We start from the raw sequence: 288,358 nt of genomic DNA, 5'->3' as shown, positions 1-288,358 counted from the left end.
GTTCTGATTAGCAGAGCCTCAGTGAGACAGTTAGTCACTACACAGGTAACACATTCAGGCACACTTATGAGCACTGGGGCCCTGGGTTACCAGGGTCCCAGTGACACATACAACTAAAACAACATATATACAGTGAATAAATGGGGGTAACATGCCAGGCAAGATGGTACTTTCCTACACAACCCCCCCCCAAACGAAGGACAATAAGACTAGCCATTACCTGATGAGTCTTCATTGTCTAAGTGGAAATATCTGGAGAGTCCATCTGCATTGGAGTGGCTACTCCCAGGTCTATGTTCCACTGTATAGTCCATTCCCTGTAGGGATATGGACCACCTCAACAATTTAGGATTTTCACCTTTCATTTGTTTTAGCCAAAGTAGAGGTTTGTGGTCTGTCTGAACAATGAAGTGAGTGCCAAACAGGTATGGCCTCAACTTCTTCAGAGCCCAGACCACAGCAAAGGCCTCCCTCTCAATGGCAGACCAACGCTTTTCTCTAGGGGTCAACCTTCTACTAATAAAAGCAACAGGTTGATCCTGGCCCTCAGAATTAAGTTGTGATAGGACTGCCCCTACTCCTAATTCAGATGCATCAGTTTGGACATAGAATTTTTTAGAGTAACAAGGGCTTTTCAGGACAGGTGCAGAGCACATGGCCTGCTTCAGCTCCTCAAAAGCTTTCTGACAGTTTGCTGTCCATAATACCTTTTTAGGCATTTTCTTGGATGTGAGGTCATTAAGAGGGGCTGCAATGGAGCCATAGTTCTTAATGAACCTCCTGTAATACCCAGTGAGGCCTAGGAAGGCTCTCACCTGAGTCTGAGTGGTAGGGGGAACCCAATCAATAATAGTTTGGATTTTCCCCTGAAGTGGTGCAATCTGTTCCCCACCAACAAGGTGTCCCAGATAAACCACCTTACCCTGCCCTATCTGGCACTTTGAAGCCTTGATAGTGAGGCCTGCCTTTTGCAGGGCCTCCAAAACTTTCCATAGGTGGACCAGGTGATCATCCCAACTGGAGCTAAAGACAGCTATATCGTCCAAATATGCTGCACTGAAAGCTTCCAGCCCTTGCAGGACTGTGTTCACCAACCTCTGAAAAGTGGCAGGTGCATTTTTCAAACCAAAAGGCATTACAGTAAACTGGTAATGTCCTCCAATGGTAGAAAATGCAGTCTTAGGTTTAGCATCTTCTGACAATTTGATCTGCCAATACCCTGCAGTCAAATCAAAAGTGCTTAGATACTTGGCAGATGCCAGTGTATCTATGAGCTCATCTGCCCTGGGTATAGGGTGAGCATCAGTTTTGGTTACCAAGTTGAGACCTCTATAGTCTACACAAAACCTCATTTCCTTCTTTCCATCTTTAGAATTGGGTTTTGGTACCAGTACCACAGGAGAAGCCCATGGACTGTCAGAGTGCTCAACCACTCCTAGTTCCAACATTTTCTGAACTTCTTGTTTTATGCAGTCCCTGACATGGTCAGGCTGCCTATAGATCTTACTTTTGACAGGTAAACTGTCTCCAGTATCTATAGTGTGCTCACACCAAGAAGTGGTGCCTGGCACAGTGGAGAAGAGTTCTGAAAATTGTCCTAGGAGATTTATGCAATTGTCTTTCTGCTCAGCAGTAAGACAATCAGCCAAAACTACACCTTCCACAAGAGCATCTTGATCTGTGGAAGAGAAGAGATCAGGTAGAGGATCACTGTCTTCTTCCTGTCCCTCATCTGTTGCCATGAGCAGAGTGAGATCAGCCCTGTCATAGTAGGGTTTCAGGCGGTTGACATGGAGCACCCTAAGGGGACTCCTGGCAGTGCCTAAGTCAACCAAGTAGGTGACTTCACCCTTCTTTTCAACAATTGTGTGGGGACCACTCCATTTATCTTGGAGTGCTCTTGGGGCCACAGGCTCCAAGACCCACACTTTCTGCCCTGGTTGGTACTGAACCAAAACAGCCTTCTGATCATGCCATTGCTTCTGGAGCTCTTGGCTGGCCTGAAGGTTTTTACTGGCCTTTTTCATGTACTCAGCCATCCTTGATCTGAGGCCAAGTACATAATCCACAATATCCTGCTTAGGAGCTTTTAAAGGTTGTTCCAAACCCTCCTTTACAAGTGTGAGTGGACCCCTAACAGGGTGTCCAAAAAGAAGTTCAAAGGGGCTGAAGCCCACTCCTTTCTGGGGTACCTCCCTGTAGGCCAAAAGGAGGCATGGTAGAAGGATATCCCATCTCCTGCGGAGTTTTTCAGGGAGACCCATAATCATGCCTTTGAGAGTTTTATTAAATCTCTCCACCAGTCCATTTGTTTGTGGATGATAGGGTGTTGTGAACTTGTAAGTTACACCACACTCCTTCCACATGGCCTTTAAGTATGCAGACATGAAATTGCTTCCCCTGTCTGATACTACTTCCTTTGGGAAGCCCACCCTGGAAAATATTCCCAGGAGGGCCTTTGCCACTGCAGGTGCTGTAGTGGTCCTTAAAGGAATAGCTTCAGGATATCTTGTGGCATGGTCCACTACCACTAAGATAAACCTATTGCCTGAAGCAGTAGGAGGGTCAAGGGGGCCAACTATGTCAACCCCTACCCTTTCAAAGGGAACCCCAACCACAGGCAGTGGGATAAGGGGTGCCTTTGGAGTGCCACCTGTCTTGCCACTGGCTTGACAGGTTTCACAGGACTTACAAAATTCCTTTGTGTCCTCAGACATCCTAGGCCAATGAAACAATGGAACCAATCTGTCCCAAGTTTTCATTTGACCCAGGTGTGCAGCTAGGGGAATGTCATGTGCCAGTGTTAGGAGGAACTTTCTGTACTCCTGAGGAATCACTAATCTCCTGGCAGCTCCAGGTTTAGGATCCCTATGCTCAGTGTACAAGAGGTTGTCCTCCCAGTAAACTCCGTGAGAGTCACTGACATCCCCATTAGCCTGTTTGACAGCTTGCTGTCTGAGACCCTCTAATGTGGGACAGGTTTGCTGTGCCACACTCAGCTCCTCTCTGGCAGGCCCCCCTTCACCCAAAAGCTCAGCAGTGTCTGCTTCCAGCTCCTCTGGTGTAGGTTCTGCACAGGGAGGGAATTCTTCTTCCTCAGAAGTAGAATCCACTGTAGAGGGAGGGATAGTAGGAAGTGGTTTGCTTCTACTAGCCCTAGCTTTAGGGAGCACTTGGTCCATTGTTCCAGGATCCAAGCTTCCCTGTCCTTTTTGCTTTTTGGCCTGAGCCCTTGTCAAAGCAAAAATATGCCCTGGGATGCCCAGCATTGCTGCATGGGCCTCCAATTCCACATCTGACCAAGCTGATGTCTCCAAATCATTCCCTAATAGACAGTCTACAGGTAAATCTGAAGCTACCACAACTTTCTTTGGACCAGTTACCCCCCCCCAGTTGAGATTTACAACAGCCATGGGGTGGCTTTGTGTTATGTTGTGAGCATCGGTTACTTGGTACTGGTGTCCAAGTATGTGTTGTTCAGGGTGCACCAGTTTCTCAATCACCATTGTGACACTGGCACCTGTGTCCCTGTAGGCCTGGACCTCAACACCATTTATTAGGGTTAGTTGCTTGTACTTCTCCAAGTTATGGGGGCAAGCAACCAAAGTGGCTAAATCAATAGCCCCTTCAGAGACTAAAGTAGCCTCTGTGGTCTCCCTAATCAGACCAACCCCAACTAAATTACCAAAAGTGAGCCCAGCTACTCCCTTGGATTGGCTATTAGTAGGTTTGCTCCCACCACCACTGCTATTAGTAGGGACACTAGGTGTAGCAGTAGGGGTTGTAGTGGTAGGAGCTGTGGTGCCTTTCTTTGGACAACTGGGATCTGTTGTCCAATGGCCTTTTATTTTACATAAATAGCACCATGTTTTCTTTTCCTTGTTCTGATTAAAGGAGGATTTGGACCCACCACCCCCACCAGAGTGTTTTTGTGGGCCTGATGAAGACTCATTTTTAGATTTGTCCCCACCCTTGTCAGAAGACTTACCATCCTTCTTTTTGTTGCCATCTTTGTCACCCCCTGTATGAACTTTTCTGTTCACTCTTGTTCTGACCCATTTGTCTGCCTTCTTTCCCAATTCTTGGGGAGAGGTCAGATCAGAGTCCACCAAGTACTGGTGCAACAAATCAGACACACAATTATTAAGAATATGCTCTCTCAGGATCAAGTTATACAGGCTGTCATAATCAGTAACTTTACTGCCATGTAACCACCCCTCCAAGGCCTTCACTGCCTGGTCAATGAAATCAACCCAGTCTTGTGAAGACTCCTTTTTGGTCTCTCTGAACTTTATCCTGTACTGTTCAGTGGTTAAGCCATAACCATCCAGGAGTGCATTCTTAAGAACTTGGAAATTATTAGCATCATTTTCTTTTACAGTAAGGAGCCTATCCCTACCTTTTCCACTAAATGATAGCCATAGGATAGCAGCCCACTGCTTTTGAGGGACATCCTGTACAGCACAGGCCCTCTCAAGTGCAGCAAACCACTTGTTAATGTCATCCCCCTCCTTATAAGGGGGAACTATCTTGTGCAGATTCCTGGAATCATGCTCTTTTGCAGGATGACTATGGGGAATACTGCTGCTGCCACCATGGGTATCTAAACCCAACTTCTGTCTTTCCTTCTCTAATTCTAAAGACTGTCTATCCAAATCCAGCTGTTGCTTCTTGAGCTTCAGTCTGGTTTGTTCCACTCTCAATCTATTGAGCTCCCTTTCTAACAATCTGTCATCAGGGTGGGTGGGAGGGACATTTCTAGATACAGAGGTATGATGGGAATGAACAGAAGGAGACCTGTCCCTTACAGAGGGCACCCTAACAGCTTGGCTAACACTATAATGTGAGAGCACACCATCAGTATGGTGTGATTCAACCTCTGTACCAACTATGCTAGACTGTCTAGTAATGGGCAGACTGAGAAGTTTCTTTCCTGAATCTTTTCCTGGGGGAGTCCCTGGATCAGATTGAGAACCATTAGCTACTTTGTCACCAGATTGGGCACTTATGGCCTTATCCTGTACTCTAAGCATGTTAATTAACAGTTCTAAGGAAGGATTCTTCCCTACACTCAAACCTCTCTCTATGCAGAGACTCCTTGCTCCTTTCCAGCTAAGGTGATCATATGCAAGTTTGGACAGCTCAACATTTTGGCCTGTGCCAGACATTTTTAGAGAGAGTTAAAGTGATAGAAAAAGAGAAAAAAGTTTTCAGAACTTTTTGGAAAGACAGAAAAAAACTTTTTAAACTTTTAAGAACTTTTTGAAAGTTTAGAAGTACTTTTCAGCACTTTAGAAAAGAGTGAAAAGAGGAAATGCAAAACTTTTTGGCTATGTGTATATACACTGACCTTGTTTTGTATATTTTTCTCTTATGAAAAGTACAATGACAAGAGTGGTAAGTAGTCTCAAGCACTTATTCCACCACTGCACAACCAATGTAGGAGGCTGGACTGGCTTGTAGTGAGTACCAAGGGGTACTTGCACCTTGCACCAGGCCCACTTATCCCTTATTAGTGTATAGGGTGTCTAGCAGCTTAGGCTGATAGATAATGGTAGCTTAGCTGAGCAGCTTAGGCTGAACTAGGAGACGTGTTTTAACATTTAACATTTAACGTGTGAAGCTACTACAGTACCACTTAGTGTCATATGCACAATATCATAAGAAAACACAATACACAGTTATACTAAAAATAAAGGTACTTTATTTTTATGACAATATGCCAAAGTATCTTAGAGTGTACCCTCAGTGAGAGGATAGGAAATATACACAATATATATATACACAATAGCAAAAATATGCAGTATAGTCTTAGAAAACAGTGCAAACAATGTATAGTTACAATAGGATGCAATGGGGAAACATAGGGATAGGGGCAACACAAACCATATACTCCAAAAGTGGAATGCGAACCACGAATGGACCCCAAACCTATGTGACCTTGTAGAGGGTCGCTGGGACTATTAGAAAATAGTGAGAGTTAGAAAAATAACCCTCCCCAAGACCCTGAAAAGTGAGTGCAAAGTGCACTAAAGTTCCCCTAAGGCCAAAAGAGTCGTGTTAGAGGAATAATGCAGGAAAGACACAAACCAGCAATGCAACAACTGTGGATTTCCAATCTAGGGTACCTGTGGAACAAGGGGACCAAGTCCAAAAGTCACAAGCAAGTCGGAGATGGGCAGATGCCCAGGAAATGCCAGCTGCGGGTGCAAAGAAGCTTCGACTGGACAGAAGAAGCTGAGGTTTCTGCAGAAACGAAAAGTGCTAGAGACTTCCCCTTTGGTGGACGGATCTCTCTTGCCTTGGAGAGTCGTGCAGAAGTGTTTTCCCGCCGAAAGAACGCCAACAAGCCTTTCTACACGCAAATCGTGTGTTTGGCGTTTTTGGACGCTGCTGGGGCCCAGGAGGGACCAGGAGGTCGCAAATTGGACCTGAAGAGAGAGGAGACGTCGAGCAAGACAAAGAGCTCTCACTGAAGCAGGTAGCTTCCGGAGAAGTGCCAGAAACAGGCACTACGAGGATGCGTGAAACGGTGCTCACCGAAGTTGCACAAAGGAGTCCCACGTCGCCGGAGACTAACTTAGAAAGTCGTGCAATGCAGGTTAGAGTGCCGTGGACCCAGGCTTGGCTGTGCACAAAGGATTTCCGCCGGAAGTGCACAGGGGCCGGAGTAGCTGCAAAGTCGCGGTTCCCAGCAATGCAGCCCAGCGAGGTGAGGCAAGGACTTACCTCCACCAAACTTGGGCTAAAGAGTCACTGGACTGTGGGGGTCACTTGGACAGCGTCGCTGGATTCGAGGGACCTCGCTCGTCGTGCTGAGAGGAGACCCAAGGGACCGGTAATGCAGCTTTTTGGTGCCTGCGGTTGCAGGGGGAAGATTCCGTCGACCCACGGGAGATTTCTTCGGAGCTTCTGGTGCAGAGAGGAGGCAGACTACCCCCACAGCATGCACAAGCAGGAAAACAGTCGAGAAGGCGGCAGGATCAGCGTTACAGAGTTGCAGTAGTCGTCTTTGCTACTATGTTGCAGGTTTGCAGGCTTCCAGCGCGGTCAGCGGTCGATTCCTTATCAGAAGGTGAAGAGGGAGATGCAGAGGAACTCGGCTGAGCTCATGCATTCGTTATCTAAAGTTTCCCCAGAGACAGAGACCCTAAATAGCCAGAAAAGAGGGTTTGGCTACCTAGGAGAGAGGAAAGGCTACTAACACCTGAAGGAGCCTATCAGCAGGAGTCTCTGACGTCACCTGGTGGCACTGGCCACTCAGAGCAGTCCAGTGTGCCAGCAGCACCTCTGTTTCCAAGATGGCAGAGGTCTGGAGCACACTGGAGGAGCTCTGGACACCTCCCAGGGGAGGTGCAGGTCAGGGGAGTGGTCACTCCCCTTTCCTTTGTCCAGTTTCGCGCCAGAGCAGGGGCTAAGGGGTCCTTGAACCGGTGTAGACTGGCTTATGCAGAATTGGGCACATCTGTGCCCAACAAAGCATTTCCAGAGGCTGGGGGAGGCTACTCCTCCCCTGCCTTCACACCATTTTCCAAAGGGAGAGGGTGTCACACCCTCTCTCAGAGGAAGTTCTTTGTTCTGCCATCCTGGGCCAGGCCTGGCTGGACCCCAGGAGGGCAGCTGCCTGTCTGAGGGGTTGGCAGCAGCAGCAGCTGCAGTGAAACCCCAGGAAGGGCAGTTTGGCAGTACCAGGGTCTGTGCTACAGACCACTGGGATCATGGGATTGTGCCAACTATGCCAGGATGGTATAGAGGGGGCAATTCCATGATCATAGACATGTTACATGGCCATATTCGGAGTTACCATGGTGAAGCTACATATAGGTAGTGACCTATATGTAGTGCACGCGTGTAATGGTGTCCCCGCACTCACAAAGTTCAGGGAATTGGCTCTGAACAATGTGGGGGCACCTTGGCTAGTGCCAGGGTGCCCTCACACTAAGTAACTTTGCACCCAACCTTTACCAGGTAAAGGTTAGACATATAGGTGACTTATAAGTTACTTAAGTGCAGTGTAAAATGGCTGTGAAATAACGTGGATGTTATTTCACTCAGGCTGCAGTGGCAGGCCTGTGTAAGAATTGTCAGAGCTCCCTATGGGTGGCAAAAGAAATGCTGCAGCCCATAGGGATCTCCTGGAACCCCAATACCCTGGGTACCTCAGTACCATATACTAGGGAATTATAAGGGTGTTCCAGTAAGCCAATGTAAATTGGTAAAAATGGTCACTAGCCTGTCAGTGACAATTTGGAAAGAAATGAGAGAGCATAACCACTGAGGTTCTGATTAGCAGAGCCTCAGTGAGACAGTTAGTCACTACACAGGTAACACATTCAGGCACACTTATGAGCACTGGGGCCCTGGGTTACCAGGGTCCCAGTGACACATACAACTAAAACAACATATATACAGTGAAAAAATGGGGGTAACATGCCAGGCAAGATGGTACTTTCCTACAATTCATACCAAAATAACTGCACTGTTTTGCTCCTGTCTATATCCTCAGACGGTTCAATATTATTGTTAAAGTTCTTAAGTTCTTTTCGGACTCGCTCCACCTCTAGGATTATTTCCAGGTGTGTGTTTTCTGAGGACTTCACACTTTCACTGCACTTCTATGGTTTCCCCCTGTGTGTACGCTGATGACTTTTTAGATCTGATAACTGACAAAAGCACTTCTGACATTCATTGCAATGATATAGTTTTCATTTGTGTGTCTTCACTGATGTATCCATAGGTTTAATAACTGACATAAGCTATTCACACATTCACTTCACCTGAAAGGCTTTTCCCCAGTGTGTATCCGCTGATAAATCCTTAATGTTGACAAGTCACTAAACATATTTTCACAATCATTGCAATTGGCTAAAGCTCTTCACACATTCAGTGCACTTGAAAGTTTGTTCCCCTGTGAGTGTTCTCTTACAAGTCACTAAACCTACTTCCACATTCACTGTCCTTGTACAGGTTTTCCCCTGTGTGTGCTCACTGATGTCTTTGTATTTTTGTGAATTGACTGAAGCTCTTCACACATTCACTGTACCTGAATGGTGTTTCTCCTTTGTATTTGTTCGTTGATGATTCCTCAATTCTGAAGAATCACTAAAACTACTGCCACATTCACTACAATAGTATGGGGTTTTCCCCAGTGTGTGTGTGCTGATGTTTTTTTAGGGATGATAAGTGATGAAAGCTCCTAACACATTCACTCACTTGAATGGTTTTTCCCCTGTGTGTGTTCGTTGATGAGTCCTTAATTTTGAAGAGTCTCTAAAACCTCTTCCACATTCACTACAATGGTATGGTTTTTCCCCTGTGTGTGTTCGCTGATGTCTTTGTAGGTTTGATAATTGACTAAAGCTCTTCACACATTCACTGCACTTGAATGGTTTTCCCCCTGTGTGTGTTTGTTGATGAGTTCTTAATTTTGAAGAATCTACAAAACCTCTTCCACATTCACTGCAATGGTGTGGTTTTACACCTGTGTGTGTTTGCTGATGTCTACGAAGGTGTGATAACTGACTAAAGCACTTTACACACTCACTGCACCTAAATGGTTTTTCCCCTGTGTGTGTTCGTTGATGAGTGCGTAATGTTGATGAGTCACGAAAACCTCTTCTGCATTCACTACAATAGTAGGGTTCTTCTCCTGTGTGTGTTTGCTGATGTCTTCGTAGGTGTGATAACTGATTAAAACTCTTCACACATTCAGGGCAATTGAACTGTTTTTCTCCTGTGTGTGTTTGCTGATGATTCCTTAATGTTGAGGAGCAACTAAAACTACTTCCACATTCATTGCAAGGATATTGTTTTCCCCCATTATGTGTTTGCTGGTGTCTTTGTAAGTTTGCTAATTGACTGAAGCTCTTAACACATTCACTGCAATCAAATGGCTTTTCCCCTGTGTTTGTTCGCTGATGACTTTGTAGGTGTGATAACCAACTAAAGCATTGTGCACATTCAGTGCACTTGAATGGCTTTTCCCCTGTGTGTGTTCGCTGATGACATTGTAGGATTGATAAGCGACTAAATCTCTTCACACATTCACTGCACTTCAATGTCTTTTCTCCTGTATGTGTTAGTTGATGACATCGTAGGGTTGATAAGTGACTAAAGCTCTTCTCACATTCACTGCAACTAAATGGTTTTTTTCCTGTGTGTGTTCGCTGATGACTTTGTAGGTGTGATGAATGACTAAAGCACTTTTCACATTCAGTGCACTTGAATGGCTTTTCCCCTGTGTGTGTTCGCTGATGACATTGTAGGGTTGATAAGCGACTAAATCTCTTCACACATTCACTGCACTTTAATGTCTTTTCTCCTGTGTGTGTTCGTTGATGACAGTGTAGGGTTGATAAGTGACTAAAGCTCTTCTCACATTCACTGCACCTAAAGGGTTTTTCCCCTGTGTGTGTTTGTTGATGGTGTTTTAATAGAGCTGAGAAACTAAAGCTCTCAATAAATGAGTATGTTTTTTTTCTCTTGGTTGGTGTCTGTGGATCGGGTATATATTTGTCTACATCCCATGACTGTGTTTCCTGATGGGCCAACATGACTGATAAAGCACATGTGTTATTCTAACATGTCTGGTATGTCTGTGGTATTTTGCATGTTTAATTTCTGATTTAACAATAACATGCAATAGCCATTAACTACTTGCCCCACTCATGATATCTATAAGGATCATTGCGCCTCTAGATTGGATTATGGTTATGCATGCTTGGGGTAAAGATGCATCTCTCTTCTGGCTGGTGCAAATTGGGACAGTCTGTTGTATTGTAGATAGAAGACCTCCTCTTTTCTTTACGTTTCAGTTGTCTGGCTCCACTCTGTTGTGCTTTTCTCTGGTTGCTGTGCTTTGGCCAGAAGGGTTTACAATACACCTAGAGCACTGAATGATGGCCTATTCTCGCTTTAGAAAACAAAGCACTACTGTAACCACATCATAACGAACTCATGATCAAAGCTGGTGTTGGACACCTGTTAATACAGGAAGTGGTTTGTTATTTTTGTTGCCTTAATTTTCTGGAGTTAATTTCTTAGTCTTGTGGCATGGAGGCGCACAGCTCAGACTCTTACATCCACTTAACTGCCCTTGACTGCTTCTTCCAGGATCTATCCATTTACGTGCAGGTTCCTCTGTCCCTGCTTGCTCTGATGTTTTCCTGAATACTGGAGCGTATTTTTTCAGTTTTGTTTTTTTGCAGATTTGCAGCATTAGCTTCATTATTCATAATCATTTCATGTAATCAAGGCTTGTTATCTGTTGAAGATAAAGATATTTAGAATTACTAAATGCAAACATAGGCCCTCATTCTGACTTTGGCGGACGGCGGTCGCCGCCCGCCAAAATCTGGCCGCCGAAAGACCGCGGCAGCCATTCTGGCTTTCCTGCTTGGCTGGCGGGCGACCGCCAAAGGAGCGCCCGCCGGCCCAGCGGGAAAGGCCCTGCAACAAGGAAGCCGGCTCCGAATGGAGCCGGCGGAGTTGCAGGGGTGCGACGGGTGCAGTTGCACCCGTCGCGATTTTCACTGTCTGCAATGCAGACAGTGAAAATCTTTATGGGGCCCTGTTAGGGGGCCCCTGCACTGCCCATGCCAGTGGCATGGGCAGTGCAGGGGCCCCCAGGGGCCCCACGACACCCGTTCCCGCCATCCTGTTCCTGGCGGTAAAAAACACCAGGAACAGGATGGCGGGAAGGGGGTCGGAATCTGCATGGCGGCGCTGCCCATGCAGGGGAAATCCGGCGGGAAACGGCCGGATTCCCTTTTCTGACCGCAGCTTTACCGCCACGGTCAGAATGGGCTGGGAAGCACCGCCAGCCTGTTGGCGGTGCTTCCGTGGTCCCCGGCCCGCCAGGGTCGGAATGACCCCCATAATGTCATATGAAATCACAATGATCAACTGGGTGTAAAAGACCTCTCTTCTTTACTGCCTTTATACCTTTGCAAGGAATAGCTCACTATACACAGATATTTAACTAAAACATTATTGTGAGTTCAGGTGGGTTTCGCTATCCCCATAACATCTATATGTCTTCTTAAAACCAGTTTAGCTTACAGGGCCTGCTTCTGGTCCTGAAAGACAACTTAAAAAACAAGTCTTTACTTCTTCCTCCAGTCGAAGGAAGTTCTTCCAGGGCTTTTCTGTAAAACAGAATTTGAAGGACGCATTTTGGCTAAATGTCCAAACTTCACAATGGGCCGACGTTTCGCCCTCCTCTTTGACTGGCAGTTTTTTACAAATCAAATGCCATTATGAGCTCGAGCATTACATGGAAGTAATACTCTCTCCATTTGCACGCGCTTTGTATATTAGATTTAGAATAGGGTCTCTTCCTCTGCGTACCCTAACCTATAAATGGTCCAAAACAAATAACAGGTCCAAGTCATGTCCGATGGGCTGTGAGAATGAAGAATCTGTGATCCATGTCCTCTTCCAATGTCCTGCATATCGTAAACAGAGGGCCCTTTAGGATCATCCCCCTATGTAAACGAATGGGTTTTAGGAACTGCTTACCAGCTCTGAAAGTACTTAAGTCAGACCCATCTGTGCAAAAGGCGTGTTCTTTGGCAAAAAAGTTTGAATCTATCTGGCATTTTAGTCTTGGGATTTTAAAAAATAAAATTTTGCAATACATACTAGAAGCAGGCATAGCATATTATAGTTGTGAAATATAATGTATGGCTAGCAGTACATTTTAGTCATTATCCAGCTGATACTGCATGCCTCTTTTATATTCTTATATTTATGTAAATTTTTAGGTATTGCATCTTGCTATTTTAAATTTGTTGATTTCAGGGTACTATTTTGAATTTTAATATTTGTATTTTTAGTTATATCTTCTTGATTGTTTTGTATTGCACTTTTATGGTATATTTTTACTGAAATAAAGTGATAATGAATAATGGGTTCATTGTAATGTCCATTTTGTAAAAACAGAGTGAGGGGTTCACTGTAATATTCATCTTTTACATTATACACACAGATTAGGCAAACAAACATTGATTCATATAATTTAATATTCAAAGATATCAGTCATTTAGTCCTTGTGGAGAATCCATCACAACCAATAATTTACCTGACATTTCCCCACAACAGATGTGTGCATATTAATCACCCCCCTTTTCTACCTTTACATGGTATCTGATTTAATGTTGTCTGTGTGGGTCCCAGGATGCTACTTTGTGCGTGTACATTGTGTTCAATGCCTTTTGAGTGGTGAAAACTCTCTGTTTTATTAAGGCGTAGTATTACCTCACCACTGCTGGGATTCGCAGCCATAATGCCGTTCCCTAAGGGCAAAGCATGGACTTTCGTGATGGAAATGAACAGATTTCAGCATTTACTTTGGTATACACTGCGTGCGAATACTATAAGGGAAATACAAACTCCTGAAATAGCAGAGGCTTGATAATGGTATCACTAAAAACACTACTGGACTAATTGGAGGAGATGTACAGTGTGATGAGTCTGTACCTGACTGAAAGCCTTCTTATTCTACTAGTAATGAATGAGCCCTGATGAAGTCCCTGAGTGCGATGAAGTTCTGTGAGGAAAGTGGTTCAATATATAGTGTGGTTGTGCAACCTCACACTGTACTGAAGGCACGACTCCTTGCAAGGTCCACTCAGGTTCGTTTGTGAAACCTTAGCTCAGTCCTCGGTAGCTGTAGCTTGGAGCAGTCAGGCTTTATCAAAGGAACAAGTGTAAAGCATGAAGTTCTAAAACAGCTGAATAAGAAGAACATGCAACAGAATAAAACCCCAACACCAATTTATAAAAATCTCTCTTGAAAAGTGTAGCAAAGTAGCCTTTTTCCAGTTTGGTTAGCCCCACTTTTGGCCTGTTTGTCAGTGTGTTTTCACTGCCCCAGGTCACTTATAAGTCACTCCTAGGGCAGGCCATCCAGCCCTGAGGGCATGGTGCAAAGTACCTGTGTGTGAGAGCGCCCCAGCACTAGCAGAGGTACTCCAGGACCATTGTCCCGGACTTGTGAGTGCAGGGAAGACATTTTACATGTGTACTGGACATAGGTCACTACATATGTCCAGCTACATAATGGTAGCTCTGAACATAGGCATGTTTGATATCAAACATGTTGGAATCATACCCCAAAGCGTTTGCAAGCATTGGTTGTATGATTCCATGCACTCTGGGGGCTCCTTAGAGGACCTCCAGTTTTGCCATTTCAGCCTTCTGAAGTTTTCCAGGCAGCCCCAGCTACTGCCATCTCACAGACAAGGGTCTGCCCTCCTGTTCCTTGAAAAGCTCGAGCCCAGGAGGGCATAACAAAGGATTTCCTTTGGGAGAGGGGTGTTACACCCTCTCCCTTTGGAAATATGTTACAGGTTTGGGAGGGATAGTCTTCCAAAGCCACTGGAAATGCTTTGAAGGGCACATTTGGTGCCCTTCTTGCATAATCCAGTCTACACTGGTTCAGGGATCCCCAGTCCCTGCTCTGGGGCGAAACTGGACAAAGGAAAGGGGAGTGACCACTCCTCTGTCCATCACCACCCCAGGGGTGGTGCTCAGAGCTCCTCCAGAGGGTCCCTGGGTTTTACCATCTTGGATTCAAGGTTGGCAGGGAACTCTGGGAGCATCTGAGTGGATAGTGCCAACAGGTGACATCAGAACCCTCCCTGCTTACCTGGTTAGTTGACTAATCCCCCTTTCAGGGTTATTTAGGGTCTCTCCTTTGGGTTGTTCCTCAGATTCGGATTGCAAGACTCCAGCAGGAATCTTCTGCATCCTCCACTTCAACTTCTCACTAAAGAAACTGCATCTGGACCCTCCAGGAACTCGGAACTCGATAAGCTGCAACAAAGAAGCAAGACACCATTTGCAACATTGTATCTCCGGCTCCTGCCAGCAACTGCAACTGTTTCCTGGTCGTGCATCCTCTGAAGACAGCCTGTCTTCATCCTGCATCAGAAGAGCAAAGGAATCTCCCTTGGGGTGAAGGAGTCACTCCGCTGCTTCTGCAGGCACCAACTGCGACGACGACTGGCTGTGTGGATCCCCTCTCCTGTTGAGCTGCATGGATCCTGCATGACAGGTGGTGGACTGAAGTGGTCCTGACGGTCCTCTCTTCCAGCTGTCCCACTTTGGTGAAGGTAAGACCTTGCCGCCCCATGCAAGACAGTACCCCCGTGCACCTCGTCTTTTGCAGCTGTCAAGGTTTGTTGGCATCCTTCCTCCAAGACCTTTGTGCATCTTGTAGCTCCAGCCCCCATCACTCTATCCTGCGACGCACAGCTTCCTGAGTGGTTCTCCAGTGGCGTGGGAGCCTTTGTTCTAGTGCTGCGTGGGCCTCTTCTGCAATTTCTTGTCCACCTCCTGTGGGACTTCTGGGTGCGCTGCCTGGTTTTCTGTAGGCTCTTTAAGTTGCTGAGAGCCACCTCTGACTACCCCTCGTGGGTAAAGTCCACCTGGTCCCGGGCAGCGTCATTTTCTGCTAATAGCTTGCTTTGATTGTGCCAAGGCTTGTTGGCGGAGTCCGATGGCGCAAACCCAACTGCAACCCTCCATCCGTTGTGGGACATCACTTGTATCCTCCAGGAACCCGACTTGGTCTTCTTGGGTGCACTTCTGACTTTTCTCCTTCACCAGTCGTACGCCTTTTGCACCCTCATCTGGGTTAGCAGGGGCTCCTGCTCTTCCTGGACTCTTCTGTGCTTCCTGGACTTGATCCCCTTATTCCACAAGTATTCTTGCCCAGGAGTTCACTGTTGGTGTCTTGCAGTCTCTTCTGGGTTTTGCATAACTCTTCTTCTCATGTATGTGTGTGTTCTGGGAAAGTTACTTATTTACTCCTGCTTTCCTGGTCATTGGGGTAGGTTGTGGTACTTACCTTTGGGGTTTTCTAGTACTCCCAGCTCCCTTCTACACACTAAATTTGCCTAGGTGGGGGGCCGACTTTCGCATTCCACTGTCTTAGTATATGGTTTGTGCTCCCCCTAGGCCTGTTTCTAACTATTGTGATTTTCACTAATTGCACTGTTTTCAAACTGTTTTATGCCTATTTCTGCATACTAGTATATGTAATTTGTGTAGTACTTACCTCCTAAGGGAGTATAGCCTCTATGGTATTTCTGTCACGAAAATAAAGTACCTTTATTTTTGTAACAGTGAATATTTTCTTTCATGTGTGTGAACACTATGGGCCTGATTTTGACCCTGGCGGACGGCGGAGGCCGTCCGCCAAGGTACCGCCGCTGAATGACCGCACCGCGGTCAAAAGACCGCGGCGGCCATTTAGACATTTCCTCTGGGCCGGCGGGCGCTCTCCAAAAGAGCGCCCGCCGGCCCAGAGGAAATGCCCCTGCAACGAGGACGCCGGCTCAGAATTGAGCCGGCGTAGTTGCAGGGATGCGACGGGTGCAGTTTGCACCCGTCGCGTATTTCAGTGTCTGCTTAGCAGACACTGAAATACTTTGCGGGGCCCTCTTACGGAGGCCCCTGCCGTGCCCATGCCATTGGCATGGGCATGGCAGGGGCCCCCAGGGGCCCCGCGGCACCCCCTACCGCCATCCTGTTCCTGGCGGGCGAACCGCCAGGAACAGGATGGCGGTAGGGGGTGTCAGAATCCCCCATGGCGGCGCAGCAAGCTGCGCCGCCATGGGGGATTCTAAGGGCAGCGGTAAACCGGCGGGAGACCGCCGGTTTGCCTCTTCTGACCGCGGCTGAACCGCCGCGGTCAGAATGCCCTGCAGGGCACCGCCGGCCTGTCGGCGGTGCTCCCGCCGACCCTGGCCCCGGCGGTCTTGTACCGCCGGGGTCAGAATCACCCCCTATGTGACTACAGTGGTATTGCATAAGCTTTGCATGTCTCCTAGATAAGCCTTGGCTGATCATCCACAGCTACCTCTAGAGAGCCTGGCTTCTAGACACTGCCTACACAACACTTATAAGGGATAACTGGACCTGGTGTAAGTACCATAGGTACCCAATGCACACCAGGACAGCTCTTACAAAAAGTGGGCTATTGGCAGTCCTTATTAAGTAAATCTTATAAGAAACTGGAATTTCTGACACAAGTTTAGGAATGTCTGGCATAGGTTATGTGCATCAAGGTGTGCATCCCAGGTTTTTTATTTATGAACATGTAAGGTAAAAGGGTGTCAATTCAGACAACACTATTTTGGTTGATTGTCTGTATGTGTTCTTATTCAACTTTGACATGGGGAGGAGTACCCAGACGAACGTCAAGTGTTGTATGTATGCCATTTATCTAAGGATTTGATGCTTTCACAGTTAAAGATAAGGTGTGGCGATATCAGCATCCAAGGGCAGACTGACAATGATTCTGTATGAATCAGGAAAGAGGACTAGTTCCATGGTTTGAGAGTGAGAAGATGGCGACCTCCAATAGCCATGATGGAGTCGGGCCTACATATGCTGAAGTCTGACCTTAGGGGCTTTACGTCTCTATGCCACTACCAGCTTAGGACATGTGGGGACTAACTCACCAATGGGCTTCCACGTCTCTTCCTGCCTGATGACGCCACTTTCCAACATGGCAGAACCCTTCTTTCAGTGTGCTGAGTGCCTACGCACAGCCCAGAGGTGTGGCTACGAAAAGATACACTCCCCTTCAAAAAATGATTTGACAGTGGCTTCTCCCTCTCTGCTCAAGCTGCCAGTCTGTATGCTAAAACAACAGAACCAATGAGGCGACGCCAAGGATTTCGGATTGGTTCCAGTCAATCTGTGTGAGGTAAATGGCCCACATTTCCCTTACACGGCAGAAAGCCTGAATTCTTTATTTGTTTTCAGGTTTGCTGGCATTCATCAGAATGCGGCTTTTTAAACACAGCTCAAGAACAGACCAGAGGTAGATGTGCCGGTGACCAAGATTTTGGTCTTAGCCGTGTGATACAGGCTGTATTAGGGAGCAGGAATTACATTTCTTGTCTTCCATTGGTCCTGAAGAGGTCTTGAATTGTTAAGGCTGAAACGTGTTGACCTATTGGAGGAGGAGTTACTGTAAGATGAACGATGATGCAGATTTCATGCTGAAGGGTTTGAACCTTTTCATTGACTTCGCTATTGGTTTTGCCTTCTCTCCTTTTTTTGCTACCTCCAGGTGCTTAGGTTAGGAGAGGATAAGGCCAGATTCTGAGAAGATACAGGCTGTGGTGTCCATTGCTACTGTTCCAGCAGCAGAGGAGGGCAAAGAGGACCATGTGTTGGAGTTTGGGTCACTGACAGAGCTAGAGGGCTTGTTAGCTGTTGCAGGATATACCTGGGAGGAATTCCACCAGGATCAACCTGAGTTCCATACACTTGTGCAACTTGGAAGAAAGATGAGGAATAGGTCAGCAACTGAGGTGTCGAAAGGCATTGTACCGTCTGGGAGAATGGACTGCTTTACATTGAACCTGTGAACACTAAATCAGCAGAAAGCAAGAGGCAGTGGTGCCCATCGTGCACAGAAATGTCCTCTCGTCACTAACCTAAGAGATGCCCTTGGCAGGATGCTGGATATAGGAGAAGACCCAGTAGAGGTTGGACTCTTTGTTCTACTGGCCGGATATACACAGAAACAGAGAGCTTCTGTAGGACCTGTTCTTCTTGATAATTGGGTAGTAAGTCAGGAGGTAAGACCAAGACATTGTTGATGCCACTGACATTAGCAGGTGTAGTCTTTGAGATCTTGTGAGGTCTGACAACCTCTCAACATCAGATAAACAAGTAAATCTTGGTTTTGATGGATCTCGCCACCAGGTATCTAGAAGAGGTACCTTGGAGGAGCACAACTGTAGTAGGACACTCGAGGGTTGGATTTCTTATGACACTGATGTCCGACCAGTAAAATGATATCTCCATTTACAGAGCTGCGGGATCAAGTTGTTGTTAACTACGACTTCTCCAGGCTATACCCCTCGCAAATGAGGATGTGGAATCTTCTCCTGCTATGTCTCTTCTTTGTCTGCAGAAAGATTCCACAGAAAGAAGTAGGGTTCAGTTCCTTCAAACTTCTGTTTGGGCAGCCACTGCGAGGTCAACTTACCTTAATCAAAGAAGTGTGGGAAGGAACCTCAGAGACCTCTCAGAAGGATGCAGAGGACCAACAGTATTTAACAGTAAAAATGATCATTTCTGCTAAATGAAAGCCTAACAATAAAAACACTAAACAAGTTTAAAATACAATTTAAATGACATCACATGATTATATTCATGTAGCACAGCTAAAATGATTTTTTTAAAGTGAAGTTAGCGCCTCAACTCCCTGGTTGATAATGCAGTCATTCATCTTTTTGGTCATGACTTATCTATGTCATTGCCTTCCATGCCACCTGTATGTTGGCTGCTGTAGACAAACAAATAACTTTTAAATCTGACCAAAAACAAACTGAAGTGCCTCCCTACAATGCCTAGTTTTGTGATTTATAAACAATGGCCACCGTGAGATTGTTTCAGCTCCTCCAACGGTTCAATCACACTGGTCAGTAGCATCCGAGTCCTTATGCCAGGCTTTAGTATTGGAAAGGACAAGGAGAGTTCCTCTTCCAAATTTTAGGTACAATTACCTTTTTTCTTCCGGAATGATGCAATTGAGATATGGTTCTAAGACGATTCCACCTTTTGTTATCAAAAACTACAACAGTAATTTGCTTCTATTATTTAGATCCTTCCTCCGGTTAAAGGCCTATTACTGATTCTTGATGAGTCAGGAAGAAAAGAACAAATAATGACACACTTCACAAAACTGTATCTACACCTATCATGCTTTCATTCTATGTACCATTGTCATACTGCTGTTGTTTCAACATGGATGCTTTGCTGTCTATCACAGCAGTATCTTCATTTAAAACCTTTCTCAACAGTTTTATTTCCATCAGACCTACTTTGATATGTGCTCTTTCCAAACTTAAGACATCTCTGGTAGACATGCTGTGCTGCCTGTTGCTACATAAATAGGTAATAGATTTCTGCTGCAGCAACAGTGCCTTAAACAGTAGTGCAGTGCAGATTCTTCCTTGTGCAGTGAGATACAGTGCAGTGCACAATTTCCTTGCGGTGTAGTGTGCACAGATTCCTCACAGTGCAGTAAGATGCAGTGTAGTGTGCAGAGATGCCTCACAGTGCAGTATGATGCAATGTACATATTCCTCTGAGTGCAGTAAGATGCACTGCAGGGTGCACAGATTTCACATAGTGCAGTAAGATGCAGTGCAGTGTACACAGATTCCTCACAGTGCAGTAAGATGCACTGCAGTGTACAGAGATTTCTCACAGTGCAGTATGCTGCAATGTACATATTCCTCTGAGTGCAGTATGATGCACTGCAGGGTGCACAGATTTCATATAGCGCAGTAAGATGCAATGCAGTGTGCACAGATTCCTCACAGTGCAGTAAGATGCAGTGTACAGATTTCTCACCATGCAGTAAGATGCAGTGTAGTGTACAGCCTCCTCATAGTCCAGTAAGATGCAGTGCGGTATGTACAGATTCCTCACAGTGTAGTAAGCTTCAGTGCAGTGTGTACAGATTCATCATAGTGCAGTAAGATGCACTGCAGTGCACAGATTCCTCATAGTGCAGTAAGATGCAGTGTAGTGCACAGGTTCCTCATAGTGCAGTACGATGCTGTGCAGTGCACAGATTCCTCACAGTGCAGTAAGATGCAGTGCAGTGCACAGATTCCTCATAGTGCAGTAGGATCCAATACAGTACAGAATCCTCACAGTACAGTAAGATGTAGCACAGTGCACAGCCCCCTCAGTGTAGTAAGATGCAGTTCAGTGAGATGCAGTGTAGTGTGTACAGAATCATCACAGTGTAGTAAGATGCAGTGCACAGATTCCTCACAGTGCAGTAAGATGCAGTACAGTGCACAGATTTCTCACTTTGCAGTAAGATGCAGAGTACTGTGCACAGATTCCTCATGGTGCAGTAAAATGCAGTGCAGTGTGCACAGATTCCTCACAGTGCAGTAAGATGCAGTTCAATGTACAGATTTTTAATTGTGCAGTAGGATGCAGTGCAGTGTGCACAGATCCCTCATTGCAGTAGGATGCAGTGCAGCATGCACAGATTCCTCACAGTGCTGTAAGATGCAGTTCACAGATTCCTCACAGTGCAGCAAGACAGTGCAGTGCAGATTCTTCACAGTGCAGTAAGATGCAGTGCACAGATTCCTCACAGTGTAGTAAGATACAGTTCAGTGCACAGTTTCCTCACAGTGCACTAACATGCAATGCATAGACTCCTCATTGTGCAGTAAGATACAGTACAGTGCACAGATTCTTCACAGTGCACTACGATTCAGTGCATAGACTCCTCATAGTGCAGTAAGATACAGTACAGTGCACAGATTCTTCACAGTGCAGTAAGATGCAGTGCACAGATTCCTCACAGTGTAGTAAGATGCAGTGCAGTGCAAAGATTCCTCACAGTGCACTAAGATGCAGTGCACAGATTCCTCACAGTGCAGTAAGATGCAGTACAGTGCACAGATTTCTCACTTTGCAGTAAGATGCAGAGTACTGTGCAGAGATTCCTCACGATGCAGTAAAATGCAGTGCAGTGTGCACAGATTCCTCACAGTGCAGTAAGATGCAGTTCAATGTACAGATTTCTCATTGTGCAGTAGGATGCAGTGCAGTGTTGTAGGAGGCTGGCCTGGCTTGTAGTGGGTACCAGAGGTACTTACACCCTGTGCCAGGTCCAGTTATCCCTTATTAGTGTAGAAGAGGTGTTTCTAGCAGCTTAGGCTGATAGAAGGTAGCTATAGCAGAGCAGCTTAGGCTGAACTAGGAGACATGCAAAGCTCCTACTATACCACTGGTGTCATGTGCACAATATCATAAGAAAACACAATACACAAATATACTAAAAATAAAGGTACTTTATTTTTATGGCAATATGCCAAAAGTATCTCAGTGAGTACCCTCAGTATGAGGATGCCAAATATACACAAGATATATGTACACAATACCAAAAATATGCAGTAATAGCAAAAGGAAGTAATGCAAGCAGTGTAAAGTTACAATAGATTGCAATAGGAGCACATAGGTATAGGGGCAACACAAACCATATACTCCAAAAGTGGAATGTGAACCACGAATGGACCCCAAACCTATGTGAGCTTGTAGAGGGTTGCTGGGACTGTAAGAAAACAGTGAGGTTAGAAAAATAGCCCACCCCAAGACCCTGAAAAGTAGGTGTAAAGTGCACCTATAACCCCCAGAGAGCACAGAAGTTGTGATAGGGGGTTTCTACAAGGAAGACCAACACCAGCAAAGCAACAACAGTGGATTTCCAGACCTGAGTACCTGTGAAACAAGGGAACCAAGTCCAAGAGTCGCGATAATGTCGAGAGTGGGCAGATGCCCAGGAAATGCCAGCTGAGGGTGCAAAGAAGCTGCCACCGGATGGAAGAAGCTTTGGTTTCTGCAAGAACGAAGAGGACTAGGAACTTCCCCTTTAGAGGATGGATGTCCCACGTCGTGAAGAAGCTTGCAGAGGTGTTCCCACGCAGAAAGACAGCAAACAAGCCTTGCTAGCTGCAAGGGTTGCGGTTAGGGTTTTTGGATGCTGCTGTGGCCCAGGAGGGACCAGGATATCGCCACTTGGATGAGGAGACAGAGGGGGCGCCCAGCAAGTCAGGGAGCCCTCACAGAAGCAGGCAGCACCCGCAGAAGTACCGGTTCAGGCACTTAGAAGAGGAGTGAACCGGAGTCCACCCGAAGTCAGAAAAGGGAGTCCCACGACGCCGGAGGACAACTCAGAAGGTTGTGCACTGCAGGTTAGAGTGTCGGGGACCCAGGCTTGGCTGTGCATGAAGGAAATCCTGGAAGAGCCCACAGGAGCCGGAGCAGCTGCAAATCACGCGGTACCCAGCAATGCAGTCTAGCGTGGGGAGGCAAGAACTTATCTCCACCAAACTTGGACTGAAGAGTCACTGGACTGTGGGAGTCACTTGGACAGAGTTGCTGAGTTCCAGGGACCACGCTCGTTGTGCTGAGAGGGGACCCAGAGGACCGGTGATGCAGGCTTTTGTTGCCTGCGGTTGCAGGGGGAAGATTCCGTCGACCCACAGGCGATTTCTTCAGAGCTCCTGGTGCAAGAAGGAGGCATGCTACCCCCAGAGCATGCACCACCAGAAAACAGGCGAGAAAGCCAGCAGGATGAAGCGATACAAGGTTGCAGTAGTCGTCTTTGCTACTTTGTTCCGGTTTTGCAGGCGTCCTGAGCAGTCAGCGGTCGATCCTTTGGCAGAAGGTGAAGAGAGAAGTGCAGAGGAACTCTGGTGAGGTCTTGCATTCAGTATCTGAAGAATTCCCCAAAGCAGAGACACTAAATAGCCAGAAAAGGAGGTTTGGCTACCTAGGAAGGAGGATAGGCTAGTAAGAAAGGTAAGAGCCTATCAGAAGGAGTCTCTGACGTCACCTGATGGCACTGGCCACTCAGAGCAGTCCAGTGTGCCAGCAACACCTCTGTTTCCAAGATGGCAGAGGTCTGGGGCACACTGGAGGAGCTCTGGGCACCTCCCCTGGGAGGTGCAGGTCAGAGGAGTGGTCACTCCCTTTTCCTTTGTCCAGTTTCACGCCAGAGCAGGGCTGGGGGATCCCTGAACCAGTGTAGACTGGCTTATGCAGAGATGGGCAGCATCTGTGCCCATCAAAGCATTTCCAGAGGCTGGGGGAGGCTACTCCTCCCAAGCCTTCACACCTATTTCCAAAGGGAGAGGGTGTCACACCCTCTCTCAGAGGAAATCCTTTGTTCTGCCTTCCTGGGCCAGGGCTGTCTGGACCCCAGGGGGGGCAGAAACCTGTCTGATGGGTTGGCAGCAGCAGCAGCTGTAGTGGAGACCCCGGAAAGGCAGTTTGGCAGTACCTCGGTTTTGTGCTAGAGACCCGGGGGATCATGGAATTGTCTCCCCAATGCCAGAATGGCATTGGGGTGACAATTCCATGATCTTAGACATGTTTCATGGCCATGTTCGGAGTTACCATTGTGACGCTATACATAGCTAGTGACCTATGTATAGTGCACGCATGAAATGGTGTCCCTGCACTCACAAAGTCAGGGGAATTTGCCCTGAACAATATGGGGGCACCTTGGCTAGTGCCAGGGTGCCCACACACTAAGTAACTTTGCAACCAACCTTCACCAGGTGAAGGTTAGACATATAGGTTATTTCACTCAGGCTGCACTAGCAGGCCTGTGTAAGAATTGTCAGATCTCCCTATGGGTGGCAAAAGAAATGCTGCAGCCCATAGGGATCTCCTGGAACCCCAATACCCTGGGTACCTCAGTACCATATACTAGGGAATTATATGGGTGTACCAGTGTGCCAATGTGAATTGGTGAAATTGGTCACTAGCCTGTTAGTGATAATTTGGAAAGCAGAGAGAGCATAACCACTGAGGTTCTGGTTAGCAGAGCCTCAGTGAGACAGTTAGGCATCACACAGGGAACACATACATATAGGCCACAAACTTATGAGCACTGGGATCCTGGCTAGCAGGGTCCCAGTGACACATAACAAACATACTGAAAACATAGGGTTTTCACTATGAACACTGGGCCCTGGGTAGCAGGATCCCAGTGAGAGAATGAAAACACCCTGACATATACTCACAAACAGGCCAAAGGTGGGGGTAACAAGGCTAGAAAGAGGCTACTTTCTCACAAGTGTGCACAGATCCCTCATTGCAGCAAGAGGCACTGCAGTGCACAGATCCCTCACAGTGCAGTAGGATGCAGTGCAGCATGCACAGATTCCTCACAGAGCTGTAAGATGCAGTGCACAGATTCCTCACAGTGCAGTAAGACGCAGTGCAGATTCTTCACAGTGCAGTAAGATGCAGTGCAGTGCAAAGTTTCCTCACAGTACACTAAGCTTCAGTGCATAGACTCCTCACAGTGTAGTAAGATGCAGTGCAGTGCAAAGATTCCTCACAGTGCACTAAGATGCAGTGCATAAACTCCTCATAGTGCAGTAAGATACAGTATAGTGTACAGCTTCCTCACAGTGCAGTAAAATGCAGTGCAGTGCACAGATCCCATCTTTAACCTAAATAATGACCACAAACACCCCCAGGACTGGGAGGAAACTCCCCCAGAGGTCCCCTGATAGAAGAGCCCAGTCAGTCCGGCTCCTGGCAAAGATTCCTCACAGTGCAGTAAGATGCAGTGCAGTGTGCACAGATTCCTCACAGTGCAGTAAGATGCAATGTACAGAATCTTCACAGTGCAGTAAGATGCAGTGCACAGATTCCTCACAGTGCAGTGAGATGCAGTGCACATATCCCCTCTTAAACACAAATGATGACCACAAACACCCCCAGGGCCTGAAGAAAAGCCCCCCGGAGGTCCCCGGATGTAAGAGCCCTGCTCAGTCCGGCTCCTGGCAGAGATTTCCTCCAGGATTATTCAGTCTATTTCTACAAACACAGCAATAGGTGCTGACAATCTCCTACCTGAGCAGAAACCTGTGCAGACATTTCCAGGCTCTCTCTTCCTCCTGGGGCTGGGGGGGAGGCAGGTGCAGATTTGGGGTCTGAGGGGGGTCTGTGAGGGTCTGAAGATGAAGAGAACTGCACAGACAGACAGGGGGTCCTTCCTCCTCTGCAGCAGGCTGGACAGAGAGGGAGAGGCAGGCACCAAAGAACTGCATTACCGGTACTCTGGGTCTCCTCTCAGCACGACAAGCGAGTTCCCTTGATTCCAGCAACTCTGTCCACGTGACTCCCACAGTCCAGTGACTCTTCAGTCCAAGTTTGGTGGAGGTAAGTCCTTGCCTCCCCACGCCAGACTGCATTGCTGGGAACCGTGTCTTTTGCAGCTACTCCGGCCTCTGTGCACTTCCGGCGGAAATCCTTTGTGCACAGCCAAGCTTGGGTCCACGGCACTCTAACCTGCATTGCACGACTTTCTAAGTTGTCCTCCGGCGGCGTGGGACTCCTTTGTGCAACTTCGGGTGAGCACCGTTTTACTCTTCTTCGAAGTGCCTGTTCCGGCACTTCTGCATGTGCTGCCTGCTTCTGAGAGGGCTCCTTGTCTTGCTCGACGCCCCCTCTGTCCCCAAACGCAATTGGCGACATCCTGGTCCCTCCTGGGCCACAGCAGCACACAAAAACCCTTACCGCACGATTTGCAGCTAGCAACGCTTGTTGGCTGTATTTCCACAGGAAAATACTTCTGCACGACTCTCCACGGCGTGAGGGATCCATCCTCCAAAGGGGACGTTTCTAGTCCTTGTCGTTCCTGCAGAATCCTAAGCTTCTACTGTCCAGTAGCAGCTTCTTTGCATCCACCGTTGGCATTTCTTGGGCATCTGCCCATCTCCGACTTGCTTGTGACTTTTGGACTTGGTCCCCTTGTTCCACAGGTACCCTCATTTGGAAATCCATCGTTATTGCATTGCTGGTTTGTGTCTTTCCTGCAGAATTCCCCTATCACGACTTCTTTGTCCTTTGGGGAACTTTAATGCACTTTGCACTCACTTTTCAGGGTCTTGGGGTGGGCTATTTTTCTAACCCTTACTATTTTCTAATAGTCCCAGTGACCCTCTACAAGGTCACATAGGTTTGGGGTCCATTCGTGGTTCGCATTCCACTTTTGGAGTATATGGTTTGTGTTGCCCCTATCCCTATGTGTCCCCATTGCATCCTATTGTAATTATACATTGTTTGCACTGTTTTCTAAGACTATACTGCATATTTTTGGTATTGTGTACATATATCTTGTGTATATTTGCTATCCTCATACTGAGGGTACTCACTGAGATACTTTGGCATATTGTCATAAAAATAAAGTACCTTTATTTTTAGTATATCTGTGTATTGTGTTTTCTTATGATACTGTGCAAGTGACACTAGTGGTACTGTAGGAGCTTCACTCGTCTCCTAGTTCAGCCTAAGCTGCTCTGCTAAGCTACCATTATCTATCAGCCTAAGCTGCTAGACACCCTATACACTAATAAGGGATACCTGGGCCTGGTGCAAGGTGTAAGTACCCCTTGGTACTCACTACAAGCCAGTCCAGCCTCCTACATTGGTTGTGCAGCGGTGGGATAAGTACTTTGCAACTACTTACCACTTTTGTCACTGTACTTTTCATAAGAGAAAAATATACAAAACAAGTTCAGTGTATGTACACCTAACCAAAAAGTTTTGCATTTCCTCTTTTCACTTCTTTTCTAAAGTGCTGAAAAGTACCTCTAAACTTTCTAAAAGTTCTTAAAAAGCTTTAAAAGTTTTTTTCTGTCTTTCAAAAAGTTCTGAAAACTTTTTTCTCACTTTTTCTGTCACTTAAACACTTTCTAAAATGTCTGGCACAGGCCAAACTGTTGATTTGTCCAAACTTGCTTATGATCACCTTAGCTGGAAAGGAGCAAGGAGTCTCTGCATAGAAAGAGGTTTGAGTGTAGGTAAGAATCCCCCCAGAGAACTGTTGGTTAACATGCTTATAGAACAGGATAAGGCAAAAGGTGCCCCTTCTGTTGAAAAAGTAGCTAATGGTTCACAATCTGATCCAGGGACTCCCCTAGAAAAAGATTCAGGAAAGAAACTTCCTAGCCTACCCCTTATCAGACAGCCTAGCATAGCTGGTACAGATGTTGAGTCACATCATACTGATAGTGTGGTCTCACATCATAGCAAGAGTGTTTCTTCTCACCACAGCTGAAGTGATGTTTCTGTTAACCAAGCTGTTAGGATGCCTTCTGTTAGGAACAGGTCTCCTTCTGTCCATCCTCACCATACTTCTGTGTCTAGGAATGTCCCTCCCACGCACCCTGATGACAGAATGTTAGAAAGGGAGCTCAATAGATTGAGAGTGGAGCAATCCAGACTGGAGCTTAAACAGCAACAGCTGGATTTAGATAGACAATCCTTAGAAGTAGAGAAGGAAAGACAGAAATTGGGTTTAGAAACCCATGGTGGCAGCAGCAGTATTCCCCATAGTCATCCTGCAAGAGAGCATGATTCAAGGAATCTGCATAAGATAGTTCCCCCTTATAAGGAGGGGGATGACATTAACAAGTGGTTTGCTGCACTTGAGAGGGCCTGTGTTGTACAGGATGTCCCTCAAAGGCAGTGGGCTGCTATCCTATGGCTATCATTTAGTGGAAAAGGTAGGGATAGGCTCCTTACTGTGAAAGAAAGTGATGCCAATAATTTTACAGTTATTAAGAATGCACTCCTGGATGGTTATGGCTTAACCACTGAACAGTACAGGATGAAGTTCAGAGAGACCAAAAAGGAGTCTTCACAAGACTGGGTTGATTTTGTTGACCATTCAGTGAAGGCCTTGGAGGGGTGGTTACATGGCAGTAAAGTTACTGATTATGACAGCCTGTATAACTTGATCCTGAGAGAGCATATTCTTAATAATTGTGTGTCTGATTTGTTGCACCTGTACTTGGTGGACTCTGATCTGACCTCTCCCCAAGAATTGGGAAAGAAGGCAGACAAATGGGTCAGAACAAGGGTGAACAGAAAAGTTCATACAGGGGGTGACAAAGATGGCAATAAGAAGAAGGATGGTAAGTCTTCTGACAAGGGTGGGGACAAATCTAAAAATGAGTCTTCATCAGGCCCACAAAAACACTCTGGTGGGGGTGGTGGGCCCAAATCCTCTTCCAATCAAAACAAAGAAAAGAAACCATGGTGCTATTTATGTAAAATAAAAGGCCATTGGACAACAGATCCCAGTTGTCCAAAGAAAAGCACCAAGCCTCCTACCACTACAACTCCTACTGCTACACCTAGTGTCCCTACTAATAGCAGTGGTGGTGGGAGCAAACCTACTAATAGCCAATCCAAGGGAGTAGCTGGGCTCACTATTGGTAACTTAGTTGGGGTTGGTCTGATTAGGGAGACCACAGAGGCTGTGTTAGTCTCTGAGGGGGCTATTGATTTAGCCACCTTGGTTGCTTGTCCCCTTAACATGGATAAGTACAAGCAACTACCCCTAATAAATGGTGTTGAGGTTCAGGCCTACAGGGACACTGGTGCCAGTGTTACTATGGTAATTGAGAAACTGGTCCACCCTGAACAACACCTACTTGGTCACCAGTACCAAGTAACCGATGCTCACAACAACACACTTTGCCACCCCATGGCTGTTGTAAATCTCAACTAGGGGGAAATCTCAACTAGGGGGGGGGTTACTGGTCCAAAGAAGGTTGTGGTAGCCTCAGATGTACCTGTAGACTGTCTACTAGGAAATGATTTGGAGACATCAGCTTGGTCAGATGTGGAGTTGGAGGCCCATGCAGCAATGCTAGGCATTCTAGGGCATATTTTTGCTTTAACCAGGGCTCAGGCCAAAAAGCAACAAGGACAGGGTGACTTGGATCCTGGAACAATGGACCAAGTGCTCCCTAAAGCTAGGGCTAGTAGAAGTAAAGCACTACCTACTATCCCTCCCTCTACAGTGGATTCTACTTCTGAGGAAGAAGAATTCCCTCCCTGTGCAGAACCTACACAAGAGGAGCTGGAAGCAGACACTGCTGAGCTTTTGGGTGAAGGGGGGCCTGCCAGGGAGGAGCTGAATGTGGCACAGCAGACCTGTCCCACATTAGAGGGTCTAAGACAGCAAGCTGTCAAACAGGCTAATGGGGGTGTCAGTGACTCTCACAGATTTTACTGGGAGGACAACCTCTTGTACACTGAGGCAAGGGATCCTAAACCTGGAGCTGCCAGGAGATTAGTGATTCCTCAGGAGTACAGAATGTTCCTCCTAACTCTTGCTCACGATATTCCCCTAGCTGGACATTTGGGGCAAATGATAACTTGGGACAGGCTTGTTCCCTTGTTTCATTGGCCTAGAATGTCTGAGGACACAAAATAGTTTTGTTAAGTCCTGTGAAACCTGTCAAGCCAGTGGCAAGACAGGTGGCACTCCAAAGGCACCCCTTATTCCACTGCCTGTGGTTGGGGTTCCCTTTCAAATGGTAGGGGTTGACATAGTTGCCCCCCTTGACCCTCCTACTGCTTCAGACAATAGGTTTATCTTGGTGGTAGTGGACCATGCCACCAGATATCCTGAAGCAATTCCTCTTAGGACCACTACAGCTCCTGCAGTGGCAAAGGCCCTCCTTGGAATCTTTTCCAGAGTGGGCTTTCCAAAAGAGGTGGTATCAGACAGAGGAAGCAATTTCATGTCTGCTTACTTAAAGGCCATGTGGAAGGAGTGTGGTGTAACGTACAAGTTCACTACACCCTATCATCCACAAACAAATGGACTGGTGGAGAGATTTAATAAAACTCTCAAAGGTATGATTATGGGTCTCCCTGAAAAACTCCTCAGGAGATGGGATATCCTGTTACCATGCCTCCTTTTTGCCTACAGGGAGGTACCCCAGAAAGGAGTGGGCTTCAGCCCCTTTGAACTCCTCTTTGGACACCCTGTTAGGGGTCCACTAACACTTGTCAAGGAGGGTTGGGAACAACCTTTAAAAGCTCCAAAGCAAGATATTGTGGATTATGTACTTGGCCTCAGATCAAGGATGTCTGAGTACATGAAAAAGGCCAGTAAAAACCTTCAGACCAGCCAAGAGCTCCAGAAGCAATGGCATGGCCAGAAGGCTGTTTTGGTTCAGTACCAACCAGGGCAGAAAGTGTGGATCTTGGAGCCTGTGGCCCCAAGAGCACTCCAAGATAAATGGAGTGGACCCCACACAATTGTTGAGAAAAAGGGTGAAGTCACCTACTTATTTGACTTAGGCACTGCCAGGAGTCCCCTTAGGGTGCTCCATGTCAATCGCCTGAAACCCTATTATGACAGGGCTGATCTCACCCTGCTCATGGCAACTGATGAGGGACAGGAAGAAGACAGTGATCCTCTACCTGATCTCTTCTCTTCCACAGAACAAGATGCTCTAGTGGAAGGTGTTGTACTGGCAGATTGTCTTACTGCTGAGCAGAAAGACCACTGCATAAATCTCCTGGGTCAGTTTTCTGAACTCTTCTCTACTGTGCCAGGTACCATTTCTTGGTGTGAGCACACTATAGATACTGGAGACAGCTTGCCTGTCAAAAGTAAGATCTATAGGCAGCCTGACCATGTCAGAGACTGCATAAAGCAAGAGGTGCAGAAAATGTTAGAACTGGGAGTGGTTGAGCACTCTGAAAGTCCATGGGCCTCTCCTGTGGTACTTGTACCAAAACCTCATTCCAAAGATGGAAAGAAGGAAATGCGGTTTTGTGTAGACTACAGAGGTCTCAACCAGGTAACCAAAACTGACGCTCACCCTATACCCAGGGCAGATGAGCTCATAGATACACTGGCATCTGCCAAGTATCTAAGCACTTTTGATTTGACTGCAGGGTATTGGCAGATCAAATTATCAGAAGATGCTAAAGCTAAAACTGCATTTTCAACCATTGGAGGACATTACCAATTTACAGTAATGCCTTTTGGATTGAAAAATGCACCTGCCACTTTTCAGACGGTTGGTGAACACAGTCCTGCAAGGGCTGGAAGCTTTTAGTGCAGCATATTTGGACGATATAGCTGTCTTTAGCTCCAGTTGGGATGATCACCTGGTCCACCTATGGAGAGTTTTAGAGGCCCTGCAAAAGGCAGGCCTCACTATCAAGGCTTCAAAGTGCCAGATAGGGCAGGGGAAGGTGGTTTATCTGGGACACCTGGTTGGTGGAGAACAGATTGCACCACTTCAGGGGAAAATCCAGACTATTATAGATTGGGTTCCCCCTACTACTCAGACTTAGGTGAGAGCCTTTTTAGGCCTCACTAGGTATTATAGGAGGTTCATTAAGAACTATGGCTCCATTGCAGCCCTTCTTAATGACCTCACTTCAAAGAAAATGCCTAAAAAGGTATTATGGACAGCAAACTGTCAGAAAGCTTTTGAGGAGCTGAAGCAGGCCATGTGCTCTGCACCTGTCCTGAAAAGCCCTTGTTACTCTAAACAATTCTATGTCCAGACTGATGCATCTGAAGTAGGAGTAGGGGCAGTCCTATCACAACTTAATTCTGAGGGCCAGGATCAACCTGTTGCTTTTATTAGTAGGAGGTTGACCCCTAGAGAAAAGCGTTGGTCTGCCATTGAGAGGGAGGCCTTTGCTGTGGTCTGGGCACTGAAGAAGTTGAGGCCATACCTGTTTGCAACTCACTTCATTGTTCAGACAGACCACAAACCTCTACTTTGGCTAAAACAAATGAAAGGTGAAAATCCTAAATTGTTGAGGTGGTCAATATCCCTACAGGGAATGGACTATAGAGTGGACTTAGACCTGGGAGTAGCCACTCCAATGCAGATGGACTCTCCAGATATTTCCATTTAGACAATGAAGACCCATCTGGTAATGATTAGTCTTAATGTCCTTCGTTTGGGGGCGGGGGGGGGTGTAGGAAAGTACCATCTTGCCTGGCATGTTACCCCCATTTTTCACTGTATATATGTTGTTTTAGTTGTATGTGTCACTGGGACCCTGCCAGCCAGGGCCCCAGTGCTCATAAGTGTGCCTGACTGTGTTACCTGTGTATATGACTAACTGTCTCACTGAGGCTCTGCTATCCAGAACCTCAGTGGTTATGCTCTCTCATTTCTTTCCAAATTGTCACTAACAGGCTAGTGACGAATTTTACCAATTCACATTGGCATACTGGAACACCCTTATAATTCCCTGGTATATGGTACTGAGGTACCCAGGGTATTGGGGTTCCAGGAGATCCCTATGGGCTGCAGCATTTCTTTTGCCACCCATAGGGAGCTCTGACAATTCTTACACAGGCCTGCCACTGCAGCCTGAGTGAAATAATGCACACATTATTTCACAGCCATTTTCACTGCACTTAAGTAACTTATAAGTCACCTATATGTCTAACCTTTACTTAGTAAAGGTTGGGTGCTAAGTTACTTAGTGTGTGGGCACCCTGGCACTAGCCAGAGTGCTCCCACATCGTTCAGGGCAAATTCCCCGGACTTTGTGAGTGCGGGGACACCATTACACACGTGCACTACACATAGGTCACTACCTATGTGTAGCTTCACAATGGTAACTCCGAATATGGCCATGTAACATGTCTAAGATCATGGAATTGCCCCCTCTATGCCATCCTGGCATTGTTGGTACAATCCCATGATCACACGGGTCTGTAGCTCAGACCCGGGTACTGCCAAAGTGCCTTTTCAGGGGTTTCACTGCAGCTGCTGCCAACCCCTCAGACATGTTTCTGCCCTCCTGGGGTCCAGCCAGGCTTGGCCCAGGAAGGCAGAACAAAGGACTTCTTCAGAGAGAGGGTGTTACACCCTCTCCCTTTGGAAAAAGGTGTGAAGGCAGGGGAGGAGTAGCCTCCCCCAGCCTCTGGAAATGCTTTCATGGGCACAGATGGTGCCCATTTCTGCATAAGCCAGTCTACACCGGTTCAGGGACCCCTTAGCCCTGCTCCAGCGCGAAACTGGACAAAGGAAAGGGGAGTGACCACTCCCCTGACCTGCACCTCCCCTGGGAGGTGTCCAGAGCTCCTCCAGTGTGCTCCAGACCTCTGCCATCTTGGAAACAGAGGTGCTGCTGGCACACTGGGCTGCTCTGAGTGGCCAGTGCCACCAGGTGACGTCAGAGACTCCTTGTGATAGGCTCCTTCAGGTGTTAGTAGCCTATCCTCTCTCCTAGGTAGCCAAACCCTCTTTTCTGGCTATTTAGGGTCTCTGTCTCTGGGGAAACTTCAGATAACGAATGCATGAGCTCAGCCGAGTTCCTCTGCATCTCCCTCTTCACCTTCTGATAAGGAATCGACTGCTGACCGCACTGGAAGCCTGCAAACCTGCAACATAGTAGCAAAGACGACTACTGCAACTCTGTAACGCTGATCCTGCCACCTTCTCGACTGTTTTCCTGCTTGTGCATGCTGTGGGGGTAGCCTGCCTCCTCTCTGCACCAGAAGCTCCGAAGAAATCTCCTGTGGGTCGACGGAATCTTCCCCCTGCAACCGCAGGCACCAAAAAGCTGCATTACCGGTCCCTTGGGTCTCCTCTCAGCACGACGAGCGAGGTCCCTCGAATCCAGCGACTCTGTCCAAGTGACCCCCACAGTCCAGTGACTCTTCAGCCCAAGTTTGGTGGAGGTAAGTCCTTGCCTCACCTCGCTGGGCTGCATTGCTGGGAACCGCGACTTTGCAGCTACTCCGGCCCCTGTGCACTTCCGGCGGAAATCCTTTGTGCACAGCCAAGCCTTGGTCCACGGCACTCTAACCTGCATTGCACGACTTTCTAAGTTGGTCTCCGGCGACGTGGGACTCCTTTGTGCAACTTCGGCGAGCACTGTTTCACGCATCCTTGTAGTGCCTGTTTCTGGCACTTCTCCGGGTGCTACCTGCTTCAGTGAGGGCTCTTTGTCTTGCTCGACGTCCCCTCTCTCTTCAGGTCCAATTTGCGACCTCCTGGTCCCTCCTGGGCCCCAGCAGCGTCCAAAAACGCTAACCGTACGATTTGCAGCTAGCAAGGCTTGTTAGCGTCCTTTCGGCGGGAAAACACTTCTGCACGACTCTCCACGGCGAGAGGGATCCGTCCACCAAAGGGGAAGTCTCTAGCCCTTGTTCCTGCAGAAACCTCAGCTTCTTCTGTCCAGTGTCCTGGAACCCCAATACCCTGGGTACCTCAGTACCATGTACTAGGGAATTATAAGGGTGTTCCAGTAAGCCAATGTAAATTGGTAAAAATGGTCACTAGCCTGTTAGTGACAATTTGGAAAGAAATGAGAGAGCATAACCACTGAGGTTCTGATTAGCAGAGCCTCAGTGAGACAGTTAGTCACTACACAGGTAACACATTCAGGCACACTTATGAGCACTGGGGCCCTGGGTTACCAGGGTCCCAGTGACACATACAACTAAAACAACATATATACAGTGAAAAATGGGGGTAACATGCCAGGCAAGATGGTACTTTCCTACACCTTTTCCCTAAGAAGTGTATTACTTACAAAGGATGGAGGCCGTTCATCATCAGCTGGGATAATGTCCTAGGCATCAGATAAACAAGACCTGAAAACATTTTTATAGAACATAATATAGCCCCCTCTATCCATTTGTGGGGAGGGGCAGTGCAGGAACAGCAGACAAGCAATGGCCACCACCCCCTGGTTGTTACTAAGGTGTATTGACCAGACATTATCACAATTTCCAATTAATTCATGACCAAATCAACTGCCTAAGTGGCTCCCTGTTTTTCTTATATTTATACCTTCCATAATAGAGTTAAGGAAGGTGTGCCATGCTTAGTAGTTTATACAATAGCCAATAGTGTGCCCCACCTACGGTCTTCTACAGTCAGTATAATACAAGAGGAACACAGATACAGGGCTATTCACTAAGGTAATTTACACTTTTGACTAAGTTATACCTGTAACGTTACTCATACACCTTTGAGTAACATTACAACTTTGGGCTACTCACACAATCAGATTGCAAAGTTACTCAAAACTGTAGACTAAGATACTTTCACCCATTGTAACAAGCAGTGTAGCTGAATTTACAAGTGCAAGTTACTACTGCTAAAAAACAGACAGTATTAAGTCCTGTCCAGTACATGGCCCAAGCACTAGTAGTTCAACGTTCTCCCGTACAATAAAGGTAAACTTAAAGTAAGGCCCCATAGGATATAAGGATAAATTAAAATAAAGTATTTAATTATAAAATATTGTATCAACATTTTTGCATTTATAAATGAAAGTAACATTAATTTTTATTAATGTATGATTGAAATACTTTTCATTCATTCTATACATAACTTAAAAAAATTAAAGCATACTAAAAATGTGTAATTGTTTTACTTTAGGGTGGAAATGTATTTTGTAATTTAACCTTCAGAAAAATATTTTGTATTTAAGTTAGATTAAATTAATTAACAATTTAATTCAAAGTTGAGTTAAGTGTTGTAGCATTTTTTGCTTTAGATTTAAAATAAATATATAAAATGAATTTACCATAGTATTCAATCTTAACATATTTTTACTAATTTATTATACACTTTATCAAACTTTTAAAATTTTCTTTGTATTTCCCGATAGGGGAATCTCTACCCTGACTGTGCAGCCTACCTATGGTAATGTATAGGGAACATGTAAAACCTTTATTTAATAAAAAAAAAACACAGTGACAGTATTTGTATGTTACACATGTTTTAGGTTCAGTAGTTCAAAGGGGAATGCTATGTGTGCTATACTACCAGATATATTGTGCCACCAGCCTCAGGGCAGCCACGTCTTGTGATCTACCGTGTCAGCAGATCCCTAAAACGTACCCTTTATTCGTACATCCATTTCAGTACAGATTCAGGATGTGTTTCCAACTGATAATATTAAAATGGGGAAATCTTTTATTGATTACGCAATTAATAAATCCTACAGCTTATAGGGAGGTCCTAAACTGAAAAGGATGTAATAAGTACTACAAGGTCCATCTCCTTGTTTGTCGTTGTTGTTATTATCTTCACGGTTGTCATCATCATCATACAATTATCTTAATAGAAGTCATCAAAGCAAAAAACAAACAGAACAAATGCACATTTCATAATCTTAAAACAGTAAACAAGATCAAACGTGCTAGTGCATTCACCTCTGAGAACAAAACATTGCTGTAGCCTTACAAGTGGAGTATATATCTCTGAGAAAGGCTATAATCTGTGGGTTCACCCATAACTCTAATAAAATTGTTCACCCATAACTCTAATAAAATTGGCTATAATGTACTATGGGGAACGCAATCAAATGCGCTTGATAGATCGATGAAGGCTAAGAACAAATGGCCCTTCTTCATAAAGGTATGTTTACCAAAAAGTAGATTACGTTTTAATCCCTGCTCAGAGGCCCCAGGCCTTTTTGGAAAATATACTGTAGGTTGGATAGAATATTGTTAGTTTCAGCATACTCTTTCTAGTGATGCAACACAATTCTCACTGTCGCGTTTTACTAGGGAATCAAGGAGCGAAATAGGGCAGTATCGGCACGATCACCTTTCTTGAAGATTTGTACGAATATAGCCTCCGATCAAGTTTTAAGGATGCCAGAGCGGCAGCAAGCCCATAATACATTAGATTGGGACCCACTGGGGACATTGGCCTTGTATGGATCACTGGTAATACCATCTGGGCCAGGGGCTTTACCACTCATACTTCCTGCTATTGTTATATAGATTTCACCTCAAGAAAAACTAAGTTACTAAAATCAAAAGCTTCAATATAAGAAGGGTGAAACCCCTTGAGCGACTGGCTAGTGTTAAAATACATCTTGGGAAAATGGGTGATCCCCTGGGTGTCATTAATTTCAGCCTCCTAACTTGGAAATGCAATCATCCCTTTAAAAAAGCTGCCATTGATGACTATCCCAAAAAAGCTGAGGTATCTTTAGATGCACTGGTGTCAATCAGGGATTCCCAGCAAGATTTTTTAATTCCTTCTTCCTTTTTTTTCAATGCTACATAGTAATCTGGTTTGCACCTTCTCACCTCCAGGGGACAACGAGGTAACCTATAAATGGGCTATCTTGAGGTGTTTATGGGCTTTGAAACAATTACCTTCGAATCACCGAGGCCTATCAGTGTTCATCTGGGGCTGTGTTCTGGTTAAAGCGGCTTTGATACCACCAGAAATCGATAGAAATGCAGCCTCAGTGTCAGTGTCACTAGAAGAAATACCCAAGAATGTATCATAGGCATCCCTATTGGTAATAACCATATTATCAAGAAAATTGACCAAGTTTGCAAAGACCAACTCCATTACAAATGCTACTGGAAGAGTGATGGGTCAGGAGAGAGGGCCCAATTCGGCCTCACCCGGCTGCAGACGGGCACAGGTGAACCCGCTCATGGCCTGGTCTTTGCCTGGGCATGCTTCCGGGTGTTCCCTGCAGCCCGCGAGTGCTCAGCGCACAGAAGAGTGCTTTGCCAAACGTTGGAGCCCTCCTCCTGGTTTTGAAAAGGTAGTTTGGGGCTCTAGTCCCTATGTGGTCCTGGTGCTTGAAAAGGCTTCAAAGCCCACACCCACGTTATTTCAGAACACTCAAAAAGCACTTCTCCAAATGTTGGAGCCCTCCTCCTGGGCTCGTAAAGGTAGCTGGGGGCTGTGGTCGCTGCTGTGGCCTTGGTGGCTGAAAAGACATCCTCCTTGTAAGACATAATGGGTAGGGTCTTGTGTGCATTGTGAGAAGGTAGCCTCTTTCTAGCCTTGTTACCCCCACTTTTGGCCTGTTTGTGAGTGTATGTCAGGGTGTTTGTCACTGTTTTCACTGTCTCACTGGGATCCTGATAGCCAGGCCTCAGTGCTCATAGTGAAAACACTATGTTTTCAGTATGTTTGTTATGTGTCACTGGGATCCTGCTGGTCAGGACCCCAGTGCTCATAGGTTTGTGGCCTATAGGTATGTGTCACTGGGACCCTGTCACACAGGGCCCCAGTGCTCATAGGTGTGCATGTATATGTTCCCTGTGTGGTGCCTAACTGTCTCACTGAGGCTCTGCTAACCAGAACCTCAGTGGTTATGCTCTCTCATTACTTTTAAATTGTCACTAACAGGCTAGTGACCATTTTTACCAATTTACATTGGCTTACTGGAACACCCTTATAATTCCCTAGTATATGGTACTGAGGTACCCAGGGTATTGGGGTTCCAGGAGATCCCTATGGGCTGCAGCATTTCTTTTGCCACCCATAGGGAACTCTGACAAATCTTACACAGGCCTGCCACTGCAGCCTGAGTGAAATAACGTCCACGTTATTTCACAGCCATTTTACACTGCACTTAAGTAACTTATAAGTCACCTATATGTCTAACCTTTACCTGGTAAAGGTTAGGTGCAAAGTTACTTAGTGTGAGGGCACCCTGGCACTAGCCAAGGTGCCCCCACATTGTTCAGAGCCAATTCACTGAACTTTGTGAGTGCGGGGACACCATTACACGCGTGCACTACATAGAGGTCACTACCTATATGTAGCTTCACCATGGTAACTCCGAATATGGCCATGTAACATGTCTATGATCATGGAATTGCCCCCTCTATGCCATCCTGGCATTGTTGGTACAATTCCATGATCCCAGTGGTCTGTAGCACAGACCCTGGTACTGCCAGACTGCCCTTCCTGGGGTTTCACTGCTGCTGCTGCCAACCCCTCAGACAGGCAGCTGCCCTCCTGGGGTCCAGCCAGGCCTGGCCCAGGATGGCAGAACAAAGAACTTCCTCTGAGAGAGGGTGTGACACCCTCTCCCTTTGGAAAATGGTGTGAAGGCAGGGGAGGAGTAGCCTCCCCCAGCCTCTGGAAATGCTTTGTTGGGCACAGATGTGCCCAATTCTGCATAAGCCAGTCTACACCGGTTCAGGGACCCCTTAGCCCCTGCTCTGGCGCGAAACTGGACAAAGGAAAGGGGAGTGACCACTCCCCTGACCTGCACCTCCCCTGGGAGGTGTCCAGAGCTCCTCCAGTGTGCTCCAGACCTCTGCCATCTTGGAAACAGAGGTGCTGCTGGCACACTGGACTGCTCTGAGTGGCCAGTGCCACCAGGTGACGTCAGAGACTCCTGCTGATAGGCTCCTTCAGGTGTTAGTAGCCTTTCCTCTCTCCTAGGTAGCCAAACCCTCTTTTCTGGCTATTTAGGGTCTCTGTCTCTGGGGAAACTTTAGATAACGAATGCATGAGCTCAGCCGAGTTCCTCTGCATCTCCCTCTTCACCTTCTGATAAGGAATCGACCGCTGACCGCGCTGGAAGCCTGCAAACCTGCAACATAGTAGCAAAGACGACTACTGCAACTCTGTAACGCTGATCCTGCCGCCTTCTCGACTGTTTTCCTGCTTGTGCATGCTGTGGGGGTAGCCTGCCTCCTCTCTGCACCAGAAGCTCCGAAGAAATCTCCCGTGGGTCGACGGAATCTTCCCCCTGCAACCGCAGGCACCAAAAAGCTGCATTACCGGTCCCTTGGTCTCCTCTCAGCACGACGAGCGAGGTCCCTCGAATCCAGCGACGCTGTCCAAGTGACCCCCACAGTCCAGTGACTCTTCAGCCCAAGTTTGGTGGAGGTAAGTCCTTGCCTCACCTCGCTGGGCTGCATTGCTGGGAACCGCGACTTTGCAGCTACTCCGGCCCCTGTGCACTTCCGGCGGAAATCCTTTGTGCACAGCCAAGCCTGGGTCCACGGCACTCTAACCTGCATTGCACGACTTTCTAAGTTGGTCTCCGGCGACGTGGGGCTCCTTTGTGCAACTTCGGCGAGCACTGTTTCACGCATCCTCGTAGTGCCTGTTTCTGGCAATTCTCCGGGTGCTACCTGCTTCAGTGAGGGCTCTTTGTCTTGCTCGACGTCCCCTCTCTCTTCAGGTCTAATTTGCGACCTCCTGGTCCTTCCTGGGCCCCAGCAGCATCCAAAAACGCCAAACGCATGATTTGCGTGTAGCAAGGCTTGTTGGCGTCCTTCCGGCGGGAAAACACTTCTGCACAACTCTCCAAGGCAAGAGGGATCCGTCCACCAAAGGGGAAGTCTCTAGCCCTTTTCGTTTCTGCAGAAACCTCAGCTTCTTCTGTCCAGTCGAAGCTTCTTTGCACCCGCAGCTGGCATTTCCTGGGCATCTGCCCATCTCCGACTTGCTTGTGACTTTTGGACTTGGTCCCCTTGTTCCACAGGTACCCTAGATTGGAAATCCACAGTTGTTGCATTGCTGGTTTGTGTCTTTCCTGCATTATTCCTCTAACACGACTATTTTGTCCTTAGGGGAACTTTAGTGCACTTTGCACTCACTTTTCAGGGTCTTGGGGAGGGTTATTTTTCTAACTCTCACTATTTTCTAATAGTCCCAGCGACCCTCTACAAGGTCACATAGGTTTGGGGTCCATTCGTGGTTCGCATTCCACTTTTGGAGTATATGGTTTGTGTTGCCCCTATCCCTATGTTTCCCCATTGCATCCTATTGTAACTATACATTGTTTGCACTGTTTTCTAAGACTATACTGCATATTTTTGCTATTGTGTATATATATCTTGTGTATATTTCCTATCCTCTCACTGAGGGTACACTCTAAGATACTTTGGCATATTGTCATAAAAATAAAGTACCTTTATTTTTAGTATAACTGTGTATTGTGTTTTCTTATGACATTGTGCATATGACACTAAGTGGTACTGTAGTAGCTTCACACGTCTCCTAGTTCAGCCTAAGCTGCTCTGCTAAGCTACCATTATCTATCAGCCTAAGCTGCTAGACACCCTATACACTAATAAGGGATAACTGGGCCTGGTGCAAGGTGCAAGTACCCCTTGGTACTCACTACAAGCCAGTCCAGCCTCCTACATTGGTTGTGCAGCGGTGGGATAAGTGCTTTGAGACTGCTTACCACTCTTGTCATTGTACTTTTCATAAGAGAAAAATATACAAAACAAGGTCAGTGTATATACACATAGCCAAAAAGTTTTGCATTTCCTCTTTTCACTCTTTTCTAAGTGCTGAAAAGTACTTCTAAACTTTCAAAAAGTTCTTAAAAGTTTAAAAAGTTTTTTCTGTCTTTCCAAAAAAGTTCTGAAAACTTTTTTCTCTTTTTCTATCACTTTAACTCTCTCTAAAAAAATGTCTGGCACAGGAAAAAATGTTGAACTGTCCAAACTTGCATATGATCACCTTAGCTGGAAAGGAGCAAGGAGTCTCTGCATAGAGAGAGGTTTGAGTGTAGGGAAGAATCCTTCCTTAGAACTGTTAATTAATATGCTTAGAGTACAGGATAAGGCCATAAGTGCCCAATCTGTAGAAAAAGTAGCTAATGGTTCTCAATCTGATCCAGGGACTCCCCCAGGAAAAGATTCAAGAAAGAAACTTCTCTGCCTGCCCATTACTAGACAGTCTAGCATAGTTGGTACAGAGGTTGAATCACACCATACTGATGGTGTGCTCTCACATTATACTGGTAGCCAAGCTGTTAGGGTGCCCTCTGTAAGGGACAGGTCTCCTTCTGTTCATTCCCATCATACCTCTGTATCTAGAAATGTCCCTCCCACCCACCCTGATGACAGATTGTTAGAAAGGGAGCTCAATAGATTGAGAGTGGAACAAACCAGACTGAAGCTCAAGAAGCAACAGCTGGATTTGGATAGACAGTCTTTAGAATTAGAGAAGGAAAGACAGAAGTTGGGTTTAGATAGCCATGGTGGCAGCAGCAGTATTCCCCATAGTCATCCTGCAAAAGAGCATGATTCCAGGAATCTGCACAAGATAGTTCCCCCTTATAAGGAGGGGGATGACATTAACAAGTGGTTTGCTGCACTTGAGAGGGCCTGTGTTGTACAGGATGTCCCTCAAAGGCAGTGGGCTGCTATCCTATGGCTATCATTTAGTGGAAAAGGTAGGGATAGGCTCCTTACTGTGAAAGAAAATGATGCCAATAATTTTACAGTTCTTAAGAATGCACTCCTGGATGGTTATGACTTAACCACTGAACAGTACAGGATAAAGTTCAGAGAGACCAAAAAGGAGTCTTCACAAGACTGGGTTGATTTCATTGACCATTCAGTGAAGGCCTTGGAGGGGTGGTTACATGGCAGTAAAGTTACTGGTTATGAAAGCCTGTATAACACAATCCTGAGAGAGCATATACTTAATAATTGTGTGTCTGATTTGTTGCACCAGTACCTGGTAGACTCTGATCTGACCTCTCCCCAAGAATTGGGAAAGAAGGCAGACAAATGGGTCAGAACAAGGGTGAACAGAAAAGTTCATACAGGGGGTGACAAAGATGGCAATAAGAAGAAAGATGGTGAAAAATCTCAAGATAAGCATGGGGATAAGGGTAAAACCAAAGATCCCACTTCAAATCTTAAACAGTCTTCAGAGGGTGGGGATAAAACAAATTCTTCCTCTTCTTCCCAACCTGCACACATTAAAAAGCCTTGGTGCTTTGTGTGTAAAAATAGAGGCCATAGGCCAGGGGATAAGTCCTGTCCAGGTAAACCCCCTGAGCCTACCACCACTAATACATCAAGCTCTAGTGCCCCTAGCAGTAGTGGTACTAGTGGTGGGACTGCTGGCAACAGTCAAGCAAAGGGTGTAGTTGGGTTCACTTATGGGTCCATAGTGGAAACTGATGTAATCAGTCCCAAGACAGTTTCTGTCACACCTAGTGGCATTGGCCTTGCCACACTGGCTGCTTGTCCACTTACAATGGGTAAGTACAGGCAGACAGTTTCAATAAATGGTGTTGAGGCCTTGGCCTACAGGGACACAGGTGCCAGTTTCACTTTGGTGACTGAAAACCTAGTGCACCCTGATCAACACATCATTGGACAACAGTATGAGATTATTGATGTCCATAACTCCACTAAGTTTCTTCCCTTAGCTATAATTCAGTTTAGTTGGGGTGGAGTTACTGGCCCTAAGCAGGTGGTGGTATCACCTAGCTTACCTGTAGACTGTCTCTTAGGTAATGACCTAGAGGCCTCAGGTTGGGCTGATGTAGAGTTTTATGCCCATGCAGCCATGCTGGGCATCCCTGAGGAATTGTTCCCTCTCATTTCTACTGAAATGAAAAAGCAAAGGAGAGAAGGCCTGAAAACTCAGGATCCCTCTCCATCAACAGGTAAAAAGGGTATCACAGTATCCCCTAACCACCCTACCATTCAGGATACCATTCCTGTGGTGGGAGAAACCTCTCCTGGGGTGGCACCTGTTCCAAGGGAATTATCAGTTGGCAAAACTGTACTCCCTGAGGTGGAAGTACCTCTCTGTGGGATAACTAACATCGGTGAGAAACAGAGCACCATTTTAGTTAACATGGAGCATCCCTCCAACCCTCCCAGAGAAACTTTAGTGCAGAAACTCTGCACTGCCTCACAACACTTAGGACAGCATCCCTGCCCTAGTGTGGAGCTGATAGGACAGCATCCCTGCCCTGCTCCAACCCAAGAGAAACAGCATCCCTGTTCTCTCTTCCAGCCATATGGACAAAGTTTTTGCCCTGCTATGGCTTTTCTGAGACAGCATCCCTGTCTGGCATTTCCATCACTACAAATAGGTTCAGTGGACAATTCCCACTGCTCTAAACTAAAACTTACTGATAGAAACTCTGAAAATACATCTTCGCATTGTTGCTTAGCTAAAAAACTTCAAACAGGGTGGTTTACATCCCCACAGGGAAGTAACCATATAGTGGATGATAAAGGGAGTAACCAGTCTATTGCAGAGCTACTCTCTACTTATCACCACTTAGACAATAAAGTCTCAACTGGCCAAGGTTAGCCTTATTGTCCTTCGTTTGGGGGGGGGGTTGTGTGAGAAGGTAGCCTCTTTCTAGCCTTGTTACCCCCACTTTTGGCCTATTTGTGAGTGTATGTCAGGGTGTTTGTCACTGTTTTCACTGTCTCACTGGGATCCTGATAGCCAGGCCTCAGTGCTCATAGTGAAAACACTATGTTTTCAGTATGTTTGTTATGTGTCACTGGGATCCTGCTGGTCAGGACCCCAGTGCTCATAGGTTTGTGGCCTATAGGTATGTGTCACTGGGACCCTGTCACACAGGGCCCCAGTGCTCATAGGTGTGCATGTATATGTTCCCTGTGTGATGCCTAACTGTCTCACTGAGGCTCTGCTAACCAGAACCTCAGTGGTTATGCTCTCTCATTACTTTTAAATTGTCACTAACAGGCTAGTGACCATTTTTACCAATTTACATTGGCTTACTGGAACACCCTTATAATTCCCTAGTATATGGTACTGAGGTACCCAGGGTATTGGGGTTCCAGGAGATCCCTATGGGCTGCAGCATTTCTTTTGCCACCCATAGGGAACTCTGACAAATCTTACACAGGCCTGCCACTGCAGCCTGAGTGAAATAACGTCCACGTTATTTCACAGCCATTTTACACTGCACTTAAGTAACTTATAAGTCACCTATATGTCTAACCTTTACCTGGTAAAGGTTAGGTGCAAAGTTACTTAGTGTGAGGGCACCCTGGCACTAGCCAAGGTGCCCCCACATTGTTCAGAGCCAATTCACTGAACTTTGTGAGTGCGGGGACACCATTACACGCGTGCACTACATAGAGGTCACTACCTATATGTAGCTTCACCATGGTAACTCCGAATATGGCCATGTAACATGTCTATGATCATGGAATTGCCCCCTCTATGCCATCCTGGCATTGTTGGTACAATTCCATGATCCCAGTGGTCTGTAGCACAGACCCTGGTACTGCCAGACTGCCCTTCCTGGGGTTTCACTGCTGCTGCTGCCAACCCCTCAGACAGGCAGCTGCCCTCCTGGGGTCCAGCCAGGCCTGGCCCAGGATGGCAGAACAAAGAACTTCCTCTGAGAGAGGGTGTGACACCCTCTCCCTTTGGAAAATGGTGTGAAGGCAGGGGAGGAGTAGCCTCCCCCAGCCTCTGGAAATGCTTTCTTGGGCACAGATGTGCCCAATTCTGCATAAGCCAGTCTACACCGGTTCAGGGACCCCTTAGCCCCTGCTCTGGCGCGAAACTGGACAAAGGAAAGGGGAGTGACCACTCCCCTGACCTGCACCTCCCCTGGGAGGTGTCCAGAGCTCCTCCAGTGTGCTCCAGACCTCTGCCATCTTGGAAACAGAGGTGCTGCTGGCACACTGGACTGCTCTGAGTGGCCAGTGCCACCAGGTGACGTCAGAGACTCCTGCTGATAGGCTCCTTCAGGTGTTAGTAGCCTTTCCTCTCTCCTAGGTAGCCAAACCCTCTTTTCTGGCTATTTAGGGTCTCTGTCTCTGGGGAAACTTTAGATAACGAATGCATGAGCTCAGCCGAGTTCCTCTGCATCTCCCTCTTCACCTTCTGATAAGGAATCGACCGCTGACCGCGCTGGAAGCCTGCAAACCTGCAACATAGTAGCAAAGACGACTACTGCAACTCTGTAACGCTGATCCTGCCGCCTTCTCGACTGTTTTCCTGCTTGTGCATGCTGTGGGGGTAGCCTGCCTCCTCTCTGCACCAGAAGCTCCGAAGAAATCTCCCGTGGGTCGACGGAATCTTCCCCCTGCAACCGCAGGCACCAAAAAGCTGCATTACCGGTCCCTTGGTCTCCTCTCAGCACGACGAGCGAGGTCCCTCGAATCCAGCGACGCTGTCCAAGTGACCCCCACAGTCCAGTGACTCTTCAGCCCAAGTTTGGTGGAGGTAAGTCCTTGCCTCACCTCGCTGGGCTGCATTGCTGGGAACCGCGACTTTGCAGCTACTCCGGCCCCTGTGCACTTCCGGCAGAAATCCTTTGTGCACAGCCAAGCCTGGGTCCACGGCACTCTAACCTGCATTGCACGACTTTCTAAGTTGGTCTCCGGCGACGTGGGGCTCCTTTGTGCAACTTCGGCGAGCACCGTTTCACGCATCCTCGTAGTGCCTGTTTCTGGCAATTCTCCGGGTGCTACCTGCTTCAGTGAGGGCTCTTTGTCTTGCTCGACGTCCCCTCTCTCTTCAGGTCCAATTTGCGACCTCCTGGTCCCTCCTGAGCCCCAGCAGCATCCAAAAACGTCAAACGCACGATTTGCGTGTAGCAAGGCTTGTTGGCGTCCTTCCGGCGGGAAAACACTTCTGCACAACTCTCCAAGGCAAGAGGGATCCGTCCACCAAAGGGGAAGTCTCTAGCCCTTTTCGTTCCTGCAGAAACCTCAGCTTCTTCTGTCCAGTCGAAGCTTCTTTGCACCCGCAGCTGGCATTTCCTGGGCATCTGCCCATCTCCGACTTGCTTGTGACTTTTGGACTTGGTCCCCTTGTTCCACAGGTACCCTAGATTGGAAATCCACAGTTGTTGCATTGCTGGTTTGTGTCTTTCCTGCATTATTCCTCTAACACGACTATTTTGTCCTTAGGGGAACTTTAGTGCACTTTGCACTCACTTTTCAGGGTCTTGGGGAGGGTTATTTTTCTAACTCTCACTATTTTCTAATAGTCCCAGCGACCCTCTACAAGGTCACATAGGTTTGGGGTCCATTCGTGGTTCGCATTCCACTTTTGGAGTATATGGTTTGTGTTGCCCCTATCCCTATGTTTCCCCATTGCATCCTATTGTAACTATACATTGTTTGCACTGTTTTCTAAGACTATACTGCATATTTTTGCTATTGTGTATATATATCTTGTGTATATTTCCTATCCTCTCACTGAGGGTACACTCTAAGATACTTTGGCATATTGTCATAAAAATAAAGTACCTTTATTTTTAGTATAACTGTGTATTGTGTTTTCTTATGACATTGTGCATATGACACTAAGTGGTACTGTAGTAGCTTCACACGTCTCCTAGTTCAGCCTAAGCTGCTCTGCTAAGCTACCATTATCTATCAGCCTAAGCTGCTAGACACCCTATACACTAATAAGGGATAACTGGGCCTGGTGCAAGGTGCAAGTACCCCTTGGTACTCACTACAAGCCAGTCCAGCCTCCTACATTGGTTGTGCAGTGGTGGGATAAGTGCTTGAGACTACTTACCACTCTTGTCATTGTACTTTTCATAAGAGAAAAATATACAAAACAAGGTCAGTGTATATACACATAGCCAAAAAGTTTTGCATTTCCTCTTTTCACTCTTTTCTAAGTGCTGAAAAGTACTTCTAAACTTTCAAAAAGTTCTTAAAAGTTTAAAAAGTTTTTTCTGTCTTTCCAAAAAAGTTCTGAAAACTTTTTTCTCTTTTTCTATCACTTTAACTCTCTCTAAAAAAATGTCTGGCACAGGAAAAAATGTTGAACTGTCCAAACTTGCATATGATCACCTTAGCTGGAAAGGAGCAAGGAGTCTCTGCATAGAGAGAGGTTTGAGTGTAGGGAAGAATCCTTCCTTAGAACTGTTAATTAATATGCTTAGAGTACAGGATAAGGCCATAAGTGCCCAATCTGTAGAAAAAGTAGCTAATGGTTCTCAATCTGATCCAGGGACTCCCCCAGGAAAAGATTCAAGAAAGAAACTTCTCTGCCTGCCCATTACTAGACAGTCTAGCATAGTTGGTACAGAGGTTGAATCACACCATACTGATGGTGTGCTCTCACATTATACTGGTAGCCAAGCTGTTAGGGTGCCCTCTGTAAGGGACAGGTCTCCTTCTGTTCATTCCCATCATACCTCTGTATCTAGAAATGTCCCTCCCACCCACCCTGATGACAGATTGTTAGAAAGGGAGCTCAATAGATTGAGAGTGGAACAAACCAGACTGAAGCTCAAGAAGCAACAGCTGGATTTGGATAGACAGTCTTTAGAATTAGAGAAGGAAAGACAGAAGTTGGGTTTAGATAGCCATGGTGGCAGCAGCAGTATTCCCCATAGTCATCCTGCAAAAGAGCATGATTCCAGGAATCTGCACAAGATAGTTCCCCCTTATAAGGAGGGGGATGACATTAACAAGTGGTTTGCTGCACTTGAGAGGGCCTGTGTTGTACAGGATGTCCCTCAAAGGCAGTGGGCTGCTATCCTATGGCTATCATTTAGTGGAAAAGGTAGGGATAGGCTCCTTACTGTGAAAGAAAATGATGCCAATAATTTTACAGTTCTTAAGAATGCACTCCTGGATGGTTATGGCTTAACCACTGAACAGTACAGGATAAAGTTCAGAGAGACCAAAAAGGAGTCTTCACAAGACTGGGTTGATTTCATTGACCATTCAGTGAAGGCCTTGGAGGGGTGGTTACATGGCAGTAAAGTTACTGATTATGAAAGCCTGTATAACACAATCCTGAGAGAGCATATACTTAATAATTGTGTGTCTGATTTGTTGCACCAGTACCTGGTAGACTCTGATCTGACCTCTCCCCAAGAATTGGGAAAGAAGGCAGACAAATGGGTCAGAACAAGGGTGAACAGAAAAGTTCATACAGGGGGTGACAAAGATGGCAATAAGAAGAAAGATGGTGAAAAATCTCAAGATAAGCATGGGGATAAGGGTAAAACCAAAGATCCCACTTCAAATCTTAAACAGTCTTCAGAGGGTGGGGATAAAACAAATTGTTCCTCTTCTTCCCAACCTGCACACATTAAAAAGCCTTGGTGCTTTGTGTGTAAAAATAGAGGCCATAGGCCAGGGGATAAGTCCTGTCCAGGTAAACCCCCTGAGCCTACCACCACTAATACATCAAGCTCTAGTGCCCCTAGCAGTAGTGGTACTAGTGGTGGGACTGCTGGCAACAGTCAAGCAAAGGGTGTAGTTGGGTTCACTTATGGGTCCATAGTGGAAACTGATGTAATCAGTCCCAAGACAGTTTCTGTCACACCTAGTGGCATTGGCCTTGCCACACTGGCTGCTTGTCCCCTTACAATGGGTAAGTACAGGCAGACAGTTTCAATAAATGGTGTTGAGGCCTTGGCCTACAGGGACACAGGTGCCAGTTTCACTTTGGTGACTGAAAACCTAGTGCACCCTGATCAACACATCATTGGACAACAGTATAAGATTATTGATGTCCATAACTCCACTAAGTTTCTTCCCTTAGCTATAATTCAGTTTAGTTGGGGTGGAGTTACTGGCCCTAAGCAGGTGGTGGTATCACCTAGCTTACCTGTAGACTGTCTCTTAGGTAATGACCTAGAGGCCTCAGGTTGGGCTGATGTAGAGTTTTATGCCCATGCAGCCATGCTGGGCATCCCTGAGGAATTGTTCCCTCTCATTTCTACTGAAATGAAAAAGCAAAGGAGAGAAGGCCTGAAAACTCAGGATCCCTCTCCATCAACAGGTAAAAAGGGTATCACAGTATCCCCTAACCACCCTACCATTCAGGATACCATTCCTGTGGTGGGAGAAACCTCTCCTGGGGTGGCACCTGTTCCAAGGGAATTATCAGTTGGCAAAACTGTACTCCCTGAGGTGGAAGTACCTCTCTGTGGGATAACTAACATCGGTGAGAAAAAGAGCACCATTTTAGTTAACATGGAGCATCCCTCCAACCCTCCCAGAGAAACTTTAGTGCAGAAACTCTGCACTGCCTCACAACACTTAGGACAGCATCCCTGCCCTAGTGTGGAGCTGATAGGACAGCATCCCTGCCCTGCTCCAACCCAAGAGAAACAGCATCCCTGTTCTCTCTTCCAGCCATATGGACAAAGTTTTTGCCCTGCTATGGCTTTTCTGAGACAGCATCCCTGTCTGGCATTTCCATCACTACAAATAGGTTCAGTGGACAATTCCCACTGCTCTAAACTAAAACTTACTGATAGAAACTCTGAAAATACATCTTCGCATTGTTGCTTAGCTAAAAAACTTCAAACAGGGTGGTTTACATCCCCACAGGGAAGTAACCATATAGTGGATGATAAAGGGAGTAACCAGTCTATTGCAGAGCTACTCTCTACTTATCACCACTTAGACAATAAAGTCTCAACTGGCCAAGGTTAGCCTTATTGTCCTTCGTTTGGGGGGGGGTTGTGTGAGAAGGTAGCCTCTTTCTAGCCTTGTTACCCCCACTTTTGGCCTATTTGTGAGTGTATGTCAGGGTGTTTGTCACTGTTTTCACTGTCTCACTGGGATCCTGATAGCCAGGCCTCAGTGCTCATAGTGAAAACACTATGTTTTCAGTATGTTTGTTATGTGTCACTGGGATCCTGCTGGTCAGGACCCCAGTGCTCATAGGTTTGTGGCCTATAGGTATGTGTCACTGGGACCCTGTCACACAGGGCCCCAGTGCTCATAGGTGTGCATTTATATGTTCCCTGTGTGGTGCCTAACTGTCTCACTGAGGCTCTGCTAACCAGAACCTCAGTGGTTATGCTCTCTCATTACTTTTAAATTGTCACTAACAGGCTAGTGACCATTTTTACCAATTTACATTGGCTTACTGGAACACCCTTATAATTCCCTAGTATATGGTACTGAGGTACCCAGGGTATTGGGGTTCCAGGAGATCCCTATGGGCTGCAGCATTTCTTTTGCCACCCATAGGGAACTCTGACAAATCTTACACAGGCCTGCCACTGCAGCCTGAGTGAAATAACGTCCACGTTATTTCACAGCCATTTTACACTGCACTTAAGTAACTTATAAGTCACCTATATGTCTAACCTTTACCTGGTAAAGGTTAGGTGCAAAGTTACTTAGTGTGAGGGCACCCTGGCACTAGCCAAGGTGCCCCCACATTGTTCAGAGCCAATTCACTGAACTTTGTGAGTGCGGGGACACCATTACACGCGTGCACTACATAGAGGTCACTACCTATATGTAGCTTCACCATGGTAACTCCGAATATGGCCATGTAACATGTCTATGATCATGGAATTGCCCCCTCTATGCCATCCTGGCATTGTTGGTACAATTCCATGATCCCAGTGGTCTGTAGCACAGACCCTGGTACTGCCAGACTGCCCTTCCTGGGGTTTCACTGCTGCTGCTGCCAACCCCTCAGACAGGCAGCTGCCCTCCTGGGGTCCAGCCAGGCCTGGCCCAGGATGGCAGAACAAAGAACTTCCTCTGAGAGAGGGTGTGACACCCTCTCCCTTTGGAAAATGGTGTGAAGGCAGGGGAGGAGTAGCCTCCCCCAGCCTCTGGAAATGCTTTGTTGGGCACAGATGTGCCCAATTCTGCATAAGCCAGTCTACACCGGTTCAGGGACCCCTTAGCCCCTGCTCTGGCGTGAAACTGGACAAAGGAAAGGGGAGTGACCACTCCCCTGACCTGCACCTCCCCTGGGAGGTGTCCAGAGCTCCTCCAGTGTGCTCCAGACCTCTGCCATCTTGGAAACAGAGGTGCTGCTGGCACACTGGACTGCTCTGAGTGGCCAGTGCCACCAGGTAACGTCAGAGACTCCTGCTGATAGGCTCCTTCAGGTGTTAGTAGCCTTTCCTCTCTCTTTTCTGGCTATTTAGGGTCTCTGTCTCTGGGGAAACTTTAGATAACGAATGCATGAGCTCAGCCGAGTTCCTCTGCATCTCCCTCTTCACCTTCTGATAAGGAATCGACCGCTGACCGCGCTGGAAGCCTGCAAACCTGCAACATAGTAGCAAAGACGACTACTGCAACTCTGTAACGCTGATCCTGCCGCCTTCTCAACTGTTTTCCTGCTTGTGCATGCTGTGGGGGTAGCCTGCCTCCTCTCTGCACCAGAAGCTCCGAAGAAATCTCCCGTGGGTCGACGGAATCTTCCCCCTGCAACCGCAGGCACCAAAAAGCTGCATTACCGGTCCCTTGGGTCTCCTCTCAGCACAAAGAGCGAGGTCCCTCGAATCCAGCGACGCTGTCCAAGTGACCCCCACAGTCCAGTGACTCTTCAGCCCAAGTTTGGTGGAGGTAAGTCCTTGCCTCACCTCGCTGGGCTGCATTGCTGGGAACCGCGACTTTGCAGCTACTCCGACCCCTGTGCACTTCCGGCGGAATACCTTTGTGCACAGCCAAGCCTGGGTCCACGGCACTCTAACCTGCATTGCACGACTTTCTAAGTTGGTCTCCGGCGACGTGGGGCTCCTTTGTGCAACTTCGGCGAGCACCGTTTCACGCATCCTCGTAGTGCCTGTTTCTGGCAATTCTCCGGGTGCTATCTGCTTCAGTGAGGGCTCTTTGTCTTGCTCGACGTCCCCTCTCTCTTCAGGTCCAATTTGCGACCTCCTGGTCCCTCCTGGGCCCCAGCAGCATCCAAAAACGCCAAACGCACGATTTGCGTGTAGCAAGGCTTGTTGGCGTCCTTCCGGCGGGAAAAGACTTCTGCACAACTCTCCAAGGCAAGAGGGATCCGTCCACCAAAGGGGAAGTCTCTAGCCCTTTTCGTTCCTGCAGAAACCTCAGCTTCTTCTGTCCAGTCGAAGCTTCTTTGCACCCGCAGCTGGCATTTCCTGGGCATCTGCCCATCTCCGACTTGCTTGTGACTTTTGGACTTGGTCCCCTTGTTCCACAGGTACCCTAGATTGGAAATCCACAGTTGTTGCATTGCTGGTTTGTGTCTTTCCTGCATTATTCCTCTAACACGACTATTTTGTCCTTAGGGGAACTTTAGTGCACTTTGCACTCACTTTTCAGGGTCTTGGGGAGGGTTATTTTTCTAACTCTCACTATTTCCTAATAGTCCCAGCGACCCTCTACAAGGTCACATAGGTTTGGGGTCCATTCGTGGTTCGCATTCCACTTTTGGAGTATATGGTTTGTGTTGCCCCTATCCCTATGTTTCCCCATTGCATCCTATGGTAACTATACATTGTTTGCACTGTTTTCTAAGACTATACTGCATATTTTTGCTATTGTGTATATATATCTTGTGTATATTTCCTATCCTCTCACTGAGGGTACACTCTGAGATACTTTGGCATATTGTCATAAAAATAAAGTACCTTTATTTTTAGTATAACTGTGTATTGTGTTTTCTTATGATATTGTGCATATGACACTAGGTGGTACTGTAGTAGCTTCACACGTCTCCTAGTTCAGCCTAAGCTGCTCTGCTAAGCTACCATTATCTATCAGCCTAAGCTGCTAGACACCCTATACACTAATAAGGGATAACTGGGCCTGGTGCAAGGTGCAAGTACCCCTTGGTACTCACTACAAGCCAGTCCAGCCTCCTACAATCATCAACTCAGAAGAAACTGCTGCCACCATGACATTCATCTTCTCAGGGGTCCCATCGGACCTCTACCCACAACATGCCTACTTCAGAGCACTGTAACCCATTTTGAATGCTTCCATCTCTTCCGCAACCTTTCCAGCTGCTTGGAAACTGTCAGAATCCCAGTGGTGTGCGTTCTAGGGCCCGCACCTGGGGGAATACCCACCTTCCTCAGGGCAACGGCAACTACCCTGTGGAAAAGCCCACTGGTTTGCAGAGACCACAAAATGTTGTAAATTCCACTGTCAGCTAACACCTTGAGTCCTGCCTGACATGAGGTCTACATGTTCTGCAGTAGGCTATCAATAGTGCCTCCTATAATTCAATGTGAGAAGAAACATTGCCTGTTATTACCGCCTTGAAACCCTGCCTGTACTGGGGTTTGCATTTACTACAAAAGGTGAATATATTGCCCGCTGTGATTCAAAGCAAGAACTAGTATTGCCTGTGGTTGCCACCTTGGATCACTAAGAAGTCTAATTTAGTTTCTATAATAGTTTTCACATCATTGATGGCCTGTAAAGACAAGGTAAAGACAGGAGTTGGCACCTGAGCTGATCCAATGTGAACAGGAAAGTATTGAAGTATGTGAATGCAGTTACCTTTGTTATATACTTCCAGAGGAGTTAACTTTGTTATATACACTTCCCGAAACTAAAGAAACAGCAGTACATCCGGAGCCTTCTTTTTCCACCGTCTGTTTTTGTTAAAATGAAATCTTGTCCATGTGCATCTACCTAAAGCTTCACCTGTAGCATGGTGGTTCTCCATGTTTGCAGTTTCTTTATTAAGTAATTATGTGAACACGGTAAATCACCTCCTTTTAAGAAGAAAATGGGACGTGATGTGTTCAACCGAACATTTAGCTAAATATCTGTGTATGGTGACTTTACCCTCGCTACGTTTCAATCATGGTAAAGAAGAGATGGTGTTTATATCCAGTTAAACATTGTGTATCCCATTCTCTTATATTTACATTTTGTAATTTCAAATCTCTTTGCATCCAACAGGACACTTCCCTTGAATGCATCAATTGCTTAGGGAGACCAACAATGGTTCAGCAAATCAACAACAAATCGTCACAAATAATCAACTCCAGTATTCAGGAAAAGATCAGTGCAGTCAAAGACTGAGGACCCTGAACATAGACAGATAGATGCTGGAAGAAGCTCTGAAGGACAATTCAGTAAACGCCGGAGTCTGAGCTGTGCAACTTCACACCACAAGACTAAGAAAAGACCTCTAGAAAATTAAGGCAACAACACTGACAAACCACCTCCTGAATAAACAGGCAACCAACATCAGCTTTGAATATGGGATCTGTATGATGTGACTACCACAGTGCTCCGATTCCTAAAATGATAACAGGCCATAATTCAGTGCTCCAGGTGTATTGTAAACTCTTCCTCCCTACACCACAGCAACCAAAGAAAAGCACAAAGGAGTGAAGAAAACAACTGAAGGGTAAAGGAGAGAGGACTTCTGCTGTCTTCAATACAACAGACTCTCCCAATGTGCACCAACCGAAATGAGGTTAATCCTTACCCACAAGCATTGAAAACTGTTATCCAATCTAATCTCTTGTAAGGAAGCCTTGCTCATATTATGAGTGTGGCAAGTATTTAGTGACCATTGTATTTTACTTTTAAATTGGAAATCAAATGCCCTTAATACAAACAAATACAGGGAAGTGAGAATAACACAAGTGCTTTATCAACCATGTTGACCCATCAGGAAACACAGTCATGGGATGTAGAAAAATATAGACCCAACCCAGAGGCACTACCCAATAGAGAAGAATCATACACAGGCAGTGAGAGCGTTAGTTTGTCATCACGATTAAAGCACCATCAGCAAACGCACACAGGAGAAAAGCCTTTTAGATGCAGTGAATGTGCGAAATGTTTTAGTCAGTTATCATACCTGCAAAGACATCGGCGAACACACACAGGGGAGAAACCATACCATTGCAATGAATGTGTGAAGAGCTTCAGTCATTTATCAGATCTCCAAAAACATCACCGAACACACACAGGGGAGAAACCATACCATTGCAGTGAATGTGTGAAGAGCTTTAGCCACTTATCAACCTTACAACAACATCAGCGATTACACACTGGGGAAAAACCGTATCATTGCAGTGAGTGTAGAAAGAGCTTTAGTCTATTATCATACCTCCAAAGACATCAGCGAACACACAATGGGGAGAAACCATACCATTACAAAGAATGTGTGAAGAACTTTAGCCATTTATCAGACCTTCAAAAACAACAGCAATATCACACTGGTGAAAAACCATACCATTGCAATGAATGTGTGAAGAGTTTCAGTCTTTTATCAGATCTCCAAAAAGGTTCTTTTTCAAGAAGAGCATTTATATTAGTAGCAAATTTTGCTTCACGACATGCCAAAGGGATTGACGTTCCCGATAGCCAAGTAATAATGGCTTGCTTACAAGTGCGTATATTCATCTCCTTGAAAATTGTTTTTAAAAATTGCTTCCTGTAAGTAGTGACTCTTGGACATGTGCACATTTAATGACAATGTGACTCTAATTTATAACCTCATAAGCAACAATTTGTTTCTGTCTTTTCACCCTTCCGCGCTGGGGTGAGATCTTTGGACTTAAATATGCCAAATCGAAAAAACATGACACGCTGTTTAGAGACATGATGGAAGTGCATGGCGATGTGTGCTTGAGGCTGTCATTTTGCAATGATTTTTATTTTATCTAAAATGAATTACTTGTTTTTTGAAGAAAGATTACTGCACCTAGCAAATGCCGTACACCCTATCTTACTTGCCCAAGCCTCCTGTATTCCTTGCTCTGTCATAGCTTCCTCAAGATAGGCAACTCACGAGTTGGCTTGCCTTCCCTCCATCTGGGCCTTTATCTTCAACCAGCATAGACTAGTCAAAGCTCCGACATGGAGATGCCAACATAATTAAAGAAGGCATGTAGTCGTTCGAATTTTTGATGTTGAAGTCAGAATTCCAGACAAACCTGTGCTGGAGATGTTTCTTTTGGGAGGCAAAAGACTGCCTTGTAGGCCTTTGTTTGAAGCTGATTTAACGTAGCAGTTTTGTGCCAGAGTTCAGCACCATATGTCAGAGAGGGTAAATCAATAGTAAACAAACAACAAATTGCGTCCCACAGACACTCCCGGGTATTTATATGAATAAACAGATTCAACCTGCTGGCCTTTTATAAACAACTGTGTGCTTTATATTTGAAGTCCACCAGCCACAAAAAAATTGTTTTCCGTAAGTTCAGCTCTAACACTGGCTTCTCAAAATAACTTGCCAGAGCATTGATCGATCTTTGAAGGCCGATGGGAGTTTGAATTAGTATTATTATGTCATCTGCATATTGCAGGAACACTATCTTCTCCTTCGCTAATACTGGAGGGTGGCTATCTTCAGTTGACAAATATTTATACAAATATGCTAGGTATAAATTAAAACGGCACAGGGCCAAAACACATCCTTGTTTTAAGCCATTCCTTTTACAAAATGTTGAAGTGAGCCTACTGCCATGCCCTAATTTCACCTGGCCCCAGGTATCACTAAATAGGCCTATTATTGCAGTTAGCATTTTCTCTGGCATGCCCCAATGCTCCAATTTCCTCCACAGACGGTTTTGCAGCACTCAATTAAAAGCTGACTTAAGATCAATAAAACAGGGAAACAACCTACATAGAATCAGTGTATGATAGCAACATTATTGCTAGGAGAAAAAGACATTGAAAAGTTTAGTTCCTAACAGGTTTCTGAAGGCTTGACGGTTAAGTAAAGACTGAATCTTGAGTAGTAAAGAATTCCAGCTCTTAGAAGCTGGAATCCAGAACTATCCACTTCCTGCTATACATCTCTGGAGCCTTGACACTGGAAAACAAATCTGGATTCAGAAGAAAAGCGACACAAATGATAGTCAGGTCTGTGTCTGTAAACAAAAAGGAACGCTTGTTTTATAAATTCTGCTGGTAAATGCAAGGACTCAAAAAGTATGTGCTGCCTTTTGAGCAAAGAGAGAACATTTGTGACGTTGTTGAGCCTTTCTCAAGCCACAAATAGGATAGACAGCAGCTTTCTGAATCCTCTTAAATGTGCTTTTGTGTTGCTGGAGCCGCCAAACGCGCAGTCTTCTCCTAGTCCAGCCTTTTGTAAACAAAGGAGTCTCCAATAAAATGTTCATGGGAATGCATTCCACTAAATTAATAGTAACAAAGCGCCGAGTCCCTGCTGCTGACCACCATCAGCACATCCTAGCAGTGGTAGTTTGGGATGGGGTCGCTTTTAGAACCTGGAAATGAAACTGTTACTTGCTGTTAAATACCAGAATTAGCACAGCACATCTGTGCCGCCAGAGCTCTGTACATCCGGGCATGTTTCGTATCGAAGGTTTTGTGAACCAGTGAGTCAAGAGTATCAGCACCTGTGACTAAAGAGATACCACTTCTGATGGATACTTCTACCTGCTGATTCCTCACCTATAGCATGAACCCCAGGTACCAGTCTGGATTAAGAACCTTCAAGGCTATCACATTGCCGGTAGAGAGCCTGGCATTGCATCATTGCCAAAACGGCATTCAATCGCGTCACCAAAGCCATATGGCGTTCACTCTGGCACAAGGACACAGTTCTGTTTTTCTACTCAGTGCAGATCTGCAGCTCGCTTTCTCAAAGAGTCTTGACTTTTCTCTTTGCTTGGGGGTATTGCAATGTGAAGAGCATGCACGTAGAGGAAGATTGTTTTGTAGACACCTTTGGGGTTTCCTCTGCGCAGCCGAAGCCACTCTGTACACAAGGACTTAAGGATAGGTTACATAGAGGATGTATAAAGCCACGTCCGCTGCTGCGGAGTTTCAAATGGTCAAATGATTGTGCGTCCTTTAATCTGATTGTAATCTAAGAGTGTCCTTCCCGTGACTTTGGTTACAAAGTACTCTGGCTTCATTATACTAGGACCACCCTAGCTAGACTAGGGAGACCTGCCTTATGTATTTCAACTGCGTTAAAAGCTGCTGGTGAAAAGCAGCGGTTGAAGTTGCCCTTTATGAATGTAAGGGCGGCAGTCAGAGAATCCGTGGAACATCAAAAACCGTTTATCAGGGCTTATGGGGTGGTCCATACCACACTGGGGCTTGAACCCTATCTCATCACAATACATACTTGGGAACGAGCACTTATACACAATTTAGTTTGGGCATTGTTTGTTGCTATTTATCCTTTTCCATTAGGATAATATGAAAGTCTCAGTCTGTATTTGTCACTGCAATAAATTATCACCACAAACGCATTTGACTTTTTTGTGCAAATAATATAATCCTTTTATCAGTTGCTACTCAACACGCCTTCAGAAAATATTTGGTTTCGACAGACCAGCCTTATGTTATTTACAAATGTTTTCCACACCTGAGGTTTGCTTGAAAGTGGAGCTTTTTTCAAAATCAGCTGTTCGGCACTGCAACTCTTTGTTGTTCTAATAGTATTCATTTTATGTGCTGCAGGTTTGTTTTTAAATGTAAACCTAAAAATACTGTATTGGTTATTCAATGTGCTGGGCTTTCTACGTATGTTTTAATCTTGGCTTATTTATTGTTTTTATGTGTTTTGTTTCCTATTTTTATCTGCTATTATGATTATTCACTAATATTTGAATATTGATTGATTGATAATGAGAGGTTGTGGATTAGCCGTTATTTTTAAGGAAAACTGGAGCAACAAAACTCTACAGCTTGATGCCCCTCACATTACTGAATTATCCAACTTAGTGCTAAAACGCTCTCCCTCGGTCTCCCTGGTTGTGGTTATATCTTACCGCCCCCTGGACCTGCTACTAACTTTGTTCATTCCTTGACCAAACTGACTTCACCGGCACTATCTTACCCTCATTTTTTTATCTTGAGGGGTTTTAATATTGGGGTAGTAGATGATGTCTCCGATGCAATTTCTAGAGACCTTATGGGCTCCATGGAGGCAGTTTGTCTCACGCAGCCGATCACTGGACCTACTCGCAAGGATGGTCAAAGTATTGACCTAATCCTTGCCGTGGATAATTTGAAACAACCGACAAAACATTTACTCATTTGATAACACAAAACCATCGATAACATTTGGACTGGTCATTTTCTTATTCTTTTTCTTCATCAGGCTTCTGATTCCTCACACTCCATCTGCTCTTTGACTAGAATCATCATTAAGGACTGGCCAAGAGTGAAACAGGCGCCTGAAGCTTTGTCGAGTGCGCTTTTTACCACTGTATTCTGGTCGGCCAAAGCTGAGGCCGACAATAATAGTTCAGCCCCTGCTATGGACACAGAAGTGCCTGAATCATTCGCCTTTTTGCCACCTGAATTTCCAGTGGAGGAAGCTGCCGTTTTATATCAGAAATGGAATAAGCAGACCTTGCACCTGTCTCCCAGTTAAGACAATTCGTCCCTGCAAACGGCCCTCCGCACCAGGTTAAAATGACGAGCTAGGACTAGTTATACTTGAGTGTAAAACTAGTGAAAAGCATTGGCAAGTAAATTAAGGGCCTGATTTAGAGTTTGGCGGACGGGTTACTCCGACATAAACTTGATGGATCTCCTGTCCGCGATATTATAATTTCCATAGGAAATAATGGGATAATAATGCGGCTAACAGGATATCCGTCACGTTTGTGATGAAATGACCCAATCCGACAAACTCTAAATCAGACCCTAAGTGTGAATTAATAAGAGCACAACAAAGAAACTATTCACTCATTTCTGCTGCTAAAGCAGAGCCCTATACTAGAGCATCACTCAATGCGTCTACCACCTCTGCATTAATAACAGCACAAACAGGAAACTATTCACTCATAGAGCACTATACTAGAGCATCACTCAATGCGTCTACCACCTCTGAATTAACAAAAGCACAAACAAGAAACTATTCACTCATAGAGCACTATACTAGAGCATCACTCAATGCGTCTACCACCTCTGAACTAATAAGAGAACAAACAAGAAACTATTCACTCATAGAGCACTATACCAGAGCATCACTCAATGCGTCTACCACCTCTGAATTAATAAGAGCACAAACAAGAACTATTCACTCGTAGAGCACTATACTAGAGCATTACTCAATGCGTCTACCACCTCTGCATTAATAAGAGCACAAACAAGAAACTATTCACTCATAGAGCACTATACTAGAGCATCACTCAATGCGTCTACCACCTCTGAATTAATAAGAGCACACACTAGAAAGTATTCACTCGTAGAGCACTATACTAGAGCATCACTCAATGCGTCTACCACCTCTGAATTATTAAAAGCACAAACAAGAAACTATTCACTCATAGAGCACTATACTAGAGCATCACTCAATGCGTCAATGTAGGAAAGTACCATCTTGCCTGGCATGTTACCCCCATATTTCACTGTATATATGTTGTTTTAGTTGTAGGTGTCACTGGGACCCTGCCAGCCAGGGCCCCAGTGCTCATACGTGTGCCCTGTATGTGTTCCCTGTGTGATGACTAACTGTCTCACTGAGGCTCTGCTAATCAGAACCTCAGTGGTTATGCTCTCTCTTTGCTTTCCAAATTGTCACTAACAGGCTAGTGACCAATTTCACCAATTCACATTGGCATACTGGAACACCCTTATATTTCCCTAGTATATGGTACTGAGGTACCCAGGGTATTGGTGTTCCAGGAGATCCCTATGGGCTGCAGCATTTCTTTTGCCACCCATAGGGAGCTCTGACAATTCTTACACAGGCCTGCCACTGCAGCCTGAGTGAAATAATGCACACGTTATTTCACAGCCATTTACCACTGCACTTAAGTAACTTATAAGTCACCTATATGTCTAACCTTTACCTAGTAAAGGTTGGGTGCTAAGTTACTTAGTGTGTGGGCACCCTGGCACTAGCCAAGGTGCCCCCACATCGTTCAGGGGAAATTCCCTGGACTTTGTGAGTGCGGGAACACCATTATACGCGTGCACTATACATAGGTCACTACCTATGTATAGCGTCACAATGGTAACTCCGAACATGGCCATGTAACATGTCTAAGATCATGGAATTGTCACCCCAATGCCATTCTGGCATTGGGGAGAAAATTCCATGATCCCCCGAGTCTCTAGCACAGACCCGGGTACTGCCAAACTGCCTTTCCCTGGGTTTCACTGCTGCTGTTGCCAACCCCTCAGACAGGTTTCTGCCCTCCTGGGGTCCAGTCAGGCTTGGCCCAGGAAGGCAGAACAAATGACTTCCTCAGAGAGAGGGTGTTACTCCCTCTCCCTTTGGAAAAAGGTGTCAGGGGTGGGGAGGAGTAGCCTCCCCCAGCCTCTGGAAATGCTTTGATGGGCACAGATGGTGCCCATCTCTGCATAAGCCAGTCTACACCGGTTCAGGGATCCCCCAGCCCTGCTCTGGTGCGAAACTGGACAAAGGAAAGGAGAGTGACCACTCCCCTGACCTGCACCTCCCACGGGAGGTGTCCAGAGCTCCTTCAGTGTGCTCCAGACCTCTGCCATCTTGGAAACAGAGGTGCTGCTGGCACACTGGACTGCTCTGAGTGGCCAGTGCCAGCACGTGACGTCAGAGACTCCTTCTGATAGGCTCTTACCTGTGTTGCTAGCCTATCTTCCTTCCTAGGTAGCCAAACCTCCTTTTCTGGCTATTTAGGGTCTCTGCTTTGGGGAATTCTTTAGATAACGAATGCAAGAGCTCATCAGAGTTCCTCTGCATCTCTCTCTTCACCTTCTGCCAAGGAATCGACCGCTGACTGCTCAGGATGCCTGCAAAACCGCAACAAAGTAGCAAAGATGACTACTGCAACCTTGTATCGGTGGTCCTGCCGCCTTCTCAACTGTTTTCCTGGTGGTGCATGCTGTGGGGGTAGTCTGCCTCCTCTCTGCACTAGAAGCTCCGAAGAAATCTCCTGTGGGACGACGGAATCCTCCCCCTGCAACCGCAGGCACCAAAAGAACTGCATCACCGGTCCTCTGGGTCCCCTCTCAGCACGACAAGCGTGGTCCCTGGAACTCAGCAACTCTGTCCAAGTGACTCCCACAGTCCAGTGACTCTTCAGTCCAAGTTTGGTGGAGGTAAGTCCTTGCCTCCCCACGCTAGACTGCATTGCTGGGTACCACGTGGTTTGCAGCTGCTCCGGCTCCTGTGAACTCTTCCAGGATTTCCTTTGTGCACAGCCAAGCCTGGGTCCCGACACTTTAACCTGCAGTGCACAACCTCCTGAGTTGTCCTCCGGCGTCGTGGGATCTCCTTTTGTGACTTCGGGTGAGCTCCGGTTCACTCTTCTTCGTAGTGCCTGTTTCGGCACTTCTGCGGGTGCTGCCTGCTTCTGTGAGGGCTCCCTATCTTGCTGGGTGCCCCCTCTGTCTCCTCACGCAATTGGCGACATCCTGGTCCCTCCTGGGCCACAGCAGCATCCAAAAACCCTAACCGTGACCCTTGCAGCTAGCAAGGCTTGTTTGCGGTCTTTCTGCGTGGGAACACCTCTGCAAGCTTCTTCACGACGTGGGACATCCATCCTCCAAAGGGGAAGTTCCTAGTCCTCTTCGTTATTGCAGAATCCACAGCTTCTACCATCCGGTGGCAGTTTCTTTGCACCCTCAGCTGGCATTTCCTGGGCATCTGCCCAATCTCGACTTTGTCGCAACTCTTGGACTTGATCCCCTTGTTCCACAGGTACTCTAGTCCGGAAATCCACCTTTGTTGCATTGCTGGTGTTGGTCTTCCTTGCAGAATTCCCCTATCACGACTTCTGTGCTCTCTGGGGAATATAGGTGCACTTTACACCTAATTTTCAGGGTCTTGGGGTGGGCTATTTTTCTAACCCTCACTGTTTTCTTACAGTCCCAGCGACCCTCTACAAGCTTACATAGGTTTGGGGTCCATTCGTGATTCGCATTCCACTTTTGGAGTATATAGTTTGTGTTGCCCCTATACCTATGTGCTCCTATTGCAATCTATTGTGACTGGACATTGCTTGCATTACTTCCTTTTGCTATTACTGCATATTTTTGGTATTGTGTACATATATCTTGTATATATTTGCTATCCTCATACTGAGGGTACTCACTGAGATACTTTTGGCATATTGTCATAAAAATAAAGTACCTTTATTTTGAGTATATCTGTGTATTGTGTTTTCTTATGATATTGTGCAAATGACACCAGTGGTATAGTAGGAGCTTTGCATGTCTCCTAGTTCAGCCTAAGCTGCTCTGCTATAGCTACCTTCTACCAGCCTAAGCTGCTAGAAACACCTCTTCTACACTAATAAGGGATAACTGGTCCTGGTACAGAGTGTAAGTACCCCTTGGTACCCACTACAAGCCAGGCCAGCCTCCTACATTGGTTGTGCAGCGGTGGGATAAGTACTTGTAACTACTTACCACTTTGTCATTTTGTACTTTTCATAAGAGAATAATATACAAAACAAGTTCAGTGTATATACACCTAACCAAAAAGTTTTGCTTTTCTTCTCTTACTCTATTTGCTAAGTGTTGAAAAGTACCTCTAAACTTTCAAAAAGTTTCTAAAAAGTTGAAAATGTTTTTGTTTTCTGTTTCCTTAAAAAGTTCTGAAACTTTTTCTTTCTGTTTCTGTCCCTTAAACCTTTTTTTCTATCATGTCTGGTACAGGTCCTACTCTTGATCTGGCCAGCACTGCTTATGACAACCTTAGCTGGAAAGGGGCAAGGAGTCTCTGCATTGATAGAGGTTTAGGGGTAGGGAAGCATCCCTCTAGAGAATTGTTGATTAACATGCTCATTGAAAATGATAAGGCCTTAGCTGGCACATCTGTTGAGAAGTTAGGAGATAGTTCACACTCTGATTCTGGGGCAGCCCCAGCAAGAATGTTAGATGGTATTCTTTCCAACTTGCCCCTTAGCAGACCACCTAGCATAACTGGTACTAATGTGAGTTCCCATCACAGTAGGGATGTCATTCCTGCAGGTCAGGTTGTTAGAGTGCCAACTGTTAGGGACATTTCTCCCTCTGTTCATTCACACCATTCTTCTGTGTCAAAGCATGACCAACCCACCCACCCTGATGACAGCATGTTAGAAAGGGAGCTCAATAGATTGAGAGTGGAAGAGTCCAGGCTGAAGCTTAAACAGCAACAGCTGGCCCTAGACAGGGAATCTTTAGACTTAGAAAAAGAAAGACAGAGGTTGGGGTTGGGACCCCATGGTGGCAGCAGCAGTATTACAGATAGTAATCCTGTAAAAGAGCATGATTCTAGGAATCTGCATAAGATAGTTCCCCCTTACAAGGAGGGGGATGACATTAACAAGTGGTTTGCTGCACTTGAGAGGGCCTGTGTTGTACAGGGGGTCCCTCAAAGGCAGTGGGCTGCTATCCTATGGCTATCTTTCAGTGGAAAGGGTAGGGATAGGCTCCTTACTGTGAGGGAAAGTGATGCCAATAATTTTACAGTTTTAAAGAATGCACTCTTTGATGGTTATGACTTAACCACTGAACAGTACAGGATTAAGTTCAGAGAAACCAAAAAAGACTCTTCACAAGACTGGGTAGACTTTGTTGACCATTCAGTGAAGGTCTTAGAGGGGTGGTTACATGGCAGTAAAGTTTCTGACTATGCAAGCCTGTATAATCTGATCCTGAGAGAGCATATTCTGAATAACTGTGTGTCTGATTTGTTACACCAATATCTAGTGCACTCAGATCTGACCTCTCCCCAAGAATTGGGAAAGAAGGCAGACAAATGGGTCAGAACAAGAGTGAACAGAAAAGTTCATACAGGGGGTGACAAGGATGGCAAGAAGAAGGATGGTAAGTCTTCATACAAGGGTGGGGACAAATCTAAAAATGATTCTTCATCAGGCCCACAAAAACACTCTGGTGGGGTGTTGGTGGGTCCAAATCCTCATCTAATCAAGTAAAGAAACCATGGTGCTATTTATGTAAAGCAAAAGGCCATTGGACAACTGATGCCAGTTGTCCAAAGAAAATTACCAAGCCTCCCACTACCACAACCCCCTACTGCCACACCTAGTGCCCCTAGTAATAGCAGTGGTGGTGGGAGCAAACCTACTAATAGCCAATCCAAGGGAGTAGCTGGGCTCACTTTTGGTAATTTAGTTGGGGTTGGTCTTGTTAGGGAGACCACAGAGACTGTGTTAGTCTCTGAAGGTGCCATTGATTTGTCCACCTTGGTTGCTGGTCCTCTTAATATGGATAAGTACAAGCAACTTCCCCTAATAAATGGTGTTAAGGTTCAGGCCTACAGGGACACAGGTGCCAGTGTTACCATGGTAATAGAGAAACTGGTCCACCCTGAACAACACCTACTTGGTCACCAGTACCAAGTGACTGATGCTCATAACAACACTCTTAGCCACCCCATGGCGGTTGTGAATCTCAACTGGGGGGGGGGGGGTTACTGGTCCAAAGAAAGTTGTGGTTGCCTCAGATTTACCTGTAGACTGTCTACTAGTGAACAATTTAGAGACATCATCTTGGGCAGAAGTGGATTTGGAGGCTCATTCAGCAATGCTGGGCATTCCTGGGCATATTTTTGCTTTGACCAGGGCTCAGGCCAAAAAGCAAAAAGGACAGGGTGACTTGGATCCTGGAACAATGGACCAAGTGCTCCCTAAAGCTAGGGTTAGTAAAGGTAAATCCCTACCTACTATCCCTCCCTCTACAGGTGATTCTACTTCTGAGGAAGAAGAATTTCCCCCCTGTGCAGAACCTTCACCAGAGGAGCTGGAAGCAGACACTGCTGAGCTTTTGGGTGGAGGGGGGCCTGCCAGGGAGGAGCTGAGTGTGGCACAGCAGACCTGTCCCACACTAGAGGGTCTAAGACCGCAAGTTGTCAAACAGCAAAATGGGGATGTCAGTGACTCACACAGAGTTTACTGGGAGGACAACCTCTTGTATACAGAGGCAAGGGACCCAAAACCTGGAGCTGCCAGGAGATTGGTTATACCCCTGCAATACAGAGAGTTCCTCCTAACTCTAGCCCACGACATTCCCTTGGCTGGACATTTGGGGCAGATGAAAACTTGGGACAGGCTTGTCCCCCTGTTTCATTGGCCTAGAATGTCAGAGGACACAAAAGAATTGTGTAAGTCCTGTGTCACCTGTCAAGCCAGTGGCAAAACAGGTGGCACCCCAAAGGCTCCCCTTTTTCCACTACCTGTGGTTGGGGTTCCCTTTGAAAGGGTAGAGGTTGACATAGTTGGCCCCCTTGACCCGCCTACTGCTTCAGGCAATAGGTTTATCTTGGTGGTAGTGGACCATGCCACAAGATATCCTGAAGCAATTCCTCTAAGGACCACTACAGCTCCTGCATTGGCAAAAGCCCTCCTGGGAATCTTTTCCAGGGTGGGTTTCCCAAAAGAGGTGGTATCAGACAGGGGTAGCAACTTTATGTCTGCATACTTGAAGGCCATGTGGAAGGAATGTGGTGTAACATACAAATTCACCACACCTTGTCATCCACAAACAAATGGACTGGTTGAGAGGTTTAATAAAACTCTCAAAGGAATGATAATGGGACTCCCTGAAAAACTCAGGAGGAGATGGGATGTCCTGTTACCTTGCCTCCTTTTTGCTTACAGGGAGGTACCCCAGAAAGGAGTGGGCTTCAGCCCCTTTGAACTCCTATTTGGACACCCTGTAAGAGGTCCTCTAACACTTGTAAAGGAGGGTTGGGAACAACCTTTAAAAGCTCCTAAGCAAGACATAGTGGACTATGTACTTGGCCTGAGATCCAGAATGGCTGAGTATATGAAAAAGGCCAGCAAAAACCTTCAGGCCATCCAAGAGCTCCAAAAGCAATGGCATGACCAGAAGGCTGTTCTGATTCAGTACCAACCAGGGCAGAAAGTGTGGGTCTTGGAACCTGTGGCCCCAAGAGCACTCCAAGACAAATGGAGTGGCCCCCACATTATTGTTGAAAAGAAGGGAGAAGTTACCTACTTGGTTGACTTGGGCACTGCCAGGAGTCCCATTAGGGTGCTCCATGTCAATCGCCTAAAACCCTACTATGACAGGGCTGATCTCACCCTGCTCATGGCAACAGATGTGGGGCAGGAAGAAGAGAGTGACCCTCTCCCTGATCTCTTCTCTTCCACAGAACAAGATGCTCTAGTGGAAGGTGTAGTTCTGGCAGATTGTCTTACTGCTGAGCAGAAAGACCACTGCATAAATCTCCTGGCTCAGTTATCTGAACTCTTTTCTACTGTGCCAGTCACCACTTCTTGGTGAGAGCACACTATAGATACTGGAGACAGCATGCCTGTCAAAAGTAAGATCTATAGGCAGCCTGACCATGTCAGGGACTGCATAAAACAAGAGGTTCAGAAAATGCTTGAACTGGGAGTGGTTGAGCACTCTGAAAGTCCATGGGCCTCTCCTGTGGTACTTGTACCAAAGCCTCATTCCAAAGATGGGAAAAGGGAAATGAGATTTTGTGTAGACTACAGAGGTCTCAACCAGGTAACTAAAACTGATGCTCACCCTATACCCGGGGCAGATGAGCTAATAGATACACTGGCATCTGCCAAGTATCTAAGCACCTTTTGATTTGACTGCAGGGTATTGGCAGATCTAGTTATCAGAGGATGCTAAAGCAAAAACTGCATTTTCGAATATTGGAGGGCACTACCAATTCACAGTAATGCCCTTTGGTTTGAAAAATGCAACTGCCACTTTTCAGAGGTTGGTGAATACAGTCCTACAAGGGTTGGAGGCTTTTAGTGCAGCATATCTAGATGATATAGCTGTCTTTAGCTCCACCTGGGATGATCACCTGGTCCACCTGTGGAAAGTTTTGGGGGCCCTGCAAAAGGCAGGCCTCACTATCAAGGCTTCAAAGTTCCATATAGGGCAGGGGAAAGTGGTTTATCTGGGACACCTTGTAGGTGGAGAACAGATTGCACCACTTCAGTGGAAAATCCAAACTATTATAGATTGGGTTCCCCCTACAACTCAGACTCAGGTGAGAGCCTTTTTAGGCCTCACTGGATATTACAGGAGGTTCATAAAGAACTATGGCTCCATTGCAGCCCCTCTTGATGACCTCACTTCAAAGAAAAGGCCTAAAAAGGTATTGTGGACAGCTAACTGTCAGAAAGCTTTTGAGGAGCTGAAACAGGCCATGTGCTCTGCACCTGTCGTAAAAAGCCCATGTTACTCCAAGAAATTAATTGTTCAAACTGATGCATCTGAATTAGGGGTAGGGGCAGTCTTATCACAACTCAATTCTGAGGGCTAGGATCAACCTGTTGCTTTTATCAGCAGGAGGTTGACCCCTAGAGAAAAGCGTTGGTCTCCCATAGAGAGGGAGGCCTTTGCTGTGGTCTTGACACTGAAGAAGTTAAGGCCATACCTGTTTGGCACTCACTTCATTGTTCAGACAGACCACAAACCTCTACTTTGGCTAAAACAAATGAAAGGTGAAAACCCTAAATTGTTGAGGTGGTCCATATCTCTACAGGGAATGGACTATACCGTGGAACATAGACCTGGGAGTACCCACTCCAATGCAGATGGACTCTCCAGATATTTCCACTTAGACAATGAAGACTCATCAGGTCATGGCTAGTCTTATTGTCTTTCGTTTGGGGGGAGGGTTGTGTAGGAAAGTACCATCTTGCCTGACATGTTACCCCCATATTTCACTGTATATATGTTGTTTTAGTTGTATGTGTCATTGGGACCCTGCCAGCCAGGGCCCCAGTGCTCATAAGTATGCCCTGTATGTGTTCCCTGTGTGATGACTAACTGTCTCACTGAGGCTCTGCTAAGCAGAACCTCAGTGGTTATGCTCTCTTTTTGCTTTCAAAATTGTCACTAACAGGCTAGTGACCAATTTCACCAATTCACATTGGCATACTGGAACACCCTTATATTTCCCTAGTATATGGTACTGAGGTACCCAGGGTATTTGGTTCCAGGAGATCCGTATGGGCTGCAGCATTTCTTTTGCCACCCATAGGGAGCTCTGACAATTCTTACACAGGCCTGCCACTGCAGCCTGAGTGAAATAACGTCCACGTTATTTCACAGCCATTTACCACTGCACTTAAGTAACTTATAAGTCACCTATATGTCTAACCTTTACCTGGTAAAGGTTGGGTGCTAAGTTACTTAGTGTGTGGGCACCCTGGCACTAGCCAAGGTGCCCCTACATCGTTCAGGGCAAATTCCCCAGACTTTGTGAGTGCGGGGACACCATTACACGCGTGCACTGGACATAGGTCACTACCTATGTATAGCATCACAATGGTAACTCCGAACATGGCCATGTAACATGTCTAAGATCATGGAATTGTCACCCCAATGCCATTCTGGCATTGGGGAGACAATTCCAAGATCCCCTGAGTCTCTAGCACAGACCCAGGGACTGCCAAACTGCCTTTCCCTGGGTTTCACTGCAGCTGCTGCTGTTGCCAACCCCTCAGACAGGTTTCTGCCCTCCTGGGGTCCAGCCAGGCTTGGCCCAGGAAGGCAGAACAAATGACTACCTCAGAGAGAGGGTGTTACACCCTCTCCCTTTGGAAAAAGGTGTCAGGGCTGGGGAGGAGTAGCCTCCCCCAGCCTCTGGAAATGCTTTGATGGGCACAGATGGTGCCCATCTCTGCATAAGCCAGTCTACACCGGTTCAGGGATCCCCCAGCCCTGCTCTGGCGTGAAACTGGACAAAGGAAAGGGGAGTGACCACTCCCCTGACCTGCACCTCCCAGTGGAGGTGCCCAGAGCTCCTTCAGTGTGCTTCAGACCTCTGCCATCTTGGAAACAGAGGTGCTGCTGGCACACTGGACTGCTCGGAGTGTGCAGTGCCAGCACGTGATGTCAGAGACTCCTTCTGATAGGCTCTTACCTGTGTTGCTAGCCTATCTTCCTTCCTAGGTAGCCAAACCTCCTTTTCTGGCTATTTAGGGTCTCTGCTTTGGGGAATTCTTTAGATAACGAATGCAAGAGCTCATCAGAGTTCCTCTGCATCTCTCTCTTCACCTTCTGCCAAGGAATCGACCGCTGACTGCTCAGGACGCCTGCAAAACCGCAACAAAGTAGCAAAGACGACTACTGCAACCTTGTATCGCTGGTCCTGCCGCCTTCTCGACTGTTTTCCTGGTGGTGCATGCTGTGGGGGTAGTCTGCCTCCTCTCTGCACTAGAAGCTCCGAAGAAATCTCCTGTGGGACGACGGAATCCTCCCCCTGCAACCGCAGGCACCAAAAGAACTGCATCACCGGTCCTCTGGGTCCCCTCTCAGCACGACAAGCGTGGTCCCTGGAACTCAGCAACTCTGTCCAAGTGACTCCCACAGTCCAGTGACTCTTCAGTCCAAGTTTGGTGGAGGTAAGTCCTTGCCTCCCCACGCTAGACTGCATTGCTGGGTACCGCGTGATTTGCAGCTGCTCCGGCTCCTGTGCACTCTTCCAGGATTTCCTTTGTGCACAGCCAAGCCTGGGTCCCGACACTTTAACCTGCAGTGCACAACCTCCTGAGTTGTCCTCCGGCGTCGTGGGATCTCCTTTTGTGACTTCGGGTGAGCTCCGGTTCACTCTTCTTCGTAGTGCCTGTTTCGGCACTTCTGCGGGTGCTGCCTGCTTCTGTGAGGGCTCCCTATCTTGCTGGGCGCCCCCTTCGTCTCCTCACGCAATTAGCGTCATCCTGGTCCCTCCTGGGCCACAGCAGCATCCAAAAACCCTAACCGCGACCCTTACAGCTAGCAAGGCTTGTTTGCGGTCTTTCTGTTTAGGAACACCTCTGCGAGCTTCTTCACGACGTGGGACATCCATCCTCCAAAGGGGAAGTTCCTAGTCCTCTTCGTTATTGCAGAATCCACAGCTTCTACCATCCGGTGGCAGTTTCTTTGCACCCTCAGCTGGCATTTCCTGGGCATCTGCCCAATCTCGACTTTGTCGCGACTCTTGGACTTGGTCCCCTTGTTCCACAGGTACTCTCGTCCGGAAATCCACCTTTGTTGCATTGCTGGTGTTGGTCTTCCTTGCAGAATTCCCCTATCACGACTTCTGTGCTCTCTGGGGAATATAGGTGCACTTTACACCTACTTTTCAGGGTCTTGGGGTGGGCTATTTTTCTAACCCTCACTGTTTTCTTACAGTCCCAGCGACCCTCTACAAGCTCACATATGTTTGGGGTCCATTCGTGATTCGCATTCCACTTTTGGAGTATATAGTTTGTGTTGCCCCTATACCTATGTGCTCCTATTGCAATCTATTGTGACTGGACATTGCTTGCATTACTTCCTTTTGCTATTACTGCATATTTTTGGTATTGTGTACATATATCTTGTGTATATTTGCTATCCTCATACTGAGGGTACTCACTGAGATACTTTTGGCATATTGTCATAAAAATAAAGGCCCATATTTATACTTTTTGACGCTAAACTGCGCTAACGCAGTTTAGCGTCAAAAAATTTTGCGCCGTCTAACGCCATTCTGAAGCGCCATGCGGGCGCCGTATTTATGGAATGGCGTTAGACGGTGCAATCAGACCGGCGCTGCCTGGTGTGCGTGGAAAAAAACCACGTAGACCAGGCAGCGCCGGCGTTGGGAAAAAATGACGTTATGGCGTCTTAAAATGGCGCAAGTCAGGTTGACGCTAAAAAATCGTCTTAACCCGATTTGCGCCATTTTTTCGACGCCCAGACGCCATTTCATGACTCCTGTCTTAGTAAAGACAGGAGTCATGCCCCCTTGCCCAATGGCCATGCCCAGGGGACTTGTGTCCCCTGGGCATGGTCATTGGGCATAGTGGCATGTAGGGGGGCACAAATAAGGCCCCCCTATGCCACAAAAAAAATAAAAATATAAAAAAAATTATACTTACCTGAACTTACCTGTACTTCACTGGGATGGGTCCCTCCATCCTTGGGTGTCCTCCTGGGGTGGGCAGGGGTGGCAGGGGGGGTCCCTGGGGGCAGGGGAGGGCACCTGTGGGCTCATTCTGAGCCCACAGGTCCCTTAACGCCTACCCTGACCCAGGCGTTAAATTCAGGCGCAAATGCGGGTTTTTTTGACCCGCCACCTCCCGGGCGTGATTTTTGCCCGGGAGTATAAATACGACGCATTTGCATCGCCGTAATTTTTTTAGACGGGAACGCCTTCCTTGCATCTCATTAACGCAAGGAAGGCGTTCACGCTAAAAAATGACGCTCTTTCTTCATACTTTGGCGCTAGACGCGTCTAACGCCAAAGTATAAATATGGCGTTAGTTTTGCGCCGAATTTGCGTCGAAAAAAACGACGCTAATTCGGCGCAAACGGAGTATAAATACGGGCCAAAGTACCTTTATTTTTAGTATATCTGTGTATTGTGTTTTCTTATGATATTGTGAATATGACACCAGTGGTATAGTAGGAGCTTTACACGCCTCCTAGTTCAGCCTAAGCTGCTCTGCTATAGCTACCTTTTCTATCAGCCTAAGCTGCTAGAAACACCTCTGAATTAACAAGAGCACAAACAAGAAACTATTCACTCATAGAGCACTATACTAGAGCATTACTCAATGCGTCAACCACCTTCAAACAACTTTTCTCTGTAGTCCAGTCTCCAGCAAAACCATCTTCACCTCGAATACAGTTAAACACTCTCAACAGTTGTGTGACTGTCTCTCACTTTGGTTTGAGGTAAAAGTTGTAAATAGTGTGAGTAGTACCATCTGGCTGGGAAAAGGTGGTGGCAATTTCACTCAAAAAATGCGAACAGACCCCTCGGTCTCTAGTAATTGTAGACGTATTTCTGTGCTCCATTTTGTGGAAAAATATGTCAACAAGCTTCTTTCCTATTTTCTCGAAGATCTTAATTTACTTGATCGAGCGCAGTCTGGCTTTCGCCTGGTTTATGGCACGGAATCTGCCTAGGTTCCTGTGTTAGATGCTCTTAGATGGGCAGCAGAGAAAGGTCATTTTTTAGCCTTGATGCTAGCAGATCTGTCTGCTGCTGTTGATACAGTAAATCATACCATCTTGATTTCTAGGTTGAGGGAAGTTGGTGTTTGAAGTGTGGCCTCGATTGGTTTTCATACTATTTAGATGGCAGAACACAAGCTATACATCTCCCTCCTTTTTTACCCAAGTTTAGATGAAGTTTCCAAGTTTAGGGCAGTAGAGCAGGGAGTTCCTTGGGGCTCTTCCTTTTATCTTTACTCTGTTTACCACCTATCTGAAACCCTTGGCAAAACTCCTTTGTAGTCGTGGAATTAATTTCAAGGTATATACCAAAGGCATGCCCATTATTTTGTTAGTCGATTCATCTAGCCCTTTGTCCATTGACTCCTTTCACATTGTTTAAAGTATACCTACTGCTGGCTTGGAAGGAATTCACTTAAATTAAATTAGTTAAAAACTGAAAGTCTTCACTGCTCCATTGGCAATCTTCCCCTCTCTTTACTGGCTAGCTTTTGGGCTCAACCAACAGTTTCTACACCTGGTGCATCCCTAGTGGTTCATAACCTGGGGGTTTACATGGATGCCGACCTGTCCATTTCTATTCAAGTGAACAAACTTTCATCCATGTGCTTTTTCCTGTTAAGGACACTATGCAAATCCTTTATTTTTCTTCCCTCCTCCCCAAGTGATCCAGCCACTCATTCTGACCCGTCTGGATTATTGTAATGCCCTGATGTTAGGTGCCCCTGACTATCTCATAAAACAGATGTGTTGGATTTAGACTGCTGCTGCCAAGCTTGCTCAGTACCGCCTCAGTACTTCTTGTGTAGTGCTGGATAAATTGCATTGGCTCTCTGCTCTTAAAAGGATCCAGGTGCAAGGTACTGGGTGTAGTACACAGAGGTTTACACCAGACTGGTCCCTGTTTTCTACAAACAAGATTCTGTTGTTACAGACCTTCCCATCTGTGTTGCTCGACTAATGCCAGACTACTTATTGTGCCCCAAGTGAAGAGGTGCTGACTCGGTGGTCGCTCTTTCTCTATGCAGGCTGCTCCACTGTGGAATTTCTTGCCTGTTCAATGATACCAAATCAACGATCTGCTGATGAATAGGAGATTACTGAAAACCTAGCTTTGCATGCAATAACAAATTCTGTTCACCCTATGGGGTCCTTCCCACTAAGATAATCCTATGGTTTGTAAGGTCATTGGAACCCAGAACTGTACAGCCGATTACCCCGAAGCCCCATCACAATTGAAATATTCAAGCCCTGCTCAGTGCTTGCAGATCTGTGTGGCTGGAACATCGGAGTGGGGATACGGTTGGAGGGACAGCCTTACGAGACAGAGCATGCCACACATTGAGGTGGATTGGTGAGCGGGGTGAAAGTGACCCTGTTGGATGTACGACTGTGGTTTCCCTGCCTGGGGTTTCCTACTTGTGCCACGACCGCCTGGGGCCCAGGGGCTGCGACTGCTGGCCGCCAATAAATGGTGGCACCCAATACCACCAATCACAACATAGTTGCACACCGCGTAGAAACTGATTGTGGATATATATGACCTGAAGCAGCGCCTACTGGCGCTGGACGTTGGATCATTACTGCCCTGGCAGGAAGCTAAGCAGAGCGAAGAACTGCCGCAGTCAGCAGTGCCACGGAACGGAATGAAGCAGGAAATGCACCGCATTATATAGGAACTCCTCATTCACAGTAAGCTGTGGTACTGCGAGGGGGGCTGCTGGGCCCTGGGTAGGACATCAGCAACTGGGGGAGTGCCCCATGTACGGCTGAGGGGCTGAAGTGATCACTGTACCACGAAAACCAGGTCAAAGGCTACTGGGCCTCACATATGCTGCTGTACTACTACTTACCGGGATGGGCGAAGAGCCTACAGGAGGGGGTCGGGGACAAACTCAATGAGGATGTGCTATGGTAGAGTGGCTTTGAGCCTATGCTGGCCCATGAGAAGAGCGGAGGTGTGAGGCCTTAGGTGAGGTGACACAACTGAGTTGTGTGCTGATCATTAAGTGCAAGGAGACGAGGGATGCCAAAAGAGAAACTGAGCTTGTCTGCAATTTGTCTAGTTTCTGCACAGCAAATACTGTCCCATTGATTCTATCTCATAGACTCACACTGACAAGCCTACCATGGTGAGAGACAAAGGGTCGAAGATGGTACAGTCTATTACAATAGTGCAATACACAGTCCCCCAGGAAAAGGTGTCACAGGTAGATATGGTGCAGGAGGCTGCGACCATCCACAGGGCACCCCTGAAATACTAGCAGCAGTCCAGGGCTCCAGGCAGGTGCTGGAAACCAAAATGGACACATTGTCCATGGACATTAATAATCTTCACCTGGACCTGCGCAAGGTGGCTGGAAGGGTGACCACTACTGAAGAGGACGTAGAGGCTCTTAAGATGGAAATCAGGGACCTCAAAGCCATGGTGGCCGGGCTCCAAGTGTAATGTGACACAAGTAGAAGAGCTTGTGGAAGATGCTGAGGGGCACTGTGTTTTCTCAGATAGTGTGGAAGGCCCCTCTGCAGAACTTTTTCTTGAAGATTGGATAACTAACACACTCAAACCTAAGTGCCTTTCAAAATTATTTTCCATAGAAAGGGCCAACAGAGCACTGATGGCGACACTGCACCTAGGGGCACGCCTAGAGTGCTGATAGCCAGCATGTTTAACTACAGAGATCACTACATATTCCTACAACATATGCGTATCGCCTGTTGTCGATGTACAATGAGGCACTGGAGAGGTGGTGCTCCCAGATTCCATGACAGAGGAACTCATTGTCCTAATACCAAGGCAGGAGAACAGTCCTCTAGAGGCAGGTTCCTATCAGACTCTTTCCATGCTAAATGTGGTCCTGAAAATCTTTAGTCACGCCCTGGCAGCTAGGTTACTTCGACATCTCCCCCAGTTGGTCCACATGGACCGATCAGGCTTTGTACCACCCCCTACTACGCTGTGAAGCCTTCGCCGCGCCGCATGACTCATGTCATGCATGCCCCATTATTAGCAGAGGACCAGTACGCTCCGACCTTTTTGAACATACAGCAAGCTTTTGACTTTGTGAGATGGGAATATGTCTGTCATTATGATTAAATTGGCCCTGATGGGGAACATTTCTCTCATTAAAATGGTGATACTACCCCGTTGTTTGTATGTACTACAGGGCGCTACGTACAAAATACAGAGAGCTGTGTTCTGGGAGCTTGACCACTTGTTGGTGGAGCTCCTGTGGGCTGGTCCCATATCTGGAACTTTATTACTTAGCAGCACATCTGCAGCATGCTATCTATTGCCTGGATGGGGAACATAATTGGGAAAGGGCCTTATTGGAATACACTCTTGAAGGCACCAACTGGGGGTGTCCTTGGTGCATGGAGGAGTTATGCCTGATGTATTCCTGCATGAGCAAGTTGTGGGAGAGAGTGGTGCAGTGGGTAATAGGTAGAGTGTCATATGCCCCAGAACTAGACATATGGTTACTGTGCCATTTTGTACAAATATCCAGAGCAATGGCAAATGAACGATGGCAGGAGGGAGGTTGCATTATGTTGTCAGATTTATATCTGGCTGGGCGATTTGTGACCCTGAGTGATGCAATGGAGACATTTGATCTAGGGAGGAGACAATTCCTCCAGTGTGGCAAAATAGCAACCACGGCTCGGCAGTTGTGGCTGCCATTCCCCGAGGCCCCTGAGCCTACCCAAACTTTGGTGACAATCCTTTCTATGGCGGGAGGTCATACATTATTTACACATATTTACTGAATGCTCTGCACTGGTAGGCGCTTAGCTCCACTCCATGTGGAGGAAATTTGACAGTGCTAAAGACTTGTATAAGATACATGCTTCAGTATGCAGGGTCTCTGTTAGCGCACAATTTAAACTGATTCAATTTAATATAGTGCACATGACATTTCTCTCTACTACAAGGCTACTCACAATCTACCCCTCCAGACCACCGGATTGTCCTAGATGGGGACCTAACTTAGCTGATTTTCTGCACATGGTGTGGCGGTACCCGGTTATCAAGCTATACTGGACCACGGTATTACGCCACCTTTGAGGGGTGATGGGATGGGAAGTGTCATATGATTAAACAGTGGGTGCTGGGCCTCCTCCCTGATAACCCAAAGAATAAATTGAGCCGCAGCTTTACAATGTTGGGGTTAATAGTGGCTGAAAGGCGCATCGCGATCAGCTCAATCAGCTCTAGACCTCCCATGCAAGAGGACTGGTGCAAGGATTTACTTTGGGCTCAATTCATTCACCTATACTGACGCCCACCCCATCCTCAGAGCTGATGCTCTCATTGATCGGTTGAAAGTTCCTCAGCACGTTTGATTTAATGTCTGGGTACTGGCAGATTGTCTTAATTGATGGGGCCAAGGAGAGGTCAGCGTTTTCAACGCCAGAGGGGCACTTCCAGTTCCGGGTCATGCCCTTTGGGTTGAAGAAAACCTCAGCCACCTTCCAGAGGCTGATAAATCAGATCCTGGCTGGGCTTGAGAACTTCAGTGCGGCCTACCTTGAAGACATCGCTGTTTTCAGCTCCAGTTGGGAGGACCCCTTGTACCACCTGTGGTAAGTGTTGAAGGTGCTGCAAGCTTCAGGCCTTACTATCAAGGCCAGGAAGTGGCAGATAGTGTAGGGGTCTGTGGTGTACTTGGGTCACCAGGTAGGAAGCTGCCGGGTGGTGCCCTTGCAACCCAAGATTGATGCCATTCGAGCTTGGGTACGCCCTAAGACCCAGACAGAGGTGAGAGCCTTCTTATGCCTCACCAGATACTACAGGCGATTCGTCAAGGGTTATGGCATCATTGTTGCTCCCCTGACAGACCTCACTTCTAAGCAGCAGCCTAGACAGTTGATCTGGACTGAGACATGCCAAACTGTGTTTGACACTCTGAAGGAGGCCATGTGCATGGCACCCTCCCCGCTGGCCCCTGACTTCTCCAAGGAGTTTGTGGTACAGGCAGATGCTTCAGTGCATGGTGTTGGAGCGGTGCTCTCACAGCTGATCGAAGAGGGCTTAGGCCAACCTGGCAACTCCCAAGGGAATAGAGGTGGAGTCCAATTGAAAGGCAAGCTTTTGTTGTGGTCTGGGCACTGAAGAAGCTATGACCCTACTTGTTTGGGTCTCAGCAACCACAGGCCCCTCAGATGGTTTATGCATATGAGGGGTGAGAAGTCAAAACTGTTGAGGTGGTCAGTTTCCCTACAGGGGATGGACTTTACGGTGGAGCACTGTCCTGGCACAGAACACACCAACGCTGATGGTCTGTCCAGGTTTTTCCACCTTAGTGAGGAGAACTCCCAAGGGGTTGGGTAATTCTCCCTACTCTCAGCTAGAGGGGACATGTTTACACCTGGCATCTTTTGGTGTGGTTCTCCTGTCTTTTTGCCCTCTGACCTCCTGTTTTTATGGTATGCTGGACTCTGTTTTTGCTGGTTTATTGCTCTGCGCACTTTACCACTGCTGATCAGTGCTAAAGTGCAAGTGCTCCCTATGTTAATTGTATTGGCGATTGATTTATCCATGATTGGCATATTTGATTTAATAGTAAGTCCCTAGTAAAGTGCACTATGTGTGCCCAGGGCCTGTAGATCAAATGCCACCCACATGAGTAGCCCTGCAAATATATCTCAGACCTGCCACTGCAGTGTCTTTGCTTGAAGTCTTGCACTGCTAATTGGACCTGGCAAGTATACCGATTTTCCAGGCTCAAACCTTCCCTTTTACTACATGGAAGTCACCCCTAAAGTAGGCCCTAGGTAGCCTCATGGGCAGGGTGTAGTGTATTTAAAAGGTAGGACACATACTGATGTGTTTTACATGTGCAATGCTACAGTTGTACGACTGCCTTGGGCCTACCGACAACAGCACTTCAGCAACGCAGCCTCCACCGTGACCTGGAGACACAGCACGTCGCACCGCCCCACTTCACACCGCAGCCCCGGTCACACTGATGCCGCAGGATGCCATCACCGAGATGCTGCCTACACGTGGCCTGTGGGCACCACATGTCAAATCGTCCCGAACCGCAGCCCCGACATCATCAACGCCAGCACTCCTGACTTTGTCCTCAGCCTGGAGTTCAAGATTGTGTAAGAGCTCTGATAATAGCCTCTCTGATTATGCCACTACTATAGTAGGGCTTGAATACTTGCAATTTCAATCCCTACTATAGCAATTTCCTTAATTTGCCACTTTTCCGCAGATCTATGTACTGGTTCTGGAGGAAGCAGTAAGCAATAGTTCTAGGGCTGGAATGCCTTTGAGTCTGCAAACCTGCTAACTTGCATATTTAAAGGATTTTCACCAGCTCTTCTATAATCGTTTCCCATAATGAAAAAGGTTGGAAATTTACTCATGACAATGGCAGAAGTAGAAGTTCTTCTAGGGTTGGGAAAAAAGTGGTTGGAGGGAAAGTGAACTTGTAAACGCTCAATAGATTTTCACATGAGCACATCTACACATGCATATTTGCTCATGCTAAAATACAGTTCACAAATATTTTCTAGGCATACAGGGGCATATTTATACTCCGTTTGCGCCGGAATTGCGTCGTTTTTTTTTACGCAATTTCGACGCAAATCTAACTCCATATTTATACTTTGGCGTTAGACGTGTCTAGCGCCAAAGTCCATGGAGTTTGCGTCATTTTTTAGCGTGGGCACCTACTTTGCGTTAATGAGATGCAAGGTAGGCGTTCACGTCTAAAAAAACGACTCCGAGGCATGTGCGTCGGATTTATACTCCCGGGCAAAATTCACGCCCAGGAGTGGGCGGGTCAAAAAAAATGACGTAAGGCCGCTTTTGCACCGTTTTTTAGTGCCTGCAAAAGGCAGGCGTTAAGGGACCTGTGGGCTCTGAAGGAGCCCTTAGGTGCCCTCCCATGCCCCCAGGGATCCCCCCTGTCACCCTTGCCCACCCCAGGAGGACACCCAAGGCTGGAGGGACCCATCCCAGGGACATTAAGGTAAGTTCAGGTAAGTGGTTTTTTTTGGGGTTTTTTTGTGGCATAGGGGGGCCTGATTTGTGCCCCCCTATATGCCACTATGCCCCATGACCATGCCCAGGGGACAGAAGTCCCCTGGGCATGGCCATTGGGCAAGGGGGCATGACTCCTGTCTTTGCTAAGACAGGAGTCATTTCTATGGGGGTTGGGAGTGAAAAAAAATGGCGCAAATCGAGTTGAGGCGAAAAAATTGCCTCAACCTGACTTGCCCCATTTCTTGACGCCCAAGCCCCATATCCCCCTACGCCGGCGCTGCCTGGTGTATGTCGTTTTTTTCCACGCACACCAGGCAGCGGCGGCGGCTAATGCCGGCTAACATCATTGATTAAATACGGCGCCCGCATGGCGCTTCAGAATGGCGTTAGCCGGCGCAAATGTTTTTGACGCAAAACTGCGTTAGCGCAGTTTTGCGTCAAAAAGTATAAATTTGGCCCACAATTTCCTGGGCTACTTCTGTAAGTTCTTGTGAATTCATGAAAGCCACTAATTCAAAGACATATACCATGGGCGCGCTTTTGTGAATTCTTTAAGAATTGGGCCCCTAATTAGGTCTGGCGTTAACAAAGACATTTTGTTTTGATAAAACTTCTATTTCTCTCTCTATCGGCTGGCTTTGCAGTTAGTGATCGCATTCTGCTCTTCCACAAGGAGTATATTGGCACACAAAGTAGTTTTGTTCAGTGCAGGGACTATTGTGGCAATCAGTGACGTAATGAAACTGGAGGGGCCTCCCTGCAAAGAATACAGAGATCCTCCCCCTAGACTCATTCAGGGCTGGTGCTGTGCTGAGGGGGCCCCCTATAGGAGGCTGAGTGGCCTTTGTTACGCCACTGGTGGCAATGTGTGCTGTTTGGGACCAAAAACGTTTTTTTCTTTTTACCAGTGTTAGTTACAATGGTGAGGGCCTGGCAGCTCCCACAACAATAAAGTGTTGAAAAATGGATGAAAACTGATGTCCTTGTGCGCTATATGGCTTTGGTGACATCATCAGGCACCACTTCTGGGCCCGATGTGAACCAATGCCCACTACCGGCGATGTGAGAGCTTTGAGGTTTCGGGATCCAGACTGACGTCTGGGATTATTCTACAGGTGATAAATCTGCAGGCAGATAAGAGTATCCACCAGAAAGGTCTTTACCACAGGTAAGTACCTTCCTTGCCTCGCGCGTGACACAGTGGGAGTTCACTGAGAATTGTCTTCTCCGCCTAGGCTGAGGCCACTGGGAATGTTTGATTAATTTAAATGGTTTGTTGATTGATAAGGAATCTGTCCCTAACTTTCAGTGTGGATGGGCAGAGATGAGGAGCTGCAGGTAGTTGCTCAGACACCCATTTGTGTGACTTTAAGGCAACAGATATCAGGGAAACAGAATTGCATTTTGCAAGCTGCTTTTGTCAATGTATACTCAAAATGAAAATAAAAAATCTTTAAAAAAAATAAAAAAAGCAAATGTGAGAAGCTTTAAATATCTAATCATTTTCCTCCTAATACCACATGACCCAAGTGTCCTGTAAAAATTGTCCAAAAGTATGAAACATACTGAAGCTGGAGAGGAATGATCTCAGTATGTGAGTTTTAGGCCATAAATCAACATCTTTAGCCTTAAAATTCATGTCATTCCATAGGTTGGAGGAAGCTGCTGGTACATGTTTCTGCAGGTTTCATTCAGCCATTGGTGTTTTAAACTATGGATTCCTTTAAGTTAATCTGTGCATCTTTGAATATTTCATCAAACGTATAATCATTTATTGACATTAGATGTGCATTATAGTTTTGGTGCAGCAGTTCCTTGTTTCCCTACTACTGTTTATGAATCGATTAGCTGATGTTAATATGCATTTTTATCATTGATGTACAGGGAGTGCAGAATTATTAGGCAAGTTGTATTTTTGAGGATTAATTTTATTATTGAACAACAACCATGTTCTCAATGAACCCAAAAAACTCATTAATATCAAAGCTGAATATTTTTGGAAGTAGTTTTTAGTTTGTTTTTAGTTTTAGCTATGTTAGGGGGATATCTGTGTGTGCAGGTGACTATTACTGTGCATAATTATTAGGCAACTTAACAAAAAAAAAATATATACCCATTTCAATTATTTATTATTACCAGTGAAACCAATATAACATCTCAACATTCACAAATATACATTTCTGACATTCAAAAACAAAACAAAAACAAATCAGTGACCAATATAGCCACCTTTCTTTGCAAGGACACTCAAAAGCCTGCCATCCATGGATTCTGTCAGTGTTTTGATCTGTTCACCATCAACATTGCGTGCAGCAGCAACCACAGCCTCCCAGACACTGTTCAGAGAGGTGTACTGTTTTCCCTCCTTGTAAATCTCACATTTGATGATGGACCACAGGTTCTCAATGGGGTTCAGATCAGGTGAACAAGGAGGCCATGTCATTAGATTTCCTTCTTTTATACCCTTTCTTGCCAGCCACGCTGTGGAGTACTTGGACACGTGTGATGGAGCATTGTCCTGCATGAAAATCATGTTTTTCTTGAAGGATGCAGACTTCTTCCTGTACCACTGCTTGAAGAAGGTGTCTTCCAGGAACTGGCAGTAGGACTGGGAGTTGAGCTTGACTCCATCCTCAACCCGAAAAGGCCCCACAAGCTCATCTTTGATGATACCAGCCCAAACCAGTACTCCACCTCCACCTTGCTGGCGTCTGAGTCAGACTGGAGCTCTCTGCCCTTTACCAATCCAGCCACGGGCCCATCCATCTGGCCCATCAAGACTCACTCTCATTTCATCAGTCCATAAAACCTTCGAAAAATCAGTCTTGAGATATTTATTGGCCCAGTCTTGACGTTTCAGCTTGTGTGTCTTGTTCAGTGGTGGTCGTCTTTCAGCCTTTCTTACCTTGGCCATGTCTCTGAATATTGCACACCTTGTGCTTTTGGGCACTCCAGTGATGTTGCAGCTATGAAATATGGCCAAACTGGTGGCAAGTGGCATTGTGGCAGCTGCACGCTTGACTTTTCTCAGTTCATGGGCAGTTATTTTGCGCCTTGGTTTTTCCACACGCTTCTTGCGACCCTGTTGACTATTTTGAATGAAACGCTTGATTGTTCGATGATCACACTTCAGAAGCTTTGCAATTTTAAGAGTGCTGCATCCCTCTGCAAGATATCTCACTATTTTTGACTTTTCTGAGCCTGTCAAGTCCTTCTTTTGACCCATTTTGCCAAAGGAAAGGAAGTTGCCTAATAATTATGCACACCTGATATAGGGTGTTGATGTCATTAGACCACACCCCATCTCATTACAGAGATGCACATCACCTAATATGCTTAATTGGTAGTAGGCTTTCGAGCCTATACAGCTTGGAGTAAGACAACATGCATAAAGAGGATGATGTGGTCAAAATACTCATTTGCCTAATAATTCTGCACTCCCTGTATTCTGTACTATCGATGTAATGATTTCATGGAATATACATTAATTGTAAAAAACAACTTGATTGATCCATTCACTCAAATTCTGTCAACTCTTCAGTGATTTCCTTATTGATGAAGACAATACTGAAATGTGGGGTCCGTTGGTGTCCGTGAAGCCTACTCAGGGGATCTGTAACTGCTTAGAAAATCATATTAACAGATTAATAAAGTGAATGTAAGAAGAGACACCCAAAGTACAACTGAAATGTTTTTGAACATTCTGTAAATGTGAAGGACTTTGAAACTGGAGGATGAAAATTAAGTTGCTATCCTCAGATTGATTTCTGGGTGATTTCGTCATTTGTTTTGCTTGTTTGTTTGTTTTTGTGTACTGTTTTGTGATTCAACTCATCAAAAATGGTTTGGCTGGGGTCCCCGGCTTCCACTAATGACTCAGTGTGTGTCCCCAAATTCCAATAATGACTTGGGTGTCCATAAAAGTCAGAAGGTTAAGAACCACTGGTATAGGGTCTTCCTGAGCACTTGTAGACGGCTGGTACGTGAACATCAGACTCTATCTCACAAACCCATCCTACTCTACACCTTCTCCAGCAGCACCTATAGGAAACTGGCAGTTAACACCAGACACTCTCTCACAACGCAGCATACTCTACACCTTCTCCAGAAGCACCTATAGGAGACTGGCAGTGAACACCAGACACTCTCACAACCCAGCCTACTCTACACCTTCTCCAGAACCACATACAGGAGACTGGCAGTGAACACCAGACTCTCTCACAACCCAGCCTACTGTACACCTTCTCCGCCATCACCTATAGGGGACTGGGGGGTGAGCACCAGACATCCTCTATGCCAAACCCAAGCTATTCTATACTGCCTCCTGCAGCACCTGTAGAAGACTTGTGGGTGAACACTTCAGGCCAACACAACAAAACTAGGCCTGCTGATCGACCCGGTCCTAGAGAACGACCAGGGCTTTTTTGGTCTGACGTGTGATTGGAAAGTTCACCAGTGACTGTCTTTAGTGGTGAGACTCCAGCTCTGGCGTTGTCCGGCAACTCAGCATGCCAGAACAGTAATGGTACCACGGGGGAACTGTAGAGGGCCAGTGCACCAGAAACGAGTACTGCTTCAGGGGTCGGGCGACCCAGAAAAAAAGCCAGCAGCGAAAGAGAAGAGAGACAACGGGCAAAGAGAGAAGAGAGAAGAGGCGGGACCCGAGGCAGGAGTACTGGGAACAAGCAACAGGGAAGATGTGAGAACCGAGAAGGTGGAAGAAGAGGTATCCAAGGAAGCCGACCACAAGGAAGAAGACAGGATGACGTCTGAGGTGGACTGGAAAGCTGACGAAGGAGGAGTTCGGACCCTACAGCCACGCCACGCTCCTGGAGGAGCATGGATAGACAAGGTACGGTCTCTTTGGAATAGAGACATAGGAGTAAAAAGGGAGGGGAAAGCAGGTGAAGGGGGCAGGTAGGAGACCCGCTTATAAGGAGGCAATTCCGAGTTTTTGGAGAAGAGCACCCTTTGAAGTCACTCGGGCACGGCAGAACTACACAAGGGTATTTTGTTTTCATACAGATAAAGTGGTGAGGACCCCTGTCCCTCACAAGCACTCCCCTGTTTCCCTACCCATAACCCCAGGTCTTGTAGTACTTACCTGATCCTGGTTCTTTTGTTTTCTCTCAGTCTTCCTTGGAGGTGACTGCTGAAAGTCAAGAAGGGGATCCTGGTTGCACCCTGCAGCCCAGTAAACGAGACGAGAATAAAGAGAAAAAAATCCAGTTCAGTAATTCCAAAGAGGACGTTGATGAGGAGAAACAAGGACAGTTTTGGGATACTCTGAGAGCATATAAAGAAATAAAAACAACCACTGTTAACTCTCAGCCGGCTGGTGACCCTTTATTCAGGCTAAAATCCGCCACACTGTCCAAAAAGTCAGAGTGTTCACAGAGACAGGCAGATCTTGTTCTGGAAGGGCATGGCTGCTGACTGCGTATGACCGGGAGTGACCCGGTAAATTATTGATAGTCTAGAGATCACTAGAGCTCCGGTTGTTTCCAGACTTCAAGGTGGAAATTGGCACCTTCTTTAGGCAGCTGCAGGTAGATCTGACCCTGGAGAACCACCCAAACTTCAAGCAACTTGGTTTCCATTGGTTCTTCTGGTAGATCATTAGAAGATCCTCCATTATGTGAATCTATTCTCATACCCCAGTATGGAAGAGATCTTGCAAAAATATCTGGTTCTGTTATCGGAGTAGTCAAGACTTTTTTCAGGAGGTAATAGGTATGGAGCTCAACATAAGTTATGACAAAGGTAACTAGATGACTCCATGTCACTGGGAGAGAACTTGTCTAGTTCTGAGTTTTGGGTTAACCTGTCAGGGCATTCTGGGAGTTTTATTTTTGGTTACTTTTAATTCAGCTAATTGGACTAACGCACCTGATAATGTTCTGTAAAAGTGAAGTGAAAGCATGAAAAGTGCTGTCCTCGTCACGTGAAACCAGACGCAATGTTCATTTGATAACCTGCTCTTCATTTTAGCATACTAGCAGACATAGAATGCTTTCCTATGCAGGAGGCCCATCTACAGAGTCTCCTGATAAGTGCTGTGAGTGACTGTAGTAAGTTGCTGCTAAAGCAGTGTTCAATGCTGGGATCCACCACTGTGGTTCTTCTTTAGACATGGGTGAATTCTGCCCCAGAGACTAGGGGCCTGGTTTCGAGTTTTGAGGATGGGTTACTCTGTCTAACATGACGGGATGTCCCGCCCGCCGTATTACAATTCACATTGCATTACGATTCCCATAGGCTATAATGGGATCATATTACAGCAGATGGGATATCTGTCACGTTTGAGACAGATTAACCCCATCCGCCAAACTCTAAATCAGAACCTAGGTCTTGGCAGCACCCGTGGTTGGTGGCAGCCGATTATACAACTCTGTGATAAGCTTTTATACCGGACCCCCCTAGCGGAGACTGGCTGCTGGCTCTACCTGTGCAGTGTTTCATGACTGGCATTTGGGTTCCTCTGTGTGTAAATAACCCTACATTTGTATGGTGCTTCATAGGGTTAGCAATAGGGTTGGGATGTGAATGTCCCATGCATGTTGTCTGTTAGAAATGGGGTTTCTGGCTGGCTAGAGCATGCACCTCAGCCAAGCAGGACCTACCACTCTACTCAAAGCGAGTAAGTTACACACTAAAGGTAACCTGTGCTCACCCTGTGGTAGCATGGCACAGAGCAGTCAGGCTTATCCTCAGAGGTCATGTGTAAAGCGTGTGTGCATCACACTCCCCCCAGCAGCACAATAAATACACCACAAAAGAGACTTCACACAGGTTATAAACAGTAAGTTTCTTGTACTGTAAGTGTAGCTCAACAACCAACAACACCATAGCTCATAAGTATTGTGCATAGGATCCTAATCGTGTACATGTACCATAGCTCAAGACATCAGACAAGAGAACATTACAGCCCATACTGTGCAGCTCCTGAAAGAGTATTTGTTATTCTGTCAGTATAAGGCATGAAACCAACATATATCTCTTCACAGCATGTAATGCATGCGTATTGTGCATGAGGTATCAGTCCTGTGACAACACCAATCCTCCTGCCAGGGCAGGGTACAAATGACATGTATTATAACATAAAGTGATGCAATGCAGCAGTACAGCGTATGAGTGGTGAGTCTTGTGCCTCATAATCAAGTCTGACAATCGTACTTGTTATCCTAGGTGAAAACAAGATTAAAAATGGCGATAATACCCTGGGTCATGAGGTATCAACATCCAATGTATAGTCACCAAGTGGTGCATTTCAGGCTAGGTACATTGCACATGCTAAGGTTATGGTGTTAGAAATGCAGCCAGCACTTTTCAAAATAAACTGGCAGACGTTCCCTGACCCTTGGGCCACTGGGGACTTCCACCGAGGTTCTACCCCGCAAAACCAGAGCCCAAGCTCACTAGCACAGAGGCACCCACTAAGCTGGAGTTGGCCCGCAGTGCATCTCCTCTGGTGCCATGCTGGCCATCCCCGAAGTGGCCAGGTTACCCAGGAGAATGGAAGAGCGCTTCTCAAGGTCCTCTGCTCCTGGTGGGTCAGGTCCTCTTCACAGGCGCGTATGTGCCTAGAGCAGTCCAGGGGCGGAGACAATCAGCAAATTGGAGGTATCTTCTGAATTCTATGGATCCTTCGTGGTGGGGGGACCCCATGGGGGAGATTCTAGACAGTCGGTGTGGGCACCCTCTAGGGGAGGCGGGCAAGCGTGTACATCTCACCGGCACTGTTCCCTGTCAGGTGGTTTGTCACGGTCCCCCTTCGGTTGGGGGAAATGTTTGGAGAACACAGGCGCAGCTGTGCAGGCTCTTTCAGGCCATTGGGAGTGAGGCACTCCACACGTCCTCACTTCACTAGGGAGAAGGCCACCAACCTCCACTTTTCTATGAGCCTGGGTGCGCACTGCCAATGCGCTAGCTTGGTTATGGCAGGGGAGAAGCATTGCTCACCAGGCGAGATAGGCCAAGCCAGGGGCACTGCACGGTGCCCTCAATGTGTTGGGCCCCCTGGGAGAACCCTTGTAGATGGGCACAAACTGGGCAGAATTGGTGAAGTAGAGCAGCACAGTAAGCCAGCTGCTCCAATGGCGATCGTTCCTTCAGTCCCACAGTTCCTTGGCAGTCTGGAATCAGCGAGTAGGCTGGCAGCAGGACAACACTCAGAAAAGCAATCCAGGGAGTCCTTAATGCCACCCAGCAGCAGCAGGTAGCAGAGCAACCACAGAAGGACTGTCCAGATGAGTTATTTGTGCAGTCCTTCTGACAGAGGTTCCGTCCCAGTTCCAAAAGTGCCCTTAAAATCAGGGGGCGAGAGGCTATTCAGGTGTGAACGCCCTCTGCCTCTCCTAGCCCAGGAAGAACATAACTATGGGGGTGATTCTGACCGCGGCGGACGGCGGTCGCCGCCCGCCAATCGGTTCCCGCCGAAAGACCGCTCCGCGGTCAAAAGACCGCAGCGGTCATTCTGGCTTTCCCACTGGGCCGGCGGGCGACCGCCGAAAGTCCGCCCGCCAGCCCAGCGGGAAACACCCTTCCCACGAGGACGCCGGCTCAGAATGGAGCCGGCGGAGTGGGAAGGTGCGACGGGTGCAGTTGCACCCGTCGCGAATTTCAGTGTCTGCAAACCAGACACTGAAATTCTCCGTGGGGCCCTCTTACGGGGGCCCCTGCAGTTCCCATGCCATTGGCATGGGCACTGCAGGGGCCCCCAGGGGCCCCGCGGCACCCCCTACCGCCATCCTGTTCCTGGCGGGAGAACCGCCAGGAACCAGATGGCGGTAGGGGGTGTCAGAATCCCCATGGCGGCGGAGCGCGCTCCGCCGCCATGGAGGATTCTCAAGGGCAGCGGGAAGTCGGCGGTACACCGCCGACTTTCCGTTTCTGGCCGCGGCTGAACCGCCGCGGTCAGAATGCCCAGCGGTGCACCGCCAGCCTGTTGGCGGTGCTACCGCCGACCTCCGCCATGGCGGTAATTACCCCCAGGGTCAGAATGACCCCCTATATGTGAATGTAGATGGAACCCTGTCACACCTAGCCCTCACTGATAGATGGCTGTCTGGAGAGTATACACAAAGTGGAGCTCTCACTCTGCTACATATATGGATTGGAGTCAGGCGGCAAAGCACTAGAATTATGAGCACAGAGAAATGCCCACTTTCTAAAAGTGCCATTTCTGCGATAACAATGTAAAATCCACCTACACCAGTAAACAGGATTTCTCACTACCATTCAAAAAATGACAAACATGCCCACTCTACTCCTTACAGATCAGAAATGACCACTTAGACATATATAAGGGAATTCCCAATGCAAACGTATGAGAGGAGCAGCACTTGCAGCAGTGAAAACCGAAATAGGCTGTTTGTCACTACCAGGACATGTAACACATAAAAATAAATGCCCTACCTTTTTCATACAGAGCACCCTGCCCATAGGGCTATTTAGGACGTACCTTAGGGGTGTCTTAGGTGTAGTAAAAAGGGAGTTCAGACGTTAGCAAGTAGTTTGACTTCTCAAGTCAGTGTAGCAGTAAACTGTGCATGCAGGCCCTACAGGGGCAGACCTGAGGCAGCTTTGGAAGGCTATTTCTGTGGGTGGCACAGTCAGTGCTGCAGGCCCATTAGTAGCATTTCATTTACAGGCCCTGGGTATACGGTATACCACTTTACAAGGGACTTGCAGGTAAATTATATAAGCCAAACAGGTGTAAGCCAATTGTACCAAGTCTCCGAGGACAGTGCAAATGCATTTTAGCACTGATTAGCAGTGGGAAAGTGCCCAGAGTCCAACAAAAAGAGGGTCAGAGAAATAGTAGGAGAAAGTAAAAAAGGCTGGAGATAACCCTGCAGCAAAGACCATTTCCAACAGTGTCCATTTTTGTCCCACTGCCCTGAGTGCCTTACACCCGACCATCTGGTGTCCTGGTTTTTTACTTTTTCCTTTGCCACTGTGTGTGTGTGTGTGTGTGAGAGAGAGAAAGAGAGAGAGAGAGAGAGAAAGATTAGGCTTGACCTTTGGTCTGAAGGGTCAACCAAAGTATGCCCTAATTTGTTGGACAGTGGACTAAAATCCTGGTCATGGTTTTATCATGTTGAGCAAAGGTGGCTCAGAGTTTTGTGAATCAGTAGTTGTGAACAGACCTTTTTATCTGTGTCACATGAATGGAGGCCTACCGGCCCACTCATCTAAAGTTTTGCTTCTGTGTACTAACCCAGGTCCCAGTGATAACATCCCATGCATGTTATGGGTGTGCATTTGTGTGTTAACTGTATGGGACATTCATTGTGTGTACGAGTTAACCAGAGAATTGGAGACGTGGGTTTGGAAGAGCCGATCTGGCCAAGTGTGTAAGACGGGGTTGAGTTTTTTTCCCAGAATGTGGGAGTGTATTAATGACTTTCCTGAAGCTGGAGGGGGGAGGCCTAGGCAATGAAGTGGGGAAAAAGGACACAGGGTTCCCTTTAGACATTGGATTAGCTCCTTACGCTGTGAGCGTAGATAATTTGTCTTTGTGAGCACTGCCTCTGTTGATCAGAATATGAAGGATACTTTAGCTGAGGCCAGCCGTTTGTGTGTTTCATGATCACTGTTGTGTGTGGTATTGAGAGCCAGGTGAAGAAAGCTCACTGCTCTTTGTTCCTCTGTTATGGGTGGTCAAAACTGGAACCAACCAGCTGTGAAGTGCATCACTCCACACAAATGCTGTGTGTGGAAGGCAGCCTAGAGAGCACACATCACAGAAGAATAAACTCAATCTGGTTCTGAGAGTGAAGACAGAGGGCCTGATTTACATGTTGGCAGTAACAGTCCCGCCATCAACTTTTCAACTGGAAACCCTCCTGCTGTTGCAAAGGTCTGATCACCATGTTTAGATGTTGGTGGTCCCATAGATGAAAGACTGCATTTGAACCACTGTCTCCGCAAAGAAACACCACCTGCGCGCACATTGCCAGGGGACCTGTACCTGTCATGTCGTGCTGCGAGTGTGTTTGAGTCATTACATGTATGTGTGTATGCAATATGATTGGCTGGTTGAGGAGGGGGAGCAGGTGTGTTTGTGTAGTTGAGTGTGTAGTTGTGGTTGTGTTGTGCGTGGGTGCAGAGTCAATGGTGTGTGTATGTTGTGTCATGGATGTAGGTCAATGTGTGTTTTTGGCATGTATCGGTTGTGTTGAGTCAGAATGGCAATGGGTAATTGGGTGCATGTGTTGTGTAGTGCGGGGGTACACCTGTGGCAAAGGGAAAGTGTGTGTGTCACTTACCTCTCTTCCATAACCCCTGCCATTGTACGAAGCCCATAGAGTCCTGCCGCTGTCTCCCACTGTCAACGTACCGCTGCTATTCAGACTGCCAGCAGACCTGTAACATCTAAATACAGCTGGTGGAAGTCCGTTACTGTGACGGTATTTTCTGGTCCACGCCCAACATGGCTTGGCTTTGCAACACACAGCCTTGTCTCCTTTGACTGTATAAATGTGGAAGCTTCTGACCCACTTGCTGTTCCAGTTCCATGTTCTCTTTGACCGAGTAAGGGAGTGATCCGTGGAGTACTTAGGGGACTACTGTGCAGCCAGAGCTGGTGTCTGCATGACAGTCAGCTTCCTAGGGGTTAAGGGGATGTCACCTGGAGTCTGCCCTGAAAGGAAGAGCTGTCTTGCTGTCGTGAAGCTGCTGAGATAGGGAAAGCATGCAAAAACATGCAGGATGTGTGACTGTCCAGAGTGAGCAGAAGCAGCTGACCCCAGAGGTCAGGGTCCATCCACCTTGAGAGCTAATTCCACAGTCTGAGGACCAGAGCACAGGCTCTCCTGCTCGAGCTGCCTGTATTGTGGCATTGTCCTGAAGCTGTGCCTGGGCAGATTGTACTGCTGCAACCCTGAAGTTGTGCCTGAGTGCACAATGCCACTGTGAACCTAAGATTGTGCCAAGAACACTGCTACTTGGCAAACTCTGGAAGTTGTGCAAGTGCTGATTGCTCTGCAGTGACAAATGACTGAACTTAAACAAACTGCACCACTATCCAGTCATTTTTCTAAATAATTTTTATTAACCTTTTGTAGTCCTGGCAAAATACCAATGTCCAATGAGGCATCAGTCTGCACAGTAACACATTTGCAGGCTGGTGTAAGTGTGACTATCACTGTGTGGTGCAGGCTGAATCCACAGACACCCAAGTGGTGTAGGTGTGTTAGTCATTGTGTGGTTCAGATGGAATCCACGTCAACCCAAGTGGAGCAGGTGTGCCAGTCACCATGTCGTGCAGGCTGAATCCACATCCACCCATGTGGAGCAGGTGTGCCGGTATCCATGTGGTTCAGACTGCATCCTCAGACACACAAGTGTCACTGTGTGGATCTGGCAGAATCCACAGGCACCCAAGTGCTGCATGTATGCCAGTCACCATCAAGCTGAATCCACAGAGACCCAGGTGGTGCATATGTCATAAATACATCTCAAGCAAGCATTGCACTACTTTGTAAATATGGCTCTGCATTTTTGGCCTTCCCACGGCACATTAGCGTCAAGAAAATGACACTAATATGTTATTGGAATGGCGCTAGGCCCTCTTAAGTCAGGGCCTAGGGTTTTTTGATTCAGCTCTGCATGTTCCTGAAAGCTGGAAAATGGTACAGAAAACCATTCATGGATGCCATTTTCATTAAAAAAAACAGACACTTCTACCTGGAGCACTTTTTCCCTATATTTTATTTTTTTTAACTCAAAATGTTGCTATATTTTGCCTATCTTCTCGGTCCCCTCCAGAGGAATCCACAAACCATGGATATCTTTAGAATCCCCAGGATGTTGGAAAACAAGGACGTAAATTTGGCGTGGATAGCTTATGTAGAAAAAAGTTATGGAGGCCTAAGTGTGACCTAGCCCAAACAGCCAAAATATTCCTCAGCACTGAGGGTGGGGAGGAAAGGCCTAGCAGCGAGGGGGTTCAGAGAGGGAGACTCTCTTGGCTATGCATAAAACCAGTGAACCTGGAGGGTGTGGTGGGCAGGGCTGACATGGTTATGTTTTTCCTTGTTTTGCAAGAATGGCTTTATTGTACAGATATAATCAATAAAATGTGTTATAAAACGTTTTCTGTGAAATGGTTGGAGCACACCTCTGACCCTCACACATAACTCCTAAAGGTTTCCTAAATAGGTGCCCGGGTGTTTTGTTTTTGGGAACACTGGACCTGGGGACCTGGCTAGCAGGGACCCAGAGCACTTCAGTCAAAGTTGCATCTAAAAACCAGGTAATGTAAAGGGGTGCTGCAACCAGAACCCAGCTCCCTATAAAAGCAGGCAGAGTAGTTTGAGTAGGATGTGCATCCCATGCACAGGGATCCTTAGAGGCAATCAGTCCACAGACTAAAAGCGGTGTTATGGGCAAAGTGCCCATAAAAGGAAACATACTGCATTCTGGATTGCTCGCAAGACCCACCAGACAGGCAGTATTTTCACTCTGTGAAGTTCCCTTTGGAATGGTGCCACCTTCAGAGGAGTTCAACACCTGGGAAGTATCTACACGACTACGCATTGCAGACCCTCATTGGCAGTACTACCTGATGTACCAAGGCAAGAAGAGATGAGTGCAAAGCTGCACCTAGATCTAGGATTGAAATGAATGGGAAATCTTGAAACAGTTTCCTCAATCACTCTAAGCAGAGAAGCAGAGGCTTTGGACATTTGCCAGAGACCCTCAGCGGTCCCTGTTCAAGAACATGAACAGGAGTTGCCTAAAATAAATTTGGGTACATATACATCTGAGGGCTGTGATACCTGGGGATCACAAGCTGCCAAAACCACATCTCAAAACAAAAAATGAGACTGAGGGTTCTGGTAAGGGAAACACAACACCAGAGACTAGAAAGAGAGTAAAAAGACTAAAAAGACAGTAAATCAAAAAGAAAAGGACTGGATTTCCATCCACTCAGGAGTCAAGCCAAGGTGGCTACAATTTGAGGGACCGTGACAAATTAAAAAAGCCATATTGGCATCTATACGCTGATAGCCTTTCTTCCCATTCGTTTTTGGGCAGAGAGGACTGGACAAAATGAACACCGCAGACAAACCGAGTATACTAAGCAGAAAGGCAAATCAGGACATGAAGCTGAGGTTAGTGTAAAGAAGGAAGAGAATAGCTGGAACTCCATTACTCTAAAGAGAAAATCACTTGATTAACTAAAAAATGCCCTGTAAGCTACGGATACTTCTGGGAAACATGATTTGGGCGACAGCGCTAGTGGCCAGACCACTGAAGTGAAAATAGTGCATCAGACTCTTTGAGAACTTCTGTTGGTGAATCAGACTAAAGACTCTATACAGGTTGAAACTCCAGATAGGCATGTGAATCCTCCAGACAATACTGATTGAGGGGGATATACCACACAAATGTGAAGCAATATTCTGGCCGCATTTATCAGCTGCCTACATCATTCTTGCAGAGGATCATTATCCTGCATCCTTCCTAAGAGAAGCGCCTTCAGGAGAGGAGGTACAACTACTAGCATTTTCTTCCTACAAACCTGAGGACCTCAGGGAAAAGTATGCACATGGGTGAGCTTTAAAGCAAGATCCAGCGCTGTATAGAAAACAAGTAAGGTGGGATAAAGAATCTATTCTGCATGTCATTACTGAGCCTCAAATACAGGCTCAATATCCTCTGAAGCCAGAAGCAAAGCACAACATAATAGCTATCTGGGATCAGCTGAATATCACAGCATTATAGTGCCTTGCAGCTGTCCAGTGAATACACCTCTTTTTCCAGTTTTAAAATCTGATCAAACATACAGAACAATTCTAGATTAACGCCACACCCACCCACATAAGCTGTACAAAAGGCTCATAGCAAAGAACTCATGATGGACACAGTGCAGAAAAATATGAATTCTCGACTTCTCCAATGGGTTTTTCAGACAAAGTACTGTGCCTGAAATGGACTATCTAACATCTTTCTGAATTCTGTTTTAAATTATTGCCAGCAGCCATAAGGTCTTGGCCTTCGTCGTGGAGGGTCACGTAGGTATTGAACAAAGTGGGACAGAGGGATGATCCTGCATATGATGTTCTTGGGAGTGAAGGTGAAGGCAGGCAGCCGGACGTAGTGGGTACATCCTGTCACGAAGGAGGTGACCCATCTGAGAGCGTCTTCCTGTTGCTGATGCTGAGGATTCTGTTGATGAGGGTGTGGCGGGAGAAAGTGTCCAATGCAGCTGATAGACTGAGAAGGATCAGGGCACTTGTTTCCCAGTGATCAAGGAGTTTTCTGAATTTATCCATGCCAGCCATGAGTATGGTCTCGGTGCTGTGGTTAGTGCGGAATCCTGACTGGATAATGGTGAGCAGGTTGTTTTCTTCCAGGTAGCTGGTGAGCTGTGGACTGAAGCCCTTATTTAGTACTCTGGCAGGGTAGGGAAGCAGAGAGATGGGTTGGTAATTTTAGAGTTCTCCGGGGTTGGCGGAGGGTTTCTTTAGGAGGGGTCTAATTTCCAAGTGTTTCCATTTTTCTGTAAAAACGGCTGAGGTGATGGAGGTGTTGAGGATGATAGGACGTTCCATGCTGATATGGTTGGTTCTGAGTTTAAACAGGTGGTGGGGGCATTGGTCGGCGGGTTCTCTGGAGTGGATGACATGATGGCTGCGGTGGAGTGTGTGGTTAGCAGTGTCCATGTGGTGATTAGTCTGTTGGTGTGCCCTAGGGGGTCGAGAGATGGAGGCCCGATAGATTGTGGGATGGGGGTTGTTGTAGATGGTGACAATCGTGCTGTGAAAGTAGTCTGAGAGAGTGTTGTAGAGTTCTTGGGAAGGGTGGACAAAGTTATCTGTGGCTGGATAGAGTACTGTTTGACTATTCTGAATAGTTCTTTCATAAGGTTGACAGCAAGGGAAATGCGGCCATGATGGGTGCTTTCTTGGCTTCCTTGATTTGCCGGTGGTATCAGCTGAGGGCGGCTTTGTAGGAGGCTCTGTCGGAGGGTTTCCTGGTGAGGAAATTGCCCTGAACTATGTGGGGGCACCTTGGCTAGTGCCAGGGTGCCCTCACACTTAGTAACTTTGCACCTAACCTTCACCAAGTGAGGGTTAGACATATAGGTGACTTATAAGTTACTTAAGTGCAGTGTGAAATGGCTGTGAAATAACATTGACATTATTTCACTCAGGCTGCAGTGGCAGTTCTGTGTAAGATTTGTCTGAGGTCCTTATGGGTGAAATGCTGCAGCCCATAGGGATCTCCTGGAACCCCAATACCCTGGGTACCTAGGCACCATATACTAGGGAATTATAAGGATGTTCCAGTGTGCCAATTAGAATTGGTGAAAATGGTCACTAGCCTATAGTGACAATTTTAAATGCAGAGAAAGCATAATCACTGAGGTTCTGGTTAGCAGAGCCTCAGTGACACAGTTAGGCACTACACAGGGATACTCATACAGGCCACAAACTATGAGCACTGGGGTCCTGGCTAGCAGGATCCCAGTGAGACAGCAAAAACACCCTGACATATACTCACAAACAGGCCAAATGTGGGGGTAACAATGCTAGGAAGAGGCGACCTTCCTACAACATGTGACTGTGTCCAGCGTTCTACTGTGTGCAGATTAGCACCTTACACCTAAAGAGGGAGCAACAATCCTCTTCAGAGTATAGTAACTATTCAGCAGACCCGATGTCCTACACTTTGATAATAATACTTGGCCATATTTCACCTTGACTTCTGTACTTATTATCAGACCTGACAACTAAACCAAAAATCACAGCGTGTGAGACGAGGACGGGATTTTAGGGTGGGGGTCTCATGCTAAGAAGCACCGGAAGAGGCACTTGTGTCCCCACCCCACCCCCAAACCCTCTCCTCAAAAGAAAAACATAAGCTTGCTGAGGCTGTTGCTGATGACCAGGGGTGTTTACACACCCATTAATGGATGTCAGCAGTTCAAAGCCTCTGAAATCGAGCTGACAATCCTCTGGTTACAGTTGTTTTCAGTTCGTTTTCCCTGCCATCATGTGATATTGGCTCCTCACCAGATGACTGTGTGATGGGAATTGATATTATGTGTCATTGTGTGAGTTGGCAGGTCTGTATTACTTTTGGTGTAATGTTAATTTGTTTGTTTCAGTTACTTAGAATATCATTTTACATGTGTATTCATAATTTCTACAACTTCACTTATGTTTCTTTCTCTGACGGTATCAAAGTCTAATGTTATGTGACATCACTTCCTGTGTGGTCATTGGTATATTCATAAGTTTTGGCTTCTAAGAACAACTTGAGTGCTCTGGAGCACTGAACAGGGTTCACATCAGAGGCAAGGGGACGGCCCTAGAGGTCAGAGGCAAGGGGACAGCCCTAGAGGTCAGAGGCAAGGGGACGGCCCTAGAGGGAAGAGGCAAGGGGACGGCCCTAGAGGTCAGAGGCAAGGGGACGGCCCTAGAGGGAAGAGGCAAGGGGGCGGCCCTAGAGGTCAGAGGTAAGGGGACGGCCCTAGAGGTCAGAGGCAAGGGGACGGCCCTGGAGGTCAGAGGCAAGGGGACGGCCCTAGAGGTCAGAGGCAAGGGGACGGCCCTGGAGGTCAGAGGCAAGGGGACGGCCCTAGAGGTCAGAGGCAAGGGGACGGCCCTGGAGGTCAGAGGCAAGGGGACGGCCCTAGAGGTCAGAGGCAAGGGGACGGAGCAAGGTCTTCGCTCAGAGTTGAAAATGTGAGGAATCAGTGCAGACGCTACTCTGTCTCCGCTGTCAGCGTTCAGACCAGAAGAGTGCTGATCTCTGTAAAAAAAAATGTATAAGAAATGTTTGTTTTTGTTTAACTGCGCTTCATGTCAATGTTGTTCAGCTTTCTAATGGTCACGAAGCGTTCCTCACAGGTGTTCCTACGAATACTAATGAGTACTGTGTTGATTCTCTCTCTGCAAAGTTTTCCATCCAGAGGAGCCGCAGATGAGTTTTGACGTACTTAGGTCTTCTCGGTGAGGGATCGCTTGAGTCCTGTGGAATAGTGAGCATGGGACCCACATCTGGGCACACCAGTCACACTTGAGAGTCTTCAGCCATATACAAGGGGTGGAAGAAATGCTTGAAAAAATGTCACCGCTGCCGAGATGGGACTGCACCAGCTGCACCGTCAACAAGTTGTAAATAGGTTGAAAGTACTCGGGTTGCTAGTGCTCAGGTTCAGAGGGGATCGGGCCTGGCAGTTCAGGCGTCACTGTCTTTTTTTGAGAAGGTCTGATTTGCTGGTTCCTGTCTGAGGTGGGAGGGTGGGGAAGAAGCAATGGAATGGACTGGGATGCGTGCCCGAGTAATTACCAGGGCAGATAATTTAAACATTCCACTTATCACTTTTTTGTTTTCCTTGGTGTAGTCCCACCATACGGATGTTTATTGCAGAAAAGTATCTGGGTCCTGCGTTCCAGTCAGCATGCCCAGGAGCACAGGATGAGAAGGGTATACTCTTTGCCATCGCTGTAGACCCAACGCTACCTGCTGTTGTTGAACTTATTGATTTATAACAGAGAAGGGACCTTGAAAGAGTAAAAAAGACGAACAGGCGCTGCGACCTTCACAAACTGAAATCATTTTGCATCGTCCATAGCCAGCTTGCCTAACTTCAGTCCACACTCTTACTGAGAGGATCCTACCTAATAACTCTGCAATCACTGAGGAAATAAGAAATCAAAAGAGGGTCACAGACAGACTGTGGAAACTAAGGGGCATCTTTAAGAGCCCCTAGCGCCATTCTAACGCCACATTGTGCCACTTTGTAACCCTTTGCGCTACATTATGCCTGTGCCAAGCACAATGTATTCAAAGGGGGCACTCCCCGTTAGGGGGTGCGAAAAAATGGTGTCACTTTTTTCGGCACTTTTAATGCCTGCTCAGAGCAGCAATTAAAAGGAGGCATGCCACTGATTACATTGGGCCACTATTTTGTGACTATTCCTGCAAAGTACATCAATAGTGTAAAAAGAAAAATTACGCTATTGCCCCTTACCCTGCACCATAGTGCACCGTATTTTAAATACGGCGCACACATGGTGGCGGTACGGGGGAGCTAATGGGTGCAAGAAAAGTGGTGCAGCACTGTGTAACGTAATTAAAAGGGCAAATCACTGGTATTTGGGCGTCTCCGTGTGTGGCATATCACTCTGTCTGAGTGTGTTATATTGTCTTTAAAACACCTGGTAATAAAGCATATCACTGCACTGCATTAATTTTTCCTACTCTCAAGGCCTGGTCACAACCCTCTTAACACCAGTCTCTGAACAGCTCCTCTGGTGCAACCCCCTGCCTCCCAGGTGTTGTGAGGTGCCACCTACGCTCACAGCAAAAGGAGCTACTCGAATTTCAAAAGGGAGCACTGTTTCCTTTTTCCCTACTTCAGTGTCTAGGCCTCCTCCCTCCAGCTTCAGGAATGTCATGAAAACACTCCCACTTTCTGTGAAAAAACTCAACCCGTCTTGTACACTTGACCAGGTCTGGGACTTCCAAAATGAAACCCATAGGTTTTCAATTCTCTGGTTCACTGGTACACACAACAAATGTCTCATACAGGTAACACATGAACGTGCACACATAACATGCACAGGATGTTAGCACTAGGAACTGGGTTAGTGCATAGAAGCAGAACTTTATAAGGGTGGGCAGTAGGCCTCCATTCATGTGACACAGATTAAAAGGTCGGTTCACAACTACTGATTCACAAAACTTGGAGCCACCACCGCTCTACATGATAAAACCATGGCAGGGATTCTAGGCCACTGTCCAACAAATGAGGGCATGCTTTGGTTGCCCCTCCAGGTCCAGGTCAAGGACAAGCCTAAGCCTTTACACACATACATCAGATCAGTCTGACACTGGGGAAAAAAGAAAAACCATGATGCCAGATGGTCACAGTTACGCACCAAGGGCAGGGGAACACAAATGGACACCATGCACCGGACATTCCAACCCGAACACAAATGCTAATCCTATGAAGAACCCTACAAATTTAGGGTTACTTACACACATAGGAACCCAAATCCCAGTCATGGAATACTGCACAGATTTACAAGGAAGATCCAGCAGCCAGTCTCCCCACAGGGGGTCAGGTATAAAGACTTATAACACACTACTACAATCGGTTATCACCAACCACTGGTAGTGTCAAGACCTAGGCCCATAATTATACTCGGTTTGCGTGGAATTAGCATCATTCTTTTATGCTAATTCAGTGCAAACCTAACTCCATATTTATACTTTGGGGCTAGACACATCTAGCGCCAAACTTATGGAGTTAATGTGGTTTTCTGGGGGGGAAAAACCTACCTTGCGTCAATGAGATGCAATGTAGGTGTTCCCATCCAGAAAATGGCCTTTGCACCATATTTATCCCACTGTGCTAAAATCCAGCACAGGGGATGGGGGCCTTAAATAATGGCGCTAAGCTTAGCGCCATTATTTAACGCCTGGGTATGGGCAGGCATAAGGGGACCTGTAGGCATATTTCCACAGTCAGAGACCATGGAAATTGCCCACAGGTGCCCTTCGCTGGCCCCAGGGACACTCCCACCCACACCAGGAGGACACCTAAGGATGGGGGACCCATCCCAGGTAAGTCCTGGTAAGTATATATTTTTTTTTCCTCCAACACCGCTTGGGGGCCCTGACTTGGGGCCCCCTGCACGGCGCTGGCCCCAATGGCCTTGCCCAGGGGACATTTGTCCCCAGGGCATGGCCATTGGGGTGGTGGGCATTGCTCCTGTCTTTACTAAGACAGGAGCCGTGTCCATGGGGGTTGTATGCCAGAAAATGAAGCTACACTGCTTAGAGCCATTTTTTCTGCTGCTGAACAGTTTAGTGCCATAATTCGGCGCACAAGCCCTGGTTTCCCCTACACCTCCCCAGCCCTGTTAACGTCCTTCCCAAGAACGCTGACAGGGCATTAGCGCCGGCTAGCGCTATTCTATCAATATGGCACCTGCCTGGCGTCTTGGAATGGTGCTAGCCGTCACTATACTAAAAAGTATAAATCTGCCCCCCAGTCTTTGGGGCAGTAGTCACCAATGTCTAAAGGAGTACTACTGTGTGACCAAACAAGCCCTGGTCGATCTCTAGGCCCAGTCACTGAGGGCCAGTGATCGGGTCGGTCAGCCGTCCTAGTTTTGTTGTATTTGCATGAAGTGTTCACCTCTGAGTCTTCTACAGGTGCTGCAGGAGGGAGTGAAGAATAGGTTGGGTCTGACATAGACAGGGTTTGTTGTTCACCCACCAGTCTCCTACAGGTGCTGCAGGAGGTAGCATGCAATGGGTTGGGTTTCACATAGAGAGCGTTTGGTGTTAAACCACCAGTCTCCTACAGGTGCTGCAGGAGGTAGCATGCAATAGGTTGGGTTTCACATGGAGAGCGTTTGGTGTTCACCCACCTGTCTTCTACAGGTGCTGCAGGAGGTAGCATGCAATAGGTTGGGTTTCACATAGAGAGCATTTGGGGGCATATTTATACTCCGTTTGCGCCGAATTTGCGTCGTTTTTTTCGACGCAAATTCGACGCAAAACTAACTCCATATTTATACTTTGGCGTTAGACGCATCTAGCGCCAAAGTTCATTAGCGTTAGAGTTAGCGTCATTTTTTTGCGTGAACACCTTCCTTGCGTTAATGATATGCAAGGTAGGCGTTCCCGTCTAAAAAAATGACTCCCAGGCATGTGCGTGGTATTTATACTCCCAGGCAAAAATGACGCCCGGGAGTGCGCGAGTCTAAAAACCCCGCATTTGCGCCTGAATTTAACGCCTGGGTCAGGGCAGGCGTTAAGGGACCTGTGGGCTCAGAATGAGCCCAGAGGTGCCCTCCCCTGCCCCCAGGGACACCCCCTGCCACCCTTGCCCACCCCAGGAGGACACCCAAGGATGGAGGGACCCACCCCAGGGACATTAAGGTAAGTTCCGGTAAGTATTTTTTTTATTTTTTTTGTGGCATAGGGGGGCCTGATTTGTGCCCCCCTACATGCCACTATGCCCAATGACCATGCCCAGGGGACATAAGTCCCCTGGGCATGGCCATTGGGCAAGGGGGCATGACTCCTGTCTTTGCTAAGACAGGAGTCATGTTAATGGGGGATGGGCGTCGTAAAAAAATGGTGCAAATCGGGTTGAGGCGATTTTTTTGACTCAACCTGACTTGCCCCATTTTGAGACGCCCATACGCCATTTTCCCCTACGCCGGCGCTGCCTGGTGTACGTGGTTTTTTTTCACGCACACCAGGCAGCGCCAGTCGGCTAACGCCGGCTAACGCTATTCTATAAATACGGCGCCCGCATGGCGCTTCAGAATGGCGTTAGACGGCGCTAGTTTTTTTGACGCTAAACTGCGTTAGCGCAGTTTAGCGTCAAAAAGTATAAATACGGGCCAAGGTGTTCACCTACAAGTCTTCTACAGGTGCTGCAGTAGGGAGTGAAGAATAGGTTGGGTCTGACATAGACAGGGTTTGGTGTTCACCCACCAGTCTTCTACAGGTGCTGCAGGAGGTAGCATGCCATAGGTTGGGTTTGACATAGAGAGTGTCTGGTGTTCACCCACCAGTCTCCTATAGGTGCTGCCAGAGAGGGTGTAAAATAGTTTTGGTGTGACAGACAGCGTCTGGTGTTCACACACCAGCCATGCACAGGTGCTGCTGGACAGAGTAAAGAATAGGTTGGGTTTGGCAGAAAGAGATACTTATAAAGAACGCTCTTAACATAGAAACAATCGCACTCCTGTTTGCAGTACTTAAGTAGGGGGTGTCACACATCATGAAACATCTTTACATCATGAAATCTTTACTTTGAAATGCATGATGAATTCACCCAGCTGGTGGTCCATCTGAACAAGGGAGGAGGGGACCTGATCCTGTAACTTCTGCAATCAATGAGAATGAGGAAGAGGCAACCAACAGGTTTGAGGCTTATGAGTCTGTGCCCTCAACTTTAAGCTGTAACTGAATGTCAAATCAGGCTTTTGACACCTCCTTCATGAGGAGGACCCTAGACTAGTGGTTCTCAACCTTTTGACTTCAGTGGACCCCTGCGTCATTACTGCCATCTGGGGACCCACACTGAGTCACTAGTGGAAGCCGGGGACCTCGGACTAAGCATTTTTGATTTTTTGAACCACAAAACTATGGACAAAAAAAACACAAAAACAAGCATTTTCAAACAAATACACAAACGAAGAAATATTTTATTTAATGTGCAAAAAATTAGAAATCAACATATAAATTTTAATAGGACGTTTGTAGCTTTTCTAATCCATCTGAGGCCACTCATCGTCCACACTATATTCTGTTTGATGCACTTGCACTGTTCCCACAAATCAATCTGAGGATAGCAACTTAATTTTCAGCCTCAAATTTCGAATTCCTTAACATTTACAGAAAGTTTTAAAAAGTTTCAGTTGTACCTTGCTAGCTGCAAGGGTCGCGGTTAGGGTTTTTGGATGCTGCTGTGGCCCAGGAGGGACCAGGATGTCGTCACTTGGATGAGGCGACAGAGGGGGCGCCCAGCAAGTCAGGGAGCCCTCACAGAGCAGGCAGCACCCGCAGAAGTACTGGAACAGGCACTTGGAAGAGGAGTGAACCAGAGTCCACCCGAAGTCAGAAAAGGGAGTCCCACAACGCCGGAGGACAACTCAGAAGGTTGTGCACTACAGGTTAGAGTGTCGGGGACCCAGGCTTGGCTGTGCACGAAGGAAATCCTGTAAGAGTGCACAGGAGCGGGAGCAGCTGCAAATCACGTGGTACCCAGCAATGCAGTCTAGCGTGGGGAGGCAAGGACTTACCTCCACCAAACTTGGACTGAAGAGTCACTGGACTGTGGGAGTCACTTGGACAGAGTTGCTGAGTTCCAGGGACCACGCTTGTCGTGCTGAGAGGGGACCCAGAGGACCGGTGATGCAGTCTTTTGTTGCCTGCGGTTGCAGGGGGAAGATTCCGTCGACCCACGGGAGATTTCTTCAGAGCTCCTGGTGCAGAAAGGAGGCAGGCTACCCCCAGAGCATGCACCACCAGGAAACAGACGAGAAAGCCGGCATGATGAAGCGATACAAGGTTGCAGTAGTCGTCTTTGCTACTTTGTTGCGGTTTTGCAGGCGTCCTGAGCAGTCAGCGGTCGATCCTTTGGTGAAGAGGGAGATGCAGAGGAACTCGGGTGAGCTCTTGCATTCGGTATCTGAAGAATTCCCCAAAGCAGAGACCCTAAATAGCCAGAAAAGGAGGTTTGGCTACCTAGGAAGGAGGATTGGCTACTAAGAGAGGTAAGAGCCTATCAGAAGGAGTCTCTGACGTCACCTGCTGGCACTGGCCACTCAGAGCAGTCCAGTGTGCCAGCAACACCTCTGTTTCCAAGATGGCAGAGGTCTGGAGCACACTGGAGGAGCTCTGGGCACCTCCCAGGGGAGGTGCAGGTCAGGGGAGTGGTCACTCCCCTTTCCTTTGTCCAGTTTCGTGCAAGAGCAGGGCTGGGGGATCCCTGAACCGGTGTAGACTGGCTTATGCAGAGATGGGCACCATCTGTGCCCATGAAAGCATTTCCAGAGGCTGGGGGAGGCTACTCCTCCCCAGCCCTGACACCTATTTCCAAAGGGAGAGGGTGTAACACCCTCTCTCAGAGGAAGCCCTTTGTTCTCCCTTCCTGGGCTGCCTGGACCCCAGGAGGGCAGAAACCTGTCTGAGGGGTTGGCAGCAGCTGCAGTGCAACCCTGAAAAGGCAGTTTGGCAGTACCCGGGTTCTGTGCTAGAGACCCGGGGGATCATGGAATTGTCTCCCCAATGCCAGAATGGCAATGGGGTGACAATTCCATGATCTTAGACATGTTACATGGCCATATTCGGAGTTACCATTGTGAAGCTACACATAGGTAGTGACCTATGTGTAGTGCACGCGTGTAATGGTGTCCCCGCACTCACAAAGTCTGGGGAATTTGCCCTGAACGATGTGGGGGCACCTTGGCTAGTGCCAGGGTGCCCACACACTAAGTAACTTTGCACCTAACCTTTACCAGGTGAAGGTTAGACATATAGGTGACTTATAAGTTACTTAAGTGCAGTGTAAAATGGCTGTGAAATAACGTGGACGTTATTTCACTCAGGCTGCAGTGGCAGGCCTGTGTAAGAATTGTCAGAGCTCCCTATGGGTGGCAAAAGAAATGCTGCAGCCCATAGGGATCTCCTGGAACCCTAATACCCTGGGTACCTCAGTACCATATACTAGGGAATTATAAGGGTGTTCCAGTAAGCCAATGTAAATTGGTGAAATTGGTCACTAGCCTGTTAGTGACAATTTGGAAAGCAGAGAGAGCATAACCACTGAGGTTCTGGATAGCAGCGCCTCAGTGAGACAGTTAGGCATCACACAGGGAACACATACAGGGCACACTTATGAGCACTGGGGTCCTGGCTAGCAGGGTCCCAGTGACACATAACAAACATACTGACAACATAGGTTTTTCACTATGAGCACTGGGCCCTGGCTAGCAGGATCCCAGTGAGACAGTGAAAACACCCTGACATACACTCACAAACAGGCCAAAAGTGGGGGTAACAAGGCTAGAAAGAGGCTACTTTCTCACACTGTCCTAGACATACATTGCAGTATTCTCACTGAATGAGTGAATTAATCAATCAATTTTTATTTTAGAATCAATGTTCATTAGTGTATATTGCATGAAAGCGTTACTTCAATAATACAGAAGAATACATTAATGACAAAAATGCATTCGATTCATAAACAGTAGCAGAAAAACAAGGAACTGCTGCACCAAAAGTATAACTTGCATCTAATGTCTAAAAACTAACTTAAAGGAATCCATAGTTTAAAACACCAATGGCTAAATAACACTTGCAAAAATATCTTCCAGTAGCTTCCTCCAACATATGGATGACATGAATTGTTAGGCTACTGATGTCAATTTATGACATAAAACTAACATACTTAGACAGTTCCTCTCTAGTTTCAGTACGTTTCATACTTTTGGCCAATTATTACCAAACACTTGGGTCATGTGATATTAGGTGGAAAGGTATTACATATTTACAGTTTCTCACATTAGCTTTTTTTAAATAGCGTTATTTCCTTTTAAGGGCAACAATACATTGACAAAAGCAGCTTGCAAAATGCAATTCTGTTTTCTTATTATCTGTCTGCTTGGATCACACAACTGGCTGTGTGAGCGACTGTGTGCAGCTCCTTATTCTGCACATCTGCACTGAAAGCTAGAGACAGATTTCTTATCAATCAACAAACCATTTAAATTATTCAAGCATCCTCACTGCCCTCTGCCCAGATGCAGAAGGCAATTCTGTGAACCACTGCCATGCCACGAAGACAGGTAGGCATGAGGCTAGGAATGAAAAAGTGATTTACTTGTGGTAATGATCCAAATCCCTAGGAGGTGTCCCCAAGACCAGTCTCAATGTTTGCAGGCAAATGAGATGAGATTCTAGCTTATTGACATAGCACATCACTGCAGAGATGTCTGCCAGGATCTGGACAGACCGACCGTGGATGGAGAAGAAAGCCTTGAGTGCCCTCCACATTGCCTGCAGTTGTAACAGAACCTGTTCTCCCAGAGTCCAAAGGCCTCTGATCACCAGATCCTGTAGACGAGCTGCCCACCCTGAAGTGGAAACATCCATTGCTACCATAGCCATGGCTGAAGGGGGAGCAAATGTCATCTTGCCACTCAGGTTCACCTCATTCCCCCACTAAACCACTTCTGCTGCAGCACTGGGGGAGATTATGATGGAGTCCAACAGATCTCCCCTGTATTGTAGCCACTGCTCGCAGAGGCATCACTGTAGGGCCCACATGTGCCAAAATTCATATAAGACTAGGAGAATGCAGGAACCCATCAGATCTAGGAGTCAGAGGACCTACAATACTGGGACTTTCACACTGTGTTGGAAAGAGGGAACCATTTGCCCTGAATGTCTGTAATCCTCTGAGGTGGAGAAGAGTTGTGTCCAGTACTGACCTTATAAAGTTGAGTCGCTGGACAGGAGTTGGGTGGGATTTCGCCTCATTTGTTGAGAAATTCAGGTCGAACAGTAGGGCTACTCGACTGCAGATTGGGAGATACCACCTTTGTCGATCCAAGTCTGATTAGCAAGTCATCCAGTTACGGCGAGAAAATAGGTGTGCCCAACCTTCGGAAATGCATTGTAACTACTGCGATCACCTTTGTGACAACTTGAGGTGCCGATGTTAACTCAAATGGTAGCACTGCAAACTAGGAGTGCATAGAACCCACTACAAAACAAGATACCTCTGATGCAAATGCAGTATTGGGATGTGGAAGTATGCATCCTGCAGGTCGAGTGACATCATACAGGGCCAGATGTACAAAACGTTTTGCGACTCGCAAACGGCAAAATTTGCTGTTTGCGAGTCGCAAAACGCGTATCCCAATGCAGAAATGCATTTTGCGAGTCGTTACCGACTCGCAAAATGCATTTCAGACTCGCAAATAGGAAGGGGTGTTCCCTTTCTATTTGCGAGTCGCATTGGGATGCAATACCATTTGCGAGCGCATATGCGGTCGCAAATGGCATCGCAGTTACCATCCACTTCAAGTGAATGGTAACCCAATCGCAAATTGGAAGGGGTCCCCATGGGACCCCTTCCAGTTTGTGATTGCACCCAAAAATAGTTTTTCAGGGCAGGGAGTGGTCCAAGGGACCACTCCCTGCCCTGAAAAATCCGAAACTAAAGGTTTCGGTTTTTTTTGTAGTGCAGCTCGTTTTCCCTTAGGGAAAACGGGCTACACTTAAAAAAAAAAAAACCTGCTTTATTGACAAGCAGGTCGCTAACATGGAGGCCTGCTGACGTCAGCAGGCCTCCGTGTTAGCGAGTGCCCATACTCGCAATGGGGCCGCAATTTGCGACCCACCTCATGAATATTCATGAGGTGGGTCATTGCGACCCCATTGCGAGTTGCAGTCGGTGTCTAAGACACCGTAATGCATAGCAATTTGCGACTTGCAAATTGCAAGTCGCAGGGACTCGCAATTTGCAAGTCGCAAATTGCATTTTTCGTACATCTGGCCCACAGTCTCTAGCTTCCAAAGCCATAAACACTTGAGCTAGGGCCTGCCTCTTGAACTTTTTCTTTTGGAGCTGTAGTGTGGTCGGAAGAAGTGTCATCTGCGCTTCTCATCCCTCACCTGGGCATGAAGAGCCTCGTCTCATGGTCCTTGATGACCTTTGGGTGCTTGCTCTGGCAGTAGTTATAGGACCGGGAGCCGTGGTCTGAACTGAGGCACTAGTGGCAGATGAAGTGGGGATCTGTTATGGCCATCTGTCACTCCCAATACCATCAGGGCCTGAACCCCGATCTCTTGGGAGAGGACAAGGTACTGCACTTGTTGGAAACATTTCTGTGAGAAAACTCAAGACTCTTTGAGAAAGCGAGCTCCAGACCTGCACCAAGAGAAGAAAAAAGGTAACTGACATTCTTGTGCCAGGGTGAACGCTATATGGCTTCGGTAACAACACTGAATGCCACCTTTGGCACCAATGCAATGCCAGGCCCCCCACTGGCAATGTGATAGCCTTGAAGATTCCAGATCCAGACTGGCATCTGCGGATTATGCTATAGGTGAGGAATTGTCAGGTAGAAATATCCATCAGAAGTGATCTCTCTTCATTGAGAGGTGCAGAGACACTTGACTCTCATTGGTTCACAAAATCTTCAATGTGAAACAAGCCAGGATGTACAGAACTCTGGCGGCATAGAGGTGCTGTGCTCATTCTGGTATTTAACAGCAAGGAACAGTTTCATTTTCAAGTTCTGAAAGGGACCTCGTCCCAAACTACCACTACCAGGTGCTGGTGATCGGCAAGAGGGACTCTGCACTTTGCTACTATTAATTCAGAGGAGTGCATTTGTTTTTAAACTGCTTTGGCTACTGAAGATGTTTCCTTTTCTTTCTTCTCACATGAATATTTTATCGGAGAACTCCTTCATCTACGCGAGTCTGGGTTATGAGTATTTGGTGGTTCCAGCAACACAAAAGCAAATTTCAGATGATTCAGAAAGCTGCCGCCTATCTTATTTGTGGTCATTCTTTACTCACGAGGCAGCACCTACTTTTAAAGTCCTTTCATTCACCAGCAGAGTTTATAAAATGAGGGCTCGTTTTTGCTTATAAACATAAATCTGAATATCATTTGCGTTTCTTTTCTTCTCAATCCAGGTTTCATTTCTAGTGGCAAGGTTTCAGAAATGTATAGCACGGAGTCAATAGTTCTGGATTCTAGCTTCTAAGAGCTGGAATTCTTTACTTCTGAAGATTCCATTTTTACTAAACCGTCAAACTTTCAGAAGCCTATTAGGAACTAAACTTTTCAACATCTTTTCCTCCTATCAATAACTTTGCCAATTATGCATTCTATCCTTGCACGAATCAGAATATGGTTGAATGATTCTCTGCAAATAAGAAACGCATAAAATATATTGAGCCCTCCAATCACCCAAGGATGCAGCTGTTGAACCCCACTGGGGAAGTACCACTATGTTGGGTGCATTTACGAATGCATGTGATGATGGAAAGAGCATCCCTTCTCCAGCATTAGGTCTTGGGAGGTAAATGCCGACTACTGCAAACATTAACCCAGATAGTTACAGCTCACATCTCTTACTTTCACTTCTCGTGCTTTTGGGCACTGTTGTCTTGCTGCTGTCACTGAACCATCAATGTTGCATAAAGCGCCCAAACACCACAATCATCTATGAATATTCTCGTGTGTGCTTGTTGAATCGGTTTGAGTGTGTTGGGTTTATATGTTTTAGCACTAATACCAGAAGTTAGCTGAAATACACGTGTTAGTCCAAGCATTGGTCATAGTGTTGCTTTTACAGGCAGCATGAGCAGGCATGCTTGGATGTTTTTCTCTATACCTCTACTTCATCGAAGAAAAAAACACTTTTCCTTTTAGACCACACTCTGCTGATGTCTTAATGTGTTGCTTGCAACTTCTTTTCTTTTTGTTAAATGTCAAGACATGGAATAATCAATCACTGAGAACAGACACTTTAATAATTCTACAACTATCTGTGTGTTTTTATTTACTTACTAGCCGGGGCTTCTATCATCTACTTATCATCAATTGGCATTAGAATGTCCCACATATTTGTAATGTTATTATCTTCTGAAATTCATCGAATAAAGCTCTTCTGTTATTCACTGCACTTCAATAGTTTTTAATCTTTGTGTGTTCGCTGATGTATTCGTAGGTGTGATAATTGACTGAAGCTCTTCACACATTCACTGCAATGGTATGGTTTTTCCCCTGTGTGTGTTCGCTGATGTTGTTGTAGCGTTGATAACTGACTAAAACGTTTCGCACATTCACTGCATCTGAATGGCTTTTCCCCTGTGTGTACTCGCTGATGTTTCCTTAATGTTGAAGATGCACTAAAACTACTTCCACACTCACTGCATTGGTATGTTTTTTTGCCTGTGTGTGTTCGCTGATGTTTTTGGAGATCTGATAATTGACTGAATCTCTTCACACATTCACTGCAGTTGTATGGTTTCTCCTGTGTGTGTGTTTGCTGATGCTGTTTTAGGTTTGATAAAACACTGAAGCTCTTTTCACATTCACTGCACTTGAATGGCTTTTCTCCTGTATGTATTCGCTGATGATTCCTTAATGTCGAAAAGTCACTAAAGCTACTTCCACAGTCACTGCAGTGGTACGGTTTTTCCCCAGTGTGTGTTCGCTGATGGCTTAGGAGGTGTGATAAAGAACTAAAGCTCTTTCCACACTCACTGCAATGGTACATCTTTTCCCCGGTGTGTGTTCGCTGATGTTGTTGTAGGGTTGATAACTGACTAAAGCTCTTTACACATTCAGTGCACTTGAATGGCTTTTCCCCTGTGTGTTTTCGCTGATGTTTCCTTAATGTTGAAGATTCACTAAAACTACATCCACATTCCTTGCAATGGTATGGTTTTTCCCCTGTGTGTGTACGCTGATGGCTTATGAGAGCTGATAATCGGCTAAAGCACTTCACTTCGCTGATGTATTCGTAGGTGTGATAACTGGCTGAAGGTCTTCACACATTCACTGCAATGGTATAGTTTTTCCCCAGTGTGTGTTCGCTGATGTCTTTGCAGGTTTGATAATCGACTAAAACCTTTCACACATTCACTGCATCTGAATGGCTTTTCTCCTGTGTGTGTTGGCTGATGGTGCTGTAACGAGAAACTGTATGTATATGATTCTTCTTTCTTGGTTAGTGTCTCTGGGTCGGGTCTATATTTGTCTAGAGCCCATGACTGTGTTTTCTGATGTGCCAACATGGTTATAAAGCAGTTGTATTATTCTCACGTTTCCTATATTTCAACGCTTGTGGGTAAAGATTAATCCTCCTCCTTTTGTTCGGTGCACACTGGGACCGTCCGTTGTACTGAAGACAGCAAAACTCGTCTTTCCTTTACCCTTCCTTTGTTTTATCCACTCCGTTGTGCTTTACTCTGGTTCCTGTGGTGCAGCCATGAAGCGTTTTACGATACACCTAGCGCACTGAATTAAGGCCTGTTATCATTTTATAATCAGAGCACTGTGGTTGTCACATCATACAGATCCCGTGATCAAAGCTGGTGTTGGTCACCAGTTTATTCAGGAGGTGGTTTGTCAGTGTGTTTCCTTAATTTTGTAGAGGTCTTTTCTTAGTCTTGTGGTGTGAAGTTGCACAGCTCAGACTCTTATGTTTACTGAATCGTCCTTCAGAGCTTCTTCTTATCTGTCTATGTTCAGGGTCCTCAGTCTCTGACTGCACTGATGTTTTCCTGAATCCTGGAGTTGATTATTTCTGACCATTTTTGTAGATTTACAGAACCTCTGTTGTTATTCATAAGCATTTCATGCATTCAAGGCTTGTTTCCTGTTGGATGCAAAGAGATTTACAATTATGAAATGCAAAAGTAACAGAAATTGAATACACAATATTTAACTGACATAAACATCATCTCTCCTTTACCATCTTTGAAACTTAGCAAGGGTTATTTCACTATACACAGATATTTAACTAAATGTTCTATTGATCATGTCACATCTATTTTTGTCTGAAAAGGAGGTGATTTACCAGTGTTCGCATAGTAACTTAGTAAAGAAAGGGTGAGGGGTGATGTAATGTTTTGAGTAGTGACCACTGATGTCATGACACACTGCTTTGCACCTGGTTTAGCTGCCTATTGGCTTTAACGTGGCATTGGACATGACATTTTGTATTCAATTTAGCTGCCTATTGGCTTTATCGTGGCGTTAGACATTGCAGTTGAGGCATTGCAGATGAGCTGTGTTTTACCACATGGTAAACTAAGCTTGTGTTTTTCTCCCACCGAACACTATCATGATAAAGAAGCGCATATTTAGTGTTTTTCTCTAGTGCAGCCTTGGGAAAAGCAAGCCTCGAGGTCTTGGCCAACCTTTGACACTTGTTTTTTTTCCAACTCTGACCTACAGTAGCTGGCATTTTTTTTTTTTATAATTCCCCTCTAAGAGGGAGGGCTTTCTAGAAAGTTCCCTCATAATTATTCAAAGATATAAAAAGATGACTCTGTTCAGTAGCGATGAATTCCGAGACTTGAGTCAGGAGCGGGCGTCAGCTGCCCGACCTGTCCTGTGGGGGTGGAAAATCTCTTTCTCGCAGTTGAACAGGAGTCATTCTTCTTGCTGGCATGAGAAAGATGAAGCATTTGGTGGGCCCTACTACGGTGATGAATTTTTATAAATTATTTGCTTTGCATTGCATATGAATATATATCTATATATCAATATATAATGGTTTGTATCCTTGCATGTATATATTTGCTGTGTATAGATTGGAGACTTTTTATACATAGTCTCACGTTGTGGTTGCACATTTTGGAGGTACACTTTTTACTAATCAAACCTTCCTTCACGAACCTTGCAAAAAGCTATAATAAATGTCTTCTTCAGATTAAGAAGTGCATTCCAGAGAATCTTTTTGACTCCTTTCAGTGTGCATATCTTGGCTCAGTCGAAAGTAAAGCAAAACAGGTGACTTGTCTCGAACTACTGAGACCACAACCACATACTGCAAGTTGCCAGGTTCAAGGATCCCTGGTGTATCTCCAAGGCCTCAATTAACATGTATTCAGACTACACTACAGAAGTACAGAGTCTCAGAGGTTCATTCTTGCTGGTCACAGGGAAGCTCCAGCAACTCAGCCTGAAATATTCTCTTACGTATGTGGCCAAATTGCCTATGGTGGACTCTGAATGCACCCTATGTTTCACAACACCTGCAGATGCCTGCGGCTGGCTGTATCTCCTCAAAACCGACTGCAGTCTTTTAGGGAAAGGTTATAGCTAACAGATTTATACCACTGCCTCCCCGTTGGCACACCCTGATTGAAACGCCTTCACACCAAATAGGAATACTTTCTTAAACCTACAGCATCTCTTCTGAGTCATGGAAGAATGTGAGTGCACAGACCTGTTCCCTACAGCCCCATCTCTGGATATAGAGAAGGCTTTTGACACCTTAGTGTGGCCCTACCAGACTGCTGTGCTAGAGAAAATTGACTTTGCCCCAGAAATACTACATAGGATAGGTATAGTACATACCAACCCAGTGGTTCGGGTGCGCACATGCTGTGAGATTTCTACTGTGGTCAGTATACATCGGGGCACCAGGCAAGGCTTTCTATTATCAAGGATCATATTTGCCCTAGCGATAAAACCATTCACAAACCTGGTGTGTATACAGAGGCCACAGTGGGGGTCACCAATCGGTGGCTATTTTGCTGGATGTGGGTTATGCGCTGGTGTACCTCCACGAATCCCACGGAACCCTCCCACAGGTGATGGAAAGGTTTGAAGATTCTTGAAGCATGTCAAGCTTAAAACTGAATTGGTCTAAGTCCTGCTTGTTCTGCTTGTGTAGTGTCACACAACAAGAGTGGAGGGCTGCCTCTCCTGGCTCTGGGATGGTAGTACGACATAGTCAGATATTTGTGGATAAATATATACCATTCTGAGACAGATTTGGTACAAAGGAGCCTGGTGAAGGTCCTGGCTGGCATGCGCAACTCCTTGATATTCTGGGGATCACTGCCCCTCTCTCCCATGGGCCGAATGACGATAGCCAAACTGCTAGTATTTCCCAGGTTATTGTACCATTTTTCAGCACTGCCTGTCCAGTTGTCAACATGCTTCTATCAAGACCTTAATTCTACCCTCATCCACCTGATTTAGGGTTCGGTTCAGAAGAAAGCAGCAATGCACAAACTATATGCTCCATTTGAACAAGGGCTGGGTGCCCCCAACTTCAAACTCTACCAACTGTGGTGGGCGACACAGTGCCTAGCCGGACACACCCTTACCGGTCAGTTGTTCTCTTTAACTTGATGGCTGCCATAGTGTCATGTAACAGGGACTAAGGCGTCTCCCTTCCTTACAGCCCAGAACGCAGCTCTTGGACGTCCACACACTGCACTACGCATTCTACTGCTCTCAGGGGATTACTTGAAGGATGCACTGTGATTCTTATGCGTTACAACGCTGTTGTACCATGAGTGTTCTATATTCCTATAAAGAACTACTAGAAAAAAAAATTAGACACTTTATGGTTGATTTGAGCACTTCCAGAGAGAGAGTCGATCTGATATGAACTGGCAGAAGGTCCCAAAGTGTCCAGGCTTTGGCAGAGATGGACTTTTCGAGTGTGGACATCTTTGTTATATGAGGAGACTTGAGAATTTTGTTCTTGCATTGATAGCTCGAGCCTTCTTGACGAGATGGCCGTGAGTTTAATTAGAGAGTCAGTGTGGGAGGCAATATGCTGATCACACACACTGAACAAGGCTTCCATGAACTGTGTGAGGACCTCAGTTGGAGGAGGTTACTCATAGGATTCCAGTCAAAAGCAAGCCCATCTGCACCTGATCATGCCTGGACGATGCCCAGCACCAGGAACCCTGGTCCTCCCCAATCCCACCACTACCTCACTGAGACCCTGTATGCCCTCAGCCTCAGCCGCCTTCCACATGCTGGTGCCTTACCGCACCACACAACATCAAGGAAGTGTTCTCCTGCACTTCCTGCAAGTTTTATGCACTTACCACACCCATCACACACCGCGTCTACACCGACAGCACCCAACAATCCACTCTCTCACACTCACACATTCCTGCAAATAGTCACACAATGCTCCGAACTCACATGCATGCTCCTCAACATCCGCTTACTCACCAACCAGGCCACAGACATCCTGGACTAAATGCCCCATGCCCTGACCTACATTTCTCACAGAAACCTGGCTGAACCCCTGCATCAGCACCCAACATCACCACAGCCATCCCCCCAAGGTACAAGATGACCAGGCAAGACAGACTTCATAGGCTTGGAGGCGGAATTGCATTTGGCCACAAGAAAACCATCAGTGGGCACCACCCCTAGAGAAACGTCATACTCCATAATGAAACACCTGTTATTCAGAGCGCGACGTCTCAGCCAACTTCACCCTAAGCAGCATTCTCGTCTGCAGACCACCAAGACCACACAGCAACTTCACTGACTCCATCACGAACACCGTCACAGCACTTGCCATGGACACTAGAAATTACATCCTGCTTGGAGACATGAAGTTCCATCTGGCAGGCCATTCCAACTCCAACCCAAAAGCACTCATCGAAGACCTTGGAAACATGAGTCTAGGCCAAACAGTAAAGAGACCTACCCAAATTGTAGGAAACCTCCTGAACTCTATTTTAACCACCTTTGACAACATCAGAATAAGGGAGCCCACAGTTTCCTGGACAGACTAAGCCCTCATTAAGTTCAGCATGCCAGTCCAAAACACACACATCACTGCCAGACCCGCATGCAAAAACAGGAACAGCATCACTGTCAAGGACTGGAACACAGCGCTCAACGCCCACTGACCTAAACACAGCAACAGCTTCCCCAAAGCCATCATGAATTTCAACTATTCGATCACTTCCTGCACTGACTCCCTCGCTCCCTCCAAAACAGTAATACAAGATCTCGACTTCAAGCCAGTTGGTACACTGAGGAAATGTCACTGCAGACAACTAGAATGCAAATGCAGAATGTTCAAATCTACCCTGAGATGCTGCTACTGAATGATCCAGACCACGAAACATGGCATTATAGCAGACCACATTGAGGACAGCACCAGCAGAAGCAAAGAAATCTTTGCCACTGTGAAGGATTTCACCTTATCAGCTGCCACCTCTAACTCGATCACCCCCTTGCATGACCCCTCTCAATTCTTCAGCAACAAAACCAGTACCATTTACAGCAACTTCAACCTGCTACCGGACCCGACAGACCTAGTCAAATGTCTCCTGATCTTATCCAAAGAAACAATGCTAACCAAATGATCTGTCATCACTCCAGAAGAAACCGCCGCCTCCATGAAGTCCATCCTCTCAGAGGCCCCAATGGACCCCTCCCCTCAACACGCCTACTCCAGAGGACATCAACCCATAAGTGCCATGCTCACACCAATGCTGAATGTTATTGTCTCTTCAGCAACCTTCTCAGATGCTCAGAAACTGTCAGAGTCTTGGCGGTACATGCTCTAGGGTTTGTGGAGATCCCTTGCCTACCTCAGGGCTACTCAAGCAATGAGCAATTACTTTGTGGAAAAGCCCACTGGTTGCCGAGACCACCAAATGGTGGTCCTGTTGTGAGTTTGTCAGCTAACGCCTTGACCTCTGCCTGAAATGGGGTCTACAAGTGCTGCAATATGCGATCAATAGTGCCTGCTGTAATTCAATATGGGAATAAATATTGCCAGTTATTGCTGCCTTGAAACCCTGCCTGTGTTAGAGTTTACATTTACAACAATATAAAAATAATATTGGCTGCAGTGATTCAAGGCGATATCTAATGTTGCCTGTGGTTGCCGCCTTGGACCACTGCCTGTACTGGGGTTGCATGCAATGCAATATGCAATAAATACTCCACACTGTGATTCTGTGATTAAATGTGGGAACTAATCTTGACCATCATTTAGTTCCAGAGAAGGAATGTGTCAGCACTATAAATCCCAGAAGCAGGGAGCGGTGGCCATCGTTGATGGGGCTAGTCTTTTAACCGCACGCTCACTATTCCAGGAACTCATCAGAGAATCAGCTTCTTTCCTCGATTCCAGCGCTAAACTGGGTCTCTCAGTTTTGTTGACATAGTTCAATGGACAACGTTTCTTCAACTGAGCGCTACCTAATAGCAAGTTTGCTCATGCTGCAAGTGATCCGGCATTCACTTGGGACAGAGTAGATGACCCTTGGTAGGGGTTGAGTCGGCGGAATTCCTTAGCGTTTCAAGCCTTGGCATAGTTCTGGTTTCTAAATCAGAAGTAGAGATTAAGGCCCGTATTTATACTTTTTTTGCGCCGCATTTGCGTCGTTTTTTGACGCAAAAACGGCGCAAACTTGCAAAATGCCATAGTATTTTGTAGGTTTGCGCCGTTTTGCGTCAAAAAGCGGCGCAAATGCGGCGCTAAAAAAAGTATAAATACGGGCCTAAATGTGAGCTAATTTCTTGTGCTACCAGTAAAGAACATTATTGATAGAAACTATTCCAAGAAAGGCAGTTCCATAGAGACAGATTAGTTTGACTAAAGAGTAAAGAACCTGACTCATGAATGTTAGTTTATCTAACTGTCTCTCTCAGTCAGGTGACTTAACCTGGGGCATTGAACAATTGAAGAAGAGAGAGAAATGTTTAATGGAACTCTTATTGGTATGTATACCTGTAACAGTGTCTAGAATGGAGTGTAGCTAAGGTATTAAAAGGTATGCGTTGAACAAGTGACTTCATCTGATCCCCCCTATCTTACAATCTATTATTAAAAGATCCTGTATAGAGACTGAAACCTTCAAAACAGCGGGAAATAGATAGAGTGGGTAAAAACTCACTCCTTCTAAAGTGCGGGAGATTTTACAGGAAACTCAAAAGGCAGGTTCCATCTGAATATTATGTGTGCTCTTTTTTTTCATATCTCCCTCCTGGCTGTTCCTATCCTCTAAACCCCTTTCTCTCGCCTGGCCACTTAAATTCTCTGCGCTAATACAGCATTCAGAGTTGGTGGTGCATATCGATCTTCGTTCAGACACTGAGGAAGGACCGGCCTGACGGAAACACACAATTGTTCCCCCACAGCTGAAGAAACACTCCGCAGACCCTTCAATGCTCACCAACTACAGGCCGGTCTCCTTGCTACCATTCCATGCCAAGGTCTTAGAGAAAATGATCAACAGTTACCTCATTGAATACCTCAATGAACACCAGCTCCTCAACACCACTCTACAGCATGGAAACAGCCCACATCTCTGCCATGAATGATATACGCATGACTGGACAGAAGAGACAAGGTGTCCTCATCCTCCTGGTACTCTCTGCAGAGTGAGGCAGTCTCTCACCCCATCCTCATCCAATGTGTACACAATATCAGAATCCAAGGAGATGCACTCCGATGGATCTGCTCTGCCCATGATCTCATCTGCGGAATTCCACAAGGATCTTCCCTAAGCCTGAACCTCTTCAATGCATACATGATCCCTCTTGCCAGAATTAATCGCTCTCACAACATCAACGTCCTCTCCTACACTGACGACACACAACTGTTTCTGTCTCTCATGGTCAAGACACCCAGTACCTTTGGGAAAGGTGTCACTGGAAAGTAGATAATCTCCCCTTTCTGAAGATATCTCTGCCCAGTGGATCCTTCCTTGGGAATTGCCACTTGGGAGCGATACCTAAGCGGCCCCTTGGGAACAGGCTTGTATTCCCCCACCACCTCCAAATATCTTGGTCTTTCTGTGCCCTGGGGAGAGGAGGAGGTGATTGCCCCTGATATGCCACGGGGATGGGCAGAATGAGCACTAGACAGCAGGGAAAAAAAATATATATATAGGGGTGGGCGCTGCCTGCCCCAAGCATGGCCATGCCCTCACCCCAAAAACGACAGCATGAGTCTTTCTGCCCCACCTGGAGCGGGGTGCGATGAGCGTGTTTACCCTCAACTGCCTGGGAGGGCTTGAGGGGATGCAGAACACTCCCTAGACACCAGGGAAAATTTTGAGAAAATCTGGTGTGGGTGAAGTCCCCCACGGGCTTGGCCAAAAAGTGTGTCAGCTTACAACACCTGCCCCACTTTCTTATGCCCTAATGTCAGGTGGACTTTCTGACATATTTGGGGGAACCTCCCCAATTGGTACAAGCCTCTCTCCTGCCCCCATTAGGGTAGAAAAACACTATGCATTTTCAGATTCGCACCGACCCAAGGACCACCCTCAGAGGATGCCTCGTCTACCGTCCTCCCGGACCTCGCGCCTCTTTCAGCGACGCCATCGCCGACTTCATCTCCCCGCACGCCCTCGCCTCACCGGACTACATCCTCCTAGGCGACCTCAACTTCCATCTGGAACAAAACAACGACCCCAACACCACCACCCTGCTCGACAACCTCGCCAACCTCGGCCTCAAACAACTGGTGAACACCGCCACCCACATCGCCGGACACACGCTCGACCCTATCTTCTCCGCCAGCAAACACGTCTTCTTCAGCCACACCTCTGCCCTACACTGGACCGACCACAGCTGCGTCCACTTCACATTCCGACGCGAGACCTCCCACCTCCGCACTCAACCCATCCCTCATCGACAGTGGAACAAGATCCCTGAAGAGCAACTCTTCTCCGCTCTCGCCGCCAACCAACCCACCCTCACCACCGACCCCAACGACGCAGCTCTCAACCTCACAAACTGGATCTCCAACTGCGCTGACAACCTTGCTCCCCTCAAACGCACGCATCGACAGACCAACACCAAAAAACCTCTCTGGTTCTCTGACACCCTCAAAGAATCAAAGAAAACTTGTCGTGCCCTTGAGAAGGCCTGGCGCAAGGACCACACCGCTGACAACATGACCGCCCTCAAGAACGCTACACGCGAACACCACCACCTGATCCGCACTGCCAAAAGGAACTTTTTCACCGACAGACTAGACAAAAACAGCCACAACAGCAGAGAACTCTTCAGCATCGTCAAAGAGTTCTCCAACCCCAGCGCCAGCGCCAACGCCGTCACGCCCTCACAGGATTTGTGCGAATCCCTCGCCACTTTCTTCCATCGCAAGATCAGCGACCTCCACGACAGCTTCGGACACCAGACCCAACCATACACCACTGAACCCGCTTCCCCGGACATCACCCTCAACAACTGGACCCACATCAACACGGAAGAAACCAAATCCATCATGAACTCTATCCACTCCGGCGCCCCTTCGGACCCCTGCCCGCACTTCATCTTTAACAAAGCCGACGACATCATCGCCCCGCACCTCCAGACCGTCATCAACTCTTCTTTTTCTTCTGCTACCTTCCCCGAATGCTGGAAGCACGCTGAAGTCAACGCCCTACTAAAGAAACCTACGGCTGACCCAAGCGACCTGAAAAACTTCCGCCCCATCTCTCTTCTACCTTTCCCAGCCAAGGTAATAGAAAAGACCGTCAACAAACAGCTGACCACCTTCCTGGAAGACAACAACCTGCTCGACCCTTCACAAACCGGATTCCGAACCAACCACAGCACGGAAACCGCCCTCATCTCAGTCACAGACGACATCAGAACCCTGATGGACAACGGTGAAACAGTCGCCCTCATTCTCCTCGACCTCTCGGCTGCCTTTGACACCGTCTGTCACCGCACCCTAATCACCCGCCTACGCTCCACCGGGATCCAAGGCCAGGCCCTGGACTGGATCGCCTCCTTCCTCGCTAACCGCTCCCAAAGAGTTTACCTCCCTCCGTTTCGCTCAGAACCCACCAAGATCATCTGCGGCGTACCTCAAGGCTCATCGCTCAGCCCGACACTCTTCAATGTCTACATGAGCCCCCTCGCCGACATCGTACGCAAGCACGACATCATCATCACCTCCTACGCCGACGACACCCAACTTGTACTCTCCCTCACCAAGGACCCCGCCAGCGCCAAGACCAACCTACAAGAGGGTATGAAGGACGTCGCAGATTGGATGAGGCTCAGCCGCCTAAAGCTGAACTCTGAAAAAACGGAAGTCCTCATCCTCGGCAACACCCCGTCCGCCTGGGACGACTCCTGGTGGCCCACGGCCCTCGGCACCGCACCGACCCCCGCAGACCACGCCCGCAACCTCGGCTTCATCTTGGACCCTCTTCTCACCATGACCAAGCAAGTCAACGCCGTGTCCTCCGCCTGCTTCCTCACTCTCCGCATGCTCCGCAAGATCTTCCGCTGGATCCCCGCCGACACCAGAAAAACCGTGACCCACGCCCTTGTCACGAGTCGCCTGGACTACGGCAACACCCTCTACGCCGGGACCACCGCCAAACTCCAAAACCGCCTGCAACGCATCCAAAACGCCTCGGCCCGCCTCATCCTCGACGTACCCCGCAACAGCCACATCTCCGCACACCTGAGACACCTGCATTGGCTCCCAGTCAGCAAAAGGATCACCTTCCGTCTTCTCACCCACGCACACAAAGCCCTCCACAACAAGGGACCGGAATACCTCAACAGACGCCTCAGCTTCTACGTCCCCACCCGCCCCCTCCGCTCCGCTGGCCTCGCACTTGCTGCCGTCCCTCGCACCCGCCGCTCCACGGCGGGTGGGAGATCTTTCTCCTTCCTGGCGGCCAAGACCTGGAACTCCCTCCCCACCAGCCTCAGGACCACCCAGGACCACTCCGCTTTCCGGAGACTCCTAAAGACTTGGCTGTTCGAGCAGCGATAACCCCCCCTTTCCCCCCTAGCGCCTTGAGACCCGCACGGGTGAGTAGCGCGCTTTATAAATGTTAATGATTTGATTTGATTTGATTTGATTTGATATTAACCCTTTGTGGACGGGATATGGCTCCATGCCACTGTAGCCTCCCCTTCCTTTTGTTTGTTTTGGCTCAGTTTTGAAATTGCTGGTGTTTAATGGGCTTTCTGCCCCGAGGGAGAGCAGACTGTTGATGAATACTCCTATCCACCCAGCCTGGTAGGGCAGAAAGTCAATAAGGTTGTAGGATGGTGCAGAGCTCAGACTCATTCCCAAGGGAGCACCCCCCCACACACACAAAAAACACTGCATAAATGCAGTCCCTGGTGTCTAGTGGGCTTCCTGCCCCTCCCCCAAATGTTATATTGGGGGTAAATACCCCCATCTTCCTCCAGGGGGACAAAAAGACTGCCTGTGGCATTTAGGGTGGGAGCATTGTCATGCCCATGGTGGACAGCCCCCACGCCTGTATTTATTTTGTTTTGCAAATGTTCACTGGTTCCTAGTGGTCTTTCTGCCCCACCCCCAGGAGGGCAGATCGGGGGTGATTGCCCTTATCAGCTTCCCAGGTGGGGCAGAAAGACTTACTGCTTTTCTGGGGTGGGACATAGCCATGCCCATGGTGGGTAGCCCTCACCCGTGTAAAAAAATAAAAATATATATATATATATATATTCCCTGGTATCTAGTTGACTTTTTGTCCTTCCAGGTGGTGAGATTGGGGGTAATCATCCCATCAGCTCCCTAGAAGGCAGAGAGACTGATGACACACTTTTTCCCAAGTGGACCATAAGGGGAACTTTTGAGGGCAAAACTACTAATCGAAATAAATATGTAGTTTCTGCATTTTGGATCCCAAATTAGTTGAAATGGTTCATTAAACATGGGAGCTCCTGTTGTGATAAGACTCAATTACAGGGCAGCAGTTACACAACATTTTGAAGACAGAGGTGTCCATGATAACAGGGGAGCAATAACATTTGTTGTATATCCTGCATATGCCTTTGAAATGTTTTCCTCAGGGGTGGACTTTGATCCTGTACAGCACCAAGCATATCCTGATCTGGAGGTACCACTGCTCGATCAAGATCACTAAGATTGGTTTGTTGGTCACATACCGCACACACCTCAGAATGTCGGACTGGGTTCCCTAAAGTGGGGGCCTCCTGGACCCATACTGGCTGGATACACACAGTATCCTAGATAGGTGAGTCAGACAGTGTGTACTGCAGAACAAATCAGGCACAGCAGTTTGAGTACAACCTGCACCACAGACACCGGGTTCGATACAGAGAATCACTCCATGGACCATAAACGTTATTACAGGAAAAGTGCCCCTTATAAGCAACAAAACTGCCTTCTGGATTGCTTGCAACATCAAACAGACAAGCAGCATGTTGACTATGTGATGTCCGTAGGAATGGTGCCACCTTCAGAGGAGTTTAACACCTGGTGAAGCATCTACACAGCTACACACTGCAGACCCTCACTGGCGGTACCACCTGATGTACTAAGGTGAGTGCAAAGCTGCACTAGCTCTAGATCTAGGATTGAAATGAATGGAAAATCTTAATACAGTTTCCTCAATCACTCTGAGCAAAGAAGCAGCGGCTTTGGGAATTTGCCAGAGACTCTCAGCAGTCCCTGTTCACGAGCAGGAACAGGAGTTACCTAAAATAATTTTGGGTACATATACATCTGAGGGCCGTGATACCTGGGGGTCACAAACTGTCAAAACCACATCTCAAAACAAAAAATGAGACTGAGGCTTCTGGTAAGGAAAACACCACACCAGAGACTAGAAAGAGAGTAAAAAGACTAAAAAGACAGTAAAACAAAAAGATTGGGACTGGATTTCCATCCACTCAGGAGTCAAGCCAAGGTGGCTACAATTTGAGGGACTGTGACAAAATAGAAAGCCATATTGGCATCTATACGCTGATAGTCTTTCTTCCGATTCTTCTCGGGCCGAGAGGACTGGACGGATAGAATACCAAAGAAAAAGCGAGTATACTAAGCAGAAAGGCGAATCAGGACATGAAGCTGAGGTTAGTGTAAAGAAAGAAGAGAACAGCTGGAACTCCATTACTCACTTTAAAAAGAAAGACACTTGATTAGGTAAAAAATGTCCTGCAAACTACTTATACTTTTGCGAAACATGACTTGGGTGACAGCGCTAGTGGACAGCTGAGAGAAAATAGTGCGCCAGACTCTTTGAGAACTTTTGTTGGTATATCAGACTGAAGAATATGCACAGGTTCAAACTCCAGATGGACATATACATTCACCAGACAGGGTTTAGATTATAGAAATATTAATTGAAGGGGATATGCCACAGAAAATTAAAGCCATATTCCTGCTGCATTTATCAGAAAGCCGACAATACCATTCTTGCAGAGGATCATTGTCCTCCATCCTTTCTACGGGATGCACACTCAGGAGAGGAGGTAAAATCATCATTTCCCTCATACATGCCTGAGGACCTCAGGGAATGTATACACATGAGTGAGCTATAAAGCAAGCTCCAGCGCTGTACAGAAACCAAGTTGTCTAAAAAAGCAGGCAACAATGGTAAAAGGTAATGCACATCCCATTCGTCTTGAAATTTGTTTTCTATTCTCACATTCAATTGCTAGGTGCTTCTATGTTACAAAACATCTGTTGCCCTGATGTGTAGCGTCTAACCAGAATAACTGTTTAGATTATTAATACCAACAAAACATAATGGAGCACTCCAAAAGAATTGTCAAATAATTTAGAACCGTATTATTTTGCAATACATTTATTAATATATGGTTATGGTATCAACACAACGCAGTATAGTGGACTGTGAGTAAAGCGTCATATCACATGCAATCCGATTGTACATTACTATAGTTCATGATTGTAAATAAAACATCATATTACATGAAAAATGATTGTACATTAATATGGTTCATAAAGTAAGACAAAAAAATGTGATCTGAATTTACATAAAGATTGTAATGTCGATCAAGAGATGTTGCTGGGTAGATTGAAGTATCAGCCGACACGTGTTTCATCTCAGAATTGAGACTTCTTCAGGGCAAAAGCCTAAACACAATATGTCTAAAGCAATAGATGATAATTGCATCCTGATAATCTTTCACAAAAAAAACCCAAGAAAAATGTACGTCGCAAGTGCTTCTGTGAAGAAACATTGTAAGAGGCTTCCTATTGTGGACCCGAATGGTCCGTTTTATTCCATTTATTTCGTAACTATACGATAAAACAGTCAAGAAAACTCCAGTTGTGTGTATTGGGTAGATGAGGTAAATGCGATTCCAGGAAGTGTAGGAAAGTACCATCTTGCCTGGCATGTTACCCCCATTTTTCACTGTATATATGTTGTTTTAGTTGTATGTGTCACTGGGACCCTTGTATCCCAGGGCCCCAGTGCTCATAAGTGTGCCTGAATGTGTTACCTGTGTAGTGACTAACTGTCTCACTGAGGCTCTGCTAATCAGAACCTCAGTGGTTATGCTCTCTCATTTCTTTCCAAATTGTCACTAACAGGCTAGTGACCATTTTTACCAATTTACATTGGCTTACTGGAACACCCTTATAATTCCCTAGTATATGGTACTGGGGTACCCAGGGTATTGGGGTTCCAGGAGATCCCTATGGGCTGCAGCATTTCTTTTGCCACCCATAGGGAGCTCTGACAATCCTTACACAGGCCTGCCACTGCAGCCTGAGTGAAATAACGTCCACGTTATTTCACAGCCATTTTTACACTGCACTTAAGTAACTTATAAGTCACCTATATGTCTAACCTTTACCTGGTAAAGGTTAGGTGCAAAGTTACTTAGTGTGAGGGCACCCTGGCACTAGCCAAGGTGCCCCCACATTGTTCAGAGCCAATTCCCTGAACTTTGTGAGTGCGGGGACACCATTACACGCGTGCACTACATATAGGTCACTACCTATATGTAGCTTCACAATGGTAACTCCGAATATGGCCATGTAACATGTCTATGATCATGGAATTGCCCCCTCTATGCCATCCTGGCATAGTTGGCACAATCCCATGATCCCAGTGGTCTGTAGCACAGACCCTGGTACTGCCAAACTGCCCTTCCTGGGGTTTCACTGCAGCTGCTGCTGCTGCCAACCCCTCAGACAGGCATCTGCCCTCCTGGGGTCCAGCCAGGCCTGGCCCAGGATGGCAGAACAAAGAACTTCCTCTGAGAGAGGGTGTGACACCCTCTCCCTTTGGAAAATGGTGTGAAGGCAGGGGAGGAGTAGCCTCCCCCAGCCTCTGGAAATGCTTTCTTGGGCACAGATGTGCCCAATTCTGCATAAGCCAGTCTACACCGGTTCAGGGACCCCTTAGCCCCTGCTCTGGCGCGAAACTGGACAAAGAAAAGAGGAGTGACCACTACCCTGACCTGCACCTCCCCTGGGAGGTGTCCAGAGCTCCTCCAGTGTGCTCCAGACCTCTGCCATCTTGGAAACAGAGGTGCTGCTGGCACACTGGACTGCTCTGAGTGGCCAGTGCCACCAGGTGACGTCAGAGACTCCTGCTGATAGGCTCCTTCAGGTGTTAGTAGCCTATCCTCTCTCCTAGGTAGCCAAACCCTCTTTTCTGGCTATTTAGGGTCTCTGTCTCTGGGGAAAGAGCCCATCCGAGTTCCTCTGCATCTCCCTCTTCACCTTCTGATAAGGAATCGACTGCTGACCGCGCTGGAAGCCTGCAAACCTGCAACATAGTAGCAAAGACGACTACTGCAACTCTGTAACGCTGATCCTGCCGCCTTCTCGACTGTTTTCCTGCTTGTGCATGCTGTGGGGGTAGCCTGCCTCCTCTCTGCACCAGAAGCTCCGAAGAAATCTCCCGTGGGTCGACGGAATCTTCCCCCTGCAACCGCAGGCACCAAAAAGCTGCATTACCGGTCCCTTGGGTCTCCTCTCAGCACGACGAGCGAGGTCCCTCGAATCCAGCGACTCTGTCCAAGTGACCCCCACAGTCCAGTGACTCTTCAGTCCAAGTTTGGTGGAGGTAAGTCCTTGCCTCACCTCGCTGGGCTGCATTGCTGGGAACCTCGACTTTGCAGCTACTCCGGCCCCTGTGCACTTCCGGCGGAAATCCTTTGTGCACAGCCAAGCCTGGGTCCACGGCACTCTAACCTGCATTGCACGACTTTCTAAGTTGGTCTCCGGCGACGTGGGACTCCTTTGTGCAACTTCGGCGAGCACCGTTTCACGCATCTTCGTAGTGCCTGTTTCTGGCACTTCTCCGGGTGCTACCTGCTTCAGTGAGGGCTCTTTGTCTTGCACGACGTCCCTTCTCTCTTCAGGTTCAATTTGCGACCTCCTGGTCCCTCCTGGGCCCCAGCAGCGTCCAAAAACGCCAAACGCACGATTTGCAGCTTACAAGGCTTGTTGGCGCTCTTTCGGCGGGAAAACACTTCTGCACGACTCTTCACGGCGAGAGGGATCCGTCCACCAAAGAGAAAGTCTCTAGCCCTTTTCGTTCCTGCAGAAACCTCAGCTTCTTCTGTCCAGTAGAAGCTTCTTTGCACCCGCAGCTGGCATTTCCTGGGCATCTGCCCATCTCCGACTTGCTTGTGACTTTTGGACTTGGTCCCCTTGTTCCACAGGTACCCTAGATTGGAAATCCACAGTTGTTGCATTGCTGGTTTGTGTCTTTCCTGCATTATTCCTCTAACACGACTACTTTGTCCTTAGGGGAACTTTAGTGCACTTTGCACTCACTTTTCAGGGTCTTGGGGAGGGTTATTTTTCTAACTCTCACTATTTTCTAATAGTCCCAGCGACCCTCTACAAGGTCACATAGGTTTGGGGTCCATTCGTGGTTCGCATTCCACTTTTGGAGTATATGGTTTGTGTTGCCCCTATCCCTATGTTTCCCCATTGCATCCTATTGTAACTATACATTGTTTGCACTGTTTTCTAAGACTATACTGCATATTTTTGCTATTGTGTATATATATCTTGTGTATATTTCCTATCCTCTCACTGAGGGTACACTCTAAGATACTTTGGCATATTGTCATAAAAATAAAGTACCTTTATTTTTAGTATAACTGTGTATTGTGTTTTCTTATGATATTGTGCATATGACACTAGGTGGTACTGTAGTAGCTTCACACGTCTCCTAGTTCAGCCTAAGCTGCTCTGCTAAGCTACCATTATCTATCAGCCTAAGCTGCTAGACACCCTATACACTAATAAGGGATAACTGGGCCTGGTGCAAGGTGCAAGTACCCCTTGGTACTCACTACAAGCCAGTCCAGCCTCCTACATTGGTTGTGCAGTGGTGGGATAAGTGCTTGAGACTACTTACCACTCTTGTCATTGTACTTTTCATAAGAGAAAAATATACAAAACAAGGTCAGTGTATATACACATAGCCAAAAAGTTTTGCATTTCCTCTTTTCACTCTTTTCTAAGTGCTGAAAAGTACTTCTAACTTTCTAAAAAGTTCTTAAAAGTTTTTAAAGTTTTTTTTCTGTCTTTCCAAAAAGTTCTGAAAACTTTTTTCTCTTTTTCTATCACTTTAACTCTCTCTAAAAAATGTCTGGCACAGGCCAAAATGTTGATCTGTCCAAACTTGCATATGACAACCTTAGCTGGAAAAGAGCAAGGAGTCTCTGTATAGAGAGAGGTTTGAGTGTAGGGAAGAATCCTTCCTTAGAACTGTTACTTAACATGCTTAGAGCACAGGATAAGGCCATAGGTGCCTCATCAGTTGAAAAAGTACCTAATAGTTCTCAATCTGATTCAGGGACTCCCCCAGGAAAAGATTCAGGAAAGAAACTTCCTAGCCTGCCCATTACTAGACAATCTAGCATAGATGGTAATGATGATGAGCCACACCATATAAATAGTGTTGTCTCACATCATAGCAAAAGCATTTATTCTCACCATACTGGTAGTAATGTTTCTGTAAACCAAGCTGTTAGGGTGGCTTCTGTAAGGGACAGGTCTCCTTCTGTTCATTCCCATCATAGCTCTGTTTCTAGAAATGTCCCTCCCACCAACCCTGATGACAGAATGTTAGAGAGGGAACTCAATAAATTGAGGGTGGGACAAACCAGACTGAAGCTTAAAAAGCAACAGCTGGATTTGGATAGACAGTCTTTTGAATTAGAGAAGGAAAGACAGAAGTTGGGTTTAGATACCCATGGTGGCAGCAGCAGTATTCCCCATAGTCATCCTGCAAAAGAGCATGATTCCAGGAATCTGCACAAGATAGTTCCCCCTTATAAGGAGGGGGATGACATTAACAAGTGGTTTGCTGCACTTGAGAGTGCCTGTGTTGTACAGGATGTCCCTCAAAGGCAGTGGGCTGCTATCCTATGGCTATCATTTAGTGGAAAAGGTAGGGATAGGCTCCTTACTGTGAAAGAAAATGATGCTAATAATTTCCAAGTTCTTAAGAATGCACTCCTGGATGGTTATGGCTTAACCACTGAACAGTACAGGATAAAGTTCAGAGAGACCAAAAAGGAGTCTTCACAAGAATGGGTTGATTTCATTGACCAGGCAGTGAAGGCCTTGGAGGGGTGGTTACATGGCAGTAAAGTTACTGATTATGACAGCCTGTATAACTTGATCCTGAGAGAGCATATTCTTAATAATTGTGTGTCTGATTTGTTGCACCAGTACTTGGTGGACTCTGATCTGACCTCTCCCCAAGAATTGGGAAAGAAGGCAGACAAATGGGTCAGAACAAGAGTGAACAGAAAAGTTCATACAGGGGGTGACAAAGATGGCAACAAAAAGAAGGATGGTAAGTCTTCTGACAAGGGTGGGGACAAATCTAAAAATGAGTCTTCATCAGGCCCACAAAAACACTCTGGTGGGGGTGGTGGGCCCAAATCCTCTTTTAATCAGAACAAGGAAAATAAACCATGGTGCTATTTATGTAAAATAAAAGGCCATTGGACAACAGATCCCAGTTGTCCAAAGAAAGGCACCACTGCTCCTACCACTACAACCCCTACTGCTACACCTAGTGTCCCTACTAATAGCAGTGGTGGTGGGAGCAAACTTACTAATAGCCAATCCAAGGGAGTAGCTGGGCTCACTTTTGGTAACTTAGTTGGGGTTGGTCTGATTAGGGAGACCACAGAGGCTACTTTAGTCTCTGAAGGGGCTATTGATTTAGCCACTTTGGTTGCTTGCCCCCATAACTTGGAGAAGTACAAGCAACTAACCCTAATAAATGGTGTTGAGGTCCAGGCCTACAGGGACACAGGTGCCAGTGTCACAATGGTGATTGAGAAACTGGTGCACCCTGAACAACACATACTTGGACACCAGTACCAAGTAACCGATGCTCACAACATAACACAAAGCCACCCCATGGCTGTTGTAAATCTCAACTGGGGGGGGGTAACTGGTCCAAAGAAAGTTGTGGTAGCTTCAGATTTACCTGTAGACTGTCTATTAGGGAATGATTTGGAGACATCAGCTTGGTCAGATGTGGAGTTGGAGGCCCATGCAGCAATGCTGGGCATCCCAGGGCATATTTTTGCTTTGACAAGGGCTCAGGCCAAAAAGCAAAAAGGACAGGGAAGCTTGGATCCTGGAACAATGGACCAAGTGCTCCCTAAAGCTAGGGCTAGTAGAAGCAAACCACTTCCTACTATCCCTCCCTCTACAGTGGATTCAACTTCTGAGGAAGAAGAATTCCCTCCCTGTGCAGAACCTACACCAGAGGAGCTGGAAGCAGACACTGCTGAGCTTTTGGGTGAAGGGGGGCCTGCCAGAGAGGAGCTGAGTGTGGCACAGCAAACCTGTCCCACATTAGAGGGTCTCAGACAGCAAGCTGTCAAACAGGCTAATGGGGATGTCAGTGACTCTCACAGAGTTTACTGGGAGGACAACCTCTTGTACACTGAGCATAGGGATCCTAAACCTGGAGCTGCCAGGAGATTAGTGATTCCTCAGGAGTACAGAAAGTTCCTCCTAACACTGGCACATGACATTCCCTTAGCTGGGCACCTAGGACAAATGAAAACTTGGGACAGGCTTGTTCCCCTGTTTCATTGGCCTAGGATGTCTGAGGACACAAAGGAATTTTGTAAGTCCTGTGAAACCTGTCAAGCCAGTGGCAAGACAGGTGGCACCCCAAAGGCACCCCTTATTCCACTGCCTGTGGTTGGGGTTCCCTTTGAAAGGGTAGGGGTTGACATAGTTGGCCCCCTTGACCCTCCTACTGCTTCAGGCAATAGGTTTATCTTGGTGGTAGTGGACCATGCCACAAGATATCCTGAAGCAATTCCTTTAAGGACCACTACAGCTCCTGCAGTGGCAAAGGCCCTCCTGGGAATATTTTCCAGGGTGGGCTTCCCAAAGGAAGTAGTATCAGACAGAGGAAGCAATTTCATGTCTGCATACTTAAAGGCCATGTGGAAGGAGTGTGGTGTAACGTACAAGTTCACAACACCCTATCATCCACAAACAAATGGACTGGTAGAGAGATTTAATAAAACTCTCAAAGGCATGATTATGGGTCTCCCTGAAAAACTCCGCAGGAGATGGGATATCCTTCTACCATGCCTCCTTTTTGCCTACAGGGAGGTACCCCAGAAAGGAGTGGGCTTCAGCCCCTTTGAACTTCTTTTTGGACACCCTGTTAGGGGTCCACTCACACTTGTAAAGGAGGGTTGGGAACAACCTTTAAAAGCTCCTAAGCAGGATATTGTGGATTATGTACTTGGCCTCAGATCAAGGATGGCTGAGTACATGAAAAAGGCCAGTAAAAACCTTCAGGCCAGCCAAGAGCTCCAGAAGCAATGGCATGATCAGAAGGCTGTTTTGGTTCAGTACCAACCAGGGCAGAAAGTGTGGGTCTTGGAGCCTGTGGCCCCAAGAGCACTCCAAGATAAATGGAGTGGACCCCACACAATTGTTGAAAAGAAGGGTGAAGTCACCTACTTGGTTGACTTAGGCACTGCCAGGAGTCCCCTTAGGGTGCTCCATGTCAACCGCCTGAAACCCTACTATGACAGGGCTGATCTCACCCTGCTCATGGCAACTGATGAGGGACAGGAAGAAGACAGTGATCCTCTACCTGATCTCTTCTCTTCCACAGAACAAGATGCTCTTGTGGAAGGTGTAGTTTTGGCTGATTGTCTTACTGTTGAGCAGAAAGATAATTGCATAAATCTCCTAGATCAATTCTCTGAACTCTTCTCTACTGTGCCAGGTACCACTTCTTGGTGTGAGCACACTATAGATACTGGAGACAGTTTACCTGTCAAAAGTAAGATCTATAGGCAGCCTGACCATGTCAGGGACTGCATAAAGCAAGAAGTTCAGAAAATGTTGGAACTAGGAGTGGTTGAGCACTCTGACAGTCCATGGGCTTCTCCTGTGGTACTGGTACCAAAACCCAATTCTAAAGATGGAAAGAAGGAAATGCGGTTTTGTGTAGACTATAGAGGTCTCAACTTGGTAACCAAAACTGATGCTCACCCTATACCCAGGGAAGATGAGCTTATAGATACACTGGCATCTGCCAAGTATCTAAGCACTTTTGATTTGACTGCAGGGTATTGGCAGATCAAATTATCAGAAGATGCTAAACCTAAGACTGCATTTTCTACCATTGGAGGACATTACCAGTTTACTGTAATGCCTTTTGGTTTGAAAAATGCACCTGCCACTTTTCAAAGGTTGGTGAACACAGTCCTGCAAGGGCTGGAAGCTTTCAGTGCAGCATATTTGGATGATATAGCTGTCTTTAGCTCCAGCTGGGATGATCACCTGGTCCACCTATGGAAAGTTTTGGAGGCCCTGCAAAAGGCAGGCCTCACTATCAAGGCTTCAAAGTGCCAGATAGGGCAGGGTAAGGTGGTTTATCTGGGACACCTTGTTGGTGGGGAACAGATTGCACCACTTCAGGGGAAAATCCAAACAATTATTGATTGGGTTCCCCCTACCACTCAGACTCAGGTGAGAGCCTTCCTAGGCCTCACTGGGTATTACAGGAGGTTCATTAAGAACTATGGCTCCATTGCAGCCCCTCTTAATGACCTCACATCCAAGAAAATGCCTAAAAAGGTATTATGGACAGCAAACTGTCAGAAAGCTTTTGAGGAGCTGAAGCAGGCCATGTGCTCTGCACCTGTCCTGAAAAGCCCTTGTTACTCTAAAAAATTCTATGTCCAAACTGATGCATCTGAATTAGGAGTAGGGGCAGTCCTATCACAACTTAATTCTGAGGGCCAGGATCAACCTGTTGCTTTTATTAGTAGAAGGTTGACCCCTAGAGAAAAGCGTTGGTCTGCCATTGAGAGGGAGGCCTTTGCTGTGGTCTGGGCTCTGAAGAAGTTGAGGCCATACCTCTTTGGCACTCACTTCATTGTTCAGACAGACCACAAACCTCTACTTTGGCTAAAACAAATGAAAGGTGAAAATCCTAAATTGTTGAGGTGGTCCATATCCCTACAGGGAATGGACTATACAGTGGAACATAGACCTGGGAGTAGCCACTCCAATGCAGATGGACTCTCCAGATATTTCCACTTAGACAATGAAGACTCATCAGGTCATGGCTAGTCTTATTGTCCTTCGTTTGGGGGGGGAGTTGTGTAGGAAAGTACCATCTTGCCTGGCATGTTACCCCCATTTTTCACTGTATATATGTTGTTTTAGTTGTATGTGTCACTGGGACCCTGGTAACCCAGGGCCCCAGTGCTCATAAGTGTGCCTGAATGTGTTACCTGTGTAGTGACTAACTGTCTCACTGAGGCTCTGCTAATCAGAACCTCAGTGGTTATGCTCTCTCATTTCTTTCCAAATTGTCACTAACAGGCTAGTGACCATTTTTACCAATTTACATTGGCTTACTGGAACACCCTTATAATTCCCTAGTATATGGTACTGAGGTACCCAGGGTATTGGGGTTCCAGGAGATCCCTATGGGCTGCAGCATTTCTTTTGCCACCCATAGGGAGCTCTGACAATCCTTACACAGGCCTGCCACTGCAGCCTGAGTGAAATAACGTCCACGTTATTTCACAGCCATTTTTACACTGCACTTAAGTAACTTATAAGTCACCTATATGTCTAACCTTTACCTGGTAAAGGTTAGGTGCAAAGTTACTTAGTGTGAGGGCACCCTGGCACTAGCCAAGGTGCCCCCACATTGTTCAGAGCCAATTCCCTGAACTTTGTGAGTGCGGGGACACCATTACACGCGTGCACTACATATAGGTCACTACCTATATGTAGCTTCACAATGGTAACTCCGAATATGGCCATGTAACATGTCTATGATCATGGAATTGCCCCCTCTATGCCATCCTGGCATAGTTGGCACAATCCCATGATCCCAGTGGTCTGTAGCACAGACCCTGGTACTGCCAAACTGCCCTTCCTGGGGTCTCACTGCAGCTGCTGCTGCTGCCAACCCCTCAGACAGGCATCTGCCCTCCTGGGGTCCAGCCAGGCCTGGCCCAGGATGGCAGAACAAAGAACTTCCTCTGAGAGAGGGTGTGACACCCTCTCCCTTTGGAAAATGGTGTGAAGGCAGGGGAGGAGTAGCCTCCCCCAGCCTCTGGAAATGCTTTCTTGGGCACAGATGTGCCCAATTCTGCATAAGCCAGTCTACACCGGTTCAGGGACCCCTTAGCCCCTGCTCTGGCGCGAATCTGGACAAAGGAAAGGGGAGTGACCACTACCCTGACCTGCACCTCCCCTGGGAGGTGTCCAGAGCTCCTCCAGTGTGCTCCAGACCTCTGCCATCTTGGAAACAGAGGTGCTGCTGGCACACTGGACTGCTCTGAGTGGCCAGTGCCACCAGGTGACGTCAGAGACTCCTGCTGATAGGCTCCTTCAGGTGTTAGTAGCCTATCCTCTCTCCTAGGTAGCCAAACCCTCTTTTCTGGCTATTTAGGGTCTCTGTCTCTGGGGAAACTTTAGATAACGAATGCAAGAGCTCATCCGAGTTCCTCTGCATCTCCCTCTTCACCTTCTGATAAGGAATCGACTGCTGACCGCGCTGGAAGCCTGCAAACCTGCAACATAGTAGCAAAGACGACTACTGCAACTCTGTAACGCTGATCCTGCCGCCTTCTCGACTGTTTTCCTGCTTGTGCACGCTGTGGGGGTAGCCTGCCTCCTCTCTGCACCAGAAGCTCCGAAGAAATCTCCCGTGGGTCGACGCAATCTTCCCCCTGCAACCGCAGGCACCAAAAAGCTGCATTACCGGTCCCTTGGGTCTCCTCTCAGCACGACGAGCGAGGTCCCTCGAATCCAGCGACTCTGTCCAAGTGACCCCCACAGTCCAGTGACTCTTCAGTCCAAGTTTGGTGAAGGTAAGTCCTTGCCTCACCTCGCTGGGCTGCATTGCTGGGAACCGCGACTTTGCAGCTACTCTGGCCCCTGTGCACTTCCGGCGGAAATCCTTTGTGCACAGCCAAGCCTGGGTCCACGGCACTCTAACCTGCATTGCACGACTTTCTAAGTTGGTCTCCGGCGACGTGGGACTCCTTTGTGCAACTTTGGCGAGCACCGTTTCACGCATCCTTGTAGTGCCTGTTTCTGGCCCTTCTCCGGGTGGTACCTGCTTCAGTGAGGGCTCTTTGTCTTGCTCGACGTCCTCTCTCTCTTCAGGTCCAATTTGCGACCTCCTGGTCCCTCCTGGGCCCCAGCAGCGTCCAAAAACGCCAAACGCACGATTTGCAGCTAGCAAGGCTTGTTGGCGTTCTTTCGGCGGGAAAACACTTCTGCACGACTCTCCTCGGCGAGTGGGATCCGTCCACCAAAGGGGAAGTCTCTAGCCCTTTTCGTTCCTGCAGAAACCTCAGTTTCTTCTGTCCAGTAGAAGCTTCTTTGCACCCGCAGCTGGCATTTCCTGGGCATCTGCCCATCTCCGACTTGCTTGTGACTTTTGGACTTGGTCCCCTTGTTCCACAGGTACCCTAGATTGGAAATCCACAGTTGTTGCATTGCTGGTTTGTGTCTTTCCTGCATTATTCCTCTAACACGACTACTTTGTCCTTAGGGGAACTTTAGTGCACTTTGCACTCACTTTTCAGGGTCTTGGGGAGGGTTATTTTTCTAACTCTCACTATTTTCTAATAGTCCCAGCGACCCTCTACAAGGTCACATAGGTTTGGGGTCCATTCGTGGTTCGCATTCCACTTTTGGAGTATATGGTTTGTGTTGCCCCTATCCCTATGTTTCCCCATTGCATCCTATTGTAACTATACATTGTTTGCACTGTTTTCTAAGACTATACTGCATATTTTTGCTATTGTGTATATATATCTTGTGTATATTTCCTATCCTCTCACTGAGGGTACACTCTAAGATACTTTGGCATATTGTCATAAAAATAAAGTACCTTTATTTTTAGTATAACTGTGTATTGTGTTTTCTTATGATATTGTGCATATGACACTAGGTGGTAGTGTAGTAGCTTCACACGTCTCCTAGTTCAGCCTAAGCTGCTCTGCTAAGCTACCATTATCTATCAGCCTAAGCTGCTAGACACCCTATACACTAATAAGGGATAACTGGGCCTGGTGCAAGGTGCAACTACCCCTTGGTACTCACTACAAGCCAGTCCAGCCTCCTACAGGAAGGTATTAAAGTTTTGCCGGCATGTCCCTCGGCCAGTGAAAAGTGTCCGAATGAGGCATGAAAATAACGTAATTTGTACGGCTGTAGCATAGGTAATCATATGCATGTGAAAAATTGACAATTGATTGATCATTCAGATTTCAATGAGTGTTGTGTGAGATCTTGAATTACGGAAAGTGGTACAATTCACTATCTTGATTGATACCTAGATCCAGAGCCCGTAATTTTATAATCCAACTTCTTTGATGGGACTTGACGTGATTTATTCACAAAAATGTGATGTTCGGCAGCTCAGATCTTATATGTTTTTCATTCATGTGTCTAACCAGGGGAGAGGTCAAGTCATTATTTCGTGGTGATCTCATATGTTCTTGAATGCGTTCTTTGAGTGCCCTAGTGGTGCTGCCAACATAAATTATTCCACATCCACATAGGAGAACCTACATATCACAAATTGTGTTACAATTTATAAATGAATTGATCAAGTAGGATTTGCTTTGGTTGAACTTAAGTCTTATGCATTGCTAAATTACACATATTGCACTTTCCACATTTAAAAAATCCATTGGGTAGAGCTGGTAACCATGTGTTTGTAGTGCTTTCATGTCGAGGAGGCAAAAAGCTGTTACACACCCAATCTCTAATGGTTCGGCCCCTCTTATGTATCATTTTGGGTTTGTTCGGAATGATCTGTGCCAATGTGGTATCAGAGTTAAGTATGTGCCAATGTTTAGATAGTATTTTATAGATGGTGTTACTATCCCTACTAAAAGGTGTGCAGAAAAGAATATTACTTTTCCCTCTTAGTTGTTTTTTTCCTGCGTTTCACCAAAAGAGATGAGTGTGTCACCTTGTCTGTCCTGGTCCTGGCTTGGTTGATAGTTTCATTTGAATAACCTCTTTGCCTGAATCTTTGCGAAAGGCAGTCTAACTCTTGTTCACAACCTTGTGGATCACTACAATTTCTTGTTTTCCTTATCATTTCCCCAAAGGGTATTGAGGATATTTGACATGCCGGGTGAACACTGTTAGCCATTAGTAAGGAATTGCATGCTGTGGGCTTGCGATATAATCTGGTATGTACTCTATTATTATGGCTAGAAATTTAAATATACAGAAAATGGATAGACTTTGTATCAAATTCAATTGTCATGTTAATATTAAAATCACTGTTATTCAAATATTCATGAAAATCTAACAACTGTGATTGGGTTCCTGTCCGTATAAGTAGAATATCATCAGTATATCTGCCCCAAAAGTATATGTGTTCCGTCAAAAATGGGGGCCTTTGGACCAAAGATGTATCAGTTCAAAATAGCCCATATACAAATTAGCATATGAAGGAGAAAAATGCGAGCCCATGACTACTCCCTGGGCCTGTCTGTACCACTGTAGTTCGTGGATAAAAACATTGTGATCCAGAATAAAATTGATCATATCAATGAGCATATCTATGTGTTCCATGTAGGAGCCTGATCTTTTGGATAAAAAGTGTCTAACAGCTTCTATGCCCTGTTTTTTTGGGATGTAACTATAAGGAGATGCAACATCCAAAGTAACCCACAGCATGTCAGATGACCACTGCAGATCTTCCAATTTATTCAGAATGTCTTTGGTATCTTCAATGAAGGAAGGGAGATTTTGGACAAAAGGTTTAAGAAAGATATCTACATATTCAGATAGTCTTTCTGTAGAGGAGTTTATGCCTGATTTGATTGGACGACCCAGTGGTTTGGCTCTATCTTTGTGTATCTTTGGTAAAGTGTAGATACATGGAATTCTTGGATAGGGCTTCCAAATGTATTTATGTTCTAAATCAGTGATCAAGCACGAGTCCAGCCATCCATTTAATAATATGTTGAGTTGTCTGGTGATATTGGTCATGGGGGTCTCCTTTAATTTGATATACGCTATTGTATCAGATATCAATTTCAGCGACAGAAAGTTGTCTATCTAGTAGGACAATATTACCACCCTTGTCTGCTTCTTTAATAACAAGTGATTTATTATCACAGAGTTGTTTTAATGCTGGGTGTTCCTGATAAGTTAAATTGTGTCAATGTTGTGTCTAGTTTAAACGTAAGTTGCTTTCCAGTTTTTAAAAATTCCTTGTTACCAATTTGCCGAATACACCAATGACATTATCTGATGCGTTGTTGTCTAGGAGGTCTTTGAAGGAGGACCTCTTGGTGGTCCTGATGAGGTGGTGGTGTCGGCGGGTTGCGTCTTTGAGGACTGCGTGGTTGTCCGGTGTGCGTTCTTGGAGCCATTTCTTTTCCAGTTTCCTGCAGGCGCGTTTGGAGGCCAGGAGTTCGTCAGTGAACCAGGAGGCTTTCTTGCTGGTGGGGTTGCTGGGGGGTTTCTTCAGTGGGGCTAGGATGTTGGCGCAGTTGTTGATCCATTGTCTGAAGTTACAGGCCACGGTGTCTGGGTCGGTGGGCTCGTTTGGTGGGTTCTGGGAGAGGGTGCTGAGAAGTTGTTCTTTGGTGACTTTGCCCCAGTTGCGGCGGGGGAGTTGGCGGCTGTAGCGGTGTGCAGTGTTTTTGTTGTAGGTGAAGTGGACGCAGTGGTGGTCGGTCCAGTAGGGTTCGGTGGTGTCGTTGAAGGTAACGTGGTTGCTGGTGGAGAAGATCGCGTCCAGTGTGTGTCCGGCGGTGTGAGTTGGTGACGTGACGAGTTGTCTGAGGCCGAGGTTCGTGAGGTAGCTGATCAGCATGGTGGAGTTGTGGTCGTTGTTGTTCTCGAGGTGAAAATTGAGGTCCCCGAGGAGGATGTAGTCCGTGGAGGCGAGTGCGTGGGTGCTTGCGAGGTCAGCGATGGCGGCGCAGAACTGGGCTCGTGGTCTGGGGGGTCTGTAGACGAGCGTTCCTCTGAGGGTGGTGTTGGGGTCGGTGTTGATCCGGAAGTGTAGAAGATCTGCGGTGTTGAAGTGGTCGTCGGTGTGGGTGGTGATCTTGAGGGAGGATTTGTGGACGATGGCGAGTCCTCCTCCGTGGCCGTTGATGCGGTCCCTGCGGGAGATCTTATATCCGTCTGGGATGGCGATGGCAATGTCTGGCGCGGATGATTTGTTCCACCATGTCTCGGTCAGGAAGGCTACGTCCGGGGCGGTGCTGTCGAGCAGGTCCCAGAGTTCTACGGCGTGTTTGCGTGCGGAGCGGGTGTTGAGGAGTATGCAGCGGATGTGGTTCGGACTGGTGGTCGTTGGCTTGGGGGTTCGGTCGCATGAGAAGTGGCAGTTGCGGCAGGCGAAAGGTCCGTGGGTGTGCTTCGGGGCGGCTTGGTAGCAGCGTTGGTTTCGGTCTTGGTCGTAGTTGAGTGCGTGGAGGCAGGCGGCGTCGTAACTGAGCCTGGGCGGTGCGAGGTCCAGGGGTCCTGGCGCTGGGCTCGGGCCAGGCGCGGACGGGCTTGCCTCTGGCGCGCCCGCTGCGCTGTCGTGCAGCGACCTGCATTAAGAGGGGGTGGAGGGAGGGAGGAGGAGCTGGGGGCGGGAGGGGGGCGGGGCCAAAGCGGCGGCAAACGGGCGAGGAAGCGGCGAGTATGGGGGGGGGAAATAACGCTAGATAGCTAGAGGGGCGGGGAGGTGGGAGGGCAGGGGGTGTAGGCTGGGAGAAAAGAGTCAGGGAAGCGGGCGGATGGCGCTGGATTGAGGGCAGGGGGCCAGAGGAGGAGGGAGACGCGCAAGGGGAGAGAGCGAAAGCGGCACAATACACAGGACAACGAGACCACTAGGGAACAGGTACAGACACTAGAACACAGGGCACAGATGGAACAACAGTGAACAACAGTGACAACGTGACCACAACACAATACAGCACAGAGAATACACAACAGGTAGAGATGGCGAGGAAACAGAGACAGAAACAGACACGACAGAGCAAACCTTACTGCCCACCACTGGGCCACCAGGGATGAGGCGCAGGCGGGGGCCTGCGGGTGGAGGAGGGCCTCGAACTCCGGCAGCAGCGGCAGTCAGGGACAGGGCACCTGCAGGGTGCGCTGCGCGGCGGGGGGAGCGTCCTGTCCTGACAACAAGGTCAGAGAGCGCACCCTCTGAGCGCAGCGACCTGCATTAAGAGGGGGTGGAGGGAGGGAGGAGGAGCTGGGGGTGGGCCGAAGCGGCGGCAAACGGGCGAGGAAGCGGCGAGTAGGGAGGGGGGGAGAAAAAATAACGCTAGATACCTAGAGGGGCGGGGGAGGTGGGAGGGCAGGGGGTGTAGGCTGGGAGAAAAGAGTCAGGGAAGCGGGCGGATGGCGCTGGATTGAGGGCGGGGGGGGGGGCCAGAGGAGGAGGGAGACGCGCAAGGGGAGAGAGCGAAAGCAGGTACAATACACAGGACAACGAGACCACTAGGCAACAGGTACAGACACTAGAACACAGGGCACAGATGGAACAACAGTGACAACGTGACCACAACACAATACAGCACAGAGAATACACAACAGGGAGAGACGGCGAGGAAACAGAGACAGAGACAGAAACAGACACGACAGAGCAAACCTTACTGCCCACCACTGGGCCACCAGGGATGAGGCGCAGGCGGGGGCCTGCGGGTGGATGAGGGCCTCGAACTCAGGCAGCAGCGGCAGTCAGGGACAGGGCACCTGCAGGGTGTGCTGCGCGGCGGGGGGAGCGTCCTGTCCTGACAACAAGGTCAGAGAACGCACCCTCGGAGCGCAGCGACCTGCATTAAGAGGGGGTGGAGGGAGGGAGGAGGAGCCGGGGGCGGGAGGGGGGCGGGGCCGAAGCGGCGGCAAACGGGCGAGGAAGCGGCGAGTGGGGGGGGGAAATAACGCTAGATAGCTAGAGGGGCGGGGGAGGTGGGAGGGCAGGGGGTGTAGGCTGGGAGAAAAGAGTCAGGGAAGCGGGCGGATGGCGCTGGATTGAGGGCGGGGGGGGGCCAGAGGAGGAGGGAGACGCGCAAGGGGCGAGAGCGAAAGCGGCACAATACACAGGACAACGAGACCACTAGGCAAAAGGTACAGACACTGGAACACAGGGCACAGATGTAACAACAGTGAACAACAGTGACAACGTGACCACAACACAATACAGCACAATACAGCACAGAGAATACACAACAGGGAGAGACGGCGAGGAAACAGAGACAGAAACAGACACGACAGAGCGAACCTTACTGCCCACCACTGGGCCACCAGGGATGAGGCGCAGGCGGGGGCCTGCGGGTGGAGGAGGGCCTCGAACTCAGGCAGCTGCGGCAGTCAGGGACAGGGCACCTGCAGGGTGCGCTGCGCGGCGGGGGGAGCGTCCTGTCCTGACAACAAGGTAACACGTAACACGTAAGGTAACACGTAACAAAAAAAACCTCAAGGCCCCTCCAATCAGCCCAAGTGGGCCAAATCGATTGAGTTGGGTGTTTGGTTCCAGAGAGCTACCTTCTCCATCCAAGGAAGTCAAAATATTTATCTCAGATGCCCACAGAGTCTTGGACATCGTCACGTGGAGCCCCCACACTCTTTGTAAACGTATGTAAGTAGTGAAAGGAGGGCATGTCACATCACATTTGGCCACATGATCACAAACAATTGCTGTTAGTTTTTCCATGGCATATACAGACCAGGTCCTGCCCCACCACATGTTCAGGGAGGGGAAGTTCAGCTGTTTCCACAATTAGACCACGATCAACCGCGCTGTTAATAACAGGTGGGAAAACAAACGCCCCTGTGGAGTTGTCGTGGGGAAGAGTCTGTCTGCCCCGGGTCCCCTAGTGGGAGGATCATGTGGTAACTAGACATTTGTAATGGCGCGTATTGTGCAGAGAACTTCAACTCAGAAAGTTTTGAATACCAAACAGGACTACCAAGTGTGTAGGAATGTGCCACACTTCTCACACTCCTTCCAACATAAATCTGAACTCCCAAACATCTTTATCAACAAAACTGGTGTGCGGTACCAACACCTTATTTTTTATAGGCATTCCCTTTATAGCAAAGACAAATTGAAGATTTGACAGCTCTCTGTCATATGGCACCCCATTTCTCATCGGAGATCTTGGTGTCCAACTCCCTCTCCAATTGCCGCACATAGGCATGTTTTTTGGTGGGCGCAATGTTGGTAATATGTTGGTAAAACCATGATATGCCTCTGCAGTGGGTTTTATTAAGGGATTGGATTTCTATGGGAGTTGTGTCCTGTTGTATAGCTAAGTGTACCAGGGGTCCACCCGCCCAATGCAGTGCCTGACTTAACCTGTAGGTGTCCTGTAGGGTCAGTGCAAATTTAGCAGTCAGGTCCTCTGTGACCACACATCCTCACAATCGTAGAATTCTTGTGAGGCTGATGAGCGCCCTGAGTCCAACTAAACCTAGGGGAAATTCTGGGTTATGCATCAAGGGGTAAGCAGAAAGGGATACGTTGGAAATGCCAGTCTTTGCTGCACCTCTCTCCAGTGTGCCAATAGTGTAGATATCAGTGGCAGGGGCTGGGGGTTCCCTTCCAGGCCTACAAAGGAAGCCACAGAAACCCATACAGAGGAATCAGGGAGACAGCTTGCTCTGTCTGAACACGCGGTTTGCCATTGGGGTCGTAGTTCCAAGCACAGAGAGGGGCGGAGTTGTGCTGGGAGGATATATGTGAGGACAAGTTGAAAACCCAAGCCACCCTCCGCTACAGGTTTAAACAGTGATGCCCTTGCTACTTATGGGGACTTGCCTCCCCACACAATGTCATGCATTTTGGTGAAAATTTGTATACAAGTTGCTTTGGGGATTGCTAGTGGGAGGTTTTGGGACCATACCACAGACAAGGCATGAAGTTTATTTTCAGGCTATTACGCCTTCCTAGCCAGGTGATCTTCAGCTTACCCCACAGACAGAGGTCCTTGAAAAGGGAAGTAAGAAAAGGAGGGATATTGCAATTATATTTATCACTTGTGTGTTGTGGAAGTCAGATTCACAAGTGAGTAATCACTGATGTCTCCCACTGCAACCTGCCTCTCTATATGGGGTCCCTGAGGCTATTCAGGGGGTCTGCTACTCCCATGCCCCATGATTTTGAGAAACTGATTTTAAAACTCGAAGCTTGAGAGGAGGCTAACTCCCTCATCAGGGCAGGGATGGTGGTGTCTGGGTCAGTAATAAGGTAGAGGATAACATCGGCGAAGAGAGACAACTTATGTTTTCTGCTGCCTATCATCATGCCATGAGTTGCAGGGTTGGAGTGGATCCTGGCCACCAAAGGTTCCATCATGAAGGCGAGACTGGGGGATTAAGGACATCATTGCCATGCACCGCTGTTGAGCATTATCAGAGGGGAGAAGGAGGAATTGATTGTAAGTTTGGCAGAGTGTCTACAAAAGTTGCCATCAGTAAAAGGTTTTATCTTGGGCCATAAGTGGATCTTATGTAGAATCTAGGATAAGTATATCCAGTCAACCCTGTCAAACGCCTTCTCTGCATTGAGGGAGAGGAGAGACATTGGTTGCTTCTGCTGGTCAGCCACTTCCATGAGTGCAACCATTACGTGTGTGTTGTCGTTTGCCTGTAGATTACAAAAGAAGCCACACTGAGGTGGAGCTATAAGAGAAAGCTAGATGTGATGACTACGGATCATAAGGATTGAAGCAAACAATTTCACGCTGCAATTTAATAGCTCTATGGGCCTGTAAAAGGGGCAGCATGTAACAGGCTTACCCAGTTTTAGAAGTAGGATAATATGAGATTCCAACATGGTATCAGTAACCACTCCGGAAACCAGAAAAGAATTGAACACCTTCACCAAGGGTTCTATCAGGAGGAAGGCGTAGGTTTTAGGGCATGTGGTCAGGTACCCATCAGGGTGTGGAGCTTTCTACGAGAGGAAATTACTAATCGCTGAACAGACCTCGTCCAGTGTAATGTCTTCTTCTAGGAAGTAAAACACCTCCGCCCTATCAGGGGGGGTGCTAATGAGAATGTGATCATCTTGTGTTGAGCCTGGTAAAAAGTGGAATACTAGTGATGAAACACTTTAAGTATATCCTCCATCTCCTGTTGAAGGTGGCCCTCATCATTCTCAATCTCCCTGATATGATTGTGTCTGAAGCAGATGTGTGACTTATGAGCCAAGCGACCTATCCGCCTTATCCCCCTGTTCGACTTTATTCAAAGCCTGGTCGAGTTCGCCTCTGAGTTGTTGAATCCCATAGTGTCCTGTGAAAGCCTCCTTCTCTGTGGCTCATCTTTGCTTGCCGGATCTGTGTTTATAATTACTGCTTCCAGAGTTTAGTGGTTGCTTGTTCAAATATTGCCATGTGGGAAATAAGCTCCCCACGGAAGACTGCTTTTGTGGCGTCCCATAGGGTCACAAGGCACACTTCGCCAGTGTTTTCGGTAAGGTAATGTTTGATGACATCGTTAATGCAGTCACGAAAGGCTGGGTCTCAAAGTGCAAATTTATTGATGACCCATGACCTTGGAATTGTGAGCTGTGACACCTAATGTCAACCACACCAGGATGTGGTCGGATAGGACTTTAACATCGATTTTAGTGTCTACAAGCCTGGGAAGTAGGCTTAGGCCCTCATTACGAGTTTGGAGGGCAGTGGAGACAGCCTGCCAAAATCATACCACCATCAGGCTGCTTAACACCGCTGGGCCTATTCACCGCAGGGCCGGCGGGCGGAAACAGTGTTTCCGCTTGCCGGCCCTGCGGTGAACAGGGCCTTAACATTTACGTCGGCTCGTAATCGAGCCGGCGACAATGTGACGGTGTGGAGGGTGCACCAGCCCCTGCTGCGCTTTCCACTGCCTGTAATTGGAGCAGTGGAAAGCGCAAAGGGGCTTTACATAGGGGTCCCTGCACTGCCCATGACAAATGCATGGGCCTTGCAGGGCCCCCCCCCCCTTCCGCCAGCCTTTGCATGGCGAGGCTACCACCATGCAAATGCTGATGGAAAGGGGACTCGTAATCCCCAGGGTAAGCAGCGCTGCCCTGGTGGATTGAGACCACCGAGACTTGGCGGCAACCTGACGGCAACCTGGTTGTGCCGGCGGTCTGACTGTGGCGATTTCGCCACAGTCGGACCACCACTTTGGCGGCAGTCAAACTGCGACCGTCACCCAGGCTGTCTGGTGACCGTCAGGGTCATAATGAGGCCCTAAGTGCAGTACAAATGGCCAGTCTGAAAGAGAGCCCTTATGTTGCAAGTGAAACTAATAATTATAGTTTCTCCTATTTCAACACTGGGATTGGTGACAAAGTCAAGCATTTGAGTATTAGAAATAATCAAACCATGAGTATGTCTTGTGGACATAAGAAAAGAATGTGTAGTCACGCTCCTGAGGGTGGTGATTCCACCAGGGATCTATGAAGGCCTGGCCTAGGATGCCCTGAGTTAAAGCTGGAGGTGTGCAAGGTTCATTCTGTCGGGGACAAGAGCGGCTAAGTCAGGAGTCCAGTGAGATATTAAAGTCCCTCTAATAATTATGTTCCCCTTCTAAAGTGAGAGAGCCTCAGAAAAAGGTTAGAGTAGAACTCCTCACTATTCTCCTTAAGGCCATATATAGCAGCAATGGTCATCTAGGTAGAGCCAAACATGACATATAGAATCAGCTGTGGTCCCTCCCAATCCCTGTAAGTACTGTCCATCTCAAAGGAGAGATCTCGTCGAAGAATAGCCACCCACCACCAGGATTTATGAGTATAAGATGAGTGAAAATGCATAGGGTCCAACAGGAGTAGAGACTTTTGCAGGAGTTCTTGAGGCGTGGACAATTCATCAACATTCTGTGTTTGATCGGGGTATTGAAGCCTTGGACAGTGAGGAAAATGATCTGCAGTCATGGAGATGTATGTAAGTGATTCCTACTCATGTAGAAAGTGTAGTGTTCAGAGGGTGGCCCCTCTTTGTCAATCCGGATCATGGTGCACATGTGTGTCAATAAAAACAAACAAAAACTAAATAACAGAAACAACACCAACATAGTTGCATAGCCGAGCACCAGGTGGCCAACCCGGCAACCTGCTATCTATAAGGTCTATAGTACCTCACACAAGAAATAGTTGAAATAAAGAGTCTTGGAGAAGAACAGTACAGTTCAACAAGGTAGGGGCAGGTTCCTGAAAAAACCCATGTGGATCCCCTATCCCCATTAATACTCACAGTTAGAATCAATGTTCAGCAGGAGGTAGAAAACATGCTAACTGATCGCCAATAAAGCAGGATGTCTGTGGACACGCTTTCTCTAGGAAGGAGGTCAAGGCGGAGTGCCCTCTTCCGAGGAAGGTCTGCAACAGTCCCTACCCACCTGCCACTAAGAACTTCAACAGTAACTGCCCCCCAGTCCATTAAAGATGAGTGGTTCCTTCAGGCGATATGGCGCTGCAGAGCTGCTGGTTGGGGTAGCAAAGAAGTAAGGCAAATGCAGCTCAAAGCTATATATATGGCCCGTGAGCCTGGCACACATTCATTTTACAACAGTGCCACTAAGATTTGCATCAGGTGGGTGGGACTGCTGGGCTTTTAAGGGGGCTTGTCTACTATGCTTTCACCCCCGCGTTGCCACCTTGCCTGTGATGCCTGCACGGGGTCCAGTGTCTATCAAACAAGGTGGGGTCCCACCCAAAAAGACCATCACCCAGGTGCTTGCCGTGTGTCGAGCAGGCCCACTTTTCCCTGATGTTAGAGCTCCAGCAGTGGGATCCTCAACAGGAGGGCATGCAGAACTTATTGCAGTACCGCAAACAGTGCGGTGGCTCACCTATGTAGGATGCCTGCTATGACCCTCCACACTTCTGAGCTGGCTCCCGTAACAGAGCACAGTCCGGGTTGAGTTATCCCTACAATGCAGCCTCAAGATGCCACTGTGCCTCCTCCAGTCATCAGGAGCAGGCAGATTCTACCAACAAATAGTTATGGTGGAGCTCTTGTGGGCCCACAGCTTGCCCCATCACTGCCATGGTTGGGTTGACTAAGGGTGAGTGCCACTCCTGCAAAGATTTGCCATTTACTGGGTGGATTTGGGGCCTGACATGAGGAGCTCAGGGGAGACGTGTCTCGGCTACGATCCCCCTTAATTCAGTTTTAAATGATGGCCAGTGAGCGATAAGAATAGTCCTGGTATATTTTCAGCACCCATCATTGCGATTTTACAGGAAGATCCAGAGGCATAATCTTATATTGACAACATTTACATAACCGATGATGACGTAGAACAACTGGGGCTTGAATGAGATTTTCCTCAGATATGAATTGTCCAGCAAGGGTAAGGGTTGGCACCGGACTTACTACTGACATGTGCCAACCTATTGCCTACAAATATGTTAAGAAATTATAACTTCAGAAAGACTTATTTGCCACCTATACTGAGCTTTTTTTCATGGTAACACATACATAGCTTACAATGAAGGGCAGTTCCTACTGCTTACAAATCACATCTATTGACAAAATTATTAGTGTGTTACAAATGGCCAGTTTGAAAGTGAGCCCTTTGTTGCAAGTGAAACTAATAATTATAGCTTGTTCTATTCTGACACTAGAATTGGTGACAAAAGCAAGCATTTCTAATGCTTGCTCTCTACACCTGCGCTAGGTGCAGTAGGCTCCATCTTTAAGTGCAGCTGACATAAAATTTGAAGATGATCTGATTCTTCGCATTCAAGCATTTCTCCACTAGACACCCAATATATACCACAAACGCCTAATATCCTACAAACTAGTGACCATAAGAGACTCTTCTATACAGATGGCTCAGCACAGCCTTTGGTTGTTTCAATATAGAAATACTCTGTGACTTGTGCTGCAGTACAGGGAAAATTTGCAAACGCCAAATTTGATTAATTATATATTCACATTAAAACCTTTGGTGATTGTGCTGCACAGTTCGCAGAAATTCATGCCTTGTTGCTTGCACAACAGAAGGCCGATCCATCAATTCTCACACTAATAGTGTCAGCTTCATCCTTCCAAAAAAACAATGTAACTTTAGCACAATGGCATTTGAAAGGATTCAGAGATTCAAAAGTGAAAACAATTGAAAATAAATATGTTTAAGGAAAGGTAGTTGTCTTAAAGACAAAAGACCACTTGTGTCAAGCTTTTTTCTGTTTTCAAAAGGGCCAATCTGCAGTATCGGCCAGTTTGCAACCACAAAAAAGCACTTTGGTAAGTATCAAATCCAAACTACGACTTGGTCACATGTTACCGAATCGCAACTTTGGTTTGCGACCAAATACCGATTTGCTATTAGGAAGGGGTGGCTGTTGGAAATGGGGTCTTTGGTTGGCAGTCAGGTTACCCCCTGTCCAAGCAAGGACCCTCTTCCTAGTCAGATAAATCACACACAATCCAAATTATCCCGTGCTCACCCTCTGGTAGCTTGGCACTGAGCAGTCAGACTTAACTTAGAAGGCAATGTGTAAAGAATCTGAGCAATAAGTCATGCAATAACACAGTATAACACCACACAGTGTTTAAAGAAATATAGAATATTTATCTGGTTAAATGCAGGTCAAAACAATCAAGATTTGATAAGTACACGTTGAGATATCACTTTAGAAAATTATAAAAAAAGAGTCTTTAGTTCTTAAAAAGCAAGAAGTGTCTCTTGCAAGCACAAAGTCCCTGGTTTGCGTTAAAAATCTCCGCAAGGGACCGCAGAGGAGAAGATGTGTGGAAAACCGGGAGGTGTGCGTCGGTTTCTCCAGGCGCACATAGACGAAGCATCGATAAGTTTCCACGCAGGGAAGGCTTTGCATTGATTTCCGGTGCGCTGACTTGGATCTTCTTCGGGTTGCGGGGTATTCGGATCCCCCGGGGACGCTGCAGTGAAACCCCTGGCGTGCAGGACAAAGTCTCTGGCACTGCGTTGATCCGGTGGGCGATGCAGGGAAATTTCTGTTGCACAGCAGGTGCTGCGTCAATTCTTCTCGCAGGAAGTCAGGCTGCGTTGTTCTGTCTCGGCTATCTGTTGATACAGTGGGCCGTGCGTCGAAGTTCCAGTCGCAACGCTGGTGCTGCGTCGATCTCCTCTCGGGGAGCCGGGCTGCGTCGTTCAGGTACGGCGTGCAGTGATTTTTCACCGCAATAGAGGCTGTGCATCGTTTCTTGCCGCCTGTGCATCAAACTTTCGCCGCACAAGGAGTTCTTTGTAGGATGAAGTCTTTTTGGTCCTGAGACTTCAAGGAACTGGAGGCAAGCCTTGGAGAGGACTTCTTCAGCAGAACCAGAGAACAGCAAGGCAGCAGGGCAACAGCAAGGCAGCAGTCCTTTTCAGCAAAGCAGTCAGGTGAGTCCTTTGGGCAGCCAGTCAGCTTCTCTTGGCAGGTTGCAGGTTCTGGTGCCGAGTTTCTTTCCCAGGAAGTGTTTGCCGTGGTAGGGTCAGAGGTCCTATTTAAATACCCAAACGTCCCTTTGAAGTGGGGAAGACTTCAAAGAGTGGCTTAGAAGTGCACAAGGCCCCCTTTCAGTTCCATCCTGTCTGCCAGGGTCCCAGTATGGGGTGTGGCAGTCCATTGTGTGAGGGCAGGCCACTGTGCTTTGACATGTAAGTATCAGGCCCTCCACCCTCCCAGCCCAGGAAGACCCACTCAGTATGCAGATGTGTGCAGGTGTGACTGAGCATCCTGTGTTTGGGGTTGTCTGAGTGAAATGCACAAGGGTGCTGTCAACAAAACCCAGCCAGACGTGGATTGTAAGGCACAGAAGGATTTTAAGTGCAAAGAAACGTTCACTTTCTAAAAGTGGCATTTCTTAAACAATTATATTAAATCCAACTTCACCAGTCAGCAGGATTTTGTATTACCATTCTGGCCATACTAAATTTGACCTTGTTACTCCTTTGAGATCAGACACTCAAACAGTATATGAGGGCAGCCCTAATGTTAGCCTATGAAAGGAGCAGGACTCACAGTAGTGGAAAACGGATGCCCCACTTTCTAAAGGTGGCATTTCTGAAATAGCAATATAAAATCCAACCTCACAAATAAGCAGGATTTTGTATTACCATTCCAGCCATACTAAGGGGGTCATTCTGACCCTGGCGGTAATTACCGCCATGGCGGAGGTCGGCGGTAGCACCGCCAACAGGCTGGCGGTGCACCGCTGGGCATTCTGACCGCGGCGGTTCAGCCGCGGCCAGAAACGGAAAGTCGGCGGTGTCCCGCCGACTTTCCGCTGCCCTTGAGAATCCTCCATGGCGGCGGAGCGCGCTCCGCCGCCATGGGGATTCTGACACCCCCTACCGCCATCCAGTTCCTGGCGGTTCTCCCGCCGGGAACAGGATGGCGGTAGGGGGTGCCGCGGGGCCCCTGGGGGCCCCTGCAGTGCCCATGCCAATGGCATGGGCACTGCAGGGGCCCCCGTAAGAGGGCCCCAAAAAGAATTTCAGTGTCTGCCTAGCAGACACTGAAATTCGCGACGGGTGCAACTGCACCCGTCCCACCTTCCCACACCGCCGGCTCAATTCTGAGCCGGCGTCCTCGTGGGAAGGGTGGTTCCCGCTGGGCTGGCGGGCGGACTTTCGGCGGTCGCCCGCCAGCCCAGTGGGAAAGCCAGAATGACCGCCGCGGTCTTTCGGCGGGAACCGCGTGGCGGGCGGCGACCGCCGTCCGCCGCGGTCAGAATGACCCCCTAAATTTGACCTTGTTACTCCTTTGAGATCAGACTCTACCACTCAAACAGTATATGAGGTTAGCCCTAATGCTAGTCTATGAAATGAGAAGGTCTCAGAGTAGTGGAAAACAAATATAGGAGTATTTCACTACCAGGACATTTAAAACACATATGTACCTGTACTACATTTTCCCTACATAGCACCGTGCCCTATGGGTTACCTAGGGCCTACCTTAGGGGTGACGTATATGTGGAAAAGGGGAGTTTAAGGCATGGCAAGTACTTTTAAATGCCAACTCGAAGTGGCAGTGAAACTGCACACACAAACCTTGCAATGTCAGGCCTGAGACATGGTTAAGGGGCTACTTATGTGGGTGGCACAATCAGTTGCTGCAGACCCACTAGTGGCATTTAATTTACAGGCCCTGGACACATGTAATGCACTTCACCAGAGACTTATAAGTAAATCAAATATGCCAATTGGGCATGAACCAATGTTAGCATGTTTAAGGGAGAGAGCATGTGCACTTTAGCACTGGTTAGCAGTGGTAAAGTGCACAAAGTCCTAAAACCAGCAAAAACAGTATCAGAAAAGTTGGGGATGACCACACTAAGGCTAGCAGGTCTAACAGCTGCGTATTCTTAACCAAACAAAATCAAAAAAAGAAACGTTTCTTTTTAAACGCATCCAAAAACAAGCAATTGCAATGCAATAGGTCTCGCATTTGCTCGAGATAGAGCTATTGGCATTGTAAATTCATAACTTGACTTTTCTTGCCACATAAATTGGTCAACACTGCTACATAATTTCGTCTTTTTCATGCCATATAATTCCAGTTGCCCTGCGTATAACTAAAGCACTTCCATTTACCTTCTTCCTCTAACTGCAGCAAAAAATGAAGAGAATTAGCCAGACAGAAGATTACAGTCCATAGCATCTGTGCACACAACATGCACAGAGGGAAGTAACAGTTAGCTGCTAGAGTGAGAATATGGACTGGAATGCACTTTAGAAATGATATGTAGTTTCATGCCCTGATGGGGCGGTGAAGCCCTTTGATAAGATTTGTGGGAGCCCTTTTCAGAGTGTAATTTGGATACAAGAAGTATTTACCAGGCTTACCTCTCCTAAACGGGTGCCACCAGAATTAGTGTCATAGGAGACAGCCTCACCTCCCAGACTACACCCAGGATAAGTGGGAGAGGAGGAAAGACACATCTATTGGAGCTGTTCCCTCACCTCGGAAAGTGTCTTTGTAATTAACCTTGGCTGTCTCAACTCAAGAAGAGCAGGAAGAAGAAGAGGAAGAAAAGGCAGAGGAGGAGAGAAAGAAAAGGAAGAGGAGACGAGAAGAGGAGACGAGAAGAAGAGAAGACAAGAAGCGAAGAGAAGACGAGAAAATGAGAAGAGAAAGAAAGAGGAAGAGGAGAAGAGAAAGAAGAAAAGACGCTGAAGAGGAGAAAAAGAAGAGAAGAGGAGAAGAAGATGAAGAGAAGAGGGAGAGGAGAAGAAGACGAAGAGAAAGAAGAGGGAGAAGAGAAGAAGACGAAGAGAAAGAAGAGGGTGAGGAGAAGAAGATGAAGAGAAGAGGGAGAGGAGAAGACGACGAAGAGAAGAGGGAGAGGAGAAGAAGACGAAGAGAAGAGAAGAGAGAGAGGAGAAGAAGACCAAGAGAAGAGGGAGAGGAGAAGAAGACGACGAGAAGAGAGAGAGGAGAAGAAGACAAAGAGAAGAGGGAGATGAGAAGACGCAGAGAAGAGGGAGAGGAGATGGGAATCCGACAACAGTGCCCAGTTTAGTGAATGGTCTGCATGCAAGTTTATCTGACATGTTTGCCCATTCCAGAATCTGTTCGGCTAGTTTGGACAGCTGTATGGCGTGTGCCCTACTCCTTCCCTACTTACACTACAGTTATGTTGTCTGAATCATCACTACCTTCCCTTCAAACTTCTTCTGAAAGGATCTGAAGACTAGGAATATTGTTACCAAAAAAGGCATCTAGGCGAAGTTTTCACTCAAATACCAATTTCCCTAAACTCCCAGGATCAGTGTGTGGCCCAAACTGTGACCCCATTGCCTTTTGTTTCATTCCACTTTCCAGTGTTCACATGACAAGAAAATACTTTCATTCATATTCAAGTACTGAAAAGATTGCAACTCGACCTGAACATGAGGGTGTGAAACTTAGTCACAATATTCACCAAAATGGCCAAATGTAATCTTCAATTAATTACACGCACTTATACAGGCGAGGGAATTTTAAGTTCATCGATATCTATGCAAACACTTGAATTTACTTCATGCAGTCGGTCCTATTAATGACCACATTACATCGCCAACTGTACATCAGGAATAAAAAGATGCAAGTTCATGAAAGAGTGGTACCTTGGTTTTCACTGTATAAACGGATACTGAATTATGTGTTTAGCCCTGCCTCCTCTGCACAAACAGTCCCTCATGGCACTTACGAGTTTTGCACTACTAGTAACCCTGTGAAATATACACACACCCGACTTTAGGGGTTGTTTCTTGCACTCATTGCCTTACAGTATGGGAAGCATGGGCCAGGCACCGGATCGAGGTTGCTGGAGCTACTCATATGGCCAGGGCAGCCGCACTAGTAATTTTGTAAACACGGCTCCTGTGGGTGGTTGCAGAGCGCTGCGGGACTCCGAGCGGGAGAGAGCCTGCGACCGGACCGGATGGAGGACTGAACAAATGTCCAGAGGTAAGAATATGAGGCGGACGTGACGAGGGTCAAGCCCGGGTGGTGCAGCAGAAGATCTAGCGCAGTTGAGTTCAGTCAAGCCAAAGATCGCTCACAAACAAGTTAAAGGCAACGAGTGCAGAGCCCAAAAAAAAAAAGTAATTTAAACCGTCGCTAAACATACTGATTGCTACAGTGCGACTACAAATAATAACAAAAAAAAAAGTTCCAGAAACATTTAAAAAGGAAACCTGTTAAGAAGATTGTATTTGGTCGCTGCGCTTTGGGAGGATTAAACACGAAAGGAGACATGACAAATGCATGCCAGAAACCAATAGCAAACAAAGAGTACAATTATAACAAGCACACAGCTAATAAGAAGCCAGTAGGTGGGCATAGAGCCCACAGAGCAATTACAACAGTCCGAGAGACAGCATGTGCGCTGCCTAGGCTCGACCTAAAAAAGGAGAATCGTCCCTAGAACTGTATTGCTGAATGCTGTTTTTAGAAACAGATGAGACACGACCGGGTGCCAGCAGAACAGCGGACTTCGCCTCTTTGGTGGGTGGACTCAGCTTAGATACTGATGCCCATAACAAACCGAACTAACACCTGAGTTGCATAACCTGAAACATGGTTTTAGTGGGGGGCAGACCCTCTGATATAGAGCATCTACATAGTTTAGCATGAGGAACATAATATATTGTAAGAAAAGCAGGACCCCTTAGAGAAGAGGTCCTGAATAAAAACCAGGATTCAGAAGTCCATCTGGGAGAGGAAGAAGGCCTGCACATGTATGTGAGACTGTTGTTCCACACGGTCCCGGAACAGACAGAAAAGGGCTCCTTTAGGTAGATGAACGTCCTGGTGTTGGCCAAGCTATAACATTAATAACAGTAAGTGACAGTGGATTACAATAGTGGGGTAATATGCTCTTTTAACTGAGCTTTACTGGGTTGAGCTGTCTATGACTCCCTGGTAATGTCAGTGTGATAACTAGGCACCCACATTCACTGTGTACGTGTAGCATGGATGAGAATGCTTATGAAAATGTATGGTGGGGTACAAACATTGGGTTCCCGCCATCTCATCTACAGCTATAAGTTGATCCTTGCAGCATATCAGGTGTCTCCTTTTAACATCAACATGCTTTGGACACCACTGCAGAGAAATGCATGCACCTCTCCTCAAGAATCCCTCCATTAGCCCCAGCATACTCCAGAACTACCGTCCTGGGGAAGGCCATGAACCAGAAGCACACCGAATACCTGGAGAGAAACAACCTGCTTGACACCTCTCAATCCGGTTTCTCTGCCAACCACAGCACGAGTCTGCCCAAATCGCCACAATTGATGACATCCGCCCCCTCCGCGGCGGAGGCGAATCAGCAGCCCTGATCATGCTCGACCTCTCTGCAGCATTCATCACTGTATTCAACCACATACTCATCAAGAGACTGCACCACATCCGGGTCCAGAAAGATACCCTCAGACGGATTGCATCGTTCCTCACATGAAAATAATCCACCTACCTTTCTTCCCCTCAGAACCTAACAGCAACATCTGCGGCATCCCTCAAGGCTCGTCCCATTGCCCCACCTTCTTCAAAGCCTGTAGGAGGCTGGCCTGGTTTGTAGTGGGTACCTAAGGTACTTACACCTTATACCAGGTCCAGTTATCCCATATTAGTGAAATGTAGGCAGTGTTCTAGCAGCTTAGGCTGTCTAGAGGTAGCTGTATCAGAGCATCTTAGGCTGAACTAGGAGACATGCAAAGTTCCTGCAGTACCACTATAGTTACACAGTACCTATATACAATAAAAGACAATACTCACTGTTACCAAAAATAAAGGTACTTTATTTTAGTAATACAAGGCCAAAAATATCTTAGAGACAATTCTCCTTCTGGAGATAAGTATTATACACAATATACACACCAGTAACCAAAATCAGGTAAGTACAGTCATAAAATAGTGCAAACAGTAGAAAATACATTAGATTGCAATAGGCCTAGGGGCAACACAAACCATATACTAAAATAGTGAAATGCGAATGTTGAATTCCCCCCCTAGGCAAGTGTAGTGTGTAGAGGGGCGCTGGGAGTGTAGGAAAACATCAAAGGTAAGTAAAATACCCCACCCCAGAGCCCAGCAAAGCAGGAGTAAAGTACAGCAAGTTTCCTCAGGACATACTACAATTCGTGATAAGAGATTTTGCAAGAACCAGGCAAGACTGTAAGCAACAAACAATGGATTCCTGGACATGAAGACCTGTGGAGAGAGGAGACCAAGTCCAGAAATCGAAGAAGAGTCCAGGAAGGACAGGAGCCCCTGCCAACCTAGAAGATGGTGCAAAAGTGGATTATCCGGTAAGAAGAAAAGTACAGAAGAGCACCAAAGAAGATGGCTGCGGGTTCCTGCTTGGTGCAGGTGATGTCCAACATCAAGTTGCTGGATGCAGGCTGTTTGCGTCACTGGATTCCGCCAACAAGCCTTGGTTCAAGCAAGTATGCAGTTTGCATCAAAAAGGAGCTGTCTGGACCCAGGAGGGACCTCGGGGTCTCAACTCTGACTGAGGAGACAGAGGGGAGCCCTCAGCACTTCAGAGACATGGGTCCCGTGCTTCACGGGCACAAAGAAGATGCAAAGTGCGCTCGTCGCAGCACTACACAGGAAGGTCCCACACCACCGGAGAACAACTCAGGGAGCTGTGCGTCGCAGGATGGAGTGCTGGGGACCTGGGCGACACTGTGCACGAAGAATTCTAGGAAGAGGTGTACAAAAGCCTAAGGAGCTGGAGAAGACGCGGTGCACAGGGGTACTGTCGCAACACGGGGAGGCAAGCTCTTACCTCCACCAAATTTGGACAGCTGGACCTTTGGACAGTCTGGGTCACTTCGGTCCACCACCTGTGTTGCAGGGAACACGCTCGACGCAGGAGAGGAGTCCCAGAGTACCGGTCATCATCGCAGAAGGGTGCCTGCAGAAGCTGGAGATTCCTTCAGTTCTTCTGGTGCAGGGTGAAGACAGGCAGTCCTCAGAGCATGCACACCTTGGAAACTGTTGCAAATGCTGGCTGGATCTGAAGTTGCAGGCCAAAGGAGTTGTCCTGGATACGTTGTTGTAGTTACAGCGGTTCCTGGAGCAGTATGCAGTTGATCCGATGGTCAGAAGCTGAAGCAGAGGATGCAGAGGATTCCTGGAGGTGTCTTGCAAGCTGAATCTGAGGAAACACCCAGAGGAGAGACCCTAAATAGCCCTGGGAGGGTGATTGGCTACATACCCAGGTATGCACCTATCCGGAGGGGTCTCTGACATCACCTGCTGGTACAGGCCACTCAGAGGTCTCCAGAGGGTCCCCACACCTTGGAATCCAAGATGGCCAACGCCAGGGACACTCTGGAGGAGCTCTGGGCACCACCCCTGGGGTGGTGATGGACAGGGGAGTGGTCACTCCCCTTTCCTTTGTCCAGTTTTGTGCCAGAGCAGGGACTGGGGGTCCCTGAACCAGTGTAGACTGGTGTATGCAAGGAGGGCACCATCTGTACCCTTCAAAGCATTTCCAGAGGATCCAGGAGGCTACCCCTCCCAAGCCTGCAACACCTATTTCCAAAGGGAGATGGTGTACCACCCTGCTCCCAAAGGAAATGCATTGAGCTGCTCAGTCCCCAGGAGGGTATAAACCTGTCTATGAGGTGGCAGCAGCTGGGGCTGCAGTGGAATCCTCAGAGAGCTGGTTTGGCAGTACTCTGGGGTCCATGGTAGAGCTCAAAGGCTGCATGGGATTGGCCTCCAAATACTAGATTTGGAATGGGGGGGACAATTCCATGATCTTAGACACCTCACATGGCCATATTCGGAGTTACCATTGTGAAGCTACATATATGTATTGCCATATATGTAGTGCCCATGTGCAATGGTATCCCCGCACTCACGTAGTCCAGGGAATTGGCCCTGGACAACGTGGGGGAACCTTTGATAATGCAAAGGGTGCCCTCACACACAGTAACTTTGCACCTAGCCTTCAGTAAGTGATGGTTAGACATATAGGTGACTTATAAGTTACTTAAGTGCAGTGGTAAATGGCTGTGAAATAACGTGGACGTTATTTCACTCAGGCTGCAGTGGCAGGCCTGTGTACGAATTGTCAGAGCTCCCTATGGGTGGCAAAAGAAATGCTGCAGCCCATAAGGATCTCCTGGAACCCCAATGCCCTGGGTACCCAGGTACTGTATACTAGGGACTTATAAGGGGGTCCATTGTGCCAATCAGAATTTGAATATGGGGTCACTAAAGTGTAGTGACAAATTTGGTAAGTAGAGATCATAAGCACTGGGGTTCTGGTTAGCAGAACTTCAGTGACACAGTCAAGCATACTGACAACACACACAGGCCACAAACTGTGAGCACTGGGTCCTGGCTAGCAGGATCCCAGGGACACAGTAAAAACACACTGAAAAACTTTCACAAACAGGCCAAAAATGGGGGTAACCATGCTAGAAAGAGGCTACTTTCTCACAGTAACACGGGGACGAGAGGCCTTTTATTGTCCCCTTCCCCGGTGGGTGTAAAACTGAACCACAGCTCACTGAGGCAGAGTAAAGAGTCACATTCCACAACAAGAAAACGTGGATATTATTATATTTAAAATATATATCTAAAAGGGAAGCTCTCGACACTAAGACTTGACTTAAAGCCCACCGGGCCCCCCTCCTCCAGCTGCCCCCCCAAGACTCACCTCCTTTGTTAACTCGAAGCTCCCACTTCGCCCTCTGTAAAGAGCTGTTTCACTTCCGGGTGACCGGTGCCAGGGACAGCACAGGCAGCAGAACCTCGTACACCCCCTCCCAGGCCTGTGAGTAGAATAACGTCTGGGTCAGCAGTGGTAGAGACAGAACAAGCAGCAGCAACCTATAATAAGGAATATTAGTACAATGCAGGGACCCTCCTCATACTAGTGGATGGGCCGCATCAGGTAAAGCACCAAGTAACGGAGGTCCTACTGAGTTGGGACCTGTCCGAAGTTTGCGGCATCACCTGCCCCGTCTCGGTGTTCCAGGAACAGGTTATATTTACACATAGGATTAGGTAGTTTAGGTCCTGAAGAATCGCGTTAGATCCATAGGACATCAATAGTGAGAAACATGTTGACCTTCTGGTGAATCGTACAGGGGATCCTGTGCGTACAATTCCTAACCTCAAATTGAGTGAGGAAGTGAATAATATTTTGGGGAGCATAGACCTTGTTCTTTTCTCTCCCCGCTCTTTGGTTTTAATCATGACAGTGGTTGGATTATTTAATAAAATTTGCCTAACCTCTAGTTATTTTTAAATAGAATTTTTCCAATCCTATACCCTATTCTTTCTAAACCGGGCATATATCTCAAAAGATCTCCGGCAAAGAGCCCCCCTTGAGGGGCCCGTCAGGCATTGCAGCGCCGGCCTGACGTGGAGCAAAGCCCGAGGATGAAGCATGTCACCTTTGGTGAGTGAGGGCTCTTGTTCCAAAATAATTAATTTTCCAGGGACCTGGCTTTCTTTCTTCTTTCTTCTCTCTTTTTTACGATCTTTTCCTTAGATCAGGACCCAATGTGGTTTTCCTGATTATACTTACGTTGTGGAACTGTGTATACCTTGTTTTTGTACATGTACCTCATTCCCACCTACCTCTGCACCTCCTCTATTCCTCCTAGGCACCTGCCTGTACGCCTCTTCTGTTTGTACGTCATAAACACCACCTCTGCACCTCCTCTGTTTCTACCTCATACGCACCTACCTGTGCACCTCCTCTGTACCTCATAGACACCTACCTATGCTCCTCCTCTGTTTGTACCTCCCAGGCGAGCTTCTGAAATGAAGCTTGTAATCCCGGTGCTGACAACTGTGGCCTCTTGTGTATCAGGCCATTATCTGACTTCTGCTGAACCCCGCAGACTGAGTGCGCAAACAGAGGGGAGTAGGGGAGCTGACGGACAGGAAAGGAGGTACATTTGAATACATGAAATATGGAAAGATACAAATGCTGCATCACCTGTGGATATCTGACACCTCCTCCCACTCTGCCAGATGCCCATCCAGTCACAAAGTAGCATCCTAGGTCCCAAACATACAACATTAAGTCAGACACCACGTGAAGGCAGAAAAAGAGGAAAAAGGTTAAATGCACACATCCGTTGCGGGGATATATCCAGTGAATTATTAGTTGTGATGGATTCTCTTAATGACTGATATTGTTGAATAATAAATTATATGAATGAATGTTTGTTTGCCTTATCTGTGCGTATAATGTAAAGGTCGGGCGTTACAATCAACCACTCATTCCGTTTTACAAAAAGGCCCTGGAAGGAGCTGCATCTTAGAGACTTTCGCCTACTTTAGAAAGAACTAAAGACTTGCTTTTAAAGTTGTCTCTCAGGGACAGAATCAGGCACTATAAGCTCTGCTAGTTTTAGGGAGATGGGCAGATGTTATGGCAATAGGAAGCCCACCTCAACTCGCAATAATGCTCCAATCTTTCAGGTTAGAAAAAAACAGTAATGCTTGAACCAGGGGAGCTGTTGAGTCAAGGGTGACTTAATGAACAGCGAGGTGAAGACAGGAGTTGGCATTTCAGCTGATCCAATCTGAACGGTGAAGGATTGATTTGAAGTGTGTGAATTGATTAATTTTTGTTATGTACTTCCTGAAGAGTTAACTTTGTTATATATGTCCAGAAGAGTTATTAAATAACAGCAGCCTAGCCTGATCCCTCTGTTTTTCCACAATCAGTTTTTCTCTAAATGAAATCTTGTCCATGTGCGTCTACCTAAAGCTGCACCAGTAGCACATAGGTGCTCCGTGAGCGTCCTTCCTTTACTAAGTTACTCTGGGAACACTGGCAAATCACCTCCTTTTCAGAGGTTAATACCATGTGACATGTAGCACATGGGCGCTCCGTGAGCGTCCCTCCTTTACTAATTTACTTTGTGAACGCTGGTAAATCACCTCCTTTTTAGAGGTTAATACGATGTGACATGTAGCACATGGGTGCTCCGTGAGCGTCCCTCCTTCACTAAGTTACTCTGTGAACGCTGGTAAATCGCCTCCTTTTTAGAGGTTAATACGATGTGACATGTTGCACATGGGCGCTCCGTGAGCGTCCTTCCTCTACTAAGTTACTCTGTGAACGCTGGTAAATCACCTCCTTTTCAGAAGTTAATACGATGTGACATGTGGTACATGAGTGCTCTGTGAGCTTCCTTCCTTTACTAAGTTACTCTGTAAACGCTGGTAAATCACCTCCTTTTCAGAAGTTAATACGATGTGACATGTTCAACAAAATTTTTAGTTAAATATCCGTGTACGGTAAAGTATTCCTTGCTAAGTTTCAAAGACGGTAAAGTAGAGATGTAATTTACAACCAGTTCAATATTGTGTATTCACATTTCCATTTAGTAATTTTTAATATCTTCACATCCAACAGAAAACAAGCCTTGAATGCATGACATTATTATGAATAAAGAAGATAAAACTGCAAATCTGCAAAGAACAGTCACCAACAATGAGCTCCGGTAGTCAGGAAAACATCAATACAGACAGCAACTGAGAAACCTGCACATAAACTGATCCTGGAAGAAGCATTTAAGGGCAATTCAGTGGATGTAAGAGTCTGAGCTGTGCACCTCAACACCACAAGATGAAGAAATGACTGCTTGAAAATGAAGGCAGCAACGACAACAACAAACTACCTCTTGTATAAACATGTGTCCAACACCAGCTTTGGTCATGGGGTCAGTATGATGTTACAGCAGTGCTTTGTTTTCTAAAGTGATAACAGACCATCATTCAATGCTCTGCGTGTATTGTAAACTCTTCCTGGCCAAATCACAGCAACCAGAGAAAAGCACAACAGAGTAGAGCCAAACAACTGAGGGGTAAAGGAAAGAGGAGTTCTGTTGTCTACAATACAATAGACTGTTCCAATTTGCACCAGCCAGAAGGGAGATGAATCTTTACCTGCAAGCGTGCATAGCCATAATCCAAGTCACACCCACCTACAACATATTTTATATATATTATGAGTGTGACACGTATTTAATGGCTATTGCACGTTATTGTTAATTCAGAAACCAAACGTGCAAGTGCTTTATCAGCAATATGGCTCATCAGGAAGCACAGACTTGGGCTGTAGACAAATATATACCCGACCCTCAGACACTAACCAAGAAAAACATATCATACTCATTTAATGAGAGCTTTAGTTTCTCACCTCAATTAAAGCACCATCAGCAAACTCACACAGGAAAAAAAACATTAAAGTGCAGTGAATGTGTGAAGAGCATCAGTCAATTACCAGGCTTACAGAGCCATCAGCAAACACACACAGGGGAAAACCCATACAAGTGCAGTGAATGCGTGAAGAGCTTTAGTCAATCATCACACCTCCAAAGACATCATCAAACTCACACAGGGGAAAATCCATACCATTGCACTGAATGTGGAAGTAGTTTTAGTGATTGTTCACAACTCAGGATTCATCAGCGAACACACACAGGGGAAAAACCATTCAAGTGTAGTGAATGTGCAAAGTGCTTTAGTATGTCATCACACCTACGAAGACACCAGCGGGCACACACAGGGGAAAAACCATTCAAGTGCAGTGAATGTGCAAAGTGCTTTAGTATGTCATCACACCTACGAAGACACCAGCAAGCACACACAGGGGAAAACCATTCAAGTGCAGTGAATGTGCAAAGTGCTTTAGTATGTCATCACAATTACAAAGACATCAGCGAACACACACGGGGGAAAATCCTTAACATTGCAGTGAATGTGGCAGTAGTTTTAGTGACTCTTCAGCATTAAGGAATCTTCAGCGAATGCACACAGGAGAAAAAACATTGAAGTGCAGTGAATTGTATGAACAGTGCTGGCGGTATCCGTGGCACCCTATTTTGACATTTCCGCTGGGCCAGCGGACAAGTCACATCAACATTGAAGCCGGCTCATAATAGAGCCGGTGGCAATGTTGATGTGCAGCGGGTGCAGCAGCACCTGTCGCGCATGCGCGATGGGGCTGTGCCTGGGGGGCCCTGCACTGCCCATGCCAAGTGCATGGGCCCCCAGGGGCACCCCGAGTCCCCCTTACTGCCAGCCTTTCCATGGCGGTGTTTACTGCCATGGACAGGCTGGCGGTTGGGGATTCATAATCCCCAGGGCAGAGCTGCTTGTAGCGCTGCCCTGGGGATTATGACCGCCCGGTTGAAGCCTAGCGGTATAGTGGAAGGACTGGCGTTATGGCCGTGGCTAATGCACCACGGTCATAATACACTGGCGGAACAACGCCAGCCTGTTTGGTATTACCGCCAGTGTTCCACCGGCCGCCAGGGTCATAATGACCCCCTTAGTCACTTATCAGGCCTACAAAAGCATCAACGAATACAAACCAGGGAAAAACATAAAGGTGCAGTAAATGTGTGAATAGGATCAGTTGATTATCAAAACTACGAAGACATCAGCAAACACACGGGGGAAAAACAATACTATTCCGGTCAATGTGGAAGTAGGTTTAGGAACGTGCCAACATTAAGGATTCATCAGCGAACATTCACAGGGGAACAGCCTTTCAATTGCCCCGAATGTGTGAAGAGCTTTAGTTTACCAGGCCTACAAATATATCAAGGAACACACACAGCGGAAAAGCCATTCAAGTGCAGTGAATGTATGAAGAGCATTAGTCAAATGCAATGAATGTGAAAATAGTTTTAGTGACTTTTCAACATTAAGGATTCATCAGTGGACACACACTGGGGAAAAGCTTTTTGGGTGCAGTGAATGTGTGGATAGCTTTTGTCAGTTATTAAACCTATTGGTACATCAGCAAATACACACAGAAGAAAAACAAAAACATTGCAATGAATGTCAGAACTGCTTTTGTCAATTAGCAGCTCTCTGAAGTCATGAGCAAACACACAGTGGGAAGACCTAGAAGTGCACTGAAAGTGTGAAGAGCTTTTGTCAATTTTCGATTCTACACAGTCCTCAGCGAACACACACTTTCATTTCACTCACATGGAAAAAATCCTAGAGGTGCAGCGAGTCTGGAAAGAACTTAAGAAGATTAACAATGATAGTGAACCATCTGAGGACATAGACAGGAGCAAAAAAGTGCAGTTATTTTAACATGAAGGAACTATCGAGAAAGATAAAATGTCAATGGTGTGGGACATTCAAATACCAGATCATAGAAGACCCGTCTAGTCAGAGAAGAAAAAACACAAATCTCGATACCTGTAGAATTATATAACGTGTCTATTCTCAGTGATTGTTCACTTTTGTACACATAACAAAACAACATGACATACCAGGAAGCACATTGGGAGACTAGCACATTGTTGACTAAAATTAAAGAAACATTGTTGGTTTTTATTCAGTTGCAAAGAAAAACATCCAAGTACACCTGTTCCTGCTACCTGTAAAGGCAGCACTCTGAACAATACTGGGACTAACAAGGGTACTTTCAGCTAACTTGAGGGGTTAGTGATAAAACCCATAAACCTAACACACCTCGACTGAGTCCCTGCAAGAAGAACTAGTTTAACAAGCACATGCTGGTGAATGTTCACAGCTGATCGTGGTGTTTGGTCATTTTCATACAACATTGATGATTCACTGGCAGTAGCCGGAGAACAGTGTCCAAAAGCACAAGACGTAAAAGCAGCAGAATGTGAGCTGTAACTCTCAGGGTTAATGCTTGCAGTGCACGATATTTACCACCCTATCCCTGACACGGAAGAAGCAATGCTACTGTCCATCCTCACATGCACCTGTCAATGCACCCATCATAATGGCACTTCCCAGAGATATTTAACATTGAGCTGGATCTTGGCTGACTGCTCACTACGTAAATGATTCACTGTTAGATTAATTGTATATAAATGTGTTTTATGACTTTCTTATTTACAAAGAATTATTCAACCAAATCCTAATTGGGTAAAGGACAGAATCGGGGCATGATAGTACAATTCTTGAGAGGAATTATTGTGAAATGAAGGAACCCACTATAAAGAATTTCTCATAAAACTATAAGCACCATGAACGGGTGAAGAGTAAGCAAGGGGAAAAAGTTATGGTTGTCTGAGGGTGGAAACGCACCTCCAAAGATCACATCTAGAACGTTGTTCTTCCTATGTCTCGAACAAACTCTGCTTTATGTGCTTTTTTTTCTTAAAATGGGAGGCTGTGCCTCAGAGCCCTGTGAAAACATGCAGTGCTAAAATTCTAGCAAGTGAAAACTATGTAGCTTTTCCACAGCCATATAAAGTCCCTATAACCTTTGTTTTTTCAGTCAGTTCCTAAGATTATTTTTAAATTCTATTTGCTAAGTATAACGTCCTTGTAACCTTTGTTTTTTTCAGTGAAGAAAGTATTGTATCCTGACTTATCTCATGTTTAGCCTTGTTCAAAAAAGACATTTTAACATTTTACACATAGTGGGGTCACTTTCATGTAGTTTAACACGCTATAAGACTGTCTCACATACAGAAATATTGGCAGTATAATTGCAGTGCAGATGACAAATTGTCACCTATTGTTTCACTCATGGACGTGTTGTCAGGGCTCTGGAGATGGGAACCTCCATTGGTAAAATGTATATATTACTATTAACAAATGTCGCTGCAGTTTATGTATTGAACTAAAGTGAAGCACAGGTGTTCAGGAAACAGCCTATTTTTAATCCAAAAGAGTATACCCTGCTCTTCCATAATGTTTGCTGCATCATTTGCGCATTGAATCAGTTGATGCATCTGTTCGTTCTTTGGACCTTAAAACTAAGTGTGACTCTTAGCTCTGCTCCGGCCTGACTCCCCCATGAACTTTGTGATTTGCCGAGCTCTTATTTTTACCAGAATGAAGCCATTGAACTAGCAGATTCTGTTTGAAGAATGTGGTGAAATAGTTTAATCCCACATCAAAAACATGTCATTGCTAGGACGATCAATTGCTCACCCAGCAACTCCTCTTTCACACCGGTTGTCCCTTACTCTCAAATGTTCAGAAGGATTTGTCTTATGAATGTCAGAAGTGACAGAGACATTCATGAAGCTAAAGCAAGAAGGAGTGTGTGGCAGATAAAGAAGGCAAAAGAGAGATAAAGGGAGTGAGAGAAAGAAGGAGGGAGAAAAAAGAAAGAAAGTGAGAAATAGGAGGGGGAACGGCAAGTGAAAATAGGCTGAAGAAACAGCCAAATACTTGAGGTGTGTGACACTACTAGAGGAACGGATTGAATACCTGTGAATTTATATATTTATTTTCAATACCCTTAGACTAACATCATGCCAATAAACAGGGCACAAGTTGTGAGGAAGAAAGGGAGGGGGACACTTCTCATATACAAATCACAATGATGTCACATGTAGTGATGTCACAAAAAGTGATGTCAGGCCCTTATAATAATCCTCATGTAAAAGGTTGATGGCCTATTTTAAAAACAAGAAACATAAAATAATGTTAAAAGAATATTTTGGCTTAACTTTTTTTGTTTTTCCCACTATCTGTAACTAAACTCGGAAATGGCTGAAAGTGTAAATATTTTTAAACAGAGATGTGGAACTTGGAAATTATATTTTTAAATAACTTTCAGCAAATAAATAAAATGTGCTGGTAATTTGTGTTTCCTGATGGTGTTCTTTACCCAGCTCCAAATCACAAAGGTGTTTCACATTTACAGTGTGTCAAGCAATAGAAGGGTTAATTTTGTCATGTTCTCTGTTCCTCTCTTGTGCCATTCACACAATTAAAAGGGGTGGTGCTGGTGGGACGGTTAGTTACAAACACTCTGATGCCAGTATTTGCAGATGCAAGAACCTGCAGAGCCATCCAGCAGGTAACACCTCTCAGCCGCAGGCTGGGGCGGAGGTGGAACTGAGTCCCTTTTCTACAAAATAGTGGAGGGCCTCCATTAAACTGCATCCTCCCCCGATGTGTGCTCTGCTGATAAAGCAATAGTGAATGTGAGTAATAAACGATGAATTGAATTGACAGAAAGAAATGAGAGAAAGAGAACAAGAGAGCGAGATGCAGGAAATATGGTGGAAGAGAAAACGAAAAAAGAGACATGAGACAAGGAGGAAGTACAAACGATTCACCTTTGGTAGATCATGCCCTTCTGTACATAGGACCCTTTTCCTGTTATTTATATATGAAATAAATAAAAAAAGGTGCCAGTATCCAGCCTTGTCTAACACCACGATTCAAGGCCAATCTGGACGTACACTCCCCAGCGTGCCCATAATGGACAGTAGCTGTAAGGTCCAAATGCAAGTCTCTAAGAAAAGTAACCAGCGTTTTATCAAAATCCACACCCATAAATATGTTTCAGAGCTTAGTCCTGTGAACCTTGCCAAAGCTGAGCTGAAGTCCATGAACCCCAAATGAAGGGAGCCCGCCTTTGCCCTGGTGTACTTGGCTAAAAGTAGGTAGAGATTAAGACCATGGCACACCTTGTCCTTGCCAGGCTAGAAGACGTATCATACATCGGATAAAGGCTCATGTTCACTGGCCCACACAGTTAACCTACTCAACATAACTCTCCCAGTTACTCTCACTGTTGATTCTATCAATGAAATAAGCCGATAACAGCAGGGGTCATCCATGTTGCCCTTTTTACGTTTCACCTAGGCAGCGCATGCGCTGTCTCTTCGAGACATGTTATCTACTTTGTGGAGTAAGTGCACACCCATTGATGCCCGTTGCTTTTAATCTCATAAATGTGTGTTTTTACTGGTCACTTAGTTGTATTAATCCCTCCTTTCGTTGCTTGGTTTCCTCGCATGGAGACCACCCCTGTTACATGTATACTTACTCTTTTCTTAATGTATATGTTTGTCGGCGCACTACTTTTTTTGTCAACTTTAGCTCATTTTAAGTTTCAGAATGGCAACGGAGATGCTTCTGACAAAATGGAATGCAAGTTCGTAATCCAGCCGCTACCGCACTCCCTCACTCGAGATTTGTTGTATTTTCATGAGCACTTCCCACAAGTGTGCGGTTTCCTTTCCCTTGCTCGAGGCAGCGCCTGCTTCACAGCACCCACGCTTCCTCTCTCCGGCTTCCCTGCAGCTGCCTCCTCCTACCTCCTGCTTGATGGGCTTGTTCCTCCGCTGCAGCCCATGCACGTCTTCCGATCTCCTTCATTTATGCTTTTAGCTCCTGCAATGATTTGCAACCATGGATACTATGACCAAAATTTTAGAAGGGCGTAGCGCCACCTAGAGCCACATTAGCATCATTATGTTTATGCTAATGTGGCGTTAGGTTGGCAAAAACGCTGCGCCAAATTTACAAAGTGACACAATGCACGCATTGCTCCACTTTGTAAATCCTTATGCCACATTATGCCTGAGCCAGGCATAATGTATGCAAGGAGGGTGTTCTTCCGTTAAGAGGCCCAGAAAAATGGCATAGTGGAATCTATGAAATTCCACTGCGCCATTTTTCTCGTAATTTTTAATGCCTGCTCAGTGCAGGTGTTAAATTGAGGCTCCCATTGTTTATAATGGGCCTTTATGTAATTTTGATGATTAGCACACAGCTGGTGGCATTAGGGGGAACAATGAGGCATAATAAAAGTGGCGCTTCATGTATTGAAGTGCAACTTTTCCTAAATCTGGGCCTATATTTTTACTTTCTCCAAACCCACCCAAATCCTGTTTCTTCTCTCCTCGTGTCTGTTTCTCCCCCTCCCACTTGCACTGGTCTCTATTTATTTTATTTATTTATCAACAACAAACATTTGCAAAGCCAATAGGTCTACAGTGGCAGCCAAAAAGTGAGACCTATTGGCTTTTCCAGTGCTTGGTGGAGACTGGAATGATAACATAATTTTACCACGACGGAGGAATATCTCTCTGAATAGCTTTGTTGACATAAAGGGTTAGGAGGGATGCCCATAAGTCAATGTTAGATTTAAAAACATTGAGTAATACAGCATCAGGACCTGGGGCTTTATTCTTTGGAAGGTCGACTATAGCATCCGTAACCTCTTCCCTACTAAATGTCAAAGGAGGGCCTGTGGTAGGGAGTGGGGGCATATTCCGATGCGCATCCATGGTACCATTAAGGGAGGGAGCATCCTAGATGAATATGTAGAACAAGGATTCTGGGTTAATAAGCTGGGAATTAGTGCTCCTTGATGATAGTGCTAAAAAGGGGCAATTGATAGCAGCCCAAACTTTAGAGCAGTCTTTAGGCTTGCAAGAGACTACCAGGTCTTCCCAGTCTTCTTGTCTTAAGACGAGTTTCCTTCTCTTGATGACAAGGTCATAATCCTGATGATACATTTTGACTTTGAGTTTGTCTCTTGGCTTCTCCTTCAGAGCCTCCAAAAGCTTTTTACGGGTAAAAGTGCAAGTAAGATCAAACCATCTAGTGGAAGTGGGAGTTCACTGGAGGAGAGGGCCAAACTTACTTTGGTGCAAATAGTACAACAGGAAGTTAAAATATCCTCGTCCAGAGCACCTTCATTCAGACAAGTGAAAAACTCGTCCGAGCACTCCCTAAACAGCTTACAATAAAGCTGGCTGAGGTGACCTTGTCCTAACTAATTCTGCAGCCTTGATCTTTAGTAGAAACCCACCCACACAAAGCATGATTAAAGGATACAGAATTAATTTCCTAGTAAAAACTGGCACAAAGAGGATTATGGTTGCGTTTGGAAACCTCGAACACCACAAAGTTCAGAAATAAGGTTGGAAGACTAGAGGAGACAACAATCAAATAAATAAAAGCGTGGCAGCCCCTCCCGGAACAGGTAGGCATGCTAGGAGTGGGATGGTTACTTGCTTTCGTAGCCTGTACCAAAGCCAGGTTAAAGTTGTTTGAAATAGCGTTTAAGGGCTCACCCTGAGAGGAATGTCTAAAGCGTTGAGTGGCTAGCGGTAAAGAGGACCAAGTACATACATCAAGCTTATGGCAGGAATCACACAAGTGAGTGCTAAAATCACAGAACAAAGATATTTATCCAGAAACTCTCTCAAATGCAAGAAACTGGCATTTTGAGAAAGGTTTGGATTGTCATTCCAAATGTTAACACGTAAAATATTACCAGGATTCTGAAAGGAAAGACAGACAGCGCGTTAATTTGAAGAACCAGCAACTACTTGGTGGCACAACATTTCAGGCTCAGAAAGATGGAAACTGTGAGACCCCCTTTAGCTCTGTCTGAGCTGGAGCCTGCTGCTGGAAGAAAATATCCCTTTTAGCCCTCCCATAGAAAGTTGTTAGATGTCTTCAAAGTTTCTTTCTGGTATATAATGTTATGTTTTCTCAACAGGGAGAACCACCCAACATCATCGGTAGTTTTGGACAATGCTGCCACATTCCTGCTTAAAATAACAAAATCCACCGTAATTGTTGGATTCTGACAATCCTGACGTCAGCATTACTATCAATATAGGCAGTAGTTGGAGGCAGTCAGTTGTTGTCGTTGAGCAAGCTCAAAGGATCAAACCTATTAAAGGTAGGGACACTTTGGGATAAATTACTATTAACAGCACCCCCTTGAACAGTGGAAGGAAGTTGATGGGACATAGAAAGGATAGGTTGATTAGTCATAGACTAATAGCACAAAGGCAGGGATCAGCCACTAGCACAAGGTGTCAGAAAGGTCCAACAGTAGGCGGCCAGTAACATAAAGATTGTTGAAATTCATGATAATACCGTCCCCAACCATGGTCTTGGTTTGCTTGCCTAGCCAATTGACTCTATGTGCCATAATGATGAAATTAGTTCTAGTGTTCTTAAACACCCTTCTAACCAATAAACTATTTTGTTTCTCAGTTGCGGAATATATTCACTTGTGCCTGAAAAAGACGGCCTCCTCACAGGTACTGCTCTTTTAGGGAAACCCTGACCAAAGATATGCAAGTCATCCCCTCCTGTGGGGCCAGACACAGCTGTGCTGTTAATCGTACCCTTAGGAGCAGAGTCTATGTGTCATGAAGCAGCTGACCTGGCAACCGAACACCCACGGTTATTGGCTCAGAATCCTTCAGTGATGATGGCGGGTTAAGTACTAGTCAGCATGCCCCTCATAGTGGCTGGCTGAATGGGGTGTAGTACGTTTGCCTGCTTAGATAGCGCAGCCTCCAGCTTGGCCAACCTGTCATGGCACACCGCAAATAATATTATTATCGGGTTCTCCAGTTTGCTAAATTAACTTGGAAACAAATCGCCCACAATCTCAAAAGGCAATGCAGACTTTTTTGGTGCCCAACACTGGCAGCTCTCTTCTATTTCCTTGTAAACTGGGAGGCTGGAAATGAGACAGAACCCGCAGCTGAGGGTTGGTAGATTTGGCTTTAACTGTGTGTGAAATGCCCTTTGGAAGCAACCTGATGACCACATTTGACTTGGGAACATTCCCCACGGGCACAGGCCTAACACTGGGGAATTTGAGGATTGAATGCCAATGGATGCACCCAGATCCAGCTCCTCTTCAACAGAGATTATTTTGTTGGTTACTGCCCCAACCGCACATTTTGAGTAAAAGAGTATGTTGGATAATTGCACTAGCGATCGTGACACAAGGCACAGGGGCCATTTTTTGTTTCCCCATGATGCTAGCAATACAAAGAACTTAAAGTTGAAAGCTCAAACATATAATGTCAGCAAAAAGTAATAAGTAAGCATGTATAGTCACCGAAGGCCGGGGGGGGGGGCAAGAAGATAGGGCGGGGCAGGCCCACCCTTGGTGCAGCAGGGGTCAGGGTGTGCTTTTGAAGCACTGCTGGTTTTCTCCTGTCCCTCCTTCTAGGCACACAGGTTCCTGGTGTAGGAGGCTGGCCTGGTTTGTGGTGGGTACCAGAGGTACTTACACCTTATACCAGGTCCAGTTATCCCTTATTAGCGTATGTAGTCAGTGTCTAGAAGCCAGGGCTCTCTAGTGGTAGAGTCGATGAGCAGCCAAGGCCTAGGAGACATGCAAATCTCATGCAATATCACTATAGTCACACAGTACTTACACACACGAAAGGAAATACTCACTGGAATAAAAATAAAGGTACTTTATTTTGGTTACACACTTGCCAAATATACCTTAGAGACTATACTCCCTTAGGGCGTAAGTAATATACACAATATATAAACTAGTATCCAAACACATGTAAGTACACAGTTAGAAATCAATGCAAATAGAGAAAATCACAATAGTTAGAAATAGACGTAGGGGTAACACAAACCATATACTAGGAAAGCGGAATGCGAAAGTCGGTTTCCCACCTAGGCTAGTGTAGTGTGTAGAGGGGCACTGGGAGTATCAGAAAACACCAAAGGTAAGTACTAGAACCCACCCCAGAGCACAGCAAAACAGGAGTAAATCACAGTACGTTTCCTGAAACACACAAGTTGTGATATAAGATTATGCAAGAACCAGAAGAGACTGCAAGACACCAACAGTGGAATCCTGGACCTGAAGACCTGTGGAAGAAGGGGACCAAGTCCAAGAAGCACTGAAGACTCCAAGGAGAACAGGAGCCCCTGCTAACCTGGATGAAGGTGCAAAAGAAGAACCACCGGAGAAAAGACAAAGGGGGTGATTCTAACCCTGGCTGGTGATTCTAACCCTGGTCGGTGATAAAGCGGCGGCCAACCCGCCAACAGGCTGGCGGTCCAAAAAATGGAATTCTGACCCTGGCGGGAACCGCCAACACAGCCCGCCACTTTAACACTCCGACCGCCACGGCGGGACAAACAAACAGCGCGGCGGTCACCGCCAACAGGCAGGCGGCAGACAATGTACCGCCCACACTATCACGACTCACCAATCCGACACCTTTTCCGGGGCGGGAGCACCGCCGATAAAAACACGGCGGAAACAGACTACGAACGGGAAAACGCTCACCTCTACACACTCAACGAGGACGGAGGACAGCATGGAACCCGAATTGAACATCCTACCTGCTCTCGTCTACCTGCTCATCTACCACGAGTACGAACTCCGGCGCAGACGACAACGGTGAGTACTGCACCTACGACACACGGGAGGGGGGAGGACGAAAGGTTACAGGCACACACATATGCGACCCCCACCCCCCCCCAATATGTACACACCAATGCAGAGCAACAAGTCACAGTGACACCACCCAAACCCCCGTAAAAAATGCAATGACATAATCAAATTGTGAATAAAAATTTATGTACAAAATAGCCTCTGATAAGTATTGGTCAACTATCAAAAATATGTATATCTCAAAAAGTCTATATACACAGCAGTGGATAACCGAAGCAATTAGTCCTGCACATCTTACGAATTTCGAATTGTCCGTGGGCCAAAGTGTAGCAACACAAGGGCAAAGCCCACACAGGAGACCTGAGTCCTTTGGAGAGAACACTGCAGGGGCATCTGGTGACAAAACTACAGGCACCTCAGGGGGAAGGGAAGGGGGGGGGCACCACAGCCACATGAGTCCACGACGCCAGATCCACGAAGGGGCCACCATGCCCACTGTACCATCCTGGGGAGTGCAAAGCCACAGTCTCTCAATGTCTCTACAGTGGGTGGCTTGCCCACTGTACCATGCTGGGGAGTGCAAAGCCACAGTCTCTCAATGTCTCTACAGTGGGTGGCTTGCCCACTGTACCATCCTGGGGAGTGCAAAGTCACAGTCCAGCAGGTTGAAAAAATTCTCCACTGGTCAAGGAGGATGCATGGTGGGCACAGTGAACCGTGAACAGTGCCTGAGATGAAGGGCCCAGCGGAGCGGTGCTTGAGACGGCCGGGCCCAGCGGAGCGGTGCTTGAGACGGCGGGGCCCAGCGGAGCGGTGCTTGACAGGAAGGGCCCAGCGGAGCGGTGCTTGACAGGAATGGCCCAACGGAGCGGTGCTTGAGACGGCGGGGCCCAGCGGAGCGGTGCTTGACAGGAAGGGCCCAGCGGAGCGGTGCTTGAGACGGCGGGGCCCAGCGGAGCGGTGCTTGACAGGAAGGGCCCAGCGGAGCGGTGCTTGAGACGGCGGGGCCCAGGAGAACGGTGCTTGAGATGGCGGGGCCCAGCGGAGCGGTGCTTGACAGGAAGGGCCCAGCGAAGCGGTGCTTGAGATGAAGGGCCCAGCGGAGCGGTGCTTGAGATGAAGGGCCCAGCGGAGCGGTGCTTGAGACGGCGGGGCCCAGCGGAGCGGTGCTTGACAGGAAGGGCTCAGCGGAGCGGTGCTTGACAGGAATGGCCCAGCGGAGCGGTGCTTGAGACGGCGGGGCCCAGCGGAGCGGTGCTTGACAGGAATGGCCCAGCGGAGCGGTGCTTGAGACGGCGGGGCCCAGCGGAGCGGTGCTTGACAGGAAGGGCCCAGCGGAGCGGTGCTTGAGACGGCGGGGCCCAGCGGAGCGGTGCTTGAGACGGCGGGGCCCAGCGGAGCAGTGCCTGTCTTCACGGCGGGGCCCTGTTCAGCGGTGCCTGTCTTCACGGCGGGGCCCTGTTCAGCGGTGCCTGTCTTCACGGCGGGGCCCTGTTCAGCGGTGCCTGTCTTCACGTCGGGCCCTGTTCAGCGGTGCCTGTCTTCACGTCGGGGCCCTGTTCAGCGGTGCTCTTCTGCACGGCGGCACCCTGTTCAGCGGTGCTCTTCTCCACGGCGGGGCCCTGTTCAGCGGTGCCTGTCTTCACGGCGGGGCCCTGTTCAGCGGTGCTCTTCTGCACGGCGGCGCCCTGTTCAGCGGTGCCTGTCTTCACGGCGGGGCCCTGTTCAGCGGTGCTCTTCTGCACGGCGGGGCCCTGTTCAGCGGTGCTCTTCTGCATGGTGGGGCCCTGTTCAGCGGTGCTCTTCCAGTAAGTCTAGGGAGCCAGACCTGGCCTGGACTCCTTGCTCACTCGCCCTCCGACCGTGCAGTGGCAGGCCCCTTCGAGGACGGAGTCCTGGGCCCTTTGGTGTCGTCCCTTGCAGCCGGGATGGGGCTTGTGGGGCCCTCCTGCTCCGCGCTCCTGCTGGCTGACGTCTCCGCCCTGCTGCCCTTTCGCTCCTTAGATGGGGCTCTCGGGCCCTTGCCTCCCCTGGCTGTTGTGGCAGGTGAAGTGGCCGAAGTTAGCTCCTTGGGGGCAGCCGTGTCAGTCCTCTCACGGCGGCCCTTTAGTTTCCGGGTCCTCTTGCCTGGGGGGGGGCTGGCTGTCCCCTTGCTGCTGAGTGAAGTGTCACTGCCGCCAAAGGGTGGACTCCATAACCCATGCACCACAGTGACACTCGAAGCTGGGCTGGTGGTGGCTGAGGTGCTCTTGGGACTCTTTGCAGATGGAGGGGGTGGGTCAGGGGAGGGAAAGAGGTTAAGATTAGAGAGGTAATATTTCTTAGGACCAAGGTAAAGGGTAGGAGTAGTGGTGATGGAAGTGGAGGAAGAGGATGTGGTTGTAGGAGAGTCAGGTTTGCTGTCTTTGGGTGCAGGTGATTGAGACGTAGGCTGTCGTGAGGTGGATGGCTGTTGGGTGGGTGGCTGCCTGCGTTTATGTATCTTGGAAGAGGGGGTGACAGACACAGTGGGAGAGGACACAGGGGACGTGTAAATGGCAGTGGGGGTGGTGACTGCACGTGTGCGGACTGTACTGGAGGGTGTGCTGGTGATGGAAGCACTGGCTGATGGTGGTGTGCATGCAGGTGTGAGTGTAGACGTCACAGGGAGGGAGGAGGGAGACGAGGAGGAGGGGGACACAGAGGAGGTAGTGACTGTTGGAATGTCTGCATCTGGGTGTTGCTTGGGTGAGTGTTTGTGGGGTCTGTGGTGCTTGTGTCTGGATGAGCTGCTCTTGGGTGTTGAGGTGTGTGCAGGCTGGTCTGATAGTGTGGATGGGATAGGCTGAGGAACAGGAGACAGAGAAAGGGTGGAGGCAGTTAGAAGAGGGAGGCTGGAAACAGGGATAATGGCTGCCGTCAGTGCTGAGGCCAGAGCATTGAATGATCGTTGATGGGCAGCCTGACCCGAATGAATGCCCTCCAGGTAGGCATTGCTCCGATGCACCTCCCTTTCGACCCCCTGGATGGCATTCAAAAGGGTAGTCTGCCCAACAATGATGGTCTGAAGGAGGTCAATGACCTCCTCACTGAGGGCAGCAGGGGTGACAGGGGCAGGGGCTGAGGTGCCTGGGGCGAAGGAGACGCCCGCCTTCCTGGGCGAGCGGGCACGGAGCGAAGGCTGAGGGGCTGCTGGGAGGGCGGTGCTGGTGCGCTAGGGAGCTCCCAACCGAGGACGTGTCCGTGTCGCTGGTGTCTTCACCGGTCCCCGTTGTGGTGCTCCCCTCGCCCTCTGGATCACTGGTGCCCTCGGTGTCTGTTCCAGTGCCCACCGGGGCCTTGTGACTTGCAGCTCCCTCGTGCTCCGATGCCAAATCTCCTTCGCCTGATGATGCTAATGCACACATGTACAAGATTTTGAAGAAAAAGGGTGGGGGGAGAAATAAAAAGAGGTTGAGTGCATGCCTTGTCAACACCGTTGGCGGAGAGGACAGACACAGGAGCCACATGCACTAAGCCGCGCAATCGGGGTACACAACTCAGTACTTCTGACTAGGCCAACGGGTCTAGGGACAACAAACGCGCACATGTGTGATGCAGGACCATGGATAGCTGTACTTGGCACCCTACAGAGGTGGGGGGCGGGGGCACAGGGCCATGTCTAAGGGAGGGGACTACACTACAGAAAGCGCCCTGGCCTAATGTCACCCACAGCCCTCCTCCCCCACCCAGACGCCTCAACTGCGCGTAAAGATAGCAGAATGTGCAGATACTCCCCCCCTTGTGTCTGCTGTGATGTCCTCAAGCGCCCATCCAAATCAAGGTAGGCCACCGCCAGGATCCGGGACATCAGGGGGGTCAGGGTACGACTGGCACCCCTCCTAGGTCGGGAGGCCATCCCCAGCAGTGACTCGGCGGTCTTCCTGGTTCCGCGGCGGATGTCCTCCCACCTCTTGCGGCAGTGGGTGCCCCGTCTGGTGTAGACCCCAAGGGCCCGGACTTCCTTGGCGATGGCACGCCAAATGTCGATTTTCTGATGGGCGCTGACCTGTTTGACATGTACATGGTGGGAAAGAAAAAACGTCATGTTTCTGCATGTTAGATGTGAATGCCCCCCCCTCCCCAACCTTGCCATGTGGCACATTCTCTCATCTGTCGTGCGTTGCACTCCTCATTTGCTCCCCACCCCACCAACTTACATCCACCCCATTCCACACAGGCATAACCCATTCAATGTGCACTCAGTATAATTACCTGTTGGTCTGGAGGACCGTAGAGTAGCGCATACTGGGTGAGGACCCCATCAACAAGTTTCTCCATCTCTTCAGACGTGAAGGCAGGGGCCCTTTCCCCAGTCGCAGCAGCCATTGTCACTTCCAGACCGAGTTCACAGCAGCACTTGCAGTATAGGTCCTCTCCTGTGGATGATCAGGTCTCGAGTGATTAATCAGATAGAAAATGGCGGTCACGCCCGCAGCGGTGCGTACCGCGGCGGTGCGCACCGCGACCGCCGGCGCACATCGTCATTGGCTCCTGATACCCATAGGGTTCTATGTTAACCAATGCGCCCTCGTACAGCGGTGTTCGACCGCCTACCGCCACGGTGTGCCACGCCAGCGCATTGACCTCACATCCCATTGTCCCACTTCACAGGTCAGGCAGCCGCCATTTCAAGGGCCCACATGGCTTAATATCAACTGCGTCACACAGGCCTAGGCCTTGCATTGCCACACATACACGCCTTTAAATGCATTGCGATTATTTTACTGTGCAAGCTGTGTGAACGTACCTGTGGATTTCTTCACTCTGTACTCCATGTTGTCCTTCCTAGGCACCGTCCGCTGGGACATGTGAGGAGAAGGATGAATCCTCGCGTGTACCGACCGCTGGTGGACCTGTCGACAATGGAAGAACGCCATATTATACTACGTTACCGACTTGACAGAGCCACTATCCATGAACTGTGTGCCCAGCTGGAGCCAGCCCTGATGTCCCCCATCCACCAACCCACAGGAATTCCCCCTCTAGTGCAGGTTCTGTCAGTCCTCCATTTTTTGGCAAGTGGCTCATTCCAGACAACAGTGGCCATGTCATCTGGAATGTCTCAGCCTATGTTTTCCAAGATTTTGTCCAGAGTGTTGTCAGCCCTGATGAAACACATGCGGAGCTACATTGTTTTCCCTGAGGAGGCTGATTTGGCCACAGTGAAGGGTGATTTCTATGCCCTTGGACATATCCCCAACATCATTGGTGCCATTGATGGGACCCATGTGGCTTTAGTACCCCCAAAAGACGATGAGCAGGTGTACAGAAACAGAAAAAATTACCATTCTATGAATGTGCAGGTGGTCTGTTTGGCTGACCAGTACATCTCCCATGTAAATGCCAAGTTCCCAGGGTAAGTGCATGACGCGTACGTGATGCGAAATAGCAGCATCCCTTATGTGATGGAACAGCTACAGAGACAACGTGTGTGGCTATTAGGTGACTCTGGTTACCCCAACCTGCCTTGGCTATTGACCCCAGTGAGGAATCCCAGGACCAGGGCTGAGGAACGGTACAATGAGGCCCATGGGCGAACTAGGAGGGTCATAGAAAGAACCTTTGGGCTCCTGAAGGCCAGGTTTAGGTGCCTGCATATGACAGGTGGATCCCTGATGTACTCACCAAAGAAGGTGTGCCAGATCATCGTGGCCTGCTGTATGCTTCACAATCTTGCATTGCGACGCCAGGTGCCTTTCCTGCAGGAGGATGGTCCAGATGGTGGTGTTGTAGCAGCTGTGGAGCCTGTGGAGAGTGAAGAGGAGGAAGACGACGGGGACGACACAGACAACAGGGACACAGTCATCCAACAGTATTTTCAGTAGCACATAGGTAAGATTCACCAACGCCATTTAACATTTACTTAAAGGCTCCTGCATCTCTACTTTGTGTATTTCCCCCCATTTCTTTTTTAATTAATTTTGCTTTTCCCTTCCCTTTTCAGTGCTGTATGACCCACTGCGTGACTCCTGCTTGGTTAGCCCATGGACTAATGGTTATTGACATCGGTATGTTGTCTTCATAAATTGACTGACCAATTATTGAACATTAATGTGTAATACATTTGTAAATAATACAGCCTGACTCCTGAATGATTTCAGTGCAATGAGTGTTTTATTTTTAGTGATAGATATTGGTACATGATATTAAAAAGGAGATGGGAGGGGGTGGAGTAATGTCCATGGCAGAGTCCAATTCTCAGTTACACAGGTGCATTGTCCATATGCCTGTGGAAGGATGGTGCAGGGGCAGTACAAGGTTGGACAGGGTGACAATGTGGGACAGTGGGATGACATCAGGGGGTATCTGATGCTGGCGGGGGTCTTGGCATCCTACTCTGTCTTCCTGTGAGATCTCAGGTTCCGCTTGCGGGGTGGTTGTTCTTCAGCAGAAGGTGGGGTTCTGGTGGCCTGTCGTTGTGGTGGGGCCTCCTGTCCACTAGCGCCGGCGGAGGTGGTAGGCTGTTCCTGGTCGTGGCTAGTGACAGGGGCCCTTTGTGGTGCCACATGGTCCCGCAATGTGGTTTCTATCCGGTTGAGGGCCTGGACTATGTTCCCCATGGCGGTACCGATGTCCCTGAGTTCATGGCTGAACCCCATGTAGCGTTCCTCCTGCTGTGCCTGGATCTCGGTGAACCTGGCCGGTACCGTCGCCATCGTCTCCTGGGAGTGGTGGTATGCTCCCATGATGGTGGTGAGGGCCTCTTGGAGAGTGGGTTCCCTGGGCCTGTCCTCCCCCCCTGTCGCACAGCAGCCCTCCCAGTTGCCCTGTTTCCCCGGGCCTCTGTCCCCTGGACGGTGTGCCCACTACCACTGCCCCCAGGTCCCTGTTGTTGTTGGGGTGTTGGGTCAGCCTGGGTGCCCTGTAGTGGCGGACACACCGCTGATTGACGCGTCCTGGAGAGGGAGGCATGGGCCCGCTGGGTGGGAGCTATGCTGGTGTTCCCAGAGGTGGTTGGGTCTGCTGTGGCCTGTGTCTGTGTGTGGGGAACCGACTGTCCAGAGGTCCCCGATGGTCCGGGCTGGTCATCAGGTTCTAGGTCGACAGAGCTGCTGTCCTCACTGGGGGGCTGTTCTGGGGGTGGGATGGACATATCTGGACCCTCCGTGGCGGTGTGTTGGCGTTCGGGCCCTGCAGGGGTAAAATAGTGTGGTTAGTGTTTTTGTGTGTGCCATGGCGTGCATTTTGTGAGTGCCCTTGTCCCCCAGTGCTGGCATTCCCTTGTGGGAGGTGTTGTGAGGGTGGTTGGGGGGGGGGTGTATGGGTATGTGCAATGGTCATGCATTGGTGATGGCTGTCTATGGTTTGTGTTGGCATTCAGGGGTTGGTGTTGTTTAGGGTGGGTTGTGCTGGTGAGACATTGGCAGGGAGGATGTGTGCTGGGGGCTTTGAGATTGTGGGTGAGGGTGGGGTTGTGGGTTGGCATGCTGGTGATTGGGGGGGGTGAAGTATTTGAGATTCGACTTACCAGAGTCCATTCCTCCGGGTACTCCAGCGAGGCCATCAGGATGCAGGATGTTTACTACCTCTTGCTCCCATTCTGTAAATTGGGGTGGAATGGGTGGGGGTCCTCCGCCAGTCTTCTGCACAGCGATGTTGTGACGCGACACCATCGAGCGCACCTTCCCCCGTAGGTCGTTCCATCGTTTGCGGATGTCTTCCCGATTTCTGGGATGCTGTCCCACAGCGTTGACCCTGTCTACGATCCTTTGCCATAGCTCAGCCTTCCTTGCTATAGTGGTGTGCTGCACCTGTGTGCCGAAGAGCTGGGGCTCTACCCTGATTATTTCCTCCACCATGACCCTGAGTTCTTGGTCCGAGAACCTGGGGTGTCTTTGGGGTGCCATAGGGTGGTGTGGATGAGGTGTGGGGTGGTGTTTGTGGTGATGTGTGTTGATGTGTGCGTAGATGTGGTGTGGGTGATGATGCTGTGTTCCTGTGTGTGTTGTGCTTTGCGTTCCCTGTGCTCTCTCTCAGTGTATTGCGCCTTCTCTCCGATTTTTTTGGTTGTAGGGGTTTGTGGGTGATGTGGGTGTGTGTTTTATATTGTGTTGGGTTTGTGGGAGTGGTGTGTGTATGTGTATCAGGTGTGTGTATTTTAAATTGTCCAATGTGGCTGTGTTTTGTATGTGTGTGTGTATTTTGAGCGGGGCGGTGTGTACCGCCAATGGAATACCGCGGTTGAAAGACCGCCGCGTAGATTCGTGGGTCAGAATGGCATGGGCGTGTTTGTGTTGGCGTGGCGGTGGAGGTTTGGTTATCTCCAGGTTATCGCTGCCCGCTGAGGTGCGGCCTTCCGTGGATGTCGGATTTTTGGCGATTTGACAGTTTATGGTCAGAATGACCGTGGCGGATTACCGCGGCCGCGGCGGTAGAATGGCGGTCTTCTGACCGGCGGTAAGGGCATTTTACCGCCGAGGTCAGAATGACCCCCAAAGTCAGTTATGCACCCAAGAAGACAGATACGGGTTCCTGGTTGGTGCAGAAGATGTCCCACACTGGATGGATGATTGCAGTCTGGTTTGCGTTGCTGGATTCCGCCAACAAGCCTCTGCAAATGCAAAGCTCACGGTTCGAGGGAAATGGCACTGCCCGGGACCAGGAAGGACCAGGAGGGGGAATCAGAGGGGGCCTCAGCAGTCCAGAGAGCCCTCAGAAGACCAGGCAGCATGACTAGGAGTCCCAAATGGAGACCCACGCAGCACACTAACAAAGGGTCCCACGCCTCCGGAGAATGGCGCAGGAAGCTGTGCATCCCAGGACGGAGTGCTGGGGGCCAGACCTGTGATGTGCAAGACGAACTTTGTGTAAGTATATACACAAGCCTTAGTAAACGCAACATACGCGGTGCACGGGGTACTGTCTTACATGGGGAGGCAAGCCCTTACCTCCACCAAAGGTGGACAAGCTGGACGTCTGGACTATCGGGACCACTTAAGTCCACCACCCGTGTCGCTGGATCCACGCACTTTGCTAGAAGAGGGGACCCAAGCCACTGGTCGTTGCTGCAGAGGGTACCTGCTGGAGCAGGGAAGTGATACCTTCACTTCTAGGAGATTCCTACGCTGTTCTGGTGCTGGCTGAAGACTGGAAAGCCCTCTGAAGATGCACGAATGGGAAACAGTTGCTGGCAGGAGCTGAAGTTACAATGTTGCAGAAGTCGTCCTGGCTTCTTTGTTGCAGTTTGATAGAGTTCCTGGAAGTCCAGATGCAGTATCTTCAGTGAGAAGGTGAAGTAAAGGATGCAGAAGTTTCCTGCTGGAGTCTTGCAATCTGAATTTGAAGAACCACCCAGAGGAGAGACCCTAAATAGCCCTGAAAGGGGGATTGGTCACCTAACCAGGTAAGCACCTATCAGGGGAGGACTCTGACTTCACCTGCTGGCACTGGCAACTCAGATTCTGCCACAGTTCCCTGACCATCCTGAAAACAAGATGACAGAACCCAGGGACCCTCTGGAGGAGCTCTGAGCACCACCCCTGGGGTGGTGATGGACAGGGGAGTGGTGGTCACTCCCCTTTCCTTTGTCCAGGTTTGTGCCAGAGCAGGGACTGGGGTTCCCTGAACCGGTGTAGATTGGATTATGCAAGGAGGGCACCAAAAATGCCCTTCAAAGCATTTCCAGAGGCTCTGGGAGGTTACCCCTCCCATGCATGTAAGACCTATTTCCAAAGGGAGAAGCTGGAACACGTACCTCTCCCAAAGGAAATCCTTTGTTTCTGCCTTGCTGAGCTCGAGCTGTACAAGCAGCAGGAGGGCAGAAACCTGTCTGCTGGAAAACCTCAGAAGGCTGGTTTGACAATACTGGGGGTCCACTGTGGAGCCCCTAGAGTGCATGGAATTATACAACAAATTCTGGATTCAGTACTGGGGTACTGTTCCGGGATATAAGACACCTCAAATGGCCATATTCAGAGTTACCATTATGTAGCTAGACATAGGTAGTGACCTATGTCTAGTACACATATAAAACGGTGTCCCCGCACTCATGAAGTCCAGGAAACTGGTCCTGGACGACATGGGGGCACGTCTGCTAGTGCAGGGGTGCCCTCATACATAGGTACTCTGCACCCAGCCTTTAGGGCAGGAAGGCAAAACATATAGGTGACTTATGAGTGACCTAGTGTAGTGTAAATGGCAGTGACAGGGCGCATGCACCATTTCACACAGGCTGCAGTGGCGGTCCTGTAGAAGTCTTTGCCTGGGTTCTCTATGGGTGGCAAAAGAAATTCTGCAGCCCTTAGGGATCCCCTGGAGCCCCAATGCCCGGGGTGACTACTTTCTCACACCTGGGACTTGGAGTTCCCTGGTGCAAAGAGCGTTTTCAGCTTCTTCCTGGAAAGTTTCAGGGGCATCTATCAAGGAGGGCTCCAAAGAGCAAACCCAGTGCATTTTGAATAGACTTCTTTAAGACGGGCTACAGCAAAAACTACTGAATGAAATTACACCACATTCTGGCTGGAAGCTGGATCTTGGTCCGCAGATTGCGCTTTTTGTGATTTTGTGTAAATCCATTAAATAGTTTTTGACAAACTTAGGGTAAAAAATAATTGTATATTTTGTTGGGTCAGCGAGAGTCCCGTGAGACTCTTGTGGGAGCGCCAATTTGAGAACAGAGCATCCTGATTGGCCCAGGGAGCTTTTTTCCCTTGGGTTATCTTGTTCCTGCGGTGTCAGTCAAAAAAAAAATATATATATATTGAGGTTGGGCTCCATTCATTGGTTTATGCTCCGGGGAGCCCACTGAGGGCAGAAATTTCAGAAAATGTGAAAGGGGCCCACAGCCCCCCTTCCTATGTCCCTGGCACACACCGCCCTCTGCCACCTTCCATGGTACACTCTTCTCCCCCCCCTGCCACACACCACCCTCTGCCCAGGGCCCTCCCCTGGCACATACTGCCCTCTGCCCGGTCCCCTCCCCTGGCATACACTGCCCTCTCTCCAGTCCCCTGGCACATACTGAACTCTGCCCCCTTGCTTGCAAAAACTGCCCTCTGCACAGGCCCTTCCCCTGTCACAGACTGCCCTCTGCTCCCTCCTCTGGCACACACTGCCCTCTGCCCGTTCCCCCCGGCACACACCACCCTCTGCCCGGTTCCCTCCCCTGGCATACATCGCCCTCTGCTCCCTCCCTGGCACACAGCACCCTCTGCCTCCTCTCTTGGCACTCACACTGCCCTCTGGCCGGTCCCCTCTCCTGGCACACACTGCCCTCTGCTACGTTCTCTCAGACACACCACCCTTTGCCTGAGCCCCTCCACTGGCACACAGCACCCTCTGGCCAGTCCCCTCCCCTGGCACACACTGCCCTTCCCCATGCACACACCACCCTCTGGCTGGTCCCCTCCCCTGGCACACACAACCCTCTGCCCAGTCCCCTCCCCTGGCACACACCACCCTCTGCCCAGTCCCCTCATCTGGCACACACTACCCTCTGCTCCCCCGTCTGGGACACAGTATCCTCTGCCGAGGCCCCTCCCCTGGCATATACTGCCCACTGCTCCCTACCCTGGCACACACTGCCCTCTGACAGACACCTCCCCTGGTACATTCTGCCCTCTACTCGGGCCCCTCCCTTGGCACACACTGGCCTTGCCCCCTCTGTCACATACTGCCCTCTGTCCCCTCCCCTGGCACACAATGCCTCCACTCTGGTCCCCTCCCCTGTCACACATTGCCCTCTTCCCCCTCCCCTGGCACACACCACCTTCTGCCCCGTCCTCTCCCCTGGTACGCACCGCCCTCTGCCTCCCCCTCTGCCCCCTCCCCTGCCGCACACCTGCGTCTGCTCCCTCCCCTGGCACATCGTCCTCTGCTTCTCCCCTCCCCTAGCGTAGACCACCCTCTCCCCCCTCCCCTGGCACACACCATCCACTGCCCCCTCTACTGGCACACACAGCTGATTGTCCCCTACCCTTGTAAACACCACGCACTGCCCCCTCCCAGGCACACACCACCCTCTGCCCCCTCCCCTGACACCCACCACCATCTGGCCGGTCTTCTCCCCTGGCACACACCACCCTCTGCCCTCCTCCCCTGGCAAACAGTGCCCTCTGCTCCCTTCTCCCATAGTAAACAACATCCTCTGCCCCCTCCCATGGCACACACTGCCCTCTGCCCCCTTCCCTGGCACACAGTGTCCTCTGCACCCCCCTCTCCTGACACACACCGCCCACTGCCAACTCACCTGGCTCACACCACCCTCTGCTCCCTCCTCCCCGGCACACACCACCCTCTGACCGGTCCCCTCTCCTGGCACACACCACCCTCGACCTGATCCTCTCTCCTGGGACACACGGCCCTCTGCCAGGACCCATCTCCTGACAAACACCGTCCTCTGCCCGGGCCCTCCCCTGGAACACGCTGCCCTCTGCCCGGTCATATCCCCTGGTATACACCTCCCTCTGCCCTGTACCCTCCCCTGGCCCACCTCGCCCTCTCTCCCTGACTGTCCCCTAGTACACAGTGCCCTCTGCCCCCTCCCCTGGACACCCACTGGCACATACCACCCTCTGCCCCCATCCCTGGTACACTCTGCTCCCTCCCCTGGCACACACCCCTCTCTGCCCGGTCCCCTCCCCTGGCACACACCACCCTCTGCCTCCTTCTCTAGCACACACTGCTCCTTCCCTGGCACACACCACCCTTGACCTGGTCCTCTTTCCTGGGACACACAGCCCTCTGTCCTGTCTCATCTCCTGGCAAACACCACCCTCTGCCCGGGGCCCTCCCCTGGCACACACTGCCCTCTGCCTGGTCCCCTCCCCTGGTATACACTTCCCTCTGCCCCGTACTCTCCCCTGGCCCACACCGCTCTCTCTCTGGTTGTCCCCTAGCACACAGTGCCCTCTGCCCCCTCCCCTGGCACATACCACCCTCTGCCCCCTTCCCTGGTACACTCTGTTCCCTCCCCTGGCACACACCGCCCTCTGCTTCCACTCCCCTGACACACACCTCCCACTGCCCCCTCCCCTGGCACACACCGCCTTCTGCTCCCCCGTCCCCTGGCACACACGGCCCTCTGCCCCCTCCCCTGGCACACACCACCCTCTGCCTCCTTCCTTGGCAAACACCACCCTCTGCCCCCTCTGTGGTGTGTTTTGGGGGAGAGGGCAGAGAGTGGTAATTGTCAGGGGAGCTGACCGAGAGCAGTGTATGCAAAGGGAGGAGCCTGGCATACACCACCCTCTGCCTGGTCCCTTCCCTGGCACACACTGCCCTCTGCCCCGTCCCCTGGCACACACCACCCTCTGCCCGGTCCACTCCTCTGGCACTCACTGCCCTCTACCCAGGCCCCTCCCCTGGCACACACTGCCTTCTGCTCAGTCCCCTCCACTGGAAACCACAGCCCTCTGCCTTGTCCCACTCTCCTGGCACACACCGCCCTCTGCTCGGTCCACTGGCCCACACCCTCCTCTGCCCAGTTCCTTCCCCTGGCATACACTATCCTCTGCCCAGGCTCTTTCCCTGGCACACATCATCCTCTGCCCGGGCTTACCCTCTGGCACATCTCGCCCTCTGCCCCTGCAACTGGCACACACCACCCTCTGCCTAGGCCCCTCCCTCGGCCCCTTCCGCCCCTGAAACGCACAGCCCTCTGCCTGGACCCCCCTCCCTTGGCATACACCACACTCTGCCTTGATCAACCCGGCACACACCACCCTCTGTCCGGTCCCCTCCCCTGGCACACATCGCCCTCTGGTGGACACTTCCCCTGGCACCACACCGCCCTCTGCTCCCTCCCTTGGCGCACACCGCCTTCTAACCCCTCCCCAGTACACACTGCCTTCTGCTCCCTCCCCGAAACACACTGCCCTCTGCCCAGGCACTTCCCCTTGCACATACCGCCCTCTGCCCCCTCAACTGGCACACTCCACCCTCTGCTCAGGCCCCTCCCCTGGCATACACCTGCCTCTGCCTGGTCCCCTCCCCTGGCAAATACCACCCTGTGGCCCCTCCCCTAAAACACACAGCACTCTGCCCCGTCCCCTCCCCGGCTCCCACCATCCTCTGCCTGGTTCCCCTCTCCCCCGGCACACACCACCCTCTCCATTGTCCCCTTCCCTGGCATACACCACCCTCTGCCTAGACCCTTCCCCTGACACACACTGTCCTCTGCTCCCTCCCTTGACACACACTGCCCTCTACCCTCTTCCCTGACACACACCGCCCTCTGGCTGGTCCTCTCCCCTGGCACACACTGCCCTCTGTCCGGTCTCCTGACACACACTCCCCTCTGCCCCCTCCCCTGGCACACACCTCCTTCTGCCCATCTCCGGTACACACCACCCTCTGCTCCATCCCCTGCTGCACCACCCACTCACTGCTCCTCTCCCAGTGCTTAATTTGGGCTTGTTGTTTCCAGTGCTGAGCACCGGCACTTATTTTTGAGGGCCGGCGCTTAGTCTTCTGCCTCAAGCATTTGCTGCGAGCAAAAGACACATATGGGAAAGACGGAGGAAGACAAAAACAAAAAAGCGTCACAATGGGAGAATGTAGAAAGCTGCAGAGAAAGCTGAAGGAGCAGGGAGTGGCTTTAAATGGATTGAAGAGGCTCGAGATGGCTTCAGGATTACGCTGCTTCAGTATTCCATACTCGCACACTTAAATGCAGCAGCTGTGTTTTTATGAGGAGGGCTTTGGGCACCGGCACGTTTTTATTTACAAATTAAGCACCGCCCTCTCCCCTGGCACACACCACCCTCTGCCCCCTCCCTGGCATACTGCCCTCTGCTCGGACCCCTCCCCTGGCACACAGCCCTCTTCCTGGTCTCCTGGCTCACACTGCCCCCTGTCCCCTTCCCTGGCACACACCGCCCTCTATCCCCTCCCCTGTTACACACCACCCTCTGCATCCTCCCCTGGCACACACCACCTTCTGCTCCTTCCCCTCCTGCACCACCCACTGCCCCTCTCCCCTGGCACACACCACCCTCTGCCCCTCCCCTGGCACACTGCCCTCTGTTCAGGCCCCTCCTTTGGCACATTGCCCTCTTCCTGGTCTCCTGACACACACTGCAAACTGACTGGCCCCCTACCTTGTCACACACCACCCTCTGCTGCCTCTCCTGACACACACTATCCTCTGCCCAGGGCCATTCCCTGGCACACACTGCCCTCTGTCCCCTCCCGAGGCACACACTGCCCTCTGCCGGGGCCCATCCCCTGGCACACACCACCCTCTGTCCCCTTCCCTGGCACACTCTGCCCCCTCCCCTGGCACACACCACCCTCTAACCAGTCCACTCCCCTGACACACACTGCCCTCTGCCCGGACCCCTCCCCTGGCACACACCGCCTCTACCTGGTCCCCTCCAGTGGAGACACTCGGCCCTCTGCCCTGTCCCCTCTACTGGCACACACGCCCTCTGCCCGGTGCACTGGCACACAGTGCCCTCTGCCCGGTGCACTGGCACACAGTGCCCCCTGCCCGGGCCCCTCCCCTGTCATACACCACCCTCTGGCCAGGCATCTTCCCTTGCTCACACTGCCCTCTGCCCCTCAACTGGCACACTCCAGCTTCTACCTTGGCCCCACCCCTGACATACACCTGCCTCTGCCCGGTATCCTCCCCTGGCAAATACCGCTCTCTGCCCCTCCCCTGAAACACACAGCCCTCTGCTCGGTCCCCTCCCCGGCATACACCATCATCTGCCTGGACCCCCTCCCTCTTGGCACACACCACCTTCTGCCCAGACCCTTCCCCTGGCACACACTGTCCTCTGCTCCCTCCCTTGGCACATACTGCCTTCTACCCCCTTCCCTGGCACACACTGCCCTGTGGCCGGTTCTCTCCCTGGCACACGCAACTCTGCCCGATCCCCTCCCTTGGCACACACCACCCTCTGCCCGGTCCCCTGGCACACACTGCACTCTGCCCCCTCCCCTGGCACACCTCTCTGCCCAGTCCCCTGGAACACACCGCCCTCTGCCCAGTCCCCTGGCACACACTGCCCTTTGCCCCCTCCCCAGCACATACTGTCCTCTGCCTGGTTCCCTCCCCTGGCACACACCACCCTCTGCCTGGACCCTTCCCCTGGCACACACTGCACTCTGCCCCCTCCCCTGGCGCACACACAGCCTATTACCCCCTTCCCTGGCACACACCGCACTCTGGCTGGTCCTCTCCCCTGGCACACACCACTGTCTGCCCAGCCCCCTCCCTTGGCACATACCACCCTCTGCCCGGTCCCCTGGCACACACTGCCTTCTGCCCCCTCCCCTGGCACACACCGCCCTCTGCCTGGTCCTCTGGCACACAAAGCCCTCGGCCCCCCTCCCCAGCACACACCACCCTCAGCTCCCTCCTCCCCTTGCACACACCACATTCTGTCTCCTCCCCTGGCACACAGAGCCCTCTGCTTCCCCTGGTACACACTGCCCCGTGCCTCCTGACACACACTGCCCTTTGCCCCCTCCCCAGCACATACTGTCCTCGGCCTGGTCCCCTCCCCTGGCACACACCACCCTCTGCCTGGACCCTTCCCCTGGCACACACTGCACTCTGCCCCCTCCCCTGGCGCACAAACAGCCTATTACCCCCTTCCCTGGCACACACCGCACTCTGGCTGGTCCTCTCCCCTGGCACACACCACTGTCTGCCCAGCCCCCTCCCTTGGCACATACCACCCTCTGCCCGGTCCCCTGGCACACACTGCCTTCTGCCCCCTCCCCTGGCACACACCGCCCTCTGCCTGGTCCTCTGGCACACAAAGCCCCGGCCCCCCTCCCCAGCACACACCACCCTCAGCTCCCTCCTCCCCTTGCACACACCACGTTCTGTCTCCTCCCCTGGCACACAGAGCCCTCTGCTTCCCCTGGTACACACTGCCCTGTGCCTCCTGGCACACACTGCCCTCTGCTCCCTCCCCTGGGGCACACCACTCTCTACTCCCGCTTCTTGCAAAGTACTATATCACTGGTAAGCTGCTAGGAGAAAGAGTAAACAATGTGACTAGATGTCAGCAAAAAAATAAATATGAGGACAGAGGTCGCACCTCGGATAGACTCAAACTTACACACACTGAGTTGAGAGGGGAGTGCCCTAGACATTAGGCCACTGAGGATATTCTGCAAGACTGAGTTTCAAAATTATCTTTTCTGCAGTCATCCGTTTCACTTTTCTGCCTTTAACTAAACTGCCCATTTTAAACCTCCGCCACACACCACTTCAATGTTACTGTTTTTATCTTATAATAGAGCCTTAAAACCTTTGGAAAGTGGACAGAAGCAGTCAGAGAACCACATCACAATACATACTCCTTTCCCTGATACTTTTCACAGCAAACTGTTCTTGGAAAAAGGCATTAACCGGTCATTGCCCTCAGGCAGACACAGAAAGCCTATCATCACCTCTCCAAACATATTTCGACCAAACCAATATATATCATTCAAACAATTACGGCTCCGTCTCAATATAACTGGAACTCGAGAAAGAAAGGAATTTAAAAAACAATCTGCACATTTGACTAGCATGGTTTTAAGGACGTACAAATTGGAAGTGACAATTTCTGAGTTCCTCATTCATAATAAGTCTGTGAGATTGTATCTCAAAAAGATCTCACGTTTTCAGCAAAAATGGTTGTAAGAGTGTTTTGTTACACCACAATTGCAACTAGGTGCCTCAAGCTGCAAGAGACCAGTGCTTGACAGATTACACAACTGGGGCAACAGCAAAGGCAGCAATTGTGTCAATCCTTTATGATTCTTCTCTAGTACTACACTTTCTCTGAGGCAAAATTTGCATTTTTCCTGCAGAAAATCATACAGCTTCTGTAGTGAATCTAGTTTGTTTTAATGGGATAACAGGAGTTAGCTTAGCCTTTGGCTTGCAGACTCGTGCCCCTGTCACCTAGTGACTTTTAACCTATTTAGCTCGCTCTGTCCTAGCCCTCTTATTTAATTAATTCTTCTAAGATGGCTGCCCTGTTTATAGTTAGGCCTTTTGTTTAGCTCCATGTTATCAGTGCCACCGCGCTGGGGCGTCAACTCATACGACAAAGACAAACAAACAGTAGGTGTTCACATTAGCTACTTTCCCTCTACACGCTTATTAATTACCGTCCCAAGCATGCTGTGTTATCTATTGTTTGGGTACAACCTACGTCAGGGGTCCAAGTAGATCTGTATAAATACATCGCACTTTCGACAGATAATCAGAGGGATTCCGACCAGATACCATCGCTGCTATCGATGCTGCACGTCGCCTTGACGCTGACCTGGACTTCGTGTTCCTCCGGAGTCTGAGCTCGAGACCTCATTCCAAGGTAACAAGGGTTGGGGGCTCCTTCCAGGGACATGGCATTAACATACCGAGCTCTCCTCTAGGTGGAAGGTTAGGCCTATTATGATAGGGTACTAGGTCATATTATACACTTTTATCGCAAGATGGTGGGGGGCTTCATAATCATGACTCTTGTCTTTACAATTTTATCTCTTGCACTGTTCATTATCCTAATCATTGCAGCCCATGTGATTTACCATAGATTGCAGATTGTATTAAAAAAAAAACTATTGAAACCTTACTGCATCTTCATTATTGCCTGTGTTTGGTTGAGACATGATTTATCTGTGAGAAAGGGGTAATCTCTGATTAACCACGACACTCCCTGAGATGTCATACTTCTGAGTCCATGCGTGAAGGCTGCCATAAATCACCTTTAACTGTTTAGGTTTTGGTGAGGTACTGCTAGTGAGCTGAAGGGTTGGGACTACAGTTGCATCTTGTTGTAGGATAGGCATAGTCACCTACAAGCATAAGTACTGTCATCCTTAAACCAGCAGTCTTGCCTAGAGAAAGATTCCAAACTACGACATGGCGCCACCAACGATGGTGTTTAGGCAATAATTTACGGGTACCCCGACTATCACTGTCTCACAGACAACAGGTACCCTAAGTACCATTATACGGAGACGTCCGTGGTCTTTGGGAAAATCCTCGTCAGCTGAACAGGGAACACCTAATTAGGTATAAGGTTGTTCAAGCTCGAACTCTTAAAAAGGACTTTACTCCCCACTTGGTGTTCTATCTCTTCACCCATTTTACAAATATGGCTAACGCCATAGACATTCCTGAAAATGCTAGACAAGCATTAATATTACACCTAGTAGCGCATGGGTTTACAGAAGAGGGCGGGGATGTCACTTTCATAGTAGAGGCTAATGAAGCTTACCAAACAGAAACAGTTTACTCTTGGGTCACATTTCCGGAAGAAGACCGCAGAACAGTTACATTTCACACATATACAACTGCTAATGTACCACAGCGGTACCAAGCATACCACTATCATGAAATACCGCTCACTTATCAGGAGTATCAGAATTGGATTGAAGGTGCCCTACCACACGTAATACAACATGTGAGATTAGGTCACTTGAGTAATGACAGACCTACGTGGCCTATGTTTGCCACATACACACCTCACCCGAGTATACAAAATTTGCAAGCAGCAGATCTGCAAACTTACATAATGAAATAGTAACATTATATAGACAGCTTGTTCAGTTCGTAATGCGGACTTTGAACACAACACCAGTGGGTCCAGCACCACCAGCACCTGCTGGATATCAATTGGCTACTGGGATTAATCCACAAACAGGGCATACTATTATGGGTAAAGTACCCACAGAGCGGGAGAAAATACCTTACTGGATAGCCCAGAAAACAAATCAGCTGGAAGCTGTGTTTCCCCATACGGGACCACAGGAGAAAAATATATTTCTCACAATGTGCTTGCCCTTTGGGATGGTTCCCTCGGTGGATGACTGTGCCACATGGGGTATAGGCTTCGCTGCAATATATACTACCACACATGATAACCTGACACTTGCCAATTTACCTGAAGTGCTAAAACAAATACAGAATGAGCATGGGGCAGCACCTGCCCTAGATTTGTGGATGAAATTAATGCGTAATTTTGACGCAGTATCCTCGATAATAATCAGCAACATTAAAGGGGAAGCAGTAGCACTGGCTATACACCAGCTTCTCAGAGAAACTCCACATTTGGATCAAGTGAGACAGCTACCAAAAATTATTTTCGATACCTATACTAGTATAGGATGGGATAGTCTGGGAGCCAAGCCAAAGAAATTGGAAGTACAGAGTACCCTCCCTAAGAAAGGTATGAAACAGACACAAGAGGGTTAGAAAAAGCGCTGGGAGAAGCCAAGACAATTTAAAGACAGACAGAAACAGAGAGCAGACTCTCTGCATCCGGAGAACTCTGAAAGGAGAAATACTCTCAGAAATAGGAAGAATATTAGAACTCCTGATAGATATACTGATTCAAGTCCCCATCGTTCCTTTCAGGATGCTCCGGATAGGCTTAGCAAGAGAGGGGGCCGTCCTGACCGACATCCTGAATACTTGAAACAAAAGAAAGACTCCATACAGTCTACAGTCAAAAAAGAAGAGAAGACTTTGCAACAAAAGCCACAGTTTAAAAAGAAAAAGGTGGCAGCAATATCAGTCAAAAATGCCAATACACTTGAGAACGTTGCTGAAGAACAAGACGTGCGCAGTGACACTGCTCGACAGCGCAGCAGAGGTCCTGATATGTCGCCAGAGTCTGAAAGATCATCTGGATGCGACAGCAACTAGCAATTTTATTGCAGATGAAATGGCCGACAGGTGCGTACTCCCACCTGATAGACTTTATGATCTGAAGATCCAAATTGAGGGAGACATAGAACGCTCCATCGGTGTGATCTTTTGGGACAAACTTAATTGTGACATCCTATTGGCCAAAAGAGATTGGCCGCCCGAACACGTCTGTAAGCTCCCACAATCTTGTTCCGGAGGCGGAAAAGGAAGCCTACGCTGTCAGATAGGCTCTAGCGCAGGCACCTGCATTATACCGGAACCATGTAGGTTGGGACAGGGATTCTCTGTGTCATGTAATACCTATCAGGTCTACACCCCAGCCTCAGACACAATATCCAGTTAAACATGAGGCTAAAGCTACGGTGAGGGAGATCCTCACTAAGCTAGAATATCAGGGGGTAGTTGAGCCCTGCGCCTCTGCAATGAATAACCTATTATTCCCGGTTGTGAAGCCAGACCACTCCTATTGAATAGTCTTAGATTACAGACATTTAAACAGCCATACAGGTACATATGCTATACAAAATTCACATAGCACGGCACTAATAAACAATATAGTGCGCAAAAAAAAAAAAAACAACGTTGGATATTTCCAACGGGTCCTTCTACCCAAATTTAGCGGAAGAAAGTTGGGACCGGAGTGCATTCTCGTTTGGCTCCCAAAAACGCTGTTGCCGTTTACCTCAGGGCTATAAGAAAAGTCCAGGGCTATTCTCAGCCCGAGTAACATCAACATTAGATGATATTGATCCTGAGGCGTTATCCTATGTGCACGACATTTATCTCACAGACGTCAACCTGAACATTCATCTTGTAAGGGTCGATTGAATAATTTTGGGGTTTGCAGAAGTTGGTTAAAAAATCAACTTTAAGAAAAGTAGCATTGCATTTCTCAGTGTGTTATTCCTGGGATACAAGCTATTAAACAAAGGAAAGAGCCTGGCCCCGCACTTCCTAGTGAAGTGTGCACAATTGCAGCCACCTAATACTCTAAAGAAACTACAGTCTTTACTTGGTTTCTTCAAATTTGGCAGAACGTACTTTCCTGACTATGTACAACATATCAAGCCACTATACGACTTAATACGTCCAGATTTTTCTAGCAGACACTGGACAGTCAAACACACGCATCCTTAGGGAGTTACAATAGTACATGCTGGAAGCTAAACACTTGCACACACGTGACAATAAAACAAATTTGGTCATCAGAATAATTGCCAGTGCCATTGGGTTTACTTATGTCACCTTGAATGAGAATGACACAGTGCCCATAACATATAAATCACATTTATACTCAAATGCAGAGCAACGCTTTGCACCCACAGAAAAAAACTGCAGTTCAGTTGGCTGTCATAAGAGAGGTCACTTGCCCAAGGGAAACGCATCATTGTCGTTACCCCGGTGCAAGCCTTAGAGGCTGTCACCAAAGCGAGTGTTCCTAACGCTAAAGCATTACATCCTCGCTGGATTCAGTGGGCGACTTCTCTGACAGCTACTGATGTTGATTACATTTTTGATCCGAAACTCCAGACACAAGAATTTCTCCAATACGAACAGGAGTGCCCTACGCCTCTACATCGTTTGCCTTTAGACAACTACCATACTGTCATTTATAGTGATGGTTCAGCTCAATCAGCTGTAGGTACCAAACATCAATACTCAGCCGCTTGCGCAGCAGTGAGTGGAGTAATGAAGGATGGAGTCTTCCACCCTCATAATACCTACACTCAGACCCCAGGGGACTGCACAGCTCAGTTAGCCGAACTCGAAGCCCTTATTTTAGCGCTAGAAAAAACAGAGACAGGAAGACTGACGTTGATAGTCTGTGATTCATTTTACTGTGTTCAGTCTTACTATGATTATCTTAATCATTGGAAGCTGAACGGGTTTAGAGATTCTAAAGGGAATACCATAAAACACAAGACATTGTGGGGGAGAGTGGCTGATCTGAAGGATAAGCTACAGTGCGTGCATGTAGTATATACATTGGGCCACCAACGTGTAGGAGTACACGTTATCGGCAATACTTTGGCTGATGAAGCAGCCAAATCTGCAGTAGCTACGGCATCTGTGGCTGCAGCGACTCGTTCCCATACGAGATTGGATAATGACATAGTGACTCCCATGAAAGCTTCGGCTGAAGGCAAGTCTCTCCTGAAAGGGTACCCTACAAAATATTCTTACCACATCAGTGCACTGAATGTTGCTTATGCAACGCTTCCTGGGGTTGGAGATCGAGCAATCCCCAACCAAGACCATAGATTAGATCTAATAAAAGCAGTGCGGGTGTCGCTTCTGCTCATGCTGGTATTTCGGCCACAGTAACACTCTTCCAGAAAATATTCTGATGGCCAGGTCTATACAAACAGACAAAGCAATACGTCCTTTGTTGTGACATTTGCCAGCAAATAAAGGGCTCCAATATAACGCCCACCACAGACATCCCTCATAGTGTCCAGCAGGCCATTACAATGTGTGTACCTGGACCACTGCGGTCCACTCCAACCTGATGGTGCATACAAATACATCTTAGTCGTTGTCGATTCTTGATCTAGATTCCTGTGGGTATGGCCACAGCAGTCGGCTGCCGCTTGAACTGTTAAAAAAGATTTGCTGATCTTTATCGGTACATATGCGGTTGCAGCATTCACTCGGATTAGGACCCTGCATTTGCCTCTAGGGCATTCAGGGACACCAAGGGGACGATGGGTGTTGAACTCCATTACTCCTCACCATACCACCCCAAAGGAAATTCGGTTGTAGAGAGGAAGAACTGTGATCTACAGCAGTCCTTAACAGCTAGAGTATTAGGTTCTGGCCGCAGCGGGCTTTATCACCTATATGGGGTCTAGAGAGCACTGAATAATCTGCCAAGACGGTCCTTGGGGGGACGAACTCCCTATAAGGTTCTCTTTGGGATATCTGTGTATGTCCCAGATCTTGATGGTTCTGGTATGGTGGCAGCACAAAACACCTTTTGACATAAATGAATATCTCACTCTCTAACAGAAGCTTCAGCAATTTCAAGATGATAAATTATCCACAAGTGCTGCAACTTTAGGAATAAGGGATAAAACAAAAAACATCCACTGGCTGGATTCCTAAAGTTGGGGATCTGGTTCGTGAAAAGATTGCTGTGAAGAAGGAATTCGGTCCATCCTACAGAGCACTGGTCTCAGTCCCTGGAATACAAGGTACCAGAACTGTTATCTTGCCACCATTGCCTGGTTCCCGAGGAAACAGATTTGTTGCGATTGACAACGTCAAACTACACCATGTGGCCGATCCTGCACAGTAGACCCCTTGGGCAGTTCCCGATCCCCTCTCACTACCCAACAGATCATACCTCTTCAGAATAGAGTGACCAACACTACTGTGGACTATGTAACAATGTGCAAAAATGCTATAAATTCCTCCTCGACCATGGGGAGGGCGGAAAATGAGCTTTTGCTGGTTCCAGTTACCACTTCAACAACAACACCTGTTCAAGAGTTAGCGTTCTTATACACCAATACAACACAGACTGATGGCACTATCTATTATGAGCCTCCATGTGAAGTGGATCTATCTACAAGTACTGCAATTGCTCCTGTCTTTGCAAAGACTGGCTCTGGTTACTTTATCAATATTGATGACTCTTCTTCAGACTCATCCACTCCAGTGATTGAAAATGTGTCACAGACACGCAAGCTATATCTATGGCTCAAACGAATTACTTAATATACACCTGGAACTATTTTTGGTTCTGTCTGACATTTTCTACCTTATTTCCATGGATTGGTTTTGTGACTGTTTTTTTCTTGCTTATTAATGGTCATTACATTCTTGAATGCGCCCCTGTCGCACCAGTGGATGAAGTCTTAACTCTATATCACTCCTCACACAAGGTCCGCAGAGACTTGTCCTCGGTGAACATTTCAGCTGTACCCATTACTGATGGGATTGTGTGGGACAAAGTTCCATTTGAAATATATGGGCCCACTGAGATTAGCCAAATATCATATGTATTTAAAATATCTATGACAGATGTTATTACACCCAGTGTTGTATCTGATGATTGGGATGTCCAGACAGTTGATTCTATGTTAACTGAAATGAAAGACTATTCAGTATTTGAAAGTCATGATGTATATGTAAATACAATGAATAATGGGGAAATGTTCTGCTACAATAATTGGGGACATTACTACCTGCATCTTGCTACTAGACATAGACCATTACTTAATTACACACAGTGAGAACATTGTTCGACACCACCAGTGGGAAAAGTTATTTAGAGAAATTCACTTATTTTACTGGGCATGACACACGAAATTCCGAGTCATATTTTTTTAAATTACCACCATCAAAAATTAGGAAAATTTTGCTAACAGAAACAAAACTGATATATTCAGGTTCCTTTGTTTCCCGTCTTGCCATTGAAGTTTACGATCGCTGGAAGAACAATATTGATTTAAAGAGTGTATGGGGAACACACATTGGCAAATACAGGGTAGGGGAAGCCCTGTTCAGAGCATGCCTGATTCCTGTACAATTTTTTTTTTTTAAATGACACTGTTCAACAGACGTCCTGCCTAGGGTTAGCAAAGATAAAATAAATGAACACGCCCAGTATCCCCACACGGCTACGTTTAATGATTGGCAATTCTTTCTGAATAACACCGAAGAAGAGCTAGATGCAAAGATTCATTCATGCTGGTACCTATAATTCTTCACTTTACAGTCCTGGCGGGTGGTTAGTTTGGCCAATACCAATGGATGTCAGGCGCGTTTTTTAAATTCCTCAGGGGGTTTAAAGATTAGCTGGCCAGATCCTCGCTTTATCTCAGGTCAACACACGGGGATAGTTACTACATACAGTGTGGATAAACTGTGTCAACAATGGGTACAGTCTAACACGTTAGCCGCAGCTAAAGAACACCTTAACACACTTTCTGAAGATATAGACTTGCAGGACTTCTTGTTAGGTCCTAGGAAACAGCGCTCTAAAAGATATATCTATGCAATGTATAATGGGATATGGAAACTTTCTCAGATAGAAGCTGCTGCACGTATAAGGCAGATAGATTAGGAAAACTTAGAAAGGGCTTTGGCGGTTGTCGATAACAGCATGAACACCCTGTCCAACAGAATTTATTCACTAACAAACATTTTGTCGTCTACGATAGATATCATTCAGACAGACATGTCCCGTTTATATCATGGCCAAAGTCAGCTGCGTTCTATTATGCAGCTTGGTTGGACGTTACAAACATTAAAAAATGGCCGTATTCTATGGAGGTACGTTAACGGTAGTGAATTATTCACTGCTTTTAATTTATCTAGGAAACAACAGACAATGGCGAGTTTCACCATGCTTCATATGGAGAGATTAGAAAAGTTGCCTTTTACGATTGAAGAGAGTCCTTCGACTGTCTGGCTCCTACATGGCATCATGAATCTGCCCATAACCACCTTTCGTTTTTCGAGATGCCTGAAACATCTTGCCATAGGCAGGTATGAGCGTCTGGGGGATAGCTATATAAAGGAAGAGTGGGAGTTGAACTTTGATTATAAATGTCTGAACGGCGAAACATAGATCTTTCTTAGCGGAAGCAAATTTGAGATTACTGTTAGTCATTCAATGATCTGCAAGCAGGTGTCCCTTCACAGCCATTGCAATGCGGGGGTCGTGAACTTGGCCTGTTTCCTGAAGGGTACTCCCGTCTCTTTGATTTGACCAGCATTTCGTGTACTTTCCAATGGCAGTTATGTGGTGCTGAGCGATCAAAGCTGTTGCGGTATGCGACCGGGAATTGCCTACCCAATTTTGGTCTCTAAGGTCGTTACGTGTTGTGTACATGTTTTATTCCCCCCCACATGAGAGATAAAGGTATCAGAAATGTGGCCTCACATTGATACTATTAATGTAAATTATGACAAGCTGAGCAGGCTAAAGGTGCTACTGTTTCAGAAGCAGGTCGTTTTGACATCTGCTAGAGAGACGTATGTTCTCCAGATTGCGAGATCATCAGCCGAGATACAATCCAATCAATCAATCAATTTATAAAGCGCACTACATACCCGTGAGGGTTTCAAGGCATTGGGGGAAATGGGGGGGGGGAGGGAGTGCTGCTACTGATCGAAGAGCCAAGACTTGAGGAGTCTTCTGAAGGCGAGTAGGTCTTGGGTCTGGCGTAGGTTGGTCAGGAGGGAGTTCCAGGTCTTGGCGGCAAGGTAGGTGAAGGATCTGCCTCAGGAGGTCTTTCGCTGGATGCGGGGGGGGACGGCGAGGGCGAGGATCGAGGAGCGGAGCTGGCGGGTGGGGGTGTAGAACCTGAGTCTGTTGTTCAGGTAGGCAGATCCGGTGTTGTGGAGGGCCTTGTGTGTGTGGGCGAGTAGCTTGAATGTGATCCTCTTGTCTACGGGGAGCCAGTGAAGGTCTCTCAGGTGGTGGGAAATGTGGTTGCGGCGAGGTACGTTGAGGATCAGTCGGACTGAGGCATTTTGGATGCGCTGGAGACGTTGCAGGTGTTTGGCCGGGATGCCTGTGTAGAGTGCGTTGCCGTAGTCTAGCCTGCTGCTGACGAGGGCCTGTGTCACGGTTCTTCTTGTTTCAGTCGGGAGTAGATCCTTCGGAGCTTGCAGAGGGTATTGTAGCAGGAGGAGGAGACTGCGTTGACCTGTTTGGACATGGAGAGGGAGGAGTCGAGTGTGAGAAAGTGCCTCTTTCTAGCCTTGTTACCCCCACTTTTGGCCTGTTTGTGAGTGTATGTCAGGGTGTTTTCACTGTCTCACTGGGATCCTGCTAGCCAGGGCCCAGTGCTCATAGTGAAAACCCTATGTTTTCAGTATGTTTGTTATGTGTCACTGGGACCCTGCTAGTCAGGACCCAAGTGCTCATAAGGTTGTGACCTATATGTATGTGTTCCCTGTGTGATGCCTAACTGTCTCACTGAGGCTCTGCTAACCAGAACCTCAGTGGTTATGCTCTCTAATTTCCTTCCAAATTGTCACTAACAGGCTAGTGACCAGTTTCACCAATTTACATTGGCATACTGGAACACCCTTATAATTCCCTAGTATATGGTACTGAGGTACCCAGGGTATTGGGGTTCCAGGAGATCCCTATGGGCTGCAGCATTTCTTGTGCCACCCATAGGGAGATCTGACAATTCTTACACAGGCCTGCCAGTGCAGCCTGAGTGAAATAACGTCCACGTTATTTCACAGCCATTTACCACTGCACTTAAGTAACTTATAAGTCACCTATATGTCTAACCTTTACCTGGTAAAGGTTGGGTGCTAAGTTACTTAGTGTGTGGGCACCCTGGCACTAGCCAAGGTGCTCCCACATTGTTCAGGGCAAATTCCCCGGACTTTGTGAGTGCGGGGACGACATTACACGCGTGCACTATACATATGTCACAACATATGTATAGCGTCACAATGGTAACTCCGAACATGGCCATGTAACATGTCTAGGATCATGGAATTGTCATCCCAATGCCATTCTGGCATTGGGGAGACAATTCCATGATCCCCCAAGTCTCTAGCTCAGAACCGGGTACTGCCAAACAACCTTTCCCGGGGTCTCACTGCAGCTGCTGCTGCTGCCAACCCCTCAGACAGGTTTCTGCCCTCCTGGGGTCCAGCCAGGCTTGGCCCAGGAAGGCAGAACAAAGGACTTCCTCAGAGAGAGGGTGTTACACCCTCTCCCTTTGGAAAAAGGTGTTAGGGCTTGGGAGGAGTAGCCTCCCCCATCCTCTGGAAATGCTTTCATGGGCACAGATGGTGCCCATTTCTGCATAACCCAGTTTACACCGGTTCAGGGATCCCCCAGCCCTGCTCTGGCGCGAAACTGGACAAAGGAAAGGGGAGTGACCACTCCCCTGACCTGCACCTCCCCTGGGAGGTGCCCAGAGCTCCTCCAGTGTGCTCCAGACCTCTGCCATCTTGGAAACAGAGGTGCTGCGGCACACTGGACTGCTCTGAGTGGCCAGTGCCAGCAGGTGACGTCAGAGACTCCTTCTGATAGGCTCCTCCAGGTGTTGCTAGCCCATCCTCTCTCCTAAGTAGCCAAACCTCCTTTTCTGGCTATTTAGGGTCTCTGATTTGGGGAATTCCTTAGATAACGAATGCAAGAGCTCATCAGAGTTCCTCTGCATCTCTCTCTTCACCTTCTGCCAAGGAATCGACTGCTGACCGCGCTGGAAGCCTGCAAAACTGCAACAAAGTAGCAAAGACGACTACTGCGACCTTGTAACGCTGATCCTAACGCCTTCTCGACTGTTTTCCTGGTGGTGCATGCTGTGGGGGTAGTCTGCCTCCTCTCTGCACAAGAAGCTCCGAAGAAATCTCCCGTGGGTCGACGGAATCTTCCCCCTGCAACCGCAGGCACCAAAGAACTGCATCACCGGTCCTCTGGGTCTCCTCTCAGCACGACGAGCGAGGTCCCTTGAACTCAGCAACTCTGTCCAAGTGACTCCCACAGTCCAGTGACTCTTCAGTCCAAGTTTGGTGGAGGTAAGTCCTTGTCTCCCCACGCTAGACTGCATTGCTGGGAACCGCGTGTTTTGCAGCTACTCCGGCTCCTGTGCACTCTTCCAGGATTTCCTTTGTGCACAGCCAAACCTGGGTCCCCGGCACTCTAACCTGCATTGCACAACCTCCTGGGTTGTCCTCCGACTTCGTGGGACCCTCTTGTGCAACTTCGGGTGAGCTCCGGTTCACTTCACTTCGTAGTGCCTGTTCCAGCACGTCTCCGGGTGCTGCTTGCTTCTGAGTGGGCTCTTTGTCTTGCTGGACGCCCCCTCTGTCTCCTCACGCAATTGGCGACATCCTGGTCCCTCCTGGGCCACAGCAGCATCCAAAAACCCTAACCGCGACCCTTGCAGCTAGCAAGGCTTGTTTGCGGTCTTTCTGCATGGAAACACCCCTGCACGACTCTTCACAACGTGGGACATCCATCCTCCAAAGGGGAAGTTTCTAGCCCTTGTTTTTCTTGCAGAATCCACAGCTTCTACCATCCGGTGGCAGCTTCTTTGCACCCACAGCTGGCATTTCCTGGGCATCTGCCCACTCCCGACTTGATCGTGACTCTTGGACTTGGTCCCCTTGTTCCACAGGTACTCTCGTCAGGAAATCCATTGTTGTTGCATTGCTGGTGTTGGTCTTCCTTGCAGAATTCCCCTATCACGACTTCTGTGCTCTTTGGGGAACTTAGGTGCACTTTGCACCCACTTTTCAGGGTCTTGGGGTGGGCTATTTTTCTAACCCTCACTGTTTTCTTACAGTCCCAGCGACCCTCTACAAGGTCACATATGTTTGGGGTCCATTCGTGGTTGGCATTCCACTTCTAGAGTATATGGTTTGTGTTGCCCCTATCCCTATGTGCCCCCAATGCATTCTATTGTGACTATACATTGTTTGCACTGTTTTCTATTGCTATTACTGCATATTTTGGTATTGTGTACATATATCTTGTGTATATTTGCTATCTTCATACTGAGGGTACTCACTGAGATACTTTGGCATATTGTCATAAAAATAAAGTACCTTTATTTTTAGTATATCTGTGAATTGTGTTTTCTTATGATATTGTGCAAGTGACACTAGTGGTACTGTAGGAGCTTCACTCGTCTCCTAGTTCAGCCTAAGCTGCTCTGCTAAGCTACCTTTTCTATCAGCCTAAGCTGCTAGACACCCCTCTACACTAATAAGGGATACCTAGGCCTGGTGCAAGGTGTAAGTACCTCTTGGTACCCACTACAAGTCAGTCCAGCCTCCTACATTGGTTGTGCAGCGGTGGGATACGTACTTTGCAACTACTTACCACTTTGTCATATTGTACTTTTCATAAGAGAAAAATATACAAAACAAGTTCAGTGTATGTACACCTAACCAAAAAGTTTTGCTTTTCTCCTCTCACTTCTTTGCTAAGTACTGAAAAGTACCTCTAAAACTTTCAAACAGTTCTTAAAAAGTTTTATACGTTTTTTTCTGTCCTTTAAAAAGTTCTGAAAACTTTTTCTGTCCCTTAAACCTTTTTCTATTATGTCTGGTACAGGTCAAACTCTGGATCTGTCCAAGACTGCATATGACCACCTTAGCTGGAAGGCAGCAAGGAGTCTCTGTGTTGATAGAGGTTTAGGGGTAGGGAAGAATCCCTCTAGAGAACTGTTGGATAATATGCTCATTGAACAAGATAAGACCTTAGTTGGCACTTCTGTTGAGAGATTAGCTGATGGTTCCCAATCTGATCCTGGGGCACCCCTAGCAAAGGATTTAGAAGGAAACCTTCCCAACCTGCCCATTAGCAGGCCACCTAGCATAGCTGGTACTAATGTGACTTCACATCACAGTAAGAGTGTTACTTCTCATCACAGTAGGAGTGTTACTTCTGTAGGCCAGAATGTTAGAGTGCCATCTGTTAGGGACAGGTCTCACTCTGTTCATTCACACCATTATTCTGTGTCAAGGCATGCCCAACCCACCCTCCCTGAAGACAGAATGTTAGAAAGGGAACTCAATAGATTGAGAGTGGAAGAGTCCAGGCTGAAGCTTAAAAAGCAACAGCTGGAAATAAACAGGGAAGCATTTGACTTAGAAAAAGAAAGACAGAGGTTGGGGTTTGGACCCCATGGTGGCAGCAGCAGTATTCCAAATAGTCATCCTGCAAAAGAGCATGATTCTAGGAATCTGCACAAGATAGTTCCCCCTTACAAGGAGGAGAATGACATTAACAAGTGGTCTGCTGCACTTGAGAGGGCCTGTGTTGTACAGGAGGTCCCTCAAAGGCAGTGGGCTGCTATCCTATGGCTATCTTTCAGTGGAAATGGTAGGGATAGGCTCCTTACTGAGAAGGAAAGTGATGCCAATAATTTTACAGTTCTTAAGAATGCACTCCTTGATGGTTATGGCTTAACCACTGAACAGTACAGGATCAAGTTCAGAGAAACTAAAAAGGAGTCTTCACAAGACTGGGTAGACTTTGTTGACCATTCAGTGAAGGCCTTGGAGGGGTGGTTATATGGCAGTAAAGTTTCTGACTATGAAATCCTGTATAACTTAATCCTGAGAGAGCATATTCTTAATAATTGTGTGTCTGATTTGTTACACCCGTACCTGGTAGACTCTGATCTGATCTCTCCGCAAGAATTTGGAAAGAAGGCAGACAAATGGGTCAGAACAAGAGTGAACAGAAAAGTTCATACAGGTGGTGACAAGGATGGCAAGAAGAAAGATGGTGAGAAATCTCAGGTTAAGCATGGGGATAAGGGTAAAACCAAAGATCCTTCTTCAAATCCTAAACACTCTTCAGGGGGTGGGGATAAAACAAATTCTTCCTCTTCTTCTCAACCCACACACATTAAAAAGCCTTGGTGCTTTGTGTGTAAAAACAGAGGCCATAGGCCTGGGGATAAGTCCTGTCCAGGTAAACCCCCTGAGCCTACCACCACTAATACATCAAGCTCTAGTGCCCCTAGCAGTAGTGGTACTAGTGGTGGGACTGCTGGCAACAGTCAAGCAAAGGGTGTAGTTGGGTTCACTTATGGGTCCATCATAGAAACTGGGGTAGTCAGTCCCAAGACAGTTTCTGTCACACCTAGTGGCATTGGCCTTGCCACACTGGCTGCTTGTCCCCTTACAATGGATAAGTATAGGCAGACAGTTTCAATAATTTGTGTTGAGGCCTTGGCCTACAGGGACACAGGTGCCAGTATCACTTTGGTGACTGAAAACCTAGTGCATCCTGAACAACACATCATTGGACAACAGTATAAGATTATTGATGTCCATAACTCCACTAAGTTTCAACCCTTAGCTATAATTCAGTTTAGTTGGGGTGGAGTTATTGGCCCTAAGCAGGTGGTGGTGTCACCTGGCTTACCTGTAGACTGTCTCTTAGGTAATGACCTAGAGGCCTCAGGTTGGGCTGATGTAGAGTTTCATACCCATGCAGCCATGCTGGGTATCCCTGAGGAATTGTTCCCCCTCATTTCTACTGAAATGAAAAAGCAAAGGAGAGAAGGCCTGAAAACACAGGATCCCTCTCCAACAACAGGTAAAAAGGGTATCACTGTATCCCCTAACCACCCTGCCATTCAGGATACCATTCCTGTGGTGGGAGAAACCTATCCTGGGGTGGCACTTGTTCCAAGGGAATCATCAGCTGGCATAGCTGTACTCCCTGAGGTGGAAGTACCTCTCTGTGGGATAACGAACATTGGTGAGAAAAAGAGCACCATTTTAGTTAACATGGAGCATCCCTCCAACCCTCCCAGAGAAACTTTAGTGCAGAAACCTTGCACTGCCTCACAACACTTAGGACAGCATCCCTGCCCTAGTATGGAGCTCATAGGACAGCATCCCTACCCTGCTCCAACTCAAGAGAAACAGCATCCCTGTTCTCTCTTCCAGCCATATGGACAAAGTTTTTGCCCAGCTATGGCTTTTCTGAGACAGCATCCCTGTCTGGCATTCTCATCACTAGAAATAGGTTCAGTGGACAAATCCCACTGCTCTAAACTAAAACTTACTGATAGAAACTCTGAAAATACATCTTCACATTGTTGCTTAGCTAAAAAACTTCAAACAGGGTGGTTTACATCCCCACAGGGAAGTAACCGTATAGTGGATGATAAAGGGAGTAACCAGTCTATTGCAGAGCTAGTCTCTACTTATCACCACTTAGACAATAAAGTCTCAACTGGCCAAGGTTAGCCTTATTGTCCTTCGTTTGGGGGGGGGGGGGCGGGTTGTGTGAGAAAGTGCCTCTTTCTAGCCTTGTTACCCCCACTTTTGGCCTGTTTGTGAGTGTATGTCAGGGTGTTTTCACTGTCTCACTGGGATCCTGCTAGCCAGGGCCCAGTGCTCATAGTGAAAACCCTATGTTTTCAGTATGTTTGTTATGTGTCACTGGGACCCTGCTAGTCAGGACCCCAGTGCTCATAAGGTTGTGACCTATATGCATGTGTTCCCTGTGTGATGCCTAACTGTCTCACTGAGGCTCTGCTAACCATAACCTCAGTGGTTATGCTCTCTCATTTCCTTCCAAATTGTCACTAACAGGCTAGTGACCAATTTCACCAATTTACATTGGCATACTGGAACACCCTTATAATTCCCTAGTATATGGTACTGAGGTACCCAGGGTATTGGGGTTCCAGGAGATCCCTATGGGCTGCAGCATTTCTTGTGCCACCCATAGAGGGATCTGACAATTCTTACACAGGCCTGCCAGTGCAGCCTGAGTGAAATAACGTCCAAGTTATTTCACAGCCATTTACCACTGCACTTAAGTAACTTATAAGTCACCTATATGTCTAACCTTTACCTGGTAAAGGTTGGGTGTTAACTTACTTAGTGTGTGGGCACCCTGGCACTAGCCAAGGTGCTCCCACATTGTTCAGGGCAAATTCCCCGGACTTTGTGAGTGCGGGGACACCATTACACGCGTGCACTATACATATGTCACGACATATGTATAGCGTCACAATGGTAACTCTGAACATGGCCATGTAACATGTCTAGGATCATGGAATTGTCACCCCAATGCACAGATGGTGCCCATTTCTGCATAAGCCAGTCTACACCGGTTCAGGGATCCCCCAGCCCTGCTCTGGCGTGAAACTGGACAAAGGAAAGGGGATTGACCACTCCCCTGACCTGCACCTCCCCTGGGAGGTGCCCAGAGCTCCTCCAGTGTGCTCCAGACCTCTGCCATCTTGAAAACAGAGGTGCTGCTGGCACACTGGACTGCTCTGAGTGCCAAGTGCCAGCAGGTGACGTCAGAGACTCCTTCTGATAGGCTCCTCCAGGTGTTGCTAGCCCATCCTCTCTCCTAAGTAGCCAAACCTCCTTTTCTGGCTATTTAGGGTCTCTGCTTTGGGGAATTCCTTAGATAACGAATGCAAGAGCTCATCAGAGTTCCTCTGCATCTCTCTCTTCACCTTCTGCCAAGGAATCGACTGCTGACCGTGCTGGAAGCCTGCAAAACTGCAACAAAGTAGCAAAGACCACTACTGTGACCTTGTAACGCTGATCCTGCCGCCTTCTCGACTGTTTTCCTGGTGGTGCATGCTGTGGGGGTAGTCTGCCTCCTCTCTGCACTAGAAGCTCCGAAGAAATCTCCCGTGGGTCGACGGAATCTTCCCCCTGCAACCGCAGGCACCAAAGAACAGCATCACCGGTCCTCTGGGTCTCCTCTCAGCACGACGAGCGAGGTCCCTTGAACTCAGCAACTCTGTCCAAGCGACTCCCACAGTCCAGTGATTTTTCAGTACACGTTTGGTGGAGGTAAGTCCTTGCCTCCCCACGCTAGACTGCATTGCTGGGAACCGCGTGTTTTGCAGCTACTCCAGCTCCTGTGCACTCTTCCAGGATTTCCTTTGTGCACAGCCAAGCCTGGGTCCCCGGCACTCTAACCTGCATTGCACGACCTCCTGGGTTGTCCTCCGACTTCGTGGGACCCTCTTGTGCAACTTCGGGTGAGCTCCGGTTCACTTCACTTCGTAGTGGCTGTTCCAGCACTTCTCCGGGTGCTGCTTGCTTCTGAGTGGGCTCTTTGTCTTGCTGGACGCCCCTTCTGTCTCCTCACGCAATTGGCGACATCCTGGTCCCTCCTGGGCCACAGCAGCATCCAAAAACCCTAACTGCGACCCTTGCAGCTAGCAAGGCTTGTTTGCGGTCTTTCTGCATGGAAACACCCCTGCACGACTCTTCACAACGTGGGACATCCATCCTCCAAAGGGGAAGTTTCTAGCGCTTGTCTTTCTTGCAGAATCCACAGCTTCTACCATCCGGTGGCAGCTTCTTTGCACCCACAGCTGGCATTTCCTGGGCATCTGCCCACTCCTGACTTGATCGTGACTCTTGGACTTGGTCCCCTTGTTCCACAGGTACTCTCGTCAGGAAATCCATAGTTGTTGCATTGCTGGTGTTGGTCTTCCTTGCAGAATTCCCCTATCACGACTTCTGTGCTCTTTGGGGAACTTAGGTGCACTTTGCACCCACTTTTCAGGGTCTTGGGGTGGGCTATTTTTCTAACCCTCACTGTTTTCTTACAGTCCCAGCGACCCTCTACAAGGTCACATAGGTTTGGGGTCCATTCGTGGTTCGCATTCCACTTCTAGAGTCTATGGTTTGTGTTGCCCCTATCCCTATGTGCGCCATTGCATTCTATTGTGACTATACATTGTTTGCACTGATTTCTATTGCTATTACTGCATATTTTGGTATTGTGTACATATATCTTGTGTATATTTGCTATCTTCAAAAACAGCCACAACAGCAGAGAACTTTTCATCATCGTCAAGGAGTTCTCCAACCCCAACGCCAACGCCGTCACGCCCTCACAGGATTTGTGCGAATCCCTCGCCACCTTCTTCCATCGCAAGATCAGCGACCTCCATGACAGCTTCGGACAGCAGACCCAACCAAACATCACCGAACCCGCACCCCCGGCCATCACCCTCAACAACTGGACCCACATCAACACTGAAGAAACCAAATCCACCATGAACTCGATCCACTCCGGCGCCCCTTCGGACCCCTGCCCTCACTTCATCTTTAATAAAGCCGACGACATCATCGTCCCGCACCTCCAGGCCGTCATCAACTCTTCTTTTTCTTCTGCTACCTTCCCCGAATGCTGGAAACACGCCGAAGTCAACGCCCTACTAAAGAAACCTACGGCTGACCCGAGCGACCTGAAAAACTTCCGCCCCATCTCTCTCCTGCCTTTCCCAGCCAAGGTAATAGAAAAGACCGTCAACAAACAGCTGACCACCTTCCTGGAAAACAACAACCTGCTCGACCCTTCACAAACCGGATTCCGAACCAACCACAGCACGGAAACCGCCCTCATCTCAGTCATAGACGACATCAGAACCCTGATGGACAACAGTGAAACAGTCGCCCTCATCCTCCTCGACCTCTCGGCTGCCTTCGACACCGTCTGTCACCGCACCCTAATCACCCGCCTCCGCTTCACCGGGATCCAAGGCCAGGCCCTGGACTGGATCGCCTCCTTCCTCTCAAACCGCTCCCAAAGAGTTTACCTCCCTCCGTTTCGCTCAGACCCCACCGAGATCATCTGCGGCGTACCTCAAGGCTCATCGCTCAGCCCGACACTCTTCAATGTCTACATGAGCCCCTCGCCAACATCGTACGCAAGCACAACATCATCATCACCTCCTACGCCGACGACACCCAACTTATACTCTCCCTCACCAAGGACCCCGCCAGCGCCAAGACCAACCTACAAGAAGGTATGAAGGACGTCACAGATTGGATGAGGCTCAGCCGCCTAAAGCTGAACTCTGACAAAACGGAAGTCCTCATCCTCGGCAACACCCCATCCGCCTGGGACGACTCCTGGTGGCCCACGGCCCTCGGCACCGCACTGACCCCCACAGACCACGCCCGCAACCTTGGCTTCATCTTGGACCCTCTTCTCACCATGACCAAGCAATCAACGCCGTGTCCTCCGCTTGCTTCCTCACCCTCCGCATGCTCCACAAGATCTTCCGCTGGATCCCCGCCGACACTAGAAAAACAGTGACCCACGCCCTCGTCACAAGCCGCCTGGACTACGGCAACACCCTCTACGCTGGGACCACCGCCAAAATCGCCTGCAACGCATTCAAAACGCCTCGGCCCGCCTCATCCTCGACGTACCCCGCAACAGCCACATCTCCGCACACCTGAGACACCTGCATTGGCTCCCAGTCAGCAAAAGGATCACCTTTCGACTTCTCACCCACGCACACAAAGCCCTCCACAACAAGGGACCGGAATACCTCAACCGACGCCTCAGCTTCTATGTCCCCACCCGCCTCCTCCGTTCCTCTGGTCTCGCGCTCGCTGCCGTCCCTCGCATCCGCCGCTCCACGGCGGGTGGGAGGTCTTTCTCCTTCCTGGCAGCCAAGACCTGGAACTCCCTCCCCACCAGCCTCAGGACCACTCCGCATTCCTGAGACTCCTAAAAACCTGGCTTTTCGAGCAGCAGTAACCCCCCCTTTCCCCTAGCGCCTTGAGACCCGCACGGGTGAGTAGTGCGCTTTATAAATGTTAATGATTTGATTTGATTTGATCATACTGAGGGTACTCACTGAGATACTTTGGCATATTGTCATAAAAATAAAGTACCTTTATTTTTAGTATATCTGTGTATTGTGTTTTCTTATGATATTGTGCAAGTGACACTAGTGGTACTGTAGGAGCTTCACTCGTCTCCTAGTTCAGCCTAAGCTGCTCTGCTAAGCTACCTTTTCTATCAGCCTAAGCTGCTAGACACCCCTCTACACTAATAAGGGATACCTGGGCCTGGTGCAAGGTGTAAGTACCTCTTGGTACCCACTACAAGCCAGTCCAGCCTCCTACATCGAGGATGAATCCTAGATTGCGTGCATGGTTGGTCGGAGTTGGTGGGGTTCCCAGTGTGGTTGGCCACTGCGAGTTGTCCTAGGCTGAGGGGGTGGGTCCGAGGATGAGGACCTCCGTCTTGTCAGATTGCAGCTTCAGACGGCTGTTTCTCATCCATTCGGCGATGGCCTTCATACCCTCGTGGAGGTTGCTTTTGGCGGTGTGCGGGTCTTTGGTGAGGGAGAGGATGAGCTGGGTGTCATCTGCGTAGGAGGTGATGCTGAGGTCGAATTGGCGGGCCACTTGTGCGAGGGGGGGCCATGTAGATATGGAACAGTGTTGGGCTGAAGGAAGAGCCCTGGGGTACGCCGCAGATGATGTCGGTAGCTTTGGACCGGAAGGGAGGGAAGCGTACTCTTTGGGTTCAGCCGTAGAGTAAGGAAGTGATCCAGTCTAGGGCTTTGTCTTGTATTCCGGCTTCGAGGAGGTGAGCTATTAGGGTGCGGTGGCAGACTGTGTCGAAGGCGGCAGATAGGTCCAGGAGGATGAGGGCTGATGTTTCGCCGTTGTCCAGTTGGCATCTGATGTCGTCTGTGGCAGCTAGAAGGGTGGTCGCGGTGCTGTGGTTCCGTCTGAACACGGACTGGGAAGGGTCCAGGATGTTGTTGTCTTCGAGGTGGCGGGTCAGTTGCATGTTGGTGATTTTTTCCATGACCTTCTCCGGGAACAGGAGCAGGGAGATGGGATGGAAGTTCTTTGAATCTTTAGTGTCAGCTTTTAGCTTCTTGAGGAGGGCGTGGATTTTGGCGTGCTTCCCACTTTCCCGGAATGTTGCTGTTTCGAAGGAGATATTGATGACCTTCCGTAGTTGGGGGGAGATGATTGCGTCGGCTTTGTTGAACACGTGGTGTGGGCATGGGTCAGACGGTGATCCTGAGTGGATGGAGTTCATGATCTTGAGTGTCTGTGTCTTTGGCGTTGGTCGAGGAAGTCAGGTGGTTGGTGCGGTGGTGTTTGTGGGGAAGGGGTCTGGTGTGGTTGTGGTGAAGAAGCTGTTGTGGATGTCTGTGATTTTCTGGAGGAAGAAGGTGGACAGAGAGTCGCAGAGTTCTTGAGATGGTGGGATGTCGTTGACGTTGGTGCTGGGATTGGAGAGTTCTTTCATGATGTTGAAGAGCTCTTTGCTGTCGTGTGCGTTGTTATCCAGGCGGTCTTTGAAGGAGGATCTCTTGGTTATTCTGATGAGTTGGTGGTACCTGCGGGAGGCGTCTTTGAGGGCTGTGTGGTTGTCGGGGGTGCGTTTGTGGAGCCATTTCTTTTTTAGTTTCTGGCAGTCGCGTTTAGAGGCTTGGAGCTCGTCGGTGAACCAGGCGGCTTATTTGCAGGTTTGGTTGTTTGGGGGGTTCTTGAGTGGTGCTAGGGAGTTGGCACAGTTGGTGATCCATTGTCTGAGGTTGAGAGCGGCGGTGTCTGGGTTGGTGGGGTCGGTAGGTGGCTTCTGGGCAAGGGTGCTGGTTAGTAGATCTCCAGCAGCGGCGAGGTGGTTGTTGGGTGCGGCGGTGCTTGGTTTGTTTCTTGAAGGTGAAGTGGATGCAGTGGTGGTCGGTCCAGTAGAGTTCGGTGGTGTGGTCGAAGGTGACGTGGGCGCTTGTGGTGAAGATGGGATCAAGCGTGTGGCCGGCGATGTGGGTGGGCGTGGTGACAAGTTGTCGTAGTCCGAGGTTGGCGATCAGCGTGGTGGAGTTGGGGTCATTGTTATTCTCTAGGGGGAAATTGAGGTCTCCGAGGAGGACATAGTCCGTGGAGGGGAGTGCGTGGGTGCTGCTGAGTTTGGTGATGGAAGGGAGGAGGGAGGGAGGAGCAGCTGGGAGACGGGAGGGAGAGGCGAATGGGGGCGCGAGGGGGGCGGGCCGCAGGGACGCAGCAGTAGGGGAACAGTGAGCAGCTCAGAGAGAGCCAGAGCGGGGGAGCGCACTAGGGGCAAAAACAGGCACAAAAGCCAGAAAAGGCACAAAAGAGGAACAAAACAGATGGAAAACGGCACAATAAAAACAAGGCAATGAAACAAAGCACAAAAAACAAAAGGTACAAAAGCAGAAGTCTAGCGACGCTTACCAGAAGCCCACTAGACACCAGGGATGAGGCGCAGGCGGGTGCCTGCGGGTGGAGGAGGGCCTCGAACACGCGAACACCAGCGTGGGCGGGGGTCAGGGACATGGATACAGCTAGGTGGTGCTGCGATCGTGGGGGAGCGAGCTCCAGACCAAAGGTAGGTCAGAGGTTGCTCACCCTCGACGCGCAGCGACCGCCATTAAGAAGGGAGGAGGAGCCGCTGGGAGGCGGGAGGGAGAGACATGATATATCTGTGAGAAAGGGGTAATCTCCGTTTAATCACGACATTCCCTGAGATGTCATACTTCTGAGTCCATGCGTAAAGGCTGCCACAAATCACCTTTAACTGTTTGGGTTTTTGGTGAGGTACTGCTAGTGAGATGAAGGGTTGGGACTACAGTTGCCACTTGTTGAAGGATAGGCATAGTCATCTACAAACATAAGTATTGTCACCCTCGAACCAGCAGTCTTGCCCAGAGCAAGAGTCCAAACTACGACAGGACCAGAATACCTCAACAGGCAGCTCTCCTTCTACAGCCCGACCCGACATCTCTGCTCCACCGACCTCGCCCTCAAAGACGTCCCACGTGTCCGCAGAACTACAACCGGCGGTAGATCATTCTCGCACCTCGCCGCCAAAATGTGGAACACTCTTCCCACCCACCTGTGCCAGACCAAAGACCTCCTTACCTTCAGGAAACTTCTCAAGACCTGGCTGTTCCAGCTGTAGCAGCACCTCTCCCCCTCTCCTCAGCGCCAGGACACCCTCGTGGGTGAGTAGTGCGCTTTACAAATTCCTGATTGATTGAAGAGCATGAGTGACACCTCTGCTCTGCCCACGAAACGCAGTAGTGGCAGTTACCTTCCATACCCAGTTCTTTTTAAGGCTAAATGTAAAGTAGAGATACTTATGTACATATGTATATAGAGGCGCACCCACACCCCTCCTTTAGAATAGCAGTCGCTGAGAAGGGCAGGTCATTTATTGATTCATGAAACATTCCCATGACACTGAACCAGGCCTACAGCTGCGTAGCTTTTCTTCCTCATTGTAGGAGCTTTATTGGCAGTCATAAATTCTAGAATAGAAAAGGAAGCTAACTCACCAACGAAGCGCTTGGTAAATTATAGTCCAGCAGAAACAACAGTAACGATCCTTATTTGATAAGGTTTTGAAGAGTTGCCTGACCTACTCTAGCTTCTGCTGAGAGTATCAGACTCTAAGCAATAGTGTTTGGCAAATGTGTTAATAGATTTCCATGCTGCAGCTCTACAGATTTCTGCAGTAGAAACATTTCTGAAGTGTTACCTGCTTTTTCTCTTCTATGAGCTCTGGGTTTGCCTGGCAATAGTTGGTTTGTTGGAACAGCAGTACCATAATGACATGCATGCCACTGGATGTAGATTGTTTAGAAGTAGCCAATCCTTGTCTTATATGGCCACAGTTTATAAAGAGTTGATTTGTATTTCTGATGTCCTTGGTTTTATCTAACAAAAAAACAAGATCCCTTCTGATATATAACTAATGAAAAGCCCTCTCTGCTGGTGTAGAGGATTGGGAAAAAATATAATGGTCTGACTGATGTAAAAATCTGAGACAACTTTAGTCAGGAATGAAGGATGTGTTCTTAAACCCACCCTACTTGAATGACAAACAGTGAGATTTCTATTGACAATAAAGCATGGAACTCACTGCCTCGTCTAGCTGAAGTGAATGCATATTCAGAAGACATTTTCCATGAATGAACGATCCTGCAAAGTAGCCCTATGTTCAAAAGTAGAAGCCGTTCATTCTGCCAGTACCAGATTTACCTCCAAAGTTGGAGATGCATTTCTAACAGGAGGGAATACTTTTTAAGCCACTCTTGACAATGTTTTATGACAGGTAATTTAAAGAATGACATTTGTTGTGGTGATTTTCTGTATGCAGTTATAGGAGCAGGATATGTACGAGTTATACAGTAAAGGACTGTCACTTTCTTTGAGTATTACTACCTCTTCCTTCTACCATTCCTCCCTGATCCGAACCCTTGTTCCTCCACAGAGTGTGACTACAAGGGGCAACTCCCTCCCCTTGTTCACAGACCTGAGGCAATTTGCCTTTACACCATAGGGTTAGAGACCCTGCACTGTGTGTGTATTACTTAGGGCTTTACCACAAGCCGAGTACTGTTTTTCAGATAGCTTTGCATGGTTGTTTGTGTGACCCACAGCATGGTTTTTACACACTAGTGTGCAGTGATTTGTAGTGAGTTCTCACATACACTGTGTTCACGTTTTGGTATTTTAATTCACTTTTTTCTCCTTATTAGGCCTTCCTCAGATACCTTGAACAGGTAGACCCTGTGTGCATTTCAATGCATGTGCTCACGTTTTAGCTGAGCCAGCTACCCCCATCTACAGGAGGGATCCTAGGCCCTGACGAATGCCCCTGACCATTTCGGCTATATGAGAGGGCAGAAACATGTTGGCCATATAATTTTGGATGACACCGTGAACCACTATGTTAAAAAGTGTCTCAATTTGTTTTTAATCTTACCATCAAACACCGTCATTAAAATATTAAACTATAAGGGTGATTTGTGAGGTAATTTTAGCATTCCCCTTCAACTGGATCCCCGCTTTATCCAGAAAGATACAATTTCAGCACTCCCTCAGAGTTATTTTAACAACGAGGCTGAGTCTGCCCTGGTGGTATCATCTTACCTGGTTGGGGGTAGATGGTCAAATGATGAAGCATGACACTATACCGAGTGTGGGACCACCTAGTCTGTAAACAGAACTCCCCCACCCATCTCTGAACACTCGAACGTCACTACCACTTTCCATGCCTACAATTTGATCACCAAATCGGTGACCTACTTACCTGTGAAACGGGCCAGAGGGGCCCGCTCCAAGAGTTCCCCAAACACGTTGTGTTATAGTTGTGCGTATGTGTGTGTGTGTGTCACTCTCCTTTTCCTCCCTCCCTCCCTTGTGTGCTAGGCAGCTGTATTCACCATCGTCGTCTTCGTTGGTGTTCCAGGTGGGGTGCATGGCGTAGAAGAGCATCGGGAAGACTAGAAGTTCCGGTTCCATGGCACCGTTGATCTTCTCTGTATCTCTGTTGGTGAGTCTTTGGTCTTCTATGTTCTGGTTCCGCCAGGCTTTTGATGGAAATCGTGGAGGTTTGCTGTGTCATGATATAGTGGGCGGTATCTTGTCTTCCGCCTACCTGTTGATGCCTACCGCCGTGGTGAGTGGTGTTAACGCCCTGGCGGATGGTTTGGTATATTGGCTGTCTATGGGAGTTATCACCGCCATGATCTTAATTTGGCGGTAATTACCGCCAGCCTGTTGGCGGTATTACCGCCACTTTAACAGTCACCGCCAATGTCCAAATGATCTCCTATGTGCCTAGCTCCTGGAAAGTGCCTCTGGTACAAGAGTGTAACTCCTGGGAAAGCATCTTTGCGTGCATATACACTAATACGCATGGTACGCTTTCACTGGCAGTTCTCCCTGATGTACTTCGACAAGCAAAACTGGATGTACAATAGTGTCAATGACACTGTCTGCGATTCGCAATGGGGTCGCAAATGACCTACCTCATGAATATTCATGAGGTAGGTCGCAATTTGCGACCCTATTGGTAATGGCGGCACTCACAGGGATGCTGGTGTCAGCAGACCACCATGTCAGTGACTGCTTTTAAAATAAAGCAGTATTTTTCTTTTTGAAATGCATCCCGTTTTCCTTTATGAAAGGTTTTCTTTTCATTTTTTCAGAGCAGGCAGTGGTCCGTGGGTCCACTGCCTGCTCTGAAAAAATGTTTTCGCATGCATTCACTAAGGGGAAGGGGTCCCATGGGGACCCCTTACCTTTTGTGAATGGGTTAGCACCAGTTTGAAATTGGTGCTAACTGCAATTGTTTTGCGACCGCATTCGCAGTCACAAAACAATCATACATACCATGTAGATTCGGTATTAGGAAGGGACGCCCTTGACACGCCCCTTCCTAATACTGAATCGCAAAACCCAAACTGCGATTCGGTAACAAGCAACCGAATCAAATCGCAGTTTGGGCTTTGTACATCCCAAAAAGCATTTTTCTAGTTGCAAAGGTGCCGATTCTGCGAATCGGCCACTTTGCGACTAGAAAAATGCTTCGTACATCTGGCCCCTCTTTTCTTGAGTAACACAGAATTACTAAATTCCTCCAATTCTGCCCACCCCTACTGCTTACTGTAATCAACCTGCCTTGCTTTTTCACAGCCTTCTGTCAGCAAAGGTAAATGTGTCTTTCGCTAAAGTGTCCTTAGCTCACCTTTGGTAACGTGGCTTCAGCAGTAAGGCCTAGGGCACACTCGAAGGTAAAGAAAAACAAAATGGAAGTCAGAAATTTCAATACAGTGTAGAAAGAAGAGACAAAGAACTTCAAGATTCAAACCAAGTTTAGATAAACAAGACTATTTAATAATTACTCAGAAGCAAAATCTAAAGGAGGTCTGTTTTAAGGAGTATTAATTAGCAAAAGAGCTGTCCTAAAGGACATAAAGGATACTGCTAGTCATGAACGTAAAACCAAAAGAAAAAGGTAAATACATTTTTAAAAAGCCAAACCACTGTGTTGAAGCCGTGTACAAAACAGTAGCTGGCCTTGCTAGCCAGGCTCAGTGGGGCACTGGTAAGTCTAGTCTCCAATGATAATTAACACTGGAATTTGATTCAAGGTTTTGGGCAGAATAAGTCTCAGAAGGTGATGAGCTGGACAGAGGTGGCTTTGAAGTGCAAAACCCCCACAAAATTGAGTTGGGTCATTAAGTCGAACCTGAAAGTATGGCCATCAAAATGCATCAAACTTCAGGCAGTTGCAACAGGTGCAAAGTCCTGGGAGCTTCAAAGTTATGGAGATGGTTCAAGGATGATGATCAGAACCAAAGCACAGAATGTGGTGTGAGAACAAGCATCATACCGGAGCTCACGCTGGCAGTTTGAGCATGAAACTTGTAACTGTTAAGATGTAACACAGCAGGTTCAGAGGTCGATCAGAGATTCAAAAACAAATCTCAGTTATCCAAGTGGAAAGGTAGAAAACCAATAAAGGCAGATCAAGGTGCTGAAGTGTCAGGGTTTGGGCTCTCGGTGCTTACATTTTAGCCGTACAGCGAGGTTAAGAACTGTTCATCCAATAACAATGCACATGAAGAATAAGAAAACCTCAGAACCAGTTAACAGCAAATTACATTTCAGCACCAATGTCGTGCTAAACACAGCAAAATTAGGTAAAGGAGATGGGAAAATATAAAAGCAAACCATGAAAATATAAAAGCATTGGGGCAACCCTCACTTGTTAATAACATGGAGAAATTACCTGATCCTACTACTGCAATATCAGATCGCTGTTACGAGATGCTCTCAGGAGGCCCAGTGATGTAGCAAGTCCAGGAAAATTACTGCAATATCAGATCGCTGCTACAAGAGGCTCTCAGGGGGCCCAGTGATGTAGCAAGTCCAGGAAAATTACTGCAATATCAGATCGCTGCTACAAGAGGCTCTCAGGAGGCCCAGTGATGTAGCAAGTCCAGGAAAATTACTTCAAGATATTTGGTGTCAAACTAACACATCGGACAAGTGCTCTGGTGTTCTCGCAGGATTGTCCCATTTGATCTAACAGCCAAGTACCCACGTCCACTTTAGCTTAAGCACAAGAATGTAAAACTCAGGTTGAGTTGGAGACCTTGAGGACTATTCACAAATGTCTTACACCTGTGAGTGATCTTTACAAGCAAAGATGCTCTTGGAGTAACATTTATACGTTTAGCTATTCACCACTACAAATGTAAAGTTATTCAAAAGTATAGACGTCACCCCCTGAACCAGAGGTGGAACATCATTTGCAAACTTAACTTATTGCAGCCAAAATGGAGCAGTAGAAAGTGCAGTATCACACATCGCCACCCACTGACAATGCAAAACCCTCCCTTAGAAAATAATGGAGGCAGAGACTTAAAAATAGAACCCCACAGGAAATAAAGATAAATTCAAATAATTTATTTTGCATTTTAAATGTACATATAAATTCAAAAGAATTTTACAAAATTACATGTATTTAGAAAATAATTATTTCATGATACAATATGTTGATCATGTGATTAAAATAAATTCAATGAATTCTATACACAACTTTTTGTAAGGGTGTGTCCCCTCTCAACAGAGGTGTGTAAGGTAATTTAGTAGCTCTGAGTACATAATTAGAAAATACCATGATTATAATTTCAGTGAGTATTTTAAACAAATCTTAAAAAATGTTTTATTCAAGTCAAGTCAAATTTTATATATTCGATTTAGCATAGTAATTCATAAAAGCACATAAAATAAACAATTCATTAAGGAGATCTAAAAACAATGCAGCAAATTTATTTGGAAATAATGGAACATCTGTGCGCAGAACCAAAATACATAAAGGCAAAGAGTATGATTATCTAAAACTTGAAGGTGCAGTAAAGCATGCCTCACTTGATTAAACTTCAGTGGCAACAAGAGAGGACGTATGTACTTGTAACGCAAATTTGCAAATTTAGGGCAGATAAGGACAATATGTAAAGTGTCTAATGCAACAGCCATTTCACATGTGCAAATTGTTGGTTGCGATGGATTGTGCCAACCAAATTTAAGCTGAGGGAGTAGGTTTAAATGAAAATAAGTTAAAAGTTGCCTGTGCAAAACATGCCCAGTGCCAAATACAGTTCTGTTTCACTTATGGTTCTAATCCTTGCATAATGCCTGCATGAGCTTTTACACAAAGAACAATCCACCCTTTTCTTATGTGCAGAAGCCCAAAATGCATCCTTAGCCCACAAGGCATCAGCTTTAGGAATTAATTCTGGGCTCAGAAACAGATCAGATCTGCCAGGATCTCCTAAAAGCCCTTTAATATATTGCATCAAAGTATACAAAGGCAACAGTCAAGCCTTAGACAGTCTTTCAGAATCTCTCTATTGAAATCCAAGTCATTTTTTAGCCAGAGAACCACAATAACACAAGGCACATTTGAATATAATCGGAAATACATCCTGCACCCAGCACTTCATGCATGATCTCTGCAGGAACAGAGGGGTAGCCTCAAGACTCTCCTGAAAAATGTATTTTTGGCTACTTGGATGGGGTGGCATTACTTATAGTCCCAAATCTCACAGCCAAATGACACCATGGGTACGCTTTTGGTGTTGTAAAGGTCCACTATAGATATAACATGGGGCCTGCCAAGCCGTCTTGAGAAGGTGTCAATGTTATGGGCTACCCTACTAAAGGATTGCAAGTGAGCACTCAACAGAGGTTCCCAATTAATTTTGCGATCTAACCAAATGCGTAAGTAGCAGAACTTAGCAGTGTCACTGGTAGGCTGCCCTTTAACTAAATGGGTTTTGGTTTTCACATTTTTCGGCCCACGTTCCATTGTATATGTCTTTGTCAAATTTGTTGTCTGGCCCAATTTGTCCATAAAAATCAATAAAAACAATCTATCAAAAGCTGGAAACCATTGGCTGTATGCGCTATGAGAACTGCCGTCTGTGTACAGTAAGGTATGGACCTGCCATTTCCCGACCCTTGAAACATCCTTGCAATGGGTTATTAAAAACTACTCTAACTGATGAGTGTATACAATAAAAAGTAAAGGGGCTAAAATACAGCCCTGGTGGACACCTCTCCCCAAAGAAAAGTGCATGGTGCATTCCCCACTGGGGACAAACCTCACTGAGGCTTCCAGCCAGACATGCAAATCAAACAGAAAAATTACAAGGGTGCTAACTACCCCATCTCCCAAACACAGCCCATAACTATCTACTGTGTCAAAGACTGTGCCGAGGTCCATGAAGGGCAGGCGAATTAACTCTTTCCTCACTAGTGTGTATTTGTTAATCAAAAGGTAAAGGTTAAGGGCCTGATTATGAGTCTGGCAGTCATTAGACCGCCAGACTCGCAGTGGCAGTCAGGACCGCTGCTGCTGTGGAGGTCAGACCGCCACATTATGACCCTGACGGTCAGACCTCCAGGGTAATGCCGGGATCGATGATCCCGATGGGTTGACACCGGGTGCAGGTCGCTATCAGCCAGGGTCGCGATGCATGCAGTGCTGCCTTGCTGATTACGACCTGGTTCTCTCCCAGCTTTTTCATGGCAGTGAATTTTCATGATGGTTTCACCGCCATGAAAAGGCTGGCAGAGACCAGGTGCAGGGGGCCACAGGGGGACCCCTGCTCTGTCCATTCACTTCGCATGGGCAGTGCCCTGCCCAGCACCCTTGCAATGCTCACTGTATGTGCAGCAGACTGAACATTGCGAGGGTGCCCCCTGTGGGTGGCAGCACTGCCGCTGGCTCGATTATGTGCAGACTGGGCATTGCGAGGGTGCTGGTGCCCCCTGTGGGCGGCAGCTGAGCATTGCAAAGGTGCTGGTGCCACCTGTGGGCGGCAGCACTGCTGCCGGCTCGGTTATGAGCAGACAGTGAGCATTGCAAGGTTGCTGGTGCCCCCTGTGGGCGGCAGCACTGCAGACGGCTCGATTATGAGGCGGCGACAATGCTGCCACCACTTTCCCGTTGGGCAGAAACCTAAGTTTCCTACCTAAAGGAACCTTTCTATTATGTATTAATAATTATTACATGTGATGTAAGAATGAATTATAACACATTTAATTATACTTTACTAAAAATGAATGTTATATAACTGTTTAAATTAAAACATGTTATTAAAACATTTAAAAATAATAAAATATTTTATTTTTAGGTAATTTTTTGGCATTAAATTTCACTGTTTAGCTTTTTAACTAGTTTAAAATATGTAATTTAACATTATTTCCTATGGGGGGTTTATTTTACGTCCCTGCTACCATTATTTATGAGACAGTGTCGCAGTTCCAGTGAATGGCCATGCGTGATGTTGGATTTACTCCATTTCTGAGCTGGAGTACGTTTGCAAGTGTTTTAGGTACATTATAGCTGTAGTACCTTTAGAAGTGTAGCTTGTAAATAGAAATGGGCTTACTCTTTTGTGGGTGAGTGTTTGTCTTTTCGAAATTCCTCCCTAAACGCCTCCTTACTCTTTCCTTAGCCCCTCCCCTTTTCATACGTATTTCCCATAACTTCATACAGCAAAAAGATGGCAGAAGAAGAACGTCCGCACGCAGGTTTGTGAGTAGCATTTAGAGTACTTTAGTAGTTCTACAAATGTACAGCACAGATTATCTGTGAGACTCTCTTGGATGTATCTGGTGTGATTCTAAAGCTTGTGAAACTTTCTCATTAGATGGGAAGCAGGTTCCATTTGTAGCAATAAGGAAATGGAGAGAGGCCACTAAGGTGGATCTTTACAATACTTGCTTGTGTCCCCTTGGTGCAGAAGTCATTAGAAGTATCTACGGTGCGGCCAAGAATGGTTTACATATGGTTGGCCTTATCTTTAGTGGCACAAAGACTAGAGAATGATGTGGTGAGTTGTTGCTGAAATTAACTATTAGTCCTGCCATCACCGTTAGTTTTTCTCAATGATCAGCTCAAAGTGACACAGGCACGAATAGATGTTGGTCCCGTAGAGACCTACGACAAAGGGACTCTGGCTGCAGCTCCCTGGTGCGGCTAATTAAGGCTGGAAACAATTTGAGGTTACTTGCCTTCCAATCATAGGGGCGCGGCCTCACAGTTAAGGATCGACTGGACTTTGTGGGTCAGAGCCCTGGCAAAACGCACTGAATTGAATGAGGCCACAAATAGTTACTAACGAATGAGATTAATTCAAGCATTTCAATGGATTGATGTCTTTGCATCTGGTTCATGTGAAGATTTTCGATGTTGAAACCTCCTCCCGAGGGTTGACAGCAAGCACCTTTTATTCTCCCACATGGTTTCTCTCTTATAGCGAGGTTACACTTACAACTGAAATGTATGTCAATTTGAAAACGCTGATTATTTCTGGTTGAGGGTTCTCTCGTGTTAAAACAAATTGATTCTGTGACTGAAGTTTTCTAGCCCTTTAGAACTACTATCGGGTTTTTACCTAATGTGAATTCTCTTGTGTCGAATGAGACTGGCTCTCAGACTGAAGCTTTTTTGGCATTCGGTGCACTGGTACGGTTTTAGTCCAGTGTGAGTTCTCTCATGTTGAGAGAGGCCAGATTTCCAACTGAAGCTTTTCTGACATTCGGTGCACTGATAAGGTTTTTGTCCAGTGTGAGTTCTCTCATGGTGAGTGAGATAGATTTTGCGACTGAAGCTTTTACAGCATTCAGAGCACTGATACGGTTTTTGCCCAGTGTGGGTTCTCTCATGTTCAATAAAACTAGATCTGAGACTGATTTTTTTCTGGCATTTATTGCACTGATAAGGTTTTTGCCCAGTGTGAGTTCTCTCATGATGAGTAAGAGTTTTTTTCTCACTGAAGCTTTTCTGGCATTCAGAGCACTGATGGGGTTTGAGCCCTGTATGGATTTTTTCATGTCGAGTTAAACTGGATTTGCGACAGAAGCGTTTTTGGCATTCAGAACACTGATGCGGCTTATGCCCAGTGTGGGTTCTTTCATGAAGAGTAAGGTCGTAATTCTGACTGAAGCTTTTCCAGCATTCAGAGCACTGATAAGGTTTTAGTCCAGTGTGAGTTCTCTCATGACAAATGAGACTAGCTTTCTGACTGAAGCTTTTCCAGCATTCAGAGCAGTGATAAGGTTTTAGCCCAGTGTGAGTTCGCTCGTGTTGAGTCAGATTGTCTTTCTGTTAGAAGCTTTTCCAGCATTCAGAGCACCGATAAAGTTTTTGCTCAGTGTGAGTTCTCTCGTCTTTACTGAGACGGGATTGGCAACTATAGTTGTTCTCACATTCATTGCTCTTATGCAAGATGTATGTATCTCCATTTTCGGTATGTTCCTGGACACATGCCATGTTAAGACTGAATTTAATGCAAGAGTCTGTACTTGTTTATGTTACACTCAGTGTTAGCTTCTAAAATACAGTGCAAATACTCTGCCAAACATTTGTATTTAATGAATAATAGCTTGTATCTGGAGATGTTTTTCCTATATTTAAAGGCAGCCTATCTAATTTGTCCGATATATTTTCACAGAGGAGCCCTCCGTTTTCATTAAGATGACCCTCATGGAATCATTTTCTCCAAGTTATGTCCGGGTGAATTCTCTCAAGTAGAATTAGACTCATTTTGTGACTTCAGTTTATCACATCTGATATATGAGTTTTAATAGTACTTATAAGGACTTTGGGGTTAACTGCTTATGTGTTAGACATTTGTGCATAAAAGTAATAATTGGGGATTAGGGCATGCCACGTTGATCTTGTGAATTATCAAGAGCATAACACTGGGACCTTTTAACCTTCCTATCCCTGCTTCTTTCACTCTGTGGCTAAAGCCACAGCAGGCACATGATCGACTTTGACAGCCCAGGACACTTTAAAACAACTTTAATCAACACAAGAGACAGATTGGTGGAGAAAATCTTTCTATATTGAAAATGATAATCCAGTGATTTTGCTGTAGTGACAAAAGGCAAAGAGTTTTCACAGTTAATGTCTTTTAAACAATGTCTTCTCTCCTCTTGAATCAAAGGAGGTGTAGACAAAAGATTGTTCATTTAAATTGAGGTGGCTGGTTGTCCTGACAACTTTATCATATCATGTGTACGGACACTGTTTTATTCAGGAAGTGTCTGATTCTCCAAGACATTCTTCACATACCATCAGAGTGACTTTACAACACTGATTAGTTTGCTCTCAAGTGCACTGCGTGGCTATCAGTTGTTGCCAATGTTCTAAGTTCGTACTGACCTTGAAATGCTAAATTTGGTAATTTCTTCTGGTCATTTTACTTTTGGGACTTGACAACTTAAAATAAACACAAGAAATCTGAGAATTTTACATTCAGCAGTTTTTTACGCTCCACATTCCTCACCATTCCTGGTACAACTATTTTCCTTTTCTTTTTGGAGCTCTAGAAGGTAGAATGTTTTACTTTCTTCAAAATAATCCTTTTCATCGTACTAAAGTACATTTTTTTTTCGGTTCGCATTTCAGTGACCTGTAGAAATAGAGTTGGAGATCGTAAATGGACACAATGAATAATATATATGACCTTATTCTTTGGAGAAAGAAATCATTTAGAGAAACTGTGTACTACTGGAACTCACGGTTGTGAGTGCAAAAATAGGGAATACTGAAGAATGAAACACAAGTTTCACATACATTGTGACACAGATTCTCAGAAGCATCCAGCACCAACACTTTACTCTTTCTGTGACAACAGCTGGCATCACAGTAAGATATTTTAAGACCTTTAGTGAATTATCAGATAATGTTTACACCCCTCCCCACTTACAGGATTCATATATCCTTATTTCAGTGATCCATGAAGGGACAGTTTATTGAACTAAGGTATTGGCCTTGTTGTAATCACTGCTTTAAATGCCACCATAGACTAAGACTGTGTCCAGTTAGCTCAGCTGAATTCACCATTTGAAATTGTGACGAAGATAAAAACTTACCTGGTGGCCCAGAACTCGTCACGCTCCTCTGACAGGACACAGACACTGCAAAACCAGAAAAAGAAAGAAACATCACAACGGTAAAGGGATGATAAAAGACAAATATTAAAGAAAAAGAGAGGTAAGAAAAAAGAGACTATCTTCCACTCTTCTTCAAAGAGACCCAGTGTGGCCCTGGCAAACCGGACAAGAAAGGGGAGGATAGGAGTCTGCAAAGAGGGAAGTCAGACCCGGAGAGGAGGGACGCGGCTGGAACAGACCAAGGGTAGGATAGTATCATGTGGAGTAGAGGAGGATACAAATGCGCCGACAGTCAAGGGACTGCTGGGCAACACAGAAGGCAGCGCTCAAGGCTCAGTGCCTACCGACCCGAGAAGGGATCAGACATGCGCTAGGACCCCACCACAGTCACAATCCTTCAGGAATGTGGCTGCATCAGGTGGGGGCCAGGGTTAGTGGGAACTCAAAAATCGAAGGGGGGAGGTTTGCGGGATAGTGAAGAGGCAGGACGCTGCTACAACACCCTGCATGGTGACACGCTCTGACAGAGAAACCTTGGTAATCGTAAGTGCCCTAAAGTAAGAGGCAGAAAGAAGAAAGCATTACCCAATTTATGAAACTGGAGATAATCAGACTCACCCTGGAGTATACTAACTTTTGTAAGGATACACGCTCATAGCATCTGGCATAAAAACAAATAAGGAAGAGAACTACGTAAAAGCCACATATTTGTTTTATTTGATTTCTTATTTTTTTTATTATCACAAGCTAGAGAGTGAGAAACAAAGAGAGACTAGAGAAGAAATAGGAGAAAAGGAAACTTTGCCTGATATTTATTTTTTTGTTCCTCCAAGGTCCGTCCCTGATTACCTTGAAAGGAAGTAAAGAGATGCTTCAACCAATAGCTTATTTGCATCAAACGTGAGTCACACTCCATCCCATCTTCCAAACCTAAATTTACGAAACAAAAGGGACTCTTTTTCTCTGCAAAACCATTGTAAACCACTGTTGCTCTATGAAAAAAATTAACTTTTTTCAGGAAAACCTTTTTCGTATCCTAGTATCTACGTCAAACCCACAACACACATCTTCCTCCAAATCCAAACGTTGAGCTACAAGAACACAAAAAGTACTATGACCAAGGTCTGAGTGGACATACAGCGCACACACAAGTTGAACAAGGTCGCAGTAAACATACAGCACACCCACAGGCTGAACAAGGTTTGAGTGAACGTACAGCGCGTGGACAGGCTGAACAATATTTCGTGAACATACAGCGCACCAACAGGCTGTACATGGTCTGAGTGAACAGACAGCACACCCACAGGCTGAACAAGGTCTGAATGAACATACAGTCACCCACAGGGTGGACAAGGTTTGAGTGAACAGACAGCGCACTCACACGCTGAGCAAGGTCAGAGTGAACATACAGTGCACCCACAGGCCAGGCAATGTCTGCGCGAACAGACAGCGCATCAACAGGCTGAGCAAGGTCTCAGTGAACATACAGCACACACAGGCTGAACAAGGTCTGAGTGAACATACAGTGCACTCACAGGCAGAACAAGGTCTGAGTGAACATACAGCCCACCCACAGGCTGTACATGGTCTGAGTGAAAAGACAGCACACCCACAGGCTGAACAAGGTCTGAATGAACATACAGTCACCCACAGGCAGAACAAGGTCTGAATGAACATACAGTAACCCACAGGCAGAACAAGGTCTGAGTGAACATACAGTGCACTCACAGGCTGAACAAGGTCTGAGTGAACATACAGTGCACCCAAAGGCTGAATGGTGTGTGTCACTCTCCTTTTCCTTCCTCCCTCCCTTTTGTGCTAGGCAGCTGTACTCACTGTCGTCATCTTTGTCAGCATTGGTGTTCCAGATGGAGCATGGCGTAGAAGAGCATCAGGAAGACTTGCAGTTCCAGTTCCATGGCGGCGTTGGTCTTCTCTGTGGGCGAGTCTTTCGTCTTCTGTGTTCTGTTTCCGCCAGGCTTTTGATGGCGTTGGTTCCGCCCCGGAAATTGTGGTGGTGGGATGCTTTACAAAGAATTTGCGAGGAGTGACTCTAAAGAGCAGAGGATGGGGTGGGGCATGCAGTGAGAGGAGAGAACGTCGGTATCACTAACGTTTTGAAGCATAACACAACGTTTTAGACTACATACGTGCATGGGAGGCACCTAAAATGGGCTCTCCACCTCATATAAGCCCAGTACACAAAAGCACATCTTTGGTGGGGTGCATGGGAGAGAGAAGAAGAGGCTCACAACACAAGCATAGAAGAAAGAGCTGGTAGGTATCGTCGTCACTGGTGTTCAGGTACACATTACTGGACACCTGCTACTCTAGATAGTAGAGTCATGGACTGGTTTTGGGGGCGGTAGTCCCCTCCAACAAGCACCTACCACTCCACAACTAAAGGAAACGGCCTCAACCTACTTCTGACTTTTTCCATTACATGAAACTGTTGGTAGGGAGGGCACTCACAAATAGGCTCAATACAGCTAGCAAATGCGGTAAAAACCCTTGACACAACCCCTAACGAGGTGGGCGATTCACTGATGTGAGCGCACGCCACTACTAGATATAACATCTCTTACCTCTTTACATAAATATGCTGGAAATGAACACTAAATGTTAAGTATCGGCAGCACCACTATACTTGTCATTAGCCTAGGAATGAAGTGCCTCTGCCTTTCCATCACAAACTCTGTCACCCCACATGTGGTTTTCTGCCCTAGGAAACTCTGCAATCAGGAAGCTTTGTGTTTAAGTGTGATATACTTATTTGTCTAATAGTGTCCTTGAGTAATCACTGATTACATGTATTCATCTAATCCAATTTATGTCCAAGATCGGGGGTATTTACAATCATCCTTAAATTGTAAGTAAAACTGTGATTAAAAAATGGGCCTAGACTGTGGTGATGCGTCTTTAACTAAAGAGTCCTTTTCAGTGGCTCCTGAAGTGTTGTTGATAAATTGCCAGGAGTCTTCAGGGCAGTTATACTCCTTGTGCTGTTGGGTGAGTTGTGAATTAATCTACTCTTAACCTACTGGTGACAGGAGAGTTTTATTACCAAATAAACATTATGGGGGTAATTTTGAGCCTGGTGGTCTTTTGACCGCCAGGGTAAATGTGGTGGTCCCACCACCAACAGGCTGGCGGTGAAGACCACCAAATTATGAGTGTGGCACGTTGGCATCTGCCAACCTGCCACATCACCACTCATATCGCCATGCGGTCCACATAAGACCACCAGCGGTATTAGGAGCCGGGTTCCCACCATAGTTTCTGCAGCGGTAGCACCACCACGAAAATAATGGCGAAAAGGCTATCAGTGACAGGGAATTTCTTCCCTGTCGCCAATAGACGGCTCCCCCATCCTCCCCGCCCCCACCATCAGCCACATCGTTTCTCTCCCCTCCGCATACATGAACACATTCACAACATCCATACACGCACCCACAACTACATCCACACATGCATTAATGCACACATTCACAACAGCATCCATACACGCACTCACAACTCCATCCATACACGCACCCAACTACATCCATACACGCATTAATGCACACATTCACAACAGCATCCATACACGCACTCACAACTCCATCCATAGATGCACTCACAAATTCATCCATAGATGCATTTATGCACGCATACTCACACCCATCCAAACATGCATACTCACACACATACACACTGACATGCAGAGACGCACTCACTTCAGCATACAGACACGCACACATAACACAATCACACACGCACACATAACACAATCACACACGCACACATAACACAATCACACACGCGCACATAACACAATCACACACGCGCACATAACACAATCACACACGCGCACATAACACAATCACACACGCGCACATAACACAATCACACACGCAGACATAACACAATCACACACGCAGACATAACACAATCACACACGCGAAAATAACACAATCACACACGCGCACATAACACAATCACACACGCGCACATAACACAATCACACACGCGCACATAACACAATCACACGCGCGCACATAACACAATCACACACGCGCACATAACACAATCACACACGCGCACATAACACAATCACACACGCACAAATAACACAATCACACACGCACACATAACACAATCACACACGCACACATACCACAATCACACACGCACACATAACACAATCACACACGCACACATAACACAATCACACACGCACACATAACACAATCACATACGCGCACACATAACACAATCACACACGCACACATAACACAATCACACACGCACACATAACACAATCACACACGCACACATAATACAATCACACACGCACACATAACACAATCACATAACACAATCACACACGCGCACACATAACACAATCACACACGCACACATAACACACGCACACATAACACACGCAGACATAACACAATCACACACGCAGACATAACACAATCACACACGCATACATAACACAATCACACACGCACACATAACACAATCACACACGCGCACATAACACAATCACACACATAACACAATCACACACGCGCACATAACACAATCACACACGCGCACATAACACAATCACACACGAGCACATAACACAATCACACACGCGCACATAACACAATCACACACGCGCACATAACACAATCACACACGCACACATAACACAATCACATACGCGCACACATAACACAATCACATACGCGCACACATAACACAATCACACGCACACATAACACAATCACACACGCACACATAACACAATCACACACGCACACAACACAATCACACACGCATACATAACACAATCACACACGCACACATAACACAATCACATACGCGGACACATAACACAATCACATACGCACACATAACACAATCACACACGCACACATAACACAATCACACACGCACACATAACACAATCACACACGCACACATAACACAATCACACACGCACACATAACAATCACACACGCACACATAACACAATCACACACGCACACATAACACAATCACACACGCACACATAACACAATCACACACACACACATAACACAATCACACACGCATACATAACACAATCACACACGCACACATAACACAATCACACACGCATACATAACACAATCACACACGCACACATAACACAATCACACACGCACACATAACACAATCACACACGCACACATAACACAATCACACACGCACACATAACACAATCACACACGCACACAACACAATCACACACGCACACATAACACAATCACATACGCGCACACATAACACAATCACACACGCGCACATAACACAATCACACACGCACACATAACACAATCACACACGCGCACATAACACAATCACACACGCAGACATAACACAATCACACATGCGCACATAACACAATCACACACGCGCACATAACACAATCACACACGCGCACATAACACAATCACATACGCGCACACATAACACAATCACACACGCACACATAACACAATCACACACGCACACATAACACAATCACACACGCACACATAACACAATCACATACGCGCACACATAACACAATCACATACGCGCACACATAACACAATCACACACGCGCACATAACACAATCACACACGCGCACATAACACAATCACACACGCAGACATAACACAATCACACACGCAGACATAACACAATCACACACGCGCACATAACACAATCACACACGCGCACATAACACAATCACACACGCGCACATAACACAATCACACACGCGCACATAACACAATCACACACGGGCACATAACACAATCACACACGCGCACATAACACAATCACACACGCACACATAACACAATCACACACGCACACATAACACAATCACACACGCACACATAACACAATCACACACGCACACATAACACAATCACATACGCGCACACATAACACAATCACACACGCACACATAACACAATCACACACGCACACATAACACAATCACACACGCACACATAATACAATCACACACGCACACATAACACGCACACATAACAAAATCACACACGCACACACATAACACAATCACACACGCACACATAACACACGCACACATAACACACGCAGACATAACACAATCACACACGCAGACATAACACAATCACACACGCATACATAACACAATCACACACGCACACAACACAATCACACACGCGCACATAACACAATCACACACATAACACAATCACACACGCGCACATAACACAATCACACACGCGCACATAACACAATCACACACGAGCACATAACACAATCACACACGCGCACATAACACAATCACACACGCGCACATAACACAATCACACACGCGCACATAACACAATCACACACGCACACATAACACAATCACACACGCACACATAACACAATCACACACGCACACATAACACAATCACATACGCGCACACATAACACAATCACACACGCACACAACACAATCACACACGCACACATAACACAATCACACACGCACACATAACACAATCACACACGCACACATAACACAATCACACACGCACACATAACACAATCACATACGCGCACACATAACACAATCACATAACACAATCACACACGCACACATAACACAATCACACACGCACACATAACAATCACACACGCACACATAACACAATCACACACGCACACATAACACAATCACACACGCACACATAACACAATCACATACGCGCACACATAACACAATCACACACGCACACATAACACAATCACACACGCACACATAACACAATCACACACGCACACATAACACAATCACACACGCACACATAACAATCACACACGCACACATAACACAATCACACACGCACACATAACACAATCACACACGCACACAACACAATCACACACGCACACATAACACAATCACACACGCATACATAACACAATCACACACGCACACATAACACAATCACACACGCGCACATAACACAATCACACACGCGCACATAACACAATCACACACGCGCACATAACACAATCACACACGCGCACATAACACAATCACACACGCGCACATAACACAATCACACACGCGCACATAACACAATCACACACGCACACATAACACAATCACACACGCAGACATAACACAATCACACACGCACACATAACACAATTACATACACGCACACATAACACAATCACACACGCACACATAACACAATCACACATGCACACATAACACAATCACACACGCACACATAACACAATCACACACGCACACATAACAATCACACACGCACACATAACACAATCACACACGCACACATAACACAATCACACACGCACACATAACACAATCACACACGCATACATAACACAATCACACACGCACACATAACACAATCACACACATAACACAATCACACACGCACACATAACACAATCACACACGCACACATAACACAATCACACACGCACACATAACACAATCACACACGCACACAACACAATCACACACCCACACATAACACAATCACATACGCGCACACATAACACAATCACACACGCGCACATAACACAATCACACACGCACACATAACACAATCACACACGCGCACATAACACAATCACACACGCAGACATAACACAATCACACACGCGCACATAACACAATCACACACGCGCACATAACACAATCACATACGCGCACACATAACACAATCACACACGCGCACATAACACAATCACACACGCGCACATAACACAATCACACACGCACACATAACACAATCACACATGCACACATAACACAATCACACACGCACACATAACACAATCACATACGCGCACACATAACACAATCACACACGCGCACATAACACAATCACACACGCGCACATAACACAATCACACACGCAGACATAACACAATCACACACGCGCACATAACACAATCACACACGCGCACATAACACAATCACACACGCGCACATAACACAATCACACACGCGCACATAACACAATCACACACGCACACATAACACAATCACACACGCACACATAACACAATCACACACGCACACATAACACAATCACACACGCACACATACCACAATCACACACGCACACATAACACAATCACACACGCACACATAACACAATCACACACGCACACATAACACAATCACATACGCGCACACATAACACAATCACACACGCACACATAACACAATCACACACGCACACATAACACAATCACACACGCACACATAATACAATCACACACGCACACATAACACGCACACATAACACAATCACACACGCGCACACATAACACAATCACACACGCACACATAACACACGCACACATAACACACGCAGACATAACACAATCACACACGCGCACATAACACAATCACACACGCAGACATAACACAATCACACACGCAGACATAACACAATCACACACGCGCACATAACACAATCACACACGCGCACATAACACAATCACACACGCGCACATAACACAATCACACACGCACACATAACACAATCACACATGCACACATAACACAATCACACACGCACACATAACACAATCACACACACACACATAACACAATCACACACGCACACATACCACAATCACACACGCACACATAACACAATCACACACGCACACATAACACAATCACACACGCACACATAACACAATCACATACGCGCACACATAACACAATCACACACGCACACATAACACAATCACACACGCACACATAACACAATCACACACGCACACATAATACAATCACACACGCACACATAACACGGACACATAACACAATCACACACGCGCACACATAACACAATCACACACGCACACATAACACACGCAGACATAACACAATCACACACGCAGACATAACACAATCACACACGCATACATAACACAATCACACACGCACACATAACACAATCACACACGCGCACATAACACAATCACACACATAACACAATCACACACGAGCACATAACACAATCACACACGAGCACATAACACAATCACACACGCGCACATAACAATCACACACGCGCACATAACACAATCACACACGCGCACATAACACAATCACACACGCGCACATAACACAATCACACACGCGCACATAACACAATCACACACGCACACATAACACAATCACACACGCACACATAACACAATCACATACGCGCACACATAACACAATCACACAACACAATCACACACGCACACATAACACAATCACACACGCACACATAACACAATCACACACGCACACATAACACAATCACACACGCACACATAACACAATCACATACGCGCACACATAACACAATCACATACGCGCACACATAACACAATCACACAACACAATCACACACGCACACATAACACAATCACACACGCACACATAACACAATCACACACGCACACATAACACAATCACATACGCGCACACATAACACAATCACACACGCACACATAACACAATCACACACGCACACATAACAATCACACACGCACACATAACACAATCACACATAACACAATCACACACGCACACATAACACAATCACACACGCACACATAACACAATCACACACGCACACATAACACAATCACACACGCGCACACATAACACAATCACACACGCACACATAACACAATCACACACGCACACATAACACAATCACACACGCGCACATAACACAATCACACACGCACACATAACACAATCACACACGCACACATAACACAATCACACACGCACACATAACACAATCACACACGCACACATAACACAATCACACACGAACACATAACAATCACACACGCACACATAACACAATCACACACGCACACATAACACAATCACACACGCACACAACACAATCACACACGCATACATAACACAATCACACACGCACACATAACACAATCACACACGCACACATAACACAATCACACACGCACACATAACACAATCACACACGCAGACATAACACAATCACACACGCACACATAACACAATCACATACGCGCACACATAACACAATCACACACGCACACATAACACAATCACACACGCACACATAACACAATCACACACGCACACATAACACAATCACACACGCACACATAACAATCACACACGCACACATAACACAATCACACACGCACACATAACACAATCACACACGCACACATAACACAATCACACACGCACACATAACACAATCACACACGCACACATAACACAATCACACACGCACACATAACACAATCACACACGCACACATAACACAATCACACACGCACACATAACACAATCACACACGCACACAACACAATCACACACGCACACATAACACAATCACATACGCGCACACATAACACAATCACACACGCGCACATAACACAATCACACACGCGCACATAACACAATCACACACGCAGACATAACACAATCACACACGCGCACATAACACAATCACACACGCGCACATAACACAATCACACACGCGCACACATAACACAATCACACACGCGCACACATAACACAATCACACACGCGCACATAACACAATCACACACGCGCACATAACACAATCACACACGCGCACATAACACAATCACACACGCACACATAACACAATCACATACGCGCACACATAACACAATCACATACGCGCACACATAACACAATCACACACGCGCACATAACACAATCACACACGCGCACATAACACAATCACACACGCAGACATAACACAATCACACACGCAGACATAACACAATCACACACGCGCACATAACACAATCACACACGCGCACATAACACAATCACACACGCGCACATAACACAATCACACACGCGCACATAACACAATCACACACGCGCACATAACACAATCACACACGCACACATAACACAATCACACACGCACACATACCACAATCACACACGCACACATACCACAATCACACACGCACACATAACACAATCACACACGCACACATAACACAATCACATACGCACACATAACACAATCACACACGCACACATAATACAATCACACACGCACACATAACACGCACACATAACACAATCACACACGCGCACACATAACACAATCACACACGCACACATAACACACGCACACATAACACACGCAGACATAACACAATCACACACGCAGACATAACACAATCACACACGCATACATAACACAATCACACACGCACACATAACACAATCACACATGCGCACATAACACAATCACACACGCACACATAACACAATCACACACGCACACATAACACAATCACATACGCGCACACATAACACAATCACACACGCACACATAACACAATCACACACGCACACATAACACAATCACACACGCGCACATAACACAATCACACACGCGCACATAACACAATCACACACGCGCACATAACACAATCACACACGCACACATAACACAATCACACACGCACACATAACACAATCACACACGCACACATAACACAATCACACACGCACACATACCACAATCACACACGCACACATAACACAATCACACACGCACACATAACACAATCACACACGCACACATAACACAATCACATACGCGCACACATAACACAATCACACACGCACACATAACACAATCACACACGCACACATAACACAATCACACACGCACACATAATACAATCACACACGCACACATAACACGCACACATAACACAATCACACACGCGCACACATAACACAATCACACACGCACACATAACACACGCACACATAACACACGCAGACATAACACAATCACACACGCAGACATAACACAATCACACACGCATAGATAACACAATCACACACGCACACATAACACAATCACATAAGCGCACACATAACACAAACACACACGCACACATAACACAATCACACACGCACACATAACACAATCACACACGCACACATAACACAATCACACACGCGCACACATAACACAATCACACACGCACACATAACACAATCACACACGCACACATAACACAATCACACACGCACACATAACACAATCACATACGCGCACACATAACACAATCACATACGCGCACACATAACACAATCACACACGCACACAACACAATCACATACGCAGACATAACACAATCACACACGCACACATAACACAATCACACACGCACACATAACACAATCACACACGCACACATAACACAATCACATACGCGCACACATAACACAATCACATACGCGCACATAACACAATCACACACGCAGACATAACACAATCACACACGCGCACATAACACAATCACATACGCGCACACATAACAATCACACACGCACACATAACACAATCACACACGCACACATAACACAATCACACATGCGCACACATAACACAATCACACACGCACACATAACACAATCACACACGCACACATAACACAATCACACACGCACACATAACACAATCACATACGCGCACACATAACACAATCACATACGCGCACACATAACACAATCACACACGCACACATAACACACGCACACATAACACACGCAGACATAACACAATCACACACGCAGACATAACACAATCACACACGCATACATAACACAATCACACACGCACACATAACACAATCACACACGCACACATAACACAATCACACACGCACACATAACACAATCACATACGCGCACACATAACACAATCACATACGCGCACACATAACACAATCACACACGCACACAACACAATCACATACGCAGACATAACACAATCACACACGCACACATAACACAATCACACACGCACACATAACACAATCACACACGCACACATAACACAATCACATACGCGCACACATAACACAATCACATACGCGCACACATAACACAATCACACAATCACACACGCACACATAACACAATCACACACGCACACATAACACAATGACACACGCACACATAACACAATCACACACGCACACGTAACACAATCACACACGCGCACATACCACAATCACACACGCACACATACCACAATCACACACGCACACATACCACAATCACACACGCACACATACCACAATCACACACGCACACATAACACAATCACGCACACATAACACAATCACACACGCACACATAACACAATCACATACGCGCACACATAACACAATCACACACGCACACATAACACAATCACACACGCACACATAACACAATCACACACGCACACATAATACAATCACACACGCACACATAACACGAACACATAACACAATCACACACGCGCACACATAACACAATCACACACGCACACATAACACACGCACACATAACACACGCACACATAACACAATCACACATGCACACATAACACAATCACACACGCACACATAACACAATCACACACGCGCACATAACACAATCACACACGCGCACATAACACAATCACACACGCGCACATAACACAATCACACACGCGCACATAACACAATCACACACGCACACAACACAATCACACACGCACACATAACACAATCGCGCACATAACACAATCACACACGCACACAACACAATCACACACGCACACATAACACAATCACACACGCACACATAACACAATCACACACGCACACATAACACAATCACACACGCACACATAACACAATCACACACGCACACATAACACAATGACACACGCACACATAACACAATCACACACGCACACATAACACAATCACACACGCGCACATACCACAATCACACACGCACACATACCACAATCACACACGCACACATACCACAATCACACACGCACACATAACACAATCACACACGCACACATAACACAATCACACACGCACACATAACACAATCACATACGCGCACACATAACACAATCACACACGCGCACATAACACAATCACACACGCGCACATAACACAATCACACACGCAGACATAACACAATCACACACGCGCACATAACACAATCACACACGCGCACATAACACAATCACACACGCACACATAACACAATCACACACGCACACATAACACAATCACACACGCACACATAATACAATCACACACGCACACATAACACGCACACATAACACAATCACACACGCGCACACATAACACAATCACACACGCACACATACCACACGCACACATAACACACGCAGACATAACACAATCACACACGCAGACATAACACAATCACACACGCGCACATAACACAATCACACACGCACACAACACAATCACACACGCACACATAACACAATCACACACGCACACATAACACAATCACACACGCACACAACACAATGACACACGCACACATAACACAATCACACACGCACACATAACACAATGACACACGCACACATAACACAATGACACACGCACACATAACACAATCACACACGCGCACATAACACAATCACACACGCGCACATACCACAATCACACACGCGCACATACCACAATCACACACGCGCACATACCACAATCACACACGCACACATAACACAATCACACACGCACACATAACACAATCACACACGCACACATAACACAATCACATACGCGCACACATAACACAATCACACACGCGCACATAACACAATCACACACGCGCACATAACAATCACACACGCAGACATAACACAATCACACACGCGCACATAACACAATCACACACGCGCACATAACACAATCACACACGCACACATAACACAATCACACACGCACACATAACACAATCACACACGCAGACATAACACAATCACACACGCACACATAACACAATCACACACGCACACATAACACAATCACACATAACACAATCACACACGCACACATAGCACAATCACACACGCACACATAGCACAATCACACACGCGCACATAACACAATCACACACGCGCACATAACACAATCACACACGCGCACATAACACAATCACACACGCGCACATAACACAATCACACACGCGCACATAACACAATCACACACGCGCACATAACACAATCACACACGCGCACATAACACAATCACACACGCGCACATAACACAATGACACACGCACACAACACAATCACACAATCACACATGCGCACATAACACAATCACACACGCGCACATAACACAATCACACACGCGCACATAACACAATCACACACGCAGACATAACACAATCACACACGCGCACATAACACAATCACACACGCACACATAACACAATCACACACGCAGACATAACACAATCACACACGCACACAACACAATCACACACGCACACATAACACAATCACACACGCAGACATAACACAATCACACACGCACACATAACACAATCACACACGCACACATAACACAATCACATACGCGCACATAACACAATCACACACGCACACATAACACAATCACACACGCAGACATAACACAATCACACACGCACACATAACACAATCACACATAACACAATCACACACGCACACATAGCACAATCACACATAACACAATCACATAACACAATCATACACGCACACATAACACCCCCCACCTGTGCCCTGGGGCCGGGGGGGGGGGGGGGATGCAGGGTTTACAGCGGGTGAATGCCATGTACAAGTGAGGGGGGGTCTATCTCTGCCCCCTCCTGGGCTGAGGCTTTGTTTCTCTTTGTTGTGCATGGGTTGCAGGTTCGTGTAGCGCCGGCTCACCCCGAGGGCATCGAGGCGCTTTACACGAGCACCAGGTTGGTTCTACAACCTCAGGTTCATCTCACAGGCCCCGGGACACGAAGCGTCCCCTATAGGTGCAGCAAGAGCTGCTCCAGTGAAACACGAGCCCCCCACACTGCCCCCGGGGGGGTCGGAGCTCAGCACGGAGCCGGGGCCCCCGGGGCAATAGTTCTTCGGCCGCTGATACTGAAACCAGCCGAGCTGACCTCCACGGACCCCGGGGGGCTCTTCACTGGGCTCCGGGGGTGACCGGTGGATGCAGCGGGGGGAGACCGGGGAGGAGCCGGGAGACCCTCTCCCGGGGGAGACGGTGGGGCCTGGGCTGCTCCAGCGGCTGCTACTACGCATGCGCGGGAGAGAAACGTCGTGCATCACTGCGCATGCGCGAGAGAGAAGGACGCGCCTCACTGCGCATGCGCGGGAGAGAAACGTGGTGGTGCATCACTGCGCATGCGCGAGAGAGAAGTAACATGTGGTACTGTGCGAGCCCGGGAGAGAGGCGTCACGTCTTACTCTGTATGTCAAGAAGTGTAATGTCTTTACTGCGCATCCTCATGAGATAAGTGTCCTGTCTTTACTACGCATGCTCTTTGGGTAAGTGTAGTCTTTACTGCGCACCCTCATGAGATAAGTGTAGTGTCTAAGCCCTTATGAGATGTTAGTGTCTTTACCACGCATGCCCATTATATAACGCGCTCTCTTTACTGCGCATGCCCGGGAGATAAGTGTACCCGCTGTTGAGCCTGTGTGCCAGGGACTAATCATCATGGTGAGATAACTCTGTGGGTTAACGCACCCGCTGCAGAGATATCAGTGTTTTCTCTAGTCCCAGTGCTGAATGAAAGTATCATAGAGGGTTAAAAGTCTCCTGCACAGCACATTATGTAACAAGAGATGACAGGTTGGTATTTCCTGTGAATGGGGAGTGGGTCACTGCTTTCAACACTGAGATCCTCTGTTACTTGCAGTTCATAGATTGTAAGTCACAGTACATCCTGTACATTGATTTACACTCATGATTTATTGTCTCTACATAATTAGTACGTGTGATATAAGCGCTCTTACACCCTCCATTGGGATGAGAAGCGCTATAAAAGAAATAAAACAAAATAGTGGTATTTAAATCCTAACTTGTGTGAATACTGGGAGGATCAACACATCCAAAGTTCTTACAGTGCTGTACGTGTCCTACATGCAGGGGCTGATCAAAGCCAAAAACATCCCTCACAAGTACCTGTGAGGAGACAAGCTGTGCGCCGTTGTTTCCTCCATTGCTTTTAGGTGAGAGGGTCGCGATAGCTCCCAGCCAGGATACTTCAAACAAGCAGCGGCACAGCCGACGGGTCTCGCCTGTACAAGAGCTATTGGTTTTAGCATTGTCTTTCTGCCCTGTTGTACATCAGTGTGGCTTCTGTTCAACATGGCTAAAAGGTAGTGGCGTGGAGTGTTGTGGAGTGGGGAAGGGAAGTGTTAGTAGGGAGGAGTACATTGTTGTAGAGTTGAGGGGAGGAGAGTAGAGTTCAGTGGTTCAGTGGCAGAGAGTGTTATGGCGTGGCGTGGGGTGGAATGGCTTCGAGTGGATTGAGAAAGTGGACCGGATTGGAGTAGAGTGGGTGGTTTGGATTGGAGTACAGTGGGGTGGATTGAAATAGGGTGAGGTGGATTGGAGTAAAGGGATAAGACTGGACGGGATGGGTGGATTGGACTGAAGTGATGGGACTAGGTTGGGTTGGATTGTGGTGATTTTTAGTGGGGTGAATTGGAGTGGGGCAGATTACACTGGAGTGGGCTGGATTGGATTGGAGTAGAGTGGGTTGGATAGGAGTAGAGTGGGGTGGGTTGGAGTGGATTGATTGGAGTGGGGTGGATTGAAATGGGGTGAGGTGGACTGGAGTAAAGGGATAAGACTACACGGGATGGGTGGATTGGACTGAAGTGACAGGACTATGTTGGGTGGATTGGGGTGATTTTGAATGGGGTGAATTGGAGTGGGATGGATTACACTGTAGTTGGGGTGAGTCGGAGTAGTGTGGGGTGGATTGGAAAGCAGTGGATGGATTGGAGTGGGGTGGATTGGATGGATTGGAGTGCACACTAACACGAGCAATGAGCACCTGACGCCATCGTTCCTTGTTGTTGGGCCGGGCGACATGGGCAGCGTTTGCACTGTACTTACCACACAGCACTGCCCCGATGCAACGCTGCATGGGGTTAGGAGTGGGATCGTGTTGGCAACACAAACTCAGGCATATCTCGTGATGCCTGGCAGACAGTACGAGGGAGTAGGAGGCCAGGCACGTACTGGCTGCAGTTAGTGATAGGCTCCAGCTCACAGAAGGTCAGCCCTTGAGTAAAGTCGCCACTCAGGCTTGGATTGGGATGGCAGGCAGTGGGGCACTGGGTGATGAGCCGGTGCCTCAGGGTCACCTGTGGGCCGGTTTTCCCTGTCAGACCATTGTAATATGGCACCAGCATCATGGACACTTCCCTGCCATGCTGTCAAACTAAGGCTGAGGTCCAGGTGTTGCTCTGGCCCTTAGGCAGGGCCACTGGAATTATGTGGCAAGGGAGGGCCAAATTATGCAGGAGAGTTGAGTAAATTATGCAACAAAAAAGGCAAATTATGTGGCATAAGGCAGCACATTTTGCACAGTATTACTTCATAATTTGTCATTTTCAAACCTGTTAACATTGTTTTGGCATTGTTGTCTCTCATTAGTACCAGTGTAACACCCAAATATAGCAATATAGTAACAAAAATGTAACTGCAAATGGCCTTCCACTTAGCGTCAATGCATGCGCTGTATTTTTAGTAACTTTTGAACGGTTTGAGCTGGAAACAATTTTTTTTGTTAAAATCTGCAGAATATGTAGCAGATGATGGATTATGTGGCAAATTTGTCAAATCTGAAATTATGCAAAAAATCCCTGCAGCCACACCATTGCATAATTTCAGTGGCCCTGCCCTTAGGGCATTCTCACCTCGGCCCCCTGCCCAGTGAGGCCTGGCTCAGAAGCAGTGTCATCCCCAGCTGGGCTATTACTTTCAGGCCATGGTGGGTGTTGGGAGGGTGGGAGTTTGCAGGGTCCTTGCTGGGGGTCCATTCTCACCTAAGCCCACAGAGCAGCAGCAGGTTTGTTCTTTTCTTGAGCCCTCCGCTGGCTGACGCCTGGCAGCGGAGGGCTCAGGAACAGATCCCCAGGCACCTGATGGTGCGTCTGGTGTTTAGAGGTAGCCATATGGATATCTTGCAGAGTATGAGAAGAATGTGGAAGCAGGAGGAGCTGACTGCATTGGTCTGCGCTGTCATGTTGAGCTTCTCATCCAGGATGAGTCCTAGGTTTCTGGCATGGTCAGTCAGAGTGGGAGTTGGTCCAAGCTCTGAACACCCCTTGGAGTCCCATGGATAGTTCTTGTTTTCAAAGATTAGCACTTCTGTCTTGTTGGAGTTGAGGTTCAGGCAGTTAGATCTCATCCAGTCTGCTATGTTGTTTACGCAGTTGGAAAAGTTGGTTCTAGCAATGGTGGACTTGTCTGTCAGAGAGAGAATAAGTTGTGTGCCATTGGCATAGGATGATGGTGATGCCTTTGTATCTGATGATGTTGCTGACGGGTTCATGTAGATGGTGAACAGAGTTGGGCTGAGTGAAGAACCCCGAGAGACTGCGCAGATCAGCTGCTTGGAATCCAGTGTATATAGTGGTAGTCTGAATCCTTGTGTTCCTTCTGTGATAAAGGATCCGATCTATTTAAGGGGTTGTCCTTGGAAGCCTGTCTTGTGGTGTCTTCTGACACTGGTGTTGTTGGAGACTGTATCGAAGACTGCTGGGAGGTCGGGTAGGATGAGGGCTGCAGCTTCTCCCTGGTCCAGTATAACGCAGATGTTGTTTATTTCCACAATGAGTGCCGTTGTCTCAAAATCCTGATTGGGTGTGGTCCAGTAGGTTGTTGTATTTGAGGTGGCTAGTGACACTTTGCTTGGGTAAGGAAGCAGAGAGATGGGACCAACGTTGTTCAGCTCACTGAGGTTGGGCGATATATAGATCTATATATATATATATATATTTTAGTTTTTAGGAGAGCATTGACTGTTGCATGCTTCCAGACTTTTGGGAATGTGTCAGATTTGATGGAGGTCTTGATGATGTGAGTGAGGGCTCTGCTGATTGGTGATCCTCCCATGTTGTAGATGTGGTGGGGTCATGGGTCTGTAGGTGCCACAGAGTGTGCTGTTTTCATGATTGCTGCAGTGCCTTCTTCAGTTACAGTTTTCCATTTAGTCAGGTGTTCGTATCGGTTTGTGGTGGTCAGGTGTGTGATCAGATCTTTGGGGGCTGGTTATTGTCAAAGTTGCTGTAGAACTTTTCTATTTTGCTGTGGAAGAAGTTTGATAACTTGTCACAGAGCTCCTGTGAATGAGTGATGGTGTTGGCTGTGGCCTCTGAGGTGGTGAACTCTTTGACAATTGTAAAAATCTCCTTGCAGCTGTTGGTGCTCGCCTCTAATAGTTTGGTTAGTATCCTTCATTCTTCGATTCCTAGAAGTTGGTGTTAGTGTCTTAGTGAAGGCGGTTCTGGCATTGGCATCATGGTTGGATCTCTATTTTCTTTATAGCTGCTTGCAGTAGACTTTCGATTCTCTGAGGTCCTCTGTATACCAGTTGGCTTGTTTGTCGTCTATTCTTTATTTGATGCTTTTGATGGGCATAAGAAAGTCTGCAAAGTTAATGATCCATTTGTTAAAGTTGGTGATGTTGTTGTCGAGGTTGTTGGTGGTGTTGGGTTGCTACGTTTTAAAGTTGTTAAGCCAGTCTGCCGCTGTTACTTTGTTCCAAGTCCGACTGGGTAGGTTGATGCTTGTGGGTGCGTTATCTTGCGCTGTGGTAATTTACAAGTTTATGATGGAGTGGGCATTCCATGTCAGCAGTGAGATGGAAGTTTTAGGTGATCCTGTCACTGGTGGTGAAGATTGGATCCAGGTGATGTCCTGCAGTGCGAGTAGGGTTATGATACCTGAGTCTCTCTACTCAACACAAAGGTATCCCATGACACCAGCCTCAACACTCCTTCACTCACCAAGCATGCTACAGAAATCTGGAACCTACTGCATGAATATTCACTGGACATTCTGTTTTTCAAGGAAACTTGATTGAACCTTTGCAACAGACACTGCCACAGCAATTGCAGACAACTACAAGATTGTTAGGCAGGACCTCCAGAACAAGCCCGGAGGCAGATTCGTCATCCTACTCTAGGACACAATCATCTGCTTTACCACCAGGGACTCCTCCGCCAGCTACATGGAACTCACATTCAAGCTCCACACCACAGCCTACTTCAGCCTATGAGGAATCCAAACCCTGCAGACCTCTGTGGCCCTGCTCCAACTACACTTCACAGACTTCAATACACCCCGCATCATCGATGCCAGCACCTTCATCCTCCTAGGTGATCTGAACTTTTACCTAGACGCCCATGCTGACCCACACTCCATAGCTTTCCTAGAAACCCTCGGAAACCCAGGGCTCACTCAGCACATTACCAGACTGACCTATGTTGCTGGTCATCTTGTGTCCCAATTTACACCTCCCTCCACAGCATCACAGTCAATAAGACAGTACTATTGACCTGGACAGACAATTGGCTTATCAGCTTCAGCATTCATGTCCCACATCTTGCATCATCGGAACTGCCCACTCGAGCTGGAACAAAATCACAGAAACCGACTGGACCAGCGTACTCAGATCTTAGGCTGACAAGAGACACTGCAAGCAACTGGAGCATAGGTGGAGATTCACCCAAGAGACCACAGACAAAGACACTAGTTGATCCCAATAGACAAAAGTACAACTATCACAGACCATATCAATGCCTGCAGGAAGATTATCACCACTGTCAAGGAGTTCACTGCCCTGTCAGCTGCCTCCCACTGTAATCCCCTCACTAGACCTCTGTGACAAACTCTCTGAATTCTTCCGCAACAACATTGCCTTCATCTGTGGAAACCTTGGCCGCAACCAGACCCCATCACCCAGGCCACTCAACTCCTCACTGGGGAGCACACCCTGACCTCCTGGAGCACCATCACTCAGACTCAACAAATGCTACCTTCAAGACAGTCCACTCAGGCTCCCCCTGACTCCTACCTAGAGACCACACTTTCACCAAATGACTCCCTCCTAAAAGCGAAGCTTTAACTATCAACCTCAATGGCTCCACCGACTCAGCCGATATCCTGGACACTTGGAAACCATCACTCTCCTGCTCAAACAGCCATCCGCAGACCCAGCCACACTGTCCAACTAACTACAGGCCCATCTCCATTCTACCATACCTGGCCAAAGTCTCAGAGAAGCTAATCAACCTATTCCTCACCAACCACTTCAACAACCATCAACACTTTGGCATCACTCAATCTAGTTTTAGGCCCAGCCACAGCATGGAAGCGTCACTCATGGGTGCCACAGACAACATCTGCATGATGCCACACAGAGTAGAATCTATATCCCTCATCCTCCTGGATCTCTCAGCAGCTGTCAGCACCATCTCACACCCTAGCCTCATCAGGCACCTGCTTAACATCAGCATCCAAGGACCCCCCCCGCTGGATCTGCTCCTCCTTAACTGAGAAAACACAAGCTGTCAGCCTGGCACTGTATTCCTAGGTAACCTGCAAAGTAATTTGTGGAGTAGCACAAGGCTGTTCTCTCAGCCCCATGCTTTTCAACGTATACATGGTTCTGCTGGACAACATCACCTGAGAACACAACATCAGCATCCTCTCCTACGCTGATGACTTGCAACTGATCATTTCCCTCTCAGACAGGCCCCCAACACAAGAAGCACGATCACCACCTGCATGACGAATGGATGAAGTCTAACTATCTGAAGCTCAACACCAACAGTTCAGACGTAGTAGTCTTCGGCTGCAGCACCTTACCTGGGAATTCTAACTTGTGGTGCCGAACTAGAGCCTACATCCTCACTCAGCAGCTATGCCAGGAACCTTTGGATCATCAAAGACAACAAACTGGATATAAAGAGGCAAGTGAAGGACATCACAGCATCGTGCTACTGCACCCTGAAAATGGTAATGAAGATCTACAAGTGGCTCCCCAACCATACCATGAAGACCGTCACCCATGCTCTCATCACCAGCAAACTGCACTGTGAAACACCCTCACTGCCGTAATTTTCAAACAATGAACTGGAAGGTTTTAATCCATCCAGAACTCAGCAGCAAGGCTGATAATCAAACTCCCACACACACACCACACCTCAGGGAGCTCCACTGGCCTCCTATAAACATATGACTTCACTTCAGATCCCTTAGACATACATTCAAGGCACTACACAACCTTATTCCTGCTTACCTAAACAGTAGCATCACCTCCGGCCATCCACACAGATATCTCTGCTGTGTCTGACTGCTACTCGCACACATCCCACGCATACACAGAAGCAAAGCCAAAGGCCGAGCGTGCTCACATATTTGCTACTAAAGCCTGGAATGACTTAGCTCGTCACATCTGAGCCTCATTCTCACTTCTTGAGTTACGTAATAGGCTGAAGGCTTGTCTCTTGAAGTAAACCCCTCTAAAGACAGATTTCGCTCCAGCAGGAGCATAGTGCTAGGACACCCTCACAATTGATAGCATGATCACAAATGCTTGTAACATAACCCGATCAGGCTCATCCTGATGGAATTACATTGGCTCCACTTGCCGGGCCACAACATCTTCAAACCGGATGCATCATTTACAAAGCCATCATGAATAACACCTCTGCTTATTTTGCAGACAAGCTCACCGTCACTGTTGTTTTCAGCACACCCACAGCCTGTACATCATCAGACTGGAGACTAAGAAGTGTGAAAAAGCAAAACCAAGGAAGCAGTCCTTTGCCTTCTCTACACCAAGGATGTTGAACAACATTCATGTATCCATCAGGACCGGTCAAAGGCTGCTCCAATTTAGGAAAGAGTTGAGGACAAAGCTTTTTAAGGAACACTACATCACAGTATAGTAACAAGCCACAACCCAGCCACATCTCTAATCACTTGTTGATCGTTGGCTTGTCTTTGACACAGTACAGCCCGCTGGAGCCTTTTGGTCCTATACAAATATCACATACATACAAATGTACGCACAGGCGTGCATACAATAATATACCCAGATAAATAGCAGGCCATTTTATTTATTAATTTCCTACAGATTTCATATGCAAAATTTAACGGAGCAAAACTTTATCGCCTCCTATATTGACTTATGGAATAAACACCTCATTGTTTATAGTTACGATCCCTGTGCAAATCAGTGTTTGTGAGGGGATTGTCCTTTAACGACCCACTTGTAATCAGGCCCTGAGTCTTAAAATGTAGTATTTAATCTATGTCTTTATATTTAAAGTGGTCTTCAGCCCCTCCCCGTCAGTTTACTCATTACATGTTTTTAACTTTAAGAAACAGATCTAAGTGTCTCAGTCTCTGCTTTCATTAAATGTGAAGAGGACAGAATGTGGTGGGAAGTTAACATTAAGTTCAATGTAATTAAGATGGATGCAGGGTCACAGTTTTCTTGATTTCACTGAGTGCAGCAGACGAGATAGAAACTTCAAGGTTTTTGTTCCAGACACAGGTTCCCTCCCGGGATGCTTCTTGCTGTTTCTCAGAGGAGGAGTGGAATCTTTTACAAGAATGGCAGAAGGAGCTTTGTGGGAACCTGATGAAAGAAATTCACCGAGCACTGGTCTCGCTGGGTAAAGTTGCACTATTGACCAGTACCAAGAAACGTTGTTTTCCGGATGCTGCATGTGTGCATTATTGCAGAATTGTGGGAGCAAATTTTCTTTTGATGTTCTATCTTTTTTCTATCTCTTTCATTCTTCCAGGAGTAATGATCTGGGTATGTTGAGGTGGAGTGGGTACTCCAGAAAAAGAGACAGCCATGGTTATGATGGATGCTTAAAGATTGTAAGTGGTAAAATGGGAAAAGCGGCCACTGGACAGGGACAGTCGTAAATTAGGGCATACTTACGACACAAAGGCTGTGCACGGTGGGTGGTGGTGGTGGGGGGTGTTGGCTGCCCGGAAAGAGGGGTGCAGAACCCGGCAGCCAACCACATGCTGCGAACAGCCAAAGTGCGGCCGGGCATTAGCCGCTCGCGGAGGGCTGGGCGTAGGACCTTCCTGTCTGCATTAAACTAATAATATTAGCGAATGAGATGTAGTTTGTTATCTGGACGAGTAAGTTGCTCATATGCTATTGCCTACTGTAGTAAGTCTGCTTTCCAGGCTTTTCCGTCGGGCTATAGACGCCACCCAATGTATTGCAATCCACCTCCCCGCCAACATCATACTGAGCGCCATCCTTCGGGTCTTCATTTAAGAAGCGTTTCCTTCGTGTCATCACGCTAAAGAGGAACATTTTGATAGAAACGGAAGCTTGCATCTGCTGTAAACTGCAGGGCTGGCGGGGTATTTCTTAGTCCATTTGTTTGGACTCATGTAGGTTCTGTGTAAATAGTGAAACCATACTTGCTTGAATTTTGCCATGGGGGATACCTACTTGACTTTTTCACATGCCCTCATTTATTCGGACACAGTCAATTGATCTGAACAGTTAGCACTGCATCGGTCCTTAGCCTGATCTGTCGTGCCACCTTTATCTGTCACTAAGGCCGCATGTAAATGTGTAAGTCAGCCCTGCCAAGTACCAGGCATCAAGGATTAAACTAATGTATTGTAGTGCTGGTGTCCGCATGACTCTGCCAGTCCCAGTATCTCTTGTAAGACTCTGTGTTCCTATTCTTTATCTGGGGGCGAAATCCAAATCCCTGGGGCAATGCGTGCTAATACGTTCTGATGCAAGTGAGACTAAATAAAGTTCCACTCATGAATGGGAGCATCTATGCCACAAACATGAACCAGACACAGGTTTTCGAGTCTCAGGCCCGCTGTTGTCACAGGACACACAATTTACAGTGCTGCTACGAGGGGATTATAATTGTGTCATTAACTGCAGCAGCCACGTCCTAACACCTCTAGAAACCAGTATTATATAAACACAAGGCAGCAGGCTATATTTCCATGCACCTAACCCCTATCACCTAACATGTACTAGAGATTCAATAGAAATCAACAAGTTGAATTCCAATTCATAGTAGCAATCCAATTGAAATCCTCTCTTTTTTCTTCATTTTCTTTTTTAAATAGGCACATATTCATAGCAGACACAGCCAACGGGTTTCGTCCATACAACGGTTTTCGTCCATTACAGGGCTGTAATACCATGGATATAGATTTCTTACAATACAAAGATATATACATACAACAACTTAAAGACATGTCTGTCTTTTTTTGCTTTCCTTGTCTTTTTTGTACTCTTAATAGGCATTGTGTAAGTTATCTATATGGTGTTTCACGTGTGTGTGTATGTATATATCTTTAAGTTGTTGTATATATATTTATGTTTGTATTGTAAGAAATCTATATCTATTGTAATACAGCCCTGAAGAAGTCCTGTTTTATAAATGAAACACGTTGGCTGTTTCTGCTATGAATATGTGTCTATTTCAAAAAGAAAAAGAAGAATAAAGAGAAGATTTAAAATGGATTGATACTATGAATTGGAATTTTTAACCTGTTTAGGGTGGTGCAACGTTGAGAAATTATTTGTTTACAGTACCTCTAGAAACCAGGTTGCTAAAAAGGGGATGAGTTCCAGATACACAAAGAGCTCTTGCAGTTCTTTAGTAAAATACGCCTGCATTTCTTCTTCACAGACAGAACTGAGATCGACACCAGGGAATTGCAACCAAATATGAACTTGAGAAATAAATCCACATTCAACCCGCCCTCTCACATGATCCCCAAACGAGGTATTGACCTTGAAGAGGCAGTACTGAAAGATTTTGAGAGGAACAAGAAAAAGGCCATACCCCTATTTTACAAACTCTCTTAACTGGAACAGTCATCCATTAACACTCTCAGCACGGACACTACTATTACTATTAAACCGGCTGACGAAGGCGGTGCAGTTGTCATCCTTGACACCGTTACTTACAGAGCCAAATGCCTTAAGCAGCTGAGTGTGAGAAGTTCCTATCCACCTCTCAAACGAGACCCTACCAAGCAGTTACAATCCACTATCAAGCTGTTGCTAAAGGAAGATGGCTTTCTTATTGCAAGTGACCCTGTTTTACTCCACTTCTGCACACTCCCTAAAATTCAATAACCACAACGGCCTCCTCCCACCAGACCTATTATCTCAGGCGTTGGTTCCTTACTCAAACTACTGTCCCAGTTTGTTGATTTCTTCTAACGACCCCTTGTCCGTGAGATGCCTACCTACCAATAAGACACTAAAGATGTCCTCAAAAGCCTCAATGGCCTTGCCTTTGACACAGAGACTGATTTCTTGATCTCTTTTGATGGCGAGTCGCTCTACACATACCTCCCCAAGATCAGACTATTGCTACTGTACAGTCCATGATTCGGGCTACTGCCCATTACTTTCTTACATCTGTTTCTTTCACCATGAAATGTGCACATCTGGCCACGAAAGAAAACTGTTTCCGTTTTGAAGACCACTTGTATTTACAAACTTCTGGGACCTCTATGTCCAGCACCTTCGCCCCCAGTCTGGTAAATGTATACATGCATGCTTTTGAGACATGTTCTCTCTCCTGGCAATCTATACCGCTCCAACATCAAGGTTTGGAAGCGGTTCATTGAAGATATTTTTGTTAGCTGATGTGGAGACGCAACTTCGATCACATTCTGAACTCTCAGAATAATTTCCTGAGATTCGCATACGAGTATAGCAAAGAGAAGCTCCCCTTCCTTGACCTCTTGATCCATTCCTCAGCAGGCCTTTTGGAAATCGAACTGTATAAGAAACCCATGGCACAGAACACCTTACTTTCGTACCACAGCTTTCACCCAAGTCCCTGAGGGCCAATCTCCCATTTGGCCAGTTCATACTCAATTGTTCTCAAGTTCATAAATTCAATGAACACGACAAAACTCTGTCCTAAACTCTGTCCATCCATTTCTTAGACAGACAGTGTCCTGCTCCACTAATACATGCAGCAGCCAAGAGAGCCAGGAATAATACGCAGAAAACACTCTGGCCCTAATTTTGACAATGGCGGTATAAGCCGCCTACTGCTGCTGCGACGGCCACCAAAAGACCATAGCAGTGGCCACCATCCATCTGCCAAATTATGACCACAGCCGGATTCCCTCCACAGCAGCGCCACGCCAGTAGACCGGTGCCAGCCATGTCGTGGCACATGATACTGCCTGGCGGTGTTCTGCTGGAGGGCCCTGTTGGCGGTAGCAGCGCCCCGTCCCCTGCCAGAAGACCCTCTGGATGCAGGTAAGGAGGGCTTCCGACAGGGGCGGGGGTGTTGTGTGTGTGTGGGGGGTTTAGTGCATGAATGTGTGAGTGTGTGCGTGAATGCGACTGTGTGTGTAGTGTTGTGTGCGTGGGTGTATGCATGTGGGAGAATGTGTGTGCAAATGGAAATGTGAATGCGTGTAAGAATGCGTGTGCAAGAATGAATGGATGTATGCGTGAATGAATGCGTGTATGACAGTGTGAGTGAGTGTGTATGTGTAGTGCATGTCTGCGAGTGTGCGTGAAGGGGGGGCTGAGGGATTGGAAGGGGGAAGCTTGGATAGGGGTCATCTGAGGAGTGTTTGGGGGGGTTGGTGAGCCTCCTACTAGGAATTCCCTGCCACAGGTAGGGCCTACAGCCATGGTTTTCGTGGCGTTGTGAACGCTATGAAAACCATAGCGGTAGGCAGGCTCATTAGCAGCTGCCAGGAGGGAGATTGTTATTTCCGGCCCGGCGGCTGCTACTGCCATGGTGGTAGGAATGGTAAATAGGTGGGTTAGCTGCAGCCAACCCGCCAGTGTCATAATGTGGCAGTATGGACTGCCAGCCTGTTGGCGGTACTACCGCCACATTAACGCCTACCGCAGGGGTCATAATGACCCACTCTGTCTCTCATGAAGCACAAGCGTCTCTCTCACTCTGTCTCTCCTGAAGAGAAGTCCATCTCTCACATTATGTTTTGTGAGGGGAGTGAGGACTTCGCTCACATTGTAAGGGTGTGCACATCTGTCACTTTGTCTTGGAATTTTTGGACTGTACCTGACGTGTTGTGCTCAATATCCGCTCCACCCATAAATGTGTGTTGATGGACATGTGTTGTGTAAGACAAACAGCAGATTCTGCTCAATATTGTATATTGCCCCTTGTAGCATTATTAATTTGTGATTTCTTTCTCTAATAGGCCCTCTGATTGCTAGCACTGTCTTTTCATTGAGAACGAAAGGAACACAACTGCTCCACCCTCTGGATAACAATGAGTCCGAGAGAAGAAACAGTGTCACATGTTCCCCAAGTAAGTAAGGGGTGCTTTAGCCTTGATGTAAGAATGACAGCTTCATGCACGACTGGAGCTGCTTACCCAGCGCACTGAGCATATGATCACGGCAACCATGATGGGATGGGTCAAACATCAGCAACAAAGAGAACAAGTCCAATTTTGCAATAAGTTCCTGGAATATTAATGGGCTACTTGACAAACTGGAGGACAAGTGCCTACTCAACTACCTAACGTCATTCCAGATAATAATGCTGCAAGAGACTTGGACAGAATCCCCTCCTACAAGTACAGGATTTGTGAGTTATCATGTCCAGGCAACAAGGAGGGCTCGCTTTGGGTGCTTGAGTGGTGGGCTCATCACATATCTCAGAATAACAATGAAGGGGCACCATCATACGTCTCCAGTAACGTGCAGTAACCTGTGACAGTTCTCACTGTGACTCAAGGCTCCTCCACCCTCCATCTAGCCCTAATGAATATCTATATCCCACCGGGAAAAACTCACAAATTAGAAGCTGCACGTCAGCTGAAAGAGAATATTGAAGAACTAGTTAATAATGTTCCATGCCCTCAACTGATCCTAAGCGGTGATTTTAACATGAACCTGCTGAGATCAGAACCCTCTGACGAAGCCACTTTGGCACAGAACTTTCTCTGGCAGATACAGGACCAAGTTCTACCTGTAACTTGCAAGGGGGACAAACTAGGGGAACAACTCATAAAAGAACTTAAAGCAATGGGACTCCGACCTGCCAACGGCCGCTAATGTACGGACCAACCTCCCCATTAATATTTTTTAATCAAAAAGCACGATCAATAATAGACTACACAATTTTATCCCTACCCCCTTTCAGCCGAATTTTGAAATTTCAGTTAACAAGCAGAGGGGAGAGCGATCACTTACCGCAAGAGCTGCATTTTACTCACCCAATTGAACAACATGAACCTTCAGACGCGTTGCAGCGAGCCACATATATATCTAATAGTAGGTGAATTAAGTGGTCCTCTAAGACCACTCCTCCGCTGGCAGAGACAGCCAAATGATTATGGCCCCTTAAATCAAACCTCGCAGACCCTGAGCAAGCACCACAAATAACCTGGGACGAGTTTGTAGTAGAGCTTCTGGCATCCTACCATCAGCAGCTTCAAGGAACAAGACCCCACAGCTTACAAAACCCTTCATCCAGAAGGTATACAAAGACACTTAAACCAAACTTAAATTCCGCCCTTCGATGTCTTCAGAAAGAACCTAGGAACGAGGCCCTGAGAGCGCTGGTATCTACCTCTAGACAGTCCTACAGAGGCCACTTATGGACACATCAAAGAGACAAGGCAGCTGCGCTAGCAGCAAAACATTTGCACGCATCAAAGACAAATCGGCATGCACAGTTCTAGAGGCTTATTAACAGCCTAAGCTCTGCAACACACTCATCCTCTATGATTAATATCTCAGAGCCCACCTGGCATCAGCATCTCTCACACCACTTTGGCCTTTCAACCAAGCGCTCTGTAGGTGAGGCAAAAGCATCAGCATGTACCTCCACCGGCTCTCCAAAACAACAGCTCAGCTACTTTTCGGTTTCCTCAGAAACAGCGAGGATGAGAATTATTAAGTGCCGGAATGAGGGAGCACCGGGACCCAATGGTATTCCTGCCGCCCTGTACAAAGAGGACCCAGATTTCTGGGCAAAACATCTCTCGACACTCTACAATTGCATTCTTGCTACTAACATCATCTTGCAAGCATGGAGAGGCTCAACTATCACCTCTATCTACAAAGGGGGTGTAACTAACGACCCAGCAAATTACTGATTAGTAGCACTCCTAGATGTCGAATCACAAGTCTTTGCAGGAATTCTCTTGTAAGAGCTCGAAACCTATGCTACTATGAACAACCTGATCTAAAGGGGTGGGCACTACTGCCAATCTTATGTCCATCGCACTATTAATTGATCAATGCCAACGTGCCAAGAAGTCCCTCTTTCTTTCTTTTATAGACTATAAAGCTGCATTTGATCGAGTAGACAGAGGGAAACTCTGGTTAAAACTCACAAGTTGGGGTATTCCCTCCCAGTTGTTGAAAGCAATAGTCCTTCTCCACACAGATACCTGGGTGAGGGTCAAATTGTGTGGTGGGATGCACCTTTCCAGGAAAATTCCCACTCTTCAGGGTCTGCATCAGGGGTGTGTACTTCCACCCCTTCTCTTTAATTTACTTTTGGCTGACTAACCGGCGGAGTTGACAAGGTGAACTCACATTCACCAAGGCTGGGGCAAACTACCATGACAAGCTTGATGTACACCGATGATATCATCCTTTTCAGTCACACTAGAATAGGCCTGCAGAGGCTACTTACAGCAACAGCTGAATTCTCTGGAAAAAATGTTCTTCTCATTAATTTGAATAAAGCAAAAATCATGCCCTTTAAGACGACTGGGCGGCTGCGACATCAGTGGTACTTGGGTAACACTACGGTTGAAATAGTGCGTGAATACAAACACCTAGGGGTTCTTCTTGACAGCAATGGCTCCTTCAAACCCCACCTGGAGTACCTCAGTCGGAAATCCATATCACTTGCATTCGCATTCAACAGCGTTAAAAAAGCAACTGGTCCTTCAACCTACCTGCCGCTATTAAAGGTCAACCAAGCCAAATAATACCAACAATTACATATGGCAGCGAAGTTCTAAGAGGCCAGGGGAACGACCACTTCGACAAAACGATCACCAAGCTTTTCAAGAGGTTGTTCAGCTTACCAAATTATGTTTCACCGGCCCAAGTTCGCCTAGAATTTGGCCTGGTTAGGCAGACTCTAGCAAGGAAAGGGGCATTTATCAACCTAATCCATAAGCTTAAGGTACCAAAAGAAGGCTCCCTAAGCTCTTATTTGGGCAGAAATGACTTCGGAGTCAACCTCCGCCTTCTGTCTCTACCTCGAGTCCTCCCTGACAACATTGGGCCTGGTAGATCAACTACTCCAACTCAGCTCACATCAGCTTGTCAAACGTGCAACAAAAGTAAGTGTCAAGTCTCTCTCACATCTTCAGGAAAAAGAGGCTTTATCGAAATGAAGCCCTGCCTGGCTGGTTCTGTCATCATACGGCTCTCTAATCCCACAGCTATATGTGGGAGCAGCAGTTAATCCACGGATTAAAGCAGCCCTTATGAAATACCGAATGGGCTGCCTTCCAACACGTGTCCATCTTCCTAGGTGGACGAGAGTCAATATGCCGGACACCTGTCGACTATGTGGGCTGGCTCCGGAAACGCTGATCCATCAGATATGCCTATGTAAAAGCATTACAGCTTTTCGTAACAGGCTCCTACGACCAGTTTGGCTCCAAAGAGGGCTACGTAGGTGCAGACCGTCGATATAAGCAGGCTTTAAAGGGGACGATGTACAACTCAGCTGCAGACTGGCTACATTTTTGGATAAATTAGGGTGCCTTCTTCAAGAGACTGAACAAGCGAGACAAACGTGCACAATCAGCCTGCAAGCAAAGTCTTTGTACTCCGCAATTCAGCTGAAACATTTTCACGCAAATCGAATTTTATTACTGTATTCTAAGATACCCTTGCCTTTTGTTTTTTTCTTTTCTCTTTCTTCTTTTCTATTTTTTCTTTTCCTTCTTTTTCTTTCTCTCTCCTTTCTTCGTGTAATGGTTTTTACTGACTGAACATGTGATAAATAAAAAAATACAAATACAAAATACACTGCCATTATACAATGTACATTACCTCCCACAACGGGCTCCCTCTGTGAGCAATCCACTGCCAGTACACCCCCTGCAGAACTGTGACGTCTAAATTGGGTCGACAGTAGTCCACCAGACTGACGACTAGGAGAAGCACTCCATCGTGGCCGTCGGCGGCTCAACTGCAATACATCTAAATTCGGTGGTCGGAACCCTGTCTACTTGACCGAGTACTCGGGTCCGCCGCCACTGCAGTAATACCGTCAAGATCTAAGTCAGGCCCATGTGTTTGACATTAAAGAGTTACTATTTCCACTTGAATCTATGCTACTTTGGGAAAAGCGTTTGGTAAATAAAGGACTATAGTGACTGCTCCCATTCAAATCTCAGCTACATTGGGCAAGGTTTGGTCATTAAAATTATTAACTATTCTATAAACAGTCCAATGTATATACTAAATGTTCTGAAATGTAACACTTTAAAATTTCACTACCACGTAAACTAAATGTGTTAGTCAAAGAGTCAAATATTAGAGAGTCAAATATTAAAATCTATACTTAACGTTAACATTTTTTATTATATGCATATGAACTGTAATAATTACTAAAAGCTTTACAACTTATAAGTTATATTTATAGTACTTTTTTGAAATTGTGAAAATTGAAATAAAGTTAAAAAAATAAATTTTAAATTATATATACAAAAATGTATTTACAGTACATAAATATACACCATTAAAACATTAAATATATAACTATAATTTTGTAAGAAGTTTTTTGTTAAATATATTTTCTTTAAGATATAATTTAAAAATGTAAATTTATTAAATGTATAAATACATATTTTTATAAACGTGTATTGTATTAGTTTTTAAAAACAACAAATACAATATACAGTGCTAGATTGTGTACTATACACATATTCTGCTGAATTACATTTTGTTCACAGTGACAATCTAGCTGTGATGTGTCAAAAGGTAGCAACTACTTGCACACTTTAGGAATTGTGGGGAACCATTGGCCTGCAGGACATTAGCTAGGGCTGGGCCAGTAACTAAGAACCACAACCTTAGCCTACTAAATTTATATTTGAAGTATATACAAAATGTTTAAAATGTATTAGTAAAAATGTTATTTATCATATTTTAGAAATATTAATTGTAAGTAAAACACCATAACAAAATAAAAATATTGAATTACAAATATTAATTAAAAAATAATCAATATTATTGTAAAAAACACTTTAATTTTATTTCACATTTTAAAAAAAGGTGCCTATCTTTTTAATAAACTCCCCATCCTTTTCCCCTTTAAACATCCCACTACTAAAAACAAATTTCCAAATTGAAAATAAAATTACCAGGTAACACTAATACAATACACATTTCTCACATATTTATTTGTTCACGATTTTTTAAAACATAGAAAATACACAAAAAATTTAAGTTAACCACTCAAGTCAGTAAAACTCTTAAACATTATTACTAGACACCAAGTAAAAATGTATACCACCTCTACTATTACAAAAATATTGAAAACACCAATGACAATCATTTTAACAATTACATTGAAAACACACACTAAAAAATATATAGTCTTACCTAAGATATTCCTGTCAACTATATTTTTGATATCACAATATTCTTGTAACACTATTCTGGTAAGACTATTTCGAACTCAATATCTTGGTTAAACACGCTTGGATGTGTACAAAGGAATGTGTCCCTATTGACTATCGTAATTTCCTGTGTCCTTAAATATATACAGAGGAGGGTGCTTAATGCATGCATGAATGCCTTCTGTGCTCATGAGGTTTCAACAGAGGAAGCTTTATGATTGTCATATTGTATGTCTGAATGCCTTTGGTTCTCCGATGGCTACAGAGGGGATTTATCACAAACACAAGATCACTTAACAGTACAGAAGTGAGACTAAAGGTACCACTTTAAACAAGTAGAATGAGCAAAGACATAGGGGGTCATTATGAGTTCAGTGGACGGTTTTTACCTTCTGCCGAACTTCTGACTGGGAGGTCGCCGACACACAGGCTACCTCCCCCAGCCCTATTATGAGTTTCCCCCTAGGTCTATGGGCGGAAACCTTAGTTTCCACTCGCTGGCATAGCGGGAAACAGGCTACATCATCCTCGCAATGTTCACTGTCTGCAAAGCGATGGTGCTGGCTAGGGGGCCCTGCACTGCCCATGCCAAGTGCCCTGATGGATTAGGACCGCCACCACCTCCAGATCGCTGGGATCTCCAATCCTGGCGGAGCTGGCGGTTCCCAGGCAGTCCGACCACCATCTGCGCGTTTTGCGGCCTAGTGACTGCCAGACTCGTAATGACCCCCATAGTGTAACGGCCTCAACGAAGAACTAACATCGTCTCCAGAAAATTGAAATTATGTTACATTTATACACTAGGTGACCCAAACACCAGCCATTGTGAGTTATTGATCCTAAAAAGAGAAGAAAATGTCCAACTGAACAGCCCCCAGGAAACAGATGAAAGAGAAGATTGTCTTAGTAGAGGTAAGAATATTGGAAATATCAAAATACCTCCGCCTTTCTGAATCCTTGTCTTGGGAAATTACCCACTATAGCCCTCTACAATTTCTAGAGCAAGATTGTGCAAATAATGTGGAATAGTGTGTATCACCTGTAGTGTTACAAACCTCTGACTCACAGGAAGACTGTGTCATATTCACCTGTGCAGAAATGGTTGTGCCTCTGCAGGAAACTGGATTGTTAGACTGTCAGGCCTTTAGTCTTGATATAAGCTATGGCTGAACTCAAGCACTGTGAAAACAATCATGTTCCTAAACATAAAAAAGGTTTCTGTGAGGACTTCTAAACTTACTTTTTGTAGTTTGGTACAAGCAATTGCATTCCTCAAACAAAAGTGCATTTGGCATATGTAGTGTTGCACCAAAACAACATTAAAGTTAGTATATAAGTCCAAATTCATATCAAATGTAATTAGCAGAAAACAATTTAACAACTAAAATGTCAGAAATAAAGCTGATGTACAGATCAGGCAATATTAAAAAATGTACTTGGTTGTTTTTTATTAAATCTTAGTAGGTGTTACTTTAAACCTATCAGCCAGTTTTGATTTGCAAAACTGCCTCTAGGAGACATGGCGTTGAACCAAAGTAATGCCCCACCTAGATATGTGTTAAATGAGGATACCCCCCGAGATTGGGTGTAACAGAGGATACCCCACAGCACAGGTGTAAAGAGAGGATACCCCACAGCACAGGTGTAAAGAGAGGATACCCCACAGAATGTGTGTTAAGAGAGGATACCCCACAGAACAGGTGTTAAGAGAGGATACCCCACAGAACAGGTATTAGGAGAGGATACCCCACAGAATGTGTGTTAAGAGAGGATACCACACAGAATGTGTGTTAAAAGAGGATACCCCACAGAATAGTTATTAAGAGAGGATACCCCACAGAATAGTTGTTAAGAGAGGATACCACACAGAATGGGTGTTGAGAGAGGATACCCCACAGCACAGATGTAAAGTGAGGATAACCCCACAGAACAGGTGTTAGGAGAGGATACCCTACAGAACAGGTGTTAAGAGAGTATACCCCACAGAATGTGTGTTAAGAGAGGATGTCCCACAGAACAAGAATTAAGAGAGGATACTCCACAGAATGTGTGTTAAGAGAGGATACCCCACAGAATGGGTGTTAAGAGAGGCTACCCCACAGAATGGGTGTTAAGAGAGAATACCCCACAGAATGGGTGTTAAGAGAGGATACCCACAGAATGGATGTTAAGAGAGGATACCCCACAGAATGGGTGTTAAGAGAGGATACCCCACAGAACAGGTGTTAAAGAGAGGATAGATTTTCTGAACATGACGTTCTTTCCTTTAGTAGTTTCACTCACTTGCAGCAATGCCTATTTTTACAGAGTAAACAAAAAATGCAAATGTCAAAGTCTTCTGAACTTGTAAAACGTAATGGTCCTAATCTTATGGGAAGAATATTATTGGTCTAAAATTGTATATTTGTAGCAGATGAAACTCAGTCTGTATAAACCTGTAACTGTCGATAACTTGTTCTACCTGGCTTTCTTTGGTAATCCTGCTATTTTATTGAGGAACAAAGAAGAGGCAGCTTCACCTTTTATCGATCGTCTTGCTGAGGAAATTGAAGAGAGCAGGGGCGACCCTGACTTGGCTAAGTCCTAAATTGTTGCACTTCTTGTTTTGGACAATGTGCAGTTGTTTCAAAGTGACCACTTCTTGGGTGTTCACCTCCAGTTTTTCATTTTTTGGGACTCATCTGCTGGCCCTTGAAAGATTCCAACTCTTTCTCCTCAATACAAGAGAAAGCAGATGCAGTCTGTCAGGGCTCCTCTCTGGTCACAGACAGCAGGTCCAGGCCTCTTCTCCAGAGCTCCAGCGGTACCAACTTGCTTTAGTTATCTGGCTTTCGGTTTCAAACCACAGGCTACAATTTCAGCAGCAGCCCGCTCAAAGAGGCTTTTTCTTCTGAAAAGTGACAGTCCCTTTTGATATTTTTTACCTCTAGACTTTTACCAGGATCAGCCTACCTGTTATATCTGACCAGAGCTCCATCACATTCAGCCTCAAATTGTGTACTCTTGTGTTGGACACTACACCTAAGGCTCGGGGAGGGTGCAAGTTTACCCTTGTGTTGGACAGTGTGTCATGAAACCAAAGGCTCACTGAGCGTTCAAATCTATCATAACTAAAGCAAACAAAAATCCTACTGAATAAAAAGTTGGAGGTAACAATTGTACCGCTGTGATTATAGTACAAGCAGATAATCTTTTAACCCTCTGATTTCTTTATTTGTAGATAGATAAAAGCCACATCCTTTACAACATGAGTAGTCACCTTAAAATGAAATAATTCCAAATTGACATCAGTAACAGCAAGTGAGTCCTCCTTAATTCATCTCAGTGTTCAGAAGTTGAGGTTCCTCTAACACTTTCTACACAATTCACATAACCAGTGCTCACTTCTGACAAGGGGCTTTATAGATTACCAAAGGGTAAAATACTCTTCCTTCATTTATAAAAAAATGAAGTTGTTTGAATAGGTTTGGTTAATTGCCTTTGCAGTTTTGTGTATGCTGCTAGGAAACTGACACCTCTTTGATGTTATTTCCACTGCGGCTGCCGGTGATGTAGATGCAGTTTGTGTAGTTGTGCTTAGACAGTTTTGTTTTTTCTCCTGTACACACTGTGGCATCACTCACCTTTTGTTTTCTGTTCTGTAGCTCATGTTTTAAGGCCTCCTTTCAGATAGTTGATTTTTGGTTATACTTCACAGGTTTCTTAACTCATTGTGTTTATTCTTTCATTCTCTCATACAATTATATATGGTGTGTCTCTTTTCAGGGGTTCCACTTATAACAGCAGTGTTTTCACTGAGCACAAGACCAAAGGAGGAATCATGTGTTCAGAAGACAACGGAACCCGAGTTAAGGATTTCAGGTGAGCATGAGAAGAGGTGGTTGTGAATTAAAAGACAATGGAGAATGTAGCATGTTTTGCTTGTCTGAGAAATAATGCTTGTACATATCCATTGAAACTTTGGGGTGGATTTAAGGGATCATTGTTACAGCAATTATTGTAGCAGGTTTTCTTTAAAATGTGACATATGTTTCAATGGAGGAAAGCAAATATATATCAGTAGTTATACATGTTTATAGATCTATAAGATGTGTATATTTTTTCAATGGAAAAAAAGGTTGAAGGGACATTGTAGTTATGTGGAAATGTCAGTTAAGACATAGGCCCCTGATTACAACATTGGCGGTAAAAGCCGCTTACCGCCGTGCAGAAGACCGCCAACACACCGCCGCGGCCGCAGAGTTCCGCCACAGCTATTATGACCCACATTACGAAATCCGCCAAAATTCAGACACCCACACAAGTCCGCCACACCAAACGTCAGTGATAAACTGGCGAAAACAAATCCTCCACCGTCACACCAACAGAAATACGCCCACACTATCACGACACAAGAATTCACGCGGCGGTCTTTCAACCGCGGTATTCCATTGGCGGTACACACCGCCGCGCTCAAAATACACACACTCTTACAAAACACAGCCACATTGGACAAATCGAAATACACACACCTGATACACATACACACACCACTCCCAAACACCCAATACAATATAAAACACACACCCACATCACCCACAAACCCCTACTACCAAAAATTCAGAAAGAAGGCCAGAGGGAGACAGCACCAGCAAGAACAACAGCATCAACAGGAACACACCATCACCCACATAACTTCCACGCACCTCACACAACACACCACTACATATCAGCACACTTATCACCACACACTCCACCCCACACATCACCTACACCACCCCATGGCACGGCAAAGACACCCCAGGTTCTCGGAGGAGGAGCTCAGGGTCATGGTGGAGGAAATTGTCTGGGTAGAGCCACAGCTATTCGGAGCAGAGGTGCAGCACACCTCAATAGCAAGGAAGACGGAGCTATGGCGAGGAATAGTTGACAGGGTGAACACAGTGGGACAGCACCCAAGAAAGCAGGAGGACATCATGAAGAGGTGGAACAACCTATGGGGGAAGGTGCGTTCCGTGGTCTCAAGACACCACCAGGCGGTTCAGTGGACTGGCGGCGGACCCCCACCTCCTCCTCCACAACTAACAACATGGGAGGAGCAGGTCTTGGCGATTCTGCATCCTGAGGGACTCGCAGGAGTAGGTGGAGGAATGGACTCTGGTAAGACAAATCTTAATTATTACATCCCCCACCCTACCTGCATGCCAGCACATACCCCCACCCTCACCCCCAGCACCCCAACTCCTCACATATGTCCCAACATCACAAACCACACATCCCAACACCAAGCCCTACATGCAACACCAATGCATGGACACCCATCACCAATGCATGTCCACTGCACATACCCATACAACCCCCTAAACCATCATCACACAAGGTCCCACACAGCAATGCAAGCACTGGGGTACACAGTCACCCACCCATTGCACACCATGACACACACAGATGTAATAACCATCCTTTTATACCCCTGCAGGACCCCTACCCAACGTCACCGGACAGGAGGGTCCACACATGTCCACACCACCAACAGAGGCCCACAGTGACGACAGCAGCTCTGTCCAACTGGATCTAGATGACCAGCCTGGCCCATCGGGGACCTCTGGACAGTCGGTTCCCCTCACCCAGTCACAGGCCACCACAGACCTTCTCCCCTCTGGAAACACCAGCACAGCACCCACCCAGCGGGCCCATACCTCCGTCCCCAGGACACGTCAATCAGCTGTGCATCCACCACTACATGGAACCCAGGATAACCCCCCACCCAACAACAACAACAACCTGGGGGCAGTGGCAGTGGGCACACGGTCCAGGGGACGGAGGCCCAGGAACACAGGGGAACTGGGAGGGCTGCTGTGCGACAGGGGGCGGACAGGCTAAGGGAACCCACTCTCCACGAGGCCCTCTCCTCCATCATGGGAGATGACGGCAACGGTACTGGCCAAGTTTCAGGAGACCCAGCGCCTGCAGGAGGAACAGTATATGGGCTTCAGGGAGGAACTCAGAACCATCAGCTCCACCCTGGGCACCATTGTAGGGGTGCTGAAGGAAGTACTCAACACCAGGAGGGACACTGTGGCACTACAAGGGGCCCCTGACACTAGCATGGACAATAAACTGCCCACCACCTCCGCCGGCGCTAGTAGACAGGATGCCCCGCCACAGGACCACCACACCAGCACACCACCCCCTGCAGAGAGAGAACCACCCCGCAAACGGTCCCTGAGATCCAGGAACAAGACAGAGCATGATGCCAAGACCCGCGCCAAGAAATGAGACCACCCTGATTGTCATCCTACTGTCCCACTTTGTCACCCTGTCCATACTTAAACTGCCCCAGCTCCACTTCCTATGCCCATTTGGGCAATGCACCTGTGAGACTAATAGACTGGACTCTGCTATGGACATTCCTCCGCCATCACCCCTCACCATTTTGCTACCCCCTTCAATTTTGAGCACTAAAATAAACACCCTTAAAGCACAAAACAATCTGGAGTCAGTCTGTGATTTCGAAATAGTTTATTAGCAATTACAGTGACAAAATGTTCTTTCAATTGTAATGTCAACATACCTATGTCACACAGCTGTAGTCCATGAGGAATCTAAGCAGATGTCACACAGTGGGACCCACATCTGTGAAATCGTAAGGGAAAGTGACAACTCAGTGACCATACACTGGGTGAAAACGACAGACAGTAGAGAGGTAGTAATGTTAAAGTACATGTAGTAGGCAGGTCTGTACTCTTACCTGTGTCTCACTGGAAATATCGCTGGATCACTGAGTCCCTGTTGTTCATGTCTTCTTCCTCTGCTTCCTCGTCTTCACTGTCCACAGGCTCCACAGCTGCCACAACACCGCCATCTGGACCATCCTCCTGCAGAAAAGGCACCTGTTGTCGCAAAGTCAAGTTGTGAAGCATACAGCAGGCCACGATGATCTGGCACACCTTCTTTGGTGAGTAGAATAGGGATCCACCTGTCATATGGAGGCACCTGAACCTTGCTTTCAGGAGGCCGAAGGTCCACTCGATCACCCTCCTAGTTCGCCCATGGGCCTCATTGTAGCGTTCCTCTGCCCTTGTCCTGGGATTCCTCACTGGGGTCAGTAGCCATTACAGGTTGGGGTAACCAGAGTCACCTGCAAATGGCGAGGGACAACTGTTAGACACACACTAACCTGTAGGGATATCCCCAGACCCAGACAACCATTCCCACTGACTTGCTTCCAGATGCTCACCTAGTAGCCACACACGGTGCCTCTGGAGTTGATCCATCACATAAGGGTTGCTGCTATTCCGCAGGATGTAGGCGTCATGCACTGAGCCAGGGAACATGGCATTCACATGGGAGATGTACTGGTCTGCCAAATATACCATCTGTACATTCATGGAATGATAACTCTTCCGGTTTCTGTACACCTGTTCACTCCTGTGGGGGGGACCAAAGCCACACCGGTCCCATCAGTGGCACCTATGATGTTGGGGATGTGTCCCAGGGCATAGAAATCACCTTTCACTACAGGCAAATCCTCCACCTGAGGAAAAACGATGTAGCTCTGCATGTGTTTCAGAAGGGCAAACAACACTCTGGACAATACGTTGGAAAACATAGGCTGGGACATCCCTTATGCTATGGCCACTGTTGTTTGAAAAGACCCACTTGCAAGGAAATGGAGCACTGACAGCACCTGCACTTGAGGGGGGATTCCTGTGGGATGGCGGATAGCTGACATCAGGTCTGGCTCTAACTGGGTACACAGTTCCTGGATTGTGGCACGGTCAAGCCTGTATGTGATAATCAGATGTCGCTCCTCCATTATCGACAGGTCCACCAACGGTCAGTACACCGGAGGATGCCGCCATGTCCTCACATGTCCCAGCGGACGGTGCCTATGAAGGACAACAGCGAGCACAGAGTCTAACAACTCAGAGGTACGTACCCACAGTTTAGCCAGAACACCAATCATACACAAAAGGTGGCCTGTATGTGTGTTGAGTCTAGGCCTAGATATGTGTGACGCAGTTGAAAATGAAGCCATGTGGGTCCCTGAAATGGCGGCTGCCTGACCTGTAAAGTGGGACAATGGGATGTGAGGTAACTGCGCTGGCATTGTACACCGTCGCGGTAGGCGGTAGATGACCGCGGCGCAATGCTGCATTGGATACATTGGACCCTTTGGGTCCCAGGAGCCAATGACGATGTACGCCGGCGGTGAAGGTACGCACCACCACGGACGTGACTGCCATTTTCCATCTGTTCAATCACTCGATACCTGATCTTCGACAGGAGAGGACCTACACTGCAAGTGCTGCTGTGACCTCGGTCTGGAAGAGACAATGGCTCGAGTGTCTGGGGAAAGGGCCCCTGCCTTCACATCGGAGGAGTTGGAGAAGCTCGTGTATGGGGTCCTCCCCCAGTACACGCTACTCTACGGTCCTCCAGACAAACAGGTAAGTACACAGGGAGCATGTTGTATGGGCTATGCCTGTGTGGAGAGGGCTGGATGTAAGAAGGAAGGACGGAGAGTGCTGCGTGCATGAAAGACGGTGAATGCATGTGCCACATGGCAAGGGTAGGGATGGGGGCCAATCTCTTTGACGGTGCAGTTGGTAATAACTTCTCTTCTTCCCCTGTACATTTCATGTAGGTCAGCGCCCACCAGAAAAAAGAAATTTGGTGTGCCATCGCCAAGGACGTCCGGACCCTGGGGGTCTACCACAGAGGGACCACCCACTGTCGGAAAAGATGGGAGGACATTCGCCGCTGGAGCAAGAAGAGGGTGGAGGCTCAGCTGGGGATGGCCTCCCAACGTGGGAGGGGTGCCCGTCGCACCATGCCCCCCCTGATGTTCAGGATCCTGGCGGTGGCCTACACGGAGTTGGATGGGCGCTTGAGGGCATCACAGCAACCACAAGGGGGTGAGTACACTCTTATTCTGCTGACTTTGCACGCAGTGGAGGGGTCTGGGTGGGGGAGGTGGGCTGTGGGTTTCCCTAGGCCAGGGCGAGTTCCGTAGGCAAGGCCCCTCCGTAAGGCAGGCCATGTGGCACCCCACCCCACCTCTGCAGAGTGGCAAGTACACCTAGTCATGCCCCTGTGTCATCTATGTGTGCAGATGTCGTCCATAGCCTTGTAGGCCATTTCCCAGGAATTGAACAGTGGAGCCCAAGTGCGCGGTGTAGTGCATGGGGCTTCTGTGTCTGTTGTGTCCGCCAACTGTAGCAGTAATGCATGCACTCAACATGTCTTTCTTCTGTCGTCCCCCCCTTTTTTGTGGCCTCCCTGTTCTTGTGTGCATTAGCATCATCAGGCGGAGGAGCAGTGGCACCGGAGCACGAGGGACCTGCATCCCACATGGCCCTGGAAGGCGAGACTACGGACTCAGAGTTCACCAGTGGGACGGAGGGCGAGGGGACGGAGGGCGAGGGGAGCTCCACGGCGGGGACAAGAGCTGACACCAGAGACACAGACTCGTACTCTGATGGGAGCTCCCTTGTGATGGCGGCAACATCTGTGCCCCCCGCATCTACAGGTACAGCCGCCACCCCCCCTACCAGCACCGCCCTCCCTGCAGCCCCTCAGCCTTTGCCATGTGCCCGCTCCCCCAGGAGGGTGGGCATTACCTTCGCCCCAGGCACCTCAGGCCCTGCCCCAGTCACCCCTGCTGCCCTCAGTGGAGAGGCCATTGACCTCGTCAGGTCCCTCACTGTTGGGCAGTCTACCATTTTGAATGCCATCCAGGGTGTAGAGAGGCAGTTGCAACAAACGAATGTCTTCCTGGAGGGCATTCATTCTGGTCAGGCGGCCCTTCAGCGAGCTTTTTAGACTCTGGACTCAGCACTGATGGCAGCCATTGTCCCCATCTCTAGCCTCCCCCCTCCAACTTCCTCCACCCAGACCCAATCCCCTCTACCTCAGCCTATCCCAAGCACACCTACAGACCAGCATGTACACACGTCAACACACAAGGGAAGCTCTGGCAAACATAAGCACCACACATCCCACAGGCACTCTCGCAAGCATCACACACATGCAGACACACCAACATCCACTGCCTCCACTGTGTCCCCCTCCTCCTCGTCTCCCTCCACCCTCCCAGTCTTGTCTACACTCACACCTGCATGCACTACATCTACAGCCACTACGTCCCTCTCCAGCACACCCACCACCACACCCCGCTTACGTGCAGTCACCACCCCCACTACCATTCACACGTCCCCTGTGTCCTCTCCCAGTGTGTCTCTGACGCCCCCTCCCAAGATACACAAACGCAGGCACACACCCACCCAACAGCCATCCACCTGGCGACAGCCTCCAGCGCATGCACCTTCACCCAAAGTCACCAAACGTACACCTCCTACAACCACCACCTCTTCCTCTACTCCCAAACCCCCCCAGCTACCCGTCCCAGTGTCTCCAAAAAACGTTCCCTGTCCACCCTTGACCTCTTTCCCACACCTCCCCCACCACTTCCATCTCATAGGGCCCGAACTAGCACCTCAGCCACAACATCTCCGGGACCAGTGGTGCCTGTAGTCACCGGGATCTGGAGTGCACCGGCCACCAGGGCAGCCAGTGTGGCACGGAGCCACAGCACAGACAGTCCCCCACCTGTGAAGCATCAGAAGTTGGCCAGTGCCCGGCAGGAGAGGGGGAAGACTCCAGCCACTAAAGCCGCTCCCAGGGGTCCCGGTGGGAGTGTGGAGTCAGCTGTGACACCTTCCAAGGTGGGGAAGGGCCACAAGAAACCCAGCAAGTCTGGGAAGAGCAGCACGGCGGAGAAGACCGCCATCATCCCCGCTGCCCAGGAGGCCACCTCCAGCACAAGCCCAGCTGCCCAGGAGAGGACCGCCAGCACCAGCCCAGCTGCCCAGGAGGCCACCGCCAGCACCAGCCCAGCTGCCCAGGAGGCCACCGCCAGCACCAGCCCACCTGCCCAGGAGGCCACCGCCAACACCAGTCCACCTACTCAGGAGGCCAGCACCAGCCCACCTGCCCAGGAGGCCACCGCCAGCACCAGCCCAGCTGCCCAGGAGGCCAGCACCAGCCCAGCTGCCCAAGAGGCCACCGCCAGCAAAAGCCCCGCTGGGCCATGAGGGACCGCCAGCAAAAGCCCCGCTGGGCCATGAAAGATCGCCAGCAAAAGCCACGCTGGGCCATGAAGGTCTGCCAGCAAAAGCCCCGCTGGGCCATGAAGGACTGCCAGCATCTGATACCCTGCAATGGAGACTGCCATCTCATGCACCGCTGAACAGGGCACCGCCATCTCAAGCACCGCTGAACAGGGCACCACCATCTCAAGCACCGCCATCTCAAGCACCGCTGGCCCATGAGCGGCAAGGGCACTGACGCAACTGAGTCTGTCACGGGGTGAATGATGCACTCTGGGCACCATGCCCCCTCCAGAACCAGTGGAGACTGTCATCCACCACCTCTGTCCTTAGCAGGATGAAGCACTCTGGGCACCATGCCCGCTCCAGAACCAGTGGATACTGTTATCCACTTGAGAGACTGTGGCTTTGCACTCCCCAGGATTGAACAGTGGGCAAGCCACCCACTGTAGAGACTTGAGAGACTGTGGCTTTGCACTCCCCAGGATTGAACAGTGGGCAAGCCACCAACTGTAGAGACTTGAGAGACTGTGGCTTTGCACTCCCCAGGATTGAACAGTGGGCAAACCACCCACTTGGGAGACTTGAGAGACTGTGGCTTTGCACTCCCCAGGATTGAACAGTGGGCAAGCCACCCACTGTAGAGACTTGAGAGACTGTGGCTTTGCACTCCCCAGGATTGAACAGTGGGCATGTGGCCCCCTCGTGGATTTGGCGTAGTGCACTCAAGCGGCTGAGGTGCCCCCCCTTTCCCTCCCCCTGAGGTGCCTGTTTAGTTGCTGTCTGATGCCCCTGCAGTGTTCTCTCCGTCATGGTCGGGGATCTTGTGTGGACCTCGCCCATACCGTGTGGTTCCAGTGTTCCACTGACTTTCTTAGAGCACTACCTGAACTACTATGCTTGGTATATATTATGTACATGGTGTATATATATATTTCTGCCTACTTGCTTTTAATATATTACAATGGTTACACTCATTTTCTATTGTCTTTGCATTCTTCTGGGGGGTTTTGGTGGGTGTAACTGTGATGTATTCATATGCATTAGTGTGTGTGTTGTAGTGGGTGAGGGTGGGGGTGTTGCGTGTGTTTGTCTGTTTTTTTTGCCTTCCCCCTCCCCTGTGTCATAGGTGCAGTACTCACTGTGGTCTTCGCCGCCGGCGTTCGTGCTCCTGGTAGAGGAGCAGGAAGACTATTGCAGGAAGAATTTGGAGTTCCAGGTCCATGGCGTCCTCGTTCCTCGTGGGGTGTGTAGAGGTGAGCGTTTTCCCTTCGGGTTTCCTGTTTCCGGCGTGTTTTTATCCACGGTGAATCCGCCCCGGAAAAGGTGGCGGATTGGCCTGTCATAATAGTGTGGGCGGTACATTGTCCTTCGCCTGTCTGTTGGCGGTGACCGTCGCGCTGTTTGTTTGTACCGCCGTGGCGGTCGGAGTGTTGAAGTGTCTGTCTTTGTTGGCAGTTTCCACCACGGTCGTAATTGCTAATTTTTTACCGCCAGCCTGTTGGCGGTCTTACTGCCGCTTTAACACCGACCGCCAGGGTTGTAATGACCACCATACTGTTTTAAACAAAGAAAACCACTGAAATATACATGTAACTTTGACTCGTGCCCTAAAGTAAATATAACTTGTACCTGGCCATGCACAGTGTTGTCATCATTGATGTCATAGAACATGTCATGAGTGATGTAATATGGGAAGTAATTAGCAGTTCATGGCGAGTGCACAAGTTAAAGTTACATTAGGGCACGAGGTAGCAGAATTGCCTAGCTCAAATAAACGTAGAGGAGATAACTGGAATGACTGTCTTCTGCTGGTGCCAGATGCACCAACACCTCCTCCGATTGACTCAACACTGTACAACATTAGTAAATCTTATATCCTGTTTCAAAGAACTGGATAAACGATTTGCCCTTCCTATAGCAGTTAGACAAAGAGCCTCATTATGAGTTTGGCAGTCGGAGGAGCTGACCTCCAAACATTTTACAATGTTTCCTCCGGGCTGACTGGCAGGAACACTGTATTATCCGTTCCCACCAGGCTGACTGGCTAGAACAGTGCTGCGATATTGGTCTTGGCTCCCTTAAGGAAGCTAAGGCCAATACCATAGCACAACAGCACCATCGGAATGTGCACTGTCTGCCCATGCCGTGGGCATGGGCAGTGCAGGGGCAGCCCTGTGACCCCTGGCACTGGCTTTCCACCAGCCATTCCATCGCCGGGTGACCACCATGGAAAGATTGGCGGAAAGCTGAGATGTCATCAGCCAGGCGGTGTTGAGTTCAGCGCCGCCAAGGCTGAGTACAACTCAGACCACTGTCAGCCCATCGGAAACCATGTTCCTGGCAGGGGCTGGCAGTCCACTAGAGTGTGGCGATCTGACCATCACTGCAAGCATTATCTTAGAGATAATCCCCCTCACTTAATAGGGAGCACCTATATGGGCTATAGGTTGTTTAAGTTCGAATTTTAAAAAGAATATTCCCCATTTGGTGTTCCATCTCTGCATCCATTATTCAACATGGCTAATCAGATGAAGGCAAGAGCCTGGCCCGCACTTTTTAGAAAAATGTGCTCAGCTTTAACCACCAAATACAATCAAGAAACTGCAGTCATTACTTAGTTTCTTTAACTTTGGCAGAACATACATTCCAGATTATGCTCAACGCATCAAACACCTCTATGATTTAATTTGCCCAGATTTTTCAAGCAAAAAAATCGGACAGTTGAGCACACGCACATCCTTAGAGGATTGCAGCAAGACATGCTAGAAGCAAAACACACACTCACGACAGCAAAACAAATTTGGTCATCCGAATAATAGCTGGTGCTATTGGGTTCACTTATGTCACCTTTAACGAGGGTGACACAGAGCCCATAGCATACACATCACATTTGTACTCAAACGCAGGACAACGTTTTGAACCCAAGGAAAAGATTCTGACTGCTATACAGATGGCTGTCATAAAGGAGAGGCCATTTGTCCAAGGGAAACGCATCATTGTAGTTACCCTGGTATCAGCCCTTGAGGCCGTCACCAAAGCAAGCGTCCCTAATGCTAAAGCATTACACCTACGTTGAATTCAATGGGCAGCCTCCATGGCTGCCACCGATGTTGATTACATCTTTGATCCAAAACTTCAAACACAAGAGTTTCTCCAGTAGGAGCAGGAGTACCCCACTCCTCTAGATATTTTGCCACTTAACAGATACCAAACTGTCATTTACACTGATGGTTCAGCACAACCAGCTGTAAGTACAAACCATCAATACTCAGCCGCTGACTGTCAGCTGAGTGATGGGGGAAGGTGTATCTCACCCTCAAAATACCAACACGCAGATCCTGAGGGACAGCACAGTTGGCTGAGCATAGAGCTCTTATGTTTGCACTGGAACATATGAATCCAGAACAGCTCACACAGATTGTGTGTGATTCGTACCAATGTGTCCAGTCGTACAATGATTATCTCAACCATTGGTGGTTGAACGGGTTCATAGACTCAAAGGGGACACCATAAACCACAGAACTCTTTGGGGGAGGGTGGCTGATCTTACGGATAAGCTACCAGATACTCATGTAGTACATGCACTGGGCCATCAAAGTGTAGGAGTACACGTTGTAGAAAATACTTTGGCTGATGAAGCTGCCAAATATGCAGTAGCTTTGGCTTCTGTTGCTGCAGTGACTCGTTCTCACACGAGATTGGATAGTGAGATTCAAGCTACTGTGAAAGCTTCAGCTGAGGGCAAGTCTCTTCCAAAAGCATACCTTGCAAAATATTCATACCACATCAGTGCACATAATATTGCCTTTGCGACAATTCCTGGGGTGGTAGATCGAGTGATCCCCAACCAAGACCAGAATTTAGATCTCAACAATGCAGCGCATGTCTGCCCATGCTAGTCTGGCGGCCACAATATCATTTTTACAGAAACATTTCTGGTGGCCGTGTCTATACAAACAGGCCAAGCAATATGTCCTTTGCTGTGAGATTTGCCAGCAAATAAAGGGCTCCAACATCAAATGCCCTTCACAGACATCCCTCTTAGTGTCCAATAGGCCACTACAATGTGTGTACCAGGAACATTGTGGTACCTTACAACCAGACGGTGCATACAAATACATCTTAGTCGCTGTTGATTCTTGTTCTAGATTCCTGTGGGTATGGCCACAGCGGTCGTCTGACACTTGAACTGTTACTAAAGAACTTGCTTGTCTTTATCGGTACATATGCGGTTGCAGCATTCCACTTGGACCAGGGCCCTGCTTTTGCCTAGGACATTCAGGGACACCATGAGGGCATTGGGTGGGCAATGGGATTGCCTGAGTGGGTCTGCATGACCGCACGGTCCATGGCTGCCCGGGAGGGAAGTCAATGGCGTCTGGAGCCTAGAAGAATGGCCCAGACAGCTGCCAAGGAGAGGGGCAAGGGGTGCAGGAAACTGGTCCCAGAAATTCCCGCTGTGAAGGTTGATGGGGTCCCCTGAGCCAAACCAGGGAAGACATTGCTGCCCTAGGTGACTTACCTGAGCTTGCTGGCTGGCAAGTTGAGGGTGGGCCAACCAGGGAGGAATTCTGCAAGGCACAGAGTGCCACTCTGTTGAGGGCTTGAGGCAACAGGCCTCAGCCCAAGCAGCAGATTAAGCCTCTAGGGATCACCTTATCTACTGGGAGCCTAAGGCTCTGTGTACTGGGGCAGCACGTGTGCTGGTGGTCCCCCAGTGTTACCGAGCCTTCCTACTGGGCCTGGCTCACGGCATATTTAGGACAAGACAATGCCTTTGCCAGGCCTGTCGCCCACTTCTATAGGCCCAGAATGTAGACAGGCTCAGATACATTCTGTAGGTCCTGTCCCACCTGCCAGGCCAGTGGGAAGACCGGGAAAAAGCTAAAGGCTCCCCTGATCCCACTCCCCGTCATTGGTACCCCCTTTGAAAGGGTGGGCATCAACGTCATTGGTCCATTGGACCCCAAACCTTCCCTAGACAACAAGTTTATCCTGGGTTTGGTGGACCATGCCAGCCACTACCCAGAGGCAATCCCTCTGAGGATGGTGAATGCACCAGTGGTGACCAGAGCTCTCATGGGGATCTTTGCCCGTGTGGGGTTCCCCAAGGAGATAGTGTCTGACAGAGGCACTAACTTCATGTCTGGATTTTCAACAATTGAGGGACATTACCAGTTCTGAGTAATGCCTTTTGGCTTGAAAAATGCCCACGCTACCTTCCAGTGGTTGGTTGACGGGGTCCTGGCTGGTAAGAATGCGTTCTGCGCTGCCTATCTAGACAACATTGCCGTCTACAGTGCCAGCTGGGAGGAACACCTGCTACACCTCCAGAAGGTGGTCCAGCCCCTGCAACAAGCAGGACTGACAATCAAGGCCAGTAAGTGCCAGATTGCGCAGGGTTCCATGGTGCACTTGGGACGCCTAGTAGGTGGTGGCCAGATGCAGCCCCTCCAGGCCAAGATTGTGACAATCACGCCTGGCAATCACCTAGAACTCAATCTAAAGTGAGAGCCTTCCTAGGCCTCACTGGTTACCACCGCCGAATTGTTAAGGATTGTGTCACTGTGGTGGCCCCCTTAACTGAGCTGACTTCCTTGAAGCCTAGGTTGGTAATCTGGACAGAGGCTTGTAAGAAAGCCTTTGATTCTCTCAAGGAAGCCATGTGCACATGGCACCCATGCTCAGGGCCCCTAATTACCCCAAGGAGTTCACAGTGCAGACAGACTCTTCAAAGCATGCCGTTCAGCTGAATGAGGAGGGCCTCGACCAACCAGTAGCCTTCATTAGTAGGAGGTTATTACCATGGGAATAGAGGTGTAGTGCCATTGAAAGAGAAGCATTTGCTGTGGTCTGGGCACTGAAGAAGCTGAGTCCATACCTTTTTGGGACTCACTATTGGGTTTGGACAGACCACAGGCCCCTCAAATGGCTCATGCAGATGAGGGGCGAAAATCCTAAACTCTTGAGGTGGTCCATCTCCCTACAGGGGATGGGCTTTACAGTGAAGCATAGTTCAGGGACTGACCATGCCAATGCTGATGGTCTCTCCAGATTCTTCCGCCTTAGTGATGAGAGCTTCTAGGGGGTTGGGTAGCTCTCCCTACTTTGAGCTGGGGGCGACACATGTTTGACCTGACAGCCTTGGGGTGGTCATCCCCCAATGTTTTGTCTGCCTCCCTCCACCTTTCTGAAACTATTTTAGCTGGTTTTAGGAATCTGCTCACTTGCTAACCAGTGCTAAAGTGCATCTGCTCTCTCCTTTAAACATGGTAACATTGGTTCATCCCCAGTTGGCATATTTGATTTACTTAGAAGTCCCTAGAAAAGTGCACTACGTGTTCCCAGGGCCTGTAAATTAAATGCTACTAGTGGGCCTGCAGCACTGATTGTGCCACCCACATAAATACCCCCTTAACCATGTCTCAGGCCTGCCATTGCAAGGCCTGTGTGTGCAATTTCACTGCCACTTCGACTTGGCACTTAAAAGTACTGCCAAAGCCTTAAACTCCCCTTTTTAGGGTTGAGCCTGTGTCACATGCGCTTGCACATGATATTGCATGCAAGACACTTTAGTAGTTAGAAAAGGGATCGGAGCCCCGTCCATGTCACGTCAGTTTCTTTCATTGGTTTGTGGGCTTGCCTTTTAAAATTTGCTTGCTTTCATTAGTGGAAGGCATGCATACGTCATGCCTTTTCCGGTGGTTAGCCCTCCTCGAGCGCAGCGACGAAGTACTGAAAACATACGAGGCTCACTGTTTTCCATCCGGTTTGTGGACTACTTTTTATCTTTTTTCGCAGCGCGATCTTGCTTGGCAGAAGTCGAGCGCTTTGCATGACATCAAACCTGTTACATAGTTAATTGCACATTTGCCGGTTACGTAGATAATTGCACTTTTGCCGATAGGTTTCACTACGAGTGAACTGTAGCAGCGCGATCACGCTTCCCTGTTACATAGTTAATTGCACTTTTGTGGGTTACGTAGATAATTGCACTTTTGCCAATAGGTTTCACTATGAGTGAACTGTAGCAGCCAATCGCACTTTTTTCCCGTTTTATTTGGCAAGAAAAATCCAAATGGGACTTTACAACTGATAATAGCTCTAACTCGGAGAAATGCGAGACCTGTTGCATTGCAAATGCTTGTTCTACATACAAATCACCCCTAAGGAAGGCCCTAGGTAACCCATAGGGCAGGGTGCTATGTAGGTAAAAGGCAGGACATGTACATATGTGTTTTATACGTCCTGGTAGTGAAAAACACCTAAATTCGTTTTCCACTACCATGGGGCCTGCTCCTTTCATAGACTAACATTACGATTGCCCTCATATACTTTTTGAGTGGTATATTCTGTTCTGAAAAGGGTAACCAGGTCATATTTAGTATGGCCAAAATGGTAATAGAAAATCCTGCTTATTGGTGAGACTGGATTTTATATTACTATTTTAGAAATGCCACTTTTAGAAAGTGAGCATTTCTCTGCACTTGAAACCATCTTTGCCTTACAGCCTGTCTCCAATCAATGCCTGGTCTGTGCTGGTTGACAGCTATCTTGTGCATTTCACCCAGACAACCACACCCACAAACACAAGACACTCAGTCACATCTGCATACTGAATGGGTCTTCCTGGGCTGGAAGGGTGGAGGTGTGTCTTTTTGTGGTGTCTTCACTGTGTCATTGTATAAGTTCTGCACAAATGCTTTACGCATTGCCTTCTGAGTTAAGCCTGACTGCTCAGTGCCAAGCTACCGGAGGGTGGGCACGGGATAATTTAGATTGTGTTGTGACTTACCTGACTAGGGTTGTGGTCCCTACTTAGACAACGGTGTATCCCTCTGCCAACTAGATACCCCATTTCTGACAATCACAAATACAATTTAGACAGAGAGCATATGCACTTTAGCACTTGTTAGCAGTGGTAAAGTGCCCACTGTCCTAAATCAAAAAACAGGACAGAAAAAATAGGAGACAGGAGGCAAATAAATTGGGGATGACCCTGCAAAAAAGAACCAGCAGTTGCGACTTGTAGGAGTGACTCCGTCACCTACAAACAAAAGAGCTGTCATCCCTAAACCATCAGTCTCACTAAGGAGCGAGAGTCCAACTGCAACAAAGCACTTACTGGAAGTGAAACAGGTGTACTCCGAACTTCTAATGAAGATGGCTATGTCATCCAGGAAAGGAGCTCTGAAGACCTCCAATCTAGCCAAAACCTGATTCACCAGCCTCTGGAAGGTGGTGGGGCATTTTTCCGGCAGGCATTACCTTGAATTGGAAGTGGCCTCTAGTGTGGAAAATGCCAAACTCAATGTAGCCCCCTCAGTAAGGGGAATCTGCCAGTAGCCTGAAGTCAATACAAAAGTACTCAGGATCATGGCAGCTCCCAACGGATCAATGAGCTCATCATTACGAGGAATGGGTGGCCTAATTGAGCCCCCTGTAGTCCACACAGAACTGGAGTTTTGGTGTGGTGCCCGGTGGGGCAGCCTTTGGAACCAGCATCACTGGGCTGGACCAGGGACTACCAGAGGGCTTCCAGATCCAGCATCTTGAAGACTGTAGGAGACTGGCCTGGCTTATAGTGGGTACCTGATGGTACTTACACCGTGTGCCAGGTCTAGTTATCCCTTATTAGTAGTTTAGTAGTGTTCTAGCAGTTTAGGCTGATAGAGGTAGCTATAGCAGAGCAGCTTAGGCTGAACTAGGAGACATGCAAAGCTCCTACTATCCTACTTATATCATATAGCAGTATATCATAAGAATCACAATACTCAGAGTTACTAAAGATAAAGGTACTTTATTTTAGTGACAATGTGCCAAAAATATCTCAGAGGATATACTCCCTCAGGAGGTTAGTAAAATACACAAACTATATACACAAACCAAAATCAGGTAAGTAAACAGTTAGAAAAGTAGTGCAAACACTGTAGAATACAATAGGATGCAATAGGTCTAGGGGCAACACAACCATATACTAAGAAAGTGGAATGCGAACCACGAATGGACCCCAGGCCTAGTGTAGTGTGTCGAGGGACACCAGGAGTGTAAGAAAACACTAAGGGTGTCCAAGATACCCCAACCCAAGACCCTGAAAAGTAGGAGTAAAGTTACCCTACTTCCCCAGAAACACACTAAAGTCATGATAGGAGATTATGCAAAGGCAACAACTGACTGCAAAGCACTGAAGACGGATTCCTGGACCTGAGGACCTGTAATGGAAGGGGACCAAGTCCAAGAGTCACGTAAGTGTCCAGGGGGGCAGGAGCCCACTAAACATCAGATAAAGGTGCAAAAGGGCTGCCTCCAGGTGGAAGAAGCTGAAGATTCTGCAACAACGGAAGATGCCAGGAACTTCTCCTTTGCACAGAAGATGTCCACCGCGTGCTGGAGGATGCAGAGTTGTTTCCATGCAGAAAGACCGCAGACAAGCCTTGCTAGTTGCAAGAGTCGCGGTTGAAGAAAATGGGTGCTGCCCAGGTCCAGGAAGGACCAGGAGGTCGCCCCTTGGAGGAGGAGTCAGAGGGGGCGCTCAGCAGCACAGAGAGCCCACGTAGAAGCAGGCAGCACCCGCAGAAGCCCTTGAACAGGCGTTCAAGAAATCTGAGCACGGCGGTCATTTCAACACTACAAAGGAGGGTCCCACGAAGCCGGCGGTCAACTCAGCGAGTTGAGCAATTCAGGATGGAGTGCTGGGGCCCTGGACTGTGCTATGCACGAAGGATTCCTTGCTAACATGCACAGAAGCCCTAGCAGCTGCAGATCACGCAGTACACAGGATTACTGGCGTGGGGAGGCAAGGACTTACCAAATTGGACAGAAGGACCACTGGACTGTTGGGGTCACTTGGATCCAGCTCCTTTGCTCCAGGGACCATGCTCGTCAAGATGAGAGGAGACCCAGAGGACCAGTGATGCAGAAGTTTGGTGCCTGCAATAGTAGGGGGAAGATTCCGTCAACCCCCGGGAGATTTCTTCTTGGCTTCCAGTGCAAGGTGAAGGCAGACAGCCCTCAGAGCATGCACCACCAGGAAACAGTCGAGAAAGGCGGCAGGATTAGGCGCTACAATGTTGCTGGTCGTCGTCTTGCTACTTTGTTGTGGTTTTGCAGACGTCCTGGAGGAGTCAGCGGTCGATCCTTGGCAGAAGTTGAAGAGAGAGATGCAGAGGAACTCTGGTGAGCTCTTGCATTCGTTATCTGAAGAGAAACCCACAGGAGAGACCCTAAATAGCCTGCAGAGGAGGACTGGCCACCCAACCAGGTAAGCACCTATCAGGAGGGGTCTCCGACGTCACCTGCTGGCACTGGCCACTCAGAGGCCTCCATTGTGCCCTCACACCTCTGCATTCAAGATGGCAGAGGTCTGGGACATGCTGGAGGAGCTTTGGGCACCACCCCTGGGGTGGTGATGGACTGGGGAGTGGTCACTCCCCTTTCCTTTGTCCAGTTTCACGCCAGATCAGGGGCTGGGGGATCCCTGAACCGGTGTAGACTGGTTTATGCAAGGAGGGCACCATCTGTGCCCTTCAAAGCATTCCCAGAGGCCAGGAGAGGCTACTCCTCTCATGCTCTTAACACCTATTTCTCTCAGAGGAAATCCGTTGTCCCACCTTCCTGGGACTGAGCTGCCCAGACCCCAGGAGGGCAGAAACCTCTCTGAGGGTTGGCAGCAGCGGTAGCTGCAGTGAAAACCCCAGAGAGCTAGTTTGGCAGTACCCGGAGTCAATGCTGGAGCCCCAGGGATGCATGGGATTGGCACCCCAATACCAGATTTGGCATGGGGGGACAATTCCATGATCTTAGACATGTTAAATGGCCATTTTCAGAGTTACCATTGTGAAGCAACATATAGGTATTGACCTATATGTAGTGCACGCGTGTAATGGTGTCCCCGCACTCACAAAGTTTGTAGAAATTGCACTGAACTATGTGGGGGCACCTGGGCTAGTGCCAGGGTGCCCTCACACTTAGTAACTTTGCACCTAACCTTCACTAGGTGAGGGTTTGACATATAGGTGACTTATAAGTTACTTAAGTGCAGTGTAAAATGGCTGTGAAATAACATGGACGTTATTTCACTCAGGCTGCAGTGACAGTCCTTTGTAATATTGGTCTGAGCTTCCTATGGGTGGCAAAAGAAATGCTGCACCCCATAGGGATCTCCTGGAACCCAATACCCTGGGTTCTTAGGTACCATATACTAGGGAATTATAAGGGTGTTCCAGTGTGCCAATCAGAATTTGTGAAAATGGTCACTAGCCTGCAGTGACAATTTTAAAAGCAAAGAGAGCATAGGCACTGAGGTTCTGGTTAGCATTGCCTCAGTGACACAGTTAGGCACCACACAGGGATCACATATAGGCCACAAACTATGAGCACTGGGGTCCTGGCTAGTAAAAATGAGGGTAAAATGCCAGGCAAGATGGTACTTTTCTACACAACCGCCCCCCCCAAACGATGGACAATAAGGCTAACCTTGCCCAGATGAGTCTTCGTTGTCTAAGTTGAAATATCTGGAGAGTCCATCTGCATTGGAGTGGGTAATCCCAGGTCTACGTTCCACTGTATTGTCCATTCCCTGTAGGGATATGGACCACCTCAACAATTTAGGGTTTTCACCTTTCATTTGTTTAAGCCATAATAGAGGTTTGTGGTCTGTCTGAACAATATTGTGAGTACCAAACAGGTATGGTCTCAACATTTTCAGTGCCCAGACCACAGCAAAGGCCTCCCTCTCTATTGCAGACCAACGCTTTTCTCTAGGGGTCAACCTCCTACTAATAAAAGCAACAGGTTGATCCCGGCCCTCAGTGTTAAACTGTGATAGCACTGCCCCAACCCCCAATTCAGAAGCATCAGTCTGGACTATGAACTTTTTGGAGTAGCAAGGGCTTTTTAGGACAGGCGCAGAGCACATGGCCTGTTTGAGCTCATCAAAAGCTTTTTGACAGCTAGCTGTCCACAGTACCTTTTTAGGCATCTTTTTACTAGTGGGGTCATTAAGAGGGTCTGCAATGGAGCCATAATTTTTAATAAACCTATAGTACCCTGTGAGGCCTAGAAAGGCTCTCACCTGGGTTTGAGTTGTAGGGGGAGCCCATTCCATTATGGACTAAATTTTCCCCTGCAGCGTTGCAGTCTGTTCCCCACCTACCAGGTGGCCCAGATAAACCACTTTCCCTTGCCCTATCTGGAATTTTGAAGCCTTGATAGTGAGGCCTGCCTTTTGCAGGGCCTCCAAAACTTTCCATAGGTGGACCAGGTACTCATCCCAGGTGGAGCTAAAGACAGCTATATCATCTAGATATGCTGCACTGAAAGTTTCCAAACCTTGCAGGACTGTGTTCACCAACCTCTGAAAAGTATCAGGTGCATTTTTCAAACCAAAGGGCATCACAGTGAACTGATAATGCCCTCCAGTTGTGGAAAATGCAGTTTTAGGTTTAGCATCTTCTGATAATTTAATCTGCCAATACCCTGCAGTTAAATCAAAAGTGCTTAGATACTTGGCAGAAGCCAGTGTATCTATTAGCTCATCTGCCCTGGGTATAGGGTGAGCATCTGTCTTGGTTATTTGATTGAGACCTCTATAGTCATCACAAAACCTCATTTTTCTTTTACCATCCTTACTGTGAGGTTTTGGGACAAGCACCACTGGGCTAGCCAAGGGGCTTTCTGAAGGCTCAATCACTCCCACGTCCAGCATTTTCTGTACCTCTTGTTTTATGCAGTCCCTGACATGGTCAGGCTATCTATAAATCTTACTTTTGACAGGTAAACTGTCTCCAGTATTGATTGTGTGCTCACACCAAGTAGCGGTACCTGGTATCAGTGAGAAGAGTTCAGAAAATTGGCTTAGGAGAATTACAGCAGTAAAGGCAATCTGCAAGCACCACTCCCTCCACTAAGCCATCAGCTTCAGTGGTGGAGAAGAGATCAGGGAGAGGGTCACTCTCTTCTTTCTGTCCCTCATCAGTTGCCATGAGCAGGGTGAGATCAGCCCTGTCATAGTAGGTTTTTAGGCGATTGACATGGAGCACCCTAAGGGGATTCCAGGCAGTGCCCAGGTCTACCAAGTATGTAACCTCACCCTTTCTCTCAACAATTAGATGGGGTCCACTCCATTTGTCTTGGAGTGCTCTTGGGGCCACAGGCTCCAATACCTACACCTTCTGTCCTGGGTGGTACTGGGTCAGGACAGCCTTCTGGTCATGCCATTGCTTTTGCAGCTCCTGGCTGACCTGAAGGTTTTTACTGGCCTTTTTCATGTACCCGCCATTCTTGATCTTAGGCCAAGTACACAGTCCACAATGTCCTGTTTAGGAGCTTTTAAAGGTTGTTCCCAACCCTCCGTCACAAGTGCAAGGGGACCTCTTACAGGATGCCCAAACTGGAGTTCAATGAGGTAAAGCCCACTCCTTTTTGGGGTACCTCCCTGTAAGCAAAAAGGAGGCATGGCAACAGGACATCCCATTTCCTTCTGAGTTTTTTGGCGCGTCCCATTATCATACCTTTGAGAGTTTTATTAAACGTCTCAACCAGACCATTTGTTTGTGGATGATAAGGAGTAGGGAACTTGTATGTTACACCACACTCCTTCCACATTGCTTTGAGGTATGCAGACATGAAGTTACTACCTCTGTCTGACACCACTTCCTTAGGGAAGCCCACTCTGGAAAAGATTCCCAGGAGGGCCTTTGCTACTGCATGAGCTGTAGTGGTCCTTAAGGGAATTGCTTCAGGATACCTAGTGGCACGGTCCACTACCACAAGGATAAACCTATTGCCTGAAGCTGTTGGGGGGTCAAGGGGGCCAACTGTGTCAACCCCTACCCTTTCAGAGGGCACCCCAACCACTGGAAGTGGAATTACGGGGGCTTTTGGTGTGCACCCAGTTTTGACACTGGCTTGGCAGGTCACACAAGAGCGACAGAACTCTTTGATGTCCTCTGACATATGAGGCAAGTGAAACAAGGGAATAAGTCTGTCCCAAGTTTTACTTTGGCCCAAATGCCCAGCCAAAGGAATGTTATCTCCTGGAAGCTCCAGGTTTAGGGTCCCTTCACTCAGTATACAGGCGGTTATCTTCCCAATACACCTTATGGCTATCACTGACATCCCCATTCTGCTGTTTGACAGCTTGCTGTCTCAAACCCTCTAGTGTGGGACAGGTATGCTGTGCCACACTCAGCTCTTCCCTAGCAGGCCCCCCTACACCTAAAAGCTCAGCAGTGTCTGCTGCCAGCTCATCTGGTGTAGGTTCTGCACAGGGAGAGGATACCTCTTCCTCAAAAGGGGAATCTTCTGGACAAGGAGGTATAGTGGGCAAGGATTTACACTTACTACCCCTAGCTTTTGGGAGCACTTGGTCCATTGTTCCAGGATCCAAGTTTCCCTGTCCTTTTTGCTTTTTGGCCTGAGCCCTTGTCAAAGCAAAAATATGCCCAGGAATGCCCAGCACTGCTGCATGAGCCTCCAACTCCACTTCAGCCCAAGCTGATGTCTCCAAATCATTGCCTAGTAAGCAATCTACAGGTAATTCAGTGACTACCACAACTTTCTTTGGACCAGTAACCACCCCCCCAACTGAGATTCACAACAGCCATGGGGTGGCTAAGTGTGTTATTATGAGCATCAGTCACTTGGTACTGCTGACCAAGTATGTGTTGATCAGGGTGAACCAGTTCTCTATCACCATAGTTACACTGGCTCCTGTGTCCCTATAGGCCTCAACCTCAACACCATTTATTAGGGGCAGTTGCTTGTACTTGCCCATATTAAGGGGACAAGCAACCAAGGTGGCAAACTCAATACCATCATCAGAAACTAAAACAGCCGCTGTCGTCTCCCTAACAAGACCAACCCCAACTACACTGCCAATGGTTAGCCCAGCTACACCCTTGGCTTGGCTATCTGTAGTAGACTTCCCACTACCACTGCTGTTACTAGGGGTACTAGAGGTTGCAGTTGGGGTTCTGGTAGCAGGCGTCCTGGAGCAGTCAGCGTTCGATCCTTGGCAGAAGTCGAAGAGAGAGGTGCAGAGAAACTCTGGTGAATTCTTGCAAGTCGTTATCTGAGGAAAAGCCCACTGGAGACACACTAAATAGACTTCAGAGCAGAGGAGGATTGGCCACCTAGTCAGGTAAGCACCTATCAGGAGGGGTCTCTGATGTCACCTGCTGGCACTGGCCTCTCAGAGGCCTCCAGAGTGCCCTCACACCTCTGAAGCCAAGATGGCACAGGTCTAGGACACACTGGAGGAGCTCTGGGCACCACCCCTGGTATGGTGATGGACAGGGGAGTGTTCACTCCCCTTTTCTTTGTCCAGTTTCACGCCAGAGCAGGGACTGGGTGTTCCCTAAACCAGTGTAGACTGGCTTATGCAAAGAGGGCCATTCAAAGCATTTCCAGAGGCTGGGAGAGGCTACCCCTCCCCAGCCTTTAACACCTATTTCCAAAGGGAGAGGGTGTAACACCCTCTCTCAGAGGAAATCCTTTGTTCTGCCTTCCTGGGACTGGGCTGCCCAGACCCCAGGAGGGCAGAACCCTCTCTGTGGGGTGGCAGCAGTAGTAGCTGCAGTGAAAAGCAGAGCTGGTTTGGCAGTACCCAGGGTCCATAGTGGAGGCCCAGGGATGCATGGAATTGGCTCCTCAATACCAGTTTTGGAATGGGGGGGACAATGCCATGATCTTGTTACATGGCCATATTCGGAGTTACCATTGTGAAGCTACATATAGGTATTGACCTATATGTTGTGCACGCATGTAATGGTGTCCCCGCACTCACAAAGTTTGGGGAAATGGCCCTGAATGATGTGGGGGCACCTTTGCTAGTGCAAGGGTGCCCTCACACTTAGTAACTTTGCACCTAACCTTCAGTGACTTATAAGTTACACAAGTGCAGTGAAAATTACTGTGAAATAATGTGTGCGTTATTTCACTCAGGCTGCAGTGGCAGGCCTGTGTAAAGGTTTGTCTGAACTCCCTATTGGTGGCAAAAGAAATGCTGCGGCCCAAAGGGATCTCCTGGAACCCCAATACCCTGGGTACCTAGGTACCATATACTAGGGATATAAGGGTGATCCAGTGTGCCAATTGAAATTGGTAAAAGTGGTCACTAGCCTATAGTGACAAATTTAAAGGCAGAGAGAGCATAAGCACTGAGGTTCTGATTAGCAGAGCCTCAATGACACAGTTAGTCACTACACAGGTAACACATTCAGGCCACAAACTATGAGCACTGGGGTCCTGGCTAGCAGGATCCCAGTGAGACAGGCAAAAACAAACTTACATACATTTAAAAATGGGGGTAACATGCCAGGCAAGATGGTACTTTCCTACAGTGGGGCTTCCGGCGATTGAGGTGGAGGACCCATAGAGTTTTTTTTTATGCTGTCTTGAGATCCACTAGGTAGGTGGCCTCCTCCTTCCTTTCGGTCACCTCATAGGGCCCTGTCCAACAATCCTGGAAGGCCCTGAACTCACCCTCACCTTCTGGTCAGGCCTAAACTTAATCAAAGTGGCCATCTGGTCAAACCATTGCTTCATCATCTTGTGGCAAGTTTCTAAGTTCTCAGAAGCTTTCTTCCAGAACCTCTGTACTTGATTGCGGCAGGCTAGCGTGTGGCTTAGCGTTTGGCTTACCACATCCTGAGAGGGCTTCTTTGGAGCTTGCTCCCACCCCCATCCCCTTTACTAAACCAAGAGGTCCCCTTACAGGGTAACCATAGGGGAGTTCAAGATGGCTGACTCCTACTCCTTTCTGTGCTACCGCCCTGTATGCATAGAGTAGGCAGGGCAAGAGGACGACCCACTTCTGGCACTTGGGCTCTGATAGGCCCATAATCATGTCCTTGAGGGTCTTGTTAAATCTGTCCACAAGCCCATTAGTCTTGGGGTGATAAGGTGTGGAGAACTTATAGGTTACCCCACATTCCTTCCACATGGGCTTCTTGTACATGGGCATGAAGTTGAAATCCTCATCAAGGC

General features: G+C 47.5%; 1 long non-coding RNA gene and 2 pseudogenes across 1 annotated transcript; 1 reads left to right on the top strand and 2 right to left on the bottom strand.

Annotated features, from left to right (window-relative positions):
• Positions 1 to 9,026: 9,026 nt before the first annotated feature.
• On the bottom strand, positions 9,027 to 10,553 carry LOC138278790 (oocyte zinc finger protein XlCOF6-like; annotated as a pseudogene).
• A 99,616-nt stretch (positions 10,554 to 110,169) lies between these two features.
• LOC138278789 (zinc finger protein 84-like) lies at positions 110,170 to 224,060 on the bottom strand (annotated as a pseudogene).
• An 18,224-nt stretch (positions 224,061 to 242,284) lies between these two features.
• Positions 242,285 to 261,185, top strand: LOC138278800 (uncharacterized). The gene is made up of 4 exons (XR_011200865.1): positions 242,285 to 242,462; positions 250,192 to 250,318; positions 254,865 to 254,975; positions 261,078 to 261,185. It is a non-coding gene; the product is annotated as an uncharacterized lncRNA (long non-coding RNA).
• The last annotated feature ends 27,173 nt before the right edge of the window (positions 261,186 to 288,358 follow it).

The sequence above is a fragment of the Pleurodeles waltl genome, unplaced genomic scaffold (assembly GCF_031143425.1).
Source record: "Pleurodeles waltl isolate 20211129_DDA unplaced genomic scaffold, aPleWal1.hap1.20221129 scaffold_58, whole genome shotgun sequence".
In the NCBI taxonomy this organism is placed as follows: domain Eukaryota; kingdom Metazoa; phylum Chordata; class Amphibia; order Caudata; family Salamandridae; genus Pleurodeles; species Pleurodeles waltl.
The sequence above is the reverse complement of the archived record's forward strand: the minus strand, read 5'-3'. Positions and strand labels throughout refer to the sequence as shown.